The sequence below is a fragment of the Eumetopias jubatus genome, unplaced genomic scaffold (genome assembly GCF_037043125.1).
Source record: "Eumetopias jubatus isolate StellerSeaLion01/CBP00866 unplaced genomic scaffold, mEumJub1_p1.0 scaffold_1, whole genome shotgun sequence".
In the NCBI taxonomy this organism is placed as follows: Eukaryota; Metazoa; Chordata; class Mammalia; order Carnivora; family Otariidae; genus Eumetopias; species Eumetopias jubatus.
In genome coordinates this window covers 198857533-199128092 of record NW_028274807.1, presented here as the reverse complement: position 1 = coordinate 199128092, position 270560 = coordinate 198857533, and the positions used below count along the sequence as shown (strand labels likewise).

Sequence of the window (270560 nt, the reverse complement as noted above, 5' to 3'; positions counted from 1 at the left end):
GGGACTGGCCATGCACCTGCTCAGTCCCACCGCCTGGATGTCCCTGCCCCCAGCTAATAGGGGCCTAACCTGCCCTTGTAGGAACCCGCAAATGCTGTGGCAGCCTTCTTGCAGGGTCTTGCAGGGTTCCACCTGGCCATCCCTGCGGTGCTCACTGGGCCTGCTGCCTACTCACCTGGGCCTCTGGCTCCCTCTCCCCTTCTCATTCCTTCTGGGGTTCTCTCTGTCTTTCACTGACTGTCTCCCTGTTTCTCTGTCTCTCTCCACTTGGCTATCTCTGGCTGGTTGGCCATCTCACCTCCTTGGTTGTCTCTCCCTCTCGGTCTCCCTGTCTGAATGTCTGTCCACCTCTCTCTGTGTGTGCATTTTTCTGTTTGTGTACCTCTATACCCATCTGCATTTCTCTTTCTCCCTGTGCCTGTCTGTCTGTCTGTCTGGATCAGTATGCGTGGACACACGTACTGCATGTATGTGCTTTCTGTCCTTCTTTCCCTGTCTCTCTCTTCCCTCCCTCTGCCTCTCTGCTTCTGCCTGACATTGGATGGTGCCTCTCCTCCAGGCCGACCTTGCCTCTAGCCACCCACACCAGGGTCTCCAGTGAGTCCTGAGCTGCCCCAGGCCCCTGCTCCAGCTTTCCTTGGGGCCAGAAGTCCGGCTGTCCAAATATTTGGCCGCCTCCAGGGGATTCTCAGTCAGGAGGGAGGAGGATGGGCTGGCTGGCTCGGGGTCTCCCCTGCCCCTGGGGGGCCACAGGCACGTGATGTCCTGTCCTTTGCCTCAGCTGGGCCTCGGGCTGCACGTCCCTCTCAGCAGGCTGGCAGTGGGGGGAGGGGGCTGTTGCTGGCTCTGGCCCAGTCTTGAGCCAAGAGGTTCCAGCTACAGCTTCCCCTGGGGGAGCAAGGAGGGTCCTGGCCTGGGTGGGAGGGGAGGCCTAGGTGTCTCAGGTTAGGCCCAACTCTACGCATCTGTTGGGTGTCTAGAAAATGTACCCTGTCACAGGAAAGTCCAACTTCCGGCCCCAGCTGGGCCCCTCAGATCCTCCTAGACACTTCCGGATGCCCAGAACACAGAAGCACTGTCCCCAGACACCAGGGCCAGGGAGCTAGACTAGGAGGGATTGGCGTTGCCGACACATCAGTGCTCTGGGCCATCTTCCTTTCTCTGGATGTGCCCCCTCTTGCACACCACCCGCCTCAGTACCAGCCCGGTGTTGACCAGGCACTGGCTACTTACCCACTATTGTGGACAATGAAGGAGTAGTGGACAGGGGCCTGGGTCTACTGAGGTCAAAATCTGGAGTCGTGGGCCTGGAAGAGGGGCTAGGGGTGTATAAGGCTATAGCACTCTCCCATGTTCAGAACACCCTCCCGCATGCCCTATGTCTAGTCCCCTGACTTCAGCAATCATCTCCCCACCAATCCCTGGGGCCGTGCCTTGAGAACATATAATTCAGACAGGTCCATTCAATCCAGTTTCCTTGTTGACTGATAGCTTGTCCTAGGATGGTGTTCTCCATCTGAAGCCTGGAGAAGCAGATGGGCAAAGGGGTGCCGGGATAGGAGGGGCCCCTTGTCTCTGCCGAGGAGGGGAATAAGGATGGCTGAGCTGGAACTGGGGGCAACCCTCATCCCTGAGCCTCCGGGAATGACCACAGTGGACCTGCAGGCCAGGCCAGCTGCCTCTGCCCTGAGATCTGGGCTGAGGTTAGGATTGCTCATGCACCAGAAAACCTGGGGGCTGCAGCAGCAAGTTCTATGGGGTCTGTGCCTCCACTAAGCTTATGTGGCTGCAGGACTGAGGGAAGGACAGCCTCCCTGTAGCTAGCTAGCCCACTACTGCAGACCCACTGATGTCCCTGAGCATTGGGGGAAGAAAGCAGGGCTCAAGTCCCTGGTGGCTCCAAGGACCTCCACTGTGGGACAGAGAGGTATGTGTCCCACAGCAGCTGATGCAAGCAGTGGCCTGGATTCCTGGGCCTCAAAATCTTTAATTAGCCAAACTCAACACCTGTCGAGGTGTGCCTGACAAATTCTCACTCTGTGATGCCTGCGTGGGCGAGCGTTACCTGCCGCACTATCCCCGTGGTTCCTGGCCTCTCCTGGCCCTTATCTCCCAGCAGAGCCAACAGGCCCCAGGGCAGTGGCCTAGGCCATCGATCTCCTGCCCAAGTCCATGCTGCACCCATGACAGGTGCCATTCTGATGATCTGCCTAAGGCTGCAGTGATCTTTCCACCCTGGAGCCTGACCCCTCTCTGGGAGCCCATGGCATGGTCTGGGACAAAGGCCTCGAGGAGGCTTCTCACTCTGTCCCCAGCTTTGCCAAACCTCATGGGACCCCTGGAGGGCAGGAGGACACTGAGGTCCTGAGTCGGGAATGCTCTGCCCATGGTTACACAGTGAGGCAGGGCCAGGCCAGGACTCAGACTCAGAATGTCCACTCTGGGCTTTCCCAACAGTGGGTCAGAATCGGCTGGCAGCTTGTGTTAGGCAGAGGCTATCCCTGAGTCTACCCTGACTCCTTGATACAAAGGAGCCTGCTAGGCGATAGGCCTGAGGGATGGCAGATGTCAGAAATGGGCTGCCAGCCTCAGGGAATGGCTGGGGGCCACTCATCTCCACCCTGGCTTCTCAGCCCTTAGTCCTGCCCTACACTAAAGTACAGACCCGTTGACCTGGCCTTCAAGGCTTTGTTGGGTTTGTCTGTGGCCGTGGAACCTTCTTCAGTCTGCCTTATACCACACCTTAAAGCCTTTGCCCACGCTGTGCCCTCTGCTTCAGGGACTCTTTCCCATTCCACACTTTTGGGACTCCTCCTGAGATTTCAGAACTGGCTCCATCACCTCCTCCTCTAGGAAGCCTTCCTTGATGCCTCTGTCTCCCCTTTTTTGAGTCCCAGCACTATGTGGCTCACATTCAGCTGCTGTGCATGGGGGATATGTTTGGGGATTTTGTCCCTTCCAGACTGGAAGCCACTTAAGGAAGGAGATTCCATGTCCTCTCTGCGATCTCAAGTCAGGCCAAGATCCAGCAGTGCCTGGCTGTGGGTAATAGACAGGACATGAAGGTCTAGGCCTAAGTCCTGCTGCGGGGTTGGGGAACCTGGAGACAGGAACTCTGGCACTTTGGCCATGACCATGCCATGGGCTGTGGTCTCCCTGGAGGTAGTGCCTGGCTGCTAGGGAAGCATATTAAGGCAGAGAAGGGTGCTTTGTCCAAGCTGCCAACTCAGCACACTCTGAGGGCCTGTCCCAGCCTGCCCAGGGTGGGAGGCCCGAAAAGGGCAACCCTAGCTGAGAGCCAGGGGGCACCAGGGAGTGACTCTGGAGATAAGATGCTGGCATCTCCACACCCAACTGGGACCCTTGGAGAGGTGCTGATGGTGAGGCTTAGGGAAGGGGCATGAAGAGAGGCTGAGTTCGGGGGCTCTCATCCAGGGAAGGAGAGCATAAGAGGAGATGGTCATATTGTCATAGTCCTGAGGGGCAGGGCTGGAGGCGAGACGGGTTCAGATGCCAGCATCAGAAAAAGGAGAGGCAGATTGAGGGAGTCCAAGGGTGCCAAGTGTGGGTCCCCGGGATCTGAACTCTGGCCTAGGGCTGTCTGGGGCAATGGTGGGCTGCCTCCAGGACACTGGGGCCTGAGGCCAGAACCCAGCTTCCTGTCTCCACGCGTAGCCCCAAGTGCTAAGACCCCTGGTGCTCTAGGTTCTAAGCAGACCTGAGACTGTCAGGATCCAGAGGGGGATGGGGCATTCAGGGCAGGATTCAGAGTTCCCAAGCAGAGGGGGTACTATGGCATCAAGACGAGACTCTGGTAGGAGCCCCTTGCTGGCTCAGTGAGTAGAGCAGGCAACTCTTGATCTTGGGGTTGTGAGTTTGAGGCCCACGTCAGGTGTAGCGATTACTTAAAAATAAAGCCTTAAAAAAAAAAAAAAGACTAGGCTCTGGGGGACCTTCATGACGGTGCTGCCCCCTCCTTCGTCTCCACTCGGGTCTTAGCTCTCCTGCTGGCCTATGTAGCCTTCAGGACGTCCTTATAGATCCTGGGGCACTGTGCCCAGGTACCTTCTGGCCATGGGGTGGGTGGCTCCCAGCCCGTGATGGGAGAGGGGCCAGTGGGGTGTGTAGCAGAGGCCAGGGGTGGTGGGGGGCAAGGAGGGGAACTGGCTCCTTAGAGGCCCACCAGGGCCATGCCCCGAGGGCAGGGAAGGGAGCATGGATCCAGTGGCCCAGGCCCCTACACAGCTGCCTCAGGCCCTGAGTTCCTGGCCTGGGGTTCTGGGAAATGGGGAATCTGCTCAAAGGGTCCGCTCCTGGAGAGTGGCCACCTAAGGGGTGGGGGTATTCCCTAGGAGGAGAGTCTTGAAGGAGAACATGGCCCTGAGGCCAGGGCTGTGTGGAGGGTGACGCCTGTGTGGCCCAGAGAGCTCGGCCCTGGGACACTCATTTCCTGGAAGGCCCCCTGAAGGCCCTTTGCAGCCAGGCAGGCAGGGCCCAGGTGTCCAGCCACCCAGCACAGCCTCAGGCCTCCTGGCTCCGGGGGGGGAGGTGGTGGTGGTGGTGGGTAGCCTTTGCGCCTGCCGTTCCCAGCGCCAGCTCTCAGACCACAGAAGGCCCTTTGTTCTGGCTGCCAGCAGTGCCCGCCGGGCGGCTGGGAACGGGGCCCACAGCCCTCACCCTCTCCCGAGGCCTCCAGCCGTCGGGCAGTGCCATTCTAGGTTGGCTAGGAGGCCCCTGGCACACAGGGCCGGCACAGGAAACCGTCTCCCGGTATTAATGTCAGGGAGGGGGTGTCAGTCCAGGGCCTACCCGCAGAGTGGAGTCTGGATGCCTGGGACTCAGCATCCTAGGCTCCAGGCACCACTGGGCTCTGAACTCAGGTCATCCAGCTGATCCTCACTGCACAGATGAAGAAACTGAGGCCCCCACGGGCTTGCCTGGGCTGATATGTGTGTGTGTTGTGGGGGAGGCAGGGAGTGCTATGTACTGGCCAAGGTGTCCCCTCAGGATGTCCCGGAGAACTCAGGTATCTGAGCTCTACTCCCCCAAAAGCAGGGCCCAGGGAGGCAGCAGGCACAGCCGCATAAGCACGTAAGTCCTGAGTGACCTTCTGGGAGGTGTGATACAGCTATAGACTTCCGGTGGGAGGCTGGGCCATGGGTCCCGGGAGCGGGGATAACCAGAGGGACCCATTGCTCTGCAGACTTCTGTGTTGGTGTGAGAGCTAGTGATCCGGGTGGTGGCCCCTGACCATGGAAGCACCTCTGCAGACGGAAATGGTGGAGCTGGTGCCCAACGGCAAACACTCGGAGGGGCTACTCCCAGTCACCACCCCCGTGGCAGGCAACCCGAGGTGAGCAGAGGAGAGGCCCAGCCACGCACGGCTCAGGGCAGGGCAGGGTGCCGAGCAAGGGCGGGAGGTGAGCTGCCTGCTCTGGCCTGTGCCTGCAGGGTCGAGGGCCCCAGACGGAGCTGTGTTGAGGGCGAGGGCTTCCTACAGAAAAGCCCCAGCAAGGAGCCGCACTTCACTGACGTGAGCCGGGGTGCACTGGGGGTTCGGGACACCGCTGGGAGCTTGCGTGCAGTAATGAAGTGCTGTGGGGCAGCAATGGGAGGCTAAGGGACAGTGAGGGGGAATGCTGGGAGGCCCTCCATGCTTTGCTGAACACCCCCCCCCCAACTCCAATCTCACTCTGGTGCCTGCAGTTCGAGGGGAAGACCTCATTTGGGATGTCAGTGTTCAACCTCAGCAATGCCATCATGGGCAGCGGTATCCTGGGCCTCGCCTATGCCATGGCCAACACGGGCATCATCCTTTTTCTGTAAGTCCTCTCAGCGAACCCTCCAGAGACAGGAGCCCTAAACAGGCCACCAGGTCATGACCTCCCAGGACCCGCCGGTTTCCCATCCCAAGACCCAGGCTGCAGTGGGTGGGCTTAACCCAAACCATGGCTAAAAAAAAAACCCGCCATGGGTGGACAAATATCCCTCATTTCCCAGCAAAGCGGGGAGATTACGACACAGGACAAGCCTAACAGACCCGAGTCTAACCTTCTACCACCTTTACACATGATGAGTGAGCCCCTGCGGCCAGGCCTTGTGCGGGCACACGTGTCCTTTACCTGGGAACTCTGCCCTGCAGCCCAAATGGAAAGCATGTTTGTTCCAAGAACGCAAGGAGGTGGTGCTCAGAGGCCCCTTCTGGGTTGCGGCTCACCCTGCGTCAAATGGGTGGTGTTCACCACTGCTGGGGCCTGTTGAACTTGCATCCACACCTGTTGGGGGTCCAGACACCTGGGTCACAGACCCACACACCCAGGCCTCCCAGAGCTCCTCGCCCCTGCCACCCAGGGAAGCCCCAGGTGGCTTCCTTTCAACCATCTTCCTCAGGTTCCTGCTGACGGCCGTCGCCCTGCTCTCCAGCTACTCCATCCACCTGCTACTCAAGTCCTCAGGGATCGTGGGTGAGCCTTCAACCCAACCTGGAGCAAGGGAGGGCTGGACCGGGGACAGCACCCCTGACTGTTCTGACTCCTCGTGCCCACAGGCATCCGTGCCTATGAGCAGCTGGGCTACCGTGCCTTTGGGACCCCAGGGAAACTGGCAGCGGCCTTGGCCATCACACTGCAGAATATTGGAGGTGAGGCAGGCAGACGCGGGCAGGTGGTGGGTGGGTGGGCAGTCCGAGGGTTGGCTGCCTTGGCTGACCCCAGCGCCTGCCTACCCCTCTCCCCCCAGCCATGTCCAGCTACCTGTACATCATCAAGTCTGAGCTGCCCCTTGTCATACAGACCTTCCTGAACCTGGAGGAGCAAACCTCGTGAGCCCCAGGGTGGGGTGGGGCTGGGTGAGGGTGGGAGGTCTTCGTCTACCCCTCCATGTGCCCTGCTGGCCCCGGGAACCCAGGCTGGGCTAGTGGGAGAGACAAGACAGTGCTTGCAAGCGGCAGCTGGAGGGGCAGAGACCTGCCAGCCGAGCTAACATTCAGTCGACAGTCGTTTAGGGAGCACCTAGGGGAATCCCCCAGGAAGGCCAGCGGGGGTAAGGGGTGCGGTGAGGCCGAGGAAGCTGGGCCCCCACCTGGGCCTGGACCCAGCCTGTGAACACGCAAGGGCCTGAGAGCCTTGGGCTTAGCTCTAAGCGCCTGCTATTCCTGACCATGGCTTGGGTGTTAGCCCCCCCAACCAAGAAATTAAGCCCATGGTGTCCCAGTTGCCCATCAGTTTAGCCAGCACTAATGGCATCATCCATGTTTTGTGGGTGGAGACAGAAATGACAGCGAGGCCCTGCCCTTGGCCACACAGCCCAGGCAAACAGAAGGGTGTGACGTTGAGAGCAGCTCTGGGAGGAGAGAAGCAGTCAGGATTCTTCCCCCGACCCCCCACCGGGTCCTGGGGGCCTTTCCCAAGGAGTTGGCCTTTAGGCTTCCCTGGGAAGGGGGGGGTCTCATTCCTTATTCCTTTCGTTCTCTGTGCCCCCTGTCCCTTGGTGGTGGCAGGGTGCAGGATGATGCAGGATACAAATGTCAGGAGGGACCACAAGGGGCACCAGACGTTGGCAAGTCTCTGATACCCCCATAGAAAATGTCCCACCCCCCAGAGCCAGGTTCTTTCACCCCCCTGCCTCCCTGGGCCCCTGGGGGCCACTCCCTGGGGAAGCTGGACCCAGACCTGTGTGTCCTGAGAAAAACAAGAGCAGTGACTATCCCTGTAATGGTCACCAAGCAGGAGCCCGGCGCCTTAGTCCTCACCTCGCCCAGGAGAGTGCTGAGAGAACGTCCATTTTGCAGATGGGAAAAGAGAGACTCAGAGCTCTGAACAAGTATTTTCTTGGGGTCTCTCTGGCACCACACCCTCACCATTTGGCAGCTGAAGAAGTCTCCTTCTTGTCCCCAGTCGCCCCTCAGGGCAGCCACGGAGAGCTTTGATAAAGTGACTTGGCTCCCGTTCCTCCCCACCCCCCGACCCCCTGTCCTGTCAGGACCACATTCATTCTCCCCAAACCAGCTTAAGGTGGCTGCCCCCCTCTCAACCACAGACACCTACTCCTTGAGCTCTGTATAGATGGGCAGCACCTCGGGATGGCAGACGCCATCAGTAGCACCCCGGGTGCACCGATTAGGTATGGAGGCAGACGCCCCCCACCCCAAGGCTGAGTAGACTGATGTTGGCTCCCCACTCCTGTCCCTGCAGGGACTGGTACATGAACGGGAACTATCTGGTGATCCTAGTTTCTGTCACCGTCATTCTGCCTCTGGCACTGATGCGGCAGCTTGGTGAGTGTAGCAAGGCCAGAGCCGCGGAGGGGGGTGTTGGAGGGATGCCTGGGAGGGGACCCCAGTCTCATAGACCCTCCGCACTTTGCAGGCTACCTGGGTTACTCCAGCGGCTTCTCTCTCAGCTGCATGGTGTTCTTCCTGATCGCAGTGAGTCACCCTCCACGCTGGAGTGGAGGGCAGGTCCCCCCGGGGAGGGGATGGGGGGCAGGCTCCTCTGTCAGGGGGAGGGGTCAGGCCTTTCTGGGAAGCCTGGGTCAGAAGGCAGCCCCTTCGGTCCTGATCTAGATGTGGCGTCATAGTGACTCCCGGGCAGATCTAGTCTGGCCCTGATCTTCTCATCCTTTCCCCAACCCAGGTCATCTACAAAAAGTTCCACGTGCCCTGCCCACTGCCCCTCAACTTCACCAACATCACGGGCAACTTCAGCCTCGTGGAGGTCACCAAGGAGGAGGCACAGCTGCAGATTGAGACAGAGACCACAGCCCTCTGCACCCCGAGCTACTTCACACTCAACTCACAGGTCCCGACAGGCCAGGGTGGGGGCGGTGGGCCCCGTGAGAGTGGGGCTGCCCTGACGTGGTCCCCGTGTCTCCCCAGACGGCGTACACCATCCCCATCATGGCCTTCGCCTTCGTCTGCCATCCCGAGGTGCTGCCCATCTATACAGAGCTCAAGGAGTAGGTGTCTGTGGTTGAGAGGGGGGCAGCCGCCTTAAGCTGGTTTGGGGAGAATGAATGTGGTCCTGACAGGACAGGGGGTGGGGGTGGGGGTGGGGAGGAACGGGAGCCAAGTCACTTTATCAAAGCTCTCCGTGGCTGCCCTGAGGGGCGACTGGGGACAAGAAGGAGACTTCTTCAGCTGCCAAATGGTGAGGGTGTGGTGCCAGAGAGACCCCAGGGCCCAGGGGGGTCTCTGGTGTGGCCCAGCTTGGCACCAGTCCCCTCCCCTGCTTCACCATAGTCCCTCCAAGAGGAAGATGCAGCACATCTCCAACCTGTCCATCTCCGTCATGTATGTCATGTACTTCCTGGCTGCCCTCTTCGGCTACCTCACCTTCTACGGTATGGCTGGACCATGGGGGCAGAGGCAGAGGCCAGGCTGGGGGGCACGGGGCTGGCCGGTGGCCATGGCACCCTGCATACTGTAGGCGCTAAGTAGGTGTGCGACGCCTAACTGTGCCCTGCAGCTGTGGAGGTGAGTCTGTTGCCACTCCGCACAGTGTCAGGGTCAACCCAGGCTCAGAGCCCACCCCCCTCCCCGGGCCACGTGCTGACCGCCCTCCCTGCCTGCCGCAGACGGGGTAGAGTCGGAGCTACTGCACACCTACAGCAGGGTGGACCCATTCGACGTGCTGATCCTCTGTGTGCGTGTGGCCGTACTGACGGCAGTCACACTCACGGTGCCAATCGTTCTGTTTCCGGTGAGCCGGTGGGTAGGTGGACCAAGGCAGGGTGGGACGGAGGGAGCTGACAGATTGGTGACACTTCCCACTCCTGCCCCCCAGGTGCGACGTGCCATCCAGCAGATGCTGTTTAAGAACCAGGAGTTCAACTGGTTGCGGCACACGCTCATTGCCATTGGCCTGCTCACTTGCATCAACCTGCTGGTTATCTTCGCTCCCAACATCCTGGGCATCTTCGGGGTCATTGGTAAGGGTCTGGCCCAGCTGTGTATAGAGACAGGGCATTGGCCCAGAGAATTTCCTATCTGCAGATCCTGGCAGATTCCTGAGATCACACCCTACATTTAAGTGGTGGCTACTGGCCATGTGTGCACAGCTTGGCTTCCTGTCTGAGATTTTGTCCTTAAGGCTATTCTAATCCCTTTTGAGGGCTCAAAACCAGAGACAGTTCCCCTTGCTGGGTGATGGGGTGGAACCCAGGTGCCAGGGACCGCCACAAAGGATCTCACTGGGTCTTGTCCCCATTTCACATATGAGAAAATTAAGGTCTATCATGATTAGGGGAGTAGCAGTGCCATACAGCTGGTAAGTGGGGGGCCTTGATTTAGCTCTAGGATAATGGGACTATAGGTTTGGTACTCTGTCCACTGTCCCATCCCAGCTGGGCCTCTGAGCTAGAAGATCAGACAATTCTGAGATATCTTTGGGGTGACCCAACTCAGAAGACTCACTCCCCAACCCAAGTCTGCAAGGACCAATGCATGCACAGGCCTGGGGAACTGAGTGTCATGGATATCATAGGCAAGACTCTTGGTTCTATATAGCTGAAATCTGACTTAAACGTGATTTAAGCAGAAAGGAATGAATTGGCTCAAATAATGAAAAAGCCTTCAGGAATAGCTGTATCTAGGAGCCCAATATCTTCAGGGCTTTGTGTCTGTCTCTTGGCTTGCCTTTTCTCTTTGCTAGACATTGTTCGACTGCTGACAGCACTAGCTTTCCATCCAGGTAGACAGAGAACCAGGGGAGGGGCTGGTGGGCTCTCCAGAATCAGGCAGAGCTCTCAAGTGGAGTCTCAAGGAAGACAGCCCGCCAACAAGGAATGTTTGATCTCACTGAAGGGTCCACCCGTGGACTTTAGCCAGTATGTGGACATGCCTCATTCTTTGCAGGTGCCACATCTGCCCCATGCCTCATCTTCATCTTCCCCGCCATCTTCTACTTCCGCATCATACCCACCGAGAGGGAGCCTACAAAGTCTACCCCCAAAATCTTGGTGCGAGGGTCCTGGAGGTTGGTGGCCTGGTGGTGTGGGGCTGAGGGGGCTGCCTTGACTGCACTCCTGACTCTGACTCCTCACCCCACAGGCCCTTTGTTTCGCTGTGCTTGGCCTCTTGCTGATGACCATGAGCTTGAGCTTCATCATCATTGACTGGGTGTCAGGGACTGGCCAGCATGGAGGAAGCCACTAGGAGGAGACATCCATCCTGTTCTGACTACTCATCCACGTACCCCTGCCCAGAGTCTTCAGCCCCTGCTCCCATCTAGCCAAGGGGGAGGAGAAAGATGTGTTAACACTATGGCATTTGGCCCTGCCTCACATCCTCTCTGTGGAAGGTTTTTGTAGACCAAGGCCCTAGGGCCACTCCCTTGCTGGGCTCCCAGGCTCCAGGGGCTGCCTGGGCTGAGAGCAGGGTGGGGCTGTACACTTGCTCCCTCCCTCTTGCCTCAGCCCCCACCCAAGCCTCTGTTCTCCTTTGCACAGATGCGCACACGAGGCCCAGCAGCTGCCTCCTGAGGTCACACCACCTGTAGGGCACGTAGAGCTGGAACCCAGGCCTGCAGCCATCTCCCCACCATGCTGCTGGGCGGCGGTCTGCACCCTGGGGACTCATCTCCCTCAGCTCACTCACATCTTCCCACTTCTGTCCCTGAGGCCGCTTTCAGGCACTTGGACTCAGGCCCTTAGATACTCTTGTCTCTTTCTCCCATTCCCGTCACCAGAAGCAGACCACCCCCCCCCCATACCTGGAACCAGCAGGTTCTTTTGAGTGTGGGGCTGGTGTGGGCACCCCTAAGGGACCCCTGCCCTGTCTCTTCACCAGTCCTGGGGAGGCTGGGACTCCCCACACCCCAAGCCTGGGCCATGGCTCACATTCCACTTCTGGGAGAAGAAAGAGGCTGGGGCCCGGAGTGTCTCTGTCCCTGGGAGCCAAAGACCCCAGGGACTGGTCTGGGGCAGGAGTGGAGAGGTGGTGGGCCCCCTTTTATAAATATTATACATAAGACCAGCTATGTTGTGTATTCTTGATCCCCATGGCCCCTGTGCTCGTGGAAAGTGGGTAGACGTCAGGACATGGATGGTAATGGGAGACCCTCCGGCCTCCCTCCCTGAGATGAGGGTGGGGACAGGCCCCCTTCCTCCCAAACCAGCCAGTGGCATGCTCAGACTCAGCTCTGGATCTGGGCCAGGCTCAGCACAGACCTGCTTTCTCACGGGGTGAGGTGGGGAGGAATTAATGAGGCCCCAGGAAATGGGACAGAGAGAGGCCTCCGGAAGGAGGCAACGTGAGGTGCATCCCCAGCAGCTTCAGGGAGGGTCTGAGCTGGGGGCAGCCGAGCCCTGCGGAAGCCCTGTCGAAGGGCCCCCTGCCCTCCCTGGCTGCCGCGTCAACCCTCTGTCAATGCTTTGAGTCTGGGAACAAAAGTCCAGGAATCCTGTGACCTGTCAGACTGATCTTCTGTTAATAGTAAAACCCACTGTGAATAAAGGTGGGTTAGTGAGTTCCTGTATTGGGGACCCTGGGTTTTGAGTAGGGGTTCCAAAGCAGGGCAGGGCTAGTCTAAGGATGCAGGGTAGCCCCAGATGGCCTTGGCCCCCGATGGGACCGGGAAGCTGCCCATTGCCTGGGGCAGGCCTAAACCAGCTGGTACCCAGCAAGATGGAGCTGCCCAGGCCTTGGCACCAAACCCTCATTAGGAGAGACCCTGCACCCGGCTAGGCCGCCGGGGAAAGGGCAGCAGGAAAAATCCGGTTTGAACTGGCAAGGCAGCTGCCAGCTTGGGAAACCCCTGAAGAAAGAATTTCCTCAAGCTGGTGGCTGCTAGGCCCATGGCAGTGCCCGCTGACCAGAGGGGGGCTTCCTGGATCTAGTTCCCTTTAGCCCAAGGTGCCGGACTCCAGCCTGGGGACTTCCCTGGGAGCCCTGCAGCCCCAGAAAAGAGCTGGACACCAGCCTAAAGGGTGCTGCAGCCCTGAGTGTCCTGGCATACAGGCTGCCCTCTGGGGGTCTTTGGCTTTCTCCTCATCGGATTAGGTCATAGCCCTGCATGGAACCTCTGGCTCCTGCAGAGTATGAGGCAAGGAAGGACGGGGTCCATCCTGCTGACAGACACTGGGGGGCTTTTCTCATACTCCCGTCTGTCCAAAGAAGGCTGTAGGTCAGAGCAGTCACAGGACTGCCTGGGTTCCCTTAAAACCCCAGGCCTGGCTGTAGGTCGCTCAGACTGGAGCTCCACCTGCTTCTCCTCCCTCCCCCCCCAACACACACACACACACACAGAGAACTGGGGTGGAGAAAGGATTCTCGCCCCCCACAGGCCTCTGCCTGCCCAGCAAGGTCTCCTCCAGCCTGGCCAGTGGGCAGCCTTCTCCAGGGGGAGGGGGCAGGCGATATGGCCACTAGACTATATCTAAAAGCCAAGTGCCGGGGCGCCTGGGTGGCTCAGTTGTTAAGCGTCTGCCTTCGGCTCAGGTCATGATCTCAGGGTCCTGGGATCGAGCCCCATATCGGGGGTCTCTGCTCAGCGGGAGGCCTGCTTCTCCCTCTTCTTCTCCTGCTGCTTCTGTTCCCTCTCTCTCTGTGTCTCTCTCTGTCCAATAAATAAATAAAATCTTAAAAAAAAAAAAATAAATAAATAAAAGCAAGTGCCCACATGGCTGCCTGAAAATGAGTATGCCTTATCCCTGGCTGTCAAGGTCCAGCCGCTCAGGGGCGCCTGGGCGGCTCAGTGGGTTAAGTGTCTTGATTTCGGCTCAGGTCATGATCTCAGGGTCGTGGGATCGAGTTCTGAGTTAAGCTCTGCCCTGGGCAAGGAGCCTACTTGGGATTCTCTCTCTCTCCCTCTCCCTCTGCCCCTCTGGCCCCCATCCCTCCCCTTTCTCTCTCTCTCTCTCTAAAAAAAAAAAAAAAAAAAAAAAGGTCCAGCCACTCAGCCTCCATAAGGATGGGTCTGCAGGCCCTTGATCATACTTAAGCATTTTGGTGTATTTTGAAGAATTTCCTAGGTCTTCTTTCTCTTCTTTTTTCCTTTTTTAAAAATTTGCTTTGCATGGAATATTAACAAGTTAAAGCAGCCCGAAAGTCCAGCACAGAGGTCTTCTATATTTCTTTTCACTGCCTTTTTTTTTTAAAGATTTTATTTATTTATTTGACAGCGAGAGAGGGAACACAAGCAGGGGGAATGGGAGAGGGAGAAGCAGGCTTCCCACTGAGCAGGGAGCCCGATGTGAGGCTCGATCCCAGGACCCTGGGATCATGACCTGAGCCGAAGGCAGAGGCTTAACGACTGAGCCACCCAGGTGCCCCTTCACTGCTTTTTTATGACTGTTTGTAACAGCAAAATGAGATGCTATAAACCAGGAAAAGGGGCCAAAGCCCCGCCTTGGTCTCCTCTGGCCAGCTGCTTCCCCCTCCCATACCCTCCTCACCCGTGTGCGCAGGCACACCTTCACCTATTGATGGAAAAGGGATTCATTCATTCAACAAGTATTTCTGAAGATTTCCCACGTGCTAGGCACTCTTCCAGCACCAGTACACACAGCGGTGAACAAAGTGAAGACCCCCGCCTTCCTTGAACTTACATCCTAGCTGGGAGATTGAGTTCAGACCAGAAACGTGAAACCTAATCAGTGAGTGACATAGTTTGTTAGAAAATGGTCAGTACCATCGGGACTAACAATGGCAAGATACGGGCTACAAAGAACAGGGGTTCTGTGGGTGGGTCCAAGGTGGGCCTCACTGAGAAAGAGATGTTTGACCAGAGATTTGGAGAAGGAAGAAGTTATGTGGATGCCTGCAGGGAATATTCCAGCCAGAGGGATCAGCCTGTGCAAAGCCTTGAGGTGGAATGTGCTCATAAGTGGGGCACCTGGGAAGTCATTGTGGCTGATGCTGAGTGAGGTGGTCAGACAAGTCTAGGGTGATCCTAAGGCTTTCTAGGGACCACACTGCTACTGCATCGCATGAGGGAGGCAGTTCTTGGGACGGAGGGAGATCAGTTTTGCCCATGAAAAGCTTTAAACAGGGGTGCCTGGGTGGCTCAGTGGGTTGGGCGTCTGCCTTCCACTCCAGTCTTAATCCCAGGACCCTGGGATCAAGCCCCACATTGGGCTCCCTGCTCAGTGGGGGGTCTGCTTGTCCCTCTCTCGGACCCTCCTCCTGCTCATATTTGCTCTCTCACTCTTGCTCTCTTTCTCTCAAATAAATAAATAACATCTTAAAAAAAAAAAAGCTTTAAACACTGACTGGACATCAAGTTCTCTCATCAAGTGACTCAAGTTCAGTAGAGCAGCCAGCACTGGAGCTTTGGGTCTGGGAGGCAAAGGGGCCTGGATGAGAAGAGGGTGGTGAGTGTAGACAGAAGGGCAGCAGTCAGGATGGAGCTCTGGAACACTCCTGTTAGGAGGTAGGAGAGATGAGGTGGAATCTGAAAAGGGGCTAAGAAGAGGGAGCCAGGAGGCGGTGGGAGGAAACCGGGGAGGAAGCGGGCTCCTGGGAGCCAGGCAGGAGTCAAGTGCCGGAGAGGGTGAGCGTGGAGCTTCAGCTGGGTTCAGCTACGTGTGGGGCGCTGAGGACCCCAGGCCAGGGCTGTTTTGGGGAGGGAGGGGCAGGCCTGACTGGAGTAGGCAGAGGAGGGAGATGTAGGAGTGGTGAGACCAGGTATAGACGACCTGTGTGCAGTGACAGGAACAGGGCCAACAGAGGCTTTTAGGAAGACTGGGAAGAGATTGTACCGTGGGTTGGAGGTAAGTGAAGTCCAGGGCTCTAGAGATACTGGGCTAGAAGATAGTAGCTGCAGGTTGGACAGTAAGCACCAGGGAGTATACAGGCAGACACTAGCGGGCCTGGCCAAGCTTTGGTAGCCAGGGACATGGAAGAGCACACAGAGGGACCCAGAGGACTCATCCAGATATCTGCCTTGACCTCTGTTTAAATTTCATCTAGCAACTAACTTTCAAACAACTTAGAACAGTAATAATTGACTGTAAGTTACTTAGAGTAGTCCTGGAAAAAATCTGAAAGAACAAAAGTGCTTTCAAAACCACATAAGGTTGCAAACCTGCCCTGCCACGCACAGCGGGACCTGGACAGGATTAGGCGGCGACTTGATCCCCACACCCCCACCCCGACCCCGAGGTCCGTAGAAGGCGGCCTCTGCTGTCCCCTGGCGGCCAACAGCCGGAGTCTGGGCTGTGCCGTGACCCACTCGACACGTTGAGGGGCTGGGTGGCTGGGATGGTCAGCTATGACTGTGCAGCCGGGCCCTGAGACTCCAAGGCAGTCCCCAAAGGCTTCCCGGCTGGTGCGTGGAAGGAATCCGGGCAGGAAGCCTCGGGGAGGGGCAGGAAGCCTCGGGGAGGGACAGGAGGGGGAAAGGTGGCCAAGGAGGGGCCGGGACCTTAACAGGGCGGAGGGGACGGGGAAGGGCATCCTGGGCAGGTGAGTTAGGAGCTGCCAGTCCCACACTTGGCCAGGTCCTCAGGGGGTTAGGCCTGGACCTCCACAGGTTTGCCTGATCTGGAAGGAAGGAAGGGGCTGGACTCCTAGAGCCACTCTTGCTCTAGCCTTCTGAGAGTCCCTCCCCGCGCGACCGAACTCCTCTCCTTATCCTGCCCATGTCTACCCCGGGGTCAAACTCAGAGCCCCCCACTGCGCAACCGGCCCCAGGCTGGGCGCGGGCCATAGACACGGAGCCGCCGGGAAGTGCCCGTCAGGATGGTGCCCCAGATCGGCGCCCGATCTCCGCTGTGCATTTGGGGATGCGGAGGCGGGAGAGCGTCCTGGAACCGAGGGTGCGAAGGTGCCGGGACCAGAGAGAGCAGAAGGCGGCTGTCAGGGCACGTTCCGGGGTTGGGCCGAGGGAACGTTCTTCCTCTATGGCTGGGAAGGCCTGGCTGGCTGGGACCAGGCGCGAGCGAGGGCCACGCCACGGGGCGCCTTGGAGAACTCGGAGCCAGAGGACGCCGAACGGCTGCTGCCCTGTGGACAGAGGACCTCGCTGTCCTCCGAACTGCAGGCAGGTCGGCGGAGGCCGGGGCTAGAGCCGGAGACTAAACGAGGCGAGAAGGCAGGCCTACGACAGCCAGAGGAGAGGAGCGGAAGGAGAGGGGAAGGCTGCGCGGAGGCGGAGGGAGGGGGGCCGAGAGGAGGGCGCCGGGCCGGTCTCGGCTCCCGCGCTGCGCCCGAAGCACGCCAGGGGGCGCCGCTGCCCCGCGAAGCCTTGCCGGGCCTCCTGCGGCCACTGAAGTCCCTCACTCCCGCCTAGAGAGGCCCCGGAAGAGGCGGGGCGCGCGCTCAGAGGCCGCTTCCGGCTTCAGTTCGGCCCGGGGGTGGGGGGCGCCGTGGGTGGGGCCTGGGGGCGAGAATTTGGGGAGTGGGGTCAAGAAATGGGGCGGTGCTAGAGGGCTGCGGTGGGCGGGGTGGGGGGACGCGGGTTGCCGGCGGCAGGCCTGGAGCTAGTCTAGTCCGCGAACTTGCAGCCGCGCAGCTCTTTGCCCTGTGCCTGACCTCCGGGCCATTTCCCTTATGAAATACAGCCCCCGGGCTCCGGGGGCCCTAGCGCTGCGCAAGGCCCGGGGTCAGGACACAGAGCGCTTCGAGCAGTGGAGAAATGGGAAGGGAACTCCAGTCGGGGAGGTGGGAGGTGCACAGAGGTGGGGAAAGCAGGTATGGGGCGCGGGGAACCCTTTAGACCGATTTTCTTTATTATTTTTTAAAAATAGTGGTTGGAGGGTACTTTGAAGATTTTATTTACTTGACAGAGACACAGCGAGAGAGGGAGCACAAGCAGGGGGAGCGGGAGAGGGAAACAGGCTTCCCGCGGAGCAGGGAGCCCAGTACGGGGCTCGATCCCAGGACCCCGGGATCACGACCCGAGCCGAAGGCAGACGCTTAACGACTGAGCCACCCAGGTGCCCCAAGACCGATTTTCTTTAAATGTCCGTTTTGAGGAGAGGCCAAGTCTGTGGAGAGGGCTGAAAGGGGACCAGCCAGCCCAAACCTGCTAGAGGAAACAAGCTCAATCCAGGTATACATGCCCCCTAGTCTATGTCCCCGGAGCTGCTTCTTAGGGGATGAGGGACAACCATGTCTCCAGGAGGCTTCCCTCCATCACCTTCACCCCTTGCCTCTCTCCCTGCCTTCTTCCTTGTCCACAGGGGCCATACTCCTCATAGCTGCCAGAGGGAACTTTATTTTTTTTATTTTTTTAAAGATTTTATTTATTAATCTGATAGAGCACGAGAGCAGGAACACAAGCAGGGGGAGTGGGAGAGGGAGAAGCAGGCCTCCCGCTGAGCAGGGAGCCCGACGCGGGACTCGATCCCAGAACCCTGGGATCACGACCCGAGCCGAAGGCAGACGCCTAACGACTGAGCCACCCAGGCGCGCCCCAGAGGGAACTTTAAAATAGCAGATCATGTCACCCTCCCTTAAAAATCCCCTAGTTGTTAAAAACAAAAACAAACCCTAGTTGTTTCAATCACAATTAACATTTGGAATGAAACCTAAACTCCTGTCTGGCCCATGGCCCTGATGACCTGGCCCCTGCTGACCACCCCCTGGTGCTAGCCCACGGCCTGGACTGTGCTGTGACATCCCAACATCCCATGCTGGCCCAGGACTTTTGCCCTGTTTGATAGCATCTCAGAAGCTTTTCTCCAGCAGCCTGAAGCAGGCCCAGCCAGGCTCATTCCTGTGTGTGGTTGGCTTCAGTGGTAACATTTGCTCCCTGCTGTATGGCAGGGCAATGTCTCCTCCCCTTGGGGCTCAATGACCACCATCCCTCCCAGGACAAGTCCCTTTCTCTTGTCCCTCTACCCCCAGTTACCGTCTACAGGAAGCCCCTGAGCCCAGGTGGCTGGGCCTTGGAGGCACCTCATGGGCTGCTTGTTCTTGCATCACCTTCATTAAGGCTGTTTTTGCTCCTTCATTAAATTAAATTCCAGGAAGCATTGCTAATGAAGGCCCTAACGAGTCGCGGGAGAGGCTACCAGCTCCAGCCTTTGGACAGCGTGACAGGGAGGGCCGGGCAACAAGGTGAACAGAAGAGTGGCTCCTGGGGCTAGGCTGATTATCATTTCCCAGGCCCTCTGAGGACCCTGGGTTTCCTGGGGGAGGTGGCCTTTAGAGGCTGTATATGTGGCAGACACAGTGAGGAGTAGGACCATGAACTCTTCAAGGACAAGGAGAGGGACTGAGCTTAGACTTGGCCCCTGAGCCCCAAAGGCTCCCTGGGCAATTCTCCCCCAGTCATGTCAGTAGCAGCCTGAGCGCCAGGACCAGTTGGGTTTGCAGGGCCAGGCATGAGTCACTGGCCTGGAGATGCTGATGCCTGCTGCAGGCTCAGGTGTACCCCTACCTCAGTGTCTCTTGGGGACTTGGGAAACCCCTGCCTGCCCTACTCGTCAGTAAAGCCTCTTGGCGGTGTTCTCTCACATCACTGTACCTCTTGTTCTATTCTGGCCAGAGTGGCCTCCTTTCTGTTCTAGGAACACGAAATGTCTTTCTTTCTTTCTTCTTTCTTTTCTTTTCTTTTCTTTTCTTCTCTTCTCTTCTCTTCTCTTCTCTTCTCTTCTCTTCTCTTCTCTTCTCTTCTCTTCTCTTCTCTTTCTTTCTTTCTTTCTTTCTTTCTTTCTTTCTTTCTTTTTCTTTCTTTCTTTCTTTTTTTTTTTTTAAAGATTTTATTGATTTGACAGAGAGACACAGCGAGAGAGGGAACACAAGCAGGGGGAGTGGGAGAGGGAGAAGCAGGCTTCCCGCTGAGCAGGGAGCCCGATGCGGGGCTCAATCCCAGGACCCTGGGATCATGACCTGAGCCAAAGGCAGAAGCTTAACCATCTGAGCTACCCAGGCGCCCCACGAAGTGTCTTTCTACCCCAGAGTCTTTGCACTTGCTGTTTCCACTTGTCGCTCTCTTGGCTTGTCACATGGTTGGTCTCTTATCATTCAAAGGTCTTCTCCTCAGACTGTTAAACTCCTGCATACACTCCCCGTGGCTCTCTTGTCTCCCTGTTGATTTCCTCTGAAACTGTGGAGTTCATTTCCTTGTTTACTTGTTTGGAATGTGCTCTTGAAGGGCAGGGTCCCAGCTGCCTCTCTCTCTCCCTAGGGTTCTCAGCACAGTGGCCCACATGGGTTCACAGTAGTCAGTAGTTGAATAGATGACTCCTCCTGCCCCCGTAGCCCATCCAGAAATTCCTGGCCTGAGTTCTCCAGGCCGAAGCCAATTATCTCTGTAGGAGGTGGATGACCAGGAGGGGGGGACCTGGACCTCAAGGCTTCCCAGGCTTGGGACTCTTTCTCGGCGGGGCGGGTGGGGGCGGGTAAGAGAAGGCTGGGAAGAGAGGTTTGGAAGGAAGGGGCAGAGGGGGCAGGGTAGCTGACTCCAGTCTCAGAACTGCTTCTGGGCTAGGAAAGCAGGAAGGGGGAAGTACAGGGGATGTACCAGGAGGTGGAGCCTGGCTCAGGGCTGCAGGGAGGGAGCCAGTTCTGGCCGTTGAGATCTACAAGCAGAAGTTGCTGAGGCTCTTATCTGCAAGGGCTGTGATTTGATGGTCACAGACTCTTGCTGGGGACTCCCTGCCACCTGGGAGCCATGGAAGTGGAGGTGGTCAGGATCCAGGATTCTGGGTGTCCCCATGGGGTCTTGCCTGTTCCTGGACTCTGGGTGAAGGCAGACACACCCACCCCGAAACTACTTTTGAGGAAGTGCTACTAGCTTCCCCTTCCTGGAGCCTGTGGGCTGGGGTGTCACAGCCCACTGAGAGGGTCTCCATTCCTCCCCCTGCTCAGCCTGGTGCGTGGTAGGAACTCAATACAAGCTGGCCCTGCGTGGCCTGTGGCGAGCCCCGGGGCTAGTCTAGCTGTCCCAGTGGCAAGCCGACTGAGCAGGCAGCGGCCACTCATCCATTCCAGCCTGAGTGTCGCCCTCACTTCTGCTGGCTGTCCTTTCACTGTCTTTTCAGGTCTAGTCTGGGGACAAGTCCTGCCTCCTCGGATGCCCATGGCTAGGCAGCTGTCCCCAGCCTCCAAACCAACATCTCTCAGAAGGACTCCCAGATTGCCGAGTGGGAAGGAAGCAGATGCCTGTTGTCCCTCACTAGATGACCGCAGATGGGTCCTGTCCCCTTCTGACCCTCAGTTGCCTCAGCGGCAAAGCAAGGGGTTTCTCCAGTGTGACCCTTGATTTTCTCACTGGCTCTTCCCCAAACCCACCCTCACAGTCCCACCTCCTGGTTCCGTCTTGCTGCTACATTCTTCCTCAGCACTCTTCTCCCTCTACCACTCCCCACATCACCACCAAGAAACCTCCTTCCCCAGCACGAGTAGTTTCTCCCTTCTCTGCACACATGACTATGGCAAATATTATAGCGGTAGCAGGATTAGTTGTTTACAGCTGTCCTAGCTCTGGGGGGGAACCCCTGGAAAAGTGGGGTAGGGTTTGTGTGATTCACTCATTAAATTTGACAGATGTTTACCTGCCACCCTCAAGGATTATGCTGTAAGGGGTCTAGAATCAGAGATCCGGGCAGGAAAGACTCACCACTGGGACGGTGGGATCTGGGCTGGGATGGGGGAAGCTCCAGGACAGTGGAGTCCTAGAGGCTCAGCTCACAGCCATGCAGTGAGCAATAGGGAGGAAGAGCAAGAGGATGCGGTGAGAGGGGCGCCTGGGTGGTTCAGTCGTTAAACGTCTGCCTTCGGCTCAGGTCATGATCCCAGGGTCCTGGGATCGAGTCCCACATCGGGCTCCTTGCTCAGTGAGGAGCCCGCTTCTCCCTCTCCCTCTACCGCTCCCCCTGCTTGTGCTCTCTCTCTCTCTCTCTCTGACAAATAAATAAATAAAAATCTTTGGGAAAAAAAAAGAGGTTGGGGTGAGAGAGGTCAGTCAGATGGCTTGAGCGCTGGTGTGTTAAATGGGGGGAGAGAGGGTGGCCTTGGGTGGGGACAGGGCCTTGCAGGAATTGCTGCAAGCACCCCTACTTAGAGTTTTCCATGTGTTCATGCATAGTCTGAACATTTTACCTACATTTCCTCCCTTAGTACTGACCTGAGCCAGTATAGTGGGTAGATACTACTATTGGGCCCATTTTACTGATAAGAAAACTGAGGCACCGGGAGTTTCTGGTATTTCTCCAAAGTAGTATGCAGCTGGCAAGTTTGTAGACTGCTCCCCAGAGTCCTTGCTGTCAGCTGCCTCTCTACCGCCTCTGCCTCCTGCACTGGGGTGCAGCGGTGTGTGGGCTTTATCCTCAGGACACTGGGGAGCCACAGAAGGTTTGTGAGAAGAGAGCGATAGGATTCCTTTCAGCAGGACCCCTTGGCTGCCATGTAGAGCATGAATTGTGGAGGAAACGAGAGCCAGGGAGGAGACTGGAGGCCTACAATAAGGGACATAGGACAGGGACACATTTGAGGCGGGAGATGAGAAGGGGAAGAAACCGAAAGGATGTAGGTCTGGGGAGGAGGGGGCCGTGGCTCTGGCTGGTGAGAGGTCACAAAGTGGAGGGACCAGGAACAAGGGCCACTGGAGGTGCCTGAAGTGGGTGGGAGAGGTTTCAGACCAGTGATGGACATGGGGCTGGTAATTAGGGGAGAAGCTGGGCTGGAGATGACAGAGTGGGGTTCTGAGCCCCTGTAGTGGGAGGGAGGCGTGTGAATGGAGTGGGAAGCAGAGGCCTAGCCATAGCCCTGGGGCCCCCATGAAGCCAGAGAGGGGGCAGCCGGGAGGGGTGGAGCGGGGGTTGCTGGACACTCTGGGAAGAATGCACAATTTGAGGGAGTGACTATCTGGTGGAATTGCGCAAGGACCGCACAGCCTGGCCTGGGGCTGGGGGAGGACATGGCTCCCCGTGGCCCCTGTCCTGCCCTGCCTCCATTGATTAGGGTCTGTGTCTGCCCACCTCTGGTGAGCCTGGCCTCCAAGGGGCTGACAGGTTCTCCCCGTTGCCCGGCAACTGCAAGAGCTGTTGGCTGTTGCTAGGAGTCAGCTGGGGAGGCCCAAGGAGGGAGGATCAGCTCTCAAATGTGGGGCGGGGCTGGCGGGGGAAGAGGCTGGCCTTAAAGCTGGGTTTGTAGCCTACGTGTGGACAGGCTGTGTTTTTGGCTGTGTGCACCCATTTTATAGTATGTTCTGTGGATTTGAGACATGTTGGAAGCTGGGCGTATATCTGGATGAATAGTGCATATCTCTGAGTGTCTATGTCCCTGGATGGCCATTATATGTTTTCATCATGTTTGCTGCATGCGTGTGGCAGGGCCTGCCTGAGCTTTGGCTCCAGGCAGGAGAGAACCTTGGAGGGACCCATGGAGGACTTACAGGCCAATGGCTCCTCAACAAGGGAGCCATTCAGATAGGGATCCAGAGACCCTCCAGGGAGAGCAGACAGCCTGAGGATTTGGAGCTGAAACAAGATGTGTGGCAGGGCGGTAAGGAGGGAGTCTATGCAAACAGGGGGCTGTGGGTGGCCAGCTCCCTTCCTGCCTTTGTGGACCTTCCTTGTCTTTGGGCTGAGGACTCCTCGCCTCATGGCATTGGGGCCACACAGGACATCTTTCTTGGTAGCCCTTGGTAGAACCTATCATTGGAGGTCCATCGGAGGTGAGGGCTGTGGGCTCTTCCTGAAGAGGATCAGAAAGACTGCAATGTTCTGCTAGAAATGTTGCTGCCTCCACTCCACCTTTGTCCAGCCATAGGGTTGCAGCCACTGTCCAGTGGGGACAGGCCATAGAATCATGGCCACTTATGTTTCCAGAAGTCCGATGGACCTCTACTTCTCTCTCTCTCTCTCTCTCGACCTGGTTGCCATGTCCCAGGCTGGAGTCCACGATGACTTCGTGCAGGAGGTTGCCTCCTAGATCGGTGAAGGATGTTTAAAGCCTTGGGTGACAAGAGAAGGCACCCCGGCTGAGGGAGACAGCCTGGGCAAAGGTGTAGAGGTGGCAGTAGACATTTTTTAAAACTGAACTCAAGAAAGGGGCCAAACCCGCCGTAAGACAGAGAAAGCCGAAGTTTAGCGAGGCTGCGGGGCTCTGTAGATCCTGAAACAAGTTTATTGGGTTCATTAACTTTAACGAGACGAAGACACGCCTCCTCCACCCAGCTAGCCCAACTTGCTTAAAGCTCGAGGGTTGGTTTCTGCTCAGCCAGCGAGGTGCCCCGGATCCCCACCCTCGGGCTACAAGATCCGCCCGCCCCCGCCGTCGGGCAGCCGAGCTCCAGGCGCTCTGCATCCAATTGGAGCCCGGGCCCGCCTGCAGCTCGCCCGGAGCCCAATCCCTCTGGGCTTGGCTCCACTCCTGCTCCTATTCCTCGGCGTGGCTCCGCCTCCAGCCCGGACCCGAGTCTGGGCTGAACCTAACTTCTAGTTCGCTCCTCCCTCTAGCCAATCACCGGCCCCGAATCTCCTATGGCCCTGCCTTCAGGCCCGCCCCGGCCCAGTCCCGGGCCTGGCCTGCTCCGGCCCCACCCTCGGCCCGCCCCGCTGTCGGTGCGCGGCGGCCGGGAAGGCACCGCCCGCAGACGCTCGGAACTGCCGACCCGAGAGCTACCCGTAGAGGGCCGGCGGCGGGAGCGGAGTGGGTCGGGCGGGGCCGAGCCGGGCCGGGGGCCGTGTGGGGGCCGGGCGGCGGCCGGGCCGGCGGACGGCGGGATGGGCTGCACCGTGAGTGCCGAGGACAAGGCGGCGGCCGAGCGCTCCAAGATGATCGACAAGAACCTGCGGGAAGACGGCGAGAAGGCGGCGCGGGAGGTGAAGTTGCTGCTTTTGGGTGAGGCCGCGCCCTGCGCTGGGACCCCCGATTCCCCGCCCGAATGCCCAGACAAGGACTTTGACCCCCAGACTGAGGGCCTTGAACTCCCGGACTCAGCCTGGACCCCCACACCTGGAGTTGAACTCCCAGACCCCGCCTGGCCAGGACACCCAAATAATGGTTCAAAACTCTGCGTTGGTCTAGACCTCTGATCCGTAGCCCAGACTCTAGGTTAGACCCTCAGCTCGTCGCAGTCGCCAGACCCCCAGATCCAGAACCCTGCTTGACCATCCACCCTTGCTGACCAACCTCACAGACCTTCAGAGTCCCTGCCTTGTCCTTCCATCCTTCCCTAGACTTTACTCAAAGCCCCAGAACCCCACTTGGCCCCCACCCTTAGGCACCACCTGTTTCCCCCACCTGCTCCTCTTGTTCCTGTTGGGCATGAATATCCCTGGGGCCCCTGCCAGGCCCCCACCCACTCCCTCCTTCCAGCTCTGTGCCCCATCCCTACTCTGAACCCTGTATCCTCCACCTGTGCACCCTGACACCAGGGTGCCTCTCAAGTGGAAACTGTGATTGCTCATGAGCCCTCTCTACAGCCGGAACCCCCAGACCTTTAGAGATCCCTGCTCCCTCCATCTGGCCCACCTGGTCTCTCTCTGTACACAGTACTCCTCAGACCCTCCGCTCCTCCTCCCTAAGTGCTCTCCCACACTTTGGCCTACCTCTGATTCCCCCCACCCCTCCTGCACCGGGTGGGCCCGGCCGGGAGGAGGGGGCCTAGACTGAGGAGCTGGACTGAGGCTCCACTGGTTGCGCTGGGGGAGGGAGCCAGGCCTCCAGCCTCCCAGGGAGATTCCGCCGGCTGGCTGTTTCCCAGTTTCTAAGCCCCATCTGGGCCGGTGAGGGGGGTGTCTGGGGAGTAGGAGGGAGTGCAAGTGTGGAGGAGTTTGGGTTGCGGCGCCTCCAAGGCCAGGGAAGATGGTGGCTGCTTGAGGGGTGGGGGGAAGTGGAAGTGGTGAGACAGCCGACATATTGGTGCCCCGGCCGGCGGGCGCGCCGAGGAGATGTGCTGACGAGTGCTGGTCTTCCCACACCCTTTCTGGGCCGAAAGGCCCCGGACTTGGCCTCTGGGAGTTGGGGGGCCTGTCAGATCGTGAGGCCCTGTGAGGGGGAAGGGGCGGACCAGCTAGATGAGGACTTGGGGGCCAGCTGGAGTTGGGGGACATCTGAGGTGGACTTTTGCAAAGACTGTGGGCCTGGTAGTTGTCCCCGTCCAGCCTCCACTGGGAGCAGGCGTGGTGCCTGGTGGCTGCTTGATTCAGGGGCCTGGGGGAGTGGGGGGAGAGATGTCCTCGCAGCAGCGTTGGGGGCTGGACAGTGTATGCGGGGGGGGGGTGTGGCCCCTCAGCCTCAGAGCCGTGGTGGGGTCCCCAGGCTGTGAAAAGCAGAGCCTTCCTTGCTGGGTGTCTGGCCGAGGGACAGTGTGTCTTCCATCTGAGCCCATCTGTTGACTGTCCCTGGGGGCCTGGCCTCAGGGGCACAGCCCAGAGGTTTCAAAATGGCATCCGTTCCGCCGCCGCTGCGGGTAGGAAGAGAAGGGGCGGGAAGGGGCGGCGGCCCAGCCTCCTGGGCTGTTTTGCGTTGGGCGCTTGCCTCTTCCTGTCTTTACTGCGAGTGCGGCAGCACCAGTGAGTGGGTGTTGCCAAGGTGGAGGGCCCGTTGCTGATGCCCGCTGGGCCTGGGTAGGGTGCTTCCGGTACCACCGTCTCCTGGTGCCCACCCTGAGGCCGCTGGCCAGCCCCTTCCCAGGCCGATCGGCTGAGGAGATGGGCGACTAGGCCATCGGGCCAGGCTGCAGAGGACTCCTGGCCCTCTGTGTCCCAACCCCATTCCACTAGTCTTGCTCCTTGGAGCTCAGCTCAGGGTTTGGGCCTGGCAACCCCTCCCACACTGGGCTGGCAGCAACCAGGGGTGCAGGGTCTGCCTCAGCATTTTCTAGGCTGGGGAGTCCATCTCAGCATCCTGCTCCTCTGGCCTTTGCTTCCTCTGTTGAATGGGCTTCCTGGGTTTGGGCCAGAGGAGTGCTGGGCCCGGGATGGGGAGAAAAGGGAGGTCCCTGTTGGGGGTAGGGGATGGGAGCTCAGACCCCGCAGAGGGTGTACCGCAAGGGGCTGAGAGACCTATCTCTGCCTGAAATCGGGGACCCAAGGCTGCATGGGGTCTGGCTGGCCATCCCTTTCCCATCCAGGTACAGGGAGGTGTTGGGAGCCCAGCTGGGGCAGCTTCAGAGTGCTGGGCGCCTGTCCCACGTAGCGGGAGGAACTCTGTCCAGGCAACGGGCCTCTTCGGTTGGGCAATTTGCCAGCCTTCCCTTCCAGCCAGAACCACGCCTGCTGCCCCACCCGCATACTGGCTCCTTGCCCTCCTGGGTAGCCCTGCTGGCGGATGGGCACCGGGGGCAGAGGCAGATGTGGTACACGTCAGTGAGGGTATTTTTCCTGGTAGCTTGCTGCTGATACCAGCCCTACTTCAGGGACAGCCACCCCCCCCCCCCAGCCCCACACCGCCACCTAGTTCAACCTGACTGACCAACAATCCCCAGGTGGAATTTAGGGCCTTGGGCTGGGCACTTAAGGGAAAGGAAGCCAGAGTGTGTGTTTGGGGGATGTCTCTGATTTGGGATGGGCTTGTGTGGGCAGCCTCCAGAGAAAGGAGAGACTGTCCCTGGTGGGTTCCATGAAGGCTTCAGGGTATAAATAACAACCCTTCTCTCTTGCCCCTGGGACTTTGCATCTACTCTTCTAGATTGGCGTGCATTTCCCTTCTTTCCATCTAACTCACTCCTACTTGATTGTTCTTCAAGACTCTGCTCGGGGACCACCTCCCAGGATCCTTCCTTGACAGCTCCCCTTCACGGAGGCTGCTGAAGCACCTCCTCTGGCTCGTGGTGCTAGAGCTTCCCCCATCAGAGCATCATGTTTGCCTGGGTGACTGCTGCCTTTCCTTGAGACTACAGGGGCAGGCTGTGTCCTGTTCGTTTCTGAGCCTTCTGTAAGGCCAAGCATGGAGCCTGGCACCTATTGAATGCTTCTTGTCTGTTTGTTGAATGAAGGAAGTGTTACTAGTCTGAACTCAGTCTTGGAGATGGGTGGGTAGGTGGAGGAGTAAGATGGCGGTCCCCGAACCTGACGTATTGTGGGCAGGTGGCAAGGGCTCAGTGTCGGGCCAGTGACAGGGATTGGTGGCGGATAGCAAGGGAGTTCTTCAGGCTGTTTCTTCTTCAACTCCCCACCTGCCCGGCTGGCTCCTCAGAGACAACCCTCATTTTCCCCCTGTACAGAACTCTTGCTGACAAGTCCGTACCCTGTCACAGGGCAGAGCATGCAGTAGGGCCTCCAGCCGTTCCTAGGAGTGGCGTGGCATGCTTCCTTGCAGCTGGGGCGGTCTGGGGACCGCTGCAGGCCTGCTGTCTTCACTACTCCAGGAGAGCCGGTCCAGCTCTGAGGGCTGGGACTGCCCCACAGCCCTGGGGCTCAGGCCAGAGCAATGCTGCAGGAGTTCTTGGCCTGGCCAGTGCAGGGACTGCTCATACAAGGGCTCAATTAGGTTTACCAAAAGAAAAAGAAGGGAGTTTTGTGGTCTCTGTCCTGTCTGTGTCTCTAACAAATGGCCTGGCATTCAGTAGGTGCCTATTAAGCATGTATGGAAAGAATGACACTATAGAGCACATCCATGAACAGGGATAAGTAATTCTGGGGCTGTTGCTTGGTGCTTGGTTTAGCTGGAAAAAGGGTAGCCTGGGATCCTGGTTGGCTGGGTAATGGGAAGAGACTGAATAGAGTGTGTGTGGAGGGGGAGGGGGGCGGTCCTCTGGGTGGCTTTGAAAAATGAGCAGCATTTGCCAGGGGGTAGGTATGGGGCCGAGGGACCAACTGAGCGAGGTCACTGAGGCTGGAAGGCCTGGCCTGGGGGAGGAGGGTTCACCTCGTTGGACTAGCTCTTGGGGTCACGCAGACATGGGTTCCAATCCCAGCTCCACCTGGTGCATTCGCTGGGAAACGCAGAGACAGATGAATGAACTCCTATAGGTGTTCTGTTCCCCATCCGGAACCTGGGAACAGGGCGCCTTCCTGCAGCCACAGGTGTTGTGGAGAAAATGCCCCAGAGCCTGGAGGTGTGAAAACAGGTGAGGGAGCCCTTCGTGGCTCCTACTCAGTGGAGAGTTTGGTGGGGAAGGCTCTCACAGCCTCCAGGCTGCCTGGCCCCAGGGGAACCCCCTCCCTTGCCCTCAGGCAGCTGCTCGCAGCAAGGAGGGGGACTGAGGTGTGTAGACAGTTGGTGTCAGTCAGAGTGACAGACTGTCCTGGGGACCATAAGCCCAACCTCTGGGGACTGAGCGGCCTTCCTGGGGGCCTAAGGCTGGGGATGTGGCTGGGCTCTAGGCACCAGGTGGGCTGGTACCCAGGCCAGCCTCCCGCCTCCCTGTTCTCCCCACAGCCTCCAGGGTCCCGGCTGGAGCTCATTAGCACTTGAATGGGGGGCGGGGTAGCTTGGGCCTCCCGTCTCTCCTTCCCACCCCTCCCCCAGGCTGGGCGAGGCTTTGTCTTCCTGAGCAGCCGCACTGGGGCTCCCACGCTGGGAAGTGAGCAAGGGTCTAAGCCATTTCTGACCCCCTGTGCCTGCGTCCTGCCCAGTCCCGCTGGGCCCAGCCCCTGCCCCTAGTGTTGGTGCAGCCAACAGGAGGGACCTCTAGATAGGAGTGGGACTGGGTCCTTCAGGGGATACCCTGAGCCAGGAGACTGGGTGAACTGGGGTGGCTTTGCAAAGGAAGTGACACCGGCACTCAGCTGAGGGCATCCCAGGAGGGTGGGGGTGGAGAACCCCAGACCGGGCAGAGCAGGTGGCAAGGAGAGAGGGAATGAGCTGCCTCCATAGCTGGAGGTGGAAGTCAAGCCAGCTGGGGAGCACAGGTTTCCATGCCAGGCCCCGAGCCAGCCCCGAGCCAGCCCCGAGCCAGCCCCGAGCCAGCCCCGAGCCACCCACTGTGCTGAGTTGGAGCCTAGTCAGCCAGAGGAGGGCTGGCATGGTCCGGGACCCCTTCAGGCCTGGGTGGCTTGTCAGGGGTTGGCCCTGGGCTGCCCTGAGCTGCAGGGTCACTGGGTAGCATCATTGGTGTCCTAGGCCTGCAAACTGTTGCCCAGCAAGTGACAGCAGGTAGGGGTGGGGCCTGATCCCCTGCCAGGGAGGTTACTACACCTCCAGCACTGCAGGGGCTTGTACTTGGGGTGGCTTGGGCCAAGGTGGCCGGGCACAGCGGTCTCTCTCGGTCTCTGTCTCTAAAAGCCACCCATTCTTTTGGCAGGAATGGGATGGAAGATGCTTTGTCCACTGAGGGACTGGGGCCTCACCCCATCACACCCCCAGCAGAGGATGAGATGGTCTGACCTGGAGCCTGAGTGCTGCCTCCCCAAAACCCCTTTGTGCTTTGGGAGGCAGCTCTGGGCGGATGGGGGCAGGACCCAGGCCAGCATCCGTCCTGTCTTCACAATATCTTGGGGCAGGAGTCCCAATCTGGGAGTACATTGAGGGGGCAGGGGTCATCAGGTTCTGGCTGGGCCACAGCTCATAGGCCCTGCCTAAGGACACATATCAAGGTACCCTGACGAGGGCAGAGGACTAAGCCCTTTGATAGCGGCCCTGGTACCTCAGGCAGCCCTTCTCTCAGCCACAAGTACAGGGTGGGACCCCTCTGCCCAGCTCCATGCAGCCCCTCTAACCTGGAGCTCTTGTTCTTACTAAACCCCAACCCCATCCTCACCCCCATGCTGCTTCTTGGAGCTGTGTTCAGCTGTGTGGTTTGGGAGAAATAATCTCCTTGGAATCACCCAACAGTTGCTGGGTCGGGTTGGGTCACGGTGTCGGCCTTCTGCGTGCATTTCCAAGGCTTGGCGGCGAGTGCCAGGTCAGTTTGAAACAAAGCCTGAAGGTGGGATTGTCTAAAGCTTGTTGAGAAGGCTTGGAGGATGCTGGGGTGCAAGGCTGCTCGGCCTCAAAATATGGAGGGGGGTGTCGATGGGAGCACCCACTGTGCCCTGGATGGGAGGAGGGGCAGTGAAGTCTGCATGGCAGGGCTGGGCCTGGGGAAGTGGTGTCCACACCGGAGGAAAAGGAGGAAGCAGCTGGGGGAGGAGGAGCCCAAAAGAGGAAGAAGCTAGAGGACTGCTCCTGGTCCGTGCTGGGGTGGGGGTGTGAGCCCTGTCAGCTGGGGGACCTGGAAGCTGAACCCCACCTGCCCAGACTCATCTCTTTATAGCTCTAAGGCCCACCGCTGGTAGTCATCAGGTCGGCGTCATTCCAGGCAACTCTGTCCCTTGTCCCACCTCAGCAACTATTGGGCCCCGGATCTCAGAAAAGGTGGTGCCTTTGAGAAGGATTCCAGGCCCCTCCTTCGACCACAGGAAGTGGTGGCTGGGACAGGGACGGCGGCAGGGTGGGGGGGCGGCTAGCAGGAAAGCAGAGGGCTGCTTTCTTATATTCCCAAGCGGCCATTGCCCTGCGAAGCCGGAAGGCCGGCTACAGGCCGAGATGAATGCCCGGAAATGGAGCAGCAGTCCCGGAATTAGCTCACTCTGGGTTTCCCCGGCCGGGGAGTGGACAGAGGGGCCCTTAGTCCAGCCTGAGGATCCCCCTCCCCTCTGCCACTACCACCTGCTGGGCCTGGGGGTGCCATCACTGGGCCTCAGTTTCCCCTTGGTGATAGCAGCCGCTGTCTCTGATTGAACCGTGACTATTATGTAGGACTGGACTCTTCACAGTCTTACCATACTGAACCCTGTGAGGCTGGGACTGACATTCTATCCATTTCACTGATGGGGAAACAGGCTTGGAGATATTACATGACTTACCCAATAAGTGGAGACACCAAGGTATGACCAGATAGTGACTGAGCACTTGTCCACAACTGCTTTCGTCCGTCAGGAGTGTGTGTCCAACTGGCAAGAACTGGTCAGTCTGGACGAGAGGCGGATGCTGTGGGTCCACGTGTTTTCTACTTACGCTCGGGGACCTGTCTCTGGGGGGGGCCTCGATTCCTCTTTTCGGAGATTCTTTCTGTCTGCCTGCCCTGGAGGTTGGGGACCCAAGAGTCTGTTCATGAATCTTTTTCCTGCTGTGTGGCCATGGGGTGACTTTATCCGAATGCAGCTGCCCATCTTGCTCCCCGGCCCGTGTTCCCTCACAGAAAGACTCAGATCATAGTTCGGCCACTGAGTACTTCGCTTGTCTCCTAACACTACGTCGTTCCTCCCATAACCCCCAGGCTCAGGAGCACCGAGACGAGGCCTGAGGAAGGGTCAGAGACTGTCAAAGTCCAGGGTGGGGGCCCCTGAGTCCAGGAGTTGTCCAGATGAGAAGGAAAGAGCTTTCCCGCAGAGGGCCCCCACTAAGAGCAAAGGCTGTGGTGGGCTGCCTGCAGCACTGTGTGGCAGCCGAATGTGTCCGCAGTGTGGGCTGACAACAGCATGCTGGGTGAGGAGGCGGGTCCCCATGCTCCTCAGCCTGTGAATCCGAGTTGTGTGGCCTTGCCTTTCCCCACGGAGGTTCCTGGGGCTTGTGCTCTGCGTTATCAGGCCAGGCCGTAGGGGGCTGAGGAGCCTGAGAGAGACCTTAGGACAGCTAGCGTAGATGCTTCAAGGCCTGCTGGGCCATGAGGCCATGCACAAAGCAGAGAACATGCATCTTCGCAGCCACTCAAGACCTTGGGTCCCGGGCGCCTGGGTGACTCAGTTGGTTAAGCGACTGCCTTTGGCTCAGGTCACGATCCTGGAGTCCCGGGATCGAGTCCCACATCGGGGGTCTCTGCTCAGCGGGGAGTCTGCTTCTCCCTCTGACCCTCTTCCCTCTCGTGCTCTCTCTCATTCTCTCTCTCTCTCAAATAAATAAATAAAAAATCTTAAAAAAAAAAAGACCTTGGGTCCCAGAAAGCCCACTCCCCCGCCTTCTTCACTGTGTGACCTCAGGCTGTCCTTTTCTCTCTCTGTACCGGGCGCTGGCACCTGTGACATCATGATTCTCAGCAAGGCCCCATGGCTTATGGGCACAGAGACAAGCCGTGTGCTTGGGCTGGACCTTGGGGTGGTTTTGGGTGAGTGTGAGGATCCGAGGGAGGCTGCTCAGGGCAGGCCTTGAGTTTGGCACACTCCCTGGAGGGGTACATTTCATAGATGGGAACACTGAGGCCTGGGGGCTGGGCATCTCACCCAGGGCCCACCACAACGAACCCGAAGAGAGATGGGGGGACTCAGATTCTTGGAAAACAGCAAAGGGATTTCTTCAACAAAGAAGCATCCAGGAAGAGGAGTGTGTCAAATAGCCTGGCTCCCTTGTGTGACCTGGGACCAGTCCAGCATCTCCTAGCTCCTGTAGAGAGTGAGACCTGTAGCCTAAGGGCCTCCTCCCCTCCAAGCTGGCCTGCCTCACCCAGTGCCTCGGTTTCCCTCTGTCCAGTGGGCAGGGCCACATGACAGGGGACACAGCCCTGTCCCGGGAAGCCCTCTCCGCGTCTGGTAGGCCCCGAGGCCACTCCCTTACACAGAGAGCTCTGACTTGGGAGTAGTAGGCCGGATCTTGGTTGCTAATGCTTCCCTGGTGGGGGCATCATGAAGGCCTGGAAGCCACGGAGGCCGCCCAAGTGGCAGAGACTGGAGAGAGGGAGGTTCCAGGTTTATTAGGGCATCTGGGGGAAGCAAGGCCACACTTGTGGGTGGGGATGTCGCAGCCCCCATCCAAGACTCATGCCCCTGCCCCCCCCACAGTGCCAGACCCTTACTGAGCGCCTTGGAGAGAGTGAGGGGACCAAAGAAAAGCACCTGGAGGAAGGAAGAGACGCCAGGGGCGGGGCTTGGAGGGCCTTTGTCTGGCGGACCCCTTCCCCTCCCCCCTCTCCCATCTCCATTGTTCCCCGGTGTGCGGGGCCTGCGCCGGCGGAGGGCCTCCCTGGCCTGGGAGAGGGTGTCGAGTGAGGGTCCAGGCACCTCCCCCAGCTGCCCCTAGCCTAGGCTGCTTTTCAGAAGCAAAGGCTCCCCGGCACTGCCCAGCCCCCACCTCCTCCACCGTCTCTGGCTGCTGGGCTCCCCCTGGCGGTGGCGCGGCCTGGGGGCCTGAGGCTGCAGGGGAGGGGCCAGAGCCAAGGGGCCCGGAACCACTGGCTGGGCCAGAGACGTGGCACCTTCCTGGGATGAGAGTGGGAGGTGGTGCCCGGGCTGCCTTTGGGGTAGGCTTCCCAGGGGTCACCCCCACCTTCTCCCTGTGCCCCACTCGGGCCGACTGGGGGGTGGCCGTGGGGGCGGGCCTGGTACTGTGGGTTGGAGCTGGGCTGCAGCCCAAGTCTACCCTGTGGTCCCAGCCCCGCTGCGCATGAGAGTCTCTGCCCTCGGGCCGCCACGTCAGCTGGCTGCTCTCCCTAGCCCCATGTGTTAGAGGGGAGCCCACCAGCGCAGGAGCCTCTGCCCAGGCTTCTGAGCACATGGAGTCAGGGAGCAGTGTCTGCCTCAAGGCTCGGGGGCCGAGGGAGGCTCCAGCTATGGTCGAGTCCTGGCCTATGTGGAAGGGGAGTGACAAACTGAGAACCAGAAGCCCGCAGAGGCCCGAGGGGCTCTGACTGCTGTCCCAGGGTCCACAAGTCCCCTCCAGGAGCGGCAGTGCTAAGCCAGCCTGTGGGCCACGGGTCACTGCCCTCCACTGTGCCTCTGCTGAAAGCCTCAGAAACTCCTTCCGATGAGATGGCCTCTGCAGGCTGTGGTTACAGTGACCTATGCAGTATGGTCCTCGTAGGCTGCGGGAAATGAAAGGTTTGGGGACTTCTGTGATCTTCCACAGAGTAGAAACATAGCGATAACTTCTGAGTGTTCGCCGGGTGCTGGGCACTGCGAGAAGCGCTTTGTGTCGAATTGTCCCGTCCTTGTCCTGTTTCACGGATGGGGTACCAGAGCAAGGGCAGGAAAGGGGATGAGGCCCTTGGAGACAGCAGGAAGGATCGGGGTGGGCACCGGGGCTGTGGGAGGTCTGGACCTCCCTCTGGGAGAGGATCTGAGAGTGCAAGATAGGCCAGCTGGCCACTCGAGGCTTGGCAGCCCCTGCAGAAGGGAAACTGAGGCCAGAGAGGACAACAGCAGCGTGTCAGGGCCTCCCAGCAGGGCAAAGCCTTGTCTGGGACGTAGGGGGTCCAAGACTGACAGACAGCAGTGACCTGATGTTGGGACTGGAAGTCGGCATCAGGCAACAGGCCCCGCGGTCCTGTCTCTGCTGCAGTGGCCCCCGGCCTTGTTCCTTGTTCAGGCAGGTGGAGCTGTGCCGGCTCCCTTCCCCCTCCGTTCCCTCCTCCGTTGGGGCCCGGCACTCCCAGAGTGGAAGCAGATGTTCTAATGCAGAGCAGACCGGTCGCCAGCACATCATGGCAATTACTGCCTGTCTGCTGGGGGTCCAGCAGCTGCGCCCTGGGGCAAGGGCTGCCGAGGTTTCTTCTTGGTGGGAAGAGGTATGGCCCGATGGGAACACCGAAGCCGTCCTAGGGAGCCTCTGTGGGCCCCTCTGATCTCACCCAGCTGGAGAAGGGAGCTCCTGGTGGGGTCCTCTGTGGGCGGGAGACTCCTGCCACCTTCTATCGGAAGCACCTTGGCAGCAGTCCAGGGCCAGCCAGTGAAGCCCCCTCCCCTGAGGGGAAGGTGCAGGGCTGGGTGGGAGGAGCCAGGTACCCAGGATCAGCAGGGTACAAGCAAACTCCGAGCCCAGTACTAGCTGGTCTGATAGGGGAGCACTGCCAGGCCCTGATGGGATAGGGCCCCGGGGGGAGGGAGTGAGGAGGGGGGCTGGGACCCACAGCTTGCGGGGCACCTAGCCCTACCTCTTCCACCCTCTCACCGCCTCTGCCCCTGCTCCCTGGTCCGCGTGTTGAGGCTGCTCCTGGGCCATGCTTCTGCTTCTGTCCTGTGTCGCCCGCAGCTTCCTGCCTGGCCACCGGCACCACACCTTCGTCCCGCCACTCACTCCTTTCTGCTTGAGTCACAGCGGCCGGGAGGACAAAGGGACTGTCCTGAGTCCAGGGATGGGGGCTCCCTGATTTGGGTCTGTCCACCTGCCAGACAGGGGCAGAGAATGTCCTCCTAACCCTCAAAATGGGACAGGGAGGGAGCCTGAGGCTCAAAGGGGATAGGAAAGTGGACCCAGTTGGCTGGGGCAGGGAGCAAGTGTGCTCGCACCAGCCTGGCCACCCAGGTACTGCCCATGTCTGGGCCTGCCAGGTCTGCTGCTGCTAGGAAAATGAGATGCAAAGCAAGAGTGCTGTTATCCCTATCTCTGGGCAGGGCCACGGAATGCCACAGCACTTTACCAAGAGAGTGGTCAAAAGGCCAGACAGGGAAACTGGTGCCTCAGGTGGACACACAAGAGGGGACACCTCACCAAAATCTCAGGTCTCCTGTGCCCCGGACAGTTGCCCGCTCTGAGTCTAGGTTTGCTTGGCTGGGGCCCACATGATTGATTTGACCTGTCACTTCACATCCTTGGCCTCTGTTCCACCACTGGGCCCCCAGTACTGGCTGAGACCCCTGATACCCAAGTCTTCCTCTGCCTCAGGAGGTCACCTGGCACCTGTGGTTTGCCCGTCCGGTGCTGCCCTCTCTGGCCCTGGAGGATGGGCCTCCATGATTGGGCATCACTCTCGGGCCTTCCTAGGCCCTCTCCCCAGGTCTCCACTCAGCAGGCATGGGATGTCAGTGTGGGGGACCCTGGCTGTTCCTCTGCCATGCGCAGCCCAATGGAGAAGTGGGAGTACTGCCATTTGACCAAGCCCATGTCCAGGGGGATGCACCAGGATGGGTGCTTCTAGTGCTCAGGGGCTGAACTGACAGAGGGGCTCGCTGCTTCAGCACCACTCCCACCCTGCCCAGAGACTGCACGTTTGTCCCCCCTCCCCCCCAACTAGTTCCCTATCCTGGGAAGCAGGCCTGGGACGGTCCGAAGCCCGGTGATCCCCAGCAGTCCAGTGGCATTTGTGAGGAGAGCCAGACCCTTCTTCTCAGGGAGGCCACTGGGTTGTGGACATACACAGGCCTGCCCCTGTGAGGGCCACAGCTGTACCTCAGTTTTTCCGGGTAAAATGTCGATCTGGGGTGGGAGGTAGGGTAAATGGAGGTGGGCAGGGGCCTTGGCGGGGACAGGGTGGGAGTGCTCTCCTACTGACTGGAGGGCACTTCAGAGACTCAGAGAAACATCTGCCTAGGAAGGCAGGGAGTGAACCCAGTGATAGGTGCAGTCGGGGCCTGAGGACAGTGTGGCGCGGCTGCAGTAAAGGGCTCTTAGGGCAGCTCTAGGAGGCCAGCAAGGTGGGCCACCCACAGAGGGGATTAGGACCACGGTGACATCAGCCTCTCTCTGTTTCCTCATTTGCTAGGTGGGATTGCGGGGAGGTGAAATTACTTAGTTGGCGCGGTAGGCTTCGAATAGCATCTGACCCATAGAGGGCGCTGTTCGTGGCTCTGCCGTAACGATTCTTGCTGACACTATTCTTGCTGCTCACCTCAGTGTGTGTGTGTTAGCCCCTCATCCTCTGAGCTTGTCTTGACCGACCCTGAGGGGTGTGGGAGCCAGAGTCTCCAAGTGTAACCTCCCCACAGACCCCACCATCTGCCCCGCTGAGCTGCTCAGAGGGACTGACCTGCCACATTGATCAAGAGGGTTGGGACACATGGAAATGGGGCATGAGGCCCATGTGCCCAGCAGAGAAAACTCCATGGGTAAATGCCTGGTGTTGGCAAGAGGCAGGGCCTGTCAGGTGCAGGTGTGACTGGCAGTGATGGGGAAGGAACAGAGGGAACAGTCTGGGCAAGCGCTGGGAGCGAAAGCTGGCCCCACTGAGATGTGTTCTACCTGGAGTTTAGGACAGTGAAAGGAGGAGATGAGGTCCTGCCCCCACCCCCGCCGTCCCCCAGCCAGGGAGATAGGGCAGCCCTCCTGGTCTTCACACTTCCCTGCAGACTCCCTGGGGAATGTGGGTTTCTGGGCTGTACCCCTTAAGATCTGGCTTTGTGTGTCTAGGATGGGACCTGGGAATCTGCTTTTTTCTTTCTTAAAAACAAAACAAAATAAAAAAACCACCCTCCCAGGGCTTCCTGCAGCATCTGAGCCACATTTTGAGAAAGGCTGGGCAGGCCAGGCGTCATAGGCCTATGTGTCTCCCTGCCCATCTGAATCCTGGCTGCACAATCTTGGGCCAGGACTACTTTTCTGAGCTTCAGTGTCCTTGTCTGTAAAATGGGAACAGAAACAGTATGTTTGTGGGGCTCATGTGACTGTCATGGGAAAGAGTACCAGCAAATCCCTTGGCACCGGCCAAAGAGAATACAGAATGGGCCTCTGCCAGACTTGGAAGCATCATGCATCAGTCCAGGGGTGTGTGCGTGTGAGTCTGTGTCGGCCATGCCGCGTGTCTCCCAAGTGGTGGTCTCCATCTGCTGAGGGTACACTTGGGCCATGCCTGGGAGGCAGGAGTATGACACTGTGCCCCAGCCCAGCCACTAGGTGGCTCAGAGTGTGAGGAGAAGAGGGACTATACCCTGCTGGAGTGTGCGGGGCTCCTTCCTGTCAGCTCTGCCCAGGCGCCATGTTGGCGAGCCTGCCCGCGTGAGAATGACAAGGACACTCCTGAGGGCTGGCAGTCGACAGTGGGGGCTGGGAGCAGCCGTGGTGGGCAGTGGAAGCTCATGGGAAGCTAAGGCTTGGGGTGAGTCCCCCAAGGGTGCAGGCGGTCTGGGTTGCCTTGAGCACTGTGGCCCTGCCAGCTGCACCCCGGGTAGCCCTGCCGCCCACCAGGCCCCCACTGCCTCCGTCTCCCAGTGCAGTTGATGGGCAGGGTGAGTTCTGCCTCCAGGGCTGCCACGGCTGGGCCACTGGCTGCTTGTCCATGTGGCCCCGCTGGGGCTGCTCCCTGACCGACCACCTGTACTCTCTGTTCCAGGTGCTGGGGAGTCAGGGAAGAGCACCATTGTCAAGCAGATGAAGTAAGTGCAGTGTGTGAGAAGCAGCTGCCAAACCCTGGTTTCCCCTCTTCTTCCTCTGGGTCTCTGCTGCCCCCCCTGAGTAATGGCCCAGCCTGTCTCCGCCACGCCCAGGACCTTGCCAGAGGCAGTCATCCATCCTCAGGTCCCAGGGGGTTGGGGTGGGGGGAGGTTTCCTCCTCTCTGTAGGAGGTCCCGCAGGCCCTAGCAGCCCCAGGAGGCCGTGTGTGGTCCTTGTGCCCTCTGGCCCCTAACTCCTGACCCCTGGCTGCCAGGATCATCCACGAGGATGGCTACTCAGAAGAGGAATGCCGGCAGTACCGGGCGGTTGTCTACAGCAACACCATCCAATCCATCATGGCCATTGTCAAAGCCATGGGCAATCTGCAGATTGACTTTGCCGACCCCTCCCGAGCGGTATGTCCTCCCCTCCACCCCCGCCTGCCTCCCTAAAGGCCTCAGGGCAAGCCTTGTCCTGCGGAACCTGGGAATACCCAAGCCCAGGCGCCATTCTGGAAGCCTCCCTGCCTCGGCCAGGTAGGGTGGGGGTGTGCTCCTGTGACTGGCTGACCCCCCCCCCCCCCGCCGTGCCCAGGATGATGCCCGGCAGCTGTTTGCCCTGTCCTGCACCGCTGAGGAGCAAGGCGTGCTCCCTGAGGATCTGTCCGGCGTCATCCGGAGGCTCTGGGCCGACCACGGTGTGCAGGCCTGCTTTGGCCGCTCTCGGGAGTACCAGCTCAACGACTCCGCGGCCTAGTGAGTACCCCATGGGGCTGGGCGGGGTGAGGGGGTGCTGGACCGCTGGCGGGAGTGGAGGGCCTGAACCCTCCCAGGAAGACACTGCCAGTCTCTGTTTACGTAGCTGATGACTGTCAACCAAGGCCTTGGAGGTTTTTGCCTTGAGGTGGGGGCATGGTAGTGAAAGCCAGGAGGAGGGACAGGCAGGGCTGCTGTCCCCCAGGGCCAGTTGAGTCTAATCTGTCCTTAGACATAATCGTCCTAAAGGACATTTGCTGCCACCTGTGCCAAGCCCTGGGCAAGGCTTGAGGGATCCAGGGATGAGTGGAGCAGATGAGTCCCCAAGCAGTGACTACCCACGGTGTCCGTGTCATGGTGGGAGTGGGGGTAGGTCCAGAGGAGGGACTGCCTCAGCCAAGTTCTGAGCAAGAGATGGGCAGGGGAGGAACAGGACAAGCTCGGGGGCGGGGGGCACAGCCTGTGCACAGTCCTGGAGGGAGCAGTGCCGGCTGCAGATGTTCAGACTGGCCGGAGAGGAAGACACAAGGGGAAGAGACTGGGAGGGGCCAGATCTGTGTGCAGCTTAGAGTCCAAGACTCGGCTGGGGAATCAGGGGGGTTCTGGGAGTTGTCCAGAGGCCCAGCCCACAGGGTCACGCTCTGAACTCCTTCCCTGAGCTGCCTACCACGTGTCAGGCCTGGTGCAGGGGGCTGAGCACCCATGGAGAACAGGGCCGGTCGGTGGCCAGTGCTGACGGCCGTGGGGCTGTGGGAGACGGGCACAGCCCTTTTGGGCGAGGGCACCCAAAGAGGCAGCAGTGCCCGTGCTCATACCTGAGCCCTCCCACCTCCACTTAAGCCAGCCCCTCCGCAGCACCTTTCCCTCCCGCCGCCCATCCAGGGCTGAGGCAGCCCAGAGAGGGGCTGAACCAGGGCGAGGTGGTTCAGAGGCGGGTCCTACCTGGCCCTGAGCCCTGAGCCCTGCCCCAGTCACACGGACTGACTCCCTCTCCTTGCAGTGGCCTGAATGCCCTTGCGAGTGCGCCCCTCAGGAGCTGCAGAATCATAGCCAAACACAGTGGGGCCTCTGGATCTCAGCACACCCCCACCCCCAGAGGTCCCAGGGGCTCAGCGCCAGCAGAGCTTATAGGTCCTAGAGGCAGGCAGGGCTGGGCCCTCCCAACCATTACCACCTCAGTGTCCAGGGCATTCACGGAGGTGGGGATGGGGCCACCTTCCAGGCCACCCACTGTGTGCCCAGCTCTGGTCTGGGTGTGGGGATTCAGCAGTGACACAGGTCCCGCTCTCCTAGGCCATGACAAGCTCACCCCAGGTGGGGGTGGGGTGGGGAGCAGATTGGAACGCTACAGGGAACGGGAGGACCCCACCCCCTCTTCACAGCAGTCCTTCAAGGCTGCTGGCGCGTGGTGGGTCCCTGTGGTGAGCCCTGCTGGGGAGAAGGGAGAGGCTGGTGTGGAACCCCCCAGGAGACCTCTAGGCAGGAGCTTCTCAGTAGGCGACAGGGTGCAGTAAGCAGGTCACAGCACATGCGTCATGGGCGCTCGTGGTCCTTCCTGTTTTTCTGTTCTGTCCCTGCGTCTCTGAGGTCATTTCCCACTGGCCCCAGCAGGCCTGCGCCAGGAGTGAGACCTCAGCACTGGGCAGTGGCTCGGAGGACCCAGTCCCCAGGGCACAGCAAGGATATTGAGGCAGACGGCAGAGCCAGTCCCAGGGCCTGGCAGGGGCAGTGTTGATACTAATCAAGGGAGCTGGTAATGAGGAGCCCCTGGGACTCCTGCCAAACAGGTGTCCGTGCCCTCCCCCCCGAGGAGCCCAAATTTTATTGGGCACTGGGCAAAGAGCCCACTGAGCCTGGCAGGCCCCGACCTGTCCAGCCCCGCATCGAGGGGCATGCCGGGCCGCTCCGCAGTGGGTGCTGTGATTGTGCCGATTTGCATCCCGAATCCCTCCCTGAAGGACACGTTTGCCCCCTCCCACCCTCCTCAGTTTGCAACTCCACCAGCCTAGATCCTGTCCGAGGCAGGCCTGACTCAGACCTGGGTGCTAGGGCTTGGCTGGCCGGGCACAGAGCTGCACCTCCTCCAGGCCCATTCCCCGGGCAGGAGGTGAAGGATTCTGGTCCAGTTTTTCCTCATCTGAGCAATGTAATGAAGGCAAGGGTTGAAGAGGCAAGGGCTTTGTCTGAGAAATGAGGGGTGGGGAGGCATAGAGGGCCTGGGTCAGCTGGCCTGGGGTCCAGGTGAAGAGGCCTCATGCCGGCCCCCACTGACCCACTGCCCCCACCTCTAGCTACCTGAATGACCTGGAGCGCATCGCGCAGAGTGACTACATCCCCACACAGCAGGACGTGCTACGGACCCGTGTGAAGACCACGGGCATTGTGGAGACGCACTTCACCTTCAAGGACCTACACTTCAAGTGAGCCGGCATGTGGGCAGGGTGGAAGGGTGGGACTTGCCAGTCTTTGGGGCAACACATGGGGGTGGGGGGACCCTCACTCCAAGGCCCGCTAATGGCTCTGCTGGGTGGGAGGGGCTGTTCCAGGAGTTCCAAGCCCCGCTCTGAGGTTTCTCGAGGCTGCGTGGTTGCCAGTGGCTCGGCTCCCCTGCTTCCCCCCGCCCCATGTGGCTGCATCCTGCCCTGCTGACCAGCCCCGGCCCTGCCCGTGCAGATGCGCTCTGGCCCAGAACCAGGCGTGAGGCACGCAGGTGTGGGGGAGGCCGTGAAGACAGCTGCCCCGCTCTGAGCAGGCGTCTGTCCTCAGCCAACCTGTGAAACGGGGACCCTCTCTGGGAACTGCCTTTTCTGGAGCTAAGGCAACCCCGTGTCTGCAGGATGTTTGATGTGGGCGGTCAGCGGTCTGAGCGGAAGAAGTGGATCCACTGCTTTGAGGGTGTCACTGCCATCATCTTCTGCGTAGCCTTGAGCGCCTATGACCTGGTGCTAGCCGAGGACGAGGAGATGGTGAGAGGCCGAGAGGCCGCTGGGGGGGCGTGGGGGCGGGGGGCAGGGGCAGGTGCTGACCGCGCTGTCCTGCCCCCAGAACCGCATGCATGAGAGCATGAAGCTGTTTGACAGTATCTGCAACAACAAGTGGTTCACAGACACGTCCATCATCCTCTTCCTCAACAAGAAGGACCTGTTTGAGGAGAAGATCACACACAGCCCCCTGACCATCTGCTTCCCTGAGTACACAGGTGTGGGGACTGGGCCTCTGGGGAGGAGCTGGTGGTGACCAGGTGGTGCACAGGCGCCCCCCACTGGACGGAATGGTAACTGCAGGACACTCAGGCAGGAGCTGGTGCCTCACTTAGGCTTCCGGGCTTGTGCCTGCACACAGGGCACATGCCCCTTACATGTGCACAGTCAGGAGCCCCTCTTTATACACTCAGGCGCGCATGTACACGCACACCGTCACCCTTCGCACACGTGCGCACATGTTCTATGCATGTCTGTCCACGTGCACAGAACCCGGTCGTTCCTGCCGGTCGCGCAGGTGGTACCCATCCTCACCGGCTCGTCTCCCACAGGGGCCAACAAGTACGACGAGGCGGCCAGCTACATCCAGAGTAAGTTCGAGGACCTGAACAAGCGCAAAGATACCAAGGAGATCTACACGCACTTCACGTGTGCCACTGACACCAAGAACGTGCAGTTCGTGTTTGATGCCGTCACTGACGTCATCATCAAGAACAACCTGAAGGACTGCGGCCTCTTCTGAGGGGCAGCGGGGCCTGGCAGGATGGTGAGCGGGGGTGGAACAGAGCGGAGCCGTCGAGCCCGGGGAAGGGACCGGTGGGGGCTGGGGAGGGTGGAGGTGGGGAGCCTGGGAGCACAGGGTGGTAGGTCAGCGGGACGTCTGAATGGGGGCACCAGCATGCAGACAGGCCGGGCAGTGGTGCAGACAGCAGAAGCCCCCGGCCGTGCGGCTGGAGGGAACGGAAGGGCTGTCCTGGCCTCCCTTGGAGAAAGCTCACTTCCTCACCACCCCCCTTCCAAGCCACTGGCCTGGTCTGAAGGAGGCTGGCTGACAGAGGTCCCAGCCACCTGACACTCAGTGTGACCGGCTCTGTGCTCAGCCCTGCAGTCTTTCCCTCAGACCTATCTGAGGGTCCTGGGCTGCTGATGGCCCCACCGGCCCTGGGGGAGATGGGGAAGATTCTGCCAGTGCTATAGACTCCCCTCCCTCATGTAACCCAGCAACAGACCCTGGCTCCCGGGCAGCCACTGTGTCCCCGGTAACAGGTGGATGAGAAAAAGGAGAGGGTCATTGTCTAGGGGGGTGGGAGGAGAGGCACACTCCGGCTACCCCCCGACCCATGCCCTGACTGTCCCCCCACCTCCAGGGCCACCGCCGACTCTGCTCCCCCCAGCTCCTGAGGAAGATGGGGGCAAGAGGACCACGCTCCCTGCCTGCCCCCCACCCCCGGGCTGCTTTTCCCCTCTTTCCTCTCTCTGTTCTTGGCTCCCCTGTCCTCTTCCTCAGTTCCAGAGACTCGGGGGAGGAACTGCCACAGGCCTCCCTGTTTAAAGCCGGCCCTTGTCCTGGGTGCCGGAAACGGCCGCGGTACCCCCTCCCCGGGCATCTGTTCTGGTTTTAACATTGTCTTATTCTGTGATGGGGGAGGGGAGCACATGCTGAGTCTCCCAAGGCCTGTGTCTGGAGGGGCACTCACTTCTCCAGCCTGGGACCCCTGGCTTCGCTCAACACCAGCCCCTGACCCAGCCCCAGTCCAAATGTTTACAGGGAGCCTCCTGCCCATCCCGCCCCCTCCGGCCGCTCGGAGGCCCCAAAGGAAAAAGCACAAGAAGCGTGAGACGCCACCGTTCCTGGAGACTACAGTCCACTTGCTCATTCTCGTAGCTTTTTAAAAAAAAATGAAAGTAAAGGAAAAAAAAAAAAAGACAAAACTGCAAACCTAGAAAACTTTTTAGAGAAAAATTATTTAAAACTGTCAAATCCTGACCAGCACCCACCCAGCCCCCTTCCAGTGATTCCGTGCCTTGAGTGTGTCTGCGTGTTTACACCCATCCCTCCGCTGGCTACCCCACCTCCCCCGTGTGGGCGGCACTCCTGCCCTGCCCTGCCCTCCACAGAATTGGGTTCCAAGGGCTGATCCAGACAACTGCCAACGTCACCGAGGGCCCCATCCCAGTGGCCCTGGGCCCTGGCTCCATTAACCTAAATGTAGCTCTTTAGCGCGCTAACCTAGGAACCGCCGCTGCCTGCTGAGGGCCTCGCCCCTCATGCCCTTGCCCCAGGCCCGGGTCCTTCAGCGTTGAACACTTCCTTGCTTTTTTCACATGTTTTATGGAATTGTTCACCTGGTTTGAAATAATAAAATGTAGAAAGAAAAAATACCAAGTACTGCTCGGTCCTCTTCTGTCCTGGGGCCAGAGACCCAGACTAAGCTGCACCAAGGCGATGGTGACTCGAACCAGAGTCCTCATTTGTGGCAGGGCCCTGGCCGCTCGGCTCTCCACAGCCTCCTCAGGCCCTGTACGCCCTCAGGCCCTGTACGTGGCACCTCGGTTTTCCCGCGTGGTTGTCATTTTACCCCCTGGGTCCTGTACGTGCCCCGCTCTCCTCCCAGCCCCTCAGCGGCCTGGGGTCTGTGGCAGTCTTCAAGCCTTACTGCAGCAGCGGGGGGCAGATTTCTTCGGGAGCCATTCCTCTAAGGGGTTCCTCTATTGGGAGCGTGAGAGGTGTCCAGTGAGTAGTGCAGGAGGAGAATGTGACTTCTGACTTCCCAGGCCCAAGGCTCAGAGACCGGGAGTTGCCGAGTCCCTCGTACACCCTCCCCTCTCCCAATCTGAGGTGTTGCCCAGATCCTTACTCAGGGCTGGGCTTCTTGCGGTTGACAAAACATGAAGTTGGGGACAGTAGGGGCCTGAGGCATGTTTAGAAGGGTCTCTGCCCCAGAGGTCCCCCTCCAAACCTGGGGAGGGGGGCCGGGGAGAGACAGGCAGGTGGCCACACTTCAGTGTGTCCATAGCCGTAGGCCAAGTGGCCCTGGAGGGCGGCAGGGCTCTGGGGGCATTGGGACAAGGGCCCTAGAAATGCGGAAGCTTCTGTGAGGCTATGGGAAGTGCACGCACGTGGCTGGAGAAGACAGTGGCAGATGACAAAGCGGCGGGGCGCGGGGGGGGGGTTGCCTGTGGGTGAGCCCTGAGCGCCTGGGAAGGCGCCTGGACTTTGTCCCGCCGGCGGCGACCGGCGGCGACGGCGGGCAGCTGAGCCTACGGAAAAGGGCTCGGCGGGGCGGGGCTCAGGGGCGAGCTCCCCCCGCCTTCAGCCGCCAGGGGGCGCCGCAGTCCGTGCCCGGCCCCGCCGGGCTGGTCACGGACGCTGACGTCAGCCGGTCCTGCGGAGGCCGCGGGGCACAAAGGCAGCTTTGTGGGGCAGCGACGGCTCCGCGCCCGCGGCGGGACAAAGCGGCCCGGGCCGGGGTCGGCGCCGCGCAGGCGGGGAAGGCGGAGGGTGGGAGGGTGGGGCCGGGCACCCGGGACCCCGCCTCCGCACACCTGCCCGTCCCCGCGCGGCCTCAGGGCCCCGAGTGTTTGGCAAGACATGAGAGGCTGTGGCCGCCCGATCGGAAGGAGATCAACGTCCCCCAGCCTCCGTTGCCGCCCCAGTACCTCGGGCCTTTCCTGCTACCGCTGCCTCCGAGACTGAGGGCTGAGGGCCGGCTGACGAGAACAGGATCCCGCGCCCAACCCAGGATCCCTGCCTTCCTTCGGCGGTCAGGCCTGGACCCCGCTGAGCCCCAGATACGGCGGGCGGGGCGGGAGCTCCGGGGGGACCCCCGTGAGGCCCGCCCAGCAGGAAGCCGCGCCGGAGATGGTTCCTTCCTTCCCTCCTGAGGGGACCTCCCCCCCCCGCCCCCCCGCACAGAGGGACCATTGAGGGGCCAGCATTGTCTGCCAGACGCACCCAGGGCCTTTCTTCCTGGGTGGGCCCTGCAGGATTCTGGCCAGGAACCCCCTGTACCCAGCTTGCAGCGGGTCTGGGTGGGGTCCTGGCAAGCGAGGCTTCCCTGGGTGCAGACAGCTAGGCCCCCACCTGCCTTCGGCCTCCCTACCCCTGCTCTGATTTTGGAGGCCATAAGGCCCCATTGTCCCAGCACTGGCGGGGGCGGCCTTTCAATTCTTCCTTGTCTGTGGCAGTTGGGAAATTCCCAGCCTTGGGGGGCAGCTGGGGATGGCAGGGGTGTGTGGGGTGGCATCCCAGGTGTCCTACACCCCAAAGGGAGGGACTCCATGCGGTTGACTCCTGGGGATCCCCTACTGCCTGGAGCGTTCCAGGGGCTGAACCTCTTCCCTGGGAGCAGTGGGGTGAGGGCAGCCAGAGAGATTCAGTGCTCCCTGGTCCTGTGTACCTTGGAGCACTCCCAGCTTAAGAAGGTCCATCTTTCTGGCCCCACCCATGGGCAGCGGCAGCCATGAGGCCTGGGACCCTTAGATAGGCAGAGCTGGGGAAGGGACCCAGGCTCCTGCTTCCAGACTAAGCTTGTGGGTCCCAGTGTGAAGTGGGCTGTCACCAGCCGGTGGAGACCTCCACGAGGCCGATCCACCTCTCAGAGGGCCCACCCCACTCCAAATAGTTGCTCAGGCTACTGATGTGGTGGCAGCCTTGGTATTTTTAACCCATTAGCAGGGTGGGGAAACAGCTGGGAAGGGAGAGAGACAAGCTCTGAGAGCCAGAGGCCTTAGGAGGGCAGGAACTAGGGAGACCCTGTGGAGAGGAGCCAGTGGGCAGCTCAGGTCCAGGCCCCCCACAACAGGTGGGTGGAGGCCAAGATTGGGGGTGCAGAATGGGGAGGGGACCCATGAGATCTGGGACCTGTGACGCTGCAGGGGCTGCCAAGGCCTGGAAGAACACCTCACCGTGTTCCTGGGCAGCCCCATGGTTCCTTCTGATGTCAGGCAAACCTCCTACTCCCCACCCACCCAGAGCCCCTCATATTATCCTCCCACAGACCCCATCCCAGACCCAGAATGCCAGGCCAGCCAGGACACTGGAGAACACAAGCCCTGACTCCAGCCACCTGTTCTGTGGCGTGGTAGGCCGGGTCCTAGCTGCCCTGGGAGTCAGGGAGAGGGCAGGAACAGGATCGTAGCTTCTCTTGGTTGACTTCTGGGTTTAGGCTCACTCCCAAACAACTGAGCCCAGTCTTCCTGTCTATTGCCCTGAAAAGAGATCCTGGGGGCCCACATCCCTGTCATGGGGCTACGCATTCCCCTAACCCCTCTTGGGCACCCAGAGGGAAAGCCAGCCCCCATCACACATCCAAGGAGGGCAGTAGGCCAGGTGGGGTATGTGTGCAGCTATGTGATGGCGAGTGTGTCCATACTTGCCAGCCACTCAGCTCCTCGGTTAATAACGGTGACGGACACCAGGGTCCAAGCGGGTGTGGATCACTTTTTCCTCCCTGTCTTGGTTTCTCCCCTTGCATGAAATAAGCCCCACAGGTGATCTTACTTAGGAGAAAAATCAGTTTGATATCCCTTCCCAGTGACTCTGCTTTCCAGACTCATTGTGGGTGGAGAGAGTCAAGGCCTGAGGGGCTGGTGCAGGGTCAAGTAGGGACTTGATGTGTCCCTTGTCCATCAGTCTCCCATCCCCCTCTCCCCCGCCACTGCCCTACTCAGCAGGCCCAGGAGGGTGGAAGGGCTTTCTGCAGGCATTCTGTCTCCTCCCTCCCTGTACCTGTCCTCTGCCTGATGATAGCCACTGGGGGACCCAAAGTTCTGCAGTGGCATGGACCTGGGTGTTCTAGGCATCTGGGGCTTCACAGAGGAAGCGACACTGACACGACACCGGGAACGTTGGATACTGAACGGTGAAGAAGAGAGTCTAGCAGGTGGCAAAGGGGAGGGCCTAAAGGGTGGAGAACATAGCCCAAAGCAAAGTCCTGTCAAAGAAAGAGCTGCTGCCTCCCCAAAATTGGGTGCCCGGAGCACTGGCGGGGTCGGCTAAGGCTGAGCCCCGGAAACCCCAAGCTCCAGCGAGCTCTCTGAGGTGGGGGGTGGGTACTGCAGAGGGGAGGCATTGGGAGGAGGAGTGGCAGAAAGACCACAAGGGCACAGCCTGGGAGTAGGGTGAAGGGGTCAGGCCAGGAGCTGCTGGGGGAGGAGGCGGGGCCTTGTCCCGCTAACCAGGCAAAAAGTTCTCCCTGAGATCGGGAACTCTGGGAGAAGGGATGGGCGCTTGGGCCCTGGCAGGGCTCGGTTGGAGACTCCGAGGAAGAGACTGAGGCGTCCCCAGGGGTCGGGGAGGGACGGAGGTTCAGGTGGAGGGTGGAGGCAGTCATTGTGCTGGGGGCGGGGGCGGGGGCGGGGGTGGGGGGGACCGGAGAAGAGCCAAGCCCGAGAAGGGGTCCTGGGGAAGCCGGGCTGAAAGACGCAGCAGTGAAGGGTCTGCCTGGAGGCCCAGGATGCCGGGTGCGGAGGTGGCACCAAGAGCGGACCCCTGTGTTCCCCCACCCTGCACCCAGCTGCAACCGCAGGGCAGTTGAGGAGAGAGATCCGAGAGGTTTCAGAGTCTCCCTAGAGACACACAGCTGGGGAGCAGCAGTCACGATTTCACCCTGCTCCTCCCGGCTTACTAAGGGGGCTGATCCCTGGGGCAGGTTCGCCCCCACCCCAGCATCCAGAGCCCCCAGCCCGCACTCCTCGGCAGCTGTCCCCCAAGCCGATTAAAGGAAGGTAGCACGTATGTTAATATATGTTAATAAGCGTGGAGTGCCACCCCAGTCTACTTTGGCTGCATTCCTGGCACCCCCTCCCACACTCCCCTAGGCTGTGGAGGAGGGGAGAGGGAGGCTCCACCCCCTCCGCCCCCCGCCCTCCCCCCCGCAACCCTGCTGGGCAATGAAGAAAACAGGAGCAAGAGGAGAGCTGTGATGTGGCTGGTGGGGGGGGCTCCCCCATCCCAGAGGGGCTGACCTCAGCCCAGGAGGAATGTGCGGGAGGCGGAGGGCTGGGGCGGAGCGGGTGGGGGCAGGGCCACAGCCAGAGGCCCAGGGTTCCTGGCGGCCCCTCCCTCGGCCCCTCCCTCGGCCCCTCCACCTCAGCACAGACATGGCCCTCAGAAGGGAAGGGGAACGGGCAAGGAGGGGAAGAGCTGATCTTTCCAAAAAGGTGGGCCAGGGGTCCCCGGGAACGTGGATTCCAGGCTGGGGGTGTGTGGGGGAAGGGCTCTAACACCAGTCCCCAGGAGATCTCCCAGGGGTGGGTAGTGGACTGTCAGGGAAGTCAGGCCTCAGTTAGGCTTCCCTGGGCCCACCCCCACCCAATGCCTAAGTCCTCAGGGTAGCGAGTTCTAGTTCCCACGTGGCCAGAACTAGGAAAGGTTATGACGTTGGAGCAACCAGCCTTGATGGCTAAAGCAGGTGCGAGTGGGGAGCCAAGGCCCGACCCAGCCCAGGCTGGGCACTGGGAGGGTTAACGCTAGCCTTCCTCAGATGGATGTCCTACCCCAGCCACACCACCTAGAGTCCAGGCAGAGGGCAGGCCCGGTTGGTGATGAGGGGTCAGGAGGGGGGTGGTAGGATTTGGCATGACAATTCAGTTATTTCCAGAAGGAAAAACCAAGGCCTTGGAAGGCTGTGGCACTGACAGGCAGCATCAGGGCAAGAATCCAGGCAGGCCTCTGCCCGTGGCAACCCTGGCAAAGCATAGAGGCCAGGAGTCTGAGGTGGCCCTTGGGCTGGGGTGCAGGTAGGAATAGGGACCCCAGCTGCATTCCCTAGTTTGCTCCATTCTGTCAAGACTCAGGCCCAGGCTGCCTGATTCCAGAGTCCTTCGAGACTCCCGGAGTGCAGCGTAACCCACAGTCAATGGCGCTGCTCCTGGAGGGCCGCCTCCGTGAGGTCCCCACCCAGGGTCTGGCATATGCTTGGACCTGTGGCTGAGGAGCAGAGAGAACTTGTGGGGACAGGGACACTTGAGCTCCCACCCCTGCAGATCTCCCTTCCTGCCCCAGGGAAGAGGGCTCATCTAGGGCAAGGAAAGCAACACAAAGGGCTCAGGTGGGCAAGGGACAGCCCCAAGATGCTGGAAAAATGGTGTGTGTGTGGGGGTCCTGGTCCCGCTTTTCAGTATGGATGAGGGGCTGGGAGAGAATGAAACAGAGACTGGGACCCTGAGCCTGAAGAACTAAAAGCAGTGGGGGCAGGTAGGGGGCACCCCAAAGGGGTGGGTGGGGACCTCAAAGGCACTTGCTGATCTTGGCTGCTAGGGTGGAAAATTGTAAACAGCCAAAGAATTTTGTTCGCTTGCGTGGGGCCAGGGGAGGCTGCCCAGGTCCAAGGCAGAAGCTGGGAGGAGAAAGAGGCTACATCCCGGAAGTCCAAAAGCTCAGGCTGGGGTACATCCTTCCACTCCCCTTCCTGAAGTCTCCTGGTCCTCCCACTGACCCCCTCCCTTCATCTGCCAGCCAGCCAGCCAGCCAGCCAGCCAGCCAGCCAGCCAGCCAGGCCAATCCAGGAACACTAGGTCCTGAGACTCAAGAAAGCAGGGCACGGCCCCACCCTGGCTGGGCACAGATACTGCTACTCCAGGAGAACTGGGGGGAGAGGGGCCACAGCCCTTGAAGCCTACAACCTTCCTCACTGACCACTGAGGAGCTGCAGACCAGCCTTGGGGAGGTTGTAGGAGGATGCCTTTTGGGGGGATTGAGGAGTGAAAGCCCATCTTCAAGCCCTGAATTTGCCCCATTGACCTGAGGGCCCCATTCAGCCATGGTTAACATTCAGCCCTTCCAGAGTAGACCCCTAGCAGTACGAATAGGGTCATCCACCAGACTCAGCTTCAGGCCAAGATCCCAAGACCCTTCCCAGCTGAGGCCCCGAGGTCCCATCCTGAGTCACCCAGGTCACACAGAATGCCCCTCACCTCCCAGCAGAGATGCAGGACCGCCTATCAGGAGGGGGTCTCTGGATGGGCCTCCATCTTGCCGTGCAGACGTGAAACGTGTGGGCCTCTGCCATCTGCTGACTGCCCTGCCTGGCCCTCTCCTCCCGCCCCAACTGCTGCCATCCCAGCCCCTGCCAGCCAGGTGGTGGCAGCACAAAGCGGCTCAAGTGGTGAGGAAGGCCTGGGGCGGGGCTGGGGGCCCATCAGACCTCCACCAGAGAACCTCTTGCGAGAACCTCTTGTCCGGCCCTCCAACCCTCCCATCCCAGCTGAGCCCCTCACTACCCGCCTCCAGCTCTCCAGCTGTGTTGGGACAGGTGAGGACCTTGAGTCCCCTGGACCTACTGTTTCTTACTGTTCACAGAGCCATCTGGGGCTGGGGGTGGGGGGGCCCTATCTGGCTTCTTCTTCCTCCTGCGCCTTGCCTGGCCGCCCTGGGCTGGGCTGGACCGCTCTTGGGCGCACCCTATTGCCCTGAGGCCTGACAAGGGGAGGGGTCGCCCCTCCCTTGTGCCCGCTGCACTCTGGCCGGGCCACCAACTCCGCTGGCCCAGGCTGCCTGCCTGGTCACCCGATCCACCCCGTAAACTTGACGGCGCGTGGGGCGGCGGCCGGCTTGGTGGAGGCGGGGGCTGCTCCTTAAAGGAGCCGTCAGAGGGTTGCCCCGTGGTCCCCCGGCTTCTCCCCTCCTCCAGGATGGGCGGGGCTGGGGTGGAGAGGCGCTGCCGCCGGAGTTCTGGTGGAGTGTGGGAAGGCAGCCGGGTTTCTGTGGCATCGCAGAGCTCACGGGCTCGGAGAGCAGTGGCAAGTGTCAGTGGAGGGATGGCGGGAGGTGGGGAGTCCTAGCCCGGGAGGGGTCCGGGAGCTGTGGAACTGGGCAGGGGCTTGGCGGGGGTTAGTGATCTGGAACGTGCCTTGGCAGTTGTGCCCCTTGACGGCACCCCAGGACCTTACCCCATGCCAGGGCTCCTGTGCCCAGCACCTGCCCAGCCAGCTCTGGAAAGGACGATGGGCATTGCGGCCAGATGCTGGCTCCACGGAAGGGGTCCAGGGGAAGGGCTCTGGCGCAGAGGTGGAGGGGCTCAAAGATGGGGAAGCCTGAGGGCGAAGGCAGGGGAGGGAGAGGCGTGGAGGCGGGGGAGGCTCAGAGAGGGACGGGCAGCTCACCTGCAGTGGGGTAGAGAGGCCGCCTGAGACCCCTGGCTCTCCCCCTGACTTGATTCCTCTTGGGTCTGAAGTCTGAGCTCACAGAATTTCTGTGTAACCAGCCCCTTCCAGGCTCGGGTGGGGAGAGAGGTCAAGCACGAAGCTGGGGCTGCTATATCCAAGTGGGAGCCACCTCCAAGTCAGAAGCTGAGGCTTCCGTCCAGCCCCAGGGCAGGGGCATAAGCCTTGGGGCTCCTGCACACACTTCTTCCTCGGAGGAGGGGCTTTCAGGCGCGTCTCAGAGTTGAAGGCAGTGATTGTCGCTGTGGTTGTATTCGCTCACCTGCATGTCCAGAGAGACACGCATACACGTGTGCGTGCACAATCGCACATGCACACGTGTACGACACATGTACACACGTACGCAAAGTGCACACGCATGCCATGTACCTACACGTGCAATACAATGCTCGTGCCACACGCGGTCACAGGCATGGACACACCTGTCTGCATACACACTGCGCGCGCATACACACACATGCACACAAAGGGACCCTCAGAAACACTCAAACTCACAGGTGCCCACACAATTGGCCCCAGCTCCAGCCCCAAAGGTGCCTCTGTTTCTCTGTAGGCCCTGGGTGCACAGCCACCTCCAGAGGCCTGACCCCCTCCTGCCGCTCTCACTTCCAGGACTGGCTTGTTTTGCTCATCGAACAGGGCACCCTCTGAAATGACTGCACTGATCTGAGTCCTTGTTGGCATTCTGCCTCCTCCTGCATGGGGACCTTGTCTGTGTCCCCCTGTGTCCCAGGCTGGCGTGGGGTAAGCGCATAGAGTTTGTGAATTAATGCCTATGAGTGTGTCTGGGGGGGGTTCCTGGGGAGGGTGACGTGGTGGGGCGGGCGCCTGCCAGTGTGGGGGTGACCCCGAGGGTGTGCCCAGCGTGGGTGTGTCTGTGATTGTGGCCAGGCAGGGCACACTCTGAGGGAGGGGAGAGCTCGGAAGTGGAATGCGACCCCCCAGCCTCTTTCCCCTAGGGGCTGTAATCTGATCCCTGGGGACTCCCCCCCCCCCCCCCCCGCCCCCAGCCTCCCGCCCTCGTCCTTGCTGCAGCTCCTTCTCTTCCAGATCCTGGGGCAGAGTCCAGGGCGGCTCAAGGCTCCTCCACACGCACCCGCTGATCCCGGAGCACCCTGAGCCGCCAAGATGGGGCGGGCCAGGGCGGCCGCCATGATCCCGGGCCTGGCCCTGCTCTGCGCGGCAGTGCTGGGGGATGCTAACCCCAGCCCCCCGCGCCTTCGGCTCTCCTTCCAAGGTAGGTGCACCTGGCAGGCAGGAGGGCTCAGCTCAGGGTGGGCAGGAGAGGGGCCCAGTGTGGGTAGGGGGCACTGCGTTTGCTGTTGCCCTGTGCCACTGGCCCGGGTGTGACTGGGGGCACTCTCAGGCCATCTCCAGTTAACCCTGTCCTGGCCTCAGCCCCCAAACTTTCTGCGCGCACATTCTCCTCTTGCTTTCCCAGGAAGACCCCTTCCGTTCCCATGGCAACAGGTCCTGCCTGTGTCCCATCCACGACCCAGCCCCAGGGAAGCTGAGGTGTGGGGGCCGCCAGAGCCCCCTTCCCACGCCCCCTATGCGGGAGGGCAGTCACTGGTTACTAGGCAGTAGCATTGCACTGAGCTCAGGCTGGTGGCAGAGAACCCTCAGCCTGACTTTGGGGTTGGGGTTCTGGCTTTCCAGACACGCTCAGCCTCCCCCGGCACCCTGGCCTCCCCGTGCGCCCGCCTGCAGACACTGCTTGTCCAAGCTTGCCCGAGGAGTTCAACCTGCTTTCCCCTTGGGGGGTTGATGCACTGCCCACCATGGAAGCTTCACACACGGGTGGGCCTGTCTTCACGAGTGTAAACTCACACACGTGTAAACTCGCATGTGTGTGGGCCAGGTCACATGTACAACCATGACCTGTGAGAGTGACAGGCAGGGTCTTGGGGAAGCGTCCAGCATGGCTGGCAAATCCTCAGTGGTTTCCCTACTCTGCAGAGCTCCAGGCCCGGCACGGTCTCCGGACCTTCAGGCTAGAGAGGACCTGCTGTTATGAAGCTTTGCTGGTGGATGAGGAAAGAGGACGCCTGTTTGTGGGCGCTGAGAACCATGTGGCCTCCCTCAGCCTGGACAATATCAGCAAGCGGGCCAAGAAGGTGCCAGGGACCCCCAGCCTCGGTGCTTCCTAGGGAAAGAGCCCCAGGACCCCACTCCGGACTGCTTGGAGAGACCCAGGGGGATGGGCCCCCTGAGCGGACACCCTCTGCCCAGAGACCATGCAAAGGCCCTGACCTGTGTCCCCTTCCCCCCGACCTCCTTGCAGCTGGCCTGGCCGGCCCCCGTGGAATGGCGAGAGGAGTGCAACTGGGCGGGGAAGGACATTGGTGTGAGTGCTGGCTGCCGGGGGTGGGAGTGGGGAGGCCAGCCCCTCGCTTTACAAGACAGCAGCGCCAAGACAGAGGCCTGCCTGTTCTGGCTGGGATGGGGGCGGAGGTCGAGGTGGCTGAAGTTTGGAGGTAGTGACTCAGGGTGGAGGCTCATGTGATTCTTCTTGGGGGCCTCTGAGTCGTAGGGAGCAGTACAGGCCTCTGCTTTTCCATGCACCCCTTCTGGTGAGAGGTGGGCTAGGCTGGTCACCAAGGGCACGCAGGTCGATGTGGCCCATGTTGGTGCTTGCCTGGACTGACGCAGAAGAGAGGAAGGGGTGAGGTGCCACTGGTGAGCTGGGACCCCTTAAAGCCTGCCTCCCTGGGGGAGGCCTCATTGTCGCTGGCCCTGCCTGCCCACTAGACTGAGTGCATGAACTTCGTGAAGTTGCTGCATGCCTACAACCACACCCACTTGCTGGCCTGTGGCACAGGGGCCTTCCACCCAACCTGTGCATTTGTGGAGGTGGGCCACCGGCTGGAGGTAAGGCCAGATCTGGGCAGAGAGGGAGGCTGGGAGGTGAAGAAGGGCCTGAAAGTAACAACTGCCCCCTGCCTCCCAGGAGCCCATGCTCCGGCTGGACCTTCGACGGCTAGAGGACGGCAAGGGCAAGAGTCCTTATGACCCGAGGCATCGGGCTGCCTCCGTGCTGGTGGGTGAGTCCGAAGGCTAGGGCCCCTCAGAGACTCTCGACCCTCCTGAGAGCCTCAGGGATTCCCCATGGCCTCACTGACTCCCAAGGAGCTCCCAGAGCTCTCCAAGCACCCCCTACCCCCCACCGAGAGCCTTCAGATTGGCTGAGCAGCCCTCGCCCTATCTGCAGGAGAAGAACTATACTCAGGGGTGGCTGCAGACCTCATGGGCCGGGACTTCACCATCTTCCGCAGCCTGGGCCAGCGTCCAAGTCTCCGGACAGAACCACATGACTCCCGCTGGCTCAACGGTGAAAGGCTGGTGGGGCTTTTGGGAGGGGCCCTCATCCCCAACAGGGTAGGTGCCGAGTAAGGCCCATAACGGAAGTGAGCGATGGGTGCAGCCGGGTCTCACTGTCCTTACCATGCATCCAGCCCTGTGCCAGGTACTGGGGTCGCAGGGTAGACGGGACGTGTGGCCCGCACCCTCTTTGAGTTCACAGAACTCAGAACAAATACATCCTAAGATCGGTTCCAATGGCCGTGAGACTGGTGAGTGCACAGACAGAAAGGGAAAAGACCAGGTGGGAGAACAAGAAAGGAAGCCACTCTGCTGACGAGAGGGGGTGAGCTAATTCCCAAAGCACAGCAGGATTGAGGGAAAGAACAACCAGTGCAAAGAATCCCGGGCAGGAACAAGCCAAGGAACGGAAGGACCCATGAGAGGAGAAAGGAGCAGGGGTCTGCGCTCTCAGGGTCCATGTCATTTGTTCTAAGAGTGAGGGGACCAAGCAGAATGGGGGCATCTGCTTCCTGCTCAATAGGAAGATTCATGAGTGCAGGTACAACTGATCTGCCATCTCCCTCCTTTCTTGGCCCACTGTCTTGGGGAGCTGTCAGGGACCAGGTAGCCTCGGTCTCTGCTGCCCTCTCGTGGCTGCTTCTTGACTCATAGGCCCTGATCCTCCGGATCCTGTCCGCTTGCAGTGCCATCCATCCCAATGAACTTGGTCCTAGAGACTGGGTGCTCAGATATTGCCCCACAGGCTTCTGGGAGCACCAGAGTTAGGAGAGGGAGTGTATGGGTCCCACGAGTGCAGGGCCAGGACCTTGCTGACTTCACACCTCCTGCCGCTAGAGCCCAAGTTTGTCAAGGTCTTTTGGATCCCGGAGAGCGAGAATCCCGACGATGACAAGGTCTACTTCTTCTTCCGGGAGTCGGCAGTGGAGGCTGCACCAGCGCTGGGACGCCTGTCTGTGTCCCGTGTCGGCCAGATCTGTCGGGTGAGGAGTCCCTGGGCCACATCCTGTGACCACGCCCCTGCCCTTTTGCCTCTCTGGGCCTCCCCCTCATGCCCTCTGAGTGACCCCGCAGAATGACGTGGGCGGCCAGCGCAGCCTGGTCAACAAGTGGACCACGTTCCTGAAGGCGCGTCTGGTGTGCTCTGTGCCAGGTGTCGAGGGTGACACACACTTCGACCAGCTCCGTGAGTGCCTGGAGTGGAGGGTGGAGTTGGGGAGAGGGAGCGCAGGGGCCCAGACCCAGGAGCCCGGCCGCCCAGAGGGCTGTGTGCCCTCCCCCAACTAGGCCCCTTCCCCACAGAGGATGTGTTCCTGCTGTCCTTGAGGGACCGCTGGAGCCCGCTGCTCTATGCCGCCTTCTCCACATCCAGGTGAGGGGCAAGAAGTCGTGGGAGGGGCTGGCCCAGCTCTGCTGGGCCCCTCACTCTGCTCATGCCTTCGCCTACAGCACCATCTTGCGAGGCTCTGCAGTGTGCGTGTACAGCATGAACGATGTGCGCCGTGCCTTCCTGGGGCCCTTTGCACACAAGGAAGGGCCCCTGCACCAGTGGGTGTCCTATCAGGGCCGTGTCCCCTACCCCCGGCCAGGCATGGTGCGTAGCCCCAGGATTTCCACCACAACCCACTTAAAGTCTCAGGGGTGGAGAACTTGGCCTGGGATCTTCTTGGTGAATGTGGTTTCTTCCTCTTTGTTATCCTTGGGTGGATAAACATTACCTTCATCAGGCAGGGCTTCTAAAAGAAAGGCCCCATTTCCCCCTAAGACTCCCAAGGGCAAGGCTGGGTCTTCTCTCTTCAGATTCCCAGGGCAAGGCTCTGTCCGTTAGCACGCCCACACACTCCCAGTTCCTGGAGGTCTCTTGTGGGCCCACCAGACCCTCATACCCACATCCCTGTCGCACCTCCTCCCCACCGCCCAGTGCCCTAGCAAGACCTTTGGCACCTTCAGTTCTACCAAGGACTTTCCTGATGACGTCATTCAGTTTGCCCGGAACCACCCCCTCATGTACAATTCGGTCCTGCCCGTGGGTGGGCGCCCTCTCTTCCTACAAGTGGGTGCCGGGTACACCTTCACCCAGATCACTGCAGACCGTGTGGCAGCTGCTGACGGATACTACGACGTCCTCTTCATTGGCACAGGTCAGTATCCTGCCATGACCACCCATTAAACCCCAGTCTAGACTCTGGCCTGTTACTAGAAGCTGCCCCTGTCCAGTCTCACCTCCACATCTTTGCCTGGGTTATGCCCCCATCTCCTTCTGGATGCTGCTCTTATTGTTCCAACCCACATTCTTCACCGACCCAACCATGCTGAGGGTAAAGGCCTCAAGTGAGGAGACCCCCAGTCCTAGCTATCAGGGAACGCAAGGAGTCACTCACTCCTTCTCATCCTTGCAGATGTTGGCACAGTGCTGAAGGTGATCTCGGTCCCCAAGGGCGGCCGGCCTAACGGGGAGGGGCTGCTCTTGGAGGAGCTGCACGTGTTTGAGGTGAAGCCTAGCTCCCCCCGCCCCGCCCCCCTCCCTGGAATAACCCCAGCCCACTGATCCCTGATCCCAGCACTCCTCCTCCCTCTCAGGACTCGGCTGCTATCACCAGCATGCAAATCTCTTCCAAGAGAGTAAGTGACCAGAAGGCTTGGGGATAAAAGGGACCCAGTGCGTTCCCCGGGTGCCCCCACCCCCACGCCTCCCTTGGTAGTTCGAAGCCCCGGGTTTGAGTATAGGTTCTGCCTTCGCTAGACTGCGTGACCTGAGACCTCAGTGTTCCCATCTGTCAAGTGGGGTAAGGGATCTCTGACCCATGGGAGGCGGGCACAGGGCTGCCTTCGGTCAGCCCGGAGCCCCTCGTGCCCCCTAGCACCAGCTGTACGTAGCCTCGCGGAGCGCGGTGGCCCAGATCCCCTTGCACCGCTGTGCTGCCCACGGCCGCGCCTGCGCCGAATGCTGCCTGGCGCGTGACCCTTACTGCGCCTGGGACGGGGCCGCGTGCACGCGCTTCCAGCCCAGCGCTAAAAGGTGGGCAGGGTCGGGGGCGGGCCACCCACCCAGAGTCCTTTGCAGCACCTGGCTAAGCGAAGAAGGGCTCATGGAAATTCCATGTTGCCCCCCCCCCCACCTCCCCGCAGGCGGTTTCGGCGGCAAGACGTGAAGAACGGAGACCCCAGTACGCTGTGCTCAGGGGGTGAGTGACCCAGCTGCCCCTACTTCTCGGCCTTTGAAGACGCCCCCTCCTGCCCTGCCCTGCCTGACTCTGACAAATCCCTTGCCCTCCCCAGACGCGTCCCATCCCACATTGCTGGAGCGGAAGGTGTTCGGTGTGGAAGGCGGCAGCGTCTTCCTGGAGTGTGAGCCCCGCTCGCTGCAGGCACGCGTGGAATGGACCTTCCAGAGCGCAGGGGGGGCGGCCCGCACCCAGGTGAGCCTCCTGCCGCTCCCCTCCTCAACAGGCCCTTGTCCCGCCCCTACATCCAGGAGAGACCCCGCCCTAGCCAATGAGGCCCTCGGCCTGCTCCCTCCTCTAGACCAGGTCCGGCCCCGCCCAGTGAGACTCCGCTCAACCAGGGCCTTAGGTCCAGTTTGGTCCCGTTACCTGCACTCCACGTCCTGTTGAGGCTTCATTCCGTCTCACCCCCTCCCCCATCAGAGAGGAGCCCCGCCCTCGCCCTGCCTATTGAGCTCCCTGCCGCGCCCCCGCCCCCCCATGCCCAGGTGAACCCGCCCATACGGGGATCCACTTTTAGACCACTGGTCCGAGTGCACCCAGCCTCCAAATGTGCACCTGCGGGCGCCCTTTCCTGCTCCCACTCGGCCGCTGTTGACCCTCTGCCTCTCCTGGCCCGGCCTGGAGCCGGGTTTCCCTGTTCCCGACCCTGACGCCCACGCCTCCCGCTGGCCCGGCCCGCAGGTGGCTGTGGAGGAGCGCGCCGAGCGCCTGACGCGGGGGCTGCTGCTGCGCGGGCTGCGGCGCGGGGATTCCGGCGTGTACCTGTGCGCAGCTGTGGAGCAGGGCTTTTCGCAGCCGCTGCGTCGCCTGGCGCTACACGTGCTGAGCGCCGCGCAGGCCGAAAGGCTGGCCCGGGCCGAGGAGGCTGCGCCCGTCGCCCCTCCGGGCCCCAAGCTCTGGTACCGGGACTTCCTGCAGCTGGTGGAGCCGGGCGGCGGTGGCGCTAGCTCCCTGCGAATGTGTCGTCTGCAGCCCGAGTCGCGCCCACCGCCTCCCGAGTCGCGGAGGAAGGGCAGAAACCGCCGAAGGCACGCCCCCGAGCCGCGCGCTGAGCGGGGGCCCCGCAGCGCCGCGCGCTGGTGACTCGGCCTCCAAGCTGGGTACAGGAAAGGAGACTCCAGGCGGGAGCGGGAGGGCGGACCCTGGGGGACGCACGGCTAGGGGACCCGGCACACTGGTCCCTGGCCGATGGAGACACCGACCGACCGACAGGCCCTGGCCGCGGGGCTGCCTCGCCGGCTTATTTATTAACAGGATAACCCTTGAATGTAGCGCTGGGAGGGGCGGCCCAGGCCGGGCACAGGGTCCTGCTCATCGCGAGGAGGCAGAGAAGCAGGGCTCCAGAGCAACGACCTGGGCGGAGGGGGTGTCCGGAGTGCCCATCCCGGGGGAAGGCCCTCCTCCCTGGGCAATGAGCAGAAAGCTGTGAACAGGCTGAGCGGTGGGGGGTGGCGTGGGGCAGGCCGATTGTACTAATGCAATAAACACATTATCAGCCGAAGCTGGAACGGCTCCAGCGCACAACCCCGGGTGCCAGGTCTTGCTGTGTGGCCTTGGGAAACTTCCTCGTGGTCTCAAGACCTCAGTTTCTGCTGAGGATGCTGTGGGGAGGACCAAAGATGGTTTCCATGTGACCGAGTGGATTCTTTGGGGCCTTTTGGGGTCCTACTGACATACACAGTGTATTCTGAATAATAGGATTTCTTGGCTGAGTACTATGAAGAAAATGAAATTTGGTGATATGTAAAATAACGTGAGATAGCATCAATGAGGGGGTGACATTTGAGCTAAACGACAAGGAGCCAGCCATGGGAGTATCTGGGGACAGAGCATTCTAGGAAGGGACAGCCAGTGGAAAGGCCCTGAGAGAAACAAGGTGGCTGTGTGCCAGGAACATTAAGGAGGCCAGTGATACAGTGAAGTGATGGATCTGGGATGCTTAAGGAGGTAGAGCTCATTGTCTTGCTTTGTCCCAGTTGGGAAGGAGGGCCTTAGGGGGTCCCATAGCAGAGGGTGGGCCCTAAGCCTAGCCACTTCCTCCCTTCAAGGGTAAGTGGTACCATGCTTCCTCACACACTGGTGACTTGTATACCCTCAGAGAGGAGGAAGGATCTAAACTGCATTGTGCTAAGGGCTTCCAACATGTAGCTGTATTTCCATTCTTATGTGTCCCGTGCCAAGGAAGAACCATTGTCATTCCTGTTTTACAGATGAGAAAATGGAGGTCAGAGAGTGGGCAATCCCTCACCCAAGCTTGTAAGCTTATTAATAGAAATCCCAATCTTCAATCTAAGTTTGCCCACTGACCAACATGAGTGCCTGCGTAGATAGGTGTGTCTCCACCCCCTTTGGGGGCCCTCATGGCCCGGGCTCCAGTTATCCATCACCCCAATCCCTGGGGCCAGCAAGCCACACAGGGGTATAGGTGCTTGTCCATTTGTTTGGAGTAGAGATGACCCAACTTTGAGTAGGGGTCTTTGGGGGTGGAGAGGCACAGGTCTCAGCTGCCATGTGGGGCATTGCTGGAGGTGAGCATGAGGCAGCATGTCTGGATAAAGACACCGAGGCCTGTGCATATATGGGGGTGGCAGGGTTCCCCAGAAAAGACCCTGGACACCTGCATGAGTGGAGGTGTGCTCTTGTCTGGGCCCCATCACCAGCTAGATAGTCCCGCCATGAGCCACTCCCCCCATTCCCATGGCTGAGAGCTGCCCCCTCTAAATATAGCCCAGTGGGCTGAGCTCAGGCCTATTTTAGGCCCAGGCTGGGAGGTGGCTGGCCTTCCCCAGGCTCTGAGGAGCCACCACTGCCTTCATCTGTCCTGCTACTGGGTGCTATTATCAGCCCCCCAACTGCCCACCGCCTGCCATGCCTGAGGAGACCCAAGAAGGTAGGAGAGGATTATGGGGGAGGGCAAGGCCCCAGTCCCGTGACCCTGTGAATCACGGAGTAACCCTGCCCCATCCCACTGACCTCCCTTCCTTGACTAGTCATCAATCACCATGTCCCAGCACGAGTAAAGGGACCTGCCCGCCATGCATGGAGAAAGGGCTTACCACGTCTGGAACCCCACCTCCCCCTCGAGCCCTGCCTGTCTCCCCTGCTAAGGACAGGGAGGGATTGGGGGGAGCCACCTAGTCAATTACAGGCCATGTGCAAGTGGGTGTGGGCAGGGCAGAGCCAGCCGGCGGGTTCAGCTCTTCATTCAGGGAGGGGGTTGGGATCCCGCGGGCCTCGGTCCCAGGAAGCATTTGTGCATGTGGCCCAGAGACTGGGAGTGGATAGATCTCTGGCCTCCTCCAACTTGAGCCCAAATGGACCCAACCATTAGTTGGGATCCCTTGGCCTGGCCTGACCGATAGCTAGTTAAGACTTTAGTGGCCACTCCCCTAACTGCCCCTCTGCATGCAAGAAGTACAGAGGTTCAGAGGGCCCAGAGCAGGGATGACCAGCTGTTCCCCGCTCCAGCCTGGCCCGGCTGGCCAACTCCCTTATCACGTTTTCAACATTTTAACTGGATGGGGGGCGCCCAGCCCCCAGTAGTGGTGGGCGATGTTTGCCTCCTTTTGGGATCCTAACAACGATGTTTACCATGTTTTTCCTGGGAATGAACAGAATCCAAGTTCAACTTATAAAGTGTGGGGAAGGGACGCCTGGTTGGCTCAGTCCGTTAGGTGGCCAACTCTGGATTTCTGCTCAGGTCATGATCTCAGGGTGGTGAGACTGAGTCCTGCGTCAGGCTCTGCGCTCAGCAGGGAATCAGAGCCTGCTTGAGATTCTCTCCCTCTCCTGCCCCTCCCCCTGCTTGTGTGCACATGCACAAAACTCTCTCAAATAAATATCAAAAAAAAAAAAAAGTGTGAGGAAGCAGAGCCAAGTGCAGAGAGGAATTTAATATGACCCCCAACCCATCACCCAAACATGATTGGCAGCATCTCATTTTACTTTGGGGCACGTCAAGGGCCAGTTTCAAGCAAATCACAAAGGCTGAGTTACTGTTCTGAAAGTGATAGACTCAGAGTCCAATCACCCTTGCCCCTATCAGGAGGCATTCCCTCAGTGCCCCCCCTACTTTGTTATCTAGCATCCAGCTGGGTATCTGGAGATTCAAGGGGCCAAGATTAAAAAAAAAAAAAAAAGGAAAAGAAAATATAATTTTTAGAAATCACAAAATACTTCTGATGGGTCTAAAAACTAAAATCACAAGAAGAGACCCAGTGACTAAGTGGACAGAGGCTGGGAATGGATAAGGAAGGCACTTTAGGCAAAGAAACCCCATTGAATAGGTCAAAGAAAGCCTTTCCTCATCTCCCAGTTTGGCAAACATGTGTACGCATGTATGTATGTAATTTTTTTTTAAAGATTTTATTTATTTGACAGAGAGACAGCAAGAGAGGGAACACGAGCAGGGGGAGTGGGAGAGGGAGAAGCAGGCTTTCCGTGGAGTAGGGAGCCCGATGCGGGGCTCGATCCCAGGACCCTGGGATCATGACCTGAGCCAAAAGCAGACCCTTAACGACTGAGCCACCCAGGCGCCCCTGTAATTTTTTTTTCTTTTAAAGATTTTATTTATTTATTTGACAGAGAAAGACACAGCGAGAGAGGGAACACAAGCAGGGGGAGAGGGAGAGGGAGAAGCAGGCTTCCCACCAAGCAGGGAGCCCGATGCAGGGCTCGGATCATGCCCTGAGCCGAAGGCAGACACCCAACGACTGAGCCACCCAGGCGCCCCTGTAATTTTTTTTTCAATGAAAAAGCCTAATGGTGGCGATGTACCCTTCTGGGGGCTGTGGGCAGTCATTCTGAAGGACAGTCTGATGATGGCTTAAAGAAAAAGCCCCTGCTCTGTAAGCCAGTAATTTTGTTTCTAGGAATCTGTCCTTATTAACGATTAGGAAATCGGGAAAAACCTTCATACTCACTGATGCATGTCCTTTCCTCGGGGTTATTAACTTCTGAAGGGAACTGGAAACAACCTAAATGCCCAGGCTGCCTCAAAGGGAGGCCTCAGAAACATGTGCAACAGCTTGATAACAGAGGCAGGTCTCCTGTTACGATGTTGAGTGAAAACAGCAGGAACAGTGGGGTTCCCAGAAGTACAGCTGAATCACAAAGCTCGCGGAGGCCCTTAAAGCAGAGCTAAGGCCACAGGAGACGAGCAGCACCCAGCTAGGAAGGGGCTGCTTCTGCTGGGATTGCCAAGGTGCCAGGCCCCGGATCGGGCCCGATGGCTAACTAGCAGGGTCTGCAGGGAAAACTAATAGCTTCAGAGGCAGGGATGAATTTCATGCGCCATGGGTTTAGTCCTCCAAGGCTGATAAGCTCTTTAGGAATGAGCAGGCCGAGGAATGTCTGAAAGTCTTTGCGGTGCTTGGTGGCAAACAAAAGTGAGCAAGTCAAATGTACCTCCTGCTACTGTGGGTGTTAACAGGCTTGTGGGGTTCTGAGGTCATCTTGGCTCCAAATCAAGGGTCATTCCTGAGTTGGGTTTTAGGGCATTTGGAGCCAACATCCCTTTGTCCTTTCCCATCTTCTCTTGAGTCCCGCTGCTGCTGGAAGCCACCTCAAAGGGAGGGGGGTGACCTGCTGGCTGAAATCAGCCCTGCACTGTCCCAGCAGACACCGTGGCACTGACACCGAGCCCCAGGAGCAGGGCGCCCCTTGCCCCCAACCACATACAGGAGGTGCGTCTGCACCAGGTGGAGTCCATCAGCGACCTACACGGCGGAGGTGAGTGGGGCAGGGCAGCAGGACGGACGTACTGGGAGAGGGGAGGAGGGCAGATACAACCCCTATCCTCCTGATGCCCCATCTGCCCCCCAGGTTCGCTGCGCCCCTACCCGGCCGAGGCGGCACAGCCATGGGACGAGCTCCTGGGCATCTTGCCACCGTCACTGTGCGCCCAGGCTGGCTGCGGCCCCGGGCAAGGCAGGGGAAGCGTCCTGGTGCTGCTGGCTCTGCTGGCGCTCACCTGCCTGGCACTCGCCATCCTAGCCGTCTACCTGAGCGGTACGGGCGGCCAGCGTGGGAAGCAAGTGGGAACCGAGGGCGAGGAGCTGGGACTGGAAGGCCCTTCTGCACGGTTAGAGGGAGCAGCTGCCGAGGCTGAGGCAGCAAAGGGTGGGGAGCTGTGGGGCGGCCCGTGGTCTGATAATGCCCCGCCCCTGCCTGTCCCCAGTTCTGCAGAGTGAGTCCCTCCGCATGCTGGCGCACACACTGCACACCCAGGAGGAGACGCTACTCAAACTCCGGCTTGCCAGCCTCAGCCAGCTACGGAGGCTTAACTCCAGTGAGGCCCAAGCACCCAGCTGAGACACCACTTGGACCCGGGGCTTGGGGATGTGGGGGGGGGGGGAGGGGCGCGGGAATAAAGTGGCCAAGGCAGGTTTCTCCTTACCCTCGGCTCCACACTACTTCCTTGGTGAGGTTTTTATACAAGAAACTAACCTGACCCCTCAGCTACCCGCCTCTCCTGTCTTCAGGCCAGGCCTGGCCAGGTTTTCTGGTGCCAAGGTCCTGCTTTCGGTGGCCCAAGGTCAGAGGAAGTTACACCAGCCTCCTGGCTCCTTCCATGGCCTGTCAGCAGCCTCTGGCTTCCCGCAGACAGCAGATTCAAGTCTAGAAATAGCTGCCCCCACCCCAGTTGCCCAAACTCTGCCAGGCCTCCCAGCGGGGCTCTAGCCGCAGCACTCAAGCAGGCGGAGCTCTGAGTATGGGGAGGAGGGCCACCTGAGGAGATGGTCTTGGAGGGCAAAGGTGAGATGGAGATGGGGGGGGGGGGCCCAGGGGGGTGGTGGGTGGGAGGGCAGGCAGAAACACCCAGAGCTAAGAGCCACAGAAGGCTGAGCATTCGGTTTAATTATCTCTAATAATCTTTAAAAATCAGCATATAGATCCATTCCAGGCAGCCTCGTGTCCCCACCTGTTCTGGTGCCATTTGTGCAGATGCCGTTCCCCTCAAGGAAGTGGGTCATCCCAGAGGAGCAGGGCCCGAGAAAGGAGAGAAAAGGACAGCCGTCCTACTGTGTGCCCCACAGCTCTGGGACAAGCACACATCTGACCGGGCCCGGGACAGGGCAGGGAGAGGCCACAGCGCTGTGTGCGGGGGGCAAGGGGCCAGGACCCCGAGTGCCCTGGACACCACCCCCCCCCCGCCATGTCTGTTTTTGGTTTTGTCATTAAAAAAATAAAGCGACAATTCCTGGCAGGGACCAGTTGTTGCAGTGTCTTCTGTTAAAAACACAGGCGCGGGCGTGCACGGTCTCCTCTTCGGCCGGCCCCGCCTCAGAGGACGTCTGCCCGCTTGTCCCGCACGCGGCTGCGCGCCTTGGTCCGTGCTCTGAAGGCAGCAGCGTTGTACAAGTGCTGGAGTGGGGGCAGGAGTGAGGCTCTGGTGAGCCAGGGAAGGGGAGGCCCGGGCCCCCCCCCGCCGCCCCTGCAGAGCTCTGGGCCTCGAGGCCATGGGAGTGGAGGGAAGAGAAAGGTGCCTAACGGTGCAAACCTTCTCAAAACGTGAGATCTTGCAGGCCTTCAGGGCAGTGGCATCCAGCACCAGCACGGGGCCCAGGCCAAAGATGTCACGGAGTAGCTCGTTGTTCTGGGGGACAAAACGGGCAGTGAGCTCAGGCTGGTCCAAAAGAACCAAGCTGGGTACCCCCTGCCCGTCCATCTTCCCACCTGGAGGTGGTGGTGCATGCCCGATCCCAGCACGTCCTTGAAGGCGGCATAGACACGGCGCCGGGCCCAGCTGTCCACATAGAGCACCTCGAGGCCAAAGCGGACGGACTCTTCCTCACACTCACCGCCCTGCAGCATAGAGGGACCCACAGACTAGGGCTTGGCGGCGGTGTCCGGGGAGCACTCTCCCCAGGACACATGTTCTCACACGTACCTCCACGAAGTGCAGCACGGCGCGGAAGGTAGAGCGCTGACGCCGGCGGTCAGCCTTGGCACGGTACTTGTTGCTGTCGGTGGCCAGGGTCCGCAGGGCGCTGCACAGGGCCTCCATGTCCTCGTACAGGAAGTCCTGCAGTGCGAGCAACAGAGGGTGTGTGAGCAGGAGCCCAGGCTCTGCACGCTCTCACACGGGGCTGCCCAAACCCTTCCTCTCACGGAAGAAGTGGCTTCCTCCTCCGCCTGGTCCCCTTGAATCCCTTCTTGGCCCCTAGCTGGGCCAGACACCCCTGCTCAGAGCCCCCACCGTGGCACCCTGTGTCTGAGTCTGTGTCAGGGCTACCTCCCCTCTGTCATGACCTAAGGCTGCCCTGTCTCCTGCGGCCCCTGCCTCCAGCCTCGGTTGGCCAGGTGGTGTCAGGAGGCCCCCTCCCTTCCCTTCCCCCCCCCCCTCACACCTCAAGGTCCCGGGCAAGCTCAAAGAGCAGTGCGATGGTCTCGCCGGCAGCGATTCGCAGGTTCACGCTTTCGCTGGACAAGAGCTGGGGCAGCCGGGCCAGCTGCCTGGGGAAGGGGCAGGCTGAGCTATGTGCAGGCTGGGGGGCCTTGTCGCCTTTCCCCTCCCACTCGCAGCAAGCAGTCGCTCTTACCTGTCCAGGATGTGGCTGACGTGGGTGCTGGGGCAGACGGTGAGGAGCAATGCCCAGGCCTGCAGGGCAGCGCAGAGCAGGCCATGCAGGCTGGCAGGGACCACGGAGGCTGTGGAGCCACCCACAACACAGGACCGGCTGAAAACGCTTTCCAAGCAGTTGAGGCAAGACACCAGGTCCTAGGGACACAGGGAGCCAGTGGGAATGGCTCAGGGGCAGAGCTAGGGTCTAGGTGCTCTATTACCTGTGCCCAGAGGCCACTTACCTGGACATCAGCAGCAGCCACGTAGCACCCCAAGCCAAGAGCAGAAGCGCACTGTGGGAAGGGGGGCAAAGCCACGCCACGGTCAGAGAGTGAGCCTGGGCTCCCGGCCACAGGGCTCACCCTCAGAGTAGGGGAGCCTGAAGGCAGGTGGAACCCACCTCCTTTCTGCTCAGGGACTACGGGAGGGAAGGGTGTCACAGAGCCTGAAACACTCACGTGGAGCCGGGCAGCAGGGCTAGCTGTGCCATCACTGAGCACAGACACCAGGAGGGGCTGCAGGCTGCGAAAGAGCTCCTCGCCCTTGGGTCCAGGGCCCAGCTGCACACACAGCAGGCCTAGCACGGCAGCGGCCAGCGCCTGTTCCTCGCCCTTCCCTGCAGGAAGGCTTTCCGGTCAGCCCATGCAGCAAGGGTCAGTACCCAGCCAGTTCAGGTCTCCCATGAGCCCCAGGGCCCAACCTTTCTTGAGGCACTTTTCCAAGGCATCGGCCAGGGTGAGGCGGCGCTCCAGCAAGAAGTCGGGGAGAAGGCGGGATGCCAGGGCCAGGCGAAGGCTCTCAAGAGCACCCTGCCGGGTCTTGGCACTGGGGGATGAAGAGAGGGGACCTTGTGGGCCAGCCCTACTGGGTCACACTTGGCATGGGCTGAGCAGGGACACGGGTGTGGGGGTTGGCTGGCAGTCAGGGGTACCTCTTATCTGTGAGGCAGTCCACATACTCCTTCAACTTCTCCTCAAGGTCTTCCTGCTGGCCCTGCTCATCCACGGCATCCCCCCCTGCAAGGCCAGCTGGTCAGCCCTGCGTCTTGCTCTACCCCAGGGAATCCCCACAGAGTCCCTGCCAAACTCCCACCCGCTCTCACCAAGGCTGTCCTCTGCTGCAGTGCTAAGAAGGCTGGGGCATTCACTGGTGGTACTGCGGGCCTCACTGACGGCCTCATCCTCACTCGAACCTGAGTCAGCTTGGGTACTGCTCCGGGCACCTGGGGAAGGTCGAACACACTTGTGGTAGCACTTGGCCTGCCTCCATTGATGAGTGATGGCTGGGGGGGTACCTTACCCAACCTCATGACCCCACAAGAATAGAATCCTGCCCCTCTCACAGATGAGAAAACAGAGACTGAGGTGGGAGGCACTGGGGCTGATGCACAGGACACTAAGCCAGGAAGGAGGAGAAAGGGAATGAGGTCCATCAGCTGGAGAATATCAGGCACGAGGCCCAGCCTAGGAAAACCTGGCAGGTTTGGTGAGTAGAGCCTCCCTGAGACTATAGCCTGCTTTAAGAAGGAGAATGAGAGCCTGGTAGAGGCAGAAGGGGCTGCATAGGCCCCACCTAGGCCTGTGGCTGAGCCTGGAGTGGGGGCATTTCTAGGCAAATCCTGGGGGAGCTCAGCCACTAGCCCAGATTATGCCTAAAAATGGCCAGGGCAAAGATCAGGGGCTTAATTGTAGGATTTGTATATATAGAATATATACAGACAGACACAGGGTTCAAATTCCAGCTCCGTATCTTAAAAGGGGTGTAACCAAGTCAAATGTCTAGCTTTACCCCCTTAATTTCTTCATCTGCAAAACGGAGATGCTAAAGGACTCTTGGTTTAGCAAGTGAAGACAATAACTAAACAAACAACTAGTTCCGGCTCCTCTGTGGGCCAACATCACCTATCTGCCCTGGGGATGTGGGTGACTGCCCCAGGCTTCAAGCATACTCTCTTCTGAGCTCCCCCTTGACCATCCCAGGCCTTTAACCCTGGGTGAATGGACGCACACAGCACCCTCCTAACCCTGGGAAATGCAGAAAGCGGAGTGGCCCCTGACCGCATGAGTCCCAGAAAATAGGTAAACACAGGAGAATGTCAGGGTCAGCAAAACGTACACTCCTGTGTGGGTTCTGCCCAGGGCTAGGGGCTGACTTTGGTAAGGGCAGCTGCTGCAACAGAGCCGCAGATGGGTTCTGGTCGCCAGGCTGATCCTACTTCTCAGGAACTAAATACTCCATGTGCCTGCTGGACAAAGTCCAGCATGCATGCAGGCCTCTGCCCACCTCCTCTCTTACTACCCTAACCAGTCAAAGCAACCCAGCCTCCCTCATTTGCTCCCTCCAAATGCCAGGCCTTTGCACAACTTTTTCCCTCTGCATAGTGCTCTCATCTTCACCTTCCCAGGATTCACCCAGAAGCCCCTCCAGGATTCCTTGGTTCCTAAATCTGGGGCTGGCACCATTTAATGAACTTGTCCCCCAGCATCAGTTCTTCTGGAATGTCACTACCCTCTTAGATATCCCCACACCCAAGTCCTATTAGGGTTGTGGCCAGGTCTGAGCTGTGCCTAACAGGCACCCCATTCCTGCAGCGTAAACATACGTGTTTACTGCACCAAGACACACTCCTGTTCGAAGCTGATAAGTCTCCTGCCTCAGGCTCCAGGGCACTCCCTAACCCTCTCGTGCCAGGCCCACCAAAGCCAGAATACTGCAACTTCCCCATCGCCGCCCTCCTTAGTACTCCCCGGCAGGCGAGGCCTCCCACCCATTTCCTAGTCCAGTTCAGGAAAGCACCAGGGAGTGGCGAGGGGGGCAGGCTTCCTGCTCTGTCCAGCAGAGGCAACTAGGGTGGAGCGGCAATGCGGGAAACTGAGGCGGGGAGACGACCACCGGTTTAGGGCCGTGAGCTCCTGAGCCGCAAGGACTGCGCTCAAGTTGGACACCCACGTGGCCGCTGCCTCCTGGGGCACGTGCGGGCCGCGGGGGAGCTGCGGGACGCATCGCCAGGTTGGTCGAGGCAGGGTCCCAGAACCCTCCAGGACACCCACAGGAAAGCCACGCAGGACCCCCGCTCGCCGTTCATTAGCGGATCCCCACTTACCCGCTCCGCGGCGCTGGCCGCCCTTGCGGGGCGCGCTGCCCTTACGGGCGCGGGGCATGCCGGGAATCAGGAGCGCGGGCGCGCGGCGGGCGCGGGGTCAGGGACCCGGCGGACAAGGATTCCAGACCGGTAAGACGCCGGTCGGTGGGCTAAGCTGGGACTTGGGCAGACGACGGGACCCACACGCCACACGCGACACCATCTTCGCGAGGCGCCCCGCCCTGCCAAACGGGTCGGGGCGCCCCGCCCTGCTAAATGGGTGGCCGGGAAGGCGAGTTCTTGGCCATTGGGTTCAGGCCCACATCCACGAGGCCGAAACTACTAGTCCCAGGGGGCTGTATGCGCAGATGACCGCAGGCCGCCTGAGCGCAGAGCACCTCGGGAATTGTAGTCTACTCCAGAGACCCAAAAGCCCACGACGCTCTAGCTGAACTACGTAACCACAATGCCCTGCGCACACTCGCCCCCTCCCCCCGCCCCCCGTTACATGTGCCTCCCGGCACAGTAGTTAACTCTGAAGCTGCCGCCTTGGAGCAGGCTACCACGGCAGCAGGCAGGACCGGCATTTCTTGGCACCGAGGCTGGACATTCGCGACAGGAAGAGCGTGGGGCTTGGTAGAGCTGGGTAAACAGTCAAACCTTAGGCAGTGAAAGAAAAAGTGACTTTATGATGAAGCAGAGGACAGACAACAGCTTAGCTTAGCACTTACAGACCTTAGCCAAGATCTTGGAGCCCACCTGTCCCTGGACGGGTCTCCTGTGACCTCTCCATGCACCCAGTGAGGAACTGGAACAGAGCTCTGGGCTGGCAACACTAACTATCTGGAACGGTGACTCTCCCCAGGGCTGCTTCCTTATCGGAAGGGATCAAGTGATCTCAGAGGACCTTTGGTTTTTAAAATGGTGTAAGCAAAATAATAATAATAAAATAAAAAGGTGTAAACCTTTTTTTCTGGCCCCTTCCACTTCCCAGGGGCCCCATGGGAAGTGGGGGATGTATATGGGAGGACTGACTATAAACGGAATAGAACAAGAGTGGGACAGAGTTCTCCCTCCAGGACTGGAAAAATGGCAGCAGGGACAAGAGACTCAGGGACAGGTAACTTCTGGCTTTATGCTGCTTCTTCAGGCCTGGGCTCAGGCCTGGGCTCCTGGCAGGTAGGGCCAGTCCAGCCCGGGTAACAACGGCAGCTAAAGGACTCCCAGGCGCCAGGGCTGCCATCTGGCTGCAGGTGCAGAAAGGCTTCCAGCTGTCCTCCATCTTGCCAGGCACAACGCCCATGGCCATGGCAGCGCTGGTGACTGCAGGCTATGGCTGCCCTGGTCACGTTGATTACATAGGGGCCCAGGGTGACCACTAGGTAGTCATGGAGATGCCAGCACTCCTCCTGAGGAGAGGGGAAGGATGTATCAATGCTCCTGCTCCATGGCTCTGACATGGTCTTTCTCCCAACCCTGGGACTCCAGCATGGGCTGCATGGCAGGTTGGAGGGGCAATGATCACCTCAGAGCTGGAGAAGCTTAGGTCCCCCCAGAGCACCACGCCGGCCGCCCCGAGTGCTGCGCTCACACCAATGGTCTGCACAAGGTCATCCTGGAGGCAAAGAGCTGCTAAGCCAGGCCTGAGCTGGCCAGATCCAACTGGGCCTACTTCCACCTTCGAGAAACTCTTCTGGCTCATCGCCATGATCGGATTCCACGACTAGAGTAAGATTCCTTGGCACTGAGCCTCTGAGTGGCTTCTCAGGTCCTCCACTCAGGGGCTGTCTCCCCTCAGACCAGGGCTCCAAAGGCTGGGCCTTGCCTTCCCCCTCAAGGTATTCCAACACAGAGCCTTACTTCCTTTTCAGATGCTCCAGGATAGGACCTCCCCACTAAAAACTAGATCAGGGCCTCCCCATCAAATCCCCCTAGGGCAACATCTTCTCTTCAGACCTTCCTCAGACAGGGCCATGCCCCCCACTCAGACCCCTGGATCTCAACCTTCACTCACCTGAGACAGGAACCTCCCAGAGCTCCGGTGTGTGAGGCGGGCATAGGCCAGGACAGGCAAGGGCTGTGGATGCCCAACGGAGGCCACACGGAAGGCCTCCTCCAGGCGATATCGGACAAATGCCTGGTGGTAGATAGGCGGCAGCCTGGGTGGGAGGTAGATGCTAGGAAAGAGGGCGCTGGAGGCAGCCCAGAGCCAATGAAGTTGGGTGTTACGGGCGAGAGCGGCTGGGTGGCAGTGGCCCGTGTAATTGGAAGCCATACCATGCCAGCCATTGCTACAGGCTGGGAAGCGGTAGAAGCCCCAGAGCCCATGGGGTTGCAGTGCCTGGCCCAGTCGCAATGTGTCCTCCATCAGGGCCCGGGCTGCCTGTTCAAAGCCAGCACGGGCCTTGTGGAGCTGCTCCTGGGGGCTCAGGTCGGGGAATATCCGCTGTGCCCAAGCCCATGAGGCTGCCTGATAGGCTCGGCGGCGGCCCCAGTTCCCAGCCCAGAGTGGGCTCCATTCCTCCCAGTCTAGCACTGCCAGGCCAGCAAAGCCACGTCCTAGGCTGTGGTGGATCTGGTAGGTAGCCCGTGCCAGGTGGCGGTCAAGAGGGACAACCTGGGGGATGCCCCCATTGTGAGCTGTGCCCCTGGGCCCAAGGTAGGGATAGAGGCCGAGCTGGTTCTTGTAGAAGATGGTGATGTTCTGGCCATGGAAACGCTGGCCACGGTTGGCTGTGATGCCCAGGGCCTCTAGTGGCAGGTGCACGCCAAAGCGAGTCTTACAGTGTGCTGAGGGTACGTTCCACAGCACAGAGAAGGGGCGTTCAGGAGCCCAGGGCAGGGGCTGGCCAAACCCCAGGCACAGGGCCACTCCAAGCACCAAGGCCAGGCCCAGCTGCATGATCATGCCCCAGGGATGGAAACCTGCAGGAGAGAGGGGCTGTGAGCTTAGAGTCCATGGCCATGGCCATACCTTCCATACAGCAGGGAAAGCTGGGAACACTCCCCCAACTACTCCCCATGAGGATGGGGGGTGGGGAAAACATGGCCCCTCTGTGGTCCTCTAGCCCTCTCAGACCAGCCACGCCATGCGTCAGCCTAGGCAGCTCCCCTCCCATGTTCTCCATCTTTGTCATGACACCACTGTGCCCTCTGACACCTCGCCCATTCACAGTTCTCACCAGTCCCCTTCTGTCCTCTGTCCATCTTGTTCCCTGCCCCAGGAACACTTAACACCCTCCCCCCTTGCCTGGCTACTTAGCACTCAGGTCTCTGCTGTGATATCACCTCCCCTGGATTTCCAAACGGACTGAGGGCACTTGGGCTCCCACTGTCCCAACATAGATCCTGCCACTGTATGCCTGTCTCCTTCTGTTCCTTGGATCAAGGCCCTATCTGTCTAGTTCCCCATTGCCTGGTTTAGGGCCTGACACACAGTAGGTCCTCAGTGAATGGTGATGAGTGAATGTGGAAGGGTACAGACACCTTGTCACCTGGGCCTGGCACAGTGGGAGGGGCGAAGGTTAGGTGTCCCTTCACCCATGGCCCCAGGGCCAATGTGGATCCAGAGGATCTTACAGATATAGAGGATCTAAGATAAGGCTGGGAGGTGAGGGTGGGTCAACAAATAAACTGTCACAGCCACACCCAACAGAAGCCTTTATTCAGCCACACTGACAGCTCTGAGCCACATCTCTGGAGCAGTCTCCCAGCCCCACTGGTACTCAGGAAACATGGCCAGGCTAAAGCTGCCCCCAGGCTCTAGGGACTGGAGGTATGGGGCCAATGGGCTGGGCTGAGGCTGGTACTGTCCCAAGCAGTCCATCGACCCCGAAGGACAGTGCCTTGCCCTGGGTAGCCCTCAGATGTCCTTTTCCATCCAGAATATAGGGCATCCTCTCAGGTCTTGGTACTGCGTCTCCAGCAGGCTTTGTGGAGGGGGCCCTGCAGGAGGTGGGGGTGAGGTGGTCAAGGGCTCAGGCAGGGGAGGGGGTGGTGGCAATGATGGCCCCTTGGGGGCTCTTGGGGCAGTTTGGGGAGTTAGACTAGGACCCTTGCAGGATGGCCAGAGAGAGGGGGCTCTGGGGAAGGCCCTGAGCAGGGTGGCAGGCAGCTGTCGGCTGGTGAAGACCAGGCCCTGCACAGGCTCACCCAGCTGGTAGCCCAGGTGGGCATAGAACTGCAGCTGGTCATGGGTGGTGAGGTGGAGCCGGCGGAAGCCCCGGGCCTGAGCAAAAACCTCCAGGCCCTCCATAAGACGGCGGCCAAAGCCACGGCCCCTCAGAGCCCGGGCCACCACCACTGTCTCCACCAGGAGGCTCTGGGGCCGGTCTAGCACCCGTGACAAGCGGGCATGACCCACTACAATGGGAGCTGCGTCGGGTGTGGGGCGGGGGCTCAGCAGCATCAGGCAGAGGGGGAAGGCATCTGAGGACTGGCCCAAGGAGTGCAGGCGGGAAGCACGGCTTCGGGGCCACTGCTCATTGATGAGGTCGGCACAGGCATCCAGGAGCTCAGGTCGGCAGTGCACAGGCTCCAGGGTCAGTTCAGCCAGGTTGGGGGCTGGGATGTCCTCTGGCTGGTGTGCGGGATCCAGGGTCAGCTCAGTGGAGCCAGGACTGAGGGTCATCTCTGGATGGCATGCAGAACCCGGGGTCAGCTCAGCTAGCCTGGGGCTCAGGGTCAGCTCTGGCTGGTGTGCAGGATCCAGGGTCAGCGTGGCCAGGTTGGATCTCAGGGTCAACTCTGGCTGGCATGCAGGATCCAGAGTCAGCTCAACTGGGCTGGTACTCAAGATCAGCTCTATCTGGTGTGCAGGGTCTAGGGTTGGGGTCAGCTTTGGTGGGCCAGGGCTCAGAGTGAGCTCTCACCTACATGTAGGATCTAGGCTCAGCTGAGTCAGGCTGGGAGCCAAGGTCATCTCCTGCTAGGTTGCAGGTGGCTCAGTGGCAGGCTAGGGATTAAGAGCACAGTCTCCAGACAGTGGTATCTCCTCAGACCACAAGGGTGCTCCTCCGACGGACAACAGCCATGCTAGGCTGTACAAAGAGGGAGGACAGGGTTGGGGCAGGGAGGGGCCGACAGAGTGCTAGGGGAGCCATGCATCCCGGAAATGGTAAACTACACCTTGTCCCCATACTCACCTGATGGCACAGGTGACCTGGAGACCATCCCCTATACCTGACTCGGGTGGACAGCAGAGGAAATAGGTCCATCGTGTCCCGCTCCACACTGGAGGGAGGCTGAAGCCTAAAGGCTGGGGCAGAACCCAAGAGTCCTGGCCCCAGCCTGCTGTGGCTACAACTTTGTTCTCCCCAGGACGGTGGGTTTAGCCTTACCATCATGGCTGGCTGGCCATCAGATAGAACATGCAAACTAGACACCATGATCCCTTACTTAAATCCACTCAAGATTCCCTTTGGAAGAAACACAGCTACCCCTGGGAGCTCCCCTGTTCCTTCCTTTCCCCTACATTCTTGGTCCCAGCCTTTTTGGCCTCTTGGGCCATGCCTGCCACCTGACCAATCCTGGGGTACCACTCACCCACCCGTTTAGGACGGGATTTCCCTTCCCTGCCTGCAGCACAGAGCCCATGGCCCTCTCCCCAACACTGTGCAGCTCAGGACACTTTGCTTGGGCACAGACCCAAATGTCCCTTCAGATGGGGCCCCAACAGCACTGGCAAGGGGCCTGGCTCACAGTCCCACAGCAATGTGGCTCTTGCAGGCTTGGTTCCCCACTGGCCTGAGTTTCGTAGTCATCCTAGATAAGGACCACAGCTTCCTTCCTAAATCCACAAGGGTGTCCAACTGCCACCCGGATGGGGGCTCAGACCTCCTGCGCCTAAATCCCATTGTTTGCCCATCCTACCCCAGGCCCTGCGCCAGAAGGTCTACGCTGGGGGATTTCTGGTGGTGGGGGATCCGCTGGGCTGCAGACTTCTACTCACCCGCTCCAGAGGACGTCCTGGCTCCCCTTCCCCACCTCCCCAAGAAGGTCCCCTGAGCTTGAGGCCAATTCCACACTGGTCGTCCACAGGTAGGAGCCCCCCGCCCCACACACTATATCCCACTCAGAGGGCTATAAGCCCCTCACCTGCATCAGCTACCTCCTCAGCAGCCGCCGCCCTGGACCTAGAGGGAGGAAGCCCTAGGATCCGCCCCCAGGCTTGGAGCCCCAGACTTCCCCGCGGGCTTAACCCTTTCAGTGCCGACCCCACCCACTGTGGGCGGGGCTCGTGTCCTCAGGGAGAGGCGGCAAGGCTCTCCTGTGCCTCGGTTTCCCCCTCCCTCCTAGTGGGTGACAAACAATGGAGTTTTTTTGGGGGGGTGGGTGGGGGTGCTTCAGGAGCTTGACTCGGGGTGGGTGTGGCTCGGCATGCTCTAGGAGGGAACGACAGACGCAGGGAAGGCGTGTGGAGCGGCACAGCCACTTGAGGACCGCACGCGTGGGGCGGACGACGGGAGACAGTGAGGACCAACACGCTGCGCGTGGGAAGAGGGAAGTACTGACATGTTGAAGCCAAGATCCGGGATGCTCCGCGTCCTCGCTCCGCGCTGGCCGGTTTCTCGCTCTGTGGTTTGGACTCTTCCGACCGCCCGCGCTGGCCCCTAGCGGTGCGGCGGACGCAATGCAGCCGTCGCGGCCCGCAGCGCCCCACCTGGTCCAGACTTTCCCTAGGCCACCCACCCCCACCCCGCCTCCGCGCGTCACCGCTTAGGCCCCGCCCCGGCTCCGCGCGTCATAACACCGAGCCGGCGCAGACCCGGTCTCTGCCCTGGCTCCGCCTCTGCCCCGCCCGCCGTCGCCGAGCCACTGCTCCCTGCTCCGGCGCTTCACCGCTGTGACCGAGCGCAGGCTCCACCTCCTCCTTGATGTGCCCCGCCCAGTGCAGGCCCAGTCTCTGGCTCCCTGGCACCGCTTCGTTCCTTCGGGATTCCGCTCGGCAGAGGCCCTGCCGCGGCCCATCACGCCAAAGCCTTGGCTGGGTGCAGGCCCTTCCTCCACCTGGCTATACTTCCGCCTCGCCTCGTCTCGCCCCACCCTAGGCTCAGGCAGGTCTCGGTTCCCGTTGGCCTCCCGGGTAAATGTTCCTGTGTGGAAAGGGTCAGGTGGAGCTTCCTCCTGAACTTTGGGCCCCATCCTTGGAAGCAGCCGCCCTCGGACAGACATCAGGACTGAGTGAGAGAGACGAGCCTTTGCTGTGCCCTCTTGCGTCCCAGTGCCTGTACGTTTTGGGCACTCAGTAGCTCTTGAAGCAAGAATCATACCTACTTTATTTGCGAGGCTGGTACCTCTGAGCAGATTCAGGTTGCGTGCAGGGCTGGTTACTGTCAACACATGGTAGGAGCCAAAGGGCTTTACCTCTATGGCTAGACAGCCTGGGTTCGACCTAAGCTTCTCTATTTTCTGGCTGTGCAACATTGGGCATAGTTGTTGCCCTCTCAGTGTGTGCCTGTTTCCTCATAACGTCATGTTAGGATTGAATGAGTTAGTCTACTTAAAGTGCTTAGCACAGGACTTGGGGAGGAGTAGGTGCTCAGTGAATGTCAGTTCTTGTGATAGCTGCAGCTTAAAGACTGGGCTCAGTGTCTCTGGAGATGTTTATGACTCTGCTGGGTGGGTGCTGGAGGCTCTAACCCCTTCAACTATCCTGGCCTGTAAGCATGTGTGCAGGTACAGACATATGCTCTTTTTTTTTTTTTAAGATTTTATTTCTTTCTTTGACAGAGAGACACAGCAAGAGAGGGAACACAAACAGGGAGTGGGAGAGGGAGAAGCAGTCTTCCTGCGGAGCAGGGATCCCGATGTGGGGCTCGATCCCAGGACCCTGGGATCATGACCTGAGCTGAAGGCAGACGCTTAACGACTGAGCCACCCAGGCACCCCTCAGACATATGCTCTTGATGGTGGCTGAGAATAATCCTGACTGTGACCCTGACTTGTGTGACTGCTTGTACTTGAGAAAGCTGTGGCCAGGCTCAGAGTGCATTAGGTTGTGAAACCAAATAAAGAAAACCTCATTAAAAAAAAAAAAGAAAAAGAAAAAAGAAAACCTCATTTAAAATGGAGTCGAGCGAGACGTTTGGGTGGCTCAGTCGGTTAAGCGTCTGCCTTCCACTCAGGTTATGATCCCAGAGTCCTGGGATCAAGTCCCGTGTCGGGCTCCTTGCTCATCGGGAAGCCTGCTTCTCCCTCTCCCTTTGCTGCTCCCCCTGCTTGTGTGCTTGCTCTCTCTCCTTCTGTCAAATAAATTAATTAAGTAAAAATAAAATAAAATGGAGTGGAGAGGCTAGAAGAGGTAACTCAGACATATCACTTCTTGCAGCCCTTTGCAGACCCAACAGGAAGGAGCCTACTTTACTCCTCCAATAGGAGGAAAGATTTTCTCATTGCCTGACAGCAGCCCAGCCAATGAGAGAACCTCATAGCTCAATGAAAAATCACCACCCTTCAAACTCCCAGTTTACTCCAGTGGATTTTCTGTTTATAACAGTCCCTTCCAACTCCCCCCTTTCGTCTGTAAAACAGCATTCCTCCTCTTTGTTCTCCAGACTTGCCTATGGTTTTGCAACAGCTCACATACCTCAAATTGCACTTCTCTGCTGTTCCCCCAAAAAACCCATTTTTGCTGGTAAAATAAGCAATTTATTTTTAAGGTAAACAGGGTGCTCAATGTGTATCCTGGTGTGTGACCAATCATCACATGCCCTGCTGCTCACACCGTGCTCCCTTCCAGCCACGGTAGCAGCGACATTGGAACTCCACAGCCATCTGCATCTGATCCTCAAGTGAGAGGGCACCTTGTAGGGTCAGGGGCCTGCCACCACGAGTGAGCTGGATGGAGAAACTGGCGGGGTTGAGGATGAGGAGGGCCTCGGGGTGGTTGGGGCGCCTGGCACAGCGACCATGGCCTGAGCACAGGGCTTGACTGCACAGAAGAGCCCCACTGGTCATGTTGAGGATGAAGGGTCCCAGTGTGGTGTCCACATACTCCTTGATGGCCTGGCATGATTCCTGAGTGGGAGGAGGTGCATCAGGGACACCCCGATCATGCATGGGCCTACCTAGGGCATTGACACACTCACCTGCTGGCCCACCAGGAGTGCAGGGATAGAAAGGGCGGGCCAGGGTCTTCCCAATCAGCCTGCCAGCCCAACTCCTGCCCCCACCCTAACTCCCATCCTGGGCCTGAGCTCACCTTGGTTTTTGTGTTCTCCCAGCTCATCCAGAGTACCACGCCTGCTGCTCCTTGGGCTGCACTTTCCCCCAGACTGTGCTCCAGCTCATCCTGGGGAAAGGGACAGCATAACTCTGAGGGGCCTTCCTCCCTCCCTCCCTCCCCCGCACAGCACATTGCTGTAACACCACTGGATGGGACAAATAACTCATAGTTCCCACCTGGGGCTGCTCTGGCCCCGGTGGCGAGAGGCAAGCCTGTCCTCACCGTAGCCTGCAGCAGGCACTCCATCTTTGTGATGAATGCTGAAACGTCTGTACTGAGCACAGAGCTTGGCGCACAGTAGGAGCTCAAGGAATGGAGCATAATGGATGAAAGTGCCCCAAGGCTGTGTGGCCTCACTTACTGGACCTAATGCCTGACAAGGTAGGCTACAAGGTGGGTGGGGTCATAGGAGACTCACCAGGGGCAGAAAGCTGTTCGTCTTGTCATAGAAGATCTGAGCATAGGGCAGCACCGGCAGATTGGGCTCCCCAACACTCATAGCCATACGGAATGCCTCACCTACACGGTGCCGCACATACATCTGTCCCTTCCCCGTGCCCTCCAGCTCTGCGGGCATGTAGATGCTGGGGTAGAGGGCATGGCTCTGGCCCCACAGCCACCCCAGCTGGTCATTCTGGGCACCGATACCCGGCGGGCACTGGCCAGTATAGTTGGGGCTTAGAAAGTCATAGTTGTAGCAGTCAGGGAAGCCATAGAAGCCCCAGAGGCCACGAGGCCTCAGAGCTTCCCCCAGCTTCAGGGTGCCTGCCATCCAGGCCTTTGCAGCCTCCTGGAACTGGTCCCGTGCTGTTGCCTCCACCCGAGGAGCTGGCCAGTCGGGATGCTGCCCCCGTACCAGTGCCCGGGAGCGCTGCCGGTAAATGTCCTTGGTGTCCCAGTTGAAGGCCCAGCGTGGGCGCCATGCCTCCCAGTCGATGACTGCCAGCCCTGAGAAGTCGGACTCAGGGATGGCAACCAGGATGTCCTGGAAGGAGCGGGCCAGGTGGGTATCCAGGCTGGCATTCTGGGGCAGGCCACCAAACACAGGCTCCCCAGCAGACGTGTAGTAGGGGTAGGTGCCCAGCTGGTAGCTGTAGAAAATGGTCATATCAGGGCCGCGGAAGGTCTGCCCAGGGTTGGCCACCACATCGAAGACACTGACATCCACATCCACGCCGTATTTCTCCAGGCACCACTGGGTGTTTGCGTTCCAGATGGTGGTGAAGGGCTGCTTGGGTACGATGGGGCTTCTGGAGCCTTGGGCTGCGCCAAGCAAGGTCAGGAAGAGGGCGTAGGTGGGAAGCAGGTGGACTGCCACGGCAGAGGATGGGTCCAGGGAAACCTGACCAAGGGAGGCAAAGCTGAGAGCAGGTTCTGAACTCTCTGACCCCTGCTCAGAGAAGGCGGGCCAAGCCCCTTGCTCATTAATCCACCCCTGCTCGGCCTTAGGTAAACATTGACCTTGGCTCGGGGCTCAGGGAGGTCAGAGGGCAAAGGAAAGGCGTGGAGGAGGAAAGGTGCCACTGGAGGGCACATCCGAGTTGCCTCTAGGGCGGGGCCTTTGCCCTCCTGTCTCCCATAGGCTTTGCCTCGGCTAAGCTAACCAGTCCCCTTCCCCAGGGGCCACAGAAGCCATGACTCTGTTTTGAGAAGAGCTGCTGAGAGCCAGGCCCTCAGCCTCCAGGCTGACCTGACTGATGGGGAGGATCCTTTCCTGTCTTCCCCCAGGAATCCTGGCCAGCCATTGGAGAAAGAGATGCACAGCTGGACAGGTCAGCCCAACCCTCCTGTATACCCACCAGTCTGCCCACTTGTCCCTGCTGACCTCAGGGCTGAAGGGCCTCATCCTCCAAATTTCCTGACCCCGGTGTGAGGGCCTAGGCAGGGCTCAGCAAGATTCTGTTCCTCAACTCTGGTCCCAGCTGCACCAGACTCAGAGGAAGCTGCTGGAAACTCTGAGCTTTTGTAGGGGGGTCACCCCACCCAGTCTGGGGGCGGGCTGAGGGGCAGGCCCTGGGTTGGAGGGCTGGGCCAGGCAGCAGAGCCACCAAGGCACCCCTAACAAAGTGCCTTGCTAGAAGGTGGGGCTGGGTTGGAAGCAGCCCTGCCCACACAGTCAACATCAGAGCAGGGCTTTGTGGCTTTTTTTGGGTTGGGGTGGGGGTGGAAGCAGTGCAGGGGGGCTGTTTGGGTGGCAGACCCCTCTGGGCAGGCCTGTGTGTGGTATTGGAGTCTGGGTGCCTCAGTAAGGTATCCTGAGGGAGCCTACTTTCCCTGCAGGGCTGCATTATGATATCTCTGGGTCTTAGGCACTTTTGCCTTTGTGGGCCCCTTCCTCAAAACATTAAAAAATGCATTTTACAACTGTGCTGGTACAAAGACAAGTACAATCCAGACTGAAGTCATTATTATATATTCATTATTAATATATATTTTCCTCTGATTAAAAAAGTGAAGACAGGGGCACCTGGGTGGCTCAGTCGTTAAGCGTCTGCCTTTGGTTCAGGTCATGATCCCAGGGTCCTGGGATCGAGCCCCACATCGGGCTCCCTGCTCAGTGGGGAGCCTGCTTCTCCCTCTCCCACTCCCCGTGCTTGTGTTCCCTCTCGCTGTGTCTCTGTCATATAAATAAAATCTTTAAAAAAAAAAAAGTGAAGACAGTTTTTGGGCCCCTAGAAGTATTGCGGCCCCAGGCCCTACACCGACTATGCCCAGGAGGTAGATCTCCTCTGCTTTAGGGACGAGTTTGAAAGGCACTGTTGTCTGTGAAGTCAGGGCTGGTCAGCTACGGTCTAGGCCTCTGTGCAAGGTCCGGTAGTATGTACAAGTGTGGGATCCAGTGCCTAAGCTGGGTGTGAGACTTTGCAGTCTTGTGACTATGAGACCCCGTGTTTGGGTGACCATGGGTGTGTCAGTGACCACATACTTGTTCATTCCTTTGTGATTTCACTTGTTTGCTGATTCAGAAGCTGATTAGTGAGACCTGCTAGGTGCCTAGGCCCAGGCATGCCTGCCAGGGTGGGGTGAAGGAAACCTCATATCCCTGATCCAGGTGAAAGTGCTACTTGAGTCCACAACAGAGTCTGAGCCTGAGCCAGGGACCCCCTGGCACAGTGGCCAATGAATCAGTGACACAGCGGCTACCATCTGGACTCGGTCCTCCAGGCTAGGATGGAGAAGCTGACAGTGCTGAAGGAGGAGGACCCCAGCACAGGATGTAGCCACAGAGGTGGCGGCTGCTGATCTCGTTCAGGAAGCAGGGTCCCAAAGCGATGACCATTAGGCTCAGAGAGCCTGGCAAAACTACCAAGGCCTGAGGGGACAGAACACCAAGGCAGCCCCGACTCCCTCTTCCTGAGGGTTCATGCTACCTTCAGGTGCCCCCAGAAACATAGTGCCACAATTGGCGTAACCCAGCCAAACCTCAGGCTGGCATTCTCTAGCTGGCCTCAGTCTAGGGGAGAAGCTCTAATGGTGGAAATGGCAGGGAGATGCTCCCCAGCTCTAGGGCCCTGCCCACAGACCCGCCCCTGCTGGGCTGGTCTGGCCGGGTTGGCCCAAGCGCTGTGTGTGTCTGGGGTCAGTCCGGCTTGGTTGTCCAGCCCTGCCTGCTCTCTCTGGTGGTGTGCATATCCCAGGTCTGAGCCACCTCACTCCCCTTTACACCCACCCACCCACAGCTGTGGCTGTCCCTGAGTTGCAGTTTCCACAAGGCTGTCGTCCAGGTCCTCCTGGAAAGTGATGTGAGGTGATCACAGGTTTGCCCGGAGGGGTCCCAGCCGGATGGGTACAGGTCACAGATGTCTGGGGGAGGTAAGAGTTGTGTAGGTCACACATGTGGGGGAAACCACAGCTTTGCACGGGTATGGAGGAGTCCTGGCTGGGTGGGAAAGGCCACAGATGTTGGTTGTTAGAGATGTGGGTGGGGTAGCTCACAGGTGTATTTGAGGGTCACAGCTGGGTAGGGGAAGTCCGAGGGGTGAGAGCAACAAAGGCCACGAGTCACAGCTTCTTCCTTGCCCTTTTTGCTGGCTCCAGCATCTTGTGACCTTATAGACCAACACCTTCATCTTCTGTCCAGCAGGCTTCTCCCCACCATGGCCATGAGCACTGGGTGCCCTTCCACCTCAGCGCCCTCCCCCTCCACGTGACTGATGTTGCCTTCTGTGCTACCGCCTAGCCCCCTTCCCTCCGTTCTCGGCTGTCACCAGCCAGAGGGACAGGGATCACTTTACAACCTGAGCTGACATCGATGTGGTGGGGCTCGCTTCTCCAGGCTCTGCTCCACTGACCACCTCTGACTTGGCCTTTGCATCTAGTGTGCATCCCCAGGACGACAGGGCCCTTTGCTGGTGCGGCTCGCAGATGCAGCCCAGCCCAGCACTGGCATGTGTGTGAGTGCTGTTTACTGAGCAGGTGAGACGGTCACTGCCATCAGGCAAAGTCAGGCGTGGTGCCACTCGAGGGCTGCCCTTCCTGCCCTACCTGTGGTAGCCCCTGGCCACGCCGCAGCCTCAGACTGCAGGTCCCAGCCGTGTTCCAACTTCCTGCAGCCTTTGCCCGCACTTTGTCTCTAGTAGCAAGCTTCCCCTTCCCCTTTTCAAACTCAGTGTAGAAAGCACTTCCTCAAGGATACCTCCCTTGAGGCCTTGTGGCTGGGCTGCCCCCCTTTACCACTTGGCTGTTTCTTGAATCTGTCTCCCCACAGCCAGTGTTGTGTCATCACTGACATGGACAAGGGGACCCCAAGTGTGGGTTTGATGGCTGAGGAGAGGGGCAGAGCCCCCTCAGAATGAAGCAGGCTGGAGCTAGTCTGACTACTCCAGATGCTACTTCTCTCCCCTGGGACAGCTGGGGACAAGCCACATTCTCCCATGGTCAGGACAGGGCTGACCTTTGAGGAGGTCTCTGCTCCCGGACTCAAGATGCCTCCCTCTCGCTCCATCGCGCGTCTTTGCAGTGGGACAGGGCTGAGACCTCAAGATTCAGGTCCCAAACCCCAGTGGAGGACTGTGACCCAGCTGGGGAGAGGTGTGTGTGGCTGAAGTCCACTGCCCTTGGAGCAGGGAGTGGAGGAGACGCTCTTGCCTGTGGGAACAGGGAGGGGAGGTCTGGCTACCTGCCCAGCCAGGGAAGATCAAATACATCCACTTCCCTTTTCTCCCTGGGTGGGCAAGGCGAGGTGAGTGGCACTGGCCCAGCTGGGGATCCAGGGGCAAGGAGGGGAAACACAATGAGCCCGGTCCCTCATGGAAGGCTGGGGCCAACTGCTTTCCAATCGATATGGAGAAACCCACGATCCTGGGAGTTGGGGTGGAATGTGAATCCCTCCGTTCCCAGTGGCCCCCGCCCCAGCAGGGCAGCTGCAGAATGGGCAGCTCTGGCCTCCAGGTTCCACGGACCGCATCTGACAGATATGAAGTCCCCAGCAGAGAGTCTCACGGAGACAGGGCTGCGCTCAAACCTCCTGAGACAACCTGGAATCTCTCTCACGTGTCCTGGCCTAGGTGCAGACAGTCCAAGCACAGAAGCAGGTGTTTTATATTTAATTTACAAAAGAGACCCCAAAATAATAATAATAAGCTATCCAGGGGCAGGAGAGTAGGGTCAGGTCCTCTCTGGCCCGGCTGTGCCCCTCTTCCTCTCTGGCAGGGAGAAAAGGGGCCTCTCAGGGAACTGCCCCTCCCCCTTAGAACAGGGGGGTGAGAGCTGGTATGGACACCCTGCTGGGCATCCCTGGGGCTCTGCCCCCTCGGAGCTCCAGTGTGTCCACCCCGTGCAGGCTCCTACATGCCGGGCGGAGCCCTCGTGGCAGAGGCCAGCTGGCCCGGCGGCTGGGAGAGAGACCCCTATAAAGTCCAGGTGAGGGCCAGGGCTGCCACAGCCAGGGAGCCGGTGAGGAAGGACCCAGCCCAGGCCCCACGGGCACCCCCAGCTGCCCGTGTATGGTCCCACTGGCATTGCTCGCCACCCCAGCCTAAGTAGCACTGGCAGCGAAAGTGCGTCTGCAGGTAGTTGAGATCAGCCCAGCTGAGCTCCCCCTCTGGGCGTAGCTGGGGCTCCCCAGGTACGTGGCTAGGCACCAGGTGGAAGCTGCTGGCGCTGAGGTGCAGGAAGGTACTGGAGCTGGGGTCGCGGCGTACACAGCGCCCGTGCCCATGGCACTGGGCCCAGCTGCAATACTGGGCAGCCCAGGACACGTTGACTACGTAGGGGACCAGCAGCCGCGTCAGGTAATCCTTGAGGTACTGGCAGGTCTCCTGAGGGCAAAGGCCAGGGATCAGGGTCAGCGGCCTCAGCCCACAGGCCCGGATGGAAACTCTTCTGTTCTTGTAGCAGCACACACATGTGTACACATACATGCGTGCTTGAGCCCTTACCGCCCCTGTTCCCACTGAGAAGGGCGGAGGGGACAGAGACGAGCCCGGCAGGGCAGCTGGGGCTGGGGGAGGGTGCAACTCTTAAGGCTGTTCAGGACAGTATGACTCCTTTCCTGGGAATAGGGGAGGAACCCTTTCTTCTCTGTTGGGACCAGAGAGGCCTTGGGTGGGAGACAGACAAGGGGCCCAGACTAGGTTGGTTTGCTCACCTGGAGGTTGGCAGCCCAAAGCTGCAACTCTCTCCCCGCCCCCCTGCAGACTCCACTCCGTCTTACTCACCGTGCTGGTGGTGTAGCCTGCGTCGCCCCAGAGGATGACCCCGGCTGCGCCCAGGGCTGCACTCTCACCAATGGTGGAGATGAGATCCATCTGTGTGGGAGGAGGGCGGTCACTGGGGAGACTGAGACCACAGGGTGAGGACAGGACAAGCTGGACAGGCCCCCACCCTGTTCTGCCATGCTGGTCCCCTCAACCCAGTACCCCTTCCCACCATCAGGCAGAGGCTGTTTCACTTTCTCGTTAGATGTGCAAGCCGTTTGCACTCCTACTTTAGCTTCTGTTTCCCAAGCCACTGGCCCACTTGAATCTAGGATGTATCTCTCAGGATGGACTCCCACGTCCCTGCTCTGCCCTGGATGTGCTGGGAAGCTTTGAGCAAATTTCTCAGCATCTCTGGATCTCGATTCTCTTATCTGCAAGATGGAGATGATGATGCCATCCTTTCACAAGGTCAGAGAGAGAATGACGGGAGGGGATGGAGAGCAGCTAGCCAGCTAGGGCACAGGAGGCCCCCCGCTATCCCAACCCCGCAGTGCTTGGGCGGGGCGGGGAGAAGGCAGGGGCCGGCACGTACCTCGCTAAGCCCTGTGAGCCTGCGGCTATAGGTGGGTCGCGTGAAGACGTAGACCGGCAGCGCGTGGTTGGCGTGGTGGGTGTGAGCCACGCGGAGGGCCTCCTGAACGCGGAAGCTGACAAAGTTGCGGCCGTGGGTGGAGGACGCCAGTGTCTCGTCCAGGTAGACCGAGGGGAAGAGGGCTGTGCTCTCGGCCCACAGCCAGGCCAGCTGGTCGTTTCGGGAGACCTCAACATCAGGGCAGCGGCCGGTATAGGTGTCCCAGTTCTGCACGTAGTCGTGGTTGTAACAGTCGGGGAAGAGGTAGAAGCCCCAGAGGTGCCGCGGCCGCACTGCCTTGACAAAGCGCAGCGTCTCCAGCATGAACTGGCGGGCCGCAAACTCAAACTCGTACTGCGCCTGCTTGACCACACGGTCTGCTGGCCAGTCAGGGTGGCGAATGGACACCAACTGGCGCGACGACTGGCGGTATATGTCCTTGTCCTGCCAGTTGCGCACCCACACAGGCCGCCAGTCCTCCCAGTCGATGACTGCCAGGCCTGCAGGCTCCTGTGTACGGATGTAGTGCTCCACATGCTCCTGCAGCATCTTCAGATGTGCCCAGAGGCTGCCATTCTGTGGCACGCCCCCATGCACAGACCTCCCCACGGAATTGAAGTGTGGATACAGGCCCAGCCGGTCATGGTAGAAGATGGTGATGTTCTGGTTCACAAAACCCTCATTAGGTGAGGCCTGCACATCAAAGGCCTTCAGGTCCAGTGGTACCTTGAGGCGAGGGCCACAGTCTTGTGTGGGGACATCCCATGCTACCACGAAGGGCCGGCCGGTGAAGATGGGTGGTGCTGTGGGCTTGAGCTGGGTGGCCCATGCCACCAACACCAGGGCCAGTGTGACGGCAGGGCCCAGGCCTGCCCACATGCTGGGGGCTGCAGGAAGACGGTGTCACCTGCCTGGCACCAGCTCAGGAACTGGGGGAAAGATGGGAGAGAGCAAGTTAGTCTATAGAATCCTGGAGGTGCCCACCCCAAACCCATTCACACTCCCACAGTCCAGGCTGTGTGGGACACTGTGCCCAGGGCTGTTCAGACCCTGTTAGGTGGCTGTAACAGGTCTGAGAGACCACCGGCCACGGAGGGGAAGGCAAGACACCCTGGGAACTCACTGCCAGGAACACAGGGCTCCTTCCTAGAGCAGGTGGCTTACAGCCGGGTAGAGACCTCTAGTAGGTCTGTGACTCTCAGAACTGGCAGACTGAGCCATGGACTCGCTGCTCAGAAATACAGATATCTGCAAAACCACCCAACACATGGTTTCAGAGAGCCCCGAACCCGAGGCCCACTCTGTACCCCGTGAAGAACTCCCGATCCAGAGAAATGATAGCATCTGGATAAGGCAGGGCACAGCTCATGCAGCCACCAGGAAGCTGGAATAAAGCCGCGGGGCTGGTATCTGTGCAGCACCCGCCTGGCAGAAGAGCGAGGCTGTCAGGACTTTGTCTCGAGCGCAGACACTCTCCCAAGCTTGGTGGAGGCCCCACCGGGACAAAGGGGCGGCGAACCTCCCACGGCGGCGCCGGCGGACCGGCCCTTCCCTCGGCAGCCCCCGGGAATGCACGCGCCCGCCCCCCAGGCGGGCCCGGGGAGGAGCTCACTTCGCCTGGCCTTTGTGCGGGACCCCGCCCCCGCCCCGCACGTGGGGCCTGAGCCGGGCCGGGTGGGGGTGGGGTCCCTGGGCCGCCCCGCTGGGCGCATCCCCGAGGGTTCAGAACCCAGCCCGCCGGGAGAGAGCCGCTCGGCTTGCACTGCTCGCCCTCACCTCGCGCGGGGCGCCGCCGGGACCCGCGCCATGGCCACCGCCATCCCCGGCCCAGCCCGGCCCAGCCCGGCCCGCTCCGGCCGCTCGCCCAGGCGCGGCCCCGGCTCGGCGCCTCTGCTGCTCCGCCCCCCACCTCTCGCCCCGGCCCGCGGGCCCTTTAAGAATCCAGCGCGGAGGTTGGGCCCGGGGCAGGACTTGAGGCCGGGGCGGGAAGGTGTGCCCGACTTTCACGCAGCCAGTGCAGCATTTCGGCCTCCAAGTTTCCCAGATCCTCCGCCGGGGAATGTGGCCACCCATCTGGAGCCGTGAGCCCCCTCCAAACGGGGCTTTCTTCTGGAGTCTCAGGCGCGAGTTCCAGTCAGCCCAAGATTTCCTCCCCCACCAGCCCGCGGCCGGTGGTACAGTCCTCCCCGCTCCGCCGCGCGACCAGCCGCTTAAAGGGACAGCGTAAGGGACGGGAGTCGTGGAGGGAATAAAGAAGGTGGTGTTCCTCCGCCCGTCCATAAGGTGGTGCTGCGGGACCCGGGGCCTTGGCTGGGGGCAGCAGAGGATCTGGCCCTGTACCCGCGAGTGTAGCTTCCAGCCCTGGGGCAATTTGGAAAGAGGGACGGTGACCAGAGCCGACCTCGGGCCTTCCGGGACAGTAACACCCAGTCCCCTACGGATCAGGGCTTCCCTTCCCCACCCCCTCCCGGCCCAGTCTGAAGGGAAGCCCCGCCCCCTGCCAGACTGGGGGAGGGGGACCAAGCGCCAGCCTCTTAGTCCTTGCTGGGCTGGGCAGAGGCTGTGGTTGTCTTGGCAACACGAGCTTTTGAGTCGCAGCGTGGCCGGCCCCGCTGGGGGCCGGTAAGCCCAGCGGGCCCTGGGGGTAGGGCCCCCTGCCTGCGACCTGCATTAGGGACAGGCCGATGCCTGGGCTCCCGTTCCCTCCTGCCCAGTCTCTCTGGAGGCCTGTAGGGGCCCCCCAGGCTTTACTTCAACTCTGAGGAGGCTGCTACCCTCGCAGTGGACCCGGCCCGACCGCAGAGAAAGCCGGTCTGGCTAGAGGGGCTTCCCCCAGCCTCTACCCGGTATCAGGAGCCCTTTCGCCCCGCAAGCCCCTCTCGCTGGGGAGCAGGCTTGGAGCTGGACCGGGCCGAGATCTCCCTGCCTCTTCCTAGATCCTCTCCCCCGTACGGGGCTCAGCTCCCCCAAAGGGCCCGGGTCTGCACCACCAGCCCATTCCCGTACGCGCGCCAGGGAGAGGAAGGAGAGAGCTCCTGTGAGCGGATCTAAAGGGGGTGCAGACCAGTCGCCTGTACTGGGCTCACCTGTGTGGAAGCCCGTGGGCCCAGTAGGTCGGCGGCCTCCCTTCTTCCCCGCGTGAGCCTCTCCAGCTAAGCTACTCGCACCAGCTGCTGCCCGCCGGGCAGCCCGCCGGCGACTTGATAAACCCCATCCCCTCCCACCCGCTCCCGCCTCCCACCCCAGCCCTTTTTCCTCACTTCCTGCTGCCCCTCTGAGAGGAAAGGGCCAGGAACAAGCGCGGGGGAAGGGACCGCCTTGACCCTGTTTCCCTCCGGCATGCCCTGCTGGCTGGCTGCCCTCCCCACCCTTCCCCCCTGGAGTATGCCCTGGCCCTGCGAACTGCACCAGGTGACAGGAAGGCTGTGGGACTTGGCTCAGGTGACAGCCTCCGCCATGCCGGCAGCTTCCTAACCCTGAAAGCTCTTCTCCCTAACCTTCCCTTGGGGTTGAGGCCCATCCTCAAATCCAGTAGCCTGTGAGTGGAGGGGCCCCAGTGGTGGGACGCTTGGCTGATGGTCCCCCAAGGCAGGTGGTGAAGAAGGGAACTGGCCCTGAGATGGTTTGGGGAAACTTCCAGGAGCTGAGTCAATTTTTTTCCCACTGAGAGCGGAAGCATCCCAAATGTGACAGAGTGGGCAATGTGTTGATGTGTGTGACTGTGCAGGGTGGGGGGTGGAACAGGGGCTGGGAGGGATCTATAGGCCTCCAGCTCTTCTGCTGGAGGACATTCCTAGGTGAACTTCACCAAGATACTGCAGAGTAGGGAGCTCATAACTGGAATGAGAAAAGGGCTGTGTTTCCATGGGAAGGGGTTGCCCATAACAGGACTGGCCCCAGGGAGAGCTGCAGCAGAGTCCCAGCAGACTGTTCCAGAGAGTTGGACAAGTCTGCACACCCTCAAATCACCCTGAACCTACCCCATTCACCCTACTGGCCCACCTCCCTGATGCCCGGGGCCTTTCTCGTAACAGAAGGCTGTGGAAGACTGGGCAACTGGGGGAACTGGGTACACACCCTAGTCTGTCCCTGAGGACCAAGGAGTCCAGGACATGGCAAGGGAGGGTGTGTTCCCATTACCACTGTGCTGGCTCCATAAGGGACACAAGCCTTGGAAACTGCAGGGGGTGGGGGCCTCTGGGGAAACAAAGGCCAGACCAGACAGTCCCAGGGCAGGGACACTTCCTCAGGCAGCCAGCAGGAAGGAAGTGAACACAGCCCAGTGGAAGGGAGTGGAAGAGCACTGCCCTGACCCCCATTGTTTCCAGCTTTGGGGTCAGCTGGGGCAGGCTGAACGCAGGGAGTTCCCCCACGCTGGGACTGTGGTGACGGGAGATGGGATGCCATCTGGTATGGCAGAACCCCGGCCCTGGGGCAGTAAGGGGGAGAACGGAGGATGACACAGCTTTATGTCTGGCATCTTTTCAGGAAAGTGGGAAGGTGCCCAAAGAAGAACTACAAAGGCTGCACAGGATGATCCTGCTCCGGATGTGACAAATTTAAGCCTCCGAAAGACTGGCAGGCCAACTCCTCAGACCCAGAAGCCTGTGTCCCTGAACTCCCTCTTCCCTAACTGGAAGTTGGGCTGATGGCCAAGGGCCAAGCCTAGTAGGGAACCAGCCTTCTAGCAGGGCCTGAAAAGGGTAGGCTGAATATACATAGGGGGCAGCTGGAGGTGAGAACACAGGGTCAGCAGGGAACAGGTGGGTTATGCCCGATGGAACAGAAGCCCCACACCCACTCTCCTGATGGTACCCACAGGCAAGTCCTGGGAGGAAGCAGGTGGGTTTGGGCTACATGGCCTGGCAGTAGGCCAAAAGCATGGTGGCACCCATCTGATTGCTGTCCACTTAAGATGGGTCTTGGAGGTCCATGGGGTTCATGTTGTGACCTCATGTGGGGTCAGCTGGCATGGCTGGGGGCATGACAGCTATTCCAGACCTCAGGTCATGCTCTCACCTCAGGTCAGGCAGATGGGGCCAATCCCTAGTGAAGCACCCCAAAGCCTTCCAATTCCAGCGGTCCCCACCTATTAGACACAATAGACAAATGAGTGGCCTTCCATTCTGAGGGGCCCTGCGGTGAGGGCTGTGTGAATACACTGCCACCTGCTGGTCACAGCTGGGATGGCCACAAGCTGGGCTCAGGCTTGGACGAGTCTTGATGATAAAGATGGGAGCCATCAGAGTGGCCCAGTCTAGACATTGGATGTCACAGCAAATGCCACTCTTGTATGCAGGGTCTACAAATAATTTTATTGAAACTAAACAAATAACACAATAGCCTTCTTAGATGGGGGGCCACCCTTCCCAAGCCATTTCCCATACTCTTAAAAGCACAGAGCTTGCACAGTAAGGAATTAAAAAAAAAGTCATTTTGATGTAGAAATCAGACTCTGCCCCAACATCATGGACTAGACTATTTACAGACTTTCACATTTTAAGTATTCCTTTATGGTTGATCTCTCCTTTCTGTCTCTACCCAGGGGCTCCAGTACCTTCCATTGACTGATCCTGGGGGATGGGTATACAGTAGGGAAAGGGGTGGTGGGATCCTCACAGCTACTGGCACCAGCCCTAGGGGTGCTGTCCCTCACCAAAGGGTGGCAGATAGTCTCCTCCCTATGGCAGGGGTCGGGGGGGGGGGCAGGGGAACTGGTACAAAGGCAAGGAGGATTAGACAAAGTAGGTGGGTTGGGGCAACTCCCCATAGGCACAGGCATCATAGCTCTTCCTGATCCCATCTTATGCCCTCTCAACTGGGGGGGTGTGTGTGGGGCAACAAGTAGTTGCAGTGGGGGGGTCAGTCCAGCCCTGGGTGGAGGGAGAATCCTCCCACACCAGTCCCATCTCCTATTAACAGCCAGAAAACTGTCCATCCATCTGGGAGTGGGAACAGATGAGCAGGTAGGCAGGAAGAATCAGGCTTGCACTGCCCCCACCTCTGTCCAACACAGGAGGAATCGAGGTAGCAAACGGCTGAAATGCTCCAACAAGGGGGTAAAGGAAATGAGGGAAAGGAAGTTCCCACTTGCATACAGCTCCCACAGCCCAGGGGCTGGAAGAAGGCAGACCTTGCTTGTAAAGTGCTGTAGCCCCTAGCAGGGCTGGGCCCTACGCAAGCTTGGAAGAAAGCAGGCTAGGCAAGGGTGCAGGAACCAGGCATTCCTGACCAGCATATGCCCTGCCACGCTCCTTGTAGGGATTGCTGGGGAAAGTGGGCTGGTAACTGCCATTAGCCCTCGCCAGCCGCCAGCCACCTCGTCCACATATAAACCAACACCCAACCAACATTGCAGGACTGCCCTGCTCACAGCTGAAGTTTCCAGGCCAATGCAGTTTATTCAGGGTTGTGGCCCCAGCTTAGATTCCTTAATGGAAGCCACACCTTGAGCCTGGGGGTTTCTTGCTGGGGTAGGGAGTGCTTATGCCTGCCACTCCCCAGGCTCACACCTCATAGAGGATCACAGGAAAATCCACGTGGATGCGGGGAGGATCCAGCTTCACGATGCCCTGCCATGGAAACAGAAGCTAGTGAGGGCCAGCTCCACCCCCAAGAGCCCCCACCATGACAGCAGACCACATGTGGGTCTACCTCCACACACTCAACATACGCCCTTATGACCAATGCCCGGCCCCTCACCTGAGGAATCAGGTTCTTATGCACCCGCCTCAGCTTGGCCCGCTTCTGCCCGTTCTTGGTGACGATTGTCTCCTCGTAGAACTCGTGAGCCAGATCCCCATCCTCATCATAGAACATGGAGCTGTATGGAGAGAGAGGGAACGGGCTGGGCTGGAGCCCCACACCCGGTCATGGCAAATGACCAGACTACAGGGAAGTGTGCCCACCTCCAAATGGGGAGGAACAACCTTGGTGGGAGGGAGAGAGGATAATATGCCTGAAGAATCCCTTGTTTAGGGCCTGGAGTCTACTAGAAGCAAGTGGGGAGTGGGATGGTAGCCAGCGCTATTCTCTCATTCTCCAAGAAGAGAGATCATATCAGAGCACACTGTCACGGCAGCCAAGTTCAGTTCTCATCACTGGAGTGTTCAGCAAAAGTAGCCATTCCAACATCAGGTCCTTGCCTTCACCCAGCGCTTCTAGAGTGGGCAGCATGATGGCCTGGGCATGTGTCTCACTCCAGAAGATACTGCTGGCCCTGGGCCAACCTGAGATGGCAGATGCCTGAGCTAGGAGGGAGCCTGAAGAGAAAAAGGTTGAATCCTCCCCACCCACCCCAGGTGGCTGGTGTAGCCAAACTACCACTGTTGGGTCTCCCGTGTATCTACAGCCAAATCTCCAGTATCACCTGAGTACCATTTCCCTGGGCCCACCAGGGGTAGGCCAATATAGTGCTCCTGTCTGGACCCGTGGAAAGAGAAGGGAGGTCAGTGCTCCAGATCTGGAGAACATACCTGGGTGAGGGTCTTTTTACCCAGGTTCCATCCTCAACAGTAGGGCCCAGTCCTACTTTCCTGGCTACTACCCTCAGAGGTCCAACCCCATCACGATGGGGAATGGAAACAGCCAAAACAGGGTTAATTCTTCCCTCAGAAGAACTGGGGGAGAGGGAGGCTAAGAGCCTTCAACTTTCATGCTGGCCAGGAAGGGATGAAAGAAAGACATCCTGAAGTCGCAGGGAGGCTCTATCTCAGCTTTACCGTGCAGAGGGCCTGCCCATGGACAAGCCTCAGGCCCACTCTTCCCCTAGGGGGACCTTCAAAGCAGCCAGGTCATCAAGAACCGACTGCTCTGCTTTCCCCACCCCTTGCTCCCACGGGGGCCCGAAACATGGGACTCCTTCTGGAGCTCTCTGTAACGCGGGGAGGCCTGCCGCCCGCCTGTTCTCCCCGGGGCGGAATCCGCGCCCTTACCCGCGGCGCGTGAATACGAAGGGGGGCACGACTCGGCCTCGCGGCCGCACCAAAGCTTGCTCAGCGACTGCCGACTCCGGGCCTCCGCCCCCCGCCGCCGAGGCGAAGGGCCACAGGCCCCGAGCTTTGGAGCCGCTGGCGCCCATGTCAGGGCCGCCGGCGCATGGCGAGCCCCGCGACCGCTTTGCTCTCACAGGGCCGTCGGCGCCGCCATGCCCTGCCTCGGCATCCGCTCGCAGGTGCCGCCGGTGCCGCCGCCGGTGCCGCCGCCACCGCCGCCACCGCCGCCTTCCGCAGGCTCCGCTGTCTCCACGGAAACCTCACTTCCGCTTCCGCACGCTCCTCACGCTGCTTTCTCTGATTGGCTGCTTCTCTCGTCGGTCCGCGGGGCGGGATCAATAGCGGCTCTTAGAAGCTAGGCATCCCAGCAGGCACCGCGAAACATCAGGTCCCAGCAGGCCAGGCCCTCCCCAGCTGGGAGAGCTCCCACCCAGGGCAGTGGACGTTGTGTCTTCACGCTTTCTTCGTGTGTGGCGTCTCCGACGTCCCCGACCCCGAGAGGTCAGGTCCAGCGGGCCTGCCCAACCAGCCTCCCCGCAACCAGCACTTTAGGGCTGCCCCAGGCCAGACCGTGCATTGCCCACCTGGCCTTATTTTATTCCCACACAGTTTCTGCGATCCCCACTGTGGCATGTAGAGAAGAAACCAAACCTAAGGATAATGAACTAATTGGCCAAATGTATAGCTACGTTCAGTCTGAAGAACTTTGGATTCAGTGTTCTTTCCAAACCCAGTAGAAGGCATACTTCACGAAAGCAAGAATTAACAGCTGGACCTTCGGTGCCATGAGCAGTGTGTGGTCGTGGTCCGCAGTAGTAGCTCAGGAAATATTTGGTGAAAACGCCTCTCACAGCTTGGGGTGTGTGTGTGTGTGTTGGGAGGGGTGTGGGTTCCCTAAATTCTAGCTTATATTCTTGCCTGTACCATGACCTGAGACCCCATGGTGCTGCGTGATGACAGTACATATCTGTACCCCACATCCTTCACAAATTGGTCACATGGTGACTTTTAAAAGGTGCTCTGTGAGCCTGTCCATCACCCTTGGCAGCCACTGGCATGAGGGCAGTTTCAGTTGAGGGCCCATAATAAAGACTTCAAAAGCAGAATTCTTAAATCTTTATTCAGCCAATTCTCTCAGGCCCCAGGCCCTGATGATGACTGTCACCCCCACCCCCTTCCCCACAGGAGGCATGCAGCTGAGGCCACAAAATATTTCATACATTCGCACACATCATCAAAAATAACTGAGGGAAAGACCCTCGCTTTGATTGGCAAAGAAGGCACAGACCTGACCAGTGCCCACACTCACACAGACCCTGGCCTAGGGACATCCTCCTTGGAGGAGGCACTGAGGCACTGTTGCTGCACCATGAGCCAGCATTCCCTGACCCCAGTGTGTGTGAGGAGTCAGAAGCCACTGTAGAGGGAAACCTAGACTCTTCCCCCACGCCTGCCTTATCTTGAACACCTGCCCTTGGCTCCGACTGTCCTGACACCCCATCCAAGACCCAAAACATATGACCTTTCCCCATAGAGGAGGGCCCTTATCCCTGAAAACATGACCCTATTCTGTTTGTAGGGTCTCCCAAGATTCTGGTATCTGAGACACGAATTAAGGAGACTTAATTCTGCTCTATCCCTGCTGCAAGCCTGGAGCAGCTTCCTGGGGCAACCCTGGCCCACCATGACCCACTACATGAAGGGCAGAAGGGTGCAGAGCCATGCTTTGCTACACCTATGGGTGGACACAGGGGGCCAGCTCCTTTGCTGTTCTCTGGGCTCATTCCCCCAGTAAGAGACGACCTCCATGCACACTCATTCTTCAGGCCACATGGGCCCTGTCACACTCACACGGCACGCCCTCGGCGCTGCCTACTCTCCTCCTTTCCCCCAGGGGTACAAGAGGTCACCCCAGGGGGCAGGCGTGCAGGGCCTCCTGAATCTTCTGACGGCAATAGGAGTACTTTTTCAGGATCTGGCGGAGGTGTTCCTCTTCTTCCCGCTGCAGGATGCGCAGGAAGTTGTGTAGTTCAGGCATGCTGAAGGCATCCCACTGCAGGGGGAGAGGAGGGAAACAGGCTGCAGCAGGCATGGCCAAACCAGCAGGCTCTCCCCAGCAAAGAGCAGCAGTCATGTCACACAGCTAGGATGGGGCTTTCTAATGTTAGGTTCTTGCCTGAATGGCCCGTGCTAGGATTCTTTTTTTTTTTTTTTTTTTTAAGATTTTATTTATTTGACAGAGAGAGACACAGCAAGAGAGGGAACACAAGCAGGGGGAATGGGAGATGGAGAAGCAGGCTCCCCGCTAAGCAGGGAGCCCGATGCGGGGCTCAATCCCAGGACCCTGGGATCATGACCTGAGCCGAAGGCAGACGCTTAACCATCTGAGTCACCCAGGCGCCTCCCATGCTAGGATTCTTGACAATAGTCTGTATAGAAGATGGGCCCCATAAAGTAGGGCAGTCACCTCGAAGACAGGCAACCAAACCAGATGTTCCCCGGTTACCTGTGGACAGGTTATGCCCACACTCTGAGTTTAATACTACTCCACAGACCCAATACTTTGAAGCCAGAAAGCTTCTAGGTAAAAAGTCATAATGGTTGAACGGGAGCCTCCCTGACGATGTGGGCCCATCTGTGTACTTTGATCTGGCTTAGAATCACCATACTATCAGATGGATTCCTGCATCTCCTGAGGAATTTCCACAACAGAAAAGAGTAGACCACCAAGACAATTCTTCTGGGCATTTTGGGACAGGCCCATGACCTTGGCTTGAGTGGCCTGGAATGCTTCACTGTACCTACAAGATTCACATATGCCTGAAGAGGCTTTGCAGGGCTTTTTCTCCAGCCCTATTCCTCCTTCCAACTCTACTGCAGCTGTGACCCACTAGCCTTGCCCAGTGACAACCAAGAAGCAAAAGAGGGCGTGTACTCACATTTACCTCCCCAGAGTCATTCTCCTTGAGGACAAAGCTTAGGGCCTTCTCGCTAGGCCCTGCAAGGAGCCGCAGCCGCAGGGGCTGCTCATCATCTGACAGCTTCCGGAGGTACACTGAGGGCCAGGCAGGGAGAAGAAAGTATTTGATTAGAGTCAGGCCCAGCCCACTTAGCTCCTTACACATGGTGCATGCATATATACCCTCATACATGGTAGGGTGGGAAGCCCACCTTGGCCATGGCGTTCAGACCGCTCAAAGAGAGCAAACTTGCGGGGGTCATCCACCACCAAGAATTTGCGAAGTAGGGCCTCAATGACCTCACGTGCCCGCGTGCGTGACAACACATGCAGGTGCTTGACAGCATCCTTGGGCAGGTAGAAGGAGGTACGGCGCCTCACAGCAGTGCCCCGCCCTGGGCCCCGCCTGGCATCCTGCAAGGAGGGTGGCTTCTTGCTGGAGGGCACTGAGACAGGGCGCACCAGCTTCAGCTGAACCTTGATGAAGCCTGTGTAGGAGCCATCCTTGTTCTGAAGAGGAGAAACCAAATGATGACTACGTTCCAGGTGAGATGGAACAGATCTGGACACCACTAGTCCACTTGGGGCTAGGCTAGGTGTAAATAAATCACTGCTTAGGCCCACCCAAGAATACCTTAGCTGTAGCCTCTCCCCACACCCCCTCCCCAGGCTGCCAACTCACCAGGCTCATGAAGAGGTTGCTGTTGATCTGGCTATTGTACTCCTTGATCTTCTGTTCAACCTCAGCCTGAGAAAGGTCAGGTGTCTCCCACTCCACAGGTTCGTCCTGAAAGATGGGCCAGCATGGACACAGGGTCCTAAAAGAACCCATCCCATGGCAATGCATGTCACAGACGGGGAGGTGAGTTTGGCTGGGCCACTTTGAAAAACAGCCTCTGGGGCAGCCTTTGGAAACTACCTACAAAGCTTGAGTCCTGATGAGAAGAACCCACCATTGCTCCCGGTTTTGCATGCAATGGATGGGCACAGCAAAGGCAGAGTCATTTGGCTTCTTTATGCTGCCTACATGGGGCCTCCTCAGCACTGGGTGAAGCCCTAAGGATACCTTAAAACCAAGACAACTGAAGATACAAGGCCAGGGGCCAGGAAAAGATGTGGGATTCTTATTGACAGTAAAAGCACCTTTCAACTACACATTCTGATTCCACCACCCTAGTTAGGTGGGGTCAGGGGTGTTCTGGAGAAGGGGGACCACTTTGCCACTCTGCCCCAGCAAAGGGCCATGACCACAAGGTAAGAGGTGTGGGACTGGTGCACACCAGGAGCCCAGCCAGCTATGGGTATGAGGGTAAGGGCAACCTCTACAATGTTAACACCGTCTGGTGAGGGATTTGGGGCCAGCCCTGTATGTCTCACACATAGGGAGGAAACCACTGTGACATGCCATTTGATCTTGACCCAAGCTGTACAAAAGGCAGCTTCAGGCCAGGCTCCAATCGGCCTCCTGGTAGAGCCGGTCCCACAAGTGCCAAGCAGGTAGGCTTCTGCACCTCCTCCCTCCTATCTGGAGGTTTAGCCCAAAGATTTTTTGCTCTACCACTCAGCCCATCCCCTGCTCCTCCAGGGCCTGGATTCTTGTCGGAAGGGTGGAGTATGGACCAGGGCAGCCGGGGCTCTGAATTAACATTTTTCTACCAAACTCCCTGGTTCCATTGCATCAGCCTTACTTCCTGTTGACGTCAGGCCCTGGTTGGAATGGGAGTGTCACAGACACAGCTGAGATCACTGCTGACCAATGCTTTGTCCCAGGGGAATTCTTACCAGCTGGTCCCCTGCAGAATAACCTGTGTCCAGCCCTGAGCCCAGGAGAGGCAGGCTTCTCCCTGACTGCTGCCTTGGAGCCCCTAAGCTTAAACGATCTGATGGGAATGAATAAGGAGGACAGATGAGAGGGTAGGGTGCTCTTCACCTCGACAGCTTTTTAGCAGTATGCTCTTTACCTACCTGCCAGTAGGTTTAGGGCTGCCCCAGGCCAGGCCACGTAAGTATGTGGCACTGAAGACTGAGGTTGGGGCCTCACAGGGAAAAGGTATTGGGGGAGGTGTGGGAACTGAAGCCTATTTGCTCCCCCAAGTTTCAAAAAAATCTCCTGGAGGAGAGCTCTAAGAAGTGAAAACTCCAGCAGAAATCTTACTGGAGGCAGGGAGGAACCCTCCAAGAGTAGTAAAGAACAAATGTGTGGGCCCTGGGAAACGGGAGATCTGGCAGGTAAAATGAAGGCTGGAGCCTGCGAATAAAGGGTGGATGTGTTGGAAGGAGTGACCCAATAGGAAGGAGGACCAGGATGGGAGTGCTACGGGGCAGGAGGAAAGTTGAGCAAACTCTAGTACCGGGGCAAGAAGGAAGAGAATTCTGTTTACAGAACGGCGGGCACAGAGATAGCACCAACTTATTTCCCTTCCTTGGATGGTTCTGAGCTCCAGCCTGAGGGTGAGAACACTTGCTACTTCCTCATCCCTTCCCTGGTCACCCAGGAGCCCTGGACTGGGGTGCAGTCATTTATGTTCCAGTCTCTTCCCCTCTCCAGGTGAACCTCCCTTGTGGTTTTTGTTGTTTTCTTTTCTTTTCTTTTTGCCTCCCTCAGTATCTTTACTCATAAAACAAGGGGCTTGGACTGGAGGCACTGCACTGTCCTGCCAGGATTCTAAAAGAAAAAAAGTTTTTTTTCTGGAGGATTCCAACAGCCATCCCAGAGGTGTGCACAGCAGGACCATGGAATTTCCCCTTCTCCTGAACTATAGTGATCCACCCTCCACTCTGCCACTGTCCATAGTGACTAATGGTTTTTATTTTACATACAATTGGGGACTCCCCTTCAATTGGTTAGTGTCTTGTGGTTTTCTCACTATTCCACAATGGAAAATGGCTCAAGCCTGAGGGACAGACAGTCCCAGGGATCCACACTCAAACCTTGCACCTAACTCTGGGCCGAACTTTTGAGTAAAATTTAATCTAAAGACTATAAAATTTTCATCTAAAGAATCACCCACAAGTCCCTTCCCGTGGCTCATGTAAGGAATTCTGTTCCATTGCTGCAAGGTATTCTGAGCTTCACGGTCCCCATCTCTCTTTCCTGATGCTCTGTCCAGGGTGCTCCCCTGAGGTGTACCAGCTCCAAAATAGTTACCTGAGCTTGGTGGTCACACTCATGGCACACAGCACAGAGGTGTCTGGTAATGGGGACACCTAGGAGACTCAGAGAGGAACAGCTGCTCCAGCACCCCATCTTATAGTCCTGGATTAGTAACCCCTATCTCTTTTGACCCCTCCTCCGGGCTTTGTACAATCCAGCCTGCCTCACCTCCTATGGATAAAATGCTCCTGTTTGCTGACAGTCCAGAACTAGGCTTCCTTCCCATCTATTCCTAAATACCCTTCCTACAGGTCCACACCGATTTTAGTATATGTGCTGCCGAAACGACCACTACAGCCAGGTCCACTCCAGAACCCTCCACATTCCAGAAGCCGGTGGCAGACCAGGACTGGTAAGAAAGCGGGGACTCAGCTGGCTCCGTCCAGGAGTGCATATGGAGGGGCCCGAACCTTCCTCCTAAACATACTTCCTTCCCAGTTCCCAGCGAGGACACCTCCCCTTCCACTTCCTCCCACCACCCCCACCCCCACTCCCGTCCCCCAGAGAGGAGGTGGGAGTGTCCGAACGCGGAAATCGAGGTGCTCGTCCAGACTGCGCAGTCGGCTTTAGTCATAGGTGGATAATGCCCGTCCCGGGTCTACCCCAAGCCACGTAGCTGCTTCTCCTGGTTCAACCGGTCTGTGACAGAAACAACAAGGCCTCGACCCCCGGCACCGAGGCTCCGAGAGCCCCGCACACGGTTCCGCGGGCGGGCCCCGGGCCGGTACGGAATCCCCACTGACGGACGAGCGGGATTGCCCACAAACTCGAGCCAGCAACTTAGCGGGAAAGGGCAGGATCCCAGCGACTGTCACCGGCCCTCCGCCCCAAATCCCGGCCCCACCTGGTCCCGACGCGGCCTGCGCGCCAGTGAGGTACGCGCCGTGAAGTACTGCTCGAGCTCCGAGTCTGAGTCCTCCTGGCTGCAGTAGCCACTGCTTGTTGTGCTGCTCCAGGTCATCTCGAAAGAAGGCGTCCCCGCATCCGCCTCGCCCATCGCCGCGCCCGCCCGCCAGCTCCCGGAGTCCCGTGTGCCCGTAGACTCCAACCACCGCCCCAGGCGCGTGTGCGCCTGCGCGCGTGCGCCGGGATCCGAGTTCGCGCGGCAACCGTTAACACTGAAACGTAGACAGCCAGGATCTGGCTCTCGTCTCATTGGGGGAGGAACTTCGAAGGGCGGGTTCATACACGCCACGCCTCCAGGAATGACCTCATAGCCCAGGCAGCTCAGCTCGGCTCCGCCTCGCAGACCCCACCTCTCTTGGGGAACAAGTCAGAGCGTGTGCGCATGTGCACCAGCCTGGCCGCAAGACCGGATGCGGATGCGGGAAGGTGGGGAAATTGCGCGGGCGCGGAGCCTGGGCGATTCCGGGCAGTCTGCGCGGAGTCAGCATCCCCGGAACCCATTCGAGCCCGCGCGCAGAATTAGGCTCTCTCTGTCGCGGGAAACCCGCTGTTAGAACGGTCATTGCGCGTAACGCCGGGCGGCCCTAAGCAACTCCTGCAATGTGGCCGGCTGGTCTGCGCGCCTTTTCCGTACGCTCCCCCCTACCCCGCGCTCACCACGTTCGTGTCCAGCTCCAGCGCAGGTTCCCAGCCCAGGTCCCGGGGCCCGCAGCAGTCCAGGCAGACAAGCGCGCGGCAACGGTAGTGGCATGTGAACTTGCAATCTGCAGAGAGGCCTGGCCGTAAGGAGGAGGAGCCCCAGCTCCAGTTCAGAGAAGCATTCCGGGCATGGAAGAGAACCCAAGGCATGAAGGCCCTTGCCCGCCAGGCTCTGCATGACCGGCCTTATCTTAAGGTCTCGTTACCCCCCGCTGCTGCACGTCCCCCGACGTCTGAAAACTGGCGGGAAGGCCTCAGGCAGTTAGGGATCCAGGCCTGTTGAACAGCTGGATCCCTAGCACCGAGCGCAGAACTGACACCCCTTCCGCATTGTCAACGCCCTCCTCCCCCAATCTCCGCGCATTTACTTGAAGGGCAAAAAACCAAAAGCCTTTAACGTTTGTTCCCCTCCAGCTGTCATCTGTCTCTGCATCCCTCGCACCAAAACTTAATCAACATTCTTCTACATACAATCTAATTCCTCACCTTCACTCTCCCCTTTATCCATTCCAGTCAGGCTTGGCCCTCCCTCCAGGAAGCTGGTTAGGGTCCTCAGCAACCTGCGCACGGTCCAATGCCAGGTCCCTTCATCCTCACCCCCTCAGCATCGTTTGATGCTCACTCCCCTTGGCTTCCAGAGCTCCCCACTACCCTGGTTTTCCTCCCGTTCCCTGCAGCTCCTGCTAAGTTCCTTTGGTTCTGTCTCAACTCCCAGATCTAATGGACAGAGTGTCTGAGGTTCAGTCCTGACCACTGCCCTGCTCTATGTACTCACCTATCCCAGATCCAAGGCTTCCATCGCTGACCTCCCTCCCCAGATCAAAGCCCGTGTCAACCCAATGTGGCGAAAGCAATTCTCCTTTCACCTCCCCCCTCCCCTCACCAGAACGCCTCATCTCAGCAAAAATTGCTACTCTCCCAGTTTGAGGTTAAAAAAAAAAAAATCCCATATCACCCTTGATTCCTCTCTTCTATTTGCTTCTGACACACACCCAAATTGTCCTGTATTTCATCTCTATGTCCACTTTATTGCTCCTTGGGAACACTGCAGTGTCCCAGCCCTTGTTCATGGTTGGTAGTCTGTCACAACCCTGGTGTTCAGGACAGACTCTTGTACTGGATGAGAGGGTCTCCATGCCTACAGAGGCCTGGGACACCTTCTCTAAATCCCTAAATGGGCCAGAGCAGTGATTTTCAACTGCTCTCAATTCCAGGCTGTCTACTGGAATGATTTTTTTTTCTTTCCAGTTGCTGATACACTCCCAGTGATTGATTCAACAGGTCTGAAGTCCAGGCATAGGGGTTTGGAGGGCTGTAAAATCCCAACCGATTCTAGCTGGTGTATATAGCCCCTGGGGCAGCAACCTCTGTTTGCTGGTGATTCCTGGGAGGGCAGAAGGACCACTGGTGTGTGGTTGTGTTTCATGTTTTAGCACCTGGTTGGCTGGGCCTGCAATAGGTATTTGCTCAACAAAACTCCCGCTTGCAGGGGGCCCACCCAAGGTACTTTTCCTCTGCCCCCCTCCCATAGGAGGGGAAAACTCCCCTCATCCCAGACATTCTGGAGGGGGACACAGTGAATGAATCTTTGGGAAGGGGTGGGGCTGGGAAGAGGGACTTACAGAGATTGGTCGAAACAAAGCCTTTCTCAAGAAAAGCCAAGACACTTTAAAAGATAAAAAACTTGAAATCACGTTATTCATAGTTATTCATAGGCAGCCGCCTCTGCGCAACTGTGCCCCTGATGCAGGTGGAGTAGGACAAGGATATACACCATCTATCTGCCTGCACTCTCGTACACGCTGGGGCAAAGGTAATGGACCTGGCCCGCGGGAACCGACCCTGCCGACCGACCCCCTCCTTTGCGACTTGACACGCAGCGAGGGCGCTGCCTCTTGGCCGCCCGTTTCGCTCTCGCCAGCGCGCGGGGCTGCTACTCACGCGCGCACTGCAGGCCCTTGCGCACGACGCCCCAGATGAACTCGCCGCAGAGGTCGCACCACGTGTGCGTGGCGGGCCCCGCGGGCTGGAAGTGGTGGCCGCGGCCCGCGACCAGCTGCCGTGTCGCATTGCGCGCGGTGCCGGGCGCGATGCGCAGCGCGTTCGCGCGCTCCAGCCGGGTGCGGCTCGGGCCGGAGCGCCGCGCGGGTTCCAGTTCCCTCAGTTCAATGAGCTCAGGTTCCGTGGACATGGCCGGGTCGGGCCCGGACTGCCGACGGCTCTGGGCGCGAGCGAGCGCGGGGCGGGCGGGGCCGCGGGGCGGGCCGCGATGCGGCACCGCCCCCGGGATCCGGGCAGGGCGGCGGGAGAGAGACGGGGCGAGCAGCGCAATGGAAACCCGGGCGCCCGGGCTGTGTGGGCCCGCAGGCGGAGTCGGGTGGCGAGCGCGTGGGGTGGGGGGCGCTCTCGCAGAGTCCCGGCCCTCCCTTTGCTTTTCTCCCTGCATCCCGGGAGCATCCCTCCTGCTGACGACACCACAACCACGAAGGGCCACTCGGAGACAGGCTGTTTCTAGAGGCTAGCTTTACTGTGCTAGAGGAACAGGGTCCCCACATCCGGCCCTTGTCTTTGCCCCCGCCCAGGCCTCCTGCTCCAGCTTGCTGAGGCAGCGCCCTCAGCCTACCCGCTGGGTAGGGCAGGAAGCGGGGAGCCCTTTGCTGGGGAAGATGGGTCAGCAGCTCACTGTGCTCGCTGTGCTCACCACCTGGGAGGCTGGGGCTCTGGCAGAGGCTAGGCTGAGATCCTGAGGTTCAAGGGCACACTCTGGGTGGGTTGTACAGCATGGGTGGTTGGCCCTCACAGCTGCAGCCTTCACTTGGCTCTGTCACCTTGAGCTGCCGGGACACAAGCCTTTCCATGCTTCTCCCAGTGCTTGACTTGGCACTCCCTGCAGGCAGACGGGCTGGTGAGCATGCAGTGCTTGCGGGGCTGGGGGAGGGTATGGAAGTGGGGCTTAGGGGTCCAGGGTCCTAGGATACCCTCACCTGCAGCAATACCATTCATTCTGGCACCGTGAGCAGCGTTTGGAGGCCTCTGCACTGCAGAAGGCACAGCGGGGCCGCTCTGGAGTTACTGCCTCTAGGACGTCCAGCCTGTAGGTCTCAGCCCATCTAGGAAAGGGGTCAGGAGAGCCTGGCTGGGCCTGACCGGTGGGGGCACAAGAGCACCCCTGCCTGTGTCCATGCCTTCTGCATCCCTCCCACCCCTTCTGCCCACTCAGCAGGCTTCACCTTCTTGCCTGCAGCCGCAAGTCCTGCTCTGAGGGGCTGAATATGTGCCTCAGCTGGTGCTTGGCAATCGCCTGCCACTTGCCTCTGTTGTCTCTCTCTAGCCGCTCCCAGATTTCTGGGATCTGAGGGAGAAAAGTGGAAAGCGCCAGAGAGGAGCTGGCAAAGTGGACAGTGGTCCTGAGCAACTGACGTCCTAGTACCTACCTGCTCCAACACCAGGTCCTTCTTAGGGAGCTGCGTTTCAGTCAGGGCCAGGTGGGCCAGGAAACCCTGCAGGTCTGCCAGGTTGGGCAGCTGGTCAAGCAGTATGTCTGTGAGGAAGGCCCGAAGCTGCAAAGGAGTCCAGGGAAGGCCAGTGTGAAGTGGTGCTGACCAGAGGAGGCCTGCGCTGGGCTAGGCTGGGCTGAGGTGCCTGTGGGGACCATGTCCCACTAGCTGCTGCAACACCTGAGGTTCAGGGTCTAGAAAGAGGACTGGGGCTGAGGTAGGTGGGCAGTGATTAAACAGCAGGGCTGGGCTGGGGTGGGAGGGGGTGGCGCTGGTGCAGGAGGAGTTCCCCACCTTGAGTAGCTGTCCCTTGGCAAAGCTGGTGAGGCAGTAGCGAGCCCGGGCTTCAGGGTTTAGTAGCAGGTTGTACAGAGCGATCCACACCTGCCCATCCAGCTTGCTCAGCTTTTGCTGCTCCGAGGGGGCCACTGTCTGCCAACGGCCACCCTCAAATTGCTGCAGCTTGCCTGGAGAGAGGAGCCAGCACACTAGGGGCAGGTGTGCGCACTCTTGCAGTCAGCCCACTGCAGCTGCATGGGCTGGAGTACTGACCACTGCCCGGGCGCAGGACTTGCCCAGGCTGGGGTGCTGCTTGCTCCAGAGCAGGGGGAGTCCTTAGTAGTGGACACAAAGGCCTTCCCTAATGCAGAGCCCAGGTCCAAGCCCATCTTGCGTGAGGCATCCTGGGATCCTCTATGAGCTAGCAGGCAGAGTTTGTCTGCCGGCGTGCAAGCTGCCTGTTCCAATCCATCCTGGAGGATGTCTGGGAAGCAGTGAGCTGGGGCTTGGGCAGGTGGGGGAAGACCTTACCTCCTTCCTGCCGCCTCCAGGGACTGTGTTCCAGCAGTTCCACCAGGAGGCAGGGCAAGTTGTGGGTAGTGAGCATGCGGTTCAAGGTGCTCAAGGAAAGGCTAAGGATGGTGGTGGAGAGAAGTGAGGCTACAGGGCCGGGATCCCAGTCCTCCACCGTGGGTCCCAGGCCTGGCAGGACTGCCCACCTGTCCACACAGTCTGTGATGTAGCGCAGCACCGAAAGGGCCTTCAATGCGATCTCAAACTCCATCAGCTCTGCCTGCTTCTGCAGCTCCTGGGGGGGGGGCACATGGTGCTCAAGCTGGGTCACCCCCTGCCTGCTCAGGCCTCAAGAGAGCCTGGTCTACCCATTGGCACCCCCAGGGAGCCTCAGCCTACCTGTATGGGGGTGCTGTACTGGGACTCCTCCTCCTCAGGAGGGCCACCACGGCCACTCCGGGCCACCAAAAGAGTCAGTTTTCGGTGGCAGTAGTCTACCAGGTCCAAGACAGTGTCCTCTGCTGACTCACACACCTCCTGAGAGGCAGGCAGAGGGGAAACATTCTGTCTCTGATGCTCTCCCCACACAACCACAACCCCCCTTCCCTGTCAGGCCCTAGCCTGGGGCAACGGCTGGTGGACAGGGCTGATGCCTCACCTTGTGGAAGAACACTGTTTCCAGAAGGTTGATGATGGAGGCCTCGTGGTGTAGCTGTCAGATAAAGAGAACAGGGCCCAGAGCTGCTGAAGGAAGGATGGGATTACTAGCTCTCTTCTCAAATCCAGAGCCCTCTAAAGGCACGGGCAGGGTGTGAGCAGGGGCCCAGCTCACCACCATGTATATGGGAAAAGTGTTCTGGGGCTTGAAGTCCTCCAGCCTGCACAGCACAGGGAACACCTTCTGCTTCCACATCTCCACTGCGATCAGCTCCTCCACCAGCGTTGGGATCTTTGAGGGGGAGGGGAAAGGACAGGGATGAAGTAGGCCTACGTTGGCCTGGCAACCCATCCATCCCTGGCTCAGCCCTGTCTGACTCTCCTCAAACTCCCCTGGGTCCCTAGGTTCTCTCCATAGGCACCTTCCCAACCTCTCTCCTGCACCTTAGACCTTCATTTCTAGTTGCCCTCAATATCTCTGTGGGGACATTCCCCATGCTTCCTGTAACTGGCTCTTGCCTTGTCCTTAGGCTGCCTTGCTCCCCCCTACATCTACGCCCTTCTCCCCTCTGTCCGCATCCAGGTGTTCCTCTCAGGCTAGCTCTCGTGCTCATGCCCTCCCTCTTGTCTCTGTCATCTGGTCTTCCAAGGTTCTCATGTGCCTTGACCTCATCTTTATTCCTCAGGGCCCTGCACAATTTCCTAGTCCTCTCCCACCCTCCAGTAGGGGGCTCCACCTTTTCTTTGCAAAGGGACCCTTTTGTTAAGTGATATCTCAGGTCATTTATTTGAGCCACTTCCTGGCTCATGTTCCAGCCGGGCTGATCTCTGGTTTCTTACTCCTCTCTCAAGTTAGGAAGGCTGCCTCCTTCCATGCCAAAGTCCCACCCCCACTTCAGTGAGGGCCCCCTCTCGCCTGACAGTCTATTCAAGGATGTCTTTAGAACGTGGGCCCTCACCCCACAGCCTAAGTTGTTGTATGATCCATGACTATCTCCCAAATCAACCCACGCCTCACACTTGGCCTGGTATGCCAGGGTCCTGTCCAAAAGGGGTGAAAAATCAAATGTGTAGCACACTTCTCTCTTTTCCCTTGGGGAAGATAAGTGTACCACCCAGAAGGAAGTGAAGGCACCCAAGGTGCTCCTGAGAAGGACAGTGGTGGGGTGGGAGGTGGTGAGAAGGCAGGAACCCTGCCTGTGACCCCAGAATACCTTCCCATGGGTGACCAGCAGCTCCTGGATGGGCTCCCCCTGGCTGGCTGTAGCATCAAGGATAGCCTGCATGTTCAGCTTCTCCAGGTTCTCATGCTGCTGGTTCCACCTGCCCCAGAGAGCGGAGGTGTATGTGCATTTGAGTGCTCATGTGTGCAGTAGGAGTGGGGTGCGGGCTGGGTCCTATTGAAGCCTAACTTGATCTTGAGCGGCCAGAGGGGGCTCAGGGCCATATACCCCCCAACTCGGAGAGCTTTGTCTCCTCACCTGGGGGCTCCTCCACACTGGGCACCCTCTCTCCCATGTCAGGCCCATACTCCTCCATTCAAGGGCTCTGACCCTTGGACCCAGCTGCCTCACCCTCCGGAGCCCATCTCGCGCAGCGGGAAGCTGCGCAGCCCCCGCACCAGCACGTCAGCCTCCCCCGGCAGTAGCAGCTCCAGGTCGCCCATGTTGTGGCCGCAGACAGAGCGGGAAGGCGGGGCTCAGCTGACCCCGGACAGCAGCCGGCGCTGAGGTGGGGCTGCTGAAACTCTCGGGGACGAAGGTCTCCCGCGGGGGTCCAGGTCTTGGACACTGCCGTTGCCGAGCGGTTGGGGCGCGTGGGTCCTCGCCGTCATGGAGACGGTTAGCTCGGCGCCTGCGCAGTTGCGGCCCGCACAGGCTCCGGCCCCGCCCCCGGCCGCCTTGCCTTCCCGGCGGTGGGTAACAACACTCTTTGGACTCCCAGAACTTTCTCCCTCACCTCCGACTGCGGCTCAAGGGTCTGCCCTGAGTGCCAGTCGGACGTCAAGTCGACCCGCACAGGGATAAGGCCACCCTGCCCCCACCAGCTCTTCCAGCAGCGGCTTCACCTCGGCCGTACGGATGCTCCTCTCCGTGGCTTCCTCGCCCCAGTGTCTCGCGCCCGGCTCCACCTGTTGGCTCAACGCCCCCCCCCCCCGCCCCCAAGTACTGCGCAGGGCTCCTTCTTTTTAGCCTAGCAGGCTGCCATCACCTCTTACGAGGTAACTGCTGTAGTCTTTTCCTGGGTGACTCTATGGCTGCTTCTAGCCCTCGAAATAGTATGTCCCAAAGCAGCTTACCAGGAACTCTGCAGTATCAGGCTCTTGCCCCCTCAGTACCTCGGGACTTCCATTTCTTGCCCCCTCCCCATTGCTTCCTATGTTCCAGCCCCGTGGGCTCTCTTGGGTTCCTCATGCATCCTAAAGCTGTTTTTGCTTTAGGGCTTCTGCACCTGTTCCCTCTGCCTGGAATACTCTTCTTCCTTCAAGCCTGAACTGAGGCTGAAGTTCAGGTCACCTCAGCGAGGCCTTCCTTACCCAATTAATCCAATTAATCCAGAACAGCCCCAACTCCCACCCCAAGTCATCATCAGCTTCCTCATTGCTTTTCTGGCTATTTCAATTAATAATCAGCGGGCACATTTACTTGTCCATAGTCAGTCCTGCCCACCAGATGGCGCACCAGGGCACCAGGACCACGGTTATTTCACTGCCAGTTCTCTGGTGGCTGGATCAGAGGCGGTACTCAATAAACGTTAAGTTGAAATGGATGATTTTATTTACAGAAGTGAGGGTCACCCTGAGACAATATGGACTAGTCTACCAGTCTAGCCCTCATGCACCAGGGAGTGCTTAGCAGGAGAGAGAGCCCCCACCAGCCTCACTTCCAGCAGATGATGATGTTGGGGTCATTTTCCAGCCGTTCATCAAGCTCGTGGTAGCTCATGCCTGTTTGGGACAGTGCAGGTGAGGTGAGCAGTCTTGGATTGGCCACCTGCCCTGACCCCACCCCAGCTGCACTGCCTGTCTCCACCTGTCTTGCAACAGATCTCATCATAGCTGTGGCAGCCTGTGTAAAGCCGGGCAGGGTGGCTCCGCTCCTCCCGAGACACCCGCACAGGGTACTTCTGTAGTCGGCGGATGAGGTTCTTCATAAGCCCAAACTGGATCAGCTTCCTGGGGTGGGGTTGAGGGAGAGAGGGGTGATGCCCTGGCCAGGCCTTCCTCCAGCCAGGCCAACCCTTTCCTGCAGTCTCCCTTCTGATTTTGTCTCACTGACCAGGCTGGCCTCCAAACCCATCACCACCAGAAAGCCTGCCTAGACTAGTAGTGCCACATGATTCTGCTCACTGGGAATCTCCTGCTTCCTCTCTAACCTTAGGCTCCAGAGAGATGTAGAGTGTATCTGCTTTCAGGCAAACCCCTCATGCCCCTGGGAATCCCCTTCTGACCGTTCATCAACGCGCTGCAGCTGCTGGGGGTGGCGGCCAATGAGGTCTCTCACAGTCGTGCCAGGGCTCAGGCTGCAGTACAGCTGGAACACATCCCGGAGACTGGCCCTCTTGTGCCCTGTGGGCACCAGGGGTCAGCTCTGCAGGTGGCCCTGCCCTCCCCAAGATGGCCCCCCCAAAGCCCACCACTACCTTGTTTGGTCACATAAGATAAACACGCCTCTTGCAGGGACTTGTCATCTACCAGGTCCTGGACCTTGGGTGTCGGGCAGTACACGTTGGAATACTGGAGGGTAGGTAGGAGGCACAGGGGCCTGAGTGAGGGGCTTGGAAGTCTGACACCACCCCAGTCTGGCCAAGCCACGTAACTCACTCTCTGTTTAACCAGACCCCAGACTCACCTACCTGGAGGATGGACACCAGTGTCACAACGCCATAATACCTGGGGGAGATAATGTGCTCAGCTTCTGGGGGCCATGCCTTCCCACCTTCACACTCAGGGTCCTGGGGCTCTTCCCTGGCTAGCAACCCTGTCCCAAGTGTGACTGCTGCTCCACTCACAGCAAGTTCTGGATGGCGATGCGCACCAGGTTTAGCTCCACATCTGCCTCGGCTGAGATCTTCTGCACATGGCGGAAGCCATCAATATAGGGCAGGATCTGGACAGGGCAGGGTCAGTAGGGGTGGGATGAGGCCAGAGCTGTGGCCAGCCCTAGGTGATGATCCCCAGGGAGGGAGAGCACACCTGTTGTGTGGTGAGGTCCCACTGTGAGTTGAAGAAGTCTTCCTTGTCCTTGGTAAAGACAGGCACATCATACTCCTGTGCCACAGGAGGGTCAGGCCGCTGCTCAATCACCTTCAAGTGGATGGTGTTGGACTCATCTGCAGAGGCCCCACCCATATCTTCAGTATCATCTCTTTCAAGAGGCCCTCAATTACCCTCCAGTCCTCCCAGCAACTCTTGAGGCAGGTGGGTGGCCCTGGGTAGGGCCAATCTCCTCCAACCCCCGCTTTTCTTAAGCTCTCTGTCCAATGTGGGGCTTGAACTCACGACCTCAAGATCGAGACTCACATACTCTACTGACTGAGCCAGCCAGGAGCCCCCAATCTTCCCCTTTTATGGAGCAAGAGACAGGTCCGGAGAGGGAAGGGAACATACCCATGGAACATGGAGAGTTCTTCTGGCCTCCACATCTCAAATCCCAACATGCACTGGACCCTGGACATCATTAACCCAGCTCATTGGGCCACCAATTTGTTCATGAGTCTTGTCCATGGCTGGGCTTGCCTTTCCCTTGCCATGTTCCTATCCCTCCTCTACCCCTCTGCTGTCCTTGCAAAGGTTGGGCCATACCGATGGGCAGAGTGCACCGGCCTGAGGCATTTAGCTCCTCCAGCAAGATGGTCATGATGGGCACCAACTTCTGCTTGCTCTCCTCCGTCGACACGAAGCTGCTCTCTAGCTGGATGGAGCATGGACAACATGGTGGGCACACCCCAGGACCCCTGGCTGGCATCCTGCCCTGGCAGATACCCAGGTCTGGAGGGCTTTGGAAACATTTGTCTGCCTGCCCCTCCACTCAAGCCCATCATGTTGCAGACCTCCAGTGTGGTCAGGTAGCCAGCCAGCTTTTTGACGATGGGCTCAAGGGCACAGGTCTTGGCCTGGGCATCACACACAAAGCCTAGGTTGAAAAGCAGGGCATTGCGGCTGTACTTCTTGTGTTCAATGCACACAGGGCAGCCGATCAGTTTCTTCTCCATGGCTGTGCTGGATGGGGGGGAACAGGTGGGAGCAAAGTCAGGCTCCTTCTGCCCCCAAGCTTGTCCACTCCTCGGGGGACATTCCCTCCCTTCCCCACTAGGGCCTCACACAGTGATGAGCTTGTTCTGCAGCTCTGGCTTGGTGATGATGTACACCTGGACTGTGTCAAACAGCTCCCGGGAGATGAAATCTTCAGGGACCTGGGGAGGGGTGTGGCAAGAGTCCCCTTAGTGGACCTTGGGACTAGGCAGAGTATACTGGGTGACCCCCAAGGTCTAAGCCCTGTTGTCCAGTGTTTCTCCTCTCTCCCATCCACCCAGACCTGCTACTACTTCGTGTTTCCAAACACATGCCATGTTTTCATCTGCCTCCTGGCTTTTGCATATGCTGTTTCCCCTACCTGGCACACTCTCTCCTCCTCCATCTAAATTCCTAGGCATCCAGGAATACTATTGGACCGCACACCCCCGCCTCTCTTGGGACCTTGAACCTTCCCTGGGTCTCCACAGCCCGATTTCCCACAATCACTGCCTATGAGATGTTTGCCCCGACACACCGGGAGCTTGGGACCTGGGTCTGAGTATCCTCTCGGTTCACGATTCTCCGCGAATGAAGGAGTGGTATGCCTGCGTGCAGCATGGGGCACGGGAATCCACCGCTTCCAGGCAGCTTCCTCAGCTTCCAGGAGCGTCCCTCTCCCACCACCCTCACCACCCCAGCCCCCGGCCCCGCGAGCCCGGATGGCACCTGATAGGTGATCTTGGGTCCCAGCGTGGGGTGGAACTCGCTGAAGAATATGCATTCGATGCGGCAGCCGCTGCCCATGGCGCTAGCAGGGCCCAGGTCTGTAGTGCCTGGCGCCTGGACCCCTGCAAACACCGTCGGAAACAGCCCTCAGGCCTGGATCGCCAGGTCAAGCACGCCTGCGCACTCACACACCCGTAAGCTGTCTGCTTAACAGCGCCTGCGCAGAGCGACTGAGAGGTGTGGCTGGGGGTGGGGGAGTTTGTCTCGGGAAGTCCCGGCTGGGTGGACGTCGCACCCGGAAGTGAAGCGGCTCCGCGACGGAGCGGCAGCGCGCGCGGCAGTGTCCCAAGTATCCCGCTTTCTCGGGAGGAAACCACCGCATCGGGTCAGCGCTGAGGCAGGCGAGTCCCTAGCGTGTAGGGGCAGCATGCCAGCGGCACGTGGGGAGACTGTACGCGAAGGGATTCAGGCTGTAATTTGATACGCAGACGGGAACTACAATACCCGTAGTGCCTCACGCCCTTCTAGCTGGCGCTCCCGCGCGGCGACGGCGTGATGCACGCTGGGATTTGTAGTCTATTACACGGCCTTGCGCATCCTACCTGGAAGGTGGGCCAGTGATCAGTGCCAGTTCAGATGCGGGTACAGGCCGACAGGCCGCCGGTCTTCGACTATTCCTGCTGCCTGTGTTGGTACTGCCCCTTCCTACCTTAACTTCTTGGAAGAGAGTGGCATTCCTGCCCTGCAACTTTTGCTCCAGTGAGAGGAGTGGACAGCAGGCACCTGAGACCCTTGCTCATTCTACTATGCTTTCAGGCTACAGCCATTGGCCTGGTTGACCATGGCCCTTTCTGTGGAGACCGAGTCGCACATCTACAGAGCTCTGCGCACTGCCTCTGGGGCTGCTGCCCACCTTGTGGCCCTGGGTTTTACCATCTTTGTGGCTGTGCTTGCCAGGCCTGGCTCCAGTAAGTAGAATTCATAGTTGACTTCTGGGAAGGAAAGCGGCCCTTCTCCTGGGGAGCAGGAGCAATAGGAGGCCTTGGGCCTGACTCCCAGGAAAGGCTTGCCTGGCTGGGGGACATCCTATGCTGGAGGGATGAGTGGGGAGGAGGTGAGTGTGGGGGCTCTACCAGTTGGGCTAGAGTACCTGGCTTCTCTTTCCTTGTCTTGGTGTTCCACTTGGCTGCCTTTGGTGAGGTGCTAGAAGGAGGGAGGACTGCCAGAGTGGCAAAGCATGGCCTCTGCCCCAGGGAGGGACCAGGAAGCAAGGATAGGTAGGGGGTGAGCTTGTTGCAGTAAGAGGGACTAGCATTTTGGCAGTGCTTCCTTGGGTGAGGGGCAGCTCATTTTCCTCACCCTGTGGGGATTGGTGTGGCTGGGTTCTTCTTGCCTCAGCCTCACAGAATCTCGTTTTCATTCCAGGTCTGTTCTCCTGGCACCCCACGCTTATGTCTCTGGCTGTAAGTAGCGCCCTGGCCAGCTCTTAGGGGTGGGAGGGAGCATAGGTACGGGTGGTAGTCCTGACAGCCTCTGAATCCTTATGGACACTTAATATCTCTTTAGAGGGATGGAATGCGGGATTGGAGGAGTTGCATGCTCCACCTCCTGCCCCGCGGTATATATCCCAGACGTGAACCACAGTGTTCAAAACCCAGGGCAAATCGGTCTAAGCACAAAATGAGACTTCACCCACCTCCAGGCAGGAAGCTTAGAAAATGCATTTGGGTGGGTGCCTGGGTGGCTCAGTTGGTTAAGCGACTGCCTTCGGCTCAGGTCATGATCCTGGAGTCCCAGGATCGAGTCCCACATCGGGCTCCCTGCTCAGCAGGGAGTCTGCTTCTCCCTCTGACCTTCTTCCCTCTCATGCTGTCTCTCTACCATTCTCTCTCTCTCTCAATAAATAAAAAAAAAAGAAAATGCATTTGGGTGTACCTGTGTCCCCTTTTACCTGAATTTATAGTGATGCATCGAATTTTCCCTGAAACAGTGCACCCATGTGGCCAGCTCTTGCCAAGAAATTGTATCCAGTCCCGTGTCAGGGAAACAAAGCCTGTGAATCATTTATGACTGCCACGTCTCAAACCTAGTATTTGCTGGGTAATATAGCAGAGATGACGTTTCACAATATCACCTAGGAAGGAGTGTGGAGAGGTACACACTTCTCGCCAGTTACTCAGGTTAGATGTTCTGTCCTTGAGAGTTCCTCACTCTTGCCCCACCCAAATGGATACTCTTGTGATGAGAGAATGAAGAGGGGGACTCTGCCCAGAGTGGCTGGAAGTTTAGAAAGTTATCTAAATCTCTTTTTCCTTCTGCTGGGCAGCACCCTGACTTTGTTTCCCGTCCCTTTCTCCCCAGTTCTCCTTCCTGATGACCGAGGCACTGCTGGTGTTCTCTCCGGAGAGTTCGCTGCTGCGCTCCCTCTCGCGGAAGGGCCGAGCACGCTGCCACTGGGTGCTGCAGCTGCTGGCCCTGCTGTGTGCACTGCTGGGCCTAGGTCTTGTCATCCTCCACAAGGAACAGCTTGGCAAAGCCCACCTGGCCACTTGGCATGGGCGGGCAGGGCTGATAGCTGTGCTGTGGGCAGGCTTACAATGCTTGGGTGGGGTGGGGCTGCTCTACCCTAAACTGCTGCCCCGATGGCCCCTGGCTAAGCTCAAGCTGTACCATGCCACTTCTGGGCTAGTGGGCTACCTTCTGGGTAGTGCCAGCCTCTTGTTGGGCATGTGTTCACTCTGGTTCACTGCCACAGTCACTGGTGGGGTCTGGTATCTGGCTGTGCTGTGCCCTGTCATTACCAGCTTGGTCATCATGAATCAGGTGAGCAACGCCTACCTGTATCGCAAAAGGATCCAGCCATGAGCTCCTGCCAGCCTAGAAGCCTGGATATGCCCCTCAGTGTAGTAGCTGGGGCTGGGACCGCCTGGATTCTCTCAGCCAAGTCATGGGGACACCTCAGGCACTGGGGCCGTGTAGAATAGGAGTCTTGTGTGTGACATTTTTGCTTGCTCCTCATCCTGGAGTGCTTCCCCTTTCCTTCTGTACTGTCCCAGAGGAGCTTATGGATGATGTGTCCAGATGAAGTTGGGGTTGCAAGACTACTTCCCCGGCAACTCAACTCATACTTGTACTGGTATGTCCAGAAATTATAGGAGAGAAAAAAGCAAAATAAAAAAGAATGACTGAAAAGACTGGATGGGAGGAATAGCTTAGAGTTGGGGAACAGTTCTCGCTAATGCTGTCAGCATGAAAAAACAGGCAGCTGGGCAAGATGGGGACGCCTGTCCCTGGCTGCTTACCGAGGGGCTGAAGCTCTCCCAGCACACGAGCTCCTAGGATCTGGCTGCTGAGTGGCCTGTGCCACCAGGGTCCTAGAGCTGTAGGATCAGCTGTGTGTCCTCTCAGTTCCCCAGCTGCCCACTGTGCTGGTGTCTCCAGACTGTGGTGGTTAGATGTAGACAATGACAGGGTGGGAACTCGGGATGGGCTGTTTCCATAGGTGTCAAGCACTGAGAACTCTGTTTTGGGGGTGAGCCATCAATAAGAACAGCTCTTTATGATAGAGGGGCCCTCAACCATCACATCATCTGGGCAGGGCCTCCCTGACTGGGAATCAGAGGGAGAGAAAATGAGGAAGATCTGAAGTGATAGCTCTGGGGAGATTGTTTTAACAGTGGGCATGAGGTGGTAAGGCAAAGTGGAGTAATAGGCTTCTTATTCAGTTGGAGTTGCCATGGAGACCAAGCCCTTGAACCTAAAGTCCCTAACTTTGCAGCTGAACATGATGAGGGGGCTGCACAAGGTGGTCTGACAGAGCCCAGGAGCCATACCTCAAAGAACTGCTTTATTGATACTGCGAGGCTGGGCCTGGCTGCCCACTCAAGTGGTCCTGTAGAAAATACTTGGGAGCTGTGGCTCTTCTGGCCCAGAAGCAACCATAGCCACAGCAGAGGGAATCGGAAATCTTCACATGAACAGAGTCTTTCTGAGGGTGGGCAGGGAATTGCAGCCCTGCACTGGCTGGACCCCCAGAACGTTTTTGGCAAATCCTTGCCTTGGCTCAGGGCTCTTGGCAACCAGTATCAGGCATAAGGGTTGGCCCGGGGGCTGTGGCACCAGTGTCCCTGTAGCCACTTGCTTGGGGTTATCTGCTGAGGTACAGTCTTACCTCAGATGGCCTGGGCTAGCTGATGGTTCAGAGGCCCCATGCCTGGCATAGTGGTTGTCTGGAGTTGGAACCAGGTAGCAAGAGTCCCGGGTAGTGTTGGCGAGAAATAGCAGAAGGCTGTGGAAACCCCCAGCAGGCCTTCTTCCCTCTCCTCAGAGCGGTCAGGTGCCCTGGAGTAGCCAAGAGGTGTCAGGGGGAGCTTGGGAGAGGAGGTGCAACACTCAAGGTGGTCTGGAGTTACAGCTTCGGGGGAGCTGCCTCAAAGGTGATCAGGCTGGATTCTGGGGCAGCCCCCTTTCCTGGGAGTGTGGGGGCCTTGTCTGAGGGTAGCAGGCTATCCACCTTGGCCCCTGCCTCCTCTTCATCGTCGTCCATGCTTGGCCAGACGGACTGGTCCTCCACTCTCTTCAGCCGCTCGTTGAGGGCCTTTAGGGCCAGTTGCCTGGAGCCAGAGGAGATATGACAAGTCACTTGGGGGTTGGACGTGGCTCATGCCCTATATTCTTCCCCCATGAAGCTGACTCTCCCTACCACCCAGACTTCTCTCAGAATCCTGTGTATTCCCCTTCACCACGAAGGGCCCAGGGCTCCCCAGGGACTGGGTAGGGCCCACTCTGCCATCGGAAAGAGGACCCAAAGGCTATATACAGCCTTCCCTTCATAGTCCTGACATCTCCAGGCTAAGAAGGCCAGCAGGGTGTCTGCCAGACTGCCCACCAGGCCAGCTTCAGGAATGATTCTGAGGGTGGTGCCTAAGCATGGGCAGAGCTGGTACCCCAAGGAAGATGGGTAGCAGGGTAAGTCCCTGGGATGTGGGCACTGGTATCGCATCCAAGGAGAGGATTATGATGTCTCTCTCCTTGTTAGGTGTGTTTTGAGTCTCCTGGCAAGGGTCTGAGGGGAATGCTGGAACTCAAGCACCTATCTTGGATCTCAACCTGGGAAGCAGGGCCAACTTGGGTCAGCCCATCCCTCCTAACTGACTTCAATGTTCTTCCCAGAAGAATCCCCACAGCCACCAGGACCTGTGTTAGAGCAGGGACACACCAAGTTCCTACAGAAAGAGAAAGAGGAACAGCTTATGTGTGTAGGACACAGGCCAGAGCCTACTGGTTCCACTGGATAAACCCTTTTGGACTTCACTTTGGGGAGAGGTGGGAAAGTTGACTGGAAGGTGTACACGTGCACTTGGGACCCTAGTCTACCCAGGAGTGGAACACCCATGCTGCCAGCTAATAATACTTCCAATAGTGGTCACAGTGGAAGCCTGATGCCTTAACCTGTCTATGCTCCAAGTAGGGGGGACAGCCTGTGATAGCCTTCCAAGTTCCAGCAGAGAAGCAAAACCTCCAAATGCCAGGGAACATGACAGGAAAGGCAACAAGAATATGGGCACAGAAAACCCTAGCCCAGTTCCACCCTGTGCTCCAGCCTGACACATGGCAGACTGGCATAGACAGGACAGTTCCCTGTGCTACCCAGGCTCCAATCCTGGAGACAGCCTTGTCAATTCTGTCTAAAGCCTGCTAAAATAGAGAGGTAGTGGCATACTAATCACTTGTTCACAAGGGTCAAAGATAGGAAACCCTGCCTCCCAGTACTAGTAGCCCTTTTGGGTTTGGGAGGGGCATTCTGCCAGATGCCCAACTGGTTGGAGTAACAACCACAAGACTATGCCAAGAACCTAGCTCCTGACAACCTTCCCTACCCCAGCTTGCCATTTTCTTGGGCCTGAGCAGAGGTGCTTTGAATCTCCAGCCAACCCTAACAAATCCAAGACTTCTCACTAAAGGCGGAGTCACCACCGGGCCCTGGCTCCACCTGCAGAGCTCTGGGGACAGCTCAGTTTCTGCTAGATCCAGCCTTCTTGGTCCCACTTCCGCCACTGGATAAAGTGAAGACAGACCTCAATCTTTAGAATTCATTAGCCATAGAGACACGAACCATCGGGGCCCACAGTCATGCCTCGCAGCATGCTTTGTGCACTTTTCAACACCCACCGCCTTGGGCCATAGTAATCTGTGGCCCTTCCCCAGGTGGAAACTCCTTCAAGAAAGGGGTGTGTCCCATGCTCACTGCCACAGCCCCAGTGGAGAGTAAGCACAGGGATAACCTTTCAGGTGAATTCATAAAGCTGCCTGCCAAGAATCTATTTCACAGGTGAGCAAAAGTAGAAGCCTTTGACAAACACAGAAAGTAAGAACAGAGCCTGCTCTAGATTTCACTACTAAAGTAACTGCCTCAAAAAAAAAACTTCAACATATAACGTTGGAAATGGAGCTGTGACAACTCTGGTGAGTCTATAGACCTGGCAGAGAGAGAACTGGATTAAAAAAGATCTGCCCTGCCCTGGACAAGATGCATTCAATGAATAATTCCGCTGGGACTGCAGATGGTGCAGATGACTTGGTTTACAGATAATGAAGAAGGTTGCCTCCACTCCCTGTGTGGTCAGCAGGCTCCCGCGGTGGGTCACATGGCCTGTCCCCTGGGTGTGGTGACACATACATGCTGGAAGGATGCGGTGGTAAATCTAGTAATACCCCAAGGTTCCCCCTCAATAAATAAGTGGCAGAGAAGCACAGCATCTGAATTAAGACCCAGGAAGAGGATATGGTTCAGCATTTTGAAATTGGGGTGGCCCAGACCGCCTCGTAAGGAAGGTCTCCTTGTCTGTCCCTCCCTCACTGGGGAAATAGGACAAGCAGGTTGTTTCTGGCTCCCACAGGACCAGTGTCTAGGATTCCAAGATTCTGAGACAAGGCCAGGATTATGTGTCTGGCCCTCCATTAACCCCTCACACAGTACCAAAGGAAACTAGACATTTCTTAGAACTTGTTAAGTGGCCTGGGTGGTGAGAAAGGCATATTGCACTCCTTCATGTTGGAAAGCACTACTGGAGCCCAGCACCTAGTTGCTGAGGTTCTCAAAGCCACAAACTGGATTTTATCTCCTGAGTCTGCCCGAACACCTGACCCTTGGCTGCCAGCCAACACAGCAAGCACAACAGATGGAACGGTACTTGATCAATAAAAACTCTCTTAGCTCAATAAGGTTTTGGAAGACTCCACAGTACCTTCTCCGCTCCGCATCCTGAGGGTCTGTGCCTGGGAGGCTGATGGTGATGGAAGATGGGGCACCTACATCATAGCGCTTCACTGTCTTCTGGCATATCTTTACCTTCACCAGGAGACTGTGCACCAAGTTCGCCAACAGCCCCACCACAGGCTGCAGGATCTCAGGGAAGAAGGTGGCAAAAGCAAAGTGGTCAGCCATGTCCCCTCGACCTCGGCTATGGCGCTGGTAGAAGCGGAGATACACCCAACTGGAGAGCAGCCCAAAGCCATAGGAGGCCAGTGCTGGGCTCTGGAGCAGCGTGGCCAGCCTCAACAGTAGCAGCAGCCCCAGCAGCAGCATGGGCACCACGCTGACGCGCACCTGCGGCACACGCAGGACCACGCAGTCCCCCATGGTTTGCTTGAGTGCCACCAGGACGCCACCTAGGAAGCCCAGGGCTCCGTGGATGCGGATAGTGAAAAGGTAGACCAAGTTGAAGGAAGCCATGTAGGTGAGGAGGTAGGCGAAGGCCCCCAGCAGCCCCACAGACACGTTCACCACTGAGAAGAAGATGAGCAGCTCCAAGGCTCCCCAGAGGGGCTCCAGCAAACGTCCAGCCACCACCACTGTGGCCAGGCTGATGGCCACATCCCACACGTGCTGTTCCATCAGCCCATGGGTGGCCAGGGTCCAGATCCAGAAATTGGGCGGAAAGAGGTAGCCTGGGGTGACCGCCAGGCAGCCCGTGTCCACGGCGAAGGACAGCAGGTAGAGGAAGAGTACTGCCGCGCACAGGGTCTTTACCACCACGCTGGCGCTGGCCAGGATGGCCCCCAAGTGCTGGCGGGCGCCCGGTAGGGCGCGCTGCATCTTCCCGAAGGGCGTCGGCCTGAGAGAAGGGTTTAGTGTGTTAGGGGGGGCCTCCCCGGGGCCTCGTCCCAGTCCGGCCCCGACGGGAGGCCCGGGCCCGGCCTAGTCACTGGCCTATGGCCCCGGTGAAGACTCCACTTCTGGTCGCGTCGGCTCCTGTCCCAAACGGCCGAGCTGGGTCTGGTCGCGGGGCCGGGGCCTAGGCCCCTCGCCGGGGACCTGAGGGAAGGCCCTGGGAGGCTTCCGCACGTCTGCTTGCCGGCCTGCCTGCCCTGTGGGCCCCGCGCCAAGCGGACCGGGCTGGCGTTGATCTCAGGGCTCGGCTTATTCCATCCACTCGGGGGCCCTACGGTCTGCGCGGGCCCAGAGCCTTGTTCTGGGCCCCAGTCAAGTCTCGTCAGCTCCGGCTCGGCCTCGGTCTTGGCTGCGACCGTACCTCCTCCCTTCCCAGGCGCCGACAAACAGCGGTGCTGCGCCTGCGCGCCCGGGCAGCGGCGGGATGCCCTTCCGGCTCCGCAGCATGCTGGGACACGGAGTCCTCGGCCGAAGACGGGGACGAGCGGAAATCAGGGTTCTGCGTAAAACTACAAGTTCCAGGAAGCTGTGCGCCCGGCCGTTCCGGTTGGTAAGAGAAGGGTGTGCTGGGCAGTGGTAGTTCTCCGGGCTGTTTCCGCTGGTTGTCAGGAGGTGGGCAAGAGTGAACTGGCTTCGCTAACCTCGGGAAAGCTGCGGGTACCCGCGCGGCAGCACGACTGCAGACACACCCTTGCTGAATTTCCTGGGAACAGTGACTCCGTGCATGTGCTTCTGAGTACATCTGAGTGTGTCCTTGTGGACAGGTGTGTAGGTAAGAATGTAGGTGGTCTTGGTGTGCGTACCAGTGTTCGGGAACTCCCGAAACTTCCGCAGTCCGGTGTGTGCCTGCCCAGGTTGTATGGGTCTCTGGGATCTGACCCAGATTGGAATTCTTGCTCTGCCATTTGGCGGCTCTGTGACACTGGCCAAGTTCCTCGGTTTCATGGACCGTAAAATGGAGATGATGACAGGACCTACTACGGTGAGGGTTCAAGGGGACTGTGGTGTAAAATGCCAGTCCATCCTGGGTGCTCATTGAGTGTGTTGCCCAGGCTAACCTTGTTACAAATGTGGTGGAGCTGCGACTCGAACTTAGGTCTCCTGCCCCCAAAGGGGCAAGTCTGGGCTGCTTTTAGTGACTCTCTTCCCCACCCCGACTCTCTGGCCCTGAGGAGAGACAGAGGTGGGCCAGGGTGTCCCTGGGCCCCCACTTTACTGCAGCGGTAGCTTCCTGCAGTTTGTTCTGGGCAAACGGATTTTTTGGTGTATTGAGTTACGTTTTAAAAATGTAATTGGAATAATTCTAGGACAAAGCACATTTATAAAGCGCAGAATCCCTTCCTTTCAGCCACCGATCTCAGTACAACTGCCGATGTGCACATAGCCTTCCAGGTTACAAAGGGTGTTGATGTGACACCCTTTTCTTTGTCTGGGGTCTGGGTTCTCACTGGATGCCACCTAGGGTAGAGTTGCCAGATTTAGCAAATCAAAATACAGGGTGTTCAGTTCAGATAAATGAATAATTTTTTAGTGTAGGCATGTCCCCAGTCTTTTTAGTATGGTGCAGTATTGGAAACATGCTAAAAAACATTCGTTGCTTATCTGAATTTCAAATTTGACTAGATATTCTACATTTTATCTAGCAACCCTACCCCAGGCCCCCGGGGGCTGTTGCAGGGCATGGAGCTCTCTCAGGGGTTACTGGTTAGGCGTTGCTCTGTGGCCAACCCATGGAGGGGAATGAGGAAGGGTGTCTTTGCTAAGGCCTAGGATGTGCTCCTCTATTTTAGTGTCTGAGGCCCTCCAGCCACAGGTCACCTCCTCTCTGAAACCTTTGCTGATTTCTTGCCCTTCTCACCAGGGGTGGGGGAGAAGAAGGTTTCTCCTCAGTCTCAGTTTGTTTATCTGCAGTATGCAGATAAACTAGTACCCAGCTCTAAGGTGGTAAGCTAGCTGCCCACCCGGTGAGTGCAAAAGTATGCGTCATGAGAGAGTGAGCATCAGCAGTCCTGGGAAACCTCTGCGCTGGTCGTTACTAGTTTCTCTCCTTGAAAAGAACGTGAGGGTTTACATGGACTAGGATTGATTATTAAGAGAGTTGGGATTAAAATGAACAAGGGCATAGGGCAGGCAGAGGGAGGTCTGAGAGGATCCACCGAAATGGACTCAGTCTTGGGTTCCAGCATGAGCAATGGTGGTCAAGGAGAGCACTGGGCCTTGAGCCTCCCCTGGGCTGGAGAGGAGCCGTGGTCATGCTTGTTGGTGGGCCAGACCCTGGCCTCCTCTGGACAGCAGGATGGGGCCCTCAAGCACCGGGTCCTGGACTTGGGCCTGGTACTAACTCATCGCTCTAAGTGGATGACCTGCCCACTAGGCCCTGGTGGTTTGACTTGATGTCTAGATGCCTGCCTAAACTCGAATCTCATCTGTCTTCTTTCTTTCACCATCCGGGCCTTTAAGGACAGCTTTTCTCAGAGGCTTTTGAGATTATATGGGACAAAGGATGTCAAGGATCTCTCACTTCGGAAGCCCGGAGGCATTATGCACTATATCCACCGGGTACCTGGGTTGCAATGGCCTTCAGTCCCAGCTGAGTGGTAGGTGGGACTTTGAAGTCCTGGCCACCTGTCTTCAAGCTACCCAATCCCCACCCTGAGGCGGACACAGTGGATGGGAACCATTTGAAGTGAAAATATGAACATTATTTAATAACTGATCTTCTGTAATAAACCATTTGAAAATATTTTACAAGGAATCACACACACGATATTTTACAAAGTTTCTTGACTTTTTTGTCACTGTTGTTTTTCTGACTTGTCTGTACAAAATAGAACAACAACCAAAAAAAAAGGGCAGAGAAGAGGAAATGGCCCCCCAGTCCCCCACAAATCCCCCGAGCCCGAGGTGAGGGGGCAGCCAGGTCGGGTGGGTGATGAGAAGGATCAGACCCAGCTGGGGGTTAGACAACTACCTGATGGGGATTGTTTGTCTGTTTTCCTGTTTCTTAAACTTAAAATATATATTTTTCTATATATGTTTGATTCTTTTTTATTTTTATATTCTCCATTGAGCACCTGACTACACTACAGTTACACACACGCCCCCGCAAGACATGGCTGGCATCTAGGCTGGGTGTACAGCACGGGTGCCCACCCTGGCACCAGCAGTGGGCACGGACCATACACACACACTGAGAAAGCAACAAGCAACATGACATTAATTAACGGAGCCATTAATTAATGCATCACCCTCCCCCCTCCTCCCAGTCCATCTAAACCTCATGGCCACGTCCCCCTGCCCTCCGTCCCCCACTTGCCCCCAGGCTGGGATGCCTTTGGGGGAAATGATCAGAATGAATGGTGTGAAGACATGTGCCTGGGCCCAGCCTCTGTGTGTGCACAGAGTGTGTACATGTGTGTATGCGTGTACAAATGTGTGTTCAGCAGGGAGGGGCAGGTTGCCCCCCCCCCCGTTGGGGGCAGGGAATGTGTGTGTGTGTGTGTGTGTGTGTGAGAGAGAGATAAAGAGTGTGAGTGTGAAGAAACAGGGAATGGGCACAGGCCTGAGTGTGTAAGGGCCAGATTGGGGGTGGGATGGCCCAGCCAGAAGTGATCATGTCACTCTGGCTAAGGCAAAGGGCAACGTCTGGTGCAGGCAGTGGCGTGTGGTCCTGCTGGGGGCCTGACACTAGTGCGAAATGGTTACAGTGAGCACCTGGCGGGGTGGGGGACATATCCGGGATACTGGCGGCTAGGGTGGGACAGAGGGGTTGTCACCCCCTGCCCCAGCATTTGGCACTGTTTGACATTCAGCTTTAGAGACAGAGGACCAGCTGGGCTGCAGGTCAGATTAGAGGCGGGTGGTGAGCAGGAGATGAAGTGTGCATGTGCCAACCCTCCCACCAACCCCTTGCCCTGTGTAAGGCTTTGTGAGCCCCCACCCCCACCCTACCCCACAGTGTGTGTGTGTGTGTGTGTGTGTGTGTGTGTGTGTGTGTGTGTGTCCTCCTTGGTGTGTCTAATGTGAGTCCAGTTTCTGCCCTCAGGGCTCCAGGTGTGTATGGGGTTGTGTCTGAGCCAGTGTCACTGTCACTGGCCTGTCACCTGCAGGGCTGGAGGAAGGTGGGAGGTGGCTGTAGGCCTGAAAGGGGCAGGAGCCCACTGTGGGGCTGCCTCAGGACTTCTCTCCTGCTAGGACTTAAGCTGGGATGCACAGGCCTCAAACTGCCCATCTCAACTTCATTATTCCCAGGGAATCCAGATTTGGTCCTGGGTGGGGCCTAAGGGCCAAGTTAGAGGAGTCCGGCTGGGGCAGGGCCTAGGTCTCCTGCACAAAGGGAGCCTTGGGGCAGGGTGGGCAGTGGAGGCCTGGTTTGGCACCAGTACGGTGGCTTCCCTGTCCCAGCCCTCAGGGGTGGGTGAGTCTGGTGGGAATAAGGGGTCTGGGGTCACTCTGACAGTTCAGCGGCGAGATGTGGCTTGGGGGCCAAAGACCTGCGGCACCCTCCTTTGGGACCCCCCCACTCCAAGGCTCAGACTCTTGGGCCTGGCCGCTCAGGTCCTTCAGTGAGGGAGGAGGCGAGGCTCTAAGGCGGGGTGTATGGGACAGGGGAGCAGGGGAGAGGCAGGGAGGCCTGGGGAGAGGTGGGGGGGCGCTCAGACGCGGCGCGAGGCGTGGGCGTGGACTTGGGGCTGCGGCCGGGGGGGCAGGCCCAGGAGGAGCAGCAGCTGCAGGGAGACCAGGACGCCCAGCGACGGCGGGAAGGAAGCTCCGCGGCCACAGTCTGAGGTATCTTCCTGCGGGAAGAGGCAAGGAGCGGGTCGACTCGGGCGGCCCGTGGAGGGGAGGGGAGGGGAGCGCCAAGTCAAGTGCGCCGCCCCCTCCTCACCGTCGCGTTGTAGTCAAAGCAGATGTGCGGGCCTCTCCGGTATCGCGGTCTCTGCACCAGTTCACACTGCTCCGGGCCGTCCGCTGGGCATGGGTGGGGAGTCAAGGAGGCGGCAGGGCACGGAGGGGGCGCGCGGGGCAGGAGGGGGCGCGCGGGCGGCGGGGAACGGCGGGGGGCAGGATACAGTGTGTCTCCTTCTGCAGCAACCGGCCAGCCTCACACTGGCTGCACAGCGGCTTCTCGGCCACCACGAATAGAAGGTTGGTGTTGGTCAGTCTCTGCGCGTGGAACAGCCTGGAGGCAGCACGGGAAGGAGGGGCGTTGGGACTCGCCCCGCCCCTCCCTTCCCCGCTGCAGCCCCGGCTCCGCCCCGGGCCGCGCCCACCCGGCAGGCCCCGTCCGGCCCCGCCCGGTCCTCCGGTCCCGCACCCCGCGGGCACCTGGAGCAGTTTCCGCAGTCGATGATGGCGTTGTAGGAGGCGTTCACCGACCCGAAGTAGTACTGGGTCTGTTTCATGACGCAGCTGCTCTCGCGCGCCTCGGGGCTCCCCTCGGCCTCCGCGGGGTCTGCGAGTGCCCAGAGCGCCTCAGCCCCACCCATACACCCTGGCCCGGTCTCGGGCCTCGGCCTTGCTCAGCCATAAGCCCCGCCCTCCCTTTGGGGTGGGTCTGAGCTTAGACTCGGGGGAGGGGGTTCGAGGAGGGGCTTCCAAAGCCCTACCTACCTGCCTGGAACCAGCTATGATAGATGAGGCCGTACAGAAGCTGCTGGAACAAGGACCTGCAGGGCATGGGTCACTGAGTGGGAATGGTCACCAGAGACCAGTGCCCTGCCGCACCACCTCTCTTGAGCCCTCCTGCCCAGAGAGCACCGTCCCTCTGCCCCCTCCCCCCTGGGACTCACCAGGCGGCAGCCGAAGTCCACCAGGCCAGGTTAAGGAAGTCTGCAATGGTGGGCTGCGGTGGAGAGAGGGGCATGGGCTGCCATGGCTGTCCTTGGACCCGGGTTCCCCCCCCATTCTCTCGTCAGAGGTGGAGCATCATCTGTGTGCAGGTCTCCCAGACCCCCCCCCCCAACCCCCGCCAGGCATCTCTGGGGCTCACCACAAAGACGCCCCGGGGTGCAGCACCCAGGTTGCCCGGCGGCTGGGGGGCACAGGCTGCCTGATAGTCGTAGGACTCTTTGCGGGTGTAGAAGGAGTTATTGTAGAGTGCCAGCATCAGGTTGGCATCCACCTCACTGAAGAACCTGCCCACCTGGGAATGCCAGGAGGGAGTGGTAGTCACAGGGCTGGCAGTGCTGCACCCCCAGAAGGCTCAAACCCTGGCCCCCCTCCTTCCACCCTCTTCTCGACCCTCACCTGGTCCCACTGATGATTCTGGTTTGACAGCACCAGGAATCCCCCATCGTCAATGAGGACACAGAGAAGGTCCTGAGAGGTAGGGAAGGGGGAAGAAGATGGAGAGGGGCCCAGGCCCAGACCTTCCTCCCCAGACCCTGGCAGTTGGGTGGTTGGGTCGAAGGGGCACAGTTCTGGTAAACCTGTGAAGTCGGGGTGGGATGTTGAGAACCCACTGCTCCCGCCAGGCCAAGGGATGGGCTAGGAGTCGCAGTTGGGACTAAGAAGTCTGGGATTGTGGTAAACTAGGGTTGAGGGCACACGTACCTCATTGTTAACTTCGCAGTCCATCTCACAGTGGCTGTTGGGGCCACACTGCTGGGCAGAGAGCAAGGACCGTAAGGTGCCTGGCAGTCCCCCCCCCATCACACCTTTGTACTTCTGGGTCCCCAGGCCATCTGCAACAGCCACTGCCTCCCCATAAGGCACAGGAACCACTCTGAGTGAGTGGTAGGGGTTCCTGGGGGAACTCGGTACTGCTGGGCTTACTGCCCCCACCCCGGCCCAGGTACCTTCTGAGGCTGGTCCTGGTGGGTACGGTTGCTGGCTAGCACCTTGAACTTCTCAGCCCAGGCTTCTAGGTCTAGTTTAACACCTACCACTATAGAAGAGAGCAAGGGGCCATCAATGCTTGCCTGCCTGGGCAGCACCCTGCCCATCGTCTCTTTCCCCACCTCCGCCCCAGGCATTCACCTGCTGGCCTCAGTGTGCGTCCGCCCAGGCTTAGCTCCACAGCCGTGCTGACGAGGATGCCCACCGTGTCATTCTCCAGCTCCAGTGGCCTTAACAGGGCTGGAGGTAGGGTGGGGAAGTCAGGACTAGGGGCCGGTGGCCACACTGACCACTCTGTGCTGGGCCTGTGGACCCAGGAGCCCAAGCCAAGCACCCAGTACCCAAGGTAGTGTTGGCACAGCCTAGCTCTGTCTTCTCATCTCTCCCAGTCTCGGCTAGCCTCATGTTTGAGAGGGGCCTCAGAGAGCAGAGCCTAGCCCTGGCTGAGCAGACAGGGAAGCCTCAACTTCCCACCTGCTGGACACCTGGGAGGACACTCACCATCCTGGTGTGGGGGTTTGAAGACATAGCCGTGGTTATCCAGGCTACGGCGGTAGAAGCTGGCATTGAAGGGCTCCGGGTTCTCCGTCCAGTCCTCAGCTGCTCTGGTTATCCGAGACAGACAGGAGTTGGTGGAAAGGGGGGTGGGGTGGGGGACAGTGTCTCAGCAGGTGCAAAGAGGCCTATGGGCAGCGGGACAGAGGCAGGGTCCCGGGTGGGGGCAGGGTGTCGGGTGGCAGTGTAGGTCACTTACTTGTTTGGGAATACACGGGTGATGCCGCCGTCGGTGGCAGCAAACACGGCCAGAAGGCTGTACCTGGGGGGCAGCAGGGAGGTGAGTCACAGGCCCGCCTTCTTCAGGGCAGGGCCAGGGCCTCTGGGCCCATCCCAGCCTCCTGCCCCCACAGGCTGGGTGGTGCCTACGTGTTGAGGTCCTGGTCCCGCCATGTGCGCTCCACCAGCTGCTGTGTGATGCCTGTGTCCAAGATCAGGTTGTGCAGAAGGAAGTTGTTGCCTGCAACGGGAAGGTAGGGGTGGAGGGGGTGGCTTCTTTCTGGTGGCTTCCTGCCCCCTCTCCCCCACACACCCAAGGCTCCAATAGGAGCCTTCCCCACTGCCTGGCCCAGGTCCTGCCCTGGGCTTGGGTCTGCATCACACCTGCCCGGTTTCTGGCTTCTTTTGGGCTGCCCCCTTGGGGTCTGGGCATTGCCCAGACCCGGCGGCCCCACCAGGCACTCACACTGCTTGGAGTCTGGAGTCACTTTCTCCATGAGTTCAATGAAGTTTTTCAGGAACTCGGTGTTGTTGTCTGAGGCATTCAGGTCCTTGCAATACTCTCTGGGGGTGGGGAGGGGCAAGAAGAGTGGGCTTGGGGGCTGGACAGAGCAGTAGGGTTGAGGCTTCCCAACAGGCCTGCCTGGCCATTGGCTGAGAAGCCCAGGCCTCAGCAGGGGCACGTGTATTCCTACAGGCTACATGCCTGGCAGGCTGCTGCGTCTAAGTAGGGACAGAACTGACACAAGAAGGATGGTCCTTGTCCTCCAACCTGGCAGATTCTCCCTCCTGGGGATAGCCCTGCAGAGCCTCCCACCCCTCCTGTGTAGCTGGACCCAGATGGCCCCCGGGGGAGGCCCCAGGAAAGGCCCCCTGGCCGGCTCGTCCCCCTGTACGTTGTAGTGTTCCGGAGGGCACAAGGTGGGCGAGCAAGTGCCAGCGCTGGCTTAGTCAGCCGGAGTGTAAGCCCTCAGCCTGCCACTTCCTGGCTTGGCACCTCTGGACAACTCACTTAAGCTCCCCGAGCCTCAGATTTTTCCATCGTACCACAGAGGGTGTCAGGAAGTCAGTGGGAATGCGTGGGGCCTCCGACTGGTGGTTCCTTCTGCCCGGGATGCTCTTCCCCCAGAGGTGGACAGGTGAAACCCCTCACTTCCTCAAGGCCCTCGCTGGGCTCAGGCTCTAGGTCCAGACAACGTGGGAGCTTTGGGGGCACGGGAGGCCTGCTTCGGGCTCTGCTCCCCAGGAAGTGTGGTAGATGGAGCTCTCTCTTCTGCCCAATCGCTCATTCACACCCCTGCCACCAGAGACCTCCCCACTGGCCTGGATGCAGCAGCCTTGGGAATTTTTGCAATGCGCTGCTTCCCTAGGCTGTGCTAGGGCCCACGGTTTGCTGAGGGCACCTGGGTCAGGGTCTCAGTCCCCACTTGCTCTCTGGCCCCAATGGCCTTTGTGCAGTGTGCAGCCTGTACTTCTGTGGTAGGGGGCACAGCTGACACATCCAGAGTGACACCCGTAGGTTGTGCTTCAGCTACAACTCCCCTGCAGCCCCTCCCCCCTAACAATATGTACATTTACAGCTGTGGATTACTTCATTCGCTCACCCAGCACATATTTATTGAGTTCTCCAGAGCCAAAGATACAGAAGTGACAAAAACAAACCCAGTCCCCTCTTTCGGGGTCACGTGGGCCACCCAGGCCTTTTCACTCATTCCCACCGTCACTCATGCCCACAGCCTACCCCACAGTACATTCAGACTCTTACAAATGTACACAATTACTCATAAATACAAACACACATCTACACAGTCAAGAGAAATTGGTGGGTGCATGCACACACGTGCACACGCATGGAGGTTAAGAGTGTCCAGAGCCCCTGGGGGGTGCCTGAGAGTGCCCAGGGGTCCAGAGCCAGGTCATGGGGGAGAGCTTCACCACGGTGGGGGGGGCTGTTGGTCTCCTCACTTGTGGGCCAATAGGCAGAGGGTGGGCACCCAAGGATGTGTGTGTGCATGCTGAGTGTGCACTTCAGGGATGGTCCAGGGTGCTGGGCCCTGACCCCTCACTTGCCAGAGCAGCTCTTCAAAGCCCTTGTACTCCCCACCTCCCCCAGTCCCCTGTGAGCCACCACCCCTAAATTCAGCACTGCCGACGGGGGCTCTGGCTGGCTCATCCCCAGACCCACACAAACACTGACCGACACAGGACAAGGCTGGGGTGCAGGGTGGGGGGGTGGGGAGGGCGCCACAAACCAGAGCAGCAGCTGCCCAGGGAGGGGTGTGCTGCGGACAGCCCTGCCCAGGGCAGAAAGGGTCCTTCCTGGTGGCCTGGGAGGGCAGGGAAGATCGGCAGAGTCCGGAGCCCTCCCGCCCCAGGCCTGGTGGGGGCTGGAGCTGGGCGGCTGGCCACTGCTGCCTGGTGGGGCGGGGCATGGCCCGGGTATGCACAGGGCCGCACAGACGGGCCTATGCACGGGGCTACGCACGGGGTGGGGCGACACCGCACAGGACACACACACACACACACACACACACACACACACACATACACACACACACACAGAGCTCCAGGCAGCCGTGCAGGAGGCAGGGCCAGGGCGGTTGGGGTTGGGGTTGGGGAGGACACCTCAGCAAGGCCACACGCAAGCTACCTGGGAGCAATGAAAACATGTCCTTCAGACTCAAAGCTGCTGGGGAGCAGGAACTCAAAATCTGCAACAGAAACGGGGGGTTATCCGGCGGGGGCTGGGGAGGCAGGAGGCCAGGGGGCTCAGAGCTGACGGGGCTGGAGGGACAGGGAAGAGGGTGGCTTGAGGGAGGGGGGAGACACCAGCAAAGAGGGAACCCGCCACTTCCACGTTCAAGTTCGAGCCAGAGAGAAGGGGCGAGCAGAGAGAAAGGGAGGGCGGGGAGGGGGTGGAGGGCCTGTGGAGACTACAGCATCGCAGGAGGAGGGCAGTTATAGCCAATATGTTGCCCAGGCCTGGTCCTCTGTCGGCAGTGAGTCCCGTGGCGTGGCTGTGCAGCACATACACACGGACACACACACACACATATATACACACACTGCTATATATATGCATGGTCTGGGGGAGGCGCCGGTCTCGCTCTTATCACATCCGTAATGGAAAAAACCGCATGCCGAGCTTCCTTTGCCTCCAAAGAGACTTTGAGGAAGGGAATTGGCTTTTGGCTGCGGATTTTTATCTCTCTTTCTTTGCTGCAGCTGTTTGCATTTTTGGTAGGTCTTTTGTTCTGTGTCAGGCATCAACATGGCCAAACCGAGGGGATTTCTCACGGGCAGAGACAGTCCAACCAGAGACGGTGTGGGCAGCTGGGGCTGGGCTGCAGTGCATTGTGGGGGTCCCACGGTCCTTCCTGGGCTGGGAGGCTGGGTGAGGGCAGAGGGAGAAGAATGGGCCTCCACCCTTCCTAGGACCTGCCTGGGTTCAGAGCAGCCCAAGAGGAATGCTGGGGCTCCAGAGGAGCTGTGGGGTGCTCTTGAGGGGTCCTGTGCACATGTTTGAGAGAGAACACATAAGTACATGGGAGAGGGTGTGTGTTTGCCTGAGCGTGCATGTGTACGGGTGTCTCTGTGTGGCTTTGTGAGTGAATCTGGGGTTTCTCTGGGCCCTCTCCCTGCCAGGCTGGATCAGCTACCTGGCTGGTCTGCATCTTGGAGGCGTGCCCCTGCCCCTTGGCCTGTTGCACTCTGGGCAGCCCACCTTCCAATCCTGTCTTCACCAAGGTTCCAACCTCTTTGTGACTGTAGGGCTTTATTTTTGCAGAAGAGGGGTCTTCTCTGTTTCCAGATACTCCCACAATGCACTGCAAGATTCCGGGAGGTGGACTTGGCGTGCCTGGAGGGGCTGGGCAGTCACTGGTTGGACTGTTGCTTTCTGATGGGACTGTGAGGTAGGGTTTGGACACAGGCCGACAGGGAATGGGGGTGAGGGAGGGGAAGGAGGAGAAAGAAAAAGGAGGTAGGGAGACTAGGCTATAGTTGTCATTTTTACCAGAGCCCTGCATTTCTGGGGACACTGGGAGGGATGTGGAAGGGGGAGAAAAGACAACTCAAGCCAGTGGGAGTAGGGCCTGTCCCCCACCCCGACCCAGCCCACAGGGGCCCGCTCTATCCCTTTTGCTGGACTAGGCTGGACAGGGCCCCTCGGGCTTCTTGGGGAGCCCTGGCTTCCAGGTCATCCGCTCTTGGCTCTCTGTGCCCATCTGCCCCGGCCCTCCCTGGGAGGGGTGTCTCTGTGCACCGGTGGCAGAGACCCTTGCGTGTTTCTCTTGCTCCCCTTATTCTCCACCCAACTCTGTGAGTTCATTGCCTACCTTTCTCCGGAGTCTCTGGCTTGGGTTATCTCTAAGTGCCAGAACCTTTTTCTTCACTCCCAGACTGATTCCTTCCAAGCTCTTTCACTGGCCCTTGGGGTCCAGACACATTTCCTTTCTTCCTGGCTAGGCTCTCCATCCCCGAGTCTGCTTTTATTTCCCAGGGGAACACCTTCTTCACAGCTGACCACCTGCCCCAGTGGCAGTGGGTACCGCGGTTGGGCTGGGCCAGTGGGCTTTAGCAAAGTGGTGGGGGCAGCAGGGGACAGGGGTGACAGCACCTAGGCCGGTGCCCAGGATGGTTGGGTCTGCCTTGCTCTCCCAGTGGTGTGGCTGATGCCCTATCCTGCCCATCTCAGAATCAGGGTGGGGGGCTTCCAGAGCCTCTGTCACCCCTTGGATGGCTCCAACTTCTGGACCAACTGGCAGAGATCACAGGAGGGAGAACTATCCCAGAGAAAGCCTCAGGTGGCTGGGGCTTCCCTTTCCCATAAGCCTCTCATAAGCCCTGCTGAGGACTCCTCTAGCCCCTGCCTATCAGGCCCCCTGCCCTGCGGGGTGGGAGGTGGTGGAGAGGCATCCAGCCCTGTCCCCACTGTTGAGTTGTCTTGGAGGGACAGAGAAGGTGGGGATGGGCAGGGACCTGCCCAGAGGGAGCAAGGAGGATGAAGACGGGGGCCTGAGCTCTCAGAACACCCGGAGACCGCCCTGCAGGCAGGGCCAGAAGGGCCACTGGCTGTAATAGGGGTTTAGGAATGAGGGAAAAGGCAAGAATTAGAGGAGCCAAGGGATGCTGGGAGGGAGCCCTGGAGAGCAGGGGTTTGGCTGGTCCTGGGCAGGGAGGGGGGCAAGCAGGGGTGTGAGGGTGGGTGGGGTGGGGAGAGGAGAGTGCACTGGTTCTGAATATACTTGCCCTTCAGTTTGCTGATTGGCACTGGGACAGTCCACCAAGAGAGAAAGCGAGGAAAACAAAAACAACACAAACACAAAAACAAACGAAAAGGGGGAAGGGGAGGGGGGGGCACAAACAATATTTTATTCAATGGCTGTTTGAATGAAAATATTGTGTCTCATCATCATACCAAAAGGAAACTTCTTGCAAAAAAACGACATGAGAGAGAAAGAGAGAGCGAGAAAACTCAAAGGAGATGAGCCCCGGTCGGCCAGGCAGGTGGGGGGCGCCCGGTGGGGCCGGAGCCCCAGCCTCCCTCCCAGTGACCTTGGGTGGTGGGCAGGCGGGGGCCGCAGGCTCCGGAGCCTCTGGGGGAGGCCCAGGGTGAGCAGGACATGCAGGGATGAGCCACAGGCAGAGGAGTGGGAAGGAGGGAAGGAGAGAGGTCCAGAGAGGAAGAGAGAGGGAGAGGGAGGATGGGGAAGAGAACAGAGGGAGGGAGGGAGGGGAAGGAGGGATGCTGGGGTAGGGGAGGGAGGGAGAGGGCAGAAGGGAGAGGGGATGGGGGAGACCGAGAAGGTGGGGATACAGGAAAAGGAGAGAGGAGGAGGGAGGGAGGAGGGAGAGAAGTGGGGAGAGGGAAGGGCAGTGGGGGTCGGAGCAAGGTGAGAGGGGCGGCTGAGGGAGGAGGGAAATGAAGGAGAATGAGTGCAGGGGGCGGAGGAGGGGGGAGAGAGACCCTGGGGGGGTGGCACCACAGGGTGGGAGAGCTATAGGGCACGGGGGGGGGGAGATGGGGGGGGTGTCTTCCAAGAACGCAGCCCCCAGGGGTGTGCGGGGGAGGCAGGCTATGGAGGGAAGACACGCAGTAGGAGAAACTCAAACCAAAAACCTCAACGGAAATCATGAGAGAATGATCTGGAACCAAATCTGAGAAAAGGCAAGCATGCAGATTTCCACAGACTTTCCGATGGCCGGTGCCCCAGCCTGCGGGTGCCTGGGGGGTGGGCAGACTGGGCAGGGGGGGCTGCCTTGCCACCAGTGGCTGGCTATGCTGCCTGGGGCCGGCCAGGGTGCGGGGCAGAGGCAGGGGTGCAGGGCGCAGGCAGGGGCCGGGCCACTTACACTTGACCTGCAGGATCTGGTCGCTGAGGTTGGCTTGGAGGTAGAAGGTGCTGTAGGGCGGGAGCACGAGCCCTAGGCTAGGGTGGAGGGGAAGGGAGGAGCATATGTCACTGCTGGGGAGAGGTGGGCCACACTGGCATCTGGCCCCCCACCCCATGGCCTCGGAGCTAGGCAGAGTGGCCCAGGCTATGACGTCCGCTCTCCTGCCCACCAGGGCCACCTTTCCCTGTTGGCTGTGGGAGATTCAGTCCCCAGACTCCTGGACGCCTCAGAATGCCCAGCCCCAAAGCAAGGCCCCCCCTGCTCCCCCTCCCCCAGCAGCCCCCCCCCGCCCCAGATACCCAGCCGGCCTCCTCAATCAGGCCAGCAGCAGACTCACAAGGGGCAGAGCACTGTCAGTGAGCTAGGCTGTTGGGTGCACAGCCACGGGAGTGGGGTCCTTGGTCCCCCGAGACTTAGGTCATGTGCAAGCCAGTGAGAAGCAGGGCTGGCGCTAACACGGTGAGGAGCAATCACAAGCTGGGACTGGGGTGGGAATAAGACCGGCTCTGGGGGGCACAAGAAGACAGCCTGCATGGCCTGGGCCTAACCCACAAGGGTACCTCCTCTGTGTGGTGCCTGTTGAGAGCCAGCCTAGGAATGTGCTGAGGGTGACATCCTGGGTGCAGATACCCAGGGATGCGATCCAGGCAGGGGTGACGTGAGAGGGTCGTGTGGCATGGGGAGACATCAGATGCACTGTCTTGTCTCTGTCCTGTGCTCCCAGGAAATGGCCCTTGTTCCTGAAGGGCCAGCGAGAGGCCCTTGGGGGACCGAGAGTCCCGGGGTGAGTAGCGAGCAGCCCTGGCTGCTGGTGCCCCACTAGGATCATGGCTCCAGCCACTGAGCACCCACAGACTGGGTGGGGAGCGGGCTCAGACTCTGGGCTCTGGGGCTGCCCCGCCCCTCCCTGCCGGTCCCGCCCCACTCACCTGTAGTTGGTGCTCCTTATGGGCACCCAGGTGTAGTTCCGCACCACCTCATCTACGTACCTCTGAGAGAAGAGGCTGGGTCAAGTACTTGGGCCAGTAGGCAGGGGTGGGATGGAGTGCGGGAGGATGCCCACCCTGACTCTGTCCCCCTCCCCCATCGTCTCACCTCGTCCAGGGACTTGACCAATGTTCTGATCTGCTTGTGGCCCTTGTTGCCATCGATCATGCTCCGACGGATCTGGAAGGGCCAGAGACGTGAGGGGTGCGGCCCCTACTCTCAGCTGCTCTGGGTGCCGCCACCCATACCATACTCCCCTCCTTGCCCTCACCTCCTCCTTGTTCTCATCCTCCAGCTCAGCATCCAGGAAGTCCAGAGTCACTGGCTCCCGGAAGTTGGTGGTCTGTGGGAGGCAGGGCAGGAAGTCAGGGGGTCCCCATCTTGTAGGGTTTACCCCTCCTCCTGACTGCCCCCTGGCTCACCTGGGGCTTGAGGTTGGGGTGCAGCAACACGTAGCCGTTCAGGTCAATGGCAAACACGTAGCCGTTGGCTCCAAGCTGGGGGCGTAGATGGGGGCTCAGAGCCTGGGGGGCCGGGCAGGGATTCCCCAGCCTCTCGAGCTCTTCCTCAGCCTGCTTTCCATACCACTGAGGGCTGCCATGTACCTGCCTGGGCCAGGGGCCCCCACATGCCACGTGGCCTTGAACCTATTTCTCAAGTCAAGCCCAGCACGCTGGCGTCCCTTGTTGAGGCTGATGGGCTCCACGGGACCACGAATTGATCTCGCCTTCTGCCCCCATGACTCCTGGTTCTCTTGGAGCTGTCAGTCGGCCGGACTGCTCTGTCTCCACTAGCCCCTCCGTGCCGCCGTCTCCTCCCTGCCCCCCTACTTCTGCCTCCTCCTGGTCCCCATCTCAGTAGAGTGCCGAGGGAGGACTGTACCCCGTCCAGATAGAAGTGAAGGAGGAGTGAATGGGACCCTGGGCTCACCCTTAGCTCTCTAGGCTGCTTTCTCACTGAACATGGAGGCCATCCACACGGGGCCTTCGGGTCGAGGCAAGCTGTCACACACGTCCCATCCCCCACCCCTTTCACAACCAAGACTGAAGCTGCCTCCGCCACAGGCCCTGGGCCAGCCACACTGACCTTGCGCCTCCCCTGGTTTCTGATTTTGGTTTTCACCTTCAGTCCTTTGCTCAGAGAGTTTCCTGTAACTCCAAGGTATGCCTCCTGTCTATCCGACTGTCCAGGGGTTGGCAAACTATGGCCCGTGGGCCATGCCTGGCCCGTCACCTGTTACTGTACGGCTAGGAATATTTTTTACATTTCTTTTTTTTAAAGATTTATTTATTTATCTGAGAGCAAGCGAGCAAGCGTGCACACAAATGGGGGGAGGGGCAGAGGAAGAGAATCTTCAAGCAGACTCCCTTGCTAAGCGGCCTATGTGGGACTCTGAGCTGAAACCAAGAGTCAGGCACTTAACCAGGAGCCCCTGTTTTGTTTTGTTTTACATTTTTAAGTGGTTGAAAAAGATCATGATGTGAAAATTAGGTGACATTTAAATTTCAGGATCCACAAACAGAATTGTATTGGAACACAGCTGTGCCCATTTATTTGTTTTATCTGTGGCCATTCTCAGTACAACAGCAGAACTGAGTATGAGTATTTACACTGGAAGAGCCTAAAATATTCATAGTCTGGCCCTTCACAGAAAGTTTGCCAACCCCAGCTCTAGGCCCAAGGTTACCTCCTCCAGAAGTCTTTCCTGACTGACTGAATTCACAGGTCTCCCTGGAGGTGCTATAATCCCCATCAGACGTCTCTGCTGAGCCTGGCTTGTGTCCACGTGGGAGGCAGAGCTGGGTGGATGGGCAGATGGACACTTACCGTGTAGTTTGGAGTCAGCCTCTTGATGTCATTCAGAGCCACATCGATGCCCATCACACCCAGGATCAACTGGTTCTGGGAGCAGAGGCATGGGGTCTGCAATGGGCTCAATCCCACGGGGGAGCCCCGCTGCCCAAACCTCATGCCTAAGGCCTTAAGCTGCTCACAAGTAGTTGCCTCTGTCCAGTCTGAAGGCCAGCCTGTCCCTCCTCCGTCCCAGGCCTGCCAGGGGCATGCCCAACCCCCTCAGGCATGCCCAGCCCTTCCCTGGTGGGGAACCTTACCTTTTTCTCCCCAGGGCCATCCTGTGTCAGGTTGAAAACAGGGAGGGTCCCTGTCACCACCAACCCCAGCCCCTGAAGGGAGAGGAGGATGACAGGTTAGTCTCCTGTGGCCAGCCATGCCCCACTCTGAGTGTCCAGAGAATGGGCTCAGGCACAGGCCCCTTTTTTTCTTCTCTGGTTTACTCCAATAAGGGGGCCCTTAAGGAACTTGACCTTGTGGGCACATCTGTGGGGGCCCAGAGGCCTTACCAGAGCATCCTCATACACGTTGGTCCATTGCACCTGCTTGGCTTCCTTGCCCGCCAGCACCATGGGCCTGCCCAATACATCCAAATATTCCTGGGGAGAAGGTGACAGGCGTCATAAGTCCACCTGCCCACTGCATCTTCCCTGTTCTGCCTCCCCGTATATCAGCCTGCCACCAGGGGGCGCTCTCACACCACAGCAGCCATTCGCTCACACTGTGCCCAGGAAGTAAGGGGCTAGGAGGAGGGCTAGAGTCTCACCTGCGTGTTAATGCGGATGGCTCCAATGGAAGGGATCTCAAAATAGTAACCTGTGAGGGAAGGTGAGGTAGAGGTGGGCCTGGGTGGTACTTGGGACCCATGGCACAGGGGCTCCCGTACCCCAGGCTGTGTCCAGGCCCCCTCACTTTCTGGTGTCACTCCTCCCAAGCTCCTGTCCCTTTAGTGCTCCCTTCCCCTGCCCTGTCAATGGCGCTGATGCTAGGGAAGGGGCCATGAGTGTAGGGGTGTAAGGAAGCAGAGGCAGGGTGGAGGGACGAGCCTGAGGCTGAAGCCCCTCATGCTGGGATGGTGGTGACACTCAAGAGTTCACCCAGGGGCCAGACCCACATGCATGGAGTGGTAGCTTGACCAGCAAACAGACACGGGAGCAGATAAGCCAGGAGATGGATGGACAATGGACAGACAAATGGGGAGAAAGATGCTCAGTCAGATGGACAAGTTACGTGGCCAGATAGAGAGATGGACGGTCACACGCACAGGAAGATGGATGGTGGGTAAACAGGCAGCTGGAAAGCTGGACACATGGATGGACAGGTGGATAAGCAACCTGATGGCCAGCAGGGCACGGCGGGCAGCCCCAGGGCGGGGACGCTGGACGAGGTACCTTTGTTGGCGCAGGCCATCCACTGCAGGGGTGTGACATCGTAGTTGTGTTGCCCCACGGAGAAAGTGAACACGCGCACCTGTTTGAGGCTTGAGGTTACTGCTGTGGCCATGAGAGGACAGCCCTCCCCGGTACTGGGCCCAGGTCAGGGGGCCCCCCACCTGGGCTGCGCCTCACCGTCCGGTTGGGCCAGTTGTACTTCTCAAAGACATCCTGCACGCGGTCCTCACCGCCATCCGTGAACATCATGATCATCTTATTGCAGTTGGCACGGGTTATGTTGGACTGGTCAGGGGTAGGTTTGGGGTCAGGCAGCGCTTGGACCCTCCCTGGCCCAGGGTGAGTCTCCCTCCCCCCGGAAGGCCTGGCCCTCGGGCCCTCCTCCCCACAGCAGATGGTGCTATCTGCCTGAGCCGCCTGTTGGGCGTTAACAAGGCCATTCGTCTTGATTTCCCTGGTGTCACCAAGCCTGGGCCTTGGCCTCTCCCCAGCCACCCGCTCATCCACCCACGGCGGCTCACGTTCTGCAGCTGGTCGAAGGCGTACTCAAAGCCGGCCTTGTAGCCTGTGGTGCCCTTGGCCACCATGCCCTGCACGGCCTCCTTGAACACCTTCTTGTTACGCACATTGGCCTGCACCAGGTGTGTGAAGCATGACACAGGCTGTGCCTTTTCGTTGAACTGCAGGGACAGGGTGGGTGGTAAGTCACTGCATGCCCCCACCACTCAGGCTGGCCAGGGCATTCGGCACCGGGTGGGGTGACCCATTCCTCACCCGCCCGCCACCTTGGCACTCACTGAGGCCACATTCACATAGTCGTCATCCGAGAGCGTGTCCAGCATCTCACAGACGGACGTCTTCATCAGCTTCAGGGTCAGGCCGCTCACGCTGCCGCTCCTGGGAAGGTCATGGAGGTGCCAGGTAGGCTTCAGGTGTTCTCCGGCTGTTCCCTCATGAGGGTCCCAGGCGGCAGATTCTCTCCCCCCCCCCCACCCCTCCTGCAGGCATCTCTCACTCACACATCCACAATGATGACCATGTCCTTGGGCGACGAGGCCCCCTGGATGTACCTGCCCGGGAGAAGCGTCAGTTAGGGCCAGCCTCACTGGGACCTTGTGGGTCCTTTCTTCCTTCACCCACATGTTGATTCAACGTGTTTCTACTGAGCATCCACTGCATGGACCAGACAGCATTCTAGGCACCGAGGATATCATTTAATAAAAAGGTCCTGGGGTGCCTGGGTGGCTCAGTCAGTTAAGCATCTGACTATGGCTCAGGTCATGATCTTGGGGTCCTGGGATCGAGCCCCGCGTCACAGTGTCCCCTCTCAGTGCGGAGTCAGCTTGTCTCTCCCTCTGCCTCCCTCCCCCACCGCTTGTGCTGTCTCTCTCTCACAAATAAATAAAGTCTTAAAAAAAATGAAACTCTAACAGTCCTTGCCCGGTACATGAGTGACCTGGTCCCCCAGCACATGAACGAGCCCAAGGAGGGGTGAACAGGTGATCCAGAGAGGGGGCAGGAGATATGTTCCTGGGCCCTAGTGCTTGTCATGTCCCCTGGCCCGGGACAAGGCCCCAAGGTCTGAGTCCTAGCTGTGTGTGGGATGGAACAGGGAGGGAGGAGGCCATGGGGTACTGCAGGAGAGGCAGAGCAGAGGGTGGGGTGTTCAGGGCTCAGATGGGGGGTGCGGGGGCTGGCGACCTGACAGAGGATATATCCACCCTCGGGAACCCCCACTGGCCCAATCCCTCAGTCCCGAGGGGGTGGAGTGCCGGGCAGTGGACGGGGGGCAGAGGCAGCTGGGAGGCCTGCCTGGGTGATGGGATCCATTTTCCAGCGGCAACGATGTGTGAAATGAAAATTGGATAGAGCTGGCTGCGCCCTGCTCCGAGTCCTGGATATCGGGAGGGAGGGGAGCGGGCGGCAGAGGTCAGGGGGATGGAGGGGGTGTCCCTGCCCAGCTCCTCCTTGCTCACTCACCAGGGTCTCCTTCGGACATCGTACAGGTCGATTTTCTTGGGGGCTCGCCAGGGGGTGGCTGTGGGAGGAGAGAAGGCGAGGAGGGGGGTCTGGCAGGGAAGGGCCTGGCCAGGGCCAGCCGGCCTGGCAGGAGTGGCTACTCCACAGCCCACTGGGTGAGCAACCACCCCACACACTCCAGGATAAGTGGGCTGGGTGACGGAGGAGGGTGGGTGCTGAGTGGACAGGAGAGATGGGCTGACACCCACCGGGGTAGTAGCGAGTGACACCCGTGGCACTTCCGAAGACCTGCCACAGCAGCGTGGGGTCCTGCCTGCGATTCTCGATGAACACATTCTCCAGGGCCTCTGTCCAGTTGAGTTCATTAAGGATGACAGTGGCTGTGGGGGAGACAGGGGGCGGGGGTGAAAAGTGCCCGGGCTGTCCCCGTTGAACCTCACCACGACGCCTATGCATGTACCCCCCACTTAGCGAGCTTCACCTGCTCTCTGCCTGGCGGGGCTCTCCTTCCTCAGGGCTCAGCTGAGGGCTGCATCAGCTCCTCCAGGAAGACTTCCAGGTCCTCAACCCCTCCCAAGCCAGCTTAGCCTACCCTTCGGCCAGGCCCCACGGGATCAGGCAGGGCAGCCGTGGCCTGTGGCCCCTGAGAGGGGCTGTCCAGGTGGCAGGGAGTTGTAAATTGGGATGCCCATCCAGCATGCTGCCTGGAGCTTGCAGCTGGTCCCTTGGGAGCTCACCCACTCAGCATGCACTCCGGGTTGCAGCCACAAGAAAGCAATTAAGGGCCCGATGATGGGGCAGGAATTATTCAGCTATTAAGGTACCTGATAAGCTGGAAGCCACTCAGCTCCATGATTAATCAACTGGGGCCAGAAGCAGGCCGGGGTGGGGGCGGAGGCTCTTGGAGGGGCAGGGGCTGTGCCACGATCCTGCTCCAACACAGGCACTTGCACACACATACACGCAAACGCATATAGCCTGTATACTCCCTGACAGGTATCTCTGCGCTGAACCTCCGTGTTTCCAGCCGGGTGTTAAGAGTCCTTCGTCCTCGAACCTACCTGCCCAGCAGCCCGACTGCTGCCATGGGCACGGGGGCACGCATGCTCACACTTACACAGCACTCTGCACCCAGGGGAGGACGGCAGTGGGTCTTGCTCTCACAAGAGCAAGTTACCCCCACCCTCCCTTTCCCCTGGCCTCTGTGGCGGCACATGCGTGATCCCCTGGCCGGAGCCACCCCGACACACACTCACAGAGCGAGGCTTCTCTCAGATGAATGGGCTCAGTCCTGCAGATTGCTCAACCAGGGCAGAGACTCAGGATGGCTTGGGCAGCACCCCCACCCCCCAACTCAGGACAGCCCTAAATCTGGCCGATATGTGCGTGCGCATGTGCTCTCTCACGCGCGGCGAATCTGTCTCTGCATATAGGACCCTCAAAGAAACCTGCCAGGGGCTGGCCACCTACTACTGCTGGGCCTCTGTACCGAAACCCCCTCCCCCAGGGGCTATTTTTTTCCTTCAGTTTCTCCCAGTTTCTTTCCTCCCAGGCGGAACCCTGATAGATCCCTATCACAGATCCACCTCAAGTAAGACTCAGAGAATGTCTTCCAAAGGCTCGGCTCTTCGGAGCAGAGCCTCTGAACACTGAAACCTTTTTAAAGCAGGCGAAGAGCTGTGATTTAAAGAGACAAATGCGCAAGGTTCTGCCCATCGCCCAGGGGGCGCAGACACATTCCTGGGCAAGGGGCCCTCTGCTCTCCCCCTCCTCCGCCCTGCAGTGTGGGGCCTTTGCTGCATCGTATCTGCTGCCTAATCTCTCTCCCTCTGCTTCCACTCCCTTCTCTCTGTCCTTGTAGCTTCCCTTAACTGACCATAATGTGAAAACAAAAACACATTTCTAGCATTGGCTGTGCCTATTGAACAGTATGTTATGGTCCTGTTCCTAATTTAGAAACTTAGTGAGTCGAACAATCTCTATTTTTCTCTTTAACGAAAAAATAAAGCCGGGTTCTCAAATGTTTCATACAGTACTGCCTGCCCTGGGAGAGTCTGCCTGGCGAGTCCCAACCCTCGTTGGTCCTCAGTTTCCCCATCCTCCCAAGGAGAGGCTTAGAGCCGACTGTCCTGGAAGCCCCTCTTGCTGCTGGCACAGGGGCATTTCTGACTCAGGTCAAGAGCCAAGAGTAGACCCCCGCCTCAGCTGGGCTGTCCCCACAGGTACCCATGACCACACGCCCACACCTGCATTCACTGTAAGACACACTTGTGCAAACACTCTGGTCTCCCCACGTGCACACACCCGCACCCACGTGCATACTCAGATCACGCTGAGCTGGGAAACGGGGACCATGCCCCCTCAGGCAGGCGATTACAGATTTAATTAAAAGTGACACAGTAAATAAAAAACATATAAAATGTAATTTGTGTGGGTAGCGAGGGGTGACTGGGGAGGGCAGTATGGCTCCTGTTTTAATTAGTGTGCCTGCCTGTGATAGTGCTCCTCAACTGGCTCGGGCAGGTGGCCTGAGGGAGGCTGTGGCAGGGACGGCAGTCGGGGGGGGGCAGCACCTATCCTCACCCCCTACTGAGGCTGCCTAGAAGGCCTGGCTGACCCGAAGGGTGGAGGGGGGCCTTACTGAGGCCCCTGCAGGATTCCCTGCATTCTGGAGACTACCCAGAAACTCTGGGGCCTGTGTCCCAAGACCCTCCACCCAGGGGGCCCCTTGGAGTCTGAGGTTGCCTTGTACATGCTCACAGAATTATGCCCAAACCACCAGACCGCAGGGCCCTGAAGCCCACTGCTAGAGCTCTCTCTGTAGTGCTTGACTCTTGGTCTCCTCCCCCTACACCTGCCAAGATCTTCAGGAAGTTCCTCCTCACGTCTGACTCAAATCCAGCTGTAGTGACTTGGTTTCCCCACTCTGCAAAGCTGCCCTGTCCCTGGACAAGGAGGGAGATGTTCCGGGGCTGGCGTCCGTGAGTGAGGGACTGCTCCCTGTTCCCCCAGCCCCTGTGTTCATCTGATGTGGTAGCTCCTCAACCATTCCTACACGGGGCCTGGGAATGGGGGACGGCGGGGAGGAGCTACTCTGGGGGCACGTGGGGCACATGGGTACACAGGGGCAGGAGACTGTGCATTCACAGCAGTGAGAGTCTGAGTGTTAGCGTGAGGCCATGCCTGAGAATGACTTGATGCCTGCGTGTGGACGTGGGTAGCAGGGGCTGAAGGCAGACGGCACTGGCTGAGCACCCAGGACCTGGCAGTGCCCAGGCCGTGGGCTCTGCACACTCACAGCCTTTGTAGATGTCCGTGGGGATCTGCACGGCCGTGTACGAATAGTTGACTTTGTTCTTGAAGTTTGAGTCCTCAACGAAGTCCAGCCTGAGGGTGCTGACCTTGGACCCCCTCTCCACATCCTCACTCTCAGGGTCATCCTGCAGAAAGGGATCCCCCCCACCGTGGTCATGTCAGGTCTAGAAAATGGTGGAGTGGGGTCAGACAGCTCTGCAGGCAGGAGAGGGCCAGGGTCTAGGTGATAGGGGCATCTCAGAATCAGAGACGGGGAGAGATGGAGAGACACAGGGACAGATGGTCAGGGGGTATGGACCCCTCCCCCAGGAGGCCTGTGACTCCCACCTGCCCCTGGGCCACCCCACCCACCATCCCTACATTTGATAAACCCAAATTCCAAAACCCAAACCAAACTTCCCCACATTCTTGAAAACCAATTATCAATGAAGGAAACAAGTCCCAGTGAGAAAGAGCAGGCTGCACACCTCTGCTTTCAAGTCAGGCTTGTGTGATCCTAGGGAGACCTAGGCAGCCCTTCCCAGGAGCCTTGGGCCCCCCACACTGGGGGGCCCCCCGATCCCCTGCATGGAGTTCCTTTGGCACCAGGGAGAGGGTCCTTACCCCCTCTGGGGGAGGGTCACCACCCCCTCAGCAGGTGGCTGTAGGGGCTGAGTTTAGGGGGGGAGCTGGGCTGGGGTGGGGGCTAGCATTGAGACCCGGTAACTTCCAGAGGGAGGGTCCTCAGCGCTTGCTAGCAGTGGGACTGCAAAGGCCCCTGTTGGCTTTCTAAAATGAGCTGCAGCCGTCTGACAGGTGCCAATTACAGCATCTCTCGGCCGAGCAGGCTGGGCATGCGCCATGCACCCCCGCCCACCACCACAGGCTGGCAGGAACGGGTCTGCCGCTGCAGCGCTGATGCCGCAGCCAAGCGGCGGCGGGCGGGGGGGCGGTGAGAGGGTGGGGGGTAGGCAGGCACGGGTGCAGGTGTGCAAGGGGGAGGGGAAGATGGTGGTAGAGAGTGAAGAGGAAGGCAGGGAAGAGCCAGACGGGGAGGAAAGGAGGGATGGAGACCAAGGCAGGGCAGGGGCAGATCTGGGGGCCTTGTGCCCCTGGAGGAAGGGGTGTAAGCAGCTGGGCCATCCGCATGCCCCCTCACTGCCTCTCAACCCATGTGATCACCGTCACCACCAGGCTCAGCTCATTTCCACCCTCTTGTGGCTCTGCAGACCCCACTGCTCACTGGGTCCTGGGCACACCCGCTGTGTTTCTGCCTCCTGCTGCATCTTGTCTGGGGAAAGGGTGATCGTGCCTCCCTATCCAGCCAGATGAGCTCTGCCCACCCCAGGAGTGCTCCGGGTCTGTCCTCCGGCCTGGGGAATGAATTACTGCCTGGATGGGGCTGCAGCAGGCGGGCCTGTGTGGGGGTCGGCACGGCCCTGAGAGGGTCTGCGGCAAGGACCCTTGGCGTCTCTTCAAGGGTGGATTCTGTACAGCAAAATCCAAGCCATCTGCTGCCCTCCCCTCGCCCCCTCGCCCCCTGACCATGTGTGCGACTCTCTGCCCACCTCGGCACACCCCAGGAGGACCCTCAGAAGCTCCTGGATGCTGGGTAAAGCCGGGGCAGGCAGCTACCCAGCCTGCCGCCTCTGAGGCGTGAGCCACTCACGTTCTGCTTGCAGGAGGGGGAGGTGCGGGAGAAGAAAGCCCCCGAAATGTCAGCGGCAGATGAAGGGCGCTGGAAAATTTAATCTCCCAACTTTCCCAACTAATGTGACATTTGGATTCTGTTCTGATAAGCTATCAGCTGGCGAACTTTTTCCTTCCTTCTCTTTCCCCCACCCCCACCTTCTGGCTGGTAATTTAAAAGTAAATGGTCTAGAAAGATCTCTAACTGTACCTCTGGCAAAGATTAAAAAAACAAAACAACACAACAAGCAGGGGAGTCGACAAATGTGTTCATGTCGATGTTTATAGAGGGCCCGGCTTTTGGCCTGCCCTTAGCCCAGCCCCACCCAGGGTGCCTCTCCCTCCTGGGGCTTGGCCCTACCCCCTTGAGGGGCGGGGATGTGTGTGCAGGGAATCAGTGATTTAGAGCCAGGGGCGGGGGTCCTGGGCACAGGGAGTTCAGGGGATCCTGGCAGGGGCCCGGGCACCAGAACAGCCAAGGAGTCTCTTGGCACCACCCCCATGCCCAGGGGCTTTGTACGGTGGGCAACTGCAGTCTCCTGGTTTATATTTAATGCACTGATTGCTAAAATTACAGCCTGCTGCTGAGGGGGGTAAGGAATTAGATTCAGGGTCTAATTAAAGGTTCGCTCTTCATTTGAATTTCAGATTCCAGCTTTAATTTTAGCAACTTCTCTGGGAGCCACGGAGGCTCAGCCAAGGGGGAAGCACACCTGCTTTAGCCCACCCACCCCTACTTCTCCGGCCCCCTGCCCGCCTGCTCTCCTCAAGGCTCACCCAGGCTGGCCTGGCACCACCGACCCTCTGCAGGGTTCCCTTCCTGCCTGCCCACCTCCAGGGGCATTGTCTACCTCCCACTCGCCCCAGGAAATGCCCCCGGCCAATAAGCCCAGGAGAGGAACCCTGGATTTGGGGTCTCCCGCCCCAGCCAGAGCACGTGGGACCCCAGGGACTGAGCTGTTTATGACACCTCTGTTTACAGAGGAGATAGTCAAGTTCAACTACATTTGCCTCCAAGGCAGGCAGATGGACTTGGGCCTTGGCAGGTTCACCAAACACTGTGTACTTTGTGTGCCCTGCCCTCTCGGACACTCTTGGCTCCTCTGTAGGTCCCTTGCTACCAAAATGGTCATACGGCTTTCACGTGAGGCCTCCAGAGACGGGGCGCCCAAGCACACATGAGCCAGTCAGGGGCGCTGAGACAGGAGCAGCGTGGGTCTGGGCCGTCCAGTGAGCCCCCGCGCGATCACTGCCCAGCCAGTGACCCCAGCAGAGCCCGAGCCCTGTCCTTCGTCTGGGGAACAGGCACAGGGCTGGGCTGCCTCTGCAGCTGGGGCAAGCCTGACCGAGCTGGCGGGAGCCCCGACGGTGGGGCCAGCTGTGCGGGGCTCAACACATGGAAGGTACCTGCACCACCCGAGCCACACCACAGCCACATCCCGGCCCTGCCTTGCCCACCTCCAGGAAGCCCTTCCCACTGCTCCCTCTCTTCTCTGCTCCCACAGTGCTCAGCCTCCTCCATGCTGGCACCCGGATTGACCCACGGGAAGAGATCCAAGTGCCTCACTACCTACCTGGGGTCGGGCGCGGGGCCTGTGCCACCGCTACTTTGCAGGGTGACCTCAGGATGTGGGAGAGCGCTGAGACCTCACACTCATTTTACAGCTGAGGCTACTAGCCAAGGGACGGTGTGGGGCTCTGGCAGTTCTTCTCCCCCCAACAGGGGTAGGGCACTCACCAGCTCAGCGTCGGCCTTGGCATCATAGTACAGGATATCTTCCTCCTGGTGGGAGAGAGAGACCTTGACCCTCACAGCTCCTCACAAGGCTGCTTGAGGTGCAGCCAGGGTCCCCGCCCTGAGGCCCCTGCCCGGATCCAGAGCAGCCTTGGGGAGGGCTGGCTGAATTAGGCCGGGCATGCCCACCCCCGCCCCAGACAGACACCCCCTCGGGGGCCCTCACAGGCTCCAGGGGCATGTGGTGCCCCAGGTTGGGTGGGGCCTCCCTGGGGCTCCCTGACTCCAGGACCGCTGAGAGGCGGGGTCAGAGCCAGCCTGTGTGCAGAGACTCTGGCTGAGGCAGTACCGGGGGAGTGAAGAAGATGGGAAAATAGAGCCGAGTCTGGGCCAGAGTGAAATAATGACTCGACACCGCATCTTCCAATTTCTTCTATTAAAAAGCCTGCTCATTACGGGCATGTACTTATTAATTATCTGTGATTTGTTGTGAAATGCAAGGGGGTTTACACAACAGGAGCGGGAGAAAACAAAGCCTGGCCCCCGCGCCTGCCTCCCCGGCCTGCCGAGCCTGCTGGTGTGCGCCCCGCCCGTTCCGGCCTCGCCCGCCTGCGCGAAGCCTGGGTTCTTGGCCATCTGCGCGTCATAATCACTGGCCACCCCGGGGACCCGTAACACAAACGGGCTAATTTCATGTTTAATGATCTTTAATCAGAACTGAGCATGGCTGACAGAGGCCGCCAGAAGGTGAATCTGGTGCCATCAAGTGCCACTGGCTCTGGGGGGGCCACCCCACTCCTGCCCCTATGGGCTCTAGGGTCAGGACACAGGAGAAGGCCGCTGTCTGTGGCACCCTCCTCTAGTGCTCCTCGGTGCTGTCTTCTACCGCAAACACCTGGTGCGTGGCCCTGGCAGCCTGTTTCTTTGTGGTCGAAAATGGGGGTGTTGACCAAGTGTGCTCCCAGCAAGCACAGAGCCAGCACTTACTCTCTGGGGGGCAGAAGTCACCTTGGCCACCCCTTTTGCTGTGTGACCTCAGGGCCGCACTGCTCCCTCTCAGCTCCGGCTCCTCAGGCTTCAGGGAGGGGGCTTGGCCTTGGGGATTGCCCGGGTGCTGGGCCTGAGGCCATAGTTCGAGGTGGTCAGTATGGGGGCTTGTTGTGGGGACAGTTGTGAGTTGTCTCCCACCAGAGGTCTGGGGGGTAGAGGCCATGGCTGGACCCGTAAACACAGTCCGAGCATTTCTGCAACATCGACTCCATGCCTGGCACCAGGCTTGGGCAAGACCACAGCAGCTGGATGGATGGAAGACCGGAAGCGACTTTGATTGCTTTGGTCACCAGAGGCATCTGCTACGTCCAGCGCTTCACACGTGCTGGGTTACGGGGCGCCTCCGGGAGCCCTGCGACCCTCCCCCTCAGACAGATGAGGACACGGCAGGGGTAGGAGGCTTCGCACCCATGCTCCAACCCGCCTTCCCGTTGCATCTCCAACCTTTGCCACACCACCCACCCGGCAGCAGGGCTGGAGCCCAGGTGGGCGCAGGGTGGGGACCGGGGGCTGGGGCCCAGGCTCCAGGGTGCTCAGCCTTCCCTTGCGCCCAGCTCCGACCGAAGCACATAATGAAAGCTGACATTGCATCAAACACAATAAGGAGTTTCGGTTGATGAAGATCATTCCTGAACACACAAACCCATTAAACCGAGGGGGAAAAAATATCAATTCAACACACTCGCTGGCAAAAAGAAAATGTGATTTGTTATCTAAAAGGGGGTTATCAACACGGCTCTGATGCTCTTTCCCTCCATAATGAAAACAGGCGGGCATGGTGGGAGGACTGCAGATTAGAACATGAGGCTTCACTCGCCAACTTTTTAGGCAAACCTCCCGCAAGGACAGGAAAGGGCATGGGCGGGGGTCGGTAACTCTGGGGCCCCCAGGAGACACGCGCTCCTCTCACAGGGCCGGGCTGGGTGGGTCCCGCCTGCATTCGGGCCACCCCTGGGCAGCTGCCCCAATGGCTGCCTTTGTCTTTTTGTCCTGCTGGTTCATGGTCTCAGCAGAGGATCAGGTGCTGGTGGTATCACTGACACAGGGGAGATGTGTCATACAGGAGGATTCCAGGGCCCTGCAGACAGTGGGTGAGGCTCAGGAATCTGTATGCAGTCCTTGTCCCTACCTCTTCTACCTTGAAAGGGCCAGGCCATGCCCCTTGCTTGGTAGAGAGAGGATTAGCATGGGATGGTGGCGGGCAAGGTCACATGTGTGAAAATACATTGTAAACACAACTGTGGTCTCTATGCTTGATGTGGTGTGGAGCTGGGGGTGTGACAGAATGGGGCCATCAGGGTTAGAGTGGGAGGAATCCCTGGAAAGGCCTCTGTGTGCGCAGGGCCCCGTGTCCACCATTACGTCCTGCCTTGGTTAGACCACAAGGAGCGATTCAGGTACCCAGCGATTACATGCAGGGGCCTTGGCAAAGGGTCTTGGCCTCAAATCCTGACCTGAACATGTGTGCTCTGGGATCCCAAATGGTGAGTGAAAACTGAGCCTGAAGCCTCCAAAGTCCCTAGTGGCCCCAGGACTACTCCTGGGGGTCACCCCCATCTCATCAAGGAGGCAAGGGTGCCTGTTAAATCCTGTAGCCTCGGTGAGGCTTTCCTTCAGGGTCTTGATTTCCCACTTGCAAAGGTGGGATGGCCATGCCCCCACCGAGGGCGCTACAGAGGCAGGGAGCTGGGCCTCTCCAGGCACTGGGGGCCAGCCCTACCTGTGGGGGCCCTTATGTTTGCAACTCCAGTCCTGGGAGGGGCTGCAGGGTGGAGGAAACCCTCTGGTTGGGGAGAAATGGGCATTATTAATGTCTGGGGTCCACACCCAACACCCCCTTCTGCTATTTTAGGGGCCATTTTGCTCAAACTTGGCAGGGGGTGGGGGGAATCACCCTTCTGAACTCACATTTCTCCCCCTTGTGGATTTCTGTATGACAGACGACACATGAAGGGTGGGGCTGGGGGGCCTACATGGCCTTTGTATAGACGACACATCACATACCCTCTCCTTAGCTGGAGCTGAGCCCAAGAGAGAACGCGAGGGGTGCCGGCAGGTGGGAAACAGGGCGAGGAGGTGAGCATGGGGTAAGCATGGGGAATAGCAGTTGGTGCCTATGTCTGGTACTGTGGGGTACAGTGAGGATGCCTGGCCTTCCTGCCCTGGCCCGTGGCCAGCTCAGCTCAGCCAAAAGGACTGTTTTCTGAGAGAGCCGTCTGTCGCCGGCGTGGCAGAGAGGCAGGCAGCAGGCCTGATGGCTGGGGCAGACCTCAGGCCAGGGAGGCCACCTGTCCTGTCCAGCCGGCTCCTCTGGCCTGGTCCAGCCTTCACAGTCTTCCTTTTAGGTTCCCAGACAGAGCTACCTCTCCCATCAGACCCCCCAGGGTAGGGCTGTGTCTCCTGCTTCAGACTCCCCAGGGTAGGACTGCTTCCTCCCTTAGACTCCCAGGGCAGCACTTTGTCCCCTACAGGGCCAGGTGTCGGCACTGAGGCCCTGGGGCCGATGGCCTCTTCCGCCTCTTCCACCCATCCCTGGCCCAGCTCCTCCCTGGTGGAGGTTCAGACAGCAGATAATGCTGGCACAGTGTGGTGCTGGGCCAGGCACGGTGTCCAGCAGGTGGGCCACCTTCATCTCCCCTGAGTGTTACGGGCACCAGAGCACCTGCTGCCTGTCTGCAGGGTCATGTGAGGTGCTGCCTCTCACGAGGGCCATGGTTTCCCTGGGGTCCAAGGGCTGTGGCCAGGCTGTGGTTCCCTGCGTCTGCCATAGCCAGTGTGTGGGGTCATGGCCTGAGACTAAGAGGGGAGCAGGGGGCCTTCAGGTCCAGACCTCTCTCTCTCCCCCGTGCCATCTCTGAGCCTGTCGACCTCAGGATCCCCCGAGTGCCTGGGATGTAGCTATACCACTGTCCACTTCTCAGAGGGTCTGCATGTAGACCCACTGTGTGCTGTTGCCATAGGGAGGACCATACCCTACTGATCACACAGTGGATTCCATGTGCCAAGCATCTCCTCTGTGCCCAGAACTGCCGGGTGCCATTCTCCCCATCTCAGAGGTAAGAAGACCAAGGCCCAGCTGCTCTCAGCCCACCTGTCCACAGGGCGCTCGGCTGGGCACATGGACAGGTGGTGGACAACATTGAATCAGGTCCGACTGCTTCTGGCCTAGAGGAGTCCTGAGTGGGGCAGATAGAGGAGTCCACTGGGATACTGGCCTGGGGCAGGCTGCACTGGGAACTGTCAGTGTTGGGGGCTCCCAAGATGGATGCTGGGGGCCGTGGGGGCCAATCCCGGGCTTGGGACTCAGAAAGAGGAGCCCTAGGGAATTAACTGGAGAGGGAGAGGCATTGCCCTTTTGAAGGAGGAGGGCAGGGCATTCCTGGGCCAAGGCCCGGCTTGCGTAAAGGGCCTGAGTTTGACACTGGCGTTTCGGCTCTCCGGAGCGCCACATGGAGGAACACGCTCCTTATCTGTACCTCCTGAAGGTCATTGGGAAGGACACGGTCTCAAGAGTGGGTAGTGTGCCTGCAAGCGACAGAGACACCGTCCTTTTCCCAGTCTCAAGTCCCCGTATCCCCCTGGCATGCACAGTCCCCACCTGCAGCTGCCGCCAGCCCCCACCCCCCTGCCCCCCCGCCCCCGGCAGCCCAGGCAGGGTGGGCTGGCTAGCCAGCTAATGGGCCCGCCGTTAGCGCTGATGCCTTTCAGCCAGGCAGCAGGGTGACTGCAGGGCTTCTGGGGAAGAGCGGGGCCCTGACCCCGCAGCTGGGAAGGAGGGGGTGATTCTAGCTCCGCCCTGCCCGAGATACGGACAGATGAGCAGCCGGACGGACTGAGCAGGAGGCCCGGTGGTCACTTCCACAACTGGGGGCATCCCAGGTCGAGTCGAGGGGAGGGGCCTGGCCAGAGCCCGCTCCTGCCTCATCTCAGGACAGGAGCGCACAGGGCCGAAGACGCCCCTACACTGTCACCACCTTGGCATCTCTATGCCCTGACGTGTGCAGTGGCCCTTTCGCACACCAGGCCCGGGCCAGCAGGCAGCATCAAACACCAGAGTCCTTTGCCAGATGGGGAAACTGGAGCCCAGAGAGGGGCAACCCCTTGCAGGGCCCCGCGGGGACTCGGTGTGCAGGGAGCACATTGTCTCCAGCAGCACCCATCTCAGCATCCCCCTGATGCCCCTGAGACCTTGGTGCCCCTTCCTGGCAGGCCCCCGTGGTGCCCACTCTGGCCTGGGGTAAGCTAGTCCTGCCTCAGGGAGTAGCTGAAAATCAGGGGTCAGGAGTCTGGCTGGATGATCCTTGTAAAGTTTGGGTTTTCTGCCGAGTCAGGAAAAAAAAAATAGGTTTGAGGCTAAGGCGGCCTCTTTGTCTTCTTGTCTGGGCCTGGACTGGGAGGGAGAGAAAACCAGGCTGAGGGCGGGTCTTTTCATTCCCCTGTTCCCTGTTCCTTCACTCACTGTCCCATGTCTGCTCTGCACACAGTCCTGGGTAGGGAGGGAGGACACAGATATGTCAGGAACAAAGGAAGGGCCAGAGTAGGGGAGGCGTGCGGGGGGGGGTGGGGTCTTAGATGGCCAGAAGCTGGAGGGGCTGACGGACTGGGCCATGGGGGTGGCCTCACTGGGAAGGGACAGACAAGCCGGGCCGCCGGGAGGAACAGAAGGCATTTGGGCAGAGATCAGGAATGGGCCTGGAGTGAGGTGCTCAGCATGGCTGGCGCAGAGGGGGAGGTGGGTGAGGAATGAGGTGGCCAAGGGGGGCAGCAACAGCCCGATCAGGGCTGGGCCTTGAAGAGGAGTCGCCCGGGTGGGTGCTGTTTTACTGGTGGGAGCGTGATCTGAGTGGTGGGTGGGAGCACCGCCACCATGCTGTTCCTGATCAAGGGGCTGAGGAGGCACGGGGACCCCGGAATGGGTGGTGGTGTTGGAAAGGGAGGGAGAGAGAAGGGTGAGTCCTGAGCTCCTGGGGAGGCGGGGTCTGTCCAAGGAGTCATCCACTCATTTATGTGTTCACTATAAACAATCACCTGTTACATCCAATCCCACCTGAGCTCCCTGAGGGTAGCATCCAGCACCCACCAGGCAGCAAAGGAAGGATGCCATGGGGTGGGCAAGGCAGGGCAGGACTCAGGATGGCCTGGCGGGATGGAGGCCAGGGATGAGGAGCAGACAAGTTCAGGGGGCCTGGATCATAGGCATGAATCCCCTGGGACCTGACAGCCTGGCTGTGAATCTCTGCCACCAACAGGTGCCTCAGGTAGGTCTAACCACCCTGTGCCTCAGTGTTCTTATCGGTTTAAGTAGGGATAATAATCCACTGGCCCACCAGATGTGCAAGACCCAGAGCTGGAGCGGCAAGGGCCTACCCCACCTTATTAGGCCGCGGGTCCCCGCAGGCAGCCCTTGGCGCCTCTCCCCGTGGTTAGCACAGAGACCCCCAGGAGGCATGGCTCAGATGCCTGGGCAGCTGTGGAGGACACACGAGCCCTGCTAACTGGCCTGGTCCCTGAGGGTTCCATCATCCCTGGCATTGGGGGTTCCCTGAGTCTGGGAGGAAGCCTGTCTCAGTTTACCTTCTGGCTTACGGGGACCCTCTGAGATGCTGGCCTGCTGGAAAGGGTGCAAGTGTGTCCAGCCCCAGCCCAAAGCAAACACAGCTGCCTGCATTTGTGAGGGCCACCTGCGTTTGAGACTGGCAGTCAATGAGGGTTCCCTTCCTTCCCCCACATTCTGGGCCCTTCTGCCCTCAAGAAGAGACCTACTACCAGCTTCTCACCCCTCTACTCCCTTGGCACCTGGGCTCCTTCTGAGCTCTCTTAGTGGAAGGAGAGTCTTCTGTGGCTGTGACAAGCCTGGTCCCTGATCCCAGCCGGACAGCCTCCTGGAAGACAGGCTGCTGTTCAGGGAAGTCCCAGGAAGGGGACAGAGTCCCCCTCTGGCAGTGACTCTTCTAGGTCAGTGTATTACAGTCTGAAAGGTCCTGGAGTCAAGGGACTTCTTTGCCCTAGGGTCTCTCCAGAGTCTGGGCACATCCTTAACCTCCAAGGCAACACCAACTTTGGGGAGCATCACTTTAGAGTGACCTGTCTGCCCTTGGGGGACCCCACAGCTCCGCTAGGGTGAAGTGAGAGGTTCATATCTGCACCCTGTGTCCCAGCACCAAGGGGAGCCTCAAATGTTTGCTGAAGGTGGGACTGAGGTTCCAGGCTCTCCTCCAGTGAGTCTGGGCAGCGCCCCCTCCCCCAAATTCACATCTACCCTTGCCGGGAGTGGGCAGGTCATAGGGGCTGGGGCGGGCACTGTAGTTCTTACCTTGATGTTGTCCTGCCAGCGGTGGGCTTTCTGGAAGCTCTCTGCGGCGTCGGCCAATCTCTGAGGAACAGAGCACGAGGAGGTCAGAGGCTGAGGAAGGCCCATGCCCAGCCCCAGCCCTCTCCATCCTTAGTGTTCCCTGGAGCCAGGCTGGCTCAGGGACTCCCTTGCCCCATGCTGCCAGACCCTCCGGGATTCCTTGGCCCCAGACCTTTCCCAGCTTGCTGTGTGGGCCCTTCCCCCACCCACAGCTGGGTTCACATAGGACAGATGAAGCCTGCACAAAGTGACCTGAGTGGCATCTCCATGGGACTCCCTGTACTTCAGCCCAGCCACAGCTCCTGCCCACAGGATGGCAGGGGCCCCCCCAGGATGTAGTAGGACCCAGGCCCTGGAGTCAAGCCCCGTTGCCCCTCTACCTCGGACAAACCAGTGTCACACCAGTGCCAAGAAGAGGCCCTCCCTAGTCAAGGGTGAACTGCCACAAGGGACAGGCGTGCCTTGCTGATGCGTCTTTGCCACCAGCTGCTCAGGGCTCGGCAGGAGGTGCCCTCAGCACACCTCCCACACCCAGGCTCACTACCACTCTCCCCGTCCCAGCTTCCTGAGTCCCTTCCCAGCATGGCTCTCCAAGCCTCTGTCCACACAAGCCTGGCCATCCTTTGGGGCTGGTTCCTGCACTCTCCTCCATCACGGCCCCTCTGCGTGTGAGCAGGCCTTCTATCCCACACCCTGTTACCGCCATGCCTGGCACCAGACTACGCTGATATGCAGAGATGTGGCGGGCCAGCCCTGCCCTCTCACAGCCTAGAGGAGGAAACAGACACAAAACTGGGTGGAACCACCAGTGCAGGAGGAGCTGAAGTGCTTCGAGGAAGCTTAGTGCTATGGGAACTTGGGGCATCAGGGAGGGCTTCCTAGAGGAGGTGTTGGTACTCTGCCACCCTCAGGGCCTGAACCCCGGCTGCCCAGAGATTCTTATTTTGTGCCTCTGTGGGTCCTGTCCCTCCAGGAACTCTTGGGACCCCTAAAGATGGCCCTCTGGGGCCTCCTGCAGAGCTGAGTGCAGTGAAGTCCTGTTAATCATATTGATGACTGTCACCACGAACTGGTCACTTGCTGCATGCTGAGCCTGCCACCAGGCCAGTGACACATCATGTGTAGCTCTCTCCACTCATGCCTGGCATGTCTTCCTCAGATGAGGAGACCCAGGCATGGAGGCAGTAAGCAGCCTTCCCAAGGTCACAGCGTCGGTCAGGCTGGGGCCCTGAGTCTGGCCCAGCCCATGATCAAGGTCTGAAGGCACCTTCCATGGGCCCACCATGCCTGTGAGGGACAGGGCAACTCTTGTGGGGGAGGGGCTCTGGTCTTCCACCCCTGCCCCACTCCATCCCACGGGTGCAGCAGTGGGTCCTGCCTTCTGGCCTCCAGCCCTCACTCAGAAGGCCCTGGCCTCTTGGTGTTTAGGACACACACTCCCATCCATCAGTCCAGGCCTGGGGTGGCATGTGGGCCCCAGAAGGGAGGTTCTAACAGAGCCTGGCAGCTGCCCATGATGGGGAAATGGGGGTCGGGACTCGGGAGACTGGTTTTCTTCCCTCCCAGCACAGAACAGGGTGGTGATGGGGTATGGCCTATGTTCTCTGGGGCAGGACGTCACCTCGGGCAGTTAGAGGGGCTGCCCAGGACCATCCTCACTCCCACTGGGCCTAGCTCCCCCTCTTCCTCAGGCCAAGAACAATGAATGCTGGGAAGACTATGAGGCTGGGGGTCTTGGGGACAGGGTAGGAAAGTCTCTCTTGTCCAACCCCCTCACTTCACAATGCTGGGCCCCTCCTGGCCTCCAGTTCCCTCTCCTGCTTCCCCACCTGATCTTTGTAGGTTCTCTTCTCTGCCCACCTGTTATGCAGTGCCTGCTCGGGGCGGCCCACCCCACCCCCCTGACCCAGCTTCGGGGACCACAGGCCTCTCTACTCCCAGACACCTCCCATATCTTGCCTCCAACCCCGGCCCCTGCTGGGGTCCTGGACACCTTCCTGGGGTGACCCTCAGGCCCACTGGAGCGCATCCCATCCCCTCCTGGAATGAACCCATCCATGCTAGACCCCTGCCACTTACATCTTACCCCGCTATCACTGAGATCACCTACTGTCCTCCCTCAGGCTCCTGTGTCCTCTCTCGCCCTCTGTCATCTCTTGTCCAAATGCGGATCCAATCTGGCGGCCACCCCCTGCCCCTAAGCCCTTCAGCAGCTCCCTGTGGCTCTGCATATAAAAGGCAAAGCTTTCTTGAGGTCCCGAGGGGTCCACCTGCGCTTCCATCTTGGGGCCTCTTAGCCTAAACTACAAACACCCCTCCCCTGACCCCGACCCCCAGGATGGGTGCGGTCCCTGATTTGCAAGGCTGCAGGGTTCTTTTGCAGAGGACATCGCTATGTGATATGCATGCACAACACTTGTTATTGCAGTTAACTGAGCACTCCTGTGCTAGCTGAGCACCTGCGCTGGATGAGAGCACGAGAAAGCCTAGGGGCAGCTCCTGGGCCGCACCTCGAGGGGTGAGCCTTGGACAATCTCTTCATGCCCCCTTTCCTTCCCTAGTGGCCTGCTACCTTCCCGGGGACCCCAGACCTTTCTCAGAGGGGGCCTGAAGCCCATGTGGGGCTCCACTGAGGCCGCTGCCCTCCACGGGGGATGAGGTGTGGGCAGGGCGTGGGGATAACCAGATCAGGCCTCTTGCCTCAGGAAAGTCCCAGGGCTGATGGGGCTGCAAACACCAAACTGACACCAGCTGAAGTCTCCAGCTGGGCCGCGGCCTCTCCTGCACCCAGCTCCCTGCTGGCCAGGGGGCCCAGCTGCTTCGGCCTCTCAGGGCTCAGCTCCGTCCATGGGATGCACAGGCCCAAGGACCAGGGCTCCCTAGCGGAGCGGCCACAGTGAGGGAGACCCAGGGAGGGGGGGGCCCCGGCCCCTAGCCTCCTCGAAGTCCCACGGGCTCGAAGGCCCGGGTCAGCCCGCTGACTCGTGAATAACGGAGCTGCAATAGCCACAGCAAAAGGATTACGTTTAATCCTCAGTAACGATCAAGCCATTATTATTTGTTCGCTGTTACAGATCAATCAGCCCATCCCCGGGCGCTGGACGTGTGGAAACTGCTAAACACACAGGCCCGGTGGTGCAGGAGGAAGGGTGGAGGCAGCGGAATGGGGGTGGAGGGGGCAAGCTGTGGCTGCTGGAGGTCCCACCGGGTCTGAGGGGGTGAGGGGAGAGGCCCACTGGCATGCCTGAGGGGCCCTGGGCAGCGATCAGAGCCTGGACTCCCAGAGCCTCGGAGCCCGGGCCTGGGTTCAAATCCTGGCTTTCTTGAGTAAGTGGCTTCCCCTCCTGGCCCTCAATGTCTTGTCTGTAAATTGGGAATAGGAACTGTACCCACTCAGAGGGTGAGTAGGTTCTTGGCAGCCCCCTTGCTCTGACCCCCAGGAGCTGCCCAGAGGGACCAGTCCCCTGGGGTGTCTCTTGCTGGCTCCAAGCACGAAAGGCTTTTGCCCACCTCTGGGTCATCCTCTGTTATCCACCTTCTGCCTGGGATGTGGTCTCTATCACCTCAGTCAGCCCCCTCAGACTGTCACCTCCCCTGGACGCCTTTTGCCCTTGCCCAGCCCGAGGGCTCCCCTCCCCTGTCTGGCACTCAGAGCCTCGGGCTCCTGTCTCCACAGAACCCACAGCCCTGCTTAAGGCTGTCTGGGAGATGTGCTCGCAGCCTCACCCTGCCCTAAGGTGAAGGGCATCCTCCTAGCGCATCCCCCCTACCTCTCCTGGCTCCTTATGACGGCCTCCGGGCAGGCAGGATGGGGAAGGAAACTGAGGCCCAGAGTTGAAGACAGAACCACCTCTGCGTGGGCCCGCAGCTTGGTCCCATGTCCAAGATACTGCCTGTCTGGGGGGAGATGTGCTCTCTTCTCACCCCTCAGCCACCGGCAGCCTCTGATTCTCCTGCTACCAGGCCCCTGCACATTCTGCTTTTGTGTCTCATCACCTAGACTCCGCAGCGGGTTCGTTCCCTCACCCTTGAGGTGTTAGCCTAGACCTTCTCCTCCCCCTAACCACTCCCTGGACCCCTGCCAAGCCCCCATCTGTCCCCATCACATCTCCTTGCTTTCTGCCTTGGGCTCTGAGCTTGGTGAGGGCGGTATCTGGCAGCTGTTAGCTTTACAATAACCTGGCCCCTTGCGCACAGTAGGTGCACAGTGAACATCCACGAACTTAAGGTCAGAGTATCTCTGAACCTGGGTGGAGACCTGGGCAGGAGTCTGGCTCTGCCAGCCAGCTGTGTGACCCCGGGTGGGTGGCTTACCCTCTCTCAGCCGCTTTTCCTCACCACAGCGTGGAGTAAAGGTTAGGGCGGCCCATGAGGGTAACACTGACCCTGCTGCAGAGCTGCTGGTGTTGGCCGGCCTGGCCCGAGATGTCCCCATCGTGGCCAAGGCATTGGAGGGAACCATGGCGGGACCACTGAGCAGGGCTGCTCATGGCCAAGTCCATCACAATAACAGCAGGCATTTCAGAGGCAATTATCAGAGAGTTTCACTTAACAATCAATTTCCCTCAGCTCCGGAAACCGTTCTCACAGGAAAAGGCAGGAAAGAGGAGGACTGGTGGTGTGCTGGGCCGGGGACGAAGCTCCCCTGCGGAGTAGCCCCTCTGCAGATGCCTTCAAATTTCACTAAGTGAAAAGTCTTTCCCTTGCTGCGGAGCCGGTGCCCTCAGATGAGGGGCCTGGAGCCGCGGTGGGTGCCCCTCAGAGGCCAACAGCTGGAGGGTCCAGCCCCTACCGCACGCTGGGCGAGGCGGGGCTTGGGTGTGAGGGGGCTGGAGCCTCAGGCTTCTCCCTTCTCTTTGAGGGCCTACTCCTCCCCCAGGGCTGGGTGCCCCGCTTCTCCTGAGCATCCTCCTCTCACCCCAGCGCTGGCCGAGCCCGAACAGGTCTGGGGAGAGCCTGCCTATCAAACAGGCTTTGTTTCGTGCTGCCCAGAGGGAAAGATCGTATGAGGTGTTTGGTCTTAATTAGTGATAGCTACTCCCTCTTCCAAGAGGATACGATAGGCTTAGGATGAAAGGCCCTGAACCCATGGGGAGCAGGATATTGAGATCTGGGCCACTGAGGGCTGAGCCTGGCAGAAGCTGTGATGGGGGGGCCCTGAGGTGGAGGCTGGGGGCTGCAAAGTCCTAGCACCAAGCAGATGCCCTGAAAACACTGCCCGAGGGTTGCGAGGAAGGTAATGGTGACAGATGACACCAGACCCCACCCCTGGCACCTCCCCTGGGCCAGGGCTTCACTGACTGACTGGTGCAGGTCATCCAACCACAGGAGGAAGACTGGGGCTCTTCTTCACCCTCCCCATTCCATCCCTAGCAAGCCGCTGGAGAGGTGGAGTCTTCTGTTCCCCCCACCTTTTACAGGTGGGCAGACTGAGGCTCAGAGCATTAGTGCCACCACCCCAGGCCCCTGGTGGGGAAGTGGTAGAGGGGGTATCGACCCAGGTCTATCAGCAGCGTTGGACAGTGAGCCTCTCAGGGACAGATCAGGTCTGGCCACATGGGTCTGCTGCTTGGGCTCAGATGCCCCCTACTCCCCCAAGAAGCTGTTCCTTTGTCCTTTCCTCAGGAGAGTGGATCAGTAACTGGCTTCCCAGATGCTGCTCTGAGCCCCCTCCCCCAACCCTGGAGTCACTGGGCCCAGCCCTCGGCGGGGGGGGGTTGAGGACCAGGGTGTCCAGCAGCCCCTGATCAACCCAGCCTTGCCACCACCGCCACCCTGCTTCCCTCGTTGCGTGCGGGCCCCATATTAGCTCTGTATTGTGCACTGATAGATACTAAATACAGATTTCCAATTTCCAGAGCTGTTATGGTCTAATGAGTAAATAATATACATATTTAAAACTGTCTAAAAACATATCTGCATAATTAAAATATCTGCATAATAATGAAGCAAGATGCAGCTTAGCAAGGAGGCAGCTAGAGCTCCGGGGCTGACAATAGGGGTAGGTGAGCAGCTGGGGTTGGGGGTCATGGCCCTGTGGCTCTCTTCCTTCCTGCTACCTTGGCCCGAGTGGGCATTTGTCTGTCCACCACCTGCTCCAAGCGGGTACACCCACGGTCGGGAACCAGGAGAATCCCAACTTGGCCCCGTCCTTGTACAACCTGGGGGGGAGGCGCACGCGTAGACCGACGGTACCCGCCGCCTGAGCGATGGCAGCCTCAAGGACTGACTGCCACCATCTGCGTCACTTGATGTGCTCAGGGCTTTACGGGCACAGCCCCGTTCACCACGACCTTCCAAGGGCAGGTCCTGTCCTGACCCCCCAGCTTTCTGGGTTCTGAGGGGTAGAGAGAAACACACCAGCATGGGAGGAGTGGGCTGCCCAGGACCCATGACTTATGCACAGTAGTCGACGGAGATGCCTGTGGCTTTGCCTTCCTGTCAAATGCACCACGGACACCAGGGCCACTGAGGCAGGACTTCACTTGGCCTTGCCCTCCCACCCTCTCTACCCTCCTGCATCTGTCCACACTGGACACACTTGGCTCCCGTCCCATGACACCTCCAACTCACCCTTTCTGTATGAACCAGACTTCTAGCTGAAAGACAAAACCACCACTGAAACAATGAAAAACAAACAAACACTCAACTCCAGCAACCAAAACTGCAGGGAAAATCACCAACACTCCTCAAAGCGAAGGACGCCTCGGGGCAAAGCCACCACGTGGGGCCCCGTGCTGCAACGGGCTCCCTGACCTTTTCCCTCACCAGCGGCCGCACATCCTCTACAAGTTGATGAAAAAAAGAAAGTAGTAAAACGGATTTTTTTCTTAAAAAAAAAAAAAAAGGTCAGAATACAAGTACCAGGAAAAAACTCATTCGAGTTTTGGTTTCCTTCTGGAGGGGCTCCCGCCTCTCCACCCCCAGGCCTGGGCTTGCTTGCTGTCTGTGGGCATCTCGGGCTCGGTCATCGACTCCTGTGCCTCCTCGGTCCCGCCTGCAAGGGCAGCCCGTGTGTTACTCTCCCAGGAAAGACAGGAAGACGTGAGCGGTGGCTTGGGCTAAAGATGGAGATGGGGCTGGGGATCCTGGTGTCCTAGAGGCTTGAATTTCAGACCACAGACAGGATTTTCCGGAACATCCTGGGCACCCAGGGAAGGTTGCTGTGTTGTATTTTGCCTGGGAGGACTTGTAAAAAAACCCACGGGTCTCCTATTACTGATATGTTACCCTCAACTGGACAGTTTGACATCAGGAGTAGGAAGCCATGTAGGAAGAGTAGGAAGGAAAGGAGGTGAGGTGGCACTCGGGGGATGATATCAATCCCACTGGCTTCACTGCTCTAGCTTTCAACGGGAACCTCAGTCAGCACAGAAAGAGCTGGGTGCAGTGTGTCATGGGGCAGGGTCCATAGTGCCCACTGTGAACAGGGCAAGGGGCAAGGAAAGGGGCCTCTGTGGGTGGGCAGAGCACTGGCCAGGGCCAGCCTGAATTTACAGAGCAGTTGTCAGGAACCATGGATGAAGCCCATCCTTGGGAAATTTCAGCTCTGGTGTTGGGCTGCTTCAGGAGGGAATGAGTGTGGATGGCCTTGTGCTGACAGCAGTAGCACAGGCCCGGCTCTTGGGGCCCTGCCCTGCTCAGTCACTGCTGCTGCTCCTGGGTCCCCTGCCAGGCACCTTTGAGAATTTCCCTGATGAGAAATAAGCCAATAAATCCAACACACAGGTCAGAATTTGGGCTGTAGCCCCAGAGCCCGGCCATATGCAAGCACCTTGCCCGCGGGGAGCGTGAGCTGAGGGCCGGGCCATGTGGATTCCAAGGCTGAAGGGGCTCCTTCCAAGGTACGGCCCCGCTCAGCACAATCGCTCAGGGGGCTTGCAGGGGTGAGAACTCACCAACCTAGCTGAAACCTAGTCTCCAGCATGAAACCTGCATATCTGTAAAGGTGAATCAGTCCCTGGTGAGCCAGGTGGAATTTCTCATAAAATTTCCAGTTTTGTCAGGTTTCCTCCCTCTGAATGATGACCCAGTGTAAGTCACTAATGTTTCTTTCATTCCTTTAAAAAACATGCAGATAGCATCAGGTGAGGGTGTCAGGGCCAGGGCTGTTGGCCACTCTCCAGTTAGAGGAGATGGGTGACACACCATTTATCAAAGTGTACCACGGAAATGTCACTGACTCCTTTCCCTCATCAGGCCATGTTCTGGAGACTAGCACGTGTGGGCGTGGGTGTGTGTGTGTGCCTGTGTATGACAATGGCCCTGTCGCAGAGGCTGGGAGGCCTGAGCTCCTAAGGCCTGGTGGCTGGCCCAGTGCGTCATTTGGTAAGTGTTGCCTTCATCTCTCTGTACCTCTTTCTCACCTGTTTGATGGGGACCAGAACCCCACCTGGGCTCTCCTAGGGCCATGGGGCAGGAACTGAGGGCCCATTAGCACATCCTACTCAACCAACTCTACCCCAAGGCCATCCCTTGGAAGCTGCTCCCCTCCAAAGCCCCCTACTCCTGTGACACCCCTCCCTTCTGACCAGACCTCTCCAGAACTACCCTCAACCCAACTTCAGACTCCTACCCAAGTTGCTTAGCATAAGCTCATCTCCCCAGGCCCCCACACCTTTAGGCCTCCCACACAGGCCCATGTCCCCTCCCCCAGCCCCCACTTCCTTGTTGTCACCCTTTATGGGGACCTGTGTGGCCTAGCCTTGCCAACCTTGTCACTCTCCCCCCATGATGACCCGGAGTTCTGCCTTCCCACCATGTTTGGGTTCCCTACCCTTGTTTGTGCTGCACCCTAAGCCTGGACTGCCCCCCACCCCCTTCACCTGCTCATCTGCCTCCTCCAGGAAGCCTGGTGCTCCTGCCAGCCTGGTTTCCAGAATTCCCTGTGGCACTTCCATCACTACTTTGTCTAACTCCCCCCATATGTGGTCTGTGGAGGGCAGGGACTTGATTCATAGATGTGTGTGGCCCTGGTGCTGGGTGCAGGCTTCCATCTTGGTCAGTAGGATGGGGGAGGGAGATTAGGAGGTGCCCTTAGACACCTGCAGGCTTGGAGGCCATGGGTTTCCCTGGGGGTGGAGATGGCAGAGACCAGGCCAGAAGCAGCACTGATGACAGAACACAGGGATCCCAGAGGGTGCAGAGGTAAAGGCATGGGCAGAATGAGGCTCAGTACAGGCCCCACAGGGCACCCCATGCAGAGGGCGCAAGGGGTTGCCTCCGGGGTCTGAACTGAAGATGTCTGTTTTCTGGGACCCTGGCCTCACTCTGGAACTCATGAAAATGTTGTCCACCAGTCCCACCCAGCTGTTGCCAAGTCAATGATGAAATGGTTTGGAAGCAAAAGTCACCGAGGCCTTGCCAGAGTGAGAGGCTGGGGAGTGGTAGACACGGGTCCCTCATCTGGCCAGGTCAGCCAGGAATTGGGTCCTCCTGCTCTGGCCCCAGACCAGTGACTTCTCCGGACATGCTCCAACACACTCCTCCAAGAAGCCTTCTCAGGTGTCCTTATGCCCCACCACGGCTCAGGGACAGGACATGGGAGGGTGGCGGTTCTGGTGGGAAGAGCCCTCTCTCTTTCCCGTCAAGAAATGTTTATTTAGCACCTACTGCGTGCCTGGCCTATGCCAGACTAGACAGATGTGGCTCTGCTCTCATGCAGTGTACCATCTGTAAGTTCTTCTCTATGTCCCACCCATCACACCACTACAATTCAGTCCTGCTGTCCCGAGCACAGTCACAGCTGCCTGGGGTAGCAGCTTCATTGGGAGAATTTGGGGGTGCTAGGAGGCCTCCTGTTATGAAATGTATTTCCATATAAAAGCTGAGCATGAGGGCCCCCCACCAATTAGAACAGAGGGGCCTGAGCCCCTACCTGTGAGGACAGCAGAGCCCAAGCCCCCACCCAGACGCCATACTCCCTTCCCATGATGTTATTTTTATACTTTTTCCTAAAACACAGCCTGAGCGGGCCCTTCTCGACTCTATTAACATTAGGAATCTAATCAGTAATCAGGCAGCTCATAATTTTCTGATTAGCTCTGATTAGACCCAACCTCAGGGGGAGAGGGAGTGGGACAGTGAGGGGGGGGTGGGGCCTGCGGGGCACCAGGATCTGCCTGAGGGGCAGTGGCTGCGCTGGGGTGGAGGGCAGGGGAAAAGGGCCTCTTGCCCCCCTGTCCTCTGTCCCGGCTGGGGGTACAGGGCGGAGTCTTGGGCTGCACTGGATCAGAAAGGTTGCAGGGGTCAGAGAGCAGGGCAGTAGGAAAGGGGCCCCTGGTCCTCTCACAGCCGGGACCCCGGGGCAAGTCGGGCCTGGACTTTCAGAACCACGGACAGAGGCAGGCAGGATTGGCAGGATGGCCCAAAGGGCCGGGTTTGGGCACCTATCTGGGTCCTACCCTGCTTAGGTCCCCTGGGTCACATTCCAGGAATGATCCCGGGAGTTGCCTTGAGTGATGGTGACAGTGACGGGATGGGCCTGCTCAGAGGGCTGCAATGTGTGACCTTCACACGGAGAGCTGGGCCTGGCCTCTGTTGCTGGGCACACCATCAGCAGAGCTTGATGATCACCATCTTCGTTGTAAAGACAACGAGGCCGAGGGCTTCTCTGCACAGTGGGGGAGCCAAGGCCTGGAGGGACCACCCAGGTGATGGTGCCGGTTAGGGGCAAGCCTGGACCTATACTGAGGCATCCCAGGCCAGACAAACCTTTCTTCTGCCTGAGGCCTGTTTGTCACCTTTACACCACATGCAATGGATGGAACCATGGTGCCGGTCAAACCAGACCTCCTAGACCTGACACACATGGAACTGGACCTCTGGCCTGTCCCTAGTCCTGGCCGACCATGAAGCCTGACCTCCCCCTTTCCCCCCACCACTGCCGTCCAGTGGCCTTCCCCACAGGCCCAGACTCTTCTGAGTCACATCCTGGAGCCCCAGTCAAGTCAGGGTCAGAGTGGCCCTGCCCTTGCCCCTGGTCTGGATTACCCCTTGTAGGACGCAACCACCCAGGTGACCTCTGATGAAGCGCATGAGCCCCGTTGGAGGAGACGTGCACGGCTAATGCCATGCAAATTGGCACGGAGGCAATCAGCCTGACTCTACAAGCTGCCCCACCGGCCGCAGGCTGGCTCATTGTCTTTTCTGTCAATTTGCATTTCATTACCCAGAAGGCTGTGCTCGCTAGAGGTTAAAAGAAAAAGAGAATCAAGCCCCACTGCATCCTGCCTCCGGCTAGGGCACAACCCACATGCGGGACAGGGCTGCCCACCAAGAGGTACACCCCACGGGGAGCTCGATCACCCCCATCGCCACCACTGTTACCCCTGCCACCACCAGTGTCACGCCCATCACCACCATCACTGCTACCTCCATCATCACTGCTCATCCCCACTTAACCACTGCCAGCCTTGCTCATCACGCCTACCACCATTACCCCACCACTGGTCCTCTCATCACCAATCACCACCACCATCACCACCTTCATCTCCACCATCACAGGCACCAACACCATCACTGTCCCCTCCACCATCACCTTCACCACCACCACTTCACCACAGTAACCATCACCCCACCAGGGCACCTCTGCTAGCACCTCACGTTGCCTCATGGTCACCACCTGCTCCATCACCTCTGCATCCCTCGGGGAAGTCTGGTGAACAGGCAGAGACCACTGACCCTTTACTTTTCTCTGACCATCATCCTCCAGCATTATGGGAAGGTTAGAGAAGCTGTAAACAAACGATCCAGTGATCAGAGCCCTCATGAATCAACCACCTGGACGCTGGTGCTTGTAACTGGGTGTCTCAGGAAGGAAGCCCACGAGGCCGGGGTGAGGCGGGCAGGGTGAGGATGATGCCACTCTGACAGAGCCCCCGGGGGACTGGGGCTTCATTTACTCCCCTGATCAGCGGCCACTGCATCCTGAGGGGCAGAACCAGGAGCTGCACGTGGGACACGGTGACTGCCACCTTGTCTGAACCTCGGTTGCCTCATCTCTAAAATGGGGCTTCTAATAGTCTTGACCTTATAAGGCTATGTGAGGATGAGTGGAGATAATCAGAGGAGAATACTGAATATCCAGGACCCAGTGGATGGCCACATAAAACCTGTGGGCAAGGAGGGTGCTTAGATCAGGCTGGGAGGGCTTCTGGGAAGAGGGAACAGCAGACCAAACTTGAAACAAGGCCAGATGGATGCGAGAAGGGAGGAGACTCCAAGTGGGAGCCCGAGCAGGGCCAAGCTGTGGAGGTGAGGATGAATGGCTTCTCTGTGAGGCCAGGACGGTCAAGGCCAGGGCAGCTGATGCAGGCCTTTGCTCTTCCTGAGGCTCCCTCCATCCACGGGTGTTTGTGCTCACAGTGTGGCTGAGCCTCCTCCACAGGACACCACGATTTGCATCTTGCTTCACACACATGTTCCCTCTAAGCCCCATGGAGCCCAATCCTTATTCCCATTCCACTGACAAGGGCGTCAAAGCCGAGAGATGAAAAATACGGGCTTCCCAGAAGAGTGGGAACCGGAGCCACATCTTTCCACTTGGGACATCACTCTGCTGGGCGTGGATGCCTGAGACCCAACCTCATCACTGCCCACCAGCTTTGGTGGCGGCAGCCTGAGCACCACCTGGGATACAAAGCTGGGCACCAGCCAGCCCAGAGGCCATGCTGGGGGCCTGGGAAGAGCCGACAGGCAGACAAAGGCCTGGAGGTGGAGGGTGGGGTGGGCACGGCCCGGTTGCCAGGTGGAAACGCCCAGGGTAAGAGCTGCTCTGAATACCGGCTGCATCCCGCTGCTGCAATCAGCTTCGACACTTGGTTATTATGAGGAGTAAAGGCGGCCGGCGGGACAGCTGGAGCCTTGGCGACAACATTTAAGGCGTTTGTCAGAGCCATGGGACATGGGCTGCCAGGCGCTAATGGCTTCTGCTTGCTGCTGCCAAGTGAGGGGGGGCGGGCAGGCGGAGGCGGCCTTGCTCCTGCCCGGGGCCCCATGCCCACCACAAGCTACGCGGCTGTTCCACGACAGGTAGGGCCCACCTGGGCCTTACAGAGCCGCAGCACCATCTGGGGAGGCTGGGGCAGGCGGCCGTGCAGCACGTGCCTGCTTATCTGGGACCTTATCTTTCCCACGTCCACTCAGGCTGCTGCCCGGCTCTGCAGCAATGAGGGTCTGGGAGTCTGTTCTCTACCGTGCCATCTCTCAGGAAAGGACCCTCAATCCCAGCTGGCGAAGGCCACTCAGCCCCTGATCTCCTCCGCCCTCAGGGCTGGACTTGGCGTGGGAGGGAGCCCTGTACTGATGGACCCACGGTGGACTCAGATCTATGCCGACGGGGTGATTTCAGCTCTCCTGGCCCCAGTTTCCTCCTTGTGAAACGGGAAAATGGCACCATCCACCCAGGGAGCCTGCCTCGGTGAGAAAACAGGGGAATGCTTAAGTGCTGGTTACCTGGAACCCAATGGCACTTGGGCTTCTTAGGAAGGGCTAATCTCCCAGTCCCATGTCCCCTGGGAGTGGGGGAGTGTGGCCCCCGGGACTGCCTGAAGAGGCCAGCCCCTGAAGGCAGGGCCGGAGCAAACTGCAGGGGGTTTTCCAGGGAGGAGAAACCCATGGCCAGGTGATCAGGTGGGACCCTGAGTAAAAAATGTTCCTGAAATATACACGGCCAGCAAGGACTTCCTGTGTCTGGAAGTGCACTTGTAGGACCCATGCTTCCCACAGACTGAGCACTCCTTGTGCTCCAACACCGTCCATTAATCCCCAGAGTAGACCCTATAAAAGCAGGCCCCATTCCTACCCCATTCTGCAGATCAGGAAACTGAGGCTCAGACGTGGTCGCTCAGTTTGTCTGTAGTCATTGCTCTCTGAGAGCAGGGTGGGGGTTGCTCCCCTCCTCCACTCACTGATTCACCCATGAGACACCCTGCACCCCCCCTGAGATGCTGAGCCCCAGCTGAGGAGGAAGTGGGTGGGTCTTTGGCTGGCTCTGGATCTGAGAGCGTGGGATGGAGGAGCACCGTGGGGCAGGGAGAGGGATCCAGGGTGCAGGAGAAGACATGGATGGGCCTGAGCTCAGCCTCAGCGTTCCTGCCCACCCCTCCCACCCTGGCTGAGGCCAGAGGAGGCAAGGGGGGGGGTCCCTCAAGAAGGTGGGGAGTTGTGTGCCCTTCCCAAGGTCACCCAGCGAGCTTTGGCCCCTGGGAGCCTTCCGCCACCTGTGGTCAGCCTCCAGCACTGCTGATGTGCTCAGCCTGGGACCGTCACAGCATCAGGTCTGCTGCTGTGGGTTTGTGTTTATCAGCACTGAGCCTAGCGACCCTCTGTGCTTGGCTCTGTGCTTGGCTGTGCTTAGATCGGAGACTACTGCCTGAGATAAGGGGCAGAAGGTCAGGGCCAGGCCCATCCCCTAGAGGAGCAGACCTCAAGTCCTAGGCCGGCTGGCTAGGCCCCAGGGTCATTTTTCACACTCATTCTTTCACACTCATTAAGGCAGAACCTCCATGAGCTATCCTCACCCCATTTTATAGGTGGAAAAACCAAAGCTCAAAAAGAGGTGGGTCTCCCCGGGTGGGGGCCAGTGAGCAGTGAGGATAAGCGTAGGAGTTGCTCACTGCCCTTGGATCTGCCTCCCTTCCCTGAACCCACAGAGGTGGGTGCTCTTTAGGGTGTGGGGGGGTTTCATGCCCTAGAGCCAGTCTAGCTTCAGCCCACCAAGGTATTCAAGGCCTCTGTCTGCCTGATTCCCAGCTCACTGCTCAACCAAAGGGTTGGGCCCTGGCCATGGAGGCTCTCCCTCCCTAGCACTTGCTCCTCGCCTCCAGAGCTCCCCCTCCACCATGACACTCCCCCACAGGAAAGGGGGGTAAGTGGAGCTCCTGTGATGGGGGCTTTGTGAGCCTTCACTGAAGGAAGTCTGCCAAGGAGGAGCATGGTAGGGAGTCTCTGTCTTCAGTAGGAGCTGGGTAATGAGACCTCTTCTAGCTGATTTTGTGGTCGACAGCTTTGCAACTGGAGCTGGAAGGTCTGGAGAAGAAGGATGTGTGTGCATGCACATTCAAATGTATACACATGTGTACATGCATGTGAGCACGGGAACACAAGCGCAGACATAAGAAATCATATGTGAACACAGATGCATGTGGGCGCATGGGAACAGGTGCATATATGCATGCAGGCCAACATGTGCTCAGGCACATTCACACGAGGGAGGTGAGTCCACACCTTCATGTCCTGGACTCCCTTCCCAAGGCACAGGTGGGGCAGGGCTGTTTCCTGGGGTGGCTCACTGGGCCAAACAGACCCTTCTGGCTACCCCTGCCTTGTTCCTGCCGAGTGGTCTCTCCTCAAGCGTACCCTCAGTTTATTCACTGGTCTACCTTCCTCCCTGCTCTCACTCCAGCCTATGGTCACTTTACTTTGTGTTATCCCAATGAACACCATAGTATGGAATAAATGAAAAGGTGACCTCCAGGACCCCTCTTCTTTCAACAAGAATGTTTGTGGCTTGTGCCGGGTGCTGGAGACACAGGAGGAATCAGATGCAGCCCCACCCTCCCAGACTGCCCAGTGGAGGCAGGAAGCTCTCATGTCTCCATGCTCACGCCCCAACCCCGCAATCACAGTATGGCCAATACCAGGCTAGACGCACATGCAGACCAAGGAAACCTTGGGCACAGTCTCACGCCAACTGCCCGCCAGGTGCCTTTGTGATTACAGTCATCACTCATGGGGGCCCACAGTCATCAGGAGACCAACATGACCATGGGGGGCAAGGCTGGTGCTACTCGTCCATTTTTTCAGAAGAAAAGCAGGCAGGAAGGGGATCCGGGACCCAAACTGAAGTCTGCTTAGCTGCTGGGCCCAGGCCTGCAGTGCTGTAGGCGGCACTGGCCATACCTGTGTGACCAGCAATCCCAGCACTGCCAGCAGCCCCTGCCTATAGCCTCCGGCAAGCTCCGAGGCTGGGGAGGCAGGACAGGGTCACACTACAGCCCAGGCACCAGGCCCCAAACTCTGATTCTAGTAAAGGCGGGAGGGGCTGAGGGGCACCATCGTGAAAGTCCCCCCAGACACCATTCCATGGGAAGTGGGACTTGGCCTCTGTGGGGATTCGACCTAAACGTCTCATCTTCTATAGTCAGAACACAAAGCAGTGGGTCTCCCTTTTTGCTTTGGCTACCAGGAGGCTCAGAGTTGACTCAAAGACTCAACTAGATTAAATGCCTGGTCTACCCGGGGCTGCTTACCATGGCTCTTTTGTCTCATCCTTATTATTCGTATTCTTTGTTTTACTATGTAAGCTTTTGTGAAGAGATGCTCAATACTTTGCTGAATGAGTGAATCGACCAAATTAAACTGTGCTCCCCAACCTGCCCATGCTCTCTTTTTCTTTTTTTTAAGATTTTATTTATTTATTTGAGAGAGAGCGAGAGAGACAGCACTAGCAGGAGGGATAGAGAGAGAGAGGTAGAGAATCTCAAGCAGATGCCACGCTGAGCACGGGGCCGGACATGGGGCTCGATCCCAGGACCCTGAAATCATGACCTGAGCTGAGGACGCCAAGAGTTGGATGCCTAACCGACTGCACCCCCCCATGTTCTCCTTTTCTAAGAGGCAACTAGACCCATGGGAAGGAACTGGACAGGAGTTGGGGCTCCAGGGCTCTGGGGAGTGTCGGCCAGTTGCTGTCCCCAGGTTTAGTTTCCTGCTTCCTGTACCCGTCTCCCCATCCCCCCACCCCCAGTCTGGCAAGGCGCGTGTCTCTGTGAGGCGAGACTGACCGGGGGTGGGCAGTGGGGCCCTGCTCGGAGCCACCGCCCCACCACCGTGGCAGGCTGGCATCTGGCAGGCACAGCCGTCTCCTTGGAAAACGAGACGCTTCTTATTGAGATAACGAATCGCTCCATTTAGATCCAAATTAACCTCCCCCAATTACCCCATTTTCTACCACATTTCACCAGATCGAAATCCCCTTCTGCCCACAAAGTCATGTGCCTTGCCCCTCCTCATTCCCAAAGCCACGTTCAATGGCCCTAGGGGGGCCAGCGGCAGCACCTCCCCCTCACCGTGACCATGATTTTCTTTTCTTTCTTCCCAGGGGGTGGGGTGGGAGCAGGGGGATTGGGAAGCTTGATGCAGCTGTCGCTCTGAGGAGTCAGAATTTTTATTTTATTTTTTTAGCTCATTCTTTGAAATAAGGATGCAATATGGGATCAATTTTTGATGACAGTGAAGTAAAAGGGGAAAATAGTAGCAATTTTCTCTTCTGAACATGCCCTATTTAATGGAAGGATGTCACGGTGGTTTTATCCAGAGGAGAGAGAGGGCCTGGTTCCTAGGGACACATGGTCAAAGATGTCTGGCAGGATCTCAGCCTGGGGATGGCTGGACACCCCCTCCCTAGCTTCCCAGTGCCCCCCGTTAGGATGTTGCCAGGGCCCAGGACTTGGGGAGAGGAGAGACTGAGGCTGCAGGGCTCCATGTCACCTTCTGGGGCCTAGCTACTGTGGACTGAGATTCCATCTCCCCGACCCAGCCCCAGGGTGGACCCTCCCTGCCTTGTGCTCTGCTGGTCTCGGCCTGCGTCAGGATTCTAGAGTTGGAACCCCAGGGAATCCAGTGTTAATTAGGGTTATCAAATCCTGCCCAGCTGCTGCTGCCGCCTTTGTGTTAAATCTAGGGAGCTGAGCTCCGGTTGGCCTGGAGCTGGTGAGGGTGAAGAACAGTGGTGGAGGCTGAGGGGGGCGGGGGGCCGGTGGGGATGCACCAGGATGAGAGAGTGAAGTGCTGAGTCCTGAGCTGGCCAGGACTGGGGGATCAGGCATCCAGCTCCTTGTCTTGGGGCTCAGGAAGAAGAGATGGGGTGATAAGGGGGGCAGTGGTGGGGGAGTTTCTCAGTGGGGGTGGTTCTCAGGGACACTGCAGGAGGACTTATATGTGTCCCCAACCTCAGTCCCTGTGTTAGAGATGAACCAGAGTCAGACGTGGGCTGAGGGAGTCTGGAGGCCTTCAGACCAGGTCCTGCAGGAATCTTGGGACTCCTGCCGGGTACCAGGAGGACTGGCCCTGCCCTGCTGCTCTAAGTTGCCTCAGGGAAGGTTAAGACCCTTGGGCTGGATGGCCTGGGAGGCTGCCAGGGCCATATCTCCACCAGGAAACCCAGCCATTCACCATGGAGCCCCGTGAAGCCTGAGGCACCCCCAGAGCGGCTGAGTGACACCTGGCCAGCCTTGGCCCACCCTTCCTGAGGTCTAGTCCCCTCTGGCCATCTGTCCTCCAAGGCCTCCTTCACCTTGCAGTGCAGGGACTGGGGACAGACATGAATTAGAATCATACCTTGAAGGACTGAGCTGCTCCACTGCGGGCATCTCATTCGCAGACACGTGTAGTCACCCCAGGCGGCTTGTGACCCGCAAACACCGCACGCGGTCACACCAAATCCCCACATGTTCCCACGTGCCTGCACCGAGCCCCCAGTTATGAAGACACCCAGCCACACGCCCTCGCAAGCATGGCCCCTGCCTAGGTGGGGTTGTTCTGATTGATGACTCGGGCTTCACACAGTGAGAAAAACACTGGCCTCTTTGGAGTCTTTTCCCATCCACCACCCCTGGGTCCACCATACTAGTAACCCCAGACCCCCAAAGTGACCTTCCAGAATCCTCACAAGAAGGCCAAGACAGCACTTGGCAAGAACAGGCCCTGCTGCCTCCTCCAGGGCACCCCCTGCCCCCAAATATCTGCAGATCCTAGGTGACGAGGAGAGAGGTGGCGGGCCGGGCTCAGCATCGACAGATGCCGCCCCAAACCGCGCCCGCCACCTCCCTCCTCTCCTCGGCTGTGTCCGGGCCTCTGAAATAATTAGCAATTCTGCTCGATGAAACGCTGGCCCGATGGGATAATAAACTCCAACATCTGTCAGAAGAGCGAGCTCCTATGGAATTGCCAAGAGAAACATTTTTCTCCTCATTCAATTCACATTTAAATCGAAAACAACCCCTCCAAGTCTGCGCCAGGCTGGCGGCACGGGGCTCCGGGAGCCCACAAGCTGTTCCCGGGCCTGCAAAGGGGCTCGGACGAGTGGTGATCACTCACTCAAATTAACAAATCATTTTACTTAGAAATGAAGAGAATTTATAAGTGACGGATGGCTTGAGAGCCACTGAGGAAGAGAGGAAGTCAGCCATTGGCCCTGCTGCTGCACTGGTGGGCGGCCCTATGTACCCCCCCAGCCTCTCCGCTCCGCCCGCCCCCCCCCCCCCCCCCCCCGCGGAAAGTCCTTCCTGGGAGCTCCAGTCATGGGAGCCAGCACTCCCTATCTTCACAACTGCCCAGTGTGGTAGCAGGCCAGGAATCATGTTGCTGGTTTGTAGTGGGAAACAGGCTCAGTGAAATGCCTAAGACCCCAGCTGTTCTTGCTGGCCTGAGAAGGACACAGGCCCCCATCTGAGGGAGCCCAGGGAGGGCTCGCTCTGCCCCTCCCCAAACAGCCTCCTGGGCCTGCAATTCCACGTCTGGGCTGCTGGAGGTGCTGTGCAGAGAGGACTGGGTCCTGTGTGAGTCCAGGTTTCGGTCTGGCTACGTGCAATCCTTGCTTTATCCAATACAACTATGCTCTTTTTCTTTTCTTTTCTTTTTTTCCACAACTACATTCTTGAAACAGGAGCCCTAGAGACTTGAGTTTTGCGCCTAGGGCCCAGATTTACCGTCTATACAATGAAAGATGTAGACCTGGATTGCCAAGGGCCTTCCCAGCTATGAGGGCCTCTGGAGACTGGGTATCAAATTCTGATAAATAAAAAAAAAAAAAAATACTGATGACTGAGCCCCAGTCCTGGCCAGGCCCCTCCCTGGGGTTCTAACAGTGGCCTGTGTTCCTCCATAAGGTGTCCTCTTTAGGGTTCTCCAAATGCCCATATGTCTTCCATCATACCCCTCCTCAGGGTTCTCCCAGGACCTATGTGCCCTCATCAAAGACTTCACTGCTCTGTCACATGATTTCCCAGCAGACTGCACTTTCTGAGGCAGGCACAATGCTGTTTTTTTCCATCCCAGTGGCCCTAGTGCCCAGCTCTTGGTAACTATTTGCTGAATAAACAAATGAATGAATGAATGTCTGGTTGCACAGACGCTCACATGCACGAGACAGGGGCTCGATTAAATGTCTGACTATCAGGCCACAAGCTCATACCTCCGTGCTTTTGCACAGAACATTCCCTCTGCTTGGAATGCTATTCTCCTCCCTGCTCTGCCTGCACAATTGTTTCCTGCTTCTTAGTGTCCAGCTCAGTTGTACTCAGTGCTGAGCTTCTTCCTGTCTGGCCTCGAACAGCTGTGATTACCATGAAGGCACCAGGTTGGTTGACAAAGCTAGCCACCCTGGACCAGGTTCTCTTGAGGTCACAGCAGGGCCTGATTCCTCCTGCATCCACTCTTGGGCCAGACCTGGGTCTGCAGTGGGGGCTGAGAGCATGGCCTACCTCTGAGAGCTTTCCAGTTGGGAATGTCAGGAGCTGTTGAGATAAACTGAGGAACAGCCTTGGAGAGAAGAGGGTTGTGGAGGGGCAGGAAGACAGGAGACAGGGCCGGAGGGATGGGGAGCAGAGGACAGATTCCCAGGAAAACAGATTCCCAGAGCTGGGAGCGCTGGGGTGCTGGTAGAGGCCTGGTGGAGGCCTTTATTGCTTCTGCAGGACACTTTCCTGCACGAGGCTTGGGGCAATGCTTCTTCTCAAACTATGACTGTGAGCTCAGATGCTCCACTGGGGGCTTCAGGGAGCCCCTGCCAAGGAGACAGCAGACGGGAAGAGGGTGCTCTGAAAACACCATGCCTCCATCCTGGACCCTACAGGCTTTGCAGAGGAGCATTGGGGAGACCACGACGCCAGCTGTGGGGCTGTGTCAAACTTAGATGGGATCCCAGGAGGCTTGGGCCCCAGCTGGAGCCATCCAGCAGTCTTGGCCCTTTTCCTTTCTGCACCTCAACTTGCTGGTCTGTAAAACAGAGATATCCTCCTCTAGGTGCAGTGGTGCAGTGAATGGACAGAGGGATGAAGACAGCTGTGACAAGGGGTTTCCAGGCAGGGGTGTCTACCTGGGACACACAGGTGCACTCATCTGCGTGAGCACAGGCCGGGCTGCACACACGCACGGGAATTACCTGCAGGTATGCGTGCATGTCTGTCTGTAGCCATTTGTGGGGGTGCATGGGCGTGGGGCTGTGGTTGCAGAGTGGGGGATGGGCTGGGAGCACACGGCCTTTACACATATGCATGTCTGTGGCTGCATGAAGGCCTGTGAGTGAGATGGGCCATGCTGGGCAGCAGGAACCCTGAAGTGGTAGAGCACTCCCCCCTTCCCAGCCCCAGCTCTTCAGACTCTTCCAGCACACACCCCACGTGTCTCCCACATACACCCGTGCATGCAGGCCCCATCACGGAGAGCCCTGGCCTGCCCCTTAGCCATACACACAGGCATGCATATCCATCCAGCACCATCCCTGCCATGCGTACTGGGCGCATCCCAGCCATACTGACAGCCTCCCACGAACAGACACATACTCCACTTGTGTTTTGGTCTCAGGTGGGCCCCATCACCATTCCTGGGAATTCTAAAGGGCTGTTGGGGTTCCCCTTTGCTGACACCAGCAGCTGCTGAGGGTGGCCTGGTGCTGGGCAACCCAGGAAGATGCCGGCTGGGCTGACCGTGCATCTCTCACCACCTGCCTGGAGGCAGTGTTTGGGGCACAGGCGTGTGTCTGCTGTCTAGGGGAGGCTCCTGTTTCCTCAGCTTCCTGGCAGGAGCCAGGGGGCTGGGCTGTGGGAAGATGACCCCACAGATGCTCAGGAAGCTGTGTCCCAGGTCGGGGGATGGGGCTTGATCTTGAGCCGATACCTTCTCACTGCCTTCAGCCCTGCTCAGGCTCTGAGTTTGCACTTGGGGATGTGTGTGTGTGTGTGGGTGCCGACTCACGCTCCTTGCCTCCCTGGTGGGACTGTCTTCTGACACCCCTCTGACACCCCATTACACACGCTCATATTACCTGTCTGCCCTCTGCCTCCCATCTGGACCACAAGGTCCCAGAAGGCAGGACCACGTCTGCTTCTGTCACTGGAGTCCTCAGCAAGCAGCCTGACATTCGGTGTGTACTTGGGAAATGAAGGGATTGGTGGAGGCTGACAGGATGGGGTTCGGGGAGCACCGAGATGTGCTGCAGTGGGAGGAAGAGTCCCCCACCCCTGCCTATATAAGCTTTGGAAACCAATGGGCCCCGTGGCAGAACGAAGAGCGAGCCCAGAGGAGAGGGCGTGAGAGGCGGGACCATACTTCTGCTCCTATCGGAGGAGGCTGCACCCTTGGCCTGTGTGGAAGGCCCAGGCTCCCCCACTATGATCACCACCACTGTGACACCCCCAGAACCACGGAGCATCTGCAGTGGCAGTGGGCGCTGCCTGGCGGCGGGGCCAGGCCACCACACAGGCACTGGCAAGTAGGTGCTCAATGTATGTTGTAAAAGGAATATCCCTGCCTTACTCAAGAGGTGGCCAGGGCTTCCAATGCCAGGGGTCTAAATACCTGTGCTGGGTGCTCAAGGCCTCCCACTCCCACCTCCTTGGCCGTGCACGGCCTCTACCTCAAGCCAGCCCCTGCCCTTGGCCTCTTCATACCTTGGTTTGTGCTGTGGTCCTATCTGGCCTGGCCTGCCCCTCCTCCTGGCCAATTCCTCAGCCAAATCCCGGCACAGCCCACCAGCCTCTGCGGGGATGTCTCCCTGAGTGCTTCCAGGGCCAGGCAGGGTGGCTTCCAGGCCTGCGGAGCGGGACACATGCAGTGTGTCAGGAGGGGTGCTAAGGGCAGCCCAGGAGGTGAGTGGTGGGGGAACCTCTGTTCTAGCCCCTTGGGGCTCATGTCCCCATTGCATCCCCTTCTCTGGGGCATCCTGATGCTCCCATGAGGGTCAGCCGTGTCCCCTGTCCATGCTGCAGGCTGGACAGGGAGAACAAGGCAAGGGGTAAGGGGCTGGGCCCCATGGAGACGCAGGCTCTGCTGGTGATGTGTCTGTTCTTCCCCTGGGCTCAGGCCTGACTGCAGTCTTGAGTCCTGAGCCTCTGGGGGCTTGCAGGGGGCCTGGCCCTTAGGGATGGGAGAGGTACAACCTGTGGTGGGGGCATCTCAGAATGGGACAAGGGGATATGCCTGGATGAGTCTGAGTTTGTGGGGGGCTTCCCGGGCTGCGCCTGGAAGCCTTCAGATGAAGGTACTCAGCCTGTAGAGGAATGGAGGAAGAGACAGGAACATGGGGGCGGGTGGGGTGGGGGGGAACTCCATTCCTGTCTCCTGGGCCACAGGAGGGCTTATGGGCATGGAAGCGTGTGCCAACATTCTCTAGAGTTGGAACCAAGGCTTAGACTTCAGCAAGAGGGATCATGGTCTGACACAAGGAAGTACTTCCAGACATCTGGTGGGCTCCAACTCTGGAACGGGAACCTGAGGACACGGCGGCATTTCCCTCCGGAGTCAGGGATAGGCGAATGTGTCACTGCTTGGGGGAAGGGCAGTGGACCAGCCCCCTCCAGCCCCATAATCAGAGAGGCTGCTCTGTTTTCCTGGCATCAAGGACCTGTGTCCCCAGCATTCCCAGGGCCACGATCTTGTGAGGCCGAACCCGACCTTGTGCCCCTGAGCTGAGTTGGGAATTGTACATGTGAAATACCTGTGACCTAGTCGGTGACCTCGAGGCCCATGACACCAACCCTGGGCTGCATCGTGCCTGACGAGTAACCCTGGGAACATTTCTCCAAGCTGTGATCCACGGACTTGGGTGTGACCCTGAGGCCGCTGGAGCAGACAGCACTCACCCAGGAAGGCAGGGCCCCTTGCACTCAGTGGAAATGGGCACGTGCTGTGGAAATCCTGAGTGAGCACACAGGGCATGGTGGGAGTGTGTGCAGGCCCTCGGCTGGCCCGTTCCTCAAATCTGGCAGCGGCACCCAGGGCTGGAGCCTTCAGAAATGCCTCCCTCGACAGGCAGGAAGCCAGCGAGGGTGATACAGGGCTGGGGGGCAGCCCGAAGCCTCTTCCAGGCCAAGCTCTGGCTCCCTCGGGTTCCCTAGGGAGGCTTGGGAAGGCCTGACCGCCACTTCTGGCCTGCAGTCCCCTTCTCCCCATTTCTCCTTCTAAGCGGAAAATCACAGGGAAGCAAATCTTGGGGGGAGAAAGGAGGATGTTTTTAATTAAAAGGTTAAGAGAATTCACGTCCTGAGGGAGTCGAAGCAAGAGAAGGTGGGGAGACAGTGGGGGCAGTCGGGGGGGGCGTTGAGAGAAAGTAGGCCACGCCAGCCGAGGGCTCGAGCCCAATCCTTGCAGCTGCCCGGGGTCACGGCCGCAGCCGGCTCGGAGCCACCGAGGGCTCTCTGTGCAGAGGAGGCCCCGGCAGCCCCTGGTCTCCCATCTGGGGAATGGGTGGGGGAGGTGGGGGCGGGGGCTCGGCAGTGATGGCTGGATGGGAGCAGCACCAATCTCTGAGGCTAAAACAGCTCAAAGTCCCGCGCTGTCCCTTCTGCCCGGCCCCGCTGCCAGAGGCAGACGTTCCTGGTGCCCCTGGCTGGGGCTGTCACACTTGGTCAGGGCCAAGGCCTGGGCCACAGGTGACCCTACTGGGGGGGGCTCCATATCTGCTCTGTCCACAGTCACTGTCCCAAGCAGCCCCCACCTCACAGCTACACCAGACCCTGGTTGGGGCGGGGGGTGGGATGGTGTGGGGGGCCAGGGCAGCCTAACCGTTGTGGCACCTTGTCCAATGGGTGGCGGCAGACAGGTGATAATGAGGACCACTGGGATGCCTCTAAACCAGGTCCTGGCTGCACACCTGGTTCAGCCCATCTATGCATGGCCACGCCTACGAGCGGAGGCATTCCGCAGGCCACCCCCGCACCCCCAGCCTGCCTGCCATACACATGCCGACCAGGGGCAACTCCACTTAGTAGCTCATTAGTCTCAGTGCAGCTTGGGCCTGAGCAGTCCCTGCGTGTGAGCAGGTATGCGTAGGGTGCTTCCAGAGCAGGGCTCGGTCAGCCCTGCACCATCCCTTCTTCCTGACGGAGGGCATGGACACCCTCAGCTCACTGACCTCTGTCTGCTCACCAGGCCCTGGGGCCAGGATGTGTGTTCGGGGGGCCTGTGCATGTATCAGCACGTGTGTGTGTGGGGGGGGCCCCGTGTGTGAGCGGGGGGCTGGTCAGGGCCGGCCTGTAAGGTAGACTCATCCCTAGTAATCTTCCTCAACCCCATCCCCGCCTACCCTTTCCTGGGAAAAGGAAGAGGCAGGGGGGGGGGGGCGGGGGAGGGCGGGGGGAGGAGGGGATGAGACAGATGCAATATTTTGCAAAATGAGCTAATTACACGGCAGTCACACAAGGAGATGAGATTAGCAGAATATTTGATAAAAGGAGGCACAGGTATGCACGTGGGTAATGGGGAAAGGTCACTGCCATCCCTGGAAGATGGTGGGGCCACAGCCCTGTCACTCAGGCCACAGTCACACAGCTCAGTCCTGGGCCACGGGAGAGCCACAAGTGCAGAGAAACATGTAGGTGTGTGCCTGCACATGAGGACACACGTGCCCATGTCTTGACACCACCGAGGGATTCATACACACAAGTGCCCAGGAGAAGGAAGAACGGCCACACTCTTCCCCACCTCCCCCACACCCCATCCCCTGCAAGCTCGTATCTCGGGGTCAGGGCTGCCCTTGGGGCGGGGGTCCCGTGCATGAACAGCCAAGACGGAGGACAGTTCAGCTGTAGCCGTCACAAACTGGGCTGTCCCTGCAGTGGGCAGAGCACGGATAGGTCCATTTTCTCTGTTTAAATGCCCATGACTCCTCTGCTGGCCCTTGGGGTCAGGACCCTCTCTGCCGAGGGATGTGGCGGCACTTTGGCCCAGGCTGCTCCTCCCACCCCACGGTGCCTACTCTCTAATTCTTCGGCCCTTGGTACTATGGGTGCACAGGAAGATGCTCTGGGACGCCCCCCCCACCAAAGCCCATGTCTAAAAACCAGCCCGTAGCAGGGCCCCGAGGCCCCCAGTGACCAGAGTCAAAGGTCCAAGATGCAAGCTCAGAAGACCTTAGAGCCCCTCAGGACTCCAGGCAGGAATGTGTACTGATGCTAAACTTGCCCAGGGACACTACGGTGTGAGTGGGTCTGGGGTAAGGCCACTCCTCGTACCCCCTAAGAGCGTGAGCACTGCCCACCACTGCAGCACACCACCCTCACCTGGCTGCCCTCTGGGGAGGGGTCAGCAAACACCTGAGGAAGGAAGGTGGGGGCAGGCAGGAAGTGCTGCTGGCTTGCTGACAATCCCCATTGGTTCCTGGAGGTTTAGCCTTCTCACTCCACAGCCTACTCCTGTCTAAAGCCCCCCGTCCCCGTAAGTGCCACCTTCACCCACGCCCCTACCCCAACCAGAACTTGGAGGGTTCAACCTGCTCCCCCTCCCATTCTAACCCAGCACCCTTACAGGACTCTGCCTGAGCACCACCCCTACCCACAGGGCCCCTCCACGCTGTCCTCTTTCTCAGAATGCTCTTCCCCACCTTCTGAGAGGCCAACCCCCTCCTTCCCTCCAGCCTCAGCTTTAGCACTACTGCTCTGTGCTTCCGCGGAACTGGGACCCTTTTGGGAAAGCGCAAAGTGAGGTCAAGTGTCGGGGCTCTTCCCTGTGGCCCATGTCCCTGCCTTGTAACGGTGATAACCACAGAGCACATACGTGTCTAAGAGCTGGCCAAGTCTCAGCTCAGACAAAACGCTTCACAGTCCTGCCAGGTGGACTCTTCTCAATCCCCTGCCCTGGCCCTGTCTCCGTGCCTGTCTATCCATCTGTCCATTTGCCTGACTGCTGCCGGATCCGATGACGAGGAACACAAAGGGGGACAGGAGGGGTGGAGCTGGGCCTGGGAGAAATTCTGCATAGAGGGTGGGAAAGCCCCGAATTTGGCCTTCAGATGCCTGAAGGCTGTCTTTGCTGGGAATTTCCCGAGTTAAGCCCAGGGCAGACTGCACTGGTCCCTCCTAGTCCAGCTCCCTGCCCGGGGCTGCCCTGGCTGGTTCCCCATACCTGCCCAGCCGAGGCCCCGCAGTCCCGTGGGTGAATGGGTGGGTCATAGGTGGGGAGCTGCCCGCTTGCCCACCAACCCCAACCACCCAAGGAGGGGGCTGAACCCAAGGCACCTGGGCAGCTGGTGGATAGGGCCTCATCCCCTCGGCTCCAGCTGGTGTTGACCCAGCAAACATGCTCCGACTCCCATTCGCCGAGGCACAGAGTGGGCAAACACAGGAAGGCTGGAACAAAGGGCCTGACAACCGTGACCAGCCTCTCAAACAAGGGACCCAAGGCCTGTGCCAGGAGGCAGGAAGCATTAAGCAGCTTGGACAGTGTGGTCCCCAGAAGTGGAAGCTAGGGACAGGCCCTTGACGAGGCATCCAGAGGAGGGAGGGTTGGCACAAAGGCTGACAGTCCAGGGCTGGTCCCATGCGGCGCACAGACCAGTCTTGTCCACGGGGTTGATCTCATATGCATCCTTTCTGGAATCGGCGTTACCAAGGCCCGGGCATACACTCTCATGACAGATCTGTGAGGCCATGCTTGTTGTTCCTATGGTACGGGCAGGGAAACTGAGGCCCAGAGAAAGTGAGATTTGCCAAGGGCTCAGTGTGCTACTCAAGGGAAGAGTGGGGGCTGCTGCACAGCAGTGGCCTCTGATTCTTGGCCACCTTCTGCTCTGGGCCTGGTCGTGTGTGTCATGAGCCATGCTGCATCCTTCTGGGGGACTCATGGCCAGAGGTTCTTTTGGGGGCAGTGCAGGGTCAGGACTATGCAGGCTGTGGTCACTAGGTGAGGTTTCCACTAGACTGCAAGGAATGGTGACTGCCCTGGGCACAGCCATGCAGGCCTCCGCCTCAGGACCCACCTCACGGCATCTGTGCGCATGCTCCGCAGAGCCGAGCCACTGGGCAAGATTCTCCATCACCGCACCATGCAGAGGCCTCGGCAGGAAGAACGCATGTGCCCTCTCTACCTCTGGGCTGTACTCTGCTGTGCCCTCTGACTTGGAGCCTCTTCATCTGCCTGGCTACATCTCCAGCAACCCCCGCACTCCCACCCCAGGTCCCCTAGTCCTGGTCAGTGTCCACGGGCTTACCACCCTGGCTCCACACTTTGTGGCATGGGTCATACCACTGTCACCTTCAGCAGACTGCACTCCTTGAGGGAGGGGCCCCAGAGGTCTATTGCCCCATCTCTGTACCTGGTAACCTAGTATGGTGCTTGTATACAGCAGATGCTCAGCACAGTAAATAGAGGCTGAAGGAAGCAAAGGGCTCCTGAGGTACGTGGTATCTCACGACACAGTGAGCCAGGATCAGCTGAACTCCTACAGGAAGACCTCAGGGGACCCTACCCAGGGTCACCATGGCATCAGGAGCTAGTCCAGCCCTCTGCTGTGTCTGGAAAGACTACTGAGGGGACCTCAGAGGGCCTTGCTGCCCCTGTGCTGGGCCTAAGGCACTAGGCCCTCCCTGCCGGCAGCCCTGTGAGCCAGCTCACTTCCCACATAGGTACTCACTGCCAAAGCGGAGGCATGGGTCCCTATGTGTTATAAGCTATAGAAAACGGGGTGATATAAGTAATTGGCCGCTCCCAGGGCTGCTGCACTATGAAGGGGCCATGCTTACAGATGTGCAGCTACCTCATCAGAACTCAGGTGGTGAGCCCTGCCCCCCGTCACCTCTCCATCCCCTCTCCCCTCCAGTGGAAACAGTGATGCACAAGCTGCACCTGCTGGGCTCCCTTCCCAGCTCACAACACTCCAGCGGACTCAGCCTGACTCACTTCCGCTCACTCTCATTGTCAGGCCAGGGCTTGGTGCCTTCCTTCTTCCCTTGTCCACCTCTGGAGGTTTCACCAGCTCAAGCGCCACCACCTCCAGGCTGTCTCCTTAGACTTGCCCCTCCCATGTCAGCTGTTCTGCACACTAGGACCGTGTAGCTTGTGGGTCTCCTCCAAGTCGGGGGTCCGAGAGGACGGGGACTAGCTGGGCCACGGGCTCGCCATGCCTTAGATGCACTCTCCCTCCCCCAGCCCTCATACTTGAGGATTTCAGAACAAAGGGCCAGAAGCTATTAAAACTCAATTAAATTTCTCACTTCTCTGATCCTGAATTAGAATGGTTTGTCCCTGTGGCATCTACAGGCCCTTTCCCTCCAAATCCCAGCATCTGCCCCACATGGCCAGCTAGGACCCCCAAGGAGGTGGGCAGAAGCAGGAGAGCATCCCCCCCTCAGTGCAGGCTTCTCCGGGGAGTGGAATCCAGTGCGTCTGCATCTGGCTGACCCCCCACCCCCATGGCCCAGATTCCCCCTTCTGTGGTGGTCAGGGTGCAGAGGCATCAAGAAGGGAACTCAGGGCAGTGGCTTTCAGCCTGCATTCGTGGGCCTCTTCACCCCAGTGACCCTCTATAGCTGTTCTGTGTCCCCCAACCGAGGTCTTGCCGGGAGGCCCTTGTTTGTGCTCTGCCCTCTGATGGGCAGAGTCTCATCTCCTTCCCCAACCTGGGGTTTCCTGTTTGCCCCAGCCAGCATGGCTCGGCTTCCTCCCAATCCTCAGGAGCTCTGGGAGGGGCAGGCACACAGGCTCAGGAGCCAGGGTGAGCAGGGGGAATCGTGACCCTGTTTTAGCCAGGCAGTAGCCAGGGCTTGCACTGTCTCTGCGCCTCTGTTTCCTCATCTATAAAATGGTAATTCTGCTCTACAGTGAGTGGAGACTGGCTCCACACGTAGGGCCGGGGCAGCGAGCAAGTCTGCTGAATGAGTGAGCAGGTGAATCACAGGGAGGCCGAACAGCGCTCTGGGGATTCACCTGGCCTCATGAGCAAGGCCACTGGGCAGGCGAGGCTGACACCCCCTCTTGGAGGGAGATCTGGGCCTGGGGTGCCTCGGGAAAGGTGTCCCCACAGGAGGTGGTTCACGCTGGTCAGGGCAAACAGGATGCCGAGCTTCCTGGTCTGACAATGGCCCTTTAGTTTCCTCTGACCTGCAGCCACGAGGGAGAGCTCAGCAGCAGGGCAGGTGGGTGTAAGGCTGACCCACCAGACTCTGTGGACTTCAGGGGTGTTGCACCCCAGGCCCCCAGACCCTTTGGCTAGCAGATGCTGGGGCATGACCCCAGCTCTTCTGACTCTTCTCGAGGCCCTATACCTTGGAGGAGCCAGGAGAGCGGCCTGCTCTACAAGGGCAATCCCAGGGACCAGGAAAGCCCAGCCCGAACACACAGCTCAGCCTTTCCTGAGGCCTGACAGGCCGACAGGGCCTCATCTGACCACCATGAACTATAGAGCAGGCAGGAGAAAAGGAGGAACGATGCTTCCCCTGAGGATCCTGTGGCCATGCCCTACCCGCACCGTCTCCCTCTTCGTTCCCGGGGAAGCCAGCTGAGCCTGGAGGCCTTTGAGGGGCCTCTGGGGAGGCCAGCTGGTGGGGATGCTGACAGGCGAGGCCGTCCCCACGAATACTTCCACCAGTTGCTGGGAGCAGCGTGCCTTCACCCAAGCCTCACGTTGACTCCCAGGGCCCGTGGGTGTGTGTGGGGAGCGCACAACAGCTCACACCTTCCCTCCTGCACACGTTCAGGCCACCTCCTCAGAGGAGCTGCCGCCGAGCCCTGTTCCTGAGTGGTCCCTCTCTGTCACTGCACGCTGCCTCGTCTCTCCTGAGTGCTCACCGCCACCCGGGTCCCCACCCTTGTTTCCTCGCTGGCCGGATCTCTGGCCGCCTCCCCGTGGGAGGTGGGGGTCCCCAAGGGTTCCCACACAAGGAGCCCATTCACTCCTTCAGCGCTCTGCCCATCCATGGGGGCCCCAGTGGCTCCTCTGGGCCCCTTGCCAGGAAGGAGCAGCGCTGGCTGGGTGAGGGGAGAATAATCAGCTGTAAACTTCGCAATCCGGGAGAACAGGCTGCTCAGGCTCCTGGTGCCCACGCGTGCGCCTAATCGGCTCCACGTGCCCGGGCCTCCTTTCAAGAGCGGGAAAATGGAAGGGTCAAGATCTCTTAATGTTTGTAATGCAGAAGCCACCGCCGGCCCCATATAAACACTTTTTAATTGCGCCGAGAGGGGTGGGCAGAGGCAGCCCACGCTACAGAATCCCCTGCCCTGTCTGTCCTCCGTGACGGTGCCTTCTAGAGCTTCCCCAGTCTGGAGTCGGATCCCAGCGGCTGACCTCCAGCCAGAAAGCAGAGCCACGGTCCTTGCACCTGCTCTATGAATGTTTCTGAGGCTCCCACTCTGGGCCAGGCCTCCTCCAGGCCTTCTCCCTTCAGGGCTGATCTGCTCGTCTGACCCCCAGTGATCGGTGCCTGTGTGGATCTAGGTCTGAACCGGCCTCTAGCTGTCTCAGCGCCGAATCCCCCCCTGCCCCGCCCAGCCAAATCCTTGCTGCCTCCTCCAGGCAGCCCCAAGCTCACTTTTACCCTCTTAAACTGAAGGGATCTTCCTCCTGCTGGGGCTACCCCATTCCACCTGCACCTCTCTGAGGTCCCCATGTCCCCTGCTTCTGGGCCTTCTATTCTCCATGGCTGCATCTCTCCCATTAGACCAGTGGTTCTCAACTGGGGGGAGGGTGGGGCTTTGCCCCCAGGGGACATTTGGCAAGATTTGGAGACATTTTTGGTTGTTACAGCTCGGGGAGCGGTGTTCTCTCGGCATCTAGTGGGTAGAGGGCAAGGATGCTGCTCAGCATCCTACAATGCACACAGCAGCCCCCACCACAAAGAATTATCCTGCTCAAAATGTCAGTCGTGCCGACACTGAGGAACCCTCCCTTCGATGAAGCCTTGGAAAGAAAGAAGCAAATGAGCGGGAGCTAGGGGCAATGCGCTCCCTCCTGACGGGGGAGGGGGTGGTCCGCCCCATAGTTCAGGGGGACTCCTCGGCCCCCTCCCTGGCTCATTCCTCCTGTTCCTCTGAACACCCAGCCCCGAGCCCAGTTCCTGAACAGACCTGGCCACACTCCCAACAATGCACCAGTTTAATTGGGTTAAGTGGCCATTAGCAGCAAAAGCAGGGCGGCTGTGTGCAGAAGGGTTTTTAATTTTACTCTTTAAATGATGCTCGCTCTCCAGAGAGGCAACGGAGGGTGGGAACACTGCCCACTGGAGCCCCCCCCTCAGATCCAAGGCTGCAGCTGCACCACCCCCTGTCCCATCCATCTGGGTCTCACGGGGCTGGGCTGGGAGGGGTGCTCAGTGTCTGTCTCCACTGCCCAAGGAAGAACCTATGGGGGCAGGGACTTGCCCAAGGTCACTGGGTCATCTCAGAGCAAGCCTCTGTCAGAGGAGGCCAGAGCCCCATCCCTTCTTCCCTCAGTCCTGCCCCCCTGCAGACAGTCAATGCCATGTGATTGCACAGAGGAGGGTGGCACTGGGGGGGGGGGCAGTCTGTGGGGTCTGAAGCCCAACTGCCCAGATCTAAAGCCTGAGTTTGGTGTGAGACCTGGGGCCAGTGGCTTAACCTCTCTGGGGCTCAATTTCCTCAAATGTAAAATGGGGATAAGATACCTTGGTTTGTAGAGAGGATCTGGAGAGATCTGGAATGTTCTGGCTCATCTTAGGCTGGGCACTTGGCAGGCCCTAAGAAGGAGGCCAATAACCATGGGAGGGAATTATTTTTGCCCATTTTAAGGGAAATGTTCTGACCTCTGAATCTACACAGAATCATCTGAGGAGCACTGAAAAATATTGACGCCCAGGCCCACCCCTGGGGAATCCGAGGTATTTGGTTTGGGTTGGGGCCTGGGCATCACGATTTAAAAGCTCCTCAAGTGACCCCAATGTTCAAGCAGGTTTAAAAACACTGTGTGAGGACAAAGGTACAAAAGCACAGCATCTGGAAAGGTCTTGGCCCTGGGGACAACGGGAAGTACCTGAGGTGGAGCATGGGGAACATGGCAATGTAGGAACGCCAGAGCTTAAGGGCCAGGGTCTCTAGATCCTGGATCCCCAAAACCAGGCCTCTCCACGGCCTCTGGCTTGTTTGAAGTTGGAGATAAGACGGTCTCCCCAAGAGCAGGCTTCTAGCCACATGCATGTCCCTCAGTGCTCTGGCCTTGGGCTTCCCATTCTCTGGGAACCAAGACAACTAAGCCACAATGGCCATGGCCTCACCCTTGAGAGGAGGCTGGAACCCCCTGCATTGGGGTCACGCCTCATCTTATCAAGGCCGTGTCTCTTCCTGCAACCTCTCCCCTAAGCCACACAGCAGAGGTGCCAGGGATGGTGGCACAAGCTTTGGGGACACTGGTTTTTCTTTGTGGCCTTTATAAACGATGGCTCCTGGAGCTGTGAGACCAGAAGTACCAGGCAGGGATGGTTTCATGTCCCTATTTTACAGAGGAGGGTACTAAGGCCTGGGATGGGACTAGACCAAGTACTGTATGAGGGCAGGCACAGGGCCTGTTCTCTCCCTGTCCCCCCAGCACCGCCGGGCATGCAGTAGGCCGTTAGTGAGCTGGATGACTCGTGGAGGAAGAACAACAACCAGGAAGAAATGACCTTTCTGAGGGAGGGGCTGTGGGTCAAGGGCCCAGGAGGGAGCACAGCAGAGTCCTGATTTGGGTCCCTCTCTGCCTCCACTGTGCTGTAAGAACTCAGGAACCTCCCCTTCCCTACTCCTGGGACTCAGGACCCTTAGAAAGTGGGCCCTGGCTCAGGGAACCCCTCTCCCTGGGCAGTATAAGTCACAAGACAGCTCCTCTCTGTGTGTCCAAAGCTGAGGCCCAGCAGGTTTCCTGGATTTGGGAATGCTGGCTGCCTGTGCTGCAAGGCCCCTGACCTAGCCTACTCCTGATTGACTCTTGGCCCCATAAATCACCGTGCAGCTCAGAGAAACTCGAAACAAACATCTGATTGTCCCTGATTAAATGAGACCATGAACTTCCGTCCTGCGTTGCTCAGATCCCTCTTTGCAAGCCCCAAATTAAAATTCCAGACCAGAGCAAGAGGATTTAAATTGGATTACTGGATGGGGTCCAGGGAGAGAGGAACAATGGAGTGGGGAGTGAGGGGTCCAGCCCCCCACATCGTACCCAGGCTGCAAACAAATGTGGAAAAGGAGAGAAGGACCAGAACTTGATTAAAAGCAAATTTAAAACATAATTAAGACCAAAGCTCATCCTGAACAATTAGGACCAAGGCAGGGGGAAGGAAGGTTGTCCTCTGCTTCCTCTGGGGATATGGAAAGAAGCATCCTGTGGGCCGAGGGCCAGAGGTGCTGCAGCAGGGGGAAGCTTGTGGGCCAGGGGCGCTGGGAAGGCGAGGGCCGTGGGCTCTGTGCCTACCTTGGGAATCACGTGGGGAGTCAAGAGCCTGGCCTCGCATCAGAGTGACCGGGGTTCACATCCTGGCCTGAGGCATGCCCGAGTCTCAGTGTCCCTCCCCTCTGTGAAGTGGGCCTCCCTCACACGGCTGCTGTGGGAGTGGCCTGTGGCAGACACGCACGTGGTGAGTGCCCAGTGAGTGCTCTTTCCATCATTCTTCTGTTGAGAGTAATTTGTATTTGCCGCCAACGGTGGACCAGGCCATGGGCTAGGCTGCAGATGCGGGGGGGTGGGGGGCGGGAAGGAGAGAGCCATCTGCCCTGCCTCATGGGGTGGGGTACGGCCTGGGGGGGTGCAGGTAGAGGGTTGGGATCAGAACCCAGGCCTTGGGCTCTCCCCTCCCTGCCAAGCTGTCAAGGTGGATTAGTTGTCTAGGAGTAGGGGGAGAGGAGCTTGGGGAGGGACCCCAGCGCTGTAGTGCCCAGAGAGGTTGGGCAGGGGGCTCCACGTGTGGAGGGCAGGTCAGGCATCTGTCACTGTCACCACTCAGCACCCCTCACTGAGGTAACTGTTCCTAAAGCTGGGGTGGGCGCTGAGGGCCCAAAGGATGCCTCTTCCCAAATTTATCAAAAGGTTTCAACTCAAGTTCAGGGCTGGAGGCCTGCACTTTGTAAAGTGGAGCAAAGCAAGGAAGTAGTGGGCAAATGAGGATCTGGAATGAACGGGACAGAGAGAGACAAAGAAAGGAAAGGAGGGGAGAGCACCCAGGTCAGGCCCAGTCCTAGGAAAAGCAAGGAGGACATGATGTGCTGGGTGGATGGGGCAGCAGAGTGTTTCTCACCGTCACGGGAGACACTCTTGGACCCCGCAGGGACTGCTGTCCCAGCTAAAGACTGGGCTTTGCCTCCTTCCCATGGCAGGTCCTTTCTCTAATTGTCTCCCCACCTGTGACCAGGAGATCCTGAAGGTCAGGCTTCAGGACTGACTGAAGCTGGACTGAGCCCAGCTCTGGGTCGTCTGGATCCACACTTGGGTGGGAAGCCCTCAGGGTCCACCGCCTCTGGGCCTCTGGTCCCAGGAGGCCAGTCTCTCCCTAGTCTATGATTCCAGGTCACACAGGATGAGAAGGGGACCCCAGGGGGACAGCAGGGCCCAGCTGCTGGGGAGGGGGGGTCCTAGTTCTCTCCTGGGGCCTGGAAGTGGTGGGTGTCCGGGCTAGGTGACTGCCCTGATCTGACCCGGCCAGGCCCCTGGCCTGAGCCTGGGCACGGCTTGTGTGGACTTGCTCATCCTTTTTTGTACCTAGTTTCACTGAGACACAATGCACATACTACAAAATTTACCCACATAAAGTATACAATTCAGTGTTGTGTGTGTGTTTTTTTTTTTAGCACATTTGAGTTGTGCAACCATCACCACAATCTAATTTTAGAATATTTTCATCACCCCTAAAAGGAACCCTGTACCCGTTAGCAGACATTCCTTATCCCCCACCCTTCCGCCCTCCCTCCCAGCCCTAGGCAACCACTAATGTACTTCCCATTTCTATGGATTTGCCTATTCTGGACATTTCACGGAAATGGGATCACACAAGAGGTGATCTTTTGTGGCTAGCTTCTTTCACTTAGTAGAATGTTTTCAAGTTCATCCATGTCATGCGTATCACTACTTCTTTCCTTTTGACCGGAATCTTCTTTTTGGCACAGGCTGGGGCTGAGGCCGAGGCTGCTGTGCCTCTGAACTGGGGGCAGCTTGGGCACTGTCCCTCACTTACTGCAAAACCCCCCCAGGGCACCTTGCAGCTCCAGAAGCCCCACCCCCACGCCCCGCACCTGCACTCCCTGGGGTGGGGTCTGCTGGCCTCGTACAACTAGTCAGGGCAGCCTAGCAGGGTCTGCCAACCCACAGAATGGCAGCACCCTGGAGCTGATAGGCACAACCTCTCCAAGATTAGAGGGGGAGACTAGACTCAGAGAGAGGCAGTGAAACACTCAAGGTCATGGGCAGAGCAGGGGCTTCCACCCCTAGCATCACAGGGCTCCAGCATGCTCTGTGGAGCATTCAGGGCCACTCCACACCCCCTCCCACCAGAGCTGCAGTCCACCCTCTGTAAAGAGGAATCAGAGGACCCCAAGACTGCCCCGGGCCCCACCTTCATGCCCACGTAAGGGCCCCAAGACCCGAGATGGAGCCTCCCCGATAAAACCATCTGCTCCTGCCCTAGCTGCCCACATCCAGGTGGGCACTGCCCTTCCAGCGACAGCCCGGCCTGAATTCACATGTGTTCATGCCGGGCCAGGACGCTGTCCGGGCGGTGCAGGGCCCCTCCATCTGGCCCGCCCTCAACCTGCACAACTGCACCTACCTTCAGGGCCTGCACCTTCCTGTCCAACAGGCTCTCAATGTCTCCTGCCACCTTTTCCACCAACTTCTGAGGCTCATTCTCCTGCACCTCAAACAGATTCCGGTTGTCCTTGTAGATCTAGAAGGAAGCAGAAGCCAGCGGTGAGGCCGGGGCGGTCTCACGTTCCCATGCCACAGTCCCCCCCCTTGCATATCCTCTCTGCCCAGTACAGCCCAGCCCGTGGCCCCGCCCCAACTCTGGCTCTGGCCAACTACGAGAGCATGGATGTCTGCGGGCTGGGCCCAGTGCCCTCCTGAACTTGAAGGAAGGCTCCAGTCATAGATTCCACAGCTTGCCCTAGCTGTGGTTGGTGGGACGGGCTTGCCACTGCCATCTCTGGATTCGGGGGTGATTCCTCCTCCAGGAGCCATGAGCGACACCCCCCTGACGAGTTTGGAGCGGCTGAGAGCAGCAGATGCGGAAGGGTGGGCTGGAGAGGAGGCAGGGTGTGCGTGTGGGGGCAGATGGAACCTATAAGCACACATTGCATACCACAAGCCTGATGACACGAAGACACTGTCACACTCACTACACAAACCGACACACTCACACATGCATCAGAAACACCTAGCTACCGCTCCCCACGGACTCAGGCATCCATACCCCTTTGTGCTGGTGCTGCCCCAGGGCACTTACAGAAACTGTAGTGGGAAGTCTGGGCACCCCTAGGGGCTCCTCTGTCATTCAGGGCACAGAATATGGGGGCAGCGACCAGGGAAAAAGGCATGTGGGGAAGACAAATCGGCCCCTCTCTCCTCCCTGGGGACCGGGTCTGCGCACACGCGCACGTGGGGGTGTAAAGCTGACAGTCTGCATCTGCATGTGTGAGTGCGTGTGTTATGGCTCAACACACACCCATCTGCGTGCAGGTGCCTGTGTGTTGGGGCTGGGGTGGGATTAGGGCCTCTAGATGAAGTCTAGGGCTTCTGTGTAAGTCACAGAAGCGAGTTCAGTGGGCCTCTTTGTTCCAGGCTAGGGTCTTGGGTGTGTGTATATGCATGAGTGTGTGCATCGTACAACCCTGCGCCTGTGCCCGTCCAGATGACCCCAGGAGGTCTGTTCTGCAAGCTGACTCCTTCACCGAGGTCACATGCCACCGCTGAACTGCTACCGTGGGGCCATGCCATCGGGCTGTGCAGAAACGGAGGGATGCACAGAGACAGAAGCGGTGATGAGGCCGAGATAAGGAGGTGGGAGAGGCAGCTGATGAAAGACAGACAGGCAGGAGAGATAAGGTCGGGAGAGTGACAGCGAGACGTGGGGGAGATAAGGCCTCCAGCAGTGGAGGGGGGAGGAGGTGGGGGACCGGGTGTGCCGGAGCCCTGGCCCTGCCGCCCAGCCTGCGCCCAGTAGTCCAAGGGTTAAAGTACCACACAAAGCCGGCTCAGGCAGTCTCCTCCTCCTGCCGCCCCCATCCCTCCCAGCTTTTCTTTTTGTCCTTCTCTTAGAACAAAATAATTTGTGGTGAATTCGCTCCTTCCCACAGAGCAGTGGCGATTAGAGGGTGAGGCGCGAGACCCGGATGCAGGGCAGGGAGGATGGGGGCCCCAAGTGGGCACCAGGGCCAGGCTGCTCCCTGGGCTCCCTGGGTCATGCCTTAAGGTAGAGGCCCCCAGATGGGAGGTGGTGATGGAGACAGAGGTCAAGCAGGGGCCTGAGCCTGGGGGCGGGGGGGTCACTGGGAAATGTGGGGAGCCTGGAGCCCAGTGCCCTCTGTTGGGGCAAACTGAAGCTCAGGAACAAGAAAGGACAGGTCAAGGCTATATGACTCTGAGTGGCAAAGCCAGGTCCTCCATCCTCCCAGACCTCTCCTTCCCAGGTTTCAGAACCTTAAAGATTTATTTGTTTGTTTGGTTATTTATTTATTTATTTAGAGGGCACGAGCAGGAGGGGCAGAGGGAGAGAGAATCTCGAGATGATTTTGTGTGCTGAGTGAGGAGCCCTACATGGGGCTTGATCTCACAACCCTGAGATCACAACCCAAGCTAAAACCAAGAGTCGATCACTTAACCGACTGCGCCCCCCAAGTTTCAGGACTTTAAAAATACACCCTTTCCCAAGCATGGGCCGCTGCTAAAAATACACCCTTTCCCAAGCATGGGCCGCTGCTAAAAATACACCCTTTTCCAAGCATGGGCTGCCGGCCTGCACGGGTTTAGGCCCCATCTCAGCTACACTGGCTGAAGCCTCGGCCAAGTGCACCCTTGGCCCACTTGCACCAGCAGGGGGCGCAGCTGCCTGGCTTCTCAGGTCAGAGGATGAAGTTCCCACACCTGACTCCCTGGTCAAGGTCATTCCCAGGTGTCCCAAACAGGGCTGTCCATAGCAGTGGCAGCCCCTGATCACAGCAACCTCCAACAACTCTCCTCCGGGAGCCCAGGAGTTCCTTTCCACTGGGTCCAGGGTGCCCCTTGCAAACTGGCATGGTGACTGGGCCCGGGCTCAGGGGCCACAGAGGGAGTGGGTCTCCAGGTGGCAGGGTCATACCCCAGGGCTCTGAAAGGTGGCGTAAGGGCTTGAAAGCAGGCACCCTGCCAAGAGTCACCTCATCTCTGAACCTCAGTGTCTGATGGATTAAACGAGGGAAGAGCAGTCCCCACCTTGCAGGCTGATGGAGAACTGCAAAGTGCCCATGCTATTCTTGCCACTGCTATTGTTGAGGATCACCAGAATTCTGCAGAAGGAATCACAGTCCCTCCCTGCCTCCACTCTCCCTGCTGGATCTGCACACTAAGGATTCGAAGCCATTGGCTCCCACTCCTGGGCAGCTAGCTTCGGTCTCCTGGGGTTGACCCACCTCCAGCCCCACCCTCCTCCCAGGCCTCCCAGGGCAGCCCCTCTCCAGCCACCCTGTCCTTGTCTCCAACACCTCAGCCTGAGCCCTGGAGGCTACAACAGGGGGGCCTAGACACAGGGATGCCACTGATAACAGTATAGCCAAGGCCCGTTCTCTTCCCACTCACCCCAAGTACGGGGCCTGTGTGTAATGGGCCCTTAGCAAATGCATATGCCCAATTCCACGTTCAAGAGCAGAGCTCTGGGACCAGCTAGACCTCGGTCTGACTCTTGTATTTCTGCTTGCAGCTGTGCTACCCCTTGGAGTCTGGGGCTCTATCTGCCACACTTTCTTCTTGTCCCAAGGACCCTCTAAGATACCCCTCTGTTTGGCCCTGATGCCAGCATTTGAGATCTCTCCAGCCCATTGACCTGGCATGCCCCTGCAGGTTTCTGGGTCCCCAGCCCATCCTGATGCCCACTACCACACTTTTGCTCATGCGATCCCTGCTTCCCTTCCACCCTTCCCTGCCTTTCTAAATCCTTCCTAGAGCAAAGGTAGTAAAATGGGCTAGAAGGCGTTTCTGGGGAGATGAGGGCTAAATCCTAGAACTGCAAGGGCTGGTCAAGCTACCAGCCAAGCCTGTCCCCCAATCCCAAAAGAGCCCCTGAGACAAAACAGCCCTCATTCCTTCTATCCCAAGTGCCTCACCCCTCTCAACATTCCCTTGGACTCGTTCCAACTGCTCCTGTCCCCCGGGGTGGGCCATGAGCTGGGCCCTGTGTCCCAGGGAGATCTGAGGGATAGAGTTCAGCAGATGGTCCCGCCCTGGGAGATAGGTCATGTCTTCACTGGTGCTGTCTCAGGAGGTGCTTCCTACCTACAGGCCCAGCAGGAAGCCTGGGAGAGCCCAGGGCAGACAGCATGCCCAGGGCTGGCTCTCCTAGAGCCCCAGCCTCTAGCTCTGGTCCCTGGGGCCAGCTTGGATGCAACAGACAGGCCAGGGGTACACCGGGTGTGGGGCACGGGCACCGGGTACACTCAGCCACCGCAGCAGGACTGCACGCCCGCCGGTGCCCTTGGCCCAGCAAGCTCATTGGAAAAACCCAACAGCTCCCACAGGAGCGCAGCCTCCGAGGCCCCCCGCCCCCGCCACTGCACAGGGCGCTGGCCTACAGGTTGTGGCAGTTTGACACCAGCCATGATGGGGGAGGGGGAGGCAGGGGCTCCGTTCCACAGAGATGGTGAATAGTAGTGGGACAGGCCAGCAGACTAGCAGCCAAGCTGGCTGGAGCCAGGGGAGCATGTAGGGGAGGGGCGGGGTGGGGGAACAGGGAGAACAAGGGACAGTAATTCAGGAGGCAACTTGCAGCCCCTCGTTCCCAGGAGTCCCTGGCTCCCCTCCCTTGTACCCGATACCTGTGGCCTCCTCCCCTTGCGGGCACCTCCTCCCGTCAGTCATGGAGACCTGTCCGTCCACCTCTTCCCTCATCTCCTCACCTCCCTCCCGGTTCCCGCCCCCACCACCAGGTGCGGGCCCCAACCCCAACCCCAACGCTCTCTCAGCTCTAGTGATTCTTTAGTTAAGCAACATTTCCAGCCAGCCTTTCGGCCTAAGGATTTCCAGGGCTTGTGGAGGCCCCAGAACCTCAGCCCAGCCCCCCTGCGTTCCTGGGTGGCTCCACATAAAGACGAGGTGAACCTAGAGGACACGTGGAAGAACGGCGACCTTGGACAGGAAGCCCAGGGATACACAGGGGGGCGGATGGAGCCAGCCTCACCCTCACAGCTCCCAAGAGTCCTCACTAGGAGTGGGGTCAAGTTCTGAGGTACCTGGGAACAAAGACAGCCACCCCAGGAGACAACAAGCCCCAGGACCAGTGACCTGGACAGCACCCCCGTCAGACTGGAGAGAGGCACGTTGCTAAGTCCCAGAAAGCCGGCGGCAGTGGGGCCTAGCCCTGAGCCAGCACCCAACCTGCCCAGCGAGAGGAGGAAGGTGAGGAGGGGAAACAGAGGAGGGCAAAGTCGGGAAGAGGGAGGATGGAGGCCCCCGGAACGGCCCTGGTCCCCGAGAGCTGGCTCTGGCCACCCTGGGGCAGATGTTTTCACACTTGACCTCACTGATCCTGGACAACCCGAAGAGGGACTCTTCATGCCCATTCAGTGGACAGGCCACTGAAGGCCAGAGAGCTGAAGTTATACAGCAGAGCTCAGATTCAAACCGGATCTGTCTGACCCCAAGCCCTTGCTTCAGGTCCCACTCTGTGCAGTCGGGTTTCCCCCACTTATTCCCATACTTGAAGGTGAAGGAGCACAAGGGATCAGCTGGGGGTTTTGGGGGCGGGCCAGGGTCGCACAGAAGGCCTGAGGCCCATGGGAGGCAGGAGAGACATTCTGGAGGGGAGGAGGGGCAGACTGGCAGAATCAGCCTGATCAGCTAACCAACCACCCAACCCTAGGAGTAAAAACAGACTCATGTGAGGCTCCTCTCCTGCAGCGAAGGTGAACGGGCCCTAATCTCTGGAAAATTAAATCAGAAAGAAAATGGAACGAGAAAGATTTGACACAGGCTGGGCCCTGCTGCTGGCTGTGTCCTCATAGGCTCAGGCTAAGCTGGGTGTTCCGCTAGCCGGGTGCCCCAGCACCCTGGCCCCCTCCCACCACCCAGGTTACTGGGCAGGGCACAAGCAGGATTGTGCAAGTGGAGCCCCACAATATGACCCCAGGGGATTTGCTGTTCTCCAACAAGCTCCCTCTATGCCAGTCATATCTTAGTGTCTGGTCCCTGGTCTTGAAAGGAGCCGCTAGTGGGGGTCCTAACTTCATGCCCAACAGGCCCCTGGAGGGAGAGCAGCAAGTGGGCCAGAGATGGTGGGCTGGGCCCCCCTAGGCTGGCCCACAGGGCAAGCACTGGAAAGGCCATAGGGGTTGGGACTGGAGACAGGGGTCAGCTGCTGGAATGGAATACACCTGTGCCAGGGATCAGGAGCGCCTTGGGTAGGATGACAGGGGGCTCACGGTGGCTTAGGGACCCTGAGCTGGGACAGGAGGTGGGGGAGACTGATAGTGATTAGATCAAGGACCCCAGCCAGTCAGGGCAAAGCTGGGCTCGGGGCCTCTGCCCTTACTCCTTCCCCTGCCTTTGTGGGGAAAATCAAGGGTACGGCTGCTAATCACCCTTGAAGACCACAGGATGGAGGGAGTAGCCGGGTGCCCTGTGGTCCCCTCCCACTGACAGCACCCAGGACAGATCCAGGACAGGCTGTGGCTCCTGGGATTTTCCTGAGCTCCACAGCCCAGCTCCTGACGGCATGAGGGGGACTGTCCCACAGTGCATGCAGAAAAACCCTAACCCAGCTTTGGAGACACGCCAGGCCCTGGTCTATGTGTGTGACCGACAGCTCCCCGGGGCCGGGGTGTAGCCCCTCCCTCGCCTACCCAGTGCGGGACTTATGTAGAGTAAGGGCAAGGGACCCCCAGAGCACACGGTCAGTGCACGGGCAGGGATTACGTGCCACTTGCTCGCATGTTCCCCAGCTGCTGACGTTCCCCAGCTGTCAGGGCAGTTCTCATGTGGCCGTGCCACTCTGCCACCGTCCTGTGGTGGGCGGGCTCCATAGTTAGCTGTCTATGGTGTCATGTCACAAGCAGGGTTTGTACATTGTGATGCTGGCTGCCACATGATTAACATTCATACTGAATAGGGATTTCCTGGAACGAACCCGGTTTAGAGGGAGTCACAGACACTACCCAGGCCATGACAATGTGGCCCTGTGTGGGCTGCAATGGAGAACACGAAGGCAGTGTGGGGGCAGGGAGGAGGGCTCCTGGCCTGGCCCCCAGGAGCAGGTCAGGATGTGACCCTCCTGGGTCGGTGGCCCATCAATTGCTCTGCTGCCCCCCCACCCCTGCCCCCACATCCTTACATGCCACGTTCATGCCACAGGCTTTGGGGCCCTCTTAAGCCTGGTGCAGCAGAAATGGACCAGATCTTGTCCCTGCCCTCCTGGGACTCACCATCCAGAGGGGAAGATGTCCCTTCAGACTGCTAAGGGCAGAGGGGTGGCAACAGGGAGAGGCAGGCAGGAGACACTGGGGATGGGGCTGGCCTGCTTGGGAGGGGGCTGTCCAGGAAAAGATGGGGATGGCTTTACAGGGGAGAGCCTGAAAGGGTGGGTGGGAGTCTGCCGGACTTGGGGGTGGCCGGGGGATAAGGGAGTGGGCAGGAGGAGTGGCAGGTGCAGAGGCGGGGAGGAGGGAGAGTCAGTGGGCTCCTCAGCAGCAGGAGCACAGGGGCTTGTGCAGGGCAGAAGGGGGACTGGCGGACAGATTCTGAGCAGAAAGGGAGTGGATACCCAGGAGGCTCAGGGGAGGGACAGTGTGGCCTAGATCATAAGGTGAGAGGGCCCTGGTGGCTCAGTGACCCCTCGGCCCCCCAGAGGCAGCGGCTAGGGGCTCTCACCGGCAGATTTCCCTTCGAAAAAAGTCACAGGGGCACAAAGCCCCCGCCGCCACCCCCAGCAACGCCTCCCTGTTTTTAAAGTTAAAGTTTAGTTGACTGTCATCCATTACCGCAATTAGTACATTATGTCTAATTATGCAATTAGTGTAAAAAGTGCACTTGCTGCTGAGAATGGGAAATTACGCTGCCTCGTTACGCTGTAAAATCCATGTCATAAAAAGGCTCGGTCTCTTGTTTTTCAAAAGACACAAAACCCAACACAAAACAATAAACCAAATCCTCCCAGCTGAGCTAGGGCCAGTCTGCGTGGCCCTCCCTGCACTTGCCCCCACACAGACCCCACCTCTGTGAGGCCACAGCATGCGCCCCAGGGCAAGGCCTGAGCCACAAAGACAGGCTGTGTGTGTGGGGGGAGGCGGGGATCCATTCCTGGGTGTGGTCCGTCTTCGGCCTCCGAAATAGATGTGAATTTCTAAGCTGACTTTAAAACCATGGTAATCCTGATTATCCATCCATTATTCCAGACTTGACTTGGAACAAGGTCTCCGCGTTAAGGCCTATGTACTTCAGGTGAGAGCAGTCCTGGAGGAGCATGGCTCCACCCAGCTCCAAGCACAAATCCTTTCTCCAAGGTTCCTAAGGGCACAACTCTGAGGTTCCTGATGGCGCCTGTGAGGACAGGGGCATTTTCCAGCTCAGGGGTAACTGGAGGAACTTTCCCACACTCCAGGCTTCCAAGCCCTGGGAACTCTGCCTGGATAGCTAGGGAGCTCCCCGTCACAGGAAGCATGCAAGTCCAGCCGTCAGGGGTGCTGAGCAGGAATTCACTCATGGTCACCCTGCACAGCTGCTGGACTCTAAGCTGCCGTCCCTAGATAGCAGCATTCCCACGGCTGTGCACCTATGCAAAGCTTGTAGTCTGTGACTTTCTCCCCTGGGTTCTGGCTCCCTTGGTGGTCAAGCAAATAGCTTGGGGATAGGTGGGAGGTGAGAAAGGAATCTGACAGGGTAGGGGGCTGTCTCGCTACCACAGAGGTGACAGTGCCAAATGGCCAAGTCCATGGGGGCTGGGAGGGCACACTCCAACGTCCCTGACTGCCCATGTCGGCACTGGGCACTTGTGTATCTCCAAAGGGTGATGCAGTGCCACGGAGACTCCTTCCCAGCCAAGAATCTGCCCTGACCTCACGGAGATGATGCATGAACCTCCCACGGCTGCCACTGCCCAGCCCAGACAGGGTGCTCACAGAGCGGAGAGCCGGAAACCTGGAGCCCCAGCATCCTAGGGCCCATGGGGCACCAGGGCCCCTGCAACTCCACCCACCTGTACCGTGCACCCATTAGTTTTGGGTGTGCCCAGGTGTCTGGGTGCTGTCCACACCCCAGTGGAAAGTGCTCACTGAGAAGGCAGCTGGGGTGTGAGGATGGAGGGGGCCTGGACCTTACTAGAGGGACACCTGTTGCCCAAACACAAGGCATGGGTCGCTGACAGTTCCAGCCTCCAGGCCTTTGTCTACTCAGGTGCTCTTGAAGAGCAGGGGAGTGTGTCACAGCCCAGCCACGTGGACACCAGAGGAGACTCTTAGGGCCCCTGGCCTCCGGATTTGGTCCAGGGTAGCGTCAGGAGTGGGGGCCTGGAGCCCGAGGTGAATGGAGCTGCAGGCAGATCTGGGGCCCCTGCTGGCTCCCAGCCCCGAGCTGGGAGCCACCGGCTGTTGAGGCAGCTGGGAGGGAAGCTGTGCCCAGCACACCAGCCGGCACGGGGGAGTGTGAGTAAACACACCCGCGCTTCCCAACTCGTGCGGCTGGTGTGGGCGCCCGTGTTTATGGGAAACAGGTTGTTTGTGCCAGCGTCTGGGCCCTCTTGCCACCCACCCTGGCTCAGCTCTCTCCAGCTGCCTCCCCGCCCCATGGGCTCTGCCTTCCTTCCCCCAGGACTCCTCAGCCTCTCAGCTTGGAGACAGCAGCGATGACAGGCCCTCCCCTCCAGGTGGTGAGACAGGGCTCAGCGCTTCACCCACCGAGTCAGAACAATCCCCAAAGGCAGGCATGGTTATCGTCCCCATTTTACAGCTGAAGAAACCAAGGCTCTGGCAGCTGGAGAAATAAATGGGCTGGAGATGAGGCTGGGGGTGGAGGAGTCCATGACACTGGGCTTCTCTCAGGCTCCAGTCATCAGTTCCAGGCCCTAGGGTGCCAGAAACCCCCACCCCCACTCCCACCCCCAAGCCTGGGTCACCACCTTGAGGAGCCCTGGCCCAGCATGGCCTTAGATCTGGACCCTGCCCTCAGAGCTGGGCGCATGGCCCCTTTCTCCTACACAGGGCCTGGTCACCGGCCTGCCATCTGGCCTCTTCAGTCCCTTCACCCCGTGAGCCTGTCTTGGGCCCTATTAGGCCCTACCTCCTGCCTCTCGGGGGCGAGAGTCCTGGCAGGCCAGGGTGCAGGGCTCTGGGAGTCAGGGTGGGCAGGGGCTCCAGCAGACCCTTGGCGGCCCAGGGAGGTTTCCTAATCATTTCGTGGCTCTGGCTGTTATAGAGATCTCATCTAAGTGACTGTCCCTCAGTCCAGAGTGGCAGAAACTTACCCCCATAATCACCCTGATGAGATGGGTTTGAGGCTGGGCCTGAGGCACAGAGCAAAGGACTAAGCCTGCTTCCTCTGCCCACATCACCTCCACCGTACACTTCCAGCAGGGGGGGCAACCCTCTTCAGGGTCTGGGACAGGTCTCTCAGGGACCCCAGAATGACCAGAAACCGACCCTGTTCTGAGAGTCCCCGGGCAGGCTTCCTGGGGAGGGGGGGCGCAGGTTCACCTGATTTTTCTTTATCCATACCCCTCACTGACCCATGACAAGGGCACCAGGAGGTGCTCAGCAGCCGGGCAGCTTCTTATCTCACAGGTGAAGAAACTGAAGTGGCAAAGGGTCAGAATCTGTCCAAAGGGGAGCCCTTCCCATCCCCGGAGCCCCTTCCCCTTGCAGCTGAGAACGGCTAAAAAGCTGTGGCCCGAATCCTGGCCCTGCTCTTTACCAGCCGCTTGGCTTGGCACGAGCCTTGGCCTTCAGCATCCACACAGCCTTGAGCTGCCTCAGCCAGGCCCTGCAGGGGTGTTCCTCAATGATGAAAGGTCAAATGCAAGGTGCTGACGGCTTCTCTTGGGGCCTCCTTCCAGGGCTGCTCCCAAGGCCCTGAGAGATTTCCCTGCCCCACGCTGTCCTGCGGGGCCAGACTTTCTAGGCCTTGCAGGCTGGAAAGCTGCCTTTTGCTCCTGAGACTCACTGCTGAAGATGTCATCGAATAGTGACAGTAGTGATCACAAGGAGAGGCCCTCAGGCCAGTTGCTTTTGTGAAAACATGAGAGTCAGGTATGGGGGAGAAAGAGGCAGAAGTAAGGCCGGGAGGTGGGCCGTGGCCTCCCATGGTATCAAGGGCCCGTTTGGGGGCAAGGTCATCGCAGGTTCCTGCCCCAGCCCTGTGCACACATTGTAGGTCCAGGCGCACACGCCAGACCTTGCAGACCAGCTCGCACACACACCGACCTCACCACATTCAGGCCCACTGCCCAGGAAGCTGCTCTGGACCTTGCCGGGCCTCACACTTAGGCTCACAGAGAAAACACTGAAGCCCGGATGGGTCCAGTGGCTGTCATGGGATGTCACCGGGTAAAGCTCTGTGGGTTTCCATCTGTACCTCAAAAGGTGGTCTGCGGCCATCTGAAGTGTTTGTTTGTTTGTTTGTTTTTCATCTGAAACGTTCTAAGCAGTGAAGCTTCTCTGGCCCCAGAAGGTTGGGGCTACCTGAAGGTCGTGGCCCTAAATCCTCCTGATGGACACGGCCCTGGAGAGGCTCCTAACAGCGAGGGCTCTGGGTCTGGTGGGGGCAAGGACACGTCTGCCTGACAGTGGCTTCTGGATCAGGTCCCTAGGAGGGTCACCGTGCTCAAGTGTCAGGCGCTGATAAGGCAGTGGGTGCCAGAGCCGAGCGGGAGCCTGCCCACGGCGAGTGTGCAAGCGAGGGTATGAGGGAGCACAGCCGTGCCGGGCTAGCTCATCCACGGCCCGCAGCAGCGCCTCCCAACCCCATCTTTGTCCTCCTCATTTTTCTTTTATTTTTCTCCTACTTCCAATTTATAGGCTCTTCTTGAATTTTATGTATCTCTGTAAGTGCCCTTAAATCTTTGGGAGCATACGTCAGAAGCATACATAAACAAATAGTGCTTGGACATGGAGGCCTTGCACACGCTGAAGCCACACGGAGGATAGGCACATACCAGGGACACGTGTGCACCAAGGACATGCCCATGCTGGGGACACATGCCAGAGGGTACCCCTTCTCTCCCATCATTCCCAGGCTCTCCTGAGCCCTCCGAGGAAAGTTCCCACATTTGGCCAGGAAAACTTCAGAGAGGTCAGCACACGAGGGTTTCCCAGAGGTAGGGGGTTGGTGATCTCCACGCCCCTCCCAGCTGGGTGCTCCTGAGCCGGCCTGGCCCTTCTCTGCAACTTAGGTTCCCCTCATTGCACTGTGGGGAGGGAAGGGCAATGCTCGGGGCGCCCGGCTCCAGGCTCGCTCTCCATAAGTGCGAGAACCCAGTGGCCACCGGGGCCAGCATTTGTCTTCACTGCGTCTGCGTGCAGTGTTTGCCGTGCAAACGAACTGTGCAAACAGGACCTGGTGCCCGGCCACGCAGGCGAACACCGCGAGGGTCCTTGGTCTGAACAGCCATGAACTTCGAAGTGAGAGTGCTGTGCTCAGGGGAGGCAGATGCTATGTTTGGGCTCCCCCTCCAGGTGGGCCTCCTCCTCGGTGCCCAGCTTTGGGGGCTGCTTGATGGCCATCTGTTTGTTGTATTGAACCCTCACAAGCTCCAGTTGTCGTCCCCATTTCACAGACAAGGCCACTGAGGCACAGAGTAATTGGTGGAGCTGGGAGTCAATGACTGCTACACAGACTAACCACACACTGGAGCAGGTTCCAGACCCATGTTCCAGACCCCCACACCCCCTTCTTCCACCAGCTGGTCTCCGTTCCACCCTCCACAGCCCCAACCCTGCCCCCCAGGTCCCCTCCTCTGGGAAGCCTCTCTGAATGCCCCCCCCAGCTAAATCCATGGGGCCTCTTGCCTGGGGGCTATGGACATCATTGGGGGTCAGCTAACTCAGGTGTTTGCAAACCTTGCCCTGTTTTAAACGTTCCGAGAGAGCTCATCTTTCAAAGGCACCTGGGTGAATCCTCATGGAAATGCAGCCCCTTCAGGACAACAAGTCCCCTAATTCATCTGCCCAGGATCATCCACTCAGATCGATGCATGGTGCCAACCGAATCCTCAGTGGCCCCACCAGCACCCAAAGGACCCATCAGACTCTGAGGCCTCTCTGTCATTTGTCCAGCCGGCCTGCCCAGTGAGGATGTGGGGAGGACAAGGAAGATCCGCACCAGACCCAGGGGTGGGCACGCCCCAAAGGGGCGCTTCTACCTGCAGGAAACCGTCCTGGCCTTGGAAGTCTGGAAGTCTAGGACCTCAGGATACAGATGGGTAAACTGAGGTCTAAGAGGGAGGGGTGAGCAGCAGGGCAAGGCCAGGAAGACCCAGGTTCCAGCTGCCGGCACCTCCTTCTGTGTTTGGGAGGAGTGGGAATGGATGGGCAAGAGAGACTGTCCCCTTGGCCGGGGACTGGAAGACAAAGGCAGAGGCGAACGAGCAGCTAGGCTCAAGGCCTGTGAAGAAAGCTGCTGGGCAGGGCTGTCTAGTGGCCGGACAGAGGCAGCTTTGTCTTCCACCCTCCCTGGAGCCTCGGGTGTGAACTCTCTGAGAACCGTGGGGTCACCTGGCAGACCGGGAGTGGGAGGTCTGGGCCTCTGTCCCTTCTGCCCCCCACGTTCCTCGGGCCTACGGGCCCACCAGGTCTCAGCGGCATCGATGCTCTGGGCTCCCGCGTCCTCTGCTCTGCGACCTCCAGCAGAAGGGAGGGACGCCTGAGCTTCCAGCTCTGTCAAGGGCTCCCTGAGCAAGCAGGCGATGAGGGCAATGATGCCAGCAAGACAAGAGCGGAACAAATTGCCCCAATTATGTAAGGCGGCCCTATTTCCTCCTTAGCAGACCAGAGAGGAGACCAGGGAAGCTATGTTCTCCACCCCACCCCCGCCCATGCCACTGGGCCTGCTGGGAGACCCTCACAGGGGCCCACTCATAGGGCCCAGGTCACCGGAGGTGCTGGAGAAGGAGCTTGGCGAAGGACTCCACGGGTCCCTTCCTGAGGCCTGCAGGATGGGATCGAGGCGAGAGGCCTGGGTCTGTCCTGTTCAGTCACTGTTCCTTGAGTGTCTCTGAGTGTACCCTAGGCCCCTGCTTCTTTTCTTGCCTGTACACTGGGGTGGGCAGTCCTTACCCCAGGCCTCTCCCCTGCCCTGGCCGCCATGGAGCCCTGGGGAACTCGGAGCCTTTCCAGAATCCAACTACAGGCCCTACCCTGCCATATCTCCACTGGGATGTGCTCAGATCTGCTCTTCTTAGTGCCCCATTGGGGCCCAAGCAGGAAGCCCCTTCCTCCAGGCTCTAGAACGAGGCTAAGATGCCAGACAGCCACGTCCTCAGCATGGCTTCTGGACTGCCCTTGCCATGAACACAGTCTAGCCTCCACTACCCCCTACCCCCCTGCCAGGGCCTAGACACCTCTGAGTTGCCGTCTCTTTCTCCATCTTGGAAGACTGCCCTGGGGAGCACTGAAGACGCCCCAGGCCAAGGCCCTAAGGTAGTGCCCTGCTTCTCAGCCCCACCTTGGCACGGAGAGTCTCTGCACAGGCCCCTCTTCCAGCCGGCAACTGGCTGTGCCCTGTCCCAGAAGGCCGGCCTGCCAAGCCAGCTGGGAAAGCCCTCCTACACGGCCCTGTGCTTTGCTGGGCTGCCAACATGGCGCAAAGCCCCGGCTATCAGGCTCTTTGAGTTTACGGTGCTAGCAGGTTAGGGTTGCTAACCCGCAAATTTATCTCCTGCCATAAATGCACGCGATGCAGGAGCCCGTGTATGTGCCTGAGTGCGTGTCTGTACATGTATGTTGGGAGGCATCATGTGTCGTGTACAGCAGAGTATGTTCACAAAAGGGGGATGGTGTTCCTGGGAGTGTGCAATGCACGCCAAAGCACGTGTTCCAGGGTGTGTGTCCTGGGTATGTGTGTGTCCAGAAGCACATATCCGAGTGTGCATTCATCCAGGCTCACTACAAATGAGGCAGGCGCATCCTTCCCCGAGGGCAGCCCAAGTCCCCTGTCCCTCTGCTCAAGCACAGCACACAGTAGGCCTCAGGGAACATCTGTGTGCACATTGTGCATATGACAGACCCGGGGAGTCCTTGAGTGGTCCTTCGTCTTCCTGCCTGTCATCTCAGAGGCACTAGAGCCCAGCCCTGCTTACATATCCACACCGGGCTGGTGCCTCCTTCCAGCCACTGGACCCCACAGACGCAGAAGCCCCCACCCCCCCACCCCCGTATGACCTGCCAGGCTGCAGCAGAGAGAGCCCCAGGGCACAAATTCCTTCCCATGCCTGTGTGTGGGGGTGGCAACAGAACTGCAGGATGAGGTGATCCTTCCTCCCCACCCCCACTCCCAGACAAGAGGATCTAGAAACACCATGAAAACAATTGATCTCCTTGCTGATAGTGGGTAAGAAAAAATTACCTCTCTCTAAACACTAAAAATAAAGCCCAGTTTCCTAAAAGCGGGGCTCTCAGCCCATGGCTTTAGCGAGGTTTTGTTGCTAATTCCAAATGTGGATTTGTTGGAGAAGCTGGTGCTAACCCTTGGCTGCCTCACTGAGGGGCTCAGCCTTGGGGCACGATGGTGCCCCCCCAGGATCCAAGCCCAGATCTTGGCCATGCAGTGAGCCCAGATGTTGCTATCCCAGGCAGGCGGGAAGAGGGCAGTAGGAACCGGATCCATATGCTGCTTGTGCCCGGCTAATGGGCTGACAAATTAGCAGGTCTCCCCTCTAAGAGGTGATGAATGAGCAGCCACCCAGGAGAGCTGGGGGACGGGCCACCTCCCCAGCAGTACTCCTTGGGCTCAGCCCTGACTTGGCATCTAGGGGTTGCCCAGGCCAGAACCAAGACTCTTGAGGGGTGAGGGTTGGCAGCTGCAGGGGGGGGGGTGATTGTGGGTATGAGCAGGGGGAAGGAAAAGACGGCATAGGAGGGTAAAACCCCAGCCTTAGAGGATGTCCCCAAATGGGCCCAAGCCAGGGAGGCCCGAATCCCCTGGGCTGCTGACATGCTGTGTGAAGGGCACCACTGAGGAGGGGGTTAAAGCGCTGCTAACCATTTTCAGCCTCCTCTTGAAGATCATTGTCACTGCACACACAACAGCCCGAGCGCCTTGACGAGAGAGAGGCGGCTGGTCCATGGGCAGGCCGGCCATGTGGGAGCCCATGCCCCGAGGACTGACTGGGATAGGGAGAGACCTGAGCCACCCACGGAGCAGGGCTGCATCTCCCACAGAACTACAGGAGGGCAGGCTCCTAGGCTGACAAGGGCTGTGGAGACACGCTGGCAGAGGTGAGGAGCCCTGTGGGGAGGGGTCCAGGGCGCCTGAGTCAAAAGCAAAGTGCGATCCCATCACAAACTCAGATCCCAGAGTTAGTGAGCCCCCCTCACGGAGAGGGTCAGCCTCAGCCAGTCCCCTCGGCAGGGGGTCGGGGGTGGTTGGATCAAACAATCTTATTTGTCCTTTCTGACCTGAGAGCCCAATATCCTTGATTTGCTCCCCAAATCCTTATATGGTCCCCCTCCTCCATGTACTCAGAACATCTAAAATGGGACAGGATTGGCACATTGTTTTGACAGAAGTTGCCCTGGCTCCCTTGGAACGCTGTCCCACCAGGAAAGGCAGCCCCTGACCCAGGTCTTCTGTGGGCTCCCTGTCCAAACAGCCCCAAGCCCCCTGCTTGTACTGCCACCCCCCAGTCCGCCCCCACCCCGTGTAAACAGAACCCGCCCGCTCTCTCCCAGGGGCTGCTAATTCCTCACCAGAACTGCTCGGACGTGAAATTGGAGTGAGACAATGTGTGTTTAAGGAAATGAATCTCGCATCTTAAGAGGCTCGGGGAGCCCGTCCTGCACCCCCATCACCCTGCCCGCCCACCCAGAGCCAGGGAAGGAGCGCTTGGCATCAGGGAAGAGAAAGGCGGAGGTGACATTCAGTGCCAAATTAGCAGCCGCCACAGCCAAATATTGTACTTGCCTCCAATCTTCTTTTATTTTTCAAAAGAAAAGGCTTTTACAAAGTGAAAGAGGCTGTTGGAACACCAAGGCTGATGATAGTTTTAAATGGCATGCCTGCCACACGCATGCCCATCGGAGAGCCTCCCCTTCCTCCCTGCTTGCCGTCTCCGCTCTGTCCCCAGCCACACCCACAGGGCCCCTGCCCCCACGGTCGGGCCCCACCGCACCAGCCACCCGGGCTGACAGGCTGACATCGTAGGTGTTCTGATCCTGTGCCGCTTCTGGGCATGGGACCACCTCTGAGCCACTTCCCTCCTGCATGGAGCCCTTGCCACTGACGGGTTATCTGTGGCATGTCCAGAACCACCTGGCCTACAGAGGCCTCCGCAAAAGTGACCAGCCCATGGCCTCTGCAAGAGGTCCTTGTCCACCTTCTGATGGCCTTCGGTGCCCCCACCATGGGCTGCCTGTGCTCGCCCCCATCATTACTAGCTCCTTCCACTAGGAGCTAGACGCCCCATAGCCCCCACTCTGGTCACCTTGGTGAACACATGACACCACTCATCCTGGAGTCCAACCCTTGGAACCCAGTCTGCCACCATGGGCCACTAACTTATTAACCCATGGAACAGGCTGAGCAGACACCGTCTGCTTGCTCCTACAGAGGAAACACTGTTTTCTCCCTTGACCCCCTTACCAAGTGCTGGGTCATCTCACTCATCACCAGGAGCCCACAGCCCAGGCAGGAACTCAGTGGAGAGTAGACAGCAGCTTGCAGCAGCCCATAGCCCACACCTGACAGTGCAGACTTAGCCCACGTTTCCCATTTCTTTAAACCGGGGCTGCCCCACACCTTGGTTTCCTTGTTGAGGGAGAAGATGGGGAGCCTGCTGGCTCTAGTGGTTGGAGGCCCCTAAGCCTGGAGCCCCCACCTGGCCCTGCCCCACACACGTGCAGCCTCGGGCTCTTCCCAGTCTGAGCCACCCCCAGGTCCCCCCTAATAGTCCTGGGAGGTGGGGGCTTGGCCATGCCCCATTTTACAGTTGGGACACTGGGTTCAGGGAGCTCTTGGGACTTGCCCAAGGTCTCAGCTGGTAAGAGGCACAACCAGAACCTGGATCTGAGTTGTGTGGCACCATGACGTGGATGCTGTGGTGTGCTGCCCAGACCCACCCCCCCCCCGCCCCGCCGCCGCTCCAGCCCTTCAGGACAGGCCCGCCTGCCCCCAGCTGCAAGCTGCTGTCTGCTCTCCACTGAGTCCCTGCCTGGGCTGTGGCCTGAGCAGCACGGAGCCGCCTCACCCGTGCTCAGCTGACACACAGGTCAGGCACAAGAGCACAAAGGGCCGACCCCAGCTGGGGACAACTCCGAGGGATGAGGCCAGCTCCAGCACTCTCTGTGGAACTGGCTGAGGCTTTGGTTATGACTGCATCACGGCCACACTTCCGCTGCCCTATCTGGCTTCCTTTCCCCCTCCCAGGTGTGGTCCCTGGGAGTACGCCCCCAGGAAATACCTGCACCCCAGCCTCCATTTCCGAGTCTGATTCCAGGGAATTGACCCCACCACACCTAGTTCAGGGAGTGGTACCCGAAAACCAACGTTTAAAAAAATTTTTTTTAAAATATTTTATTTATTCATTTGACAGAGAGAAAGAGCACAAGCAAGGAGAGCAGCAGGCAGAGGGAGAGGGAGAAGCAGGCTCCCCGCCGAGCAGGGAGCCCGATGCGGGGCTCGATCCCAGGACCCTGGGATCATGACCTGAGCCAAAAGCAGAGGCTTAACTGACTGAGCCACCCAGGTGCCCCCCCAACCAAAAGCCAACTTTAAAGTGGGCACTGTCCTGCTGGCACTGAGGGCCTCACCATGGTGGCAGGGAAGCCTGTGATACGGTGCAATGGATCAAATGTTCACCCATCATGAACTGACATGGGATAACTGAGGATGGGTGCACTATTTCAGGTGTCCGAGAGTTTCAGGAAAGCGTAATTATAAGGACTATGGAATGGGATGGCTGTTGCTGAAGGGCTATCAGTGCTTTGGACAGAGACAATGAAAGGCTGAGAGTGATTAATCACGAATTTAAGGTGAAGTGTGAAAGTCAGAAGCCCCCTTGGCAGGTTATAAAAAAGACTCTCATCTCCTGCAGCCAGAGGCAGAAAAAGCTGAGGGTCAGGCACAGGACTTCATTAGAAGAGTGGCCAACATCCAGAGGGAGTTACAGTCTCAATCCTAGCAGGTCGGTTACCCAAGGTCAGGACCCTGATTGGGAAGAAGTGGGCCCCCGAGTTGTGGGATGGGGACATCTGGGTCACTGCATTCGAGATCTTGAGACTCCCCTGCACTCCCTGAGTGTAGCAGTGGCCACTCCTCCTTGTGAAATCCTAGGACCCCCCTGCCCCCCCACCCTGCCTTGCTTGAAGATGATTAAAAGGTCTCTATGTTATAAAACAACACACTCCCCTCAGGATCTGCACCCCTCCTTCCCAGCCACTAGACCAAACACCAGGGCCAAGTCACAACATAACTGATCCAGGAAGTGCTGGGCCTGCTATGGGAGAAGAAAGGACTGTATCTGAAGGCGCTCTAGAACCTAGCTGACAGTTGGAACTGGATCCTGAGGTTGCCAGATCAAGGTTGGCAGAAGATAGGCTGGATATGGGAGACATTGATGTAGGAGCACTCTCCCATGATACAGGATCTAACACCCTAGCAAGGACCCCAGGAGATGTGGGCAGCTTGGCAAAAGCAATGGCCTATACCAAGAGAAGTAGAAATGCCAGAATTCCCATAAAAACAATTGACAAAGGGATCAAAGGCTCAGACAAGTGGACATACCACAGTGGTTCTACCGCAAAAGGCCAGAAAATCTACCATGACCATGTTCCCTGGGAAAGCTGTTCACCAACGTGAGAAGGACAGTCAGAGAGAGGAACTCAGGGGGGCTGGCTGGAAACACTGCTCCATCTCATGTACCAAATGACATGGAAGGATCTCAGCTCTGCGTAAAGCCCAGAATGAGAAAGGGCTCTGCAGCAGGTTTAGGATGAGTTGAACGTGGCCCTGTAGCTTGGGCCACATGACCTAGTGGTCTGATGATACTAGAAGTATCTGTTTGGGGAAAAGATGCTATGTGGAGTTCATGGCAGATTCTGTTTTTGTTTTTGTTTTTTTTTAAGATTTTATTTATTTGTCAGAGAGAGAGCAAGAGAGCACAAGCAAGGGAGGGACAGAGGGAGAGGGAGAAGCAGACTTCCCGCTGAGCACGGAGCCCGATGCAAGATTCAATCCCAGGCCCCCGGGATCATGACCTGAGCCAACGGCAGACGCTTAACTGACTGAGCCACCCAGGTGCCCCATATGACAGATTCTAATGGGAGAATCACAATACAGTTGTAGGGTCCAGATCATTTTTAACAAAACAATGTACCATTTTGGTAGCAGCTCCTGAATTGTTACTGGGTCCTGGCAGAGACTGTACATGGCACATGATTAAATAACCAGAGCATGTTAAATCATCTGGCTTCTGTCACACCCATGAAGTCATGAGGTTTTGTGAGCCCAAGAGCAACCCACCTAAGAAGGAAGAGATGCATCTTTGGTCAAGTATGAGCCTGGTCAGAGGGCACAAGAAAGCTGCATAAGCATGTGGTCCAAATCCCGTTCGTTCACTACAGTTGTATGAATGCCCCTCTCTCAACTAAGACTGCATGGAAGTGGGGGGAGGGTGTCCCTTATGACCAACGGATGGAGGAGGAAGAAGATCGAGGTTATTCTCAGATGGGTCAGCTTGGTATGCTGCTATAAGCTGAAAATAGACAGCAGCTATATTATACCCCACTCAGGGATGGCCTGAAAGATAGTGTAAAGGAGAAATTCTCCCATAGAGCAAAGCTCTGAGTGGCAGCATACCTGGTCATCCACCTTGTATAAAAAGTAAAGGATGGTAAGAATATGTCCAGATTCATGAAAAGTGACAATCACCTTGGCTGATTGTCAAGATGAAGAAAGTCTGGAAGATCAGGGACAAGAAAGCTTGGTAAAGAGGCATGTGGATGGACCTATGGGTACGGACACAAGATCTGAAGATCTGTGCGTGTCAATGCCTATTAGATAGCACTACCAGGAAAGGGGCACCAAAAACTGGACAAAATGACTCAGTCAGTTGCCATCAGTCAGCCTCTGTCATCAGCCACTCCAGAGCTGGTATGATGGGTGCACAGGACAGGGGAGTCTTGATGGCAGGGCTGGACACTATGCCTGCACCCAAGCCCAAGTCTGATCTAGCGATTGCTGCTGCCAAATGTCCAACCTGCCAGCAATAGAGACCAAATCCTGAGCCCCTACGATGGAGCTATTTCTCGCGGAGATCAACTACCTCATTTTGGTAGGAAACTGATTACATTGGACCTCTTCAACCTTAGAAGGAGCAGTGATTCATCTTGACTAGCACATACACTGTTACGTATCAGGTCAGTTTTCCTTTCCTGCAGGGTACTGGCTATCTGAAAGCTCATCAAGTGCTTGATCCACTGACATGGGATCCCATGGGTTTGTGGGATCAAGGAACCCACATTACAGCAAAAGAAGTGCTTCGGTGGGCACACGAACACAGGATCCACTGGTCCTATCACTTACTGCACCACCCCAAAGCCACCAGCCTGACAATGTTGGAATGACATTTTTCTTTCTTAATAACAGCTTTATTGAGATATAACACATGTACCATAAAATTCACCTTTTTAAAGTATACAATTCAATGATTTTTGTCTGTTCGTGAAATTGTGCAAGCATCAACACTCTTAATCTTAGAACACTTTCATCACTTCCAAAAGAAACCCTGTACCCGACTCCTGCCGTCCTCAAGTCTCTGGCAATCACTAATCTACTTTGTGTTTCTACAGATTTGTCTATTCTGGACATTTCATATCAAGTGAATGATACAACATGTGCCCTTTTCTGATGGGCATCTTTCACTTAGCACACTGTTCTCAAGGTTTGCCCACATGGTAGAGTGTATCAGAACTTCATTCCTTTTTACTGCTGAATAATATTCCATTACATGGCGATATACCACACATTTTGTCTATTCGTGTATCTGGGTTGTTTCCACTTTTAAACAATCTTCCAAATCATGTTGCTATGAACATTTGCGTACAGGTTCCGCGTGGACATGTTTACGATTCTCTTGCGTGGAATGTCCTTTTGAAGCACGGCAAAGCCACCAGGTTGGAGATGATGTCTAGCCAGAATGAGGATGCAGTACACACCCTCAGTCTATGAGCATTATAAGTGCCACGTCCCTAACAGGCAAGAACACACTGGTTCAGGGACCGAGCGGTCAAAGTAGGAGTGGCTTCACTCCCCTCACTCCCAGTCTCCCACTTGGGGGAATTTTGGCTTCCAATCACTTCCGATTTTAGGCTCTGTGAATCTACAAGTCCTGGTTTCCGGAGAAGGAATGTTATCACAAGGGACACAGTGAGAGCCTCACTGTAAGTTTCAGCTGCTGGCCGGTCACTTCAGGCTCCTGAAGCCAGGGCAGGAGCCACGGAAAGGTAATTGATTCTCATTATCAGGAGATCCCAGGGCAGGGAAATACATGGCGAACACCCAGGTGACCCCCTGGGATGCCTCTTTGTACTCCCAGACGTCTAATGGTTACAAAGGACATACAAGTGCCTCAGCCATGGCCTTCGAAGGGCAGAGTGGGCGGGGCTCAGAGCCATCAGGGATGAGGGTCTGGGTCAGGGTGAGGGGAATCTAGGGTGGGTGGGGAAGGAGGGAGAGCATGTGTCCCAACTCTGGCTTTTATGTTGGAGGGCATAGTTCATTTCATCATCCTTCCTCTTGCAAGTTTCCCAGGTAAAGGGACAAACCAGAATTCTGGAGCAAGTGAGGTCCCATGTGGGGAAAACTTACTATACAAAGCAAGGGGTCCTAGTTACTCAAGACGCGGGCGGTTGTGGATACTGCTGCGGGTTCCCACTCAGAATCAGCTCTCATTCCCCACCTGCCAGGTGCTGAGGGCCCGCAGTGGAGTCTACGTGGGACTCTCCCCTGGTTGAAGGGGCCCACCTCATCCGTGGTCATGCCCCATGCCCAGCAGTAGCCTGCAGCCAGTGATGGGGCTGTGCACAGTATAAAAGCTAGGACCCCGGCCTCAATTTAGGACATATCTAAAGAGCCATCCCGGACCCAGAGCTCCCCATGGGGCAGGCTGAGACCTCCATTCAATTGCCTGGGTTGGCTTCCCTCCCTGCCCAGTCCTGTTCCATATACCCCCTTACAAGTGTGGTTTCTCGGGGCGCCTGGGTGGCTCAGTCGTTAAGCGTCTGCCTTCGGCTCAGGTCATGATCCCAGGGTCCTGGGATCTTGGGCTCCCTGCTCGGCAGGGAGCCTGCTTCTCCCTCTCCCACTCCCCCTGCTTGTGTTCCCTCTCTCGCTGTGTCTCTCTCTGTCAAATAAAATAAAATAAAATAAAATAACAAAAAACAAGTGTGGTTTCTCAGAGCACCCCCTCCCCCCAAAATTAATCTTCTGTTTGCAAATCTTAGTGTTGCAGAGCCTGTTTCCCAGGAACATGACCTAAGACACAGGGCCCAGGCTGTCTGCCCCCGTCAGTGTCAAGCCCTGGGCCAGCCTGCAGAGGCTCAAGAAAGCCCTGCCATGGCAGCTGCTGGACCTCCAGACCCCCAGGCCTGCCTTCACACCCCAACCCCACGTTCAGGCCCCACCCCCTTCAGGGAGATATGATTATGAGGCCCTTTTACAGGCGGAGAAACCAAAGTTCGAGAGGAGAATTAGCTTGTCCAAGGTCCCAGAGCTAGAAAGGGACGAATCAGAGTTTGAACCCCAGTCTGTCTTTTTTTTTTAAAGATTTTTTTATTTATTTGAGAGAGAGAGAATGAGAGATAGAGAGCACGAGAGGGAAGAGGGTCAGAGGGAGAAGCAGACTCCCTGCTGAGCAGGGAGCCCGATGCGGGACTCGATCCCAGGACTCCAGGATCATGACCCGAGCCGAAGGCAGTCGCTTAACCAACTGAGCCACCCAGGCGCCCCCCAGTCTGTCTTAATCTCCTTGCCCGCCAGCCCCATGACTTCCATAATTCCTGCCATAGCAAGAGAGAGGGGCAGGCAACAGGCTTGGGGAGCTTGGAGGAGACAGCTCATCTTGGCCTGGAGAAGTGGAAAGGTGCTCCAAGGAGGAGATCTGGGGTTTAGGTAGGTAGATGTGCAAGGAAAGGTGCTGAGGGAAGAGGGAACAGTGAGGGCAAAGGCAGGGAGACAGGCCTAGTGGGGGGTGCGGAGCTCTGGTATGGGGTGATGAGTCAGGGAAGGGAAGTGTGATCCGTGTGAAGGTCGCAGTGGACACAGATCAGGCTCAGGTCCTGCATCTGTTTTACTCTGCCCTGCCCCCCCCCACCCCGCCCCACCTCCCTGGGTCCCATCTCTCCCCAGGTTCCCGTGCCTGCTCTGAATGGCCAATGAGGCCATCTGATTGGCTCATCAAGGGCAAATAATAGCTTTTGCTGAATTCAGCTGCAGCCAATCAGAGGCAATCAAGCACACAAGAGGGCTGATGGGCCACACAGGCGGGTGCACCCACAGGCACCAGAGCTGGCCCCTCAGTCAGGTTCCAGAAGCCTCCCTCCCTCCCCCACCTTGTGTGGGAGAACTGGAGTGGAGGTTGGGGGGACAAGAGGGTCTCAGGAAGAAAAGGAGAAGGGACCCAGCTGGGCTCCATAGCATTTACTTGGCACCTGATGTGTACCCAGAGCTCTGGAGAAGCTGTGCCCTGATAAGGAGGACTCAGGCAGAGGACACACTCACCCCAGCACACGCTCTGCAGAGCAGGCCCAGCTCACAGGCCCCAGGAGGGGGCCTCCTTAGGAGAAGCTTTTCTGAACCCCACAAAAGCCTCCCAGCGTTTGTCCCTCAGCCGCCCCCAGCCTGCCCTCCCGGGTGTCTCTGTGCTGAGTTCTTGCCTCTTCCCTGAGGAGAGTGGAGCCTCCAATCAGACCCTGGGAAAGCAATTTTTCAATCTCCAACTGCAAACACTAATACTGCCGAAGCTAATTTTATAGATTTCCACTTCGAGGCCTCGCCTTTGTCCCAGAATCCCTCAGCCCGGGAGATTAGTAGTTTAGAGACTGGAAAAAATAAGGTATTTTAAAATTCAGCATAAAACCCTCTCTTAGATTCAGTCAGCTTAAAAAAAATTTTTTTTTTGATTGGAAAAGAGCCTGTTAGTGAAGGAGGAGCCAGGTCTGGTCCCTGCTCCACTGGGCGGCTGGAGGAGGGGCGCTGCTCTTCCAGCCCCCGGACGCCTACAGCATCGGCAACACAGCTGTGACCCACAGCCTAGGGAGGGGCAGAGAAGGGGAAGGGGCAGGCCCCATCCCGTCCCTCTGCCCAACCCTCTGGGATATGCGTACCCCTTTGCAGCCACCCAGGATTTCCCCGATCCCAACCTCAAAGCCTGATGGGCTGTAGAGAAGGTTTCCGCCCCTGGGACGGAAGAGGCCACAGGCGTGCTGCCCACTTTGCTGGTGAGGTGATTCCATTCCAGAGCAGACTCTCTCTGGGCCTCAGTTTCTCCATCGAACCAATGGACAAAGCCTCTGGCCCCGTGGCCCACCCAGAGCCACGGAGCCTGGCACTGCACACCCGCTGCACATGCACACCCCAGGCCACACACTCGCTCAGACCCTTGCCCTGGCGCAGCCAATCGAGCACGGGATGTGTGTGGTGGAGCTCAGTCCGCGAGCACCTCTCTATTGCATCTCTCACAGACAAAGAGCATAATCACTCTGGTTCTCTGGGGGCCACAAGCTCTGAAACATCCTAATGAAAAATAAATGTATTTACAGGGAGACGTCAAAGCCGCCAGGACGAGTCAAAGTAATATGCCTGCGACCAGCACGCGGACTTTTATTTCTTCCCCTCCATGCTCCAGAGCTGCTCCTGCGGCGTGGAGAGATAAATATTTTAAATAGCGACACTTTGGCGATGCACGGTTATGCAAGACAAGGAATAATTAGAAAATAAATTACTTTTTTTAAACACAGCGTTATAAACATCGGGTGCATCAGATTACTCCTCCCTGCAGTCCGGGGCCGCACAGCCCCAGGGGCCAGCCCAGCAAGGACCTCGGGGAGCAACCACATGCCCGCCTGTCCCTACCACCCCCAGATGGTGATGTCCCCTCCTGCCCGCTTGGGGAGGCTCCCAGAATCAAATTGAAGACCACACTTGGCAGCTTCTAGAAAATCTCAGCGATGGAAAGGCTTCCTCCGGCGTCTCACCAGCAGTGGCGCAGACTAAAAATAGTTTAATCTCCTTGAAAGCAAAAGGAGCAATCAGCAAAACAGACACTCGGGCCTGCGTGCTCCCCCCGCCGATCCTCACCATGCTCTGCCCCCATCTATCCGGGCCTGTCCCCACTGCCAAGCATCATCCACTTCAGACCGACCCCTGGGCAGCACCCTGTGATTCCCCTCTCCCCCGATCGGAGGAAGGCATCTCGAGCCCATCATTCAAGGCTCTTAGTGCCTGCAGCCCCAGACCATGTTACATGTATGGTATGTCTCCTTTAGACCTTGTGACACCCTAGGAGGCAGGATGGGGGGGTGTGATCTCTGCTTTCCAGATGAGGAAACTGAGGCACAGAGAGGTGGAGTCACTTGCCCAAGGCTAGAAATGATGGAGAACAGACAGCTCTTGCAACTAGCCTGGGCTGGATACTAATGGAGGAGGGCTTTGGCCTCTGCAGAAAGGAGGCTGGTGGCTTTTAATTAGCACCAAACCTGGAGTGCTTGGGTGGCTCAGTCGTTAAACGTCTGCCTTCGGCTCAGGTCATGATCCCAGGGTCCTGGGATCGAGCCCTCCATCGGGCTCCCTGCTCTGCGGGAAGCCTGCTTCTCCTTCTCCCGCGCCCCCCTCACTCTCTTTCTCTCTGTCAAATAAATAAGTAAGTAAAAATAAATAAATAAAAATCTTTAATAAAAAAAAATAATTACCACCAAACCTGAGTCTCCAGAGACGGTTCCTGAGAAACAAAAGCTGTCCAGGGCAAGAAGGGGCAAAGGCTGGTGGGGTGGGGAATGGGAGAGTCTCGCACATTCAGGGGGCACAGGTCTGTTAGAATGGGTCTGCCTACTGTGGCCGGAATGATATTGTAATTTTCCCATTTTTACCCACTGGCCTAGGATGGGGTCTGCACACCTGTGTTCTGGGCCCCGCTCTGCCACCAGCTTGCTGTGTGGCTGAGAGCCTGTCCCTGTCCTTTCTGGGCCTCAATTTCCTCAGGGATGTGCCAAGATGATTTGGGGGGATGATGACCTGCCAGGAACTCGGCTGCCCTCCAGGCCTGCCCTGCACACTCTCTGCTCCCCCCCTTATACAGCCCTACCTCTCCACCTCTGTCCACTTGCCCTTCCTTCTTGCCCACCTGCCCCAGACCAGGAGCATGGACTGTCCTGTCCCCTAGCCTGGTTTTACAGGAGAAAACTCAAAACAGGCAGGGGAAGGTCATGTGCCCAAGGCCACCCTGCGGAGGTCAGAAGAGGCACAGCCAAGGCCAGGACCTGGTCTCCGATCTAGGCCCATGCCCTTCACAATGCTCTTCATGAGCTCCCCAAGAATGCTGCAGTCTCCTCGGAGTTCAGAAGTGCCTTCTGTCCTCTCCCTCATCCTTTGGAGAATGAAGCCAGGACATAAAGCGATACATCAGGCTCTGGCGGGTGGTCTAGCTTGCCCAATCTCCCGAAATGCCATCAGGGAAGTTGGAACTTTCATACTAATATCTTTCCTGGTAACCAGCAGCTGCAAAAAATTACTCCATAACCTTGCTCTGAGCTTTTCAAAAATAGCCTAGGGGCCTGCTTCTAGAAGGCGCTGCACTGCCCAGTCCTATCTGTAGGCCTGAGGAAGGTAGCTTCATCTCCCCTCAGCTCCTGGAACCCTCTGCCCTGGCTCCCCAGTCCATCCCTCGGCCCCCCTGGTACACCGGCCAGTTGCGCCCTCACAGCCAATCCTTGCCTCCTGCTCTGGCTGCTGGCCTGGGTCTCGTCTCTTGCCTCCAGCCCAGTCCAGCCTTTGTCTCTCCCTCCCCAGCCTTTGGTTCCCAGTCCGGCTCTTGCCACCGCAGCTCCATGTCCCTCTGTTGCTGCCTCAACATACATGGGGCTTGGTTCTGTCCCCTGCAGCAACTCCACGTCTTTCAGCATCTCCGCATGACCCTGAGGGCGGAGACAACCCTCTCTCTTTTACAGATGAGAAGGCTGAGGCTCAGGTCACCTGATTGTGAGGGGCTTCATTGTGTCCAGTCACCCTCGAGGGGCAGGGCCCCACTCACCCGGCCTCAGGAGAAGCTCAATTTTAACAGGTACAAGTGGGGGTTGAAGACACTACAGGCAGACAGAACAAGTGGGGCAAGGGGATGGCCCCGAGGAGGCCTGGAGGCGTGGGGCTGAGCTGAAGAGAGGGCTCTGACTCACTCAGAACAGCCTGAGTCTTTGGGAGCTGCTCCAAGGGATGAGCCCTCAGCCACCAGCCAGGCTCAGGGAAATGCCCTGCCGTGGTCACGGGAGCCCTAGGTAACCCTACCTGAGCACAAAGAAGGTGCTGGAGGGGAGGGGACGGGGGGCACCCAGGGAATAGCTGCCATGTTGTCAATCAGGGCAGAACTTCATCCACAAAGCTCTTCCCCACTGCTGGCTGTGTAAGCCAGGCCAGCTGGGGCTTCCCACTGCACAGATGGGGCAACTGAGGCTTGGGATGAGGGGCACCTGATCAAAGGGAGAGAACCGGGCTGCGTAGGTTCCCTGTTGAGCCTCCTGCCTTCTTTCTGCCTTCTTAAATTCCCTCCTCTGTACCTGATGCTAACCCCAAGTCAAGCTCCGGGCTTGACGGACTACCGGGCACAGGGTAGAAGTTCTCAAACTGTGTTCTCTGGAGCCCTGGGCAGGAAGCACTGCTGACGTGGAGAGTCAAGGGTAGTGAGACGGAGGTCAGGTGGCCCTGCCTGCCTGCCGTCTCCCTCAGCCAGAGAACCTCCTGCTTATCCATTCCCTGGCCAGGGCCCTGCATGGATTTCAGAGCTGCTATAAGAGCATGACAGCAGGGCTGTCTAGTGGGCTGAACTTCTATTCTTTCTCAAAACTCCCCAAAACCACAGGAAAGGGCTCTTCAAAATGGCAAAAACCTATGAGTCAAAGAAAATATGGAGGAGGTGCCAGAAACAATATTTGGAAGCTGGAGGCAGATGGATCAGGGTGACAGACTCAGCCGGCCCTGAGAGGCTCACCTATGCTAGCAGCAGGTTAATGTGGGGGAACCCCAAAGAGTAAGCCCTGAAACCCCAAACGGGAGGCTAAAAGAAACTTCCCCGGGAACCTGCAGCCCAGAAGGGACATTTGGCCAGATTACCTACAATGAAACCAAAGCCCATGAACCCCACCCCCCTCATACCCCGTGCCTGGAGCTCTTGCCTCCACATTCAGCGCCCCACTCTCTTGTGGTGTTTTGATGAGGCTCAGAGAGTTGTGAGCCCCACTTCTCAGTTCCTATCACATAATCTCCTGTCTGCTTGAATATGAGTAGATCACATGGAACCCCAAACATAGAGGGGAGAGAGGCACATAGGAGTTAGAGACCAAAGCAAACAAAAAGCACCTGGAGGAACCTGGGCTACATAAGGACATGGAAGTGTAAAAAAATGCCATAAATTCTGCATGCTAGGGTTGAAGAAATAAGTAAATATATTATAGATAATGAGAACCAGGTTTCTCACTGTTGGGAGAAGGAAGTCATCAAAGAGGAAAGGAGGAAGACTTGAATGAACCTGTTGCACTGGACTGGACCCAGGGGTTTCGGTACCGAGCCACAGTTTGGAATATCTATACAGATAGAAAAAGTTATTCACAGATATGTGTGTACACCTGGGTAGCAGACACACATATATTTCCCATTTCCCGGTTGTGATCATGAGAGGGCCTAGGTTCCCTGTTGAGCCCCCTGCCTTTCTGCTTTCTCCTTAAATTCCCTCCTCTGTACCTGATGCCGGGTATCACCCCAGAAGCCACAAGCACACTCGGCACACAGATCTTAATTTCTAAATACCATTTGCCAATAAATGGAACCAGAACTCCTTGGAGAAGTGGGCGATTCCAGGGAAGATACAAGACGAACATGGAGTATTTTGGGGCAACAGAAAGTGAGCAAATGCTTGAATAAGGAGAGAAGTATGTCAAAAGGGCAGAGGAACCAACCTGGAAGAGCTCCCGATGGCCAAAGCTGGAATAATTTGAGCAAGAAAACAAATAATGACAATAATGAATTATAGCCCACAGAGTAAGTATTCATGAGTCAATACAGATATAAATAATTGAATAAATAAGTAAAACAGGCGAGAAAGGACAGTTTTTTCTTACAGAAGAATTCCGATTAATAAATGGAGAAGGAATGAGAGAATAGGAAAGCACCCTTAGAACACCACAGTAGTAACAGCTGCAGGCAAGACCCACCGACGGACGCTGATAAGAATGAACAAAAGTTTGAGAGGATCAAGATATTTGTATAACCTCAAAGCATCTCCCAAGAAATTTATTAATTACAAAGGGAAAAGAGCAACTTTGCAGTGGGGGAAGGAAGCAGACCCCACCTTAACCAGATGATCAAAATTAGCATCACCGATCATACTGACATTACGTACTTCCCAATATGATACACTGAGAAGGACACATCATTCCTATGGCATTCTCCCTAAAAATGAAGAACCTTAGTCCACTCGCAGGAAAACATCAAACACAAATTGAGGGATATTAAACCAAATAACTGACGAGTACTTTTTAAAAAGTGTCAAGATCATGAAAGAGACCCCGAAACTGTCACGGATTAGAGGAGCCTAAGGAGATATGACAATGAAATGCAGTATGGGATCCTGGTACAGAGAAAGGACATTAGTGCAAAACCTGGTGAAAGCCAAATACAGTCTTCCCTTTGGTTAGCAGTAATGTACCAACGTCAATTCCTCCTTAGCTTTGGTACTTGTACTATGGTTATGCAAGATGATAATGTTAGAGGAAACTGGGTGAAGCGGTAGGGAATTTCTGTGCTATTTTGTCAACTTCTCCGTAAGTCTAAAATTATCTCAAAATAAAGGAGTTTCTGTGTGTGTGTGTGTGTGTGTGTGTGTGTGTGTGTGCGCGCGCGCACACGCGCGCGCGCTTAAGTAGGCTCTGTGCCCAATATGGGGCTTGAACTCATGACCCCTAGATCAGGAGTCACATGCTCTACAGACTGAGCCAGCCAGAGGCCCCTAAAGGAGTTTTTTTGTTTTTTTTTTAAAGCTATAATACGATCATTCTCAGAGGGCTAACAGACATTGTGGTAACAATGAAACAAGAGCTAGATGTTATTCTTTAAAAGGACTAAAAAGAGATCCTAGAAATCAAAAACATGGTAACAAAATGTGTAACTTGATAGAAAGGTGGGAGCCTGGGTGGCTCAGTGGGTTGAGCATCTACCTTTGGCTCAAGTCATGATCTCAGGGTCCTGGGAGTCCCACATTGGGCTCTCTGCTCAGCAGGGAGTCTGCTTCTCCCTCTCACTCTCCTTTTGTGCTCTCTCTCTCAAATAAATAAAATCTTAAAAAAAACTTGATAGAGAGGTTGGGAGATAAAATTAAGAAACCACCTGATTTAAAAAAAAAACCCACAGAGATGGAAAATCAGAGAAAAAGGAGAAAAAAAGAAAAGGTCTGAGTTAAAGGTTCTAGAAAGCAGAGAAAATATTAGGGAGGAAACAATCAAAGAAATCATTCAAGAAAACTTTCCAGAACTGAAGGATGCAAGGATCCAGCTTGAAGTGTCTACTGAGCGGTGAGGAGTGAAAATAAATCCCACTAAGGTATAGCAATGTGGAATTTCTGAACACTGGGCACAGGGAGAAAGTTTCTAGAGATAAAAATCAGGTCATGTACAATGGACTGGGAATCCACATGAACTCTGGATCTCTCCAGAGCAACTGGAGAAGCTGGAAGGTATGGAGCACTGCCTTAGGAACGCTGAGGAAAATGGTTTCCACCCTGAACTTGCACGCCCAACTTAACAACCTCTGCCAAATGTGGGGGAGAGGGCAAGCTTTCTGAGACACGGAAGTCTCAAAAGTCTAGCTCCCATGTACCGTTCCTCAAGAAGCCAACTGAAAATCTTCTCTACCCAAATGAGGGAGCAAATCGGAAACCAAGGGGTCCAGGAGTCAGGGATTCCAACCCAGATGACTGGTGAGGGAAATCCCAGGCACAGTCTGAGCAGCAGGGTAGGAGAGCGGGTGCTGTTCACAGGAGCAAGTAGGGAGGCTTCAGGTAAGACTTCCCTGGGCGGTTTATTGGACAGAACCGCAGATACATCTGCATGCATGACAGGAGGTCAGAGAGAAGGGCAGGGGCTTTGGAGCAGCATTAGCAAAGGTTCACAGAAAATGAAGCAGACACCAGACAGTTGTTAACCTGCAGAAAAAAATGTAAAAATTGCACCCCAAAGTGTGTACTCTGAGTTACAGTTCTGAAGAGCATTTGCCCAAGTGAGGACAATGTCAACCCCGAGTCCTGACCCACCTGAAGGACCCTGTGATGGGGATAGGAGCGTGAGGGATGGGGCTGTGCACGGGAAGACAGGGAGTGCTAAGTGCCCCTCTCCCCTAGCTCATGTCCATGGATAATGCCTAAAATGGAACAATCATGAAGTAGTGACATAAGTATGTCATTTAGAGATATGGAGCTCTAAGATTAGAAAGTGACAGCCTCTGGGGAGTTGGAAATGGAGGGGAGGGGCTGCTGTATCCCAACACACATGCCTGGTAAAACTACGGTACTACAACATCTGCATGTAAGATGATTTTAAAACCCTGACTTTAAAAATCCATCCTGAGGGGCGCCTGGGTGGCTCAGTTGGTTAAGCATCTGCCTTCCGCTCAGGTCATGATCCCAGGATCCTGGGATCGAGCCCCGCATCAGGCTCCCTGCTCAGCGGGGGAGCCTGCTTCTCCCTCTGCCTCTCCCTCTGTGATCTCTCTCGTTCTCTCTCAAATAAATAAAATCTTTATTTTATTTATTTATTTTTTTCTTTGAAGATTTTATTTATTTATTTGGCAGAGACAGACACAGCGAGAGAGGGAACACAAGCAGGGGGAGCGGCAGGCAGAGGGAGAGGGAGAAGCAGGCCTCCCACCGATCAGGGAGCCCGACGCGGGGCTTGATCCCAGGACCCTGGGATCACGACCTGAGCCGAAGGCAGAAGCTTAATGACTGAGCCCCCAGGCGCCCCAAATAAAATCTTTAAAAAAAGTAAAAATCCATCTACAAGGGCAAGAAAAAGAAAAAATAATATTAAGAAAGGGAGAAAGGAGGGAAATGTGGGAGAAGGTAGAAGGGAGAAAGGATAATGTAGGCAGAGGAGTCAGGGGCCCCCAAAGGGCAGAGCTGATATGATGCTCTGTTGACATCACCACCACCTCTGTTTACATCACCACCACCTCTGTTTATTCTTCCAGCAAATGAGGACAGTCTGAGGTTTCAATTCCCAGATCAGCTGAGTACACAGACCTGGCTCCTTAGGCCAAATTACCCATTTAGTATTGGTGACCTCAGTGTGGGTGACCCCTCATTCCCATGTCTACATTTCCTCAAAGCTGGGGGTATCAGAAAGCAAGTTGAGGGACAACAGCCCACAGTGGGGGACAATGCCAGTGTGGAAGAAGCTCCATGTCTTGCACAATGTCTGTGCAGCATGGTACACTCACTACCTTCGCCCCGACCTCTAAACCGGCGGGCACCAGGGTGAGTCACCCAGACTCACAGGCAGCCATGCTTGGGGAGGGCTGTGGAGGGAAGGGACTGCCTGAGAAGTGGGGCTGGGTGAGCTACACACATCTGTGCAAATTATCACCCCTTCCCTGGAATCCCCAACTCATCACAAAATTTTCCTGCAAATGCATGCGAAAACCTGCAACTCCTCAACCCACTGGCCTCCTCGCACTGGACAAACGTCCATCCCAAGGGGCCCCCCAGTCCCAGGGAGGGAGGGAGGGCAGGTGTGAGACCTGCACGGAGGAGCTGCATACAAAGTACAAGCTCAGATGAGAGTTGGGCTCAGCTGGAGGAAATGAGGAGCCCTCGGAGAACGGAGAATGAGACACTGGACCCAGACATCCTGATCTGTGTCTCGAAAGGGAAGACTGAAAGCCAGGCGAGTACCATGGGCGAGCCCCCTCCATCATCCAGACCTTGTTCCACCCAGGAAACTTCATGCCCCTTAAGTGCCTCATCGTGCCTCACTGCAAAAGGAGCCCCAAGGTCCCCAGGAGGCAGGTGGTGGGTCACCCAGCCCCACGGATGGACACGACCTTTTCCAGCTCTGCCAAGGGTTTCTAAGGAGGCTCTGTGGGCATATATGCTGTGGGTGAGACTCATGCAGGTGGCAGAGGCATGCCTCCTTGGGCAGCAGAGGGGCACGTGCCCTACCCTGGGAGCCAGTTTGAGGTGAGAGGCAAAGACTGAATCTGATGGCCCTGTCCAATGAGAGATCTCCCCAGCCTCCCGGGAGCCCCAATCTGCTGGGGGGTGCAGCCAGCACCATCACAAAGCTGTGGTCTCAGGGGGAGACAGTGTGCAAGGCCTGGAGGTCCTAGTCTGAGCTGGGGGGCTGCCAGACCCTCCCTGATGTGGAGCAGTGAGTTTTCAGGGCCAGTCTTCTGCCCCCCCCCGCCCCCCGCCAGAAGGCTCCAGACCTCCGTTCCCCCTGAGCAGCATCTCCACCACTTAGCAACAGAGACAATTTACATAATGCATCGAGTGTGAGAGCAATAATGGCTGGGGGAGCAGGGTGCCCGTTAGTGGCTCCTTGGGACAGAAAATACCTGTTCCCACACCACCACCTCCCCCATCACAGACGGGCCACAGTGCTACTGGGAAGCAGGTGCCTCTAAGTGCTCAGTGGTGCCAAGAGGGGCCTTGGAATTGGAGCAACCTTGGGACAGAGATGTACACAGGAGGAAATTTCCAAAGCACCCGAGTTTTGAACATAAATCCACCCAGCCGTGCTCTGGAGCCTGCACCCCTGCTGAGCCCGGGGCCCTGCATCCGGAGCCTTCCCGGAGGAGGAGGCACTCCAGCAGGTGGGAAGCTGTAGCCCGAGGCTGGGGAGCTAGGCTGCAGCTGCCCAGGAGGCGGTCACGTTCAAACACAAAGGCAGCGATGGAAGGGGGAGAATACATAAAAATTACTGGCATGGTAATTGCTTTTTATATAAATGTTCTTTTTAAAAGTTTTCCCCAGTGTGAACGTCCCTCTTTAAAAAGAATACATTCACTGCACACCAATTTATTCTGTGCCTGTAGATGGAGCATAATGAAGGCTCCTCCGTCAGCACCTGATCAAGAGGCAAGCGGCTGCCACTTGACCCAGCTTCCAGGTCTCCCTGTGCAAAGGCGACACAGGCAGCAGCAGGGCCCGGGGTCTGTGGGGCAGCAGGAAAGTGGGGAGCTGGCATCCAGGGTGCTCTGGGCCTCAAAGCCAAGCCCGACCAACCCCATTAGCGCCTCAGAGCTGCACTTGGATGGAGGATTCAGAACAGGGGCAGCCACCATCACAGACACACACACACACACGGGGAGACACGGAGGGGTGCTGTGGGAGCTGTGGTGCAGGGGAGGCTGGCAGAGGGGAGGTGTTCAGTGGGCTTCTGGGGGCGGGGGGGGGATCAGGCCCGGGGCCTGACTGCAGGGCGTATGCAGGAAGCTGGCTGGTGACAAAGCACCTGGTGGTTTGAAGCAGGAGAGGTCTATCCTGGGCTGCAGAAAGCTCTAGCTCTGCTCTGAGCCCACAGGCACCCAAACGGTTCGGCCGCCTCTCCCTCCCCACGATGCCCAAGACCTGGAAAGGAGGCTCATGCCTGCACCCCTTCAGCGCCACAGCTCCCTCACCTGTGAAATGGGAACAACGCCTCTGCGGCCTCACCACCCAGCCTTTCTGAGCACTGGACTGAGGACCCTGAGGACTGCCTGCACAAGGCCTGTGTTCTCCAAAGAGGGGCCGCTTGGTTCAACAGCCATCCCGGGATGCAGACACACGGGGGGCGAGGACACAGATCCACAGCCGACTGGCACCTTGTCCCCTGCGGGGCTGATGCACGCAGCGGCGGCAGAGTCACTGGGGGATGTTTACCATGCACGGGAACATGGCGTGTGTGTGTGAACGTGAGCTCCTCACCCACAACTGAGATTTCTCAGCTTCACTAATTAACCAGTTAAGCAGTTCTTGCCTGCTCGGGTGACACAGAGCTCCTGGCATCTGGCTCCTCGCCGTCCCACCCTGCTCTCTGAGTGTGCCCGCTCACACCCCCACACAGAGCTCAGCCACATGTGCGCGTGTGCGTGTACACACTGCCTGGCCACACCCCCCACGAAAGCCCCATGCTCTCCCGAGCACACGTGCATGCATGGTTGCGCCCCCACACGGAGCACACGTGCAGGTTTGCAGGTCCTCTCCCAGGCGCACACGTAAGTCCCCTTCCCACACGAGGCATCACGTTCCTGTCCCCTCTCTCTCACGTGTGGTCGGCCGTACTCTACTTACACGAGCTTCCGCAGGTCAGAGAGGTGTCTCCCAGTGAGCCTGGGGACCAAGAGTCACGGGGGGGGGGGGGTGCCTGCTTGCCTTCTAGGTCTGGCTGTGCATGTTCAGGTGGACTCCGGGGAGGCCTGGGCATGACCCTGCCTTATGGTCATGATCTCCCTACCCCGTATGATGTCCACCCAAGGCTCCTGGCAGCTCCTGCCTTCTGTGCATACCCAAAGGGTGCAAAAGCAGAAGGGAGTGGGGAGTGCTGGATACTACTGGCCTCAGGGTACACCCTGGAGGGCTTCCTGGTGGAGGGAGCTGTGGGCTGGGTTTAAAACTGGGGTGAGGCCTGGAGGGGATGGGGGTGAGTGAGGAGAATGGCAAGTGGACCAGGGAGAGAAGCTGGGATATCTAGTGGGGACAGGGAGGGCACAGGGATGGCTGGGAGGCCCAAAGGCTCTCTGCTCCCCCTGCATAGGCCACATACCTTGGCCAGGCCTTCAAGTCCTCCGGGAACAGCCCAGCCTCCCCTGCCCCATCCTGACATCTGGGCGCCAACACACCTTGCAGCAGGCTCTTCTCTTGGGCCCTTCTTCAAGGCCCCCACACCCTCCATTTCCTCACAAAGAGCAATCGGGGACCCTGTATGTGGGGCCAAGCCTGGCAGATCCCATGCAAACCTACTACTCCCAGGGCATCTGGCACTGAAGCTCAACCCTGATGCACTGGATCTGTTTCCCCATGTGGGGCCAGGTGGTTCCCATGGTCCTGTGGGACAGTCAGAGCCCTGGTCTCCCCCTTCTCAGTCCTCGATGCCTGCCACTTTGCCTATCTATCCACTGAACAGTTACTAGCTAAGCACCTACCCCTGGCCAGCCTCAGGGGCACCTATATGCAAGTCTGCACGCCACAGGTGTGCATGCATATGTGCCCCCCGTGTGTGTGCAGCCTGCTTCTCCACCTAGAGGATATGACCTCTCAGATGGGGCCCAGCCCCCAACCCTACACCCTTAGGCCAGGATGCTTGAGCCTTGGGGTTTCCCGAGAACCCAAGGATGGACAAGGAGTGGGCTGAAGAGTCTATCGAGGATCCCCCCAACACACACACACACACACACACACACACACACACAGCCAGCCAGCTGCCCTGCGGAGCCACCAGGTCCCAGGGCTGGGAGAGAAGTATGTGAAAGACAGGAGGTTTGGGGCTCTGTAACCTTCTCCAAACTCTGGATCTTTGCTCATAAGGAGAGGAGAGTCATGCTCAGAGAAGGTGGAGGCAGGCCAGGCTGAGCCTCTGTCTCCTGCCTGGTCGTGGTAAATGGTGCTCATGCTGCCCCTGGGGCTGGCTGTGCTTTGTCAGAACCAATTACTTCTCTGCCTCTGCCAAATGCTTGGGGCTCCACAAATTTCAGGCAAGTGTCCCCATGGCTGCCACCGATCCAGCAATGGATGGGGGTGGAGGAGCAGGGAGGAATGCAGATTGGGTCAGCCATACCCGGAGGCCCAGCATGGAAACCCATTCCGCCCTCTACCCCCATCCCCCATCTCCCACCCTTGATCATCCAGACTGGCCCCTGGCTCTGGACATGCAGCCCCACGGCTCTCCAGAGACAGATGCAGAGGCCAGCAGAGAGGGGAGCAGACCCTGGCCTCTTCTCAATAATCTGCAAATGCTGGGCCCCCATTGGAGCTGACCCCCCCCACTGTCCTGCTACCAGGCCAGCCTCTCTGGGGACCCCAGGGGAGAACCAGGGTGTTCACCAGAATAGTCTTGCTGTGTGTGGGGGGAGGAGTGGGGGCGCCTTGCCTTAGGAAAGCTTGACAGACAGATGTCTTAGGCTCCCAAAATGGAAGGATTGAGGGGCATCCACTTCAGGGAAGGAGTGTGCAGCAAAGCCATGGGTTCTCAACCCAAACTTCCAGAGAGACACCCTCTGTCTGCCTGGTGAGGCATGACTATGCCTCTGAGATCATCTCTTCTTTAAACTGAGGGACCCCACACCTGGCTGGCTCAGTTGGAGGAGCCTGCGACTCTTGATCTTGGGGTTGTAGATTTGAGACCCATGTTGGGTGTAGAGATTACTTAAACAGATAAACTTAAAAAACAAAAATAAAAAAAAAATAAATGGAGGGACCCCAGTCACAGAACCTTCCAGAGATCCCTGGAGTTGCCACCCTCCAGAACCTGTGATCCTCAGCCTTGGCCTCGGCCACACCACTTTCAGACCCACTCACCTCTCCCCAGGGCCAGTACCTGAGGCCGGCCCACAGATCAGTGGTGCCCCACCACTTCCACTCTGCTGCCAGTCAAGCACCAGGCCTGGAGACAAGCTGCCAGCTGGCTGACTGATTTGAGAAACAGACTCACAGGCCTCTTCTGGAGTAGAGGGTCCCTTTCCTTCACCACTGCCCACCTCCTCCCTAGGGGTGCCTCTGCAGCTGGCTCCCTGGGTCCCTGGCTCAAGAAGCCACCCATCCTTCCCTGGCCCATGGGCCCCATTTCTTCAAGTCCTGCCTCTCCCTGTAACGTTCCCAAAAGATGCCATGGTCGGCCAGTGCTAGACACTGAATATCTGTGTCGCCCCAAAATTCGTATGTTGAAACCGAATCCCAACATGATGGTGTTTGGAGGTGGGCTCTATGGGAAGTAATCAGGTCATTAGGGCAGAGCCCCTTCCGAAGGGGATCCGTGTTCTCATTAAGGACCGCAGAGAGATCCTTCCCCCTTCCACCACATGAGGAAAGCAAGACGACAGCTATCTATGAACCATGAAGTGGGCCTTCGCCAGACACCAGATCTGTTGACACCTTGATGTTGGACTTCCCAGCCTCCAGAACCATTAGAAAGAAATTCTGTTGATTATAAGGCACCCAGCCTACGGTGTTCTGTTATAGCAGCTGGAACAGACTCAAACACCAGGGACGAGAAAACAGATCTCCAAATTCCTGGGCTGAGACAAGCAAAGGGGACACCATGGGCATCTGAATTTCCTCAAACTGTGACCAACTCCTGGAAGGGCAAGCAACTGAAAGCGGGGGTGGGGGAGAGCACAATGGCACCCCCACATTTATAGGGCTCTGTCCATAGCCTTTCCTTGCCCCTGGTCCCTTGAGATCCTCTCGTGTCCCATGAGGACAGAGGTGCTCGGATCCCCATGTCATGGATGGGGGAAGCAAGACTTAGAGAGGCAGGACAACATGCTCCAGGTCCACGAGAGTGGGGAGGTCATCCTGCCCACTCCACTCTTTCCACCACCACCCACCATGGAGTTGCTGTGCATGGCACAGGTTTCAGGTTCAAGTTCCAGTTCAGCCACTTACCAGCTATGGGACCTCAAGGCAGGTCTCACCTTAGGAATGCACAACTCTTTTCTCCTGCTCTGAGCCGGTCCCTATCCTCTGGAACTGACCTTGGCCATGGCCCTGCGGTGGTCCCTCTCCCATGCCGGTACCACCAGCCATGGGTCTGCTGATCCCACCCAGAGAGGCCTCCCCCACAGACCTGTCCCCTCCATACCCACAACCTCCACAGGCACCTGGGGAGCAGCTCCGCACTGAGGCTGTGCCTGAATTCCAGAAGCCTCCTGGCAGGGCTCCCTGCACCAGCCTCCCCCTGCAAGACTCCAGAGCAAGGGGCTCTGAATTGGCCATGGACGCAACCACCCACTCGTGCTCCTCTGGGGACTTTCCTGTCACTACATCCTCCACCTGCTGTGGGGCTGTTCTGACCTAACACCCTCACTCTCTCGGGAGGAGGAAGAGTAGAGGCCTGGGAGGGGTCAGGGGCTGAGAAGGGCACAGGTACTGGCCCGATACTGGAGGAGCCCTTGGGGTGGGGGAGGCTCCAGTAGCGGGTGCCCACGGAAGGCATGGCCAACGTAAGCCAGGGCCCCTGGGCAGAGTGTCTCGGGGCAGCCCCCCCCGCCACACCGACCTCCCCGCACTCCTTCTCTGGTGGGAGGGTGTGTGGAAGGGGTGTTGGAGACCCAAGCCAGTCCGCTGGCCTGCAGGCAGGAGCTCCTGCCACTGATGAAATGGCTTTTGAAAAGCTTCAAAAATGGAATTTTCTCCTTTGGCAACAACAGAGTGTGTTGGGGGGAGGGGGTGAGCAGGACGCAGTCTCCCGGTCTCCCAGTCTCTTGTCTCCCCACACAGTGCTCAGGAGAGAGCATTCCCAGACCTCATGTCGGGGAGGGGCAGAAGAGGCCACCCCCAGGGCAGGCCTGGGAAGGAAAGAAGTGGGGAGCAGACTGGGCTGGGGGGACAGAGAAAGGGTCCAGGCAGGCTTTGGCCAGGCTTCCATGCATCTGCCTCTGTGTATCTAATTATGCTCAAGTGGCGGCCTCACCACATTTCAGACGCCCTCCCAGGAGCCCCTCCTCAGCCCCATGCATCCCCGCTGGGTGCCGAGCAAGAGGACCATATGGAGGGAATAATAAGACAATTAACTTTCCATTAAAGAATAATATATGTGGGTTTTTAGGGAGGCGAGCGGCAGCAATCCCTACCCAGCGGCATATTTCACACCCGCGCCCCCCACCACCTCCACCCCGACGCACCCCACATCCTGATCATCTTCACCAGGAGAAAGGAAAGCGCTGCTGGGCCTCACGGGGAGGGGGCTGGAGGAGGGGTGGGGACTTTGGGAGGAGCAAAAGCAGAGCCCCTAGGAGGGAGGTTCTGAGGCTTCCGGGAACCTTCGGGAGGGGCTTTGATGGGCCTGGTTGTGGCTCCCTCAGCACCCCTCACCTGACTATGAGCACATCAGCTGGGACAGCTGTGCTGGTCTCTGAGGTGGGTGTGTGTGGGGGGGATTCCGCCTGGCCAGGGAGCTGCAGGCCTCCCTCTCAGGGTACATGGGAACCACAATGCTCTGAGAGAAGGACTGACTGTGGGGTCTGGGGGCCACAACGGTTTGAATTCCCCTTTCCTGGCCCTCCAGGGGCCGTTCTGTTCCCTGGCACCTCCCCCTACCCCGGCTTCCTTCCTCCTCTTCTGCCCCAGCCCCTCTAGGGTTCTGAGCTTCCCTGGCACTCTTGGACACTGCTAACCCCACTTGAATGCCCAGATGCCCAGAGAGGACCTACCCCAGATGGGGGCCAACCACAGCCTTGGCTGGCACCCCTAAGCCAGCATGTGAGTATGCATGAGTTTCAGGAATTAGTGGTACCAGCCAGGGGGAAGGGCTGGAGGGGCAGTGGGAGGCCTGTCTCAAAGGCATGCAGGAAGGGGCCCTGTCGTGGCCAGACTTTGGTCCTTGCCAGGAACCAGCTCCAGATGTGGCACTCCACAAATATTAATTACACAGTCCCAGGGAGCACTAAGTAGATGGGGTATCGGGATGGCCAGGGGCAGGCAAGATGGGCTGGGACTGTGCCACCATCACTGGTTCAGAAATGCCATTCCTGACTACCCAGAGCAGTGAGGACACACGGACACCATCAGTCTGAATCACCATGCCTGTCCAGAGAAACACAGCAGTGGGGAGTAGAGGAGGAGATTTGGGGGTAGGGATCTCTGAGTCCTAGGGTCCTGTTCTCTGTAGACGCAGCTCAGCAGCTGAGGAGAGGGGCTGCCTCAGGGTAGCTTCTCCAGGCAGGCCCCAGGCCTGCACCTCTGGCTTTGGTACTTCTCCCCAACCCCACTACCACGTAAGACTGGCCTTTCGGGGCTCCAGGATGGGACTGGCTAGTGGAGACAGTTGCTCATGACCTTGGTTTTCCCGTTGGTATTTAGGACCACAGGAGTAATGAGCCGCATGCAGCTGGGCTAAGGCCATCATGGAACTGAGGCAGCCAGGGATGTTGACAGGGCTCTAAGCCATTTCTGCCCCAATCAGAAGGCTAGGTAGGAGGGATTGATGTGGACTGAGAAAGGCTCCCATAGGCCCAGGCTTGGCTTGACACTTTGCAGAGAGCAGCCTGTGGACCCCAGACATGGTCATCCTGGATCTCTGTTCCCAGCCCAGCTTTGTCCAGGAAGCCTTCCCTCACTCCAGAGAGAGGATCTTCTTCAGAGACCCTACAAGGAAGGTGTCTCAGCCAGGTCAGGAACCCATCTCAGGATGGTACACTTGATGAGCCACTGGTTCTTCCTCATGTCTGACTATAATCTCTCCTGCTTTGCTTTCTCACAAGGTCCCTGAAGTTGTTCCCCTTCTACACTGGACACCCAGTCAGAAATGAATAGGTTCCTGGCTGTACCTGTCAGAGTGACCTGGGCTTCAGAGTGGGGAGAACGGCCATCTCCACGTCCTCCCGCATGCACCCCCAGGCACCTGATGAATTATTCATCCTGATCAGCCTCATTATGTAAATGAGCTCAGAGCCCAAGCATATGCTCTCTGCTCTTCCCCGCCCCCCCCACAATGGGGACAATATGGTGATGATGGGGGAAGGCAGAGAAGGAGCTTGGGAGACCTGGATCAGCTTCCAGGGGTTCTGGAGAGGGCGGACTACAGTAGAGCCCACACTTCTGTGGCCTGTTCACATCAGGAATAGGCCAGGGCTTTGGGGGGGCACTGAGGTACCTGGGGGGGGGCCATGGCTCAGGAGTGTCTGGCTAAGCATGGGGGTGGGGATGGCATGTGAACACCAGGCCACAGCCGGAGCACCCACTATGTGCTGGCCCTGGGCTGAGAGGAGGAAACGTGATGGGGTCTTTGCAGACAGCCCCCACACCTCACCTTGGTGTGCTGTGGCTCCTAAACTGTAAGTGGGCTCTGGTCTGCACGCAGCCATGCCTCCATGGGGTTGTGGTCGGGAGGAGGAAAGTGCCAAGGCAAGGAAAATGCTCCCAAATGCCACTGTCTGCGGTTTCTGGACTCCTGCCGCGACCGGCTCTTGGGGTGCCCAGCTTCTGGGAGTGGGGCAGCCTCCAGGACCAGGGTAGGGGCAGAGGGCACCCATGCAGGGGAGGAAGGCCAAGGGGGCCCAGATGCCAGGACACCCCAGCTGCAGGGTGTTTGGGGGGAGCACACAATCAGCTCAGGGAGGTCTGAGGCTGTCAGCTTGGTGGAGCTGGTGCCAGGATCCCCAGGAGCATCTGCAGTTGGGTCAGGGCTCTGCTGTAAGCATCCTCCCAACCCATCAGAGCTGGGCAGGGGCTGGCCACACAGGCCCTCTCATATGCATCTGAAGGAGAGCCACGGTGACTTAATCAGGTCTGGGGTGGCTTGTAGGGGGCGGGGGGGTTGGCTCCCTCCCGCTCCTGTGGGGTTGTCCTTTTCCTCTGGGATTCTTTACCTGCTTTCCCGCTGCCCCCCTCACCAGAGCACCAGGCGCCAAGAAGCAGCCCCAGAGATGTCAGCGGGAAGTGGGAGGCTGAGGAAGCTGGTGAGAAAAAACTGGAGCAGGACAGAGAGCCGCCGGGGAGCTGGCAGCCGTCGGCAGGCGGAGGGATGCCAGGAGGAGCCAGCCAGGAACGCCAGGTCAGCACTTCTCTGACTGTGGCCAGGCTGGCCACCGCCGCACCGAGCGCGGCCCCTGCTCCAGCCTGGCTCCCCACTTCCCCAGGCTCACCCCGCCCAGCCTTCCAAGAGGTGCCGCTAGAGGAGCAGCAGGCTGGGGACAGGAGTCAGGAGCCCTGGTCCAAGGCTCAGGGCCACGACAGCCAGCTGCGTGACTCTGGTTGTGGCTGGCCGGGTGGGGGTGGGGGAAGATGTGCTCACTGAGGAAAGTGTCTGGAATCGCTCACCTCCCATCAGAAAGGGAGGGGACAACAGGTCCTTGGAGTGAAAACTCCGATCAGTGAGGGAAAGTCAAATTTCTAGAAAAGGGGGGGTATCTGTGTCAGCCCATCCACTGTTATTCTCATCTCATCAACTTATCCTCCAGCCAGACCTCCCAGGCACGCCACAGACCAAGAGTGAGGATCAGAGAGGGTTGGGGACTCGCCCAGGAGCACACAGTGGGGATGCTGAGCTGGGCTTCCATCTCTGGTTCTCACCAGCCAGGTAGCTCAATGGTTCAGACAGAACCAAATCTCAGGTATGAAATGTGTGCATTATCTGGCAAACTTTCGGGGTCTGAGTTGCCCATGACTATAAAACAAACAATGTCCTCAAGCTGGGAATTCAAAGCACAGAAGATTCTTGACCGGAGGTGCGTCGTTAACTACTTATGGTACGTCTTATGTTCCAGTACAAGACTTGGAAAGGCACAACGATGCACATTCCAGGGTACTATCACTTCTTCATTAACCTACACGGCTACACTTGGCAGCACCCACTTAGAACCTAATCTGTGCCGGGTACAATTCCTGAGCATGAAATGCCTTCTGTTCTGGGACAGCTCTTCCTACAGAGCCTTCTCTGGAAAGCTCTGCTGGCCTCCAAGTACGGCTGAGTCATTAAGAGTTCACAGGGAGAGTGGGATGGGGTTTACTGCAATTCAAGCCCATCAATCAGGGCAGGGAGGTTCAGAGAGACTGGGCCACTAGGGGGAGGATACCCAGCAAGCTAGGGGCTGAGACCTCCAGACCCGGACTCCCGCTCCCTGTCACGCTGCCACCTTGTTTGCCAGCCCTGATCAGCTGCCTCTGCGCTGGAGGGATAGCCCCATTCACAGTCAGTGGCGACGTACTCACCGCCAGCCCCGTTTCCTGGGTACCTGCCCCAAGCTAAGCAGGGGGGGAGGACCAAGGCTAAGACCCCATGGTAGCTTCCCCATACACCTGCTGATCCCAGTCCTGAACAAGAGGGATGTCACGAACAGGGTCCAGACCCGGCCTCTTGGCTGAACCACCTACAGAAACTCTGTTTACTCTGCTGTTCCCGGGACAACCATCGGCAGGAGAGCCCTGTTACTCCCCCGCTCAGTTCTGGTTGGGTGTGCTGGCCCAAGCCTCCAGCAAGAGCTCCTCAAAGTCCCCCCAGGTCCCTGGGAGTCCCACCCAAGCACTCCAAGAGCTCAGCTCTCCGAGCCTCTGCATTTCCACATAAAGAGCGACGGCTCAGGAACCTGACAGCGACACATTTTGCAGCCTTCTGGGGGTGACGGATGGCCTGCTCTTCACATCACTATTTCAAACATTAACATAATCTCCGAGGATGAATGTGGTCGCTCACGCCTAATCAATCACCCTTCCTGCCCTGATCCCTCAACTCGCCAAGCACAGGCTTTCAACCCGTCTCCTGCTACAGCGCCCTGAGCAGCCAGCGCCGCGCTCCGCTGTTGTCGGCCTGGCCGTCCCACTCATCGTGTGGACGGTTCCTCAGCCTCTGTGTGCAACCGCACCCACTGCACCCTCCAGGGCCTGGCCCCCTGCCTCAGGGGCTACCTCAAACACAGACCTCACCCACGTAAAACCCTGAAATTCTGGGGCGCCCAAGTGGCTCAGTCAGTGAGGCATCTGACACTTGATTTTGGCTCAGGCCATGATCTCAGGGTCGTGGGATTGAGCCCCACATCGGGCTCCACGCTCGGTGCAGAGTCTGCTTATCCCTCTCCCTCTCCTCCTCCTCCCGCTTGCCTTCTCTCTCTCTTTCTCAAATAAGTAAATAAAATCTTTTTTTTAAAAAAGCTTGAAAGCCCAACACCCCGACATCAGAGCTCACTGGCTAGTGCTCAGTATCAGAAAGAGCAGGCGAAGTCCTGGAGGAGCGGCTGTTTTTCTAGTAATTTCCCCACCTGCCCCGTTGGGACCAGCAGTGGCCGACCTCACTCCTTATTTCTGAAGCCCTTCTCCCATTCCCACTCAGAAGAGGGTCCCTGAGCAGAAAGCAAAGAGCACCGGGCTTACCTCACGGAGCTGTTGGACACCCCCAAAGATCCGCATCACGCCATCGATCTCTTGTTCCAGGCGCCGGGCCCAGTGCTGCATCCTGTGTGCAGAGAGGAGAGAGGTGTCAGGAGGGCCCCCCTCCCCGGTGCTGGGACAGCCCAGCGCCGAGTGACCTGGGGCGTGACCCATAGCAGCCACTCCTTCAGAACCCGATCTTCACTGGATGAGAAACAGAGACTAGGAACCGGAGTAAGCCTGTGATTCCCTTTGAAGCCTAGACCCGGTGGCCCAGGCTCTCCTCACGTACTGTTGGGCGGCCAGGGAGGAGAGCGGGTTGTAGTTTAAATGCACCGAGGGAGTCCAGCAGCTCCAAGAAGCCTGCAGGGAGACTATTTTTCACCGTGAAGAGCCAGCCCTTGATGTTGCTGCTCTGAATGTGGGGACTCTGGACACCAGGGAAGAGGGGAACGTGAGTGAGCCATGTGGGGGCTGCTGGATCTCAGAACCTCCTGTCCCCAAGGCTGGGTGAGGCCTGAGGAAGGGGAAGGAACATCAGTCGCTGCTGTCACCACCAAATCATTGTGTAGCCGAGGGCAGGTTCCTGTCCCCGTGGGCCTCATCTGAGAAGTGGACGTGGAGATTTTGGTGGAGGCAGCCCTCACCTTTCCAGCACACAGATGCTATCTGAAGCTCATTGCGGCATGCCCCGCATCAACTGCCCACCCACAGGTCCACTTCAGACCATCCCGCCCCTTTCCAGGGGCTTCGCAAGCCCCATGAGTCCTTCACCTAAGCCACCAGCATAAGCAGGTCTCCTTCGCACTGGTGTTACTCTGAGCTCATTCTGACCCATCTCTCAGTTTCCTCCTCCAGAAAGTGGGGATAATTTGGGGCCACCTCATAGGGCATGAGAAGGACACATGAGAACAGGCGGTCAAGGGTGCTGCACCGCGATACTCGTGAGCCGACAGGAGGGACAGGTGGCCTCAGGACCCAGTATTCTCAGCCCACACCCACGGAACAGGAGTGGCATCGGGGGAGAGGCTCGATCCACATTCTAACCTGTGACCCTTCCTTCAGGCAGTGCCAGAGCAGGTGAGCTTAAAACCATACCAGGGAGATGTTCTCCACACTTCCCAAGGTGTTCTCCGCTGTGACCAAGGGCCGCTGCCCTAATGCATCTGAAAAGGTACCTCAACGTCCTCATCTCACCACACAGAGAACAAGGCCGTTCCAGGGAGGGCTCACAGGAGAGTTACCACAAAGATTTAAATACATCACGGGTTAAGCACAGCCCACAGGGCAAGGTAGGGCTGGCGTGAAGCCGGCCCCCCAGTCTCTGGAGGAGTAGCCTAGAAACCACAGGATCCAGGAGACCACATCTGGCCCTAACATGTGCCCTGGGCCTGCTACCTCTCCCACCTTCCCCAGCGTCACTCAGGGCCAGGACTCTGCTAGCTCCCTGGATCAGAAGAGCTCGAGCCTCCACCCCAGCCCCCTGCCCCACATCCATCCTCAGGCCTTTGGCTGGGGGGCTGGGCCGGTGCCATTGTGTGTGCCCGGGTCGGTTGGCATGGGAACTTGGAGCAGGAAGCGGGCGGATCACTAATTGCAATTTGCCAAGCTGAATGTCAGGACCGTGATGGAAAAAAAAAAAATCAACATCAAAAGAAATAGGTATTAGCTTCAGCTTGTTGCTGGCTGAGCCACAGCCTGATGCCCACCTCCAGTCCCCACCACAGGGAAAAAGCTAACCCCAAGCCCAGGAGGAGGCCAGGTTGCAGACCAGGCTACAAAGGGCAATCAGGCCTCCGCTGCTAGCCAGGGGAGGGCAAGGCCCAGCAGAGAGCGGAGAGCCTGCTTGGCCCCTGCTCCTGTGTACCAGGTGCTGATTGCGTGGCCGTGGTTGTGGGTGGACAGCGGGGCAGGTGGCTGTTTACGCTCCTGAGACAGAGCCGGGGGGCGATGGGGGGAATGTTGAGGTGGGATGTTGTGTCCAGCTAGGTACAAAAATGGTTGAGGTCAAGGAGCTGATCTCCAAAGGGAACCATTAACTCTGCCCTGGCCCTGACCCTGACCTCAGCCACTCACTGGTCCAGGGGACGAATGCCAATCATAATCGTTTCTGGGACTAATGTGTACAAGGGCACCCATGATGTACATGGACTGGCGCCAGCATGCCACCTGCTCTCTTGCTTCAAGCCTCACAAACCAGCAAACATTATCATCCCCAATTTACAGATGAGGAAACTGAGCCACAGGGGCTTTAGGTGACCAGCCCACAGTCACCCACCCAGGAAGCAGCAGACACGGAGCCTGATGCATGGATGTTCTAGTCAGCAAGAGCCACGCAAGAGCGTGCACCTCCTCCCAGCTCTGCATTCAGTATTGTCACTCTGAGAACTTGAAATCGGCCATAGTGGGAATATTTATACCACAGAAATCGGCCAGTGCTACAAACTGCAGTTTTTTTTCCCCGCTGGAGAGTGAATTGTAAACATTTACTAGCACACCACTGATTCGGCCCCAGGCTGTTGACTCTTTTCTAGTGTATCTATAGGTCTCTGGTTCTAGGATTTCACAGATAAGTAAAAGAAAATTAATTGGAAGAACAGACATGGATGCCAAGTTTTTGTTTTGTTCAGACAACACATTATTATTATTATAATCACCATCATTTCATCTAAAAAGGCTATTTCAACACTAAAAGAATTTTAGAAGAGCCAAATCTCAGGATAAAGTCCAATTCTTTCCAAGACACACACACTCTTTCCCTCCCTCTCTCCCTCCCTCCCACTGTCTCTCTCTCTCACACTCAGAGACACACATACTCACACACATACATTCACATGCACATACACACGGCCTCCCCACTTCCACCCCCAGGCTGAGCAGCTCCAGACTCTGCTGTAGGCCGCAGAGACCGGTCTGCCCATGACACGGCAGGACACACACATCCTCCTGGGGGCTGGGGGGTGGCTCTAGCCCTTGGTCTGGTGCCCTGGGCCTGATGGACAGACCGACCCCAGGCCCCAGCAGCACCATGCATCGAAACAATGCCAGGGAAAACAAGTTACTCTGATTATTCACCTAAATCAAACCCAATTAGGAAGGCAATATGCGTCCCAGTGTTAAAAAGAACATGATAGATAAATCATTTCACTGTCACTGAGATGAGATTCTGTGGGTTCCAGGGTTTGGCTGGCATAACAGTGCTGGCTCCAAGGCGTGACACCATGGGACCAAGGAGGCCCGGGAGTCATCTATGCACCCCCACAGCTCCTGTCTAAAGGCTGGAGAAACCACCCACCAAGCCGAGGCTGACCTGGCCAGGCACAGCCGCACTCCCTCTGGCAGAATGGCATGGGGGCTTTGGAAGTAAGGGGGACATATCTGGATCCATGGCCCCACTGGGTCAAAGGCAAGCTGACCAAATATGCCTGGGCTCCCCATCGGCCCGGAGCCACGTGCCTGGCTCCACAATGCCTCCTGAGGGCTGCCCATGGGTCACCCTCCCGACAGGGTAGGCCCACCTGCTGGTTCCCTACATCCCTGTGTTTTTCCATGCTCTTCACCAAGATGACACTGCTTATCTCCGAGTGTCTCTAAGTGCCAAATTAGCGAGACAGGGAGGAGAGAGAGCGTCTGGGAGGAGGCACGTGCAGCCAGGGGCTGCAGCCCTCAGGATGACTGGTGTGGGCAGCAGAGGCCGAGGACAGAGCCCTGTACCTCTGTGTCCTCTATGTGCCTGGACCCAGGGAGGTGCAGGCACTGGGCCCCCATTCCACAAATAAGAAAACAGAGGCCCCTGGCAAGGATGGGTGCAGGGCCACATACTTACCAGGAAGCCAGACCCATCCTCCTGGCTCCATCAGCTCCCTGACCCCACCCTTCCAGGACAGGGCAGCTTCTGGGAAGCCTCAGGCACCGGCGCCTGTGTGACCACGACCTCGGGGAGTTGAGCTACCTTCAAATCTCAGTATTCCTGTCTGTAAATAGGGGGAATGACTGGCTGAAAAGCTTCAATGGCCAAATCCACATGGCAGCCTCGATGCATATTTACCAGGCACTCCTGGGGGCTACAAGAGTGCCCAATACAGTGCCCCCGTGCTCAGGAGAGCTCCCATGAATGCCTGTACTTGGGGAGAGGGGCACGGAGAGAAGGAGCGTGGCAAGGATTCCTGGAAAGGGTGAGAGAGAGGCAGGGAGGGGGCACAGGGCAGAGGGGCACTCAGCCTGGGCCTGGCAGACTGAGGGCAGCCCAGTGGGAAGAAGGCCCAAGGGGCTGTAGGACGCCAGGCCTTGCTCTCCAGGGCAGGCTTCAGAACCAAGAGGAGTATGTGAGACGAGTCACTAAGAGGTAAGGGAGCGAGGCCATCCCCATGTGGGGTGAGGAAATGGGGCTGAGGACCCCCTTCAGCAGGCAGAACCACCAAGAGCCCAGCTCGAGCCTGGGGAGTCCCTGGCCAAACTACAGAGCCGCCCTGGGGCCTCGAGCTCTGAGGCCAGCAGCACGGGCTCCCCCAGAGGGGAGGGGCAGGGCAGGAGGAGTGGGGAGGAGAAGCCCCGGGAAGGGGAGGGGTGGGGAGAGGGACAGGGGAAAAAGGGAGAGCCTGTGTGCAGATGCAGCAGCACAGATGAAACTGTTGCCAGTTGTTAATTTTATACGCGAAGTTGTTGATCAGAATGTGATTTAATTGTACAGTATAATCCAGGCTTTTGGAATAAATTATGCAGAAAACTCATCTATAATTAAACAAATCAGAAAACCAGAGACAGGTGACACGGCAGGCTTACCCTCCGAGGGCGCGCGTGGGTGTGGGAGGCCGGACCCTGCAGAAGGGCCAGGAGGGAAGGAGGCAGGCTTTGTTCCAGAGCAGGCAGGGGCAGGTCCAGGGAGGTCAAGGCCTAGTAGGGGCCTCAGGACTCCCAACCTCTGCCTCTGCAGGCCTCTTTACCACTATGGAGGCATTCTGCCATCAAAGCCCCGCGGCGGGCTGCCTCCACCAGGCAGCCTGTCTGGATGAACCTGGTTGCCCTGGGGACCCATGAGCAACCTACTGTCCTCCCACTAGCTCAGCAGAGCAGCCATCACAACGGGGCAGGTGGGGGGCGGGGGGCAAGGGTGGAGCTGCAGGTGAAGCAGGAGGGGTGGATGGCAAAACAGGACGAGGCTGGGGCAGGTGAGGGGTGTGGGGGCCACCTGCAGCTCAGGCCATGTGAGCCAAGCCTGGCAGTGGTGGCAGCCCACAGGTCTCCTGCTTCTCTTGTGACAGGCTGGCCAATTATTCTCCCAGCTCTGGGGGAGGCAATGATTTAAAACAAATTGCTATTTAATTATTCTGATTATATTTCAGCTGGCCTGCCACCTCCCACCTCGGTGCTTTCAGAGTCTTCTGAAGGGGAGAGACGAAGAGATCGGGCAGGAGAAGGGTGGTAAGGGACAGACAGACGGAGAGACACAGACCAGAAGAGAGCCCAAGAGAGCTGGGCTAGAGGGCCTGCAACAGGCTGACCCTAGCCCAGGGGAAGATGACTGGTGAGTGGGCCTGGAGAGGGTGCTCGTTCCCCGGCAGCCAACCAAAGCTCAGACGGCAACGGTGGCCCCTGCTAAAGCAGCCCTGGCTGTGGCCGGCCCTCCCTCTGGACCACAGCCACACTGCAAACGGCAGGAAGCTCAAGGCTGCACCCCAGGATTGTGGCATCTCCAGAGCCACCTCCACCAGGGCGTCCTTCCTGACTGCTCGGGTGGATGTCCCTCTCTACCCGAACTGAGTGCCAGGATCCGGTCCTGGCTCTTCTGAGGCCTTGAACCAGACATGTCCCGGGCCTCAGTTTTCCCATCATCTGGAAAAAGGAGATAAAGCTCACCACTTGTCTACCTCTCAGTACCTAAAGAAGAGGCAGGTGGAAACCACGGCCCCATGGAAGGGATGTCAGCAATGCTGACTGCCCCACACACTCATGTGCACAGACCCACAGTCCAATCTTCCTCAGACCTGCAGCTCACTAAGTGGGGGATGGCTGTGCCTCTTTCTTAGACTGAGGCCTCCAGGTGGGGTGCAATCCCTCCAGAAGGGCAGGGTCTCCGTGATCAGAGCATCCTTCCCTTGTGCACTCAGGAGAGAAGACGCTTGGGCCTTGGCATCTTTCAGGGCTCAAAGCCCAGGGTATCACCCCTGACCCTGATTTGATCACAGCCTCCTGAGGATGGCAGAGGGCAAAAGTGTAGTCAAGGTCATTCGCTCCTGAGAGGCCAATTAGGTCCAGCCACTCCTGGCCAAGGACATGAGAGTGCCTACAGATGTGGAGGCCAGTCAGCACGGGGTGATGGTGAGCATGCTGGCTCAGCCAATGCAGGGTGGAATGAAGCTCCCCAGCTAGCCACCCATCCCTTCAACAGGTAGACTGAAGCACAAGACTCAAAGGACTGGCCCATCTTCAACTGATTTGTAATTCAGCTAAAGAAACCCCTATAGTGTGAGCAACATGGTACCTGCCCCCGCATATCATGCCCCCCACCCCTCCATCCCACATACATGGGGACAAAGGCAGCCCACTTGTCACAAGCGATTCTCAGAGACTGTGGGGAGCTGGGGAGGGGCTGATGCTGCCGAAGTTCGAATTAGTCTAAATCCATCGGCCTCGACTATGTGTGTCTTGGGACCCTGCCCAAATACTGCTCCTTAATGAGGTTATTAATTACGGGCTGTCCCTTCCCTATCTTTCCCTGGGAAAAAGCTTTTCCTTCTAGTTGGCTCTCGGCTAGGAGGCAGCGGTGGCAGCGAGACTGTGCCTCCCCCTTCAGACTAACAGTGAACAATCATCTGGCTTTAATTAGGGCGCTGGGTCCAGCCCAGTATTTACTCCTAACAGCTTGATGGGGGGAGGGCAGGAGAGACCTGGAGCCAGAGAGCAGCATGGCCCAGGGCTGGGAGAGTCAGGCAGCCCACTTGGCCCAGACAGGGATGGAGGGTGTCCAGACTCACACAGCAAATGGTCACAGACCTCGGCCTCGTTCCCCACAATCAGTGCAGGATTAAGGGTCCACAGGAGCACCAGCAGTCAGGAAGGACCCATAAATGAGGCAAGCCTCAGCCAGGGACGTGCTGGCTGAGACAGGGGAGAAAGTTTCCCCAGAAGCACGGAGGGTCACCTGAGCCTGACTTCTGTTTCTGCCATGGTTAGCTGTGTGACCTCGGTAACATCCTTTCATCTCTCTGGGCCTCTGGGTAACTCATCTAGAAAGTGAGGTGGTTGTCACACCCACAGGCACGGGGGTTCCTGAGCAGCCGCTCAGCAGAAACCCCCTCACCATGCCTGGTCTGGGGTTTTCCAGCACTAGGAAGAAGCCCCTAAGTGGGACTGCTCCAGCTTCCATGGGAGCAGCCCTTGCAATTCTGAGAATGGTCGGAGAAGTCACCAAGGAGCAGGGGAGGAGTAGGGATCCAGGCCAGAGCTCAGCTTGGAGGGTGGGGAGGGGCCCTGGGGCCACCTCTCCCCCAGCCCCTGTTGTACGAGGCCCTGCTCTGTGGCCCACATCTAGTGCTGTGCTTGGCTTCTCCAGATCTCTGTTTCTCTCTCTCTTTGCCCAAGGAGGGGTGGCCTGAGGCCTCCACAGGCCATTTGGGGATTCATTTCCCAAGGGCTCTAACTGGAGTCTTCCTGCCCAGGGCCTGTGCCCGTGAGTCCGGCGTCACAGCGGCGACAGACTTGGGCTCTCCCTGCACTGCCTTAGTTCATCTTCACGGCAGTCTAACCCTCATCCCCACTCCTCAGAGGGGAAGACTGAGGCCCAGAGCAATTGAGTGATGTGGCCAAGGTCACACAGCTTATGAGTGCCCATCAGGATGACACACACCTCTCCTCAAGTCTCAAACGCCCAGGTGCTGGTGAGCCATGGCCACTTGGATGTCTAACAGGCCTTTCAAACTGAATGGATCCAAAACTGAGACCCTGACCTCCCCCTGGAGCCTCACTCTCCCTTCTCTCTCTCACTGGCCACCTCCCCTGGCTCAACTGATGGCAGTTCCCTCTGTTTAGGCCCAAAGCCTCAGGGTGACCCGGAACCTGCTTTCTCTCTTTCGGCAAGTCCTGTCGGCTCCACCTGCTGCCCACTGCCTACCACCTCCCTGGCCCACAGCCTGCCTGGGGCCGCCCCCATGCAGTTGCCGGCCTCTGCTCTCACATGCACGCACAGCCAGAGTGTCCTGTTGGAACTGTGTCCTTCCTCTGCAGCTCCAGGCCACCACAGGAAGGGCAAAGTCCGTCTAGTGGCCACACTCCTGATGGCATCCTTGCCCTTGCTCCTCAGGTCACACTGGCCTCCTCACTGGGACTTGAATATACTCCTGTACTCTGTGCACAGGCCTTCGCACATGCTGTTCCCTCTGCGTGGACTGCTCTTTCCTCAGAAGTCCAGGAGGCCCCTCTCTCACCGCCTCAGGTCTCTGCACACGCCTCACCTGCTTGGTGAAATCGGCTTCCCCACCCCACTTTAAGCTGGCCGCCCCCCCGAGCAGCAACCAATCCCCACATGACCCCCGGGGTTACTGTTTTAGCTAGCATTCCACCAGATCTCCTCTCTTTTGTCTGTCTGCCTCTGCGCTGGGCTAGGAGCCTTGATAGAGGAGCCTCCTGCTCTTCGGCCTGGAAGAACAGGCCATTTGCTGAGTGGTGGTGCCTCCCCAGAGTCGGAGTGACCTCCCCACCGTCCTGCCCTGGCTGGCGTGTGGCCCGCGAGGAGCAGGCAGGTAGGCTGGGCAGCAGAAGCCTGCAGAGGGGCTGGAAGTGCAGAGGCTGCCCCAGGGCTGGCCCAGGAGGCCCTCCCTTTCCCTGGCTCCTCTCCGTATGAATTATTAAAGCTCATTTATGATGGGCCTGCCCAGGCCTGTGGCTTCTGTGCATAATTCATGGCTCTCCCAGAAGGGCTGGGTGCTGGGGCAGCCAATTTTTCCAGGAAGCAAAAAGAAAGTGCAGAGAAGGAGTAATCCAGACCTGGGCTGTCTTCTGCCTGTCTCTGTCTCCCTGTCCCATCTGGGGGCAGCCCAGCACCTCCACCCACCCCTGCCCCATGGTGCCTTCTCCCGCACACTTGGATTCTGGTTCCTGGGGCCTGAGTTCATGGGCTTTGTGCAGGCTCACCCACTCTTGTCTCTGTGCCTCAGTTTCCCATCTGTGGACAGATGGAGTTGTGGTTTTCAAACTGTAGTGACAGCAGGATCATCCACGTTGGGTGGCGAGCATGATGGGTCTCCAAAAGGTATCAACACCCAGATGTCATTATTTGCAAATTTCCCAGCAGTCTAGAGCTGGGATGAAGCAATGAGCAAGAGGAATTCATGAACCAGCTGAGGCCTCCCCAGAGGAAAGCAAAGGGTCCAGGCCAAGGACACGGGGTATCTGCCAGCCACTCTGCCCAGGATCCACCGTCTGCTCCCCAGGCCAGGAGCCACCTGCCCTAGTTAGTGGCACAGATCATGGCCATTTTTGGGTATGTAGCACCTGCTTCTCGCCCCAGCATGTTCCCTAGGGAGTCAGGCACAATGGGAAGGTAACCCCTACCCAGGCCCATGTAGCAAATGGGTAAACTGAGGTTTAGCAAAGCTGACTCTTAGGAGGTGGACATATTGATGCAGCCCCCCTGCCCCGTGCCCAGCCCTGTTCTGTGATGGGTGGAGCCATGCCCAAGCCTGGTCTCGGGAGGTGCACAGTAGGGTTGAGGCACTTGTAGAGGTCACCAGGTAAGCCAGGGAGGAACCCAGGAGCTCCAGCCGCCTATTCCTGCCCCACAGCAGTAGCTGAAGCCTGACTAGAGGTGGCAATAGAAGCTCTGTCTGTGTGTCACCAACTACTCCAGTCAGATTCTGTGATTCACACGTCCCCATCTCCCCTCCTGCACATCCTCCCCACCCCCCAGCATGAGTCAAATCCTCGCTGAGCCACAAATAGCTGTCCTCTGTGTGCATCTTCAACATGGCCTCCTGCCTTGAGGAGAAGAGAGACCCCCCCCCCCCAACTCAGGGTCCTCAGTTCCTCCTCAGGGCAGAGATCCCCCTGTGGAAGCTGCCAGGCCCCCGGAGGGCACCCAGGTACAGAGAAGAGGTGGAGCAAAGACCAGAACTCAACCTATCAGGGCCAGCTTTGTTCTCTGGCCTTGACTCACCTCTACCGAGTGACCTCTACCAGGAAGTCTTCTGGGATTTCCCCCACCCCCTCTCAAACCCATAGTCCTTACTTTACCTTATGGACCCTTGCCTTAAGTTGGGACTATAGCCTGGTCCCGTCATCAAGCTCCCTGCAGAGCTTAGCTTGCAGTCTGGCAAAGAAGAGTCTTCTGGAAGTGCCTAGGGATAGATTTATCCAAATATCCTCCCCTCGTGAGACTGCCACCTGCCCTGTTCACCCACCTTAGTGGGAGAGAGGCTGCAGGGCAGGGCTGGGAAAGGGCCTCCAACTTCCGCAGGTGGCAGAGCACCAAGGAAAGGACCAATGATGTGGAGTGCCTACTGTATGTTGGGTAGTGTGTGTGCAAATTCCCACTGACATCACACAGCACCCTTGGCTAGGTGGGGACCAATCCAGGCCCGTTTCATGGATGAAGACTCTGAAGCTCAGGGGGTGAAGCAACACACCCAAGGCCACACAGCCAGTCCGTGCTGAACCAGAATTTGAACCCAGCAAAGTATGGCTCCAGAGCCCATGCCCCGTCTTCTAGGGCCTCCCTAATCCCAAGGTGAATTCCAATGCCCAGGATTTAAAGTAGGAAATAGGGTGCAGATAAGGGCCACCCTTCATTTATGACCTTTTCCAGCTTTGAGAAGGGGCCCACCCTTACATCCGGGCCCCTACTGCCTCCCCAAGCAAGCCAAAGCTGGCTGTAATTGGGAAGTTCTTCCTTATACCCTACCAGAGCTGTCCTACAGCAGGCATGTTGTCTCAGCAGTGAGGAGCCCAAGCCCCCTCCAACCCACCTTAGGGAGCCTGGACTAAGACTGGGGGGGGGGATGCCCACTTCCTCTGGGATTTGCTTCTCACTAGTGGCTGACTTCTCGAAGCCTTGAAGCTGCAAGTAAATCGAATATGAGTGCTCAACCCGCCTTGACATGCTTTGGGCTGGTTACTCTCGGGTGCTCTGTGGTGAATCCTTTAGCAATGCAAATCCCCTCTGCGGGCCGTGCTGTGCAGGATCCATGGCTGCAGCAAGGAGGGGGAGTCAGGGCCCACCTCAGCGGCCGCACCTCCTTCTGAGGAGCCCCAGGGAGGTGGCTGGTCCAAGAGGAGCCACTCTACCTGGTGAGCCTGAGCTGTCCTTTGGGCTGGCCTGAGGAGAGGCAAACCCAGCAGGGCTTATCACTGACAAAATAACTGCAGGTGTTTCCTACCTTCTGCAAATTCCCTGCTAGCTTGCTCACTCTTCATTCATTCATTCATATGGCTCCTGGGCCAGGCTGGGCACCCGGAAGGGATACAGTGGTGGTCAGGGCAGAGGCGGGCCTGCCCTCAGGAGCGTGGAATTCAGGCAGAACAGACGTCTGATCTGCTTCAGACCTGATGAGTGGAGGAAGAGGAGTCTAGTGAGCCTTGAGGGGTGGCATGCAGGCTAAGGGGACTGACCCAGCCTCAGGGGCTAGCCAGGTGAAGGGAGCGCTGCAGAACTGGTGGGCAGTCCAGACGGAGGGTGCAGCACGTGCAAGGCCCAGCAGCAAGGTGAGCCCTGCCCACAGCGATGTCCTGTGAACACACAGACTGACCAGGGGCACCAAAGCAGGCTGCTCTCCCACACAGGGTCTTGCAGAGCCCACCAACCTCAAATACATGGGGAGCACCTCCACGTGCTGAAGTGGGGAGGGTGGTGGGCTCCTGATGGCAGGGAGACAAGGACAGCAGGCCCTTGTGTCCCCCTTGCACTGACTTGCGGGGCACCCCTGCCAGGGAATCTGCCCTATGTTTACCAGCCCAGTTCACAGGCACCCAAGGCCAGTCTGTGAGAAAGGGGGGGCTGCCTCTCCCCATTTCTCAGATGAGAAAAGCAGGGCTCAGAGTGGCTGCCCATCAACTTTGTAAATTTTGTTTAACACAAAGGTTACCTGCTACTTGCCCGGCTGGGAGAGGTGCTGAACGCTCGGCCCCCACCCTCTGTGAGCTCTCCATCTGGGAAAAGTAGGACCTGGGCTGCATGGGTGTGGAAGCACCCAGGGAAGGTGGGCCCTCCGGGCAGGGGAGAAAGGGAGACAGATGGGTGGCAAAGTGCTCAGTCTCCCAGGAACAAATTCCATTCACTCATTCACTCTGGACTAACCGCTAACCGGTGCCCATTACACCTGGGCCCTGGTGCAGAGCCTCCTGCCCTGGGCATCCCAACACTGCCCCATACTTTGTAACTTGTGACCTGGACCACCCCCCACCCCAAGTCCCCTGGCCGGGGGCAGCAAAGAGCCCTGAGCCTCAGTCCCTTGTACACTAGAGGCTGGGGATAGTATGACTGTCTGCACGGGCTAGATGGGGGCTCCAGCAGTAAGACCCTCCTGCTGCCACTCCAGCCAGAGGTGCCCACAAGTGCAAAGCGCTCACAATTTTCCTGATATTTTTGACACAGATATTGTCACTAAAACACCTTGTGGCCAGTCACATAGCAGGTGCTCAAAAAGCATTGGCTAAAAGACCAGATGCTCCATCCTCACAATTCCAAAGTACAGGAAATACGGTCCCATTTTAAAGATTAGGAAACTGAGGCAGAAAATGACTCAAACAAGGCCATATACGGGGCTCTCTTTACGACCCACAGCTCCCTCCACCCCGCCTCAATTCCCGTTGCCTGGACCAGGCTTCCTAGCAGGCAGCAAGCAGGTGTAGCAAGGCCAGCAGAGCCCATGGCTCTGGGTCCTTCTGGAAGCCCCATGGAGTCCCCACCCTCCTCCATGTTCGAGTAATGGCCTCCATACGCCACCAATCTGGAAATCACCTGTGAAATTTATTTCCCCCGGCGCGGGCTCAGGAACCATGTAAATCATCCCACTTAACGGCCTCTGGGATTGTTCCCTGCCCGCCCCTCCCGCCCCAGCTGCTCTGCGCCAGGGAGCTCGGGGCCGCAGGGCCCCAGTCATGAGCTGGGCAGAGCCCAAGCTGTCCTGGGTGCTAGGAGGCACTGTGCAGGGGTGCAGCAGGAACAGGTCAGCAGGGCAGGGATGGAGTCTGCCTGGAGCTTCGGACACTGGGGCTGGATCCATATGGGTAAGGCCCTGCCCTCCCCCACCCCTGCCCCTTGTCCTTGTTCCCCCATCAGTGGCCTTCTCCCAGAGGAAAGTGGGTCTGAGTGCTTTCCCCAGGCCTCCACAGCTTTGACTGGGGGAGGCCCAGGACCACGGGAATGGCAGGGACCCCGAGAAGGCCAGTCAGAACTCCACCTGGAGAATGAGCCCTGCCCCACCTCCCCCACCACTACCAGAGGCAGTGTCTCTTCACCCCTTGGATGCTGCCTAGAGCACCAGGCATAGTTATTATTTATTCAATCTTGCTTCCATTTCTTCTTCACAGTCGGTCTCCCCCACAGACAGCGAGCTCCCAGAGCGCAGGCCCGGCACACAGCTAAGCCAACTTGGGCGGGAAGGGGTCGTCAGGGGCGGTCAGGACCCAGGAGGTGGGTCCTGAGACATGGGCAGGCTGTGGCGTGGTCAGCAGGGTGGATGAGGCAAGAGCAAGTGTCGACACAGAGACACAGTCAGGAAGGAGTGGGCAGCCAGCTGAGGAGGCCTGGTATTCTCCCTGAGACAGGCCATAGACTCTGGACACTGGCCACGTGCACAGGCATCTGGGAACAGCTGGCTTCCACAGAGACCCCAACCAGGACACTCCCCAGAACCGGTATGTCAGCCCCCACCCCCCAGTGCCTGGAAGCCTCAGTCTCCCTTGTTGGGCGGGGGCAAAGGGGGGTGGGTCCTGTGTTTACTTTCCTATTTCCATGCTTCTCTACCTTAGCTCACCTGGGTGGCTCTGGAAGATATTGATCCCTAGGCCCTGCCCCTAATAACATAGTCCCATGGGTTCCTGGACCCCACGTCCCCCTCTCCCCTAAGGGCAGACCTTGGAGTCAGTGCCTGGACTGGGGCAATTCCTTATGAAAGCCACAGGAGGGTGTGTGGGATGGCCTTGGCTTTATGGCACCAGCAAAGCCAGGCCCATCTGGGGGCCCTGTCCCAGACCCTGTAAAAGTTATTTCAGCTTCCAAAGACACAACCAGCTTGGCCTTCAGACACCTGTGTAGACTCTGTTCAGTGAACATTTACTGAGCATTTGGTATGTGCAAGCTTGGAGCTCCAGCCAAGGACAGGTGGCCCCTGCCACTGCCTCTCCCAGGTACACAGCCTTGAGGCGTAGGCAGCAAGGTCTATAGCGAGACAAGAATGAGGGAGCCTTTGGGCAGCCTACGAGGCCCCTGACCCACGTGGAGAAGTCAGGGGAGGCTTCAGGGAACAGTGACTCCCAGTCAATCACTAAGGGGCAGACTGGTCAGCTGGACCACAGGCAGGTGATGCTTGGAGTTGGCAAGGCCCTTTGCAGCCCATGCAACTGCTCCCTGGCTTACTCCATGCTCAGTGCATAGTAGGTGCTTGTTCAGCCTCCACGGAAGACAATGGCTGCTGTCCTTGTAGGTACTTAGTCCTGAGGGCAGAGATCCCCTCCTGGGCCCACTCCTGGCCCATCGGGAGCAGCCCCCTTGTCTATGGTCTCCATAGCACCAGCTTACAGGGTAGGACAGAGATGAGGGCTACACAGAAGGGGTAGCAGGAGAGAATCGTCCTCAGCTGAAGAAGGATCCATCAATCTGGAGGGTCCTGGGAGTGATGAGGATCCTGAGGCTCAGAGGAGGAGGGCAGGTGGCTTGCCCAGACTCCCACAGTGAGCTGGACACAGGCCAAGGCTAGGGTGGGGTAGGATGACACTGGCAGAGGGTGGAAGGGCAAGGGGAAGCCCAGCCCCTACAGCACAAGCCCCTGAGGTTTCTGGGTACCACAGCAGCCAAGGTCTGGCTTAAATACTTGACCTTGCTGCTCATCCACCTCCCTTCCTCTGAGTCTCCCACGGGTAAATCTAGGCACCACCAGGGGCGGGGGTGGGGGGATGGAGCTGGTTGGAAGATGGAGGGTGAGGGGTGGAGTGGTGGGGGGGGGGTGGGAAGTGAATCTAGACTGCTCTGCTCCCCCACTCCATGTATGCACAGGTGGTCACAGTACCATCAGCTCCCAGCCGGCTAATGGGAGAAGGCCTAGAAGGAGACTCAGATCAGAGGAGGCCTGGCTTGGTCTAGAGGACTCATAGCTGTACCAGTAAAGGCCAGCCCCAGAGAGCCGTCTTCCCTCATGTGACAGGTGGGGAACAGTGGCCAGAGGGGCACCCGACCTAGGAGCAAGACAGATCCCAGGGCTTCTCCCAAGACCTGTGCCCTTGGCTGGCTAACCCCTGGACATTGCAGTCAGCCCGGACCCATGATTGATGCAGGGAAAGAGCCCAGAAAGTAAGGGCCAGGGGCAAGGTCATGAGAACACGGCCTTGTTGGAGCATGGATCTTGTCATATCCATCAGGGAGCCAACCAATGACACCCCAGTCCTCTCCATAGAAAGAAGACACGAAAGTATACCCACCCTGCAGCAGCCCCTGCCCAAGCCCAGAACCAAGTCTCACAGGCAGCACCCGACAAGTTCAGGCCCGCCCCTTGGCCATGTCCATGGGTCACTTCCTCAGCTCTGCAGCAGTAGGACACGGCCTCTGTCTGCGTCTTCCCAGTTTACCCACCGTCTCCAAGGACCCAGGGTGCGCCCCAGGCCCAGTGGGAGAGCCAGCACCCGGTGAAACTGTGCCCTAGCCTGGTAAAAGAGGCAGCGCTTGAGGAGGAACAGTTGTGACAGAAGGGCACAGGAGTGTGGGGGCACCCCGAGGGTCCTGTGGTCAGGGGACTGCCTGGAGGAGGTGGGCTGCAGAAGGGCCATGAGAGGCTGTGGCTGGGTGATCAGACCCGAGTACTAGGGTATGAAGCCCGCTTCCACCACTCACTATCTGTGTGATTTCAGCATCACTCAGTGCTGCTGAGCCTCAATTTTTCTTGTCTGTGAAATGGAAATAAAAATGGACTGATCTCACTGGATAGGATACATGAAATACATCACCCAGGGCCCAGCTCATAGTGACTGATGATGTAGTTAAAATAACCACTTTCCTAACCAATGATTCCTTGAGCCTGGATACCCCCTGTTCCCTTCTTCCCTTCCCCTCCTACCTTCTTCCTCACCCCCACCCCATGTTCAGGCCTTTGGTCTGACCCTGTAGCAGAAATCGCCTTCCTATTCTCCATTACTCTCCGCTTCTTGCTAACAAAACCCAAGTCTGTAAGACTCTCTCCTGCCTCCATCCCCAAGGTGACCCCATCCTTTGCTCAAGGGTAAATCCTGATTAGCCGAAGCCAATCACAATGCACTTTCCCTATTGCCAGTGATTGGTTTAGAGTGGACATGTGACCCAGTGCTAACCAATAAGGTATGAGGGGAAGTTGGCCAGGGGCTTCTGAGCCAGGTTTCCTAACTTCTTAAGAGGAACCCAGTATCCCCTTTACTCCTATTGTCTGGTACGTGTGATGCGTGGAGCTATGGCAGCCATCATGTTGCCATGAGGGGAGTCCACCAAGAACAGAGAGCCCCCACTAATAGTGAGGCCAGACAGGCTGAGTGCAGGTGTGGACTTGGTCCTCAATGACAGCCTACACTCACCCACCTCTGGGCTCCCTGTCAGAGGATAAAGGGACTAACCATGATGAAAAAAAATCATCATGCTGTGGTTGCCATGGTGTATGTAAAAACTGCCTCTTTTCCTTGCAGCCAAATATACTCTTCAGACTCGCCTTCTGAAGGGGTAGTAGTCAGCTCAATGCCTACTCTGGAAGGCCCCTGTGCACTGGGGCCTGGGGTTGTCAGAAAGGCCCACAAGGGGTTGGGAGCCAGAGGAAGGCATCGGTCAGAAGGGCTCTTCGCCTCAGTACTCAGGCTGAGCAGGCCAGCCTGATAGAGGGATACGCTGAGCAAAGACCAGAGCTCCTGCTAGGACCTGAGAGTGGTTGGGCCTGGCTGGAGCCTGAAGAGTCACAGGGCTAGTGGCCAGAGACCAGAGCCAGCCCTGGCAGGGCCTCCAATGCTAGCCTGGGAAGTGGGGCTCTGCCCATGGTAGGCTTCCGGGGCACAAGGTCATTGCTGACCCAGCAGGAGACACTGCAGCGTGCCTAGGGGGTCCAGGAAAAGAAGGGAAGACTTCCAGGTTCTCCCAAGGCCACCCCAGCCTCAGCTCACAGGGGGAAAGAAGAAATGTCCAGCTGTGACAGCCCTCAGCACAGAAGCCTGTTTTGTCAGCTCGTTTCTCTTTTCTAATAAATGAAGCTGGGGGCAGGGCTGAGGTGGGTTGTTTTGTTGTTTGTTTGTTGGAACTGGTAGCAGCACCAGGCCTGACCTTTAAGGCTTCAAATGCAGCATTTTAGGCGGCGCCAGCAGGCAAAGAACATGGGGCTGCAGAGGAAAGTTATCAAGGCAAAAATGCCACGTCAGGCTGGAAACGCGAGTCGAGCAGGGGCCCCTACCCATCGCAGGAACACACCAGGCTATCCTTGCCCGCCTGGTGACAAAGCTGTTCTTTCTGAGGGTACCCTGAAATTCTTGCTGCCTCTAAAACGGCAGGGAGGCACCAAAGTCTGTCCCAGAGGGAGGCCAGGAGCTGGGGCCTCACACCACACAGGCGCCTTGCTCTATAGGATTTGCCAAAGGAGGCCTCAAGTTGCTCCTGTATCCCATGTCAGGGGTTTTATTTTTTTACTTTTTAGAGAGGGAGAGAAAGAAGGTAGGGGAGAGGGAGAGAGAGAATCTTAAGCAGGCTCCATGTCCAGGGCAGAGCCTGACTCAGGGCTTGATCTCACGGCCCTAAGACCATGACCTGAGCTGAAAGCAAGAGTTGGATGTTTAACCGACTGAGCCACCCAGACGCCCCAGGGATGTTTTTATAGAGAACCAGTTGTATGTCATAGTGCAAGGACAGCTAAGCTGGGGTCATTCTTTGAGCAGCCTGTATCGAGCACTGGGGATGGGGCCCTGTCTGCAGGCTGTGTGCAGCCAGAAGATGTGGGGCCTGAAGGCTCCTCTCTGCTGCCTCAGATATTTCCTTGTCTTACAATGGAGGTATCTGGGTCCCCAGGGGCTTCTGTGGCTGGGATACATCCTTCCCAAGATGGGAACCATGCAAGGCCCATACTGCCCAAGGAGATGGTCCTGCCCAGGCACCCTGCCCCCTTCCCCCTCCCCCCAGGAACCCTCGCTGGCCTTGCAGGCTCCAGAGCCCTTCTTGGCCACCTCTGCTCTTCGCAGAAACCCCCGCCTAAAATGCTGAGGACACTGGGCTACCCCAGCACGGACAACGCACAGGCCCTGAGAATGCTAGTAAAGCAAAACTTACAGTTCTCTCAGACATCAGAACCCACCAGATCAGGGCCAGAACTCAGCTGGGCACACAACAGCCCCAAGGGCCAGCACCCAGACTGTTTGTTCATAAAGACCCAGTAGACAAAGATTCATCCTTGAAAGGAAGAGACTTTGTGGGAGGTGCCCTAAATAGAGGAACATGTGAGGATCATCAAGCTATTGTACCCCAAATCGTGCCTGCAACTGACTGCACAAGTATCTTCCTGGGGGTGAGAACCCCAAACCTACAGCAGATGCTCCAAGGGATGCCAGTCTCCCTCCCTTGGTGTGCAAATGAGAAGCACCCACTCTAAGAGCAGAAAAACACCAGCCCAAGGTCACACAGCAAGGGTTTCCACTCTCCCGGCACCCCAACCTCCATGCCCACCCTTCAGATTCCCCACAAGGGAAGGGCTGGTTGCAAAGACGCTTCACTTCACAAAGGACTCACCAAGATTCTCTGAGTCCCAAGTCCTCCAGTGCATCTAAATACCATTCATTTTGCAAAAATCTAAATTACAAGGATGCAGCCTATGTGTTTCCTTCACAGACTGTCATCGAGCCAGTTGGTAGATGATCAAACTTTCCAGATCAGCCTTAACTCGGGCTGTTCCTGACATAAAAGTTTGCCGAACACTGGTCCTAATGACCGGGCTGCTGTATTTCCCATGGCCAGCGTTTGCCCAGTGAGCTCTGGCATTAACCTCAAAGGCGGTGCGGGAGGTGGGCACCAAGAGCACATTCTGCGTACGGAGAGAGAAACCGCGCATCTGCCTGCCCACACATACGTGCACACGTGCACCAGCACACACCCACACCCGGGATCATATGCACACACCTACACCTATGTGTATGCATGAGCATGTGCATACACACATACCCGCACGTATGCACACAAACAGTATGCAAGCATGCACACACAGGGGCACATATGCACACACCCACACACGAGCTCGTTTTCGTATACAAATGGACGTTGACACAAGTGTGCATTTACATGAACACACCTAACATATGTGCACACACACACACAAGAGCATACTTCCATACACAGGCCAAGGCAAGGGCCAAGCATGGGAGGAAAGACACGAAACCTCAGCTGAGTCTCAGGTGCCTGTAGGGCCCGGCTGTGCCGTGGGTGTTGTGGGTGACGGGAGAGGTGCCTGGCACTTGGAGTACAGGCCTAGCTGGACTGAGAACCCTCACAGACTGAGTCAGGATCCACATGCCTTTATCAAGCACCCCCTGGGGCCAGGCCCCTCTCTCAGGATCTTTGGTACCCCAGCCCTATGAGGCAGCACGCTCAAGGGAACTCTATTTTACAGATGAGGCCCAAAGACCCAGAGAGGCTGAGGAATTTCCCAAGGTCACACAGCTGGTGGAAGGTGTGGCAGAGCCTCGGTGTGCACCAAGCAGGGCCCTCATTCAGAAAGAGGTGGCCAGCAGGGAAGGAAGGCATCGAGGTGGGAGCCAGGGACCCACGGTCTACCGAGGGCGGGCAGGGAAGAGAGGCAGAGGGGGCGACTCCTCCCCCTCCTCACCACTCCTTTCCCCTTCATTTAACAGAGTCACTTCCAAGGTGGGGAGAGCTGGTTAATGATCAGCAGGAAAGGCTTCCCATGCCCCTCCCTCTCTGCTAAACAATTAGGTTGATTAGAGCTCAAAGTGGGTCAGTCTGAGAAGCAGCTTCAGGACGCCCAAGGTGTGGCCAGAGGCCAGCAGGGGAGGTGCAGGTTCCTCACACTGGAGGAGGTGGGGTCTAGCTGGGTTGGCGGTCAGGCCTCCCTCTGTGGCTAGAGCACAGGGTGAAGAGGAGCGGGGGGGACCCTGAACCTATCTTAATAGGACATTGGAATGTCAGAGTCAGAAGAGCCTAGAAGAGAGGAAACTGAGGCCCAGGGGGAGGAGGGGCCTTGTCCAAGGTCACCACCCTGCCAGCTACCCAGCTGACAAGATTGGGCTGGAACTGCCTTTGACAGAGGGCCCCCAGGACCAGGCTAACCCGAGGCAAGGCCCCTGAGGCCCCACCACGGGAAGATTCCCCTCACCTAGGCCCAGCGAGACAGGGTCTGCTAGTCTGCGAGGTCCCATTCCCCACAGGCTCAGGCACCAGCATCAGCAATGGCCAGGAGCCATGCGGACCAGACAGCCCCAGAGGGAGGGGGCCCAGCTCAGCTGGGAGAGGGACTAGGTGGCCCACGAACAGGATCAGCCCAGGGACACCAAACCTATGGCAGGGCAGGACCAGATGGAGCCAAGCCCCCGGGCTGTGCCTGCATAAAGTAGGGCTCAGACTGTGTGGGCCTGAATGGCAACATCCTTGACTCCTTTAGGGTAGCTCTAAGACATCTCCGTGGGGAATTCGCAAGCCACCCCCCCCACCCCAGGGGCATCCCAATCCATTGGTGGTCACCTGCACTGCCAACTCCCCCTCTCCCCGCCCCCCTCCCGGCCAACCTTAGGCACAGGCAGCTCAGAAGGCTCTTCAGGTTACACAGGACAAGAGAGGAAGGGAAAAGAAAAAAAGCAAAAACCACACATACACCTCCCTCTGGGAATACGAATATCGATTCTGTAGCTTCTTCTTTAGACAGTAGGCACCGGGGGCGGGGGGGGGGGGGACCCAACCTGACATGAACAGAAGCTCCCCAGTTGGCTGGAGGGATTGTAGCCAGCAGTGAGAAAGCCCCTCCACCCTTGCCTTCATGGTACCCTAGACCCTGGTGTTCCCTGCCCCCTGCCCGAGGCCCTGAGCCCTCACTTAAAGACACAGGTCACCAGTTCCTGAGGCAGATCTCAAATCTAAAAGCCCACAAGGACAGCAGCGGGCGAGGGGTATGGGAAGCAGAAGGAGAAAAGAGACCAGCCCCCAGCCACAGACGACACTACCAGCCAGACAGACCCATGCCACAGGCCTACTGACTTTGACTCCCAAACCTCCAGCTGGCCCTTGAATAGTTCCCTAGCTCCAGGTCACACCTGTCCTTAAGCATGGAAACCTCTAAGGTCTATACGGTCTGAGTCCTCTGAAGTCCCCTTGGGGCCGACAAAACTGCCAAGGGACTAGAGGTTTCCATTAACTACCCCCATGCCCCTTCTCTCTGGAATCATATGGAATCTGGAGTGGGAGACGGCATCTCGGCATCTTGAGATGGGAGTCCCTCCTGCCCACCTCTCCAGGCCAGGCAGGCCTGGTCTAGGACTCAAAGACTTGGAGAAGAGGAAAATCTGAGTTGGGGGCCCCATGATCACCTGTGTACATGTGGAAGGGGATGGAAGTGGGCTAGCAGGGCAGCAATGGGCCAAGGAAGAAAGCCCCCTCGAGGCTGCCTGAGACCCAGGAGAGCAGAGGGACACTGTAGGAAGCGTTACAGCTGGAAGGCCTAAGCGTGCCTCACAGGTCTTAGGCCTGTTCATTTTCATCCAAAGACCCAGGTTTTGAGTCCCCACCCCCAACTTCCTGGGCCTAATGCTCAGATGTGCCCAGGCTCCTGGCAGGGCAGCTAAGCATTGAAAAGATCAGTCCTCTTCCAGGCCTGCCTCCAGAAGTTGTGGGGCTTTGGGGAGGGTCTGCATCTTTCCAAGTCTCAGTCTCCTCATCTGTGGGATGGGCATGAGCACAGGTTCTGTGGTCAAGGCCGTAATGTGGTAAGGGCCTGGCCTGAGCTCATTAAGAGAAGACCCACCATTAGCCTGGTGATGTTCCCCACCACAGTCAAGCTGGGTGGGCTTCAGGGAGTGAGGGAGGGAGGTGGCCCAGTGCCTGTCCTCTAGGAGGTGATATCCCATGTGGGTGGGTACGGTCTGAGCTAGGGGCACAACCCAGAGGCCTCCAGACGGTGTGGGTATAGGACCTTGAAAGAGGTATTTAAACCCCTGAGGAGAACATGCAGTGATGAGGGGACAGCATCAGCAAAGCGGAGAGAGGAAGGCGCTCAGCCCATGGGAGCAGGGGGCAAAGACTGGTGGGTAGGGGCCTGTCAGGTTGCAGCCTTAGGGCCGGATGCTAATGTTTACAATAGCTGCCGCGCTGCCCACCCATGGAACCCTCCCTGCCCACCAGAGGCTACATTCCCCTCACAGGAATTCTCACCACCAGCCTCTTAAGCAGATTCTATGATCTCAGTTGGGGAAACCGAAGCAAGATCATCGCAACAAGAGGGTCAGCTCTGGAGGCCAACACTTGAGCCTGCTAGGCCTACATGCCTGACACCCAGCATGTCCACCAACTGCCTCCTCCCAGGAGCTGGCAGGGTCCACCCATCCACATCTAAGGTGCCATGAGCTGGCAGTGCCCACCTGCATACAGGGGGAAGGGAAAAGGAGGCATCGAGCGTAGAAGTGCTCACCCCACTTGTGAGTCAGTCTCTCCTCGGGGACACCAGTGTGACTGAGAATCCAATGTGAGACTCGCCCACAGATCATGAGGGGATGCAATCTTAAACCAGCTCCCCCACCCTCTCAGGGGTTAGTCTGACAGAGCTGGCCAGGAGAAGGTGCCCAATATGGGTGGGGCACAGGGGGGATAGCAGCCAAGGGGCTCCCCAAGTCCTCCACACCAGGAGGGACATGAGCACTTGGCAGCTCTGCATGCCAGTGGTGGGGGCAGCAGGCTGTGAAGCCTCACCCCATCCCTCCTGCTAAAGCTGCGGCAGGTCGTTGGGGAGATGGGGGGGACCCAGATGTGTGATGTTGCCTCCCTCTAACAGGGAGAGTCACAGGGAGGTGAAGGTGCAGGCTCAGAGGCCCAGACAGACACACGTCACCCACCATTAACCGTAGCTAGACTGACGCATGCCCCGTCGTGGGCACTCAGGAAAAGGAGCACGTACTCCAGCTGTCATTAATCTGCTGGGTGGGTTCAGACCCCTCAGGCTGCTCTCAGCTCCCCACCCGCCCTGCCAGAGGAAGGGAGGTGCTGGCCAGCACCCTCACTGGGGCAGAGTGGGGGTAAGAGGGTGCGGCCAGCCACGCAGCTCAGCCTGGCACTCCACCTAGCACTCAGCCAGGGCCCCACAGAGCAGGGGACAGAGAAACCTGGGGACTCCGGAGAACAGGGGACAGAGGTCCCACAAAAGAGGCGGGCAGGGTGGGCCCAGAGCAATAAGAGGGATGGAATGGGCCTGGGGGACCCAAGGAGAGGGCAGAGGAAGGGCCGGGGACAGATGGGAGAAAGACGCAGGGAGAGGCAAAGCGGTTGCCCTCGGCAGGCAGTGGTGGCCATTCGCTATTCACGGCCACAGCCACGGCCATGGCTGGAGTGAGTCGAATTGGAAATGGGGAGGCGGGGGAAAGGGAGAGTGTGCTCTAACTCATTCTCCCCCAACTTCAGCCCCAAATACACGAGTGCACGTGTGCACACATATGTACTCGCTCCTGTGGCCTCCTCCTTGTTTGAAACCCTGATCTCAGTCCAAGTGGGGAGAGGGAGTACCCCCCACCCTCTGCTGCCAAAACCAAAGCCCTGACCCCACCCCAGCTGCAACTCCTCTGCCCTCCTTGATCCAGCGGCTGCCTCAGTCCACTCTCCTGATGGGCAGAGAGCCACGCTGCCACAGCGATGACAGAAATAATGGCCATCGGACCCCAAACCCACACTGGCTTAAAACCCAGTGGCTCGCAGAGCTGGGCCCCGTCGCTCTGCCAGGCGTGGTTGAGGAAATGACTTTGCCGCCTAGGGCCCTCTCCACTGAGGGGCCATTACCCCAGTGCCATGATGCTGAGGCTCCCACTTTGCATCTCAGAAAGCCACCTGTATCAGCGTCTCGTCCTAGCCTGGCCGCTGACCCCGGAGAGTTCAGGGAGGCCGTCCACCCCAAGGCAGCCCCACGGCAGCCGCCTCAGCCTTTCATGTGAGTTCAACAAAAGCCCCCGCTCCAGCTAGCTGCAGTCATGCGGGGGCCCTCACTCGATTCCCTCCCCTTCCTCCTTCCAAGGATCAATGGGCATCCACATCTGCGGGACCAGGGCAGCTGAAGGGCGCTGGCTTTCACGGTAAACCCTGTGTGTCGTCGTCACATTAGTCACTTCCCCCTGGACCCTCAGAGCCGCGCAGCCCCCATCCCACCCCCCCCCGCTCATTCTCTAATTACGGTTTGCAAGACATGTCCCAAACCCTCAAATTAGCTCCAACTCTATCGACAAGAGAAGAGCGTCCAGCTGGAAATGTGCCGCTGCCATCACACCCGCCTCATCGTCTTCTTGCTGGGGACAGAGTGACAGGTGTCCACTCTGGTCAGGGTCTCACACTGTCCTTCCAATTGAGACCCATGGCAGGCCCGACAGCCATCTGGCCCACTGCAGGTTGCAAGGAGAGGGGGCGAGGTGGGAAGAGGTGAAAAGAGACATCTATTTAAACCTTCATTCAAGGAGCTAGGAAATGGCTAGGAAAAAATACTGTGGCTTGGCTTTGAGGAAAAAAGAACAGCAAAAAAACAATGCTTTTGCTCTTTTTTTAAACACTGTGGTTGAAGTCCATTTTCATCACGACAAATGAAAGACAATAACGCACCCACAAGCCCTGAACTTCCATATGATCCTCCTCTCCCGGCGCACCCCCCAATGCACACACTAAAAATCCAGACGGTTGACAGAGGACATGTCCGTGCGGTACCTGTAATTTGCCAACTGATCACCCGCCTAAGCACAGCCAGGCTGTGTGAGGAAAGAAACGACGAGACGGAGACACTCAGAGTGGTGCCTTTTCTGAGTTTGTTTTGCCCTCATCTGGGAGAAGCTACAAGCTGGAGTCGGCAGGTTTTGAGGCAGAAATGGTCTAATGACGCAGAGTCAGCCTCTCCCCTTCCCTGAGGCCAGAACCTTCCCCTTGGCCACTAGCAGCCCATCTACTCATTTCCCAAACCCCAGGCCTGGCTACTGGCGAAGGATTCCAGGGACAGGTGGCTCCACAGACCTGGAGACATAACAGACAGCAAGGTGGTCACCATGGTCCAAAGCCACAGGGGCGAGTGGTGTCTGGGCACTGACATAAGTCCGGGGCATGGTGCCCACAGAAATAGCTGCTGTTCTAAAGGCCACATGCACCCAATACCCACTCCGAGCCCCAGACACATCTGGCCAAGCTCACCAGAGGAGGATGCCCAAGTTTGCGGGCTCTTGGGGAGGGAGAGAAGGCTCAAAAGGACCATGAGAACCAGCAGAAGCGGCAGGGCCACGAGATGCCATTCGCATGCCAGCAGCAGCAGCACAAGCAGGCAGGGGTCCTCCCTGCCATTCACTTTCTGCCTCCATCCCAGCACCTTCACCTCCCAACTGGGCTCTCCAAGGGGACCCTCCCCTCAGGTGGAGTGAGGGGAAAGAACAAGGGACACTGACCCCCTCTGTGGTACTGGTCACAAGAAGGTGCTTGCATCCTCCGCATCCAGCCCTTCCGGTCAAAGGAAAAGGCCAATGAAGACAGGCGTGGAGATGTCCCCCACCTCTGGCTCAAAAGCGCCGGGTTCCCACTGGGGACGAAACGTGGGGCAGACGCGCGACTCCAGCTCTGCCGGGCAGGGGTCGCTGGCCGCCCCCTCACCCAACCTCAAGTTCCCCTCTCACCGGGACAGCGGCAGGGGAATCAGCTGACAAACTCGGAACCCCCCACCCCATCCCTAGGCTTGCAGATCTTGCTCTGCCCCGTTTGGGGGTTGAGGGGGGATAAGGGGCACCGCGGGGAAGTTTCGCGACGCAGCCAAAAGCGCCGGGACCGCGGCTGCCTGCCCTCTGGTCTTGGGGCCGTCACCCCCGGGGCGCAGCCCGCAGCCGGACCCAGCGCCCCCGCCCCGGCGCGGGGAGGGACAGGCGCGGGCCGGGGGGGGGGAGGGGGGCGGAGGGGCGCGCAGGGCTCGGCCGGGGTTCCGCGGCCGGCCGGGGAGGCCACTTACGTGTGCTGCTGGGGAAAGCTGTAGGCAGAGGCGCCGGGGGCGGCGAGCAGCGGTAGCAGCAGCAGCGGCGGCAACAGCAGCAACAGCGGGCGCGGGGGCCCGGACGGCGGGCGCCGGGCGCCGGGGCCGGGCCGGGGACCGCGGCCGGGCCAGGGGAGCGCAGTCGGCGCCGGGCCGGGCCGAGAGGCGCCGCAGGTCCGAGCCGGCACCGCCATGTTTCCATTCAAGATGCGGCGCCGCGGGGAGGGGGGGCGGCGGCGGCGGGGTGGGGGGGCGCGGGCGGCGGGCGGCAATCCGGCCTCTCCGCCTCCTCCGCCTCCTTCGCGCGGGGCCTCCGGGGCTGCACGGGCCGCAGCGCCTCTGCGGGCGGCGCGCCGCGATCTCACCGCCGCGCTGACTCGAAGTGCTCTGAGCGCCCGGCCCGGGACCGGCGCTCAAATAGCGGCCGCCGCCAACCTGCCGGCGCCGCCCTCCCCTCCCGGCCCGCCCCCGCGCGCCCCCGCCGCGGCCACGCGCCCGCCCGTGCCCGCGCGCCCCTCGTGCCCGCGCAGCCCCGAGCCGGCCCTGCTGGCCCGCGCGGCCGAGCGGAGCCCGTGCGCGCGCGTTCTGCGCCCCAGCCGTGGGCCGACCTCCCCGTGCGCGCCTCTGTCCGCCAGCCTCGGACCCCGTGCCCTTCTCCGCTGCACCCGCGGTAGGAGTTTCTGGCCCCGCGGCCCACGGCAGGCGCCTGTGTGACCCCTCTGGGGGCTCGACCTTCAACAGGCTTAAGGCCTGGAGTCACAGGTTTAATGGTGGAATGGCAGACTTTAGCTGACCAGAGAAGAGGGCATCGGTGCTGAACTCACACCCCCAGTGGCTCTTGCCACTTGCAAGAGTCCTCTCTTAGGGGACTCGGGTCCCCACACCATGACAGAAAGAAAGGGCTTGGGTCTCCTGGATCCCTGAGCGGGAACCTGGATCCAGCTGCACAGTTGTGAGGGACTGAGAATGGCAGGATGCAGCCCTCCACAGCCACTCATTTACTTCACCGGCCTAAGCAGGCACTGTGTGCTGACCGGCCCCTAGCCCCAGCCTCGAGGCTTCCAGAGCCTCCTCCTCCAGCGCCGGGAAGCTCACCCCTGCACAATCCAATCGTTTCTGTCCTGAGGCCCCTGGCTCCCCCCTGCTGCAGGGAGAAGGCTGGGGCTGGTGTGGCTTCTGACCCTGCAGCTTGTGGGCCTCTCAGAGCCTGTTTCCTCTCTTGTGAATGCTTAACCCCATTTCTAGGATGGTGGTGAGAATGGGAGTGAATTGCTTGGTAAACTGAGATGCTCTTGGTTGGGAGAGAGCATCCGAGAGATTCCCCGGAAGCTGCCCCTGGAACTCTGCTCTTCCCCCTGTGCAGACAGGATGGGAGAATGTTTCCTGCCAGCCCGGCCTGGGGCAAGACCCCTTCAGCAGTAGCTGACGACAGACTCTGCGCTTAACATGAGGAATGAGGAACAGTAGCCACCTTGGCAAGAGCCCCCACTTCATGATATCGGGGTGAGCCTCCCATCACCCACTCACAGGTCAGCCCGAGGCGGACTTAATGTTGAGGGAAGAATCGTGGCCCCTGGGCTAAGGAGGGCAGAGGTCAGGGGCTGGAAATAAGGCTCAGGACAACCCTTACTAGCTCGCCAGTCCTGCCTGGGCTGTCCCACACCTGCCCCACCCTCACAAGCCAGGGCTTGACAAGGGGACAGCTTTGAAGTTTCCCTCTCCCCTGATCTGAGTGAGGTTTGCCAATAGGTCCCAAACTCTGAGGCCCCTGAAACATTATCCGAGGAAGGCAGTGCCCTGAGCCCTGAACCCCTGACAGGCTTGGGGCCTGGGGACCAGGAGGGGCCTGGTGGACTCTGGGAGGCCAAGCTGGGCCAGCTGTATGGGGACAAGCAGGGCTCTCACCGAACCATATGCCTGATTGTGCCAGATGTCCCCACCCCCACCTCTGGATTGGGCAGTCCCTCCAGGCTAGACAGAGGGGGTGGGGGTGGTGAGGTTCTGCACAGAAGAGTCGACATGCCCTGAGCTAACCAACCCCCTCCCAGCCCCCATACCCAGGGCAGGATGGGCGCATGGTGTCCTCCCCCATCTATTTGCTGGATAAATGCCTGTAGCGCATGGCTCCAGGGACCCAGCACAAAGGGTGTTACCCTCTGGGGTTAGGTGCCCTCTGGGGTTAGGTGGGAACCTTCCCAAGGCAGGCTCTGCAGTGGCAGGGTAAGAAGTGTTGGGGTAGTCTCTCTGCCCTTCGGCACCGGAGTGGCAGTACTGTACCTGAAGAGTGCCCAAGCCATCAGGTAGCTGTATCCAGGCTGGGTGTGGTGAGTGGGCATTGGTAGTTGGGCTTTTCAGTTCCAGCCTCCACAGATGTGCACCTAATTGAGGCTGCTGGCACAGAGGGAAAGGCGGGAGATTTTGGTTGACAGGCCGTTAAAGGAAGACAAATAAGGAGGGAAGGTAATTAAGAGTACACTGGTAGTAAGAGTTTACACATTCCAACTTTGAGGCTCACAACATCCTCAGCCTCCTGGCGGCTGGCTCCAGCCCCAGTTTAAAATCATGGGAGGAAAAATCAAGTCTTCCCAGAAATGGGGGGACTTCCATGGTAGGCACATTGATATGTTTGGCAGCAAAGACTACCTACCTGGCCAGAGGTGCCTGTGCTGGAAGACACGGGGTGGCAGTGGCAGGTAAAGCTGCAGCCTGCAGAGAAGGGCTAGCCATGGCAGGGGACCTGGCCGGTGCCAGTTCTGCACGCGGGCTGAGGGGAAGTCAGCTCAGCAGACCAGAAGAAACTGAGAGGTCTTTATGGAAACCCTCCCATGGGCCAAGCAAGTCGTAGGCTTGGTTATGCCACACAAGGGAGGAGGAAGCCCATCAGGAATGTCCACCCAGGACACCTGGCACAGCAATATCCCCACTCCAGCGTGCTCACCTCCAGCCTCCCTCTCATCACCCTTTGCCCTCCATTAGCCAGTGGGCTAGACAGCTCCCGGTGTTCTTAGCACTTTCCTCCTATGGTTCCCTCCACCAGGAACATACTCCCTCATCCCTACCACTTGAACCCGTGATATTTATGGACCCATAAATACTGCTTATGCCAGGAAGCCCTCCCAGACCCCACCTCAACTAGACAGGTCTCTCCAGGCCAGTCCTCACTCTCCTGTCCCCACTTCCCAAGACACATACACGTGCACGCACACACACGCACGCACACACCCACACACGCACACATGCACACACATGCGCACACGCACGTGCACACACACACAGAGGGCCCATAGCGTCCATCTCTGATTCAGGAAAATGCTTGCACACTGGACTCTTGTTAAGCTGGGGCCTGAGTCTCCCTTGTCCCTGTCACTTCCTCAGGGCCCCGCACAGAACCTGGCCATTGGGAGAATACAGGAATTGTTGACATAAGGACTTTTGAGTGGCATCTCCAGGAGCTTGGGGGTATGCCCAGGAAGAGTGGTCTAGTCTGGGCATGAGGAGTGAAAGCTTTGGCATCAGAATCTCAGGTAGCATAGGTAAGTCACTTTGCCTCTCTGAGCTTCTGTTTCTTTGTCCATATAATGGGAAACATGGTACCCACCTGGCAGGGGCAGCCTGAAGACCCAAAGCAGGTAACACCTTGAGGGCAAGACTTGGCACTCAGCAAAGGCTTAATGAAAGGAACCACACAGAGACTTAGGCCTCTCCAGGAAGAGCAGGGCCTACTTGTTGGCAGGCAGGGAAGTCTTCCTAGGAAAGAAGGAGGGATTCCAGCTTAGCCCTGTAAGATGAGCAAGATGGGCTGGGCATATTAGAGAGGGAAAGAAGGGAGCCTCCTCAGAGCTGAGCATGACCTGAGCCAGGACCCACCTTTCTGAGCCCCATTGCCCCAGGTTTGCCTCTGTCCTGACAAGTGTCCTTCTATAACAGGAGGCTGTCCCCACCTCATTTAGCCCCCTCTGATTTGCCTATTCTCTGTCCCCTTTGGGCTGGAGTCAGTGGTCCCTAAGGGCCCCCAGCCAGGCACACTCCATGTATGGGCTGCCTGTCAGTGCTCACATCCGCCAGTGGTTACTTTGCCTCACCCACTAGCCCCTCGGGGACCTCTCGCGATGGGATGTCCCACAGATGCCTCTGCCCGAGCATGGTGCAGATGCAGCATGGCCTCCAGGTGTAATGAGACAGGGACCCCGCTTCCAAAGGCATTAAGAATCCTTCAAGGATCCTCCACACAGTAAATGACTCACAGTCTGCTTAGTGCCATTTATTGTAATAAATGGGAAGGACTGGAATTTAACCCTTTCAGACAATGTAAGCCATCACCGCTGGCACACCAAAGTCAGGGCCAAGTCCTAGGCTACAGACTGTCAGAGCCTGTAGGAACCCCTTGTTAGACAGAAGGGGAAACTGAGGCCCAGAGAGGGGAGGAGACTTGCCTGAGGCCACCCAGTGGTCAGGGCAGATCAGGCATGGAGCTTCAAGTCTGGAGACCTAGGTTGTCATCCCAGATCTGTTTCCCCGTGACCAAGAGTGACGCTAGTCACCTGGGCCTTTGTGTCTCCATCATGGCTTCCAATATCAAGAACCCAGCACCGTGCTCCTGGGGGAACCCAGGCCTCCCCGGAAAGACTCTGTCATCGTGAGGACACTGAACTCCGATTATTTGACTGAGAGAGGACACTAGGTAATTGGGTAGGCTGTGGCAGGTGTAGATCCTGGGCCCCTGGGAGCTCTCTACTTAGTGGGGAAATATGACATAGGAAAAACACAATGAATACCTCAAATCATTAATTACGTCCTGTGGGTGAAACAGAGCGTGTGGTCACTCAGCAGTGTGAGGTTTGGGAAGTCAGGGAAGGCTTGCTGGAGGAAGGGGCCTTGGAACTGACACAGAAGAACTGGGAGGGCTTGGATGGATGCGGGGCTGCTGGTGGGGGGAAGGGCGTCCCTGGCAGAGCATCTGAGCAAAGGGCTGAGGCAGGATGGAGGCAGACGCATGCAGGTTGCCATGAGGAGACTGTCCAGGCCCCAGCTTCTTTCTCACTGGACCTCTTCACGAGGGGGAGGTGGGAAAACAGCCCC

General features: G+C 58.3%; 16 protein-coding genes across 35 annotated transcripts; 5 read left to right on the top strand and 11 right to left on the bottom strand.

Moving 5' to 3' along the window:
* The first annotated feature begins 5214 nt into the window (after positions 1-5214).
* SLC38A3 (solute carrier family 38 member 3) lies at positions 5215-11152 on the top strand. The gene is made up of 15 exons (XM_028124461.2): positions 5215-5353; positions 5452-5533; positions 5707-5822; positions 6391-6464; positions 6548-6640; positions 6739-6820; positions 8193-8275; positions 8367-8425; positions 8634-8798; positions 8876-8955; positions 9239-9339; positions 9574-9698; positions 9783-9927; positions 10853-10956; positions 11048-11152. Exons 1-15 carry the CDS (start codon positions 5253-5255, stop codon positions 11150-11152), a joined length of 1515 nt encoding a protein of 504 aa, XP_027980262.1. The 5' UTR covers positions 5215-5252.
* Positions 11153-24509: 13357 nt separating this feature from the next.
* On the top strand, positions 24510-44891 carry GNAI2 (G protein subunit alpha i2). Its single transcript, XM_028124559.2, has 9 exons — positions 24510-24733; positions 38733-38775; positions 39048-39189; positions 39368-39528; positions 41820-41948; positions 42365-42494; positions 42574-42727; positions 43061-43275; positions 43877-44891. The coding sequence occupies exons 1-8, from the start codon at positions 24616-24618 to the stop codon at positions 43249-43251; spliced, it is 1068 nt and encodes a 355-aa protein (XP_027980360.1). The 5' UTR covers positions 24510-24615; the 3' UTR covers positions 43252-43275; positions 43877-44891.
* Positions 44892-53804: 8913 nt separating this feature from the next.
* Positions 53805-60307, top strand: SEMA3B (semaphorin 3B). 2 transcript variants are annotated; one of them, XM_088022158.1, is made up of 17 exons: positions 53805-53913; positions 54636-54793; positions 54961-55023; positions 55428-55547; positions 55627-55720; positions 55888-56007; positions 56835-56980; positions 57072-57183; positions 57300-57369; positions 57447-57591; positions 57919-58138; positions 58397-58488; positions 58578-58619; positions 58859-59016; positions 59127-59182; positions 59277-59416; positions 59906-60307. In XM_088022158.1, exons 1-17 carry the CDS (start codon positions 53805-53807, stop codon positions 60305-60307), a joined length of 2247 nt encoding a protein of 748 aa, XP_087878284.1. The 2 variants fall into 2 exon arrangements, with proteins under 2 accessions (XP_087878284.1, XP_027980308.1); XM_028124507.2 differs by having other exon boundaries at positions 57285-57369.
* Positions 60308-62092: 1785 nt separating this feature from the next.
* On the top strand, positions 62093-65537 carry LSMEM2 (leucine rich single-pass membrane protein 2). Its single transcript, XM_028124518.2, has 4 exons — positions 62093-62114; positions 64844-64954; positions 65048-65233; positions 65403-65537. The coding sequence occupies exons 1-4, from the start codon at positions 62093-62095 to the stop codon at positions 65534-65536; spliced, it is 453 nt and encodes a 150-aa protein (XP_027980319.2). The 3' UTR covers position 65537.
* A 513-nt stretch (positions 65538-66050) lies between these two features.
* On the bottom strand, positions 66051-71764 carry IFRD2 (interferon related developmental regulator 2). Of its 3 annotated transcripts, none has more exons than XM_088028287.1 (12): positions 71632-71764; positions 68893-69012; positions 68722-68806; positions 68491-68615; positions 68249-68406; positions 68033-68083; positions 67768-67946; positions 67576-67681; positions 67116-67250; positions 66902-67030; positions 66726-66821; positions 66051-66589 (listed from the first exon to the last, which is right to left on the bottom strand). In XM_088028287.1, the coding sequence occupies exons 1-12, from the start codon at positions 71663-71665 to the stop codon at positions 66509-66511; spliced, it is 1299 nt and encodes a 432-aa protein (XP_087884413.1). In that variant the 5' UTR covers positions 71666-71764; the 3' UTR covers positions 66051-66508. The 3 variants fall into 3 exon arrangements, with proteins under 3 accessions (XP_087884413.1, XP_027980216.1, XP_027980217.1); XM_028124415.2 differs by lacking the exon at positions 71632-71764 and adding an exon at positions 70894-71281; XM_028124416.2 differs by lacking the exons at positions 67576-67681; positions 71632-71764 and adding an exon at positions 70894-71284 and having other exon boundaries at positions 66502-66589.
* A 109-nt stretch (positions 71765-71873) lies between these two features.
* On the bottom strand, positions 71874-77143 carry HYAL3 (hyaluronidase 3). The gene is made up of 4 exons (XM_028124417.2): positions 76969-77143; positions 72887-73797; positions 72398-72487; positions 71874-72281 (listed from the first exon to the last, which is right to left on the bottom strand). Exons 2-4 carry the CDS (start codon positions 73778-73780, stop codon positions 72006-72008), a joined length of 1260 nt encoding a protein of 419 aa, XP_027980218.1. The 5' UTR covers positions 73781-73797; positions 76969-77143; the 3' UTR covers positions 71874-72005.
* Positions 74520-75629, bottom strand: NAA80 (N-alpha-acetyltransferase 80, NatH catalytic subunit). Its single transcript, XM_028124420.2, is given in 2 exon segments — positions 74520-75598; positions 75600-75629. Coding segments are annotated over 2 exon segments (894 nt in total). The 3' UTR covers positions 74520-74734.
* Positions 77144-79498: 2355 nt separating the features above from the next.
* HYAL1 (hyaluronidase 1) lies at positions 79499-82583 on the bottom strand. Its single transcript, XM_028124544.2, has 4 exons — positions 81924-82583; positions 80517-81440; positions 80075-80164; positions 79499-79890 (listed from the first exon to the last, which is right to left on the bottom strand). The coding sequence occupies exons 1-4, from the start codon at positions 81942-81944 to the stop codon at positions 79576-79578; spliced, it is 1350 nt and encodes a 449-aa protein (XP_027980345.1). The 5' UTR covers positions 81945-82583; the 3' UTR covers positions 79499-79575.
* Positions 82584-85629: 3046 nt separating this feature from the next.
* On the bottom strand, positions 85630-89507 carry HYAL2 (hyaluronidase 2). Of its 2 annotated transcripts, none has more exons than XM_028124560.2 (4): positions 89147-89507; positions 87332-88299; positions 86758-86847; positions 85630-86358 (listed from the first exon to the last, which is right to left on the bottom strand). In XM_028124560.2, the coding sequence occupies exons 2-4, from the start codon at positions 88247-88249 to the stop codon at positions 85948-85950; spliced, it is 1419 nt and encodes a 472-aa protein (XP_027980361.1). In that variant the 5' UTR covers positions 88250-88299; positions 89147-89507; the 3' UTR covers positions 85630-85947. The 2 variants fall into 2 exon arrangements, with proteins under 2 accessions (XP_027980361.1, XP_027980362.1); XM_028124561.2 differs by lacking the exon at positions 89147-89507 and adding an exon at positions 88983-89002.
* Positions 89508-92659: 3152 nt separating this feature from the next.
* On the bottom strand, positions 92660-95616 carry TUSC2 (tumor suppressor 2, mitochondrial calcium regulator). The gene is made up of 3 exons (XM_028124331.2): positions 95305-95616; positions 94073-94193; positions 92660-93942 (listed from the first exon to the last, which is right to left on the bottom strand). Exons 1-3 carry the CDS (start codon positions 95448-95450, stop codon positions 93877-93879), a joined length of 333 nt encoding a protein of 110 aa, XP_027980132.1. The 5' UTR covers positions 95451-95616; the 3' UTR covers positions 92660-93876.
* An 849-nt stretch (positions 95617-96465) lies between these two features.
* On the bottom strand, positions 96466-105311 carry RASSF1 (Ras association domain family member 1). 6 transcript variants are annotated; one of them, XM_028124325.1, is made up of 7 exons: positions 105024-105225; positions 103041-103147; positions 102322-102595; positions 99006-99110; positions 98536-98833; positions 98310-98419; positions 96466-97417 (listed from the first exon to the last, which is right to left on the bottom strand). In XM_028124325.1, the coding sequence occupies exons 1-7, from the start codon at positions 105150-105152 to the stop codon at positions 97271-97273; spliced, it is 1170 nt and encodes a 389-aa protein (XP_027980126.1). In that variant the 5' UTR covers positions 105153-105225; the 3' UTR covers positions 96466-97270. The 6 variants fall into 6 exon arrangements, with proteins under 6 accessions (XP_027980126.1, XP_027980125.1, XP_027980127.1 ...); XM_028124324.2 differs by having other exon boundaries at positions 98304-98419; positions 105024-105221; XM_028124326.2 differs by lacking the exon at positions 102322-102595 and having other exon boundaries at positions 98304-98419; positions 105024-105311.
* Positions 105312-105404: 93 nt separating this feature from the next.
* Positions 105405-109886, bottom strand: ZMYND10 (zinc finger MYND-type containing 10). Of its 2 annotated transcripts, XM_028124467.2 has the most exons (12): positions 109603-109886; positions 109243-109351; positions 108204-108320; positions 108030-108083; positions 107771-107908; positions 107578-107666; positions 107390-107490; positions 106874-107046; positions 106517-106642; positions 106313-106434; positions 106067-106192; positions 105405-105969 (listed from the first exon to the last, which is right to left on the bottom strand). In XM_028124467.2, the coding sequence occupies exons 1-12, from the start codon at positions 109692-109694 to the stop codon at positions 105894-105896; spliced, it is 1323 nt and encodes a 440-aa protein (XP_027980268.1). In that variant the 5' UTR covers positions 109695-109886; the 3' UTR covers positions 105405-105893. The 2 variants fall into 2 exon arrangements, with proteins under 2 accessions (XP_027980268.1, XP_027980270.1); XM_028124469.2 differs by lacking the exon at positions 109243-109351 and having other exon boundaries at positions 109603-109671.
* Positions 109887-110782: 896 nt separating this feature from the next.
* On the bottom strand, positions 110783-114216 carry NPRL2 (NPR2 like, GATOR1 complex subunit). The gene is made up of 11 exons (XM_028124383.2): positions 113991-114216; positions 113352-113443; positions 113081-113249; positions 112833-112941; positions 112224-112360; positions 112040-112137; positions 111884-111920; positions 111671-111764; positions 111479-111596; positions 111061-111203; positions 110783-110975 (listed from the first exon to the last, which is right to left on the bottom strand). Exons 1-11 carry the CDS (start codon positions 114066-114068, stop codon positions 110908-110910), a joined length of 1143 nt encoding a protein of 380 aa, XP_027980184.1. The 5' UTR covers positions 114069-114216; the 3' UTR covers positions 110783-110907.
* A 70-nt stretch (positions 114217-114286) lies between these two features.
* CYB561D2 (cytochrome b561 family member D2) lies at positions 114287-117182 on the top strand. 3 transcript variants are annotated; one of them, XM_028124387.2, is made up of 4 exons: positions 114287-114375; positions 114807-114958; positions 115416-115453; positions 116352-117182. In XM_028124387.2, the coding sequence occupies exons 2-4, from the start codon at positions 114832-114834 to the stop codon at positions 116853-116855; spliced, it is 669 nt and encodes a 222-aa protein (XP_027980188.1). In that variant the 5' UTR covers positions 114287-114375; positions 114807-114831; the 3' UTR covers positions 116856-117182. The 3 variants fall into 3 exon arrangements, with proteins under 3 accessions (XP_027980188.1, XP_027980186.1, XP_027980187.1); XM_028124385.2 differs by having other exon boundaries at positions 114299-114682; XM_028124386.2 differs by having other exon boundaries at positions 114305-114391.
* A 638-nt stretch (positions 117183-117820) lies between these two features.
* On the bottom strand, positions 117821-122569 carry TMEM115 (transmembrane protein 115). The gene is made up of 2 exons (XM_028124384.2): positions 121238-122569; positions 117821-118603 (listed from the first exon to the last, which is right to left on the bottom strand). Exons 1-2 carry the CDS (start codon positions 122086-122088, stop codon positions 118399-118401), a joined length of 1056 nt encoding a protein of 351 aa, XP_027980185.1. The 5' UTR covers positions 122089-122569; the 3' UTR covers positions 117821-118398.
* A 4249-nt stretch (positions 122570-126818) lies between these two features.
* On the bottom strand, positions 126819-265675 carry CACNA2D2 (calcium voltage-gated channel auxiliary subunit alpha2delta 2). Of its 8 annotated transcripts, none has more exons than XM_088022146.1 (39): positions 265461-265675; positions 239104-239185; positions 193240-193356; positions 156464-156523; positions 149104-149148; positions 145681-145822; positions 142631-142762; positions 142383-142440; positions 141422-141472; positions 141200-141299; positions 140924-141082; positions 140580-140687; positions 140403-140481; positions 139778-139827; positions 139521-139610; positions 139272-139343; positions 138988-139062; positions 137583-137657; positions 137432-137503; positions 137269-137340; positions 137103-137164; positions 136132-136208; positions 135028-135048; positions 132428-132488; positions 130244-130341; positions 129928-130018; positions 129758-129820; positions 129505-129608; positions 129145-129243; positions 128964-129052; positions 128719-128769; positions 128413-128484; positions 128156-128308; positions 127956-128008; positions 127777-127832; positions 127492-127618; positions 127237-127345; positions 127052-127141; positions 126819-126959 (listed from the first exon to the last, which is right to left on the bottom strand). In XM_088022146.1, the coding sequence occupies exons 1-39, from the start codon at positions 265673-265675 to the stop codon at positions 126819-126821; spliced, it is 3471 nt and encodes a 1156-aa protein (XP_087878272.1). The 8 variants fall into 8 exon arrangements, with proteins under 8 accessions (XP_087878272.1, XP_087878270.1, XP_027980265.1 ...); XM_088022144.1 differs by having other exon boundaries at positions 127956-128071; positions 128159-128308; XM_028124464.2 differs by having other exon boundaries at positions 127052-127134; positions 127236-127345; positions 128719-128766.
* Between the last annotated feature and the right edge of the window lie 4885 nt (positions 265676-270560).

Excerpts from the sequence above, each read along its gene's own strand:
- SLC38A3 (XM_028124461.2), top strand. The coding sequence starts at position 5,253 with ATGGAAGCACCTCTGCAGACGGAAATGGTGGAGCTGGTGCCCAACGGC. Across the intron at positions 5,534-5,706 it reads AGGAGCCGCACTTCACTGAC|TTCGAGGGGAAGACCTCATT; the intron begins GTGAGCCGGGGT and ends TGGTGCCTGCAG. Across the intron at positions 10,957-11,047 it reads AGTCTACCCCCAAAATCTTG|GCCCTTTGTTTCGCTGTGCT; the intron begins GTGCGAGGGTCC and ends CTCACCCCACAG.
- GNAI2 (XM_028124559.2), top strand. The coding sequence starts at position 24,616 with ATGGGCTGCACCGTGAGTGCCGAGGACAAGGCGGCGGCCGAGCGCTCC. Across the intron at positions 24,734-38,732 it reads GGTGAAGTTGCTGCTTTTGG|GTGCTGGGGAGTCAGGGAAG; the intron begins GTGAGGCCGCGC and ends TCTCTGTTCCAG. Across the intron at positions 39,529-41,819 it reads CTCAACGACTCCGCGGCCTA|CTACCTGAATGACCTGGAGC; the intron begins GTGAGTACCCCA and ends CCCCACCTCTAG.
- SEMA3B (XM_028124507.2), top strand. The coding sequence starts at position 53,805 with ATGGGGCGGGCCAGGGCGGCCGCCATGATCCCGGGCCTGGCCCTGCTC. Across the intron at positions 55,548-55,626 it reads AGGTGGGCCACCGGCTGGAG|GAGCCCATGCTCCGGCTGGA; the intron begins GTAAGGCCAGAT and ends CCTGCCTCCCAG. Across the intron at positions 59,183-59,276 it reads CAGTACGCTGTGCTCAGGGG|ACGCGTCCCATCCCACATTG; the intron begins GTGAGTGACCCA and ends TGCCCTCCCCAG.
- LSMEM2 (XM_028124518.2), top strand. The coding sequence starts at position 62,093 with ATGCCTGAGGAGACCCAAGAAG. Across the intron at positions 64,955-65,047 it reads CAGCGACCTACACGGCGGAG|GTTCGCTGCGCCCCTACCCG; the intron begins GTGAGTGGGGCA and ends TCTGCCCCCCAG. Across the intron at positions 65,234-65,402 it reads CCTAGCCGTCTACCTGAGCG|TTCTGCAGAGTGAGTCCCTC; the intron begins GTACGGGCGGCC and ends GCCTGTCCCCAG.
- IFRD2 (XM_028124415.2), bottom strand. The coding sequence starts at position 70,951 with ATGCCCCGCGCCCGTAAGGGCAGCGCGCCCCGCAAGGGCGGCCAGCGC. Across the intron at positions 67,947-68,032 it reads TGGCTGCTGCTGATGTCCAG|GACCTGGTGTCTTGCCTCAA; the intron begins GTAAGTGGCCTC and ends CTGTGTCCCTAG. Across the intron at positions 67,251-67,575 it reads AGCTTGCCCGGGACCTTGAG|GACTTCCTGTACGAGGACAT; the intron begins GTGTGAGGGGGG and ends CTCGCACTGCAG.
- HYAL3 (XM_028124417.2), bottom strand. The coding sequence starts at position 73,780 with ATGATCATGCAGCTGGGCCTGGCCTTGGTGCTTGGAGTGGCCCTGTGC. Across the intron at positions 72,488-72,886 it reads CTGGGAGGTTCCTGTCTCAG|GATGACCTTGTGCAGACCAT; the intron begins GTGAGTGAAGGT and ends CTTTGCCTCCAG. Across the intron at positions 72,282-72,397 it reads TAAGCTTCTCCAGCTCTGAG|GAGGAGTGCTGGCATCTCCA; the intron begins GTGATCATTGCC and ends CCCTCTCCTCAG.
- HYAL1 (XM_028124544.2), bottom strand. The coding sequence starts at position 81,944 with ATGAGGCCCTTCAGCCCTGAG. Across the intron at positions 81,441-81,923 it reads TGAGGCCCTTCAGCCCTGAG|GTTTCCCTGGACCCATCCTC; the intron begins GTCAGCAGGGAC and ends TCCCTTGGTCAG. Across the intron at positions 80,165-80,516 it reads CGAACAGCTTTCTGCCCCTG|GATGAGCTGGAGCACAGTCT; the intron begins GTGAGTCTCCTA and ends CCCTTTCCCCAG.
- HYAL2 (XM_028124560.2), bottom strand. The coding sequence starts at position 88,249 with ATGTGGGCAGGCCTGGGCCCTGCCGTCACACTGGCCCTGGTGTTGGTG. Across the intron at positions 86,848-87,331 it reads GGCTCACAGGGCTTAGCGAG|ATGGATCTCATCTCCACCAT; the intron begins GTACGTGCCGGC and ends CCTCCCACACAG. Across the intron at positions 86,359-86,757 it reads CAGGCTACACCACCAGCACG|GAGACCTGCCAGTACCTCAA; the intron begins GTGAGTAAGACG and ends CTTTGCCCTCAG.
- TUSC2 (XM_028124331.2), bottom strand. The coding sequence starts at position 95,450 with ATGGGCGCCAGCGGCTCCAAAGCTCGGGGCCTGTGGCCCTTCGCCTCG. Across the intron at positions 94,194-95,304 it reads TTCGTATTCACGCGCCGCGG|CTCCATGTTCTATGATGAGG; the intron begins GTAAGGGCGCGG and ends CTCTCCATACAG. Across the intron at positions 93,943-94,072 it reads ATAAGAACCTGATTCCTCAG|GGCATCGTGAAGCTGGATCC; the intron begins GTGAGGGGCCGG and ends TTTCCATGGCAG.
- RASSF1 (XM_028124324.2), bottom strand. The coding sequence starts at position 105,152 with ATGCGACACGGCAGCTGGTCGCGGGCCGCGGCCACCACTTCCAGCCCG. Across the intron at positions 102,596-103,040 it reads TGGAGCTGGACACGAACGTG|TGTTAACGGTTGCCGCGCGA; the intron begins GTGAGCGCGGGG and ends TCTACGTTTCAG. Across the intron at positions 98,834-99,005 it reads GCAACCTCTTCATGAGCCTG|AACAAGGATGGCTCCTACAC; the intron begins GTGAGTTGGCAG and ends TCTCCTCTTCAG.
- ZMYND10 (XM_028124467.2), bottom strand. The coding sequence starts at position 109,694 with ATGGGCGACCTGGAGCTGCTACTGCCGGGGGAGGCTGACGTGCTGGTG. Across the intron at positions 107,909-108,029 it reads AAACAGTGTTCTTCCACAAG|GAGGTGTGTGAGTCAGCAGA; the intron begins GTGAGGCATCAG and ends CCTGCCTCTCAG. Across the intron at positions 106,435-106,516 it reads AGGACCTGGTGTTGGAGCAG|ATCCCAGAAATCTGGGAGCG; the intron begins GTAGGTACTAGG and ends TTTCTCCCTCAG.
- NPRL2 (XM_028124383.2), bottom strand. The coding sequence starts at position 114,068 with ATGGGCAGCGGCTGCCGCATCGAATGCATATTCTTCAGCGAGTTCCAC. Across the intron at positions 112,942-113,080 it reads GCTACCTGACCACACTGGAG|CTAGAGAGCAGCTTCGTGTC; the intron begins GTCTGCAACATG and ends TGCTCCATCCAG. Across the intron at positions 110,976-111,060 it reads TGAGATCTGTTGCAAGACAG|GCATGAGCTACCACGAGCTT; the intron begins GTGGAGACAGGC and ends TGTCCCAAACAG.
- CYB561D2 (XM_028124385.2), top strand. The coding sequence starts at position 114,627 with ATGCGGGTACAGGCCGACAGGCCGCCGGTCTTCGACTATTCCTGCTGC. Across the intron at positions 114,959-115,415 it reads GCTTGCCAGGCCTGGCTCCA|GTCTGTTCTCCTGGCACCCC; the intron begins GTAAGTAGAATT and ends TTTTCATTCCAG. Across the intron at positions 115,454-116,351 it reads CCACGCTTATGTCTCTGGCT|TTCTCCTTCCTGATGACCGA; the intron begins GTAAGTAGCGCC and ends CTTTCTCCCCAG.
- TMEM115 (XM_028124384.2), bottom strand. The coding sequence starts at position 122,088 with ATGCAGCGCGCCCTACCGGGCGCCCGCCAGCACTTGGGGGCCATCCTG. Across the intron at positions 118,604-121,237 it reads CAGGATGCGGAGCGGAGAAG|GCAACTGGCCCTAAAGGCCC; the intron begins GTACTGTGGAGT and ends CTCTGGCTCCAG.
- CACNA2D2 (XM_088022144.1), bottom strand. The coding sequence starts at position 265,675 with ATGGCGGTGCCGGCTCGGACCTGCGGCGCCTCTCGGCCCGGCCCGGCG. Across the intron at positions 239,186-265,460 it reads AGCTTTCCCCAGCAGCACAC|GATGCAGCACTGGGCCCGGC; the intron begins GTAAGTGGCCTC and ends CTCTGCACACAG. Across the intron at positions 126,960-127,051 it reads GCTTTGACTACAACGCGACG|GAAGATACCTCAGACTGTGG; the intron begins GTGAGGAGGGGG and ends CTCTTCCCGCAG.